General features: G+C 44.0%; 1 protein-coding gene across 5 annotated transcripts; it reads right to left on the reverse strand.

Moving 5' to 3' along the window:
- Positions 1-13,254: 13,254 nt before the first annotated feature.
- KCNMB2 (potassium calcium-activated channel subfamily M regulatory beta subunit 2) lies at positions 13,255-168,571 on the reverse strand. 5 transcript variants are annotated; one of them, XM_052804091.1, is made up of 6 exons: positions 119,068-119,641; positions 64,233-64,382; positions 30,702-30,812; positions 24,413-24,583; positions 21,729-21,924; positions 13,255-15,417 (listed from the first exon to the last, which is right to left on the reverse strand). In XM_052804091.1, exons 2-6 carry the CDS (start codon positions 64,280-64,282, stop codon positions 15,133-15,135), a joined length of 813 nt encoding a protein of 270 aa, XP_052660051.1. In that variant the 5' UTR covers positions 64,283-64,382; positions 119,068-119,641; the 3' UTR covers positions 13,255-15,132. The 5 variants fall into 5 exon arrangements, with proteins under 5 accessions (XP_052660051.1, XP_052660052.1, XP_052660053.1 ...); XM_052804092.1 differs by lacking the exons at positions 64,233-64,382; positions 119,068-119,641 and adding an exon at positions 168,469-168,571; XM_052804093.1 differs by lacking the exon at positions 64,233-64,382.
- Positions 168,572-274,846: the final 106,275 nt, after the last annotated feature.

Genomic DNA, 274,846 nt, shown 5'->3' on the forward strand with positions numbered 1-274,846 from the left:
AAAAATACTTTGCTGAAAAATCAGTTATCTTCTGTGAGTTACACCTCAGACACCTGGAGAAAGGCATGTTACTGGGGAAGCCTTTCAATGGTTGCACATGAACACAGCTGCTCCTGACCTGCCTGAGTGGTGCAAGCCAAGGCGAAGGGTGCAATCCTGCACGAGCAGCAGTGTGTGGCACCTGGAGGAAGGAGAGGCCAGCACCTCTGGGTCTCTTGCTGCCATGCTCTGGCAGCGGCTGCTGCCACCTTGCTCATTCTTTGGATGCGACCGGACCTTTCTCTGGGCCTGAGCTTTTACAGCCCTGGGATTTGACACAGGAAAACTCCCACTGCCAAATCCCTGCTCAGAGCACTTAAGTTTGGACAGTGATTTTTTTGTAACCGTGCAAGAGCCATCTAAGTATCGATATGAAGAGGCTTGGCTTCATCTACTATAAACCACTTAACCTCTTCATGCTCAGTAGTACTGTCCTTGCCAGTGCCCAGGGCTTGGCACAGGACAGAGGTGATGAGCCGGTGTCCTGGTTTCAGCTGGGATAGAGTTAACTGCCTTCCTAGTAGCTGGTACAGTGCTATGTTTTGAGTTCAGAGCGAAGAATGTTGATAACACTGATGTTTTCAGTTGTTGCTCAGTAGTGTTTAGACTAATGTCAAGGATTTTTCAGCTTCTCATGCCCAGCCAGTGAGAAAGCTGGAGGGGCACAAGAAGTTGGCACAGGACACAGCCAGGGCACCTGACCCAAACTGGCCAGCGGTGTATTCCATACCATGGGACGTCCCATCCAGTATAGGAACGGGGAAGTGGGGGGCAGGGATTTTTTCGCCGCTCGGGGACTGGCTGGGTGTCGGTCGGCGGGTGGTGAGCAATTGCACTGCGCATCATTTGTACATTCCAATCCTTTCATTATTGCTGTTGTCATTTTATTAGTGTTATCATTATCATTATTAGTTTCTTCTTTTCTGTTCTATTAAACCGTTCCTATCTCAACCCACGGGTTTTGCTTCTTTTCCTGATTTTCTCTCCCATCCCACTGGGTGGGGGGGAGTGAGTGAGCGGCTGCGTGGTGTTTAGTTGCTGGCTGGGGTTAAACCACGACAGCCGGCAGCGGCTGTGGAAGGCACTGGTGTGGCTCAGCTATGAACCGAGTTGCCTGACCTCAGCTCTGGATCTTCTTGCTCCCAAATTCCCAGTCCAGTCTGGCAGAGCTGGAGCTTATAGCTGCCAGTGTGTGCTTAGATACCCAAGGATAGGAAGGATGCTGTTATCGGTGCTTGTCCCTTACAAGGCATGGGCAAAATCGCACTGACTGCTGTTGGCAGGTACACAATTAACCTTGCTAATCAGCAGCTCTCAGAGGAAGGAACTGTACTGCTCCTGCAGGGAATTCATTTTTTACTTCAGGTTGATTGAGATTCATGTACTTCAATATTTTAGCGTTCTCCTGCTAAGAGTATCAGGTCTGGCTGGAGAGGAGGGATTTTTTTCTCTGCCAGAGCAAGGCAAAATTGCTCCATGGAAGCCAGTATCTCCCTGCAAATCTGGGCTGGGAGCCGCTGGGATGCTTAAAAACACTTAAGGAAATACAGGGAAAGAAGAGAAAGGGTCAAAATCTGCTGGGAAAAGCATCAAGTGAACTAAAGTAGCAGAGAGAAAAACAGGATTCAAAGTGGGATTTTTGTGGAGCCCTGGAGGTTGGCTGCACTGTGCTGTCAGCTGGTCCCATGGGCCCCAGTCTAATGTGGGTCCTGCTAACTCATGTGGTAATTTAAAACTCAAAGATAAACTGAGTTGGAGAGCGTTAGTGTCTGTCCCAAATGCACAGAGCAGGCTTGGTTGGCAGAGCTGGCTAGAAAAGCCTGGACTTCAGTTATTCACCGCCAAAGACAGCGTATGAAGGAGCAGATGCTGCCTGCTGAACCCCTTGGCAGGACCCAGCCCCGGGGTACACCCACCGGCAGCACGAGAGCGGTTGGACTTTGGTAGATGTTGTAGCAGGCTTCAAAAGCAAAGCTTGGCCCAAACCATGGATGTATTAAAGTTGGAACTTCTCAATATTAATTTTTCCAGAAAACACCCTGCAGAAGGAACTTTTTAGCTGCATCGTGATTAGCAGCAAACCACTTCTGCAAGACAGAGCTGCATTTTGCTGACTTGAGTCACCTTCCAGAAATGAAAGTGAGTCCTCAAATTTGTGTAAGAAGGACATTCCACCCATAAGCACAAGCATATGCATTTACAGGCTATATTTATGCAGTGAAATGCACTATAATTTTTAAAGGCTGCCCTTGTGCCACCCCATCTTATAAAAGACCATCTGAACATGCAGATGTGGTGCTCCATCTCTCTGGAGCGCTGGTTCAAGGTACCACTGGTGCCTCGATTACTTTTACCCACCACCCTTAGCACTACAGAAATGCAGTTGAAGAGGAGAGTGGCTCTGTGTCCCAGTGCTTGCACCTCCAGGTTGGCTGTGGCCTGTGAGATGCTCTCTATTTAATAAAATCATCACTCTTGCTAAGTTACTTTTCCCTAGCTGGATTTATCAGTTTAAACAGCTCAATTAAAAGTCAAGCAAAAAATCCTTAAGGGTGCTGTCTTTCATCGCCAATGAGAAGATGAATGCTGTACAAACAGATTTCAGAGATATGACAAATAGCATTGAAAACAGACCCCAAAAATAAAAAAGAAAGGAAAAATTTCCCAAGCAAGTGTCTACCTCCTCTCTATGTGTTACCCTAACCAAGCCTGGCATGACAACGCAGCCCTGTGTACCCTGGGTGTGCCCTTGGTGGATGGGTTAAAATTGCTTCCTTGTGGCTGGTGGATCATAAAGAGGTTTGGTGGTGGTACCCTGTGCGGTTCCCATCCTGCAGGGATTCAGCCCTGGGGAAAAGCATTCAGGGACCCAGCAACCCCATGCTCCAGGCTGCAGAGAGGTTTTTTCACTAGAAAATCAGCCATAAACTTGCCTCTGGGGCTCATGCTTACTTTGGTAACTGCAAGGTGGCTTCAGCTGTGTATGTCAAGGCTCAGCTGTACTGAGCACTGTAAAACCAGAGCAGAAGACAGCTTCATGCCCAAAGAGCTCATGGTCTGCAGTGGGAGATTTCAGATGGATGGACACTGCTGGGCATGGGGAGAAAACAGCTGATACTGGTTAGCATGGGAGAGACAAAAACTTTACTGTAGGGCAATTTTCTGTGTTGCTGACCTGTTCTATGAAGGGGAGCTCCTGGGTGCCCATGAAATTTTGCTGGTTTTAGTCTTTTCAGTCTCCTGCTTCCTTCTTTTTGCAATAGCCCTCTGGAGCACAAAGCTAGCAGCAGGACTTGTACTTCTGAGGCACCCCAAGCCCAATTACAATTACGCATGGAAGGTGAGTCTCAGGTCCAGCTTGAAACCCACAGTCAGGAGGATGCATAGAAAAGTCTTGAACTGCTACACAGTCCCTGTCTTAGTGTGCTGCTGGACTGTCTCATCTTTCACAGAACTGTGTGATATTGAGAAGGTAAATGTAATTCATTATTTTTTTCAGTTCAAAAAGCTTACGGATTTGCAACTTGCATATGCTTATTTGCTTCCCAAAAAACAGGAGGTGCTACGCAGTGCAAACCTGTTATGCATTGAGGTTGCATTAATTCTTTATATTTCCTGTGCTGGAGATATTCTGGAGTCACTGAGCAGGAATTCCGTCAGATTCAAACCAAATGTTAAAAAAAAAAATAAGGTGGAGTCACAGAAAACAAGGACCAGTGAGAAAGAGTCTGTTACACTGTCTCCACTGTCTGTGAAGCAATAGTCACCAGGGGAAAAAAACTTTTGGAACAATCCAGGTAAGTCAATTAGTTTTGCTTCGTTTCTTCCTGATTGTTGCTTTGTCTTATCATGTTTCACCACATTTTGCTAGAATATGGTGATGTGCACCACGGCTGCTGCCGGTTGACAACTGATGGTAAATCCAGGTGGACACTCGTGGCTTACTGTGGGAACTTTCTGGGAAGAGTCCTCTGAGGGGAGTAGGACTTGATCTATCTGTGGGGCTGATGGCTGGTTTTGACCAGTTCCAAGTTTTTCAAGTGCACAAACACCCTGATCTTTGACCTGGCATGTGAGTAAAGCCAGGATGAACTGGAGGAACGTGGTCTCTGGTGGCTGTAAAGTCTCTGTGTCAACAGATTTCTATTTTATTTGGGGAACGGCCAGAGATAGGGCTTTCTGGGAAAGGCCGTTTGCTGGTCTCGTTCTTGTCTCTCTGCTTTGCCTCCAAACAAGTTGTCAGACCTTTCTGGGGAGAGGTGGGGGAGTCAGGACACGCAGGCTCCTGGAGCAGGGCTGGCGGAGGGGACCGGCCCTTCACCGGGGACCCCTTTGGCTGCGGTGGGTGGTTTGGGGACATGCTGCTCGGCTGGCGGCAGCCATCCGGAGTCAGGGGCTAAATTCAACCCTGGTGCCGGTCACTGAAGGGGGCTGATGGGGGCTTCTGTCCCGCAGCACTTTCCTAGGGTTTTAACACTATGGAGTTAAAAACTAAAGGTAAACTGGCCCTGCTTCCCAGGGGTCAGAAAAGTCTCAAAAAGATCCATCTGGAGCTGTCAAAATGTTTCCTTCAGGTTGTTTTTGGCACAGAGCTGACCTGCTTGGGCTGTGCCCTGCTCAGAGCAGAGCCCAGCGGTTGCATTGCACCAGCCCGGCAGTTTCACTGATGCTTGCAGAGTTGAGCAGGAAAAGGATCTGCAGGATTTTGGGGAAAGGAAGGCTCTCCGTCAGCCTCCCTTAACTGAATCCTCACCACCCTCCCAGGCATCACGGCAGTGTCCTCCTCTGAAGGACAGCAGATGTGTCTCCCTCTCCCATCCTTGCTCTTACTGTATGGTACCTTGGCTGCGACCCTACCCTGGGTACCAGAGCCTCGTAGCTAACTTTGCGTGATGCTCTGCTGCAGAAAACCAGCTTAATCTGTGTGTCTGCCGGTGTCCATCTCTGAGCTGGGCTGCTCGGGGGTTGTGTGGCTATCTCTGGATGGAGCAGCTTTGTGCCCTGGAGAAGGAGCCAGACAGTTCTGCTGGCAGAGCAACGTTTGGCAGCGGTGCAATAAGGCATTGAGGGCGTACACTGAACAATGAGGGTTAAAAAAGATGTTGAAGAGCGGCTCATTAACTAAAAGTCATTCATCTAGGGCAGGGCCAGGGGTCCTGTGGAAAATGGTCTGTACACTGTATACTTAGAGCCTGTATCATAATGCAGTTAGAGCCTGTATATGCAAGCAGCGCTGCATGGAGGTTATTCAAGCAGCTCTATTTCTGGCATTTTGTAACTTTTGAGTGCTTGCTTTTGCAACCTGAATAATGTTCTTTTAAGTGCAGAGTTTGGTGGGTTTTTTTTTTTAGGATGTAATTATAATCTTGTTCTACATAATTTAGCAGCATTGGGGCAGGAGATTTTTATCCAAGGCTGGAAGTAATTGTCAGGCTAGCTTGTTAAACAGCTAAGGCGACACAAGGGAAGGACAAAGGTGCCTATTTCCAGTCACATAACGGAAAAGAGAACAATCCCACCCATGGGTGTGCATGCACAGCTTCTGCAGTGGGTGGGAAGGCTTGTGAGCTTGGTGCAATGGTTATACCATTGCCATGCTCTAGGTTTCTCCTGCAAACCACTGCATGTGAGGGATAAAGATCATCACAGGTATCTGCACCTCAGATGCAGAAGAAATGAAGTGGCAATCCGGGACTTCCTCAGTGCCACATGCCTGATGGTATGCCCAGGGTGGACTGCCACCTCCTGTCTTGCTCTTGGCATGAGGTGTGAGAGCTTTGAGGGTTATCTTGGGCATGGGGCAGCAGGGTTTGGGGCTGGGGATGTTGTTCAGCCCAGCAGAAGGGTTAGTGGCCAACGACTGTATGAGAAGGCCCTGGATGCTCCTTCCTCACAGTCCCCTTTGGGGACCCTCGAGTCTTTTGTGTCAATGGGTCCACAGCAAGCTGCTGGTGGTGATGGCCAGCACCAAAGTCAAAGGGCTGGTACTACCAAAACCTCCTTGCCCGAGCATCTGCGTTTGAGTTAGTGCTGACCCAGTTTACATGGCTCCGATGATGGTAAGTGGATGGTATTTTGGCTTTGCTTCCCCTGCTTTCCTGCATGTGTTGACCAGCACGGCCAAGTCCTCACCTGGAGAGAGGCCAGAAGGGGTGGGAGGGGAATCCAAAAGGATAAGAGGGAACAACAAATTTCCTAGATCATTAATTTGCTATTTGCGGCCAGAATGTTATTGGCATGACATGAAGGACTTCCAAGAGACGGCAGCAGAAACCTGGGACTGCAGATGTTTTCTCTTCTTAAGGTGACTGCTTAGCAGCACAGAACTAATGGCAGGACACCAGAAAATCAGGACCAGTGAGTGCCTCCCAAATTCCTGAGCACAGACCGTGCCCACAGAGCCGCAGGGGCTCAGGAACAGGCACCGCTTGCTGTCAGGGCAGGGACACGCAAAGCTGCCCAGGCTCCCCTGTGCCCCTCTGTGACATGGGCTGCAGTCCCTCGCTCCTGGCTCAGGATTAACCTGCTGGTTGGATATATCATATAAAGCCCTCCTGGTTTTGACAGGAGAGGATCTGAATTCCCTCTAATGTGGGTTCTAATTCTGGTACTCCTTAACACGGGGAAAGCCTCCTGGATAGCTCTGCTTGGTGTCCTCCATAGGACACTTTGAGTTAAAAGAGTGAAAAAAGGAGGTTGATGGAGTATTAGCAGAAAATCAGGTTTTTAAATGAGGTTGATCAAATTCTCCACGCAGAGCCAACTCCATCACAGCTTCTGACTCTGCTCCCATTCACTGGACAAGACCTGTACTCAGGGCACTTGCCTGCCAGGTGTTGGGGTGTCCTTTCCCTGATGCCGCCGGGCGCTGCTGTCCCCAGCACCCAGCCCAGCGTTTCTGCTGCCCTCCGCGTGGGTTTTGCAGCATTTGCAGCCCCTCCTCGCCCACTGCCCAGCTGGTGGGACCCAGGTCTGCCGGTTTATCGTGGTGCTTCTGGTGATCACTGTGGGGATGTACCATGAGGGAACCTGAGTAGCCCGAAGCAGCTGAATATCTCAGTGCTCAGTAATGCAGCGTGTCTCAAAGGCAGCTCATCCCATGTGTCTACTCTGTGCCAGGGAGGAGGAGGTCTGTCTTCAACTTCTTGTCTTTGATAAACAGAGGAGAAAAAATTACCAGTGAGTTCAGAGAAGGTGGACCCTTTGGGTCAGTAGAGTCACGCTGGAAATTTTTCCATTGCAACTTTCTGCAACGTTTTTTCTGAGCTTTGCCTGACACAAACCCCTTTGACACAGAGGTTGCTGGTAAGTTAATGATGCTGTCCCAGACCCGGTATGAGTGAATGTGAGCGGTGAGCGCCTGCAGAGAGCACGAGTGCAGACAGCTTTGCTGCTGGAGAAATTACTTGCTTTCCACATCAATTCACTCATTGGGCTGCTCTTGAATCCTGATTTGTTTGAAATCAGTGGAGGTTTGGCTGCTGATTTCAGTGGACCGAGGTCAGATGTCCAGACTGGACATTCTCTTTCCTTGGAAATTTTTCTTTGTTTCGGGGTTTTGATGCTGAATACTCAAAACTTTTAGCATCTGGTTCAGTGGGACTACTAAGCAGCTACTCCTTGGGAAGCAGAGATTTGTGAAGGGCTGTGCGTTGTGCCCATGAAATGGAATCCTGGGCATTATTTCCAAACAGGGCATGCCACCTGCACAAGAGTTTTGTGGCCTCGGACTCGCCTTTGGGCGTACCTCCAGGGACAGGTCTGTTGGCAGGAGAGGCGGTGGTAGCTGGACCAAGGGTTGTGTGTCTGGTGTGTCCCGGCTAGTCAGATCACAACACCCAGTGCTGCCCACCCAGAGTGAGGCCCCCGAATGTCTCATGCCCTGGGAAACCCCCCTGTGGAAGCAGATTATCCTCACTTCTCCGGAGTAAAGCAGAACATTTGCTCATCTTTGCTATTTGTCTTTTTCCCCGTGTGCTTTCCCACTTCTTCCTGGAGGCTGTTTAATAGAAACCTTGGACTAATGGGACTTTCCCGTGGCAGTTTACATGCTATGAAATAGCACATCTGACAGATTTCCTGGCCTGTGTTTCGCTATCTGGTAGGAGATAATGTCTAATACTTGGAGGCTGAGACCCAGCAACTCCTTTCTGCAGGGGGTGAGAGCTAGCGTGTGCTGGGGAGGGAAGAGAGAGGCTGGTGGTGGGAAACGTGCTGCTGCTGGTACTCACTTGCTTTCCTACCTGTCTTTAAGCATACGGTAAAGTGGTGCAGGGGAAGCGATAAGTAATTACACTCGGACTCCCTCCGTGTTGGGTTTTGCAGGCTTCTGCGGTTTTAACAAACTCCTGTTGTATTGTTCAGCTGTCTTGCTGTATTAATGGCTTTGAACTCTTGCTTGTAAGGGGAGTGATCAAGGTGTTGCCGCTTAGTCATCAGACTTTGCTTCCTACTTACTCCGAGATGAATGTAACAGAGCTTATGTGCATGGTGATTAAAACCATAAGTGCCTTCCACATGGAAGGGTTTCAAAGTGCTCTTCCTTTTTGCCCACTTGATTTTGGGTCTGGAGCTGCCTGGCAGCCTCTGGCACAGCGCATCCTTCATGTGTCATCTGGAGTTAAGTGTGCAGGTGGCTGGGTATTAAAAAGTGCTTTTATAATTGAATACAGAATAGTAACTGCAGTTATGCAAAAGAGTAGCCAGGTTGGAGACTTTAAGGAGAGAGATGATGAAACCTCCCACCTTCTTCATATATATTATCAGATGATGTATCAGAAAATCTATCCTAGGAGACTTTCTTGAACATTTTAGCCTGAGTTGCGTGGGAAGCATGTTTTCACTTCCAGAACATTTTAGCTGTTTTTTCCTATCCTGCCTATGGGATGAAAAATGAAAATCTTCAAAATTTTCTGCAACCTGAAAAAACCTGAAAAAAAAAAAAAGTTGGGTCAATATAAAGAGCTCATTGGGATAGTGGGAGATCACTCCATTGAGGTTCAAATTTTGTTTGTGTATTTTTTCCAAACCAAATTAATCTAGCTTTTGAAACAAAATGGTGTATTAGAAATGGTGTCTTTAAAAACGAAGCAAGTTTGGGGTGAACTGAGTGGCAAAACCAGTGTTTCAGCAGTTTTCTAACATATTTCCCTGAAATGTATTAGAAATGGAGGGTGCTCCTGAAAACAATAGCCATAATATTTTTTTTTTGTTTTTTGCAACCTATAGCAGTGGCTGATCCTGCTGTGTTGTCCCAGAGGGGGTGAACGTATCTGCTCCCCTAAATCTGACCTGCCTGAACCCTGGAGACACTTCTACTTCTTACCTGTTTTTCTTGAACTTCCAAAGTAAACAAACCTTTTCTGTGTTTTGGGTGAGAAAGCTGATTCCCCATCTCTGCTCATCTTTTTCATGAGTCATTTGCTGCTCTTCTGCCTGGAAATGGCCACGCTTTAGTATTGCTGGACATATAGAGTTTGCAGAGCATTTTAGAATGAGCATTTCTTACCCTCTATATTACAATAAAATCACTAGGCAATGAAATACGCTAAATTCTCACCCGAATAAATGTGGTTCAGTTAAAAATATATACTCACCTACCACCTCCCCATATGAAGATGGAGAACTATAAAAAGTAGATAGGCTTGTACGGAGGGTTCTGCTAATGTTAACACATTTTTCAGTGTTCGGAGAAATTTGATTCATTTAAAAAAGCCTGGTGTGAATTCACCTGGCAGCATTTCCATCTTTTTTTCTTTTTTTTTTTTTTTTTTCAGATCATTTCTGAAGGATGAAAAATTCCTTTGTGTGACATGAGGTTTGTTTTACATTCAGCAACCTCAGGTCGAGGCCAAAAAAACGGCTTGTCTGGGGACCGGCATGTGGCCAGAGGCAGCGCGGCTTTGCCGGGCAGCGAGCGCGGCATCTACCCCTCCTGGCTCACCGCAATTTCTCAAAACGCAAGAGAGGACGCGGCTTGGGAAAGCCAACTCATAATGGGCCAAGCGCTGTGCTGGCCACGCTTCTGGGGCTGAAATGAATCGCATGGCCTGAGCGTTCCACTTTGTGTAAAAAAATATTAAGGTGGTTTGGTTTAAAGCGCACAGAGTACATGCACACGAACTTTCCCTGGAGCAGCAGCATCTTCTGCGGGGATGTCTGCACCCGGGAGAGGAGCTGCTGTCTGGTGGCTGCTGCCCCACACATCACATTAGGTGATGCTAATGGATAAATGCTGCTCTCCTCCTTCCCGGTGCCTCCTAATTTAGTAGCTGTTATAGTCTTTGAGGGAGGTGCTGTGCTTTACTCCAGTAATGATCAGTGGTGTTCTCTGAGATGACGATCACCTGAGCCTGGCTGGAGCCCGGCCGGGGCTGCTGCTGGTTATGTCTGTGTGACTGATTCTGCACTTTGCTGATGGCTGAGAAAAATGGAAGAAAGGAAACATTTTTCTGGTCTGCCGCAAAAAAATAAAATGTTCAAAATATTCGGTGAACCGAGCAATTGCTGATAGTTTTGTTTCACATCAGAGGAACCATTATATTTATTTTTCAGGCTTTCCTAATAAAAAACCTACCCTCACCCCGGATTTTAAAAGGCAACATCAATTCAAACTGAAAAATGGAAACATCTTGTTTTCAAAACACTGACACAAAATAATTGATGTTTACCCCTGCTTTTCACTCTTTCCTGCACAACAAAAACAATTTGGCAAAGTTTGTATCCAGTTGTGAGATGTTTGGGTACACCATAAACCCTGCACGGTTTCTTTCTGCAAAATTGAGTGCTGGGAAGTGACAAGTGTTCAGTGGAGCAGAAAAGTGAGGGTTTTTTCCCAAATCTTTGATAGATGATGAGCAGTACAGCAGCTAATGGGGAGCTGATGCTACCATGCTCAGCGGTTAAGTCTATGAAAAAACTGTATTGCTGCAAAGATACTGGTTCAATCCACTTGAATGGCTGCAGCTATTTTAATAATGGCATGGCTGTATGAGAAGGGAAATTAGCTGGCCAATTTTTAAGGTGGTATTACCTTGAAATTGTCATTCCCTTTAGAGGTTATACTAGGACAGTTGTATTGCTGTAAGGTCACAGCCTTCATAGTCAAACAAGTGCAGGAATCTGCTTGGGCCAGGTTTCACCAGCCAGTTCTTTCTCAGCAGCTTCTTCCATTGACCTCTTCTGTGGCTGGTGATGAGGATGGAGTTGAGGAGATGAAGCCAGCAGCATTCCCAGCCTTGCCTTGGGACTTTGGGACTTCTTTCCCTTTTTGTCCCTCAGGTTTGAAATCACTGCATCTTCTCAAGATGGGCAGGCTCTCGTGTTTCCTGAGCCCTCTCTCCTTTCTGTATTCACCTCAAACTCATGCTGGAGTTGGGTACACTTGCACTCTGGGTACATTTTGTGAGATTAAGTGACGTCTCCTCAATTAGAAAAGCTAAACCAAAATAAACTCTCCGTTGTCCTAGCTGGTGACATTTAGTAAGTCTGCTGCAAGGTGCCAAGTTTCAGAGTATTACGGCAGGGATGTTCACACTTCAGCTTCAGATTTAGATGTTCCAGAATAGAAATAAGGCCTGACATAAATAATCTAATTAAGAAAATCACAACTATTAAAAGGCCATGTGAATTTGGCACCTGGAATACTTACGCATGTTTTAAATCCCACAGGGGTGCCTCTCATAAGCTCATAATGCCTGTGAATACTGCACCGCCATTTTCATATTGCACCTTTACATGCCGGAGTTTTGCAGCACTTGTCATTCCCTGCTGTCCCAAATGCCCAGCTGGGACATCAAGAGGTGGAATGTTTGTGCTGGGAAGAGTCAGGACCAGTCTCAGAAACAGTGTAGATTTACTTGATCACTGAATTTCACTACCATGTATTTCTCATTCATTCGAGCTGCCTACAGGAGTGTCAGTTACTTTTGCAGGGAATAAACATGATATCAGAATGGATGTAGAGAAAGAAATAGCACAGACTAACGTCCCCACGGAAATACAACCTCTGTTTGGGGCAGCAGGAGTTGTCAAAAATTGTGTTTGCAATGTTAACGCTTCAGTAGGGGGTTAACTGTGCTAGTGATCAGACTGATAATTCCCTTTAAAATTATTGTTTTACCTCACTCCATCCAATTACTCAAGTTGTTTTGCTATCCCACAGATCTCTCCGTTAATGTCAACAAAATGATTATAGACTGCAACAGCGTCAAGATGTTTCACCCACAGGAGCGCTGGTGAAATGTTTATGGCGCAACGTGTTGAAAGCAGCATTTGATGTGTAAATGTCAGGAACAATCAGCTTTCCTGTCACCAGAACCAAAATGCACAAATACAGACACCGAAAATGTCACGTGCACAACCAAAGAGCTACTTTATCACAGGCCATGTAAATCGTCGTGTAAATGGCCAACATCAGTGTCAGTAATGGTGTGAAAAATCCACCACGGCTCTTTGCTGGCGATGCCGTGCACTATTTCTGATTTTTGAATCGCGATCAGCAGCATGGTCCTTCCTTCGGCATCGGTGACTGAACTGATGGTGGGGAGATGGACGAGGGACAACGGAGGATGGCGACGCCAAACACAGATCAAACCTCTCTGCTTGAGGGGAAATCAACTTTATAAAGGATGAAGATACACCCTGGGACCCACCTGGACTATCTAGAAGTGGGTCAGGATGCCTCCTTAGCTGTGTGGCTCCTGGGGCCTCACCTAGATACCTCCCTTTTCAGCAAAACCTGCAGAAATAAGGTTTTGTAACAACGATGAGCATCTGCATCCCGGAGCCCCTCGTGTAATGGGTACCAGGCAGCGAATCCCTGTGTCCCCACATGGTGGTACCACCGAAGCTATGACAGTCCCGTGCCTGTGCAGCAGAGCAGTGGGGTTCTGCGGCAGTGGGGCTGGGGTCCCCCGTCTCCATCCCCCCATCCACGCTGGCACCGGGGGTAAGTCACGTTTTCTGCTGCCGGTCGGGTGGTTGAATAAAAGTTGCTGGCAGTCCACTAAAGACTTTGTGACTCCAGTCCCACTGATGCCGAGGGTGCCCAGATCCACTGACAATGGTTCTGCGAATCCCACAGATTGATTAAACCCACATTTTTGCAAATAAACCTTTATGAATTTTCTGTTGCATCAGCATTCCTCATTTCTTGGTAATAGAAGCTACAAAGAAAAGTCTGATGAAACAAGTCAGATCTGAAGGCAGAAGATATTGAAATCTGAAAGATTTAATTTAATATTTTATTACATATTTTTGGAGCCCTCATAATACCCCCACCCTCCAAGAATTTATTTACCTAAAGAAAATTATACTACTGATTACAAGATTGCAGGTTCATTTTCACTGCTGAGAACTCATTTCTTTTACAGCTCACATTACACTTGCATGACTTGTAAAGTTTTGTAATATCTTGAAATTTTTAATGTTACATTGCGGAAAGGTACTTATATAGAGATGAACTAGTCAGAATACTTGCTTTGCAGTCTCTTTGAGGGGGGGAAAAAAGTTAGTTTCTTGGTTTGGATAGGCCTGTAAATGGTTTCTTTGAGCTATTGGATAGTGAGTTCACAGGGTGCTCACAGGAGCTGCCTTGCGTTTGTCCTTCAGGCTGAGTGCAAAGTGAGAAACTGCGAGAGGTGTCTTTAAAACATAACATAAGAAGGAATGCTTTCTATAGGAGAATAAAAATAAATTATGCAGAAATCGTGACTATAGTGTGCATGAAATTATACTGGCAAGGTTCCCCATGGTAAATATTTGACAGATAAGACAATATCTTAGTCAGAATCTCAGTTTTTCCAATAAATCATTGCACCTGGGCCTTTTAAATCATAATTCACGTCAGCCAGCACTGCATACTGAGTTAAGGTCAGAAGAGATTTCCAGATGTGTTGTGATGATTATCTAACTATTCAGTTAACAGAGCCGTAGTATTGGATGAGATTTTTGTCAATTCCGATGTCACAGCAAGAGAGACCTTTGACTGAAACAACATCATGAATATTGGATAAGATCCTGCAGTGCTGCTCCTCCATGTTAGGTTATTATCCAAGGATGAAGGTTATAGATACATGAGTGATACTGTACACTTTCCAGTTGGTAAAAACAAATAACCCTCCCCCCATAATCAAGTTCCAATACACAACTAGATATAATATAGCTTTTTCTTTATATATATATCTGTATATATATCAAGTAAAAAAATCTAAAATAGTTGGAAGTAAAAAATGAAAAAATAGCTGATTGTGTTATTTTTTCTTTACAGTGATATGGTAGCAAATACAAGACAAATGAGTAATAAACCTTTACATAAGGTGTTCTGGTCCCATCTCCATCAACAGGGCTCAGACTAGAATAGAAAATGGAACAAGGTGATTTTTGTTTTTTTGGCTACAGCTTCTGCAAGTGACAAAGATGATGTTGATAAGACAGAAGGAAATTATAGCACTAAATAAAATAAAACTCCAAAGTGTTTTCCAAAAGACCTTAAACACCATAGGGTAAAATTTACTTCTGAACTGGGGGAGCAAACACAAAGCATCACCAAGTCCTGGAAATACTGTATGCTTATCCTGGCCTCAAAACATGTCCCTTTTGTGCCATCTTACTATAAAAAAACCCTATCAATGCTTTTTTTCCCCCCGCTGCAGCCAGTAATAAAAAAGCAAAGCCACAAATCCATCGAATGGACCGAGCCAGGCATGAGACCTCAGTGATGCACAAGTGGTTGGCTGCCCAATGTCCAGCGGTGAATTTCCCCCAGAATCCTTTACACTGAAAGTGTCAATTGATTAAGCTTGGCAAATGGTCACACTGAGCCCTATATTGGCCATACAAAAGAAAGAAGTACTAGTCTCAGCATAAAACAAGATCATATAGACAGTCAACACAAAACAGTATTTTTTCCAGTTGTCTGCATAATAATAACATCATGTTTGCATATAGAACAGCTTTTGCATTATTGCTCTACTTATAAGAATATAGTAAGGAACTTATAACAGACTTGCACATTACAAACTTAAGGTTCTTTGGTGAAGAATGAGAAAACAGTATTTTCGCTGTAATTAAATCTCAGAGAAGTTTTTGTTTTTATCTGTTGATCCTTTGGATTCTCTCACAGAGGAGGGAAAGGTATTGAGTCAGCTTTACCATCGCGACGATGGCGACCCCGCCGATCATCATGCAGGTGGGCCAGAAGAGGGAGTGGAACAGCACGTTGGAGCTGTACAGTTTGGTTAATATCACGTTCTTCTGAATGCCTTCGGGGTCGTAGAAGCAGGAGAAGCGTTGGTACTTTCTGAAGTTTTCCATCACTACGTTCACCAGCGACATGGATTCCTCATAATTCTTGCCGCACTTGGGTATGTATGAACACTGGGAAGAAATTAGAGGGAGAAAAATGTATCTCCAAACCGGGTACAATGTCTGTTTTCAGGTGGCAAGCAGGAAAATCTCAAGATGATTATGCTTTTCATAATAGGAGTGGAATACTATTAAGCTAATAATAAATTTATCAGAGACAAAACTCAATATTTTGCACATCTACAGAATTTCCCATTGGAGAACCTCCAAGTGCTGTACAAACATTAATGCTTTAATCTGCACAGCGGCCTTTTGAGATAGGTGAATATATTATTATCGCTAATTTACACATGCAAAAATGGAACTGATGAAGTACCTCTTCATCTTAAGTGGCATGCATATGCTCGCAGTTAGATGAGTAATTGACTCTCTGTAAATACAAATCGGTAGTTTAGATCTCACTTGGATCAGATCAAAGTGATCGTAGCGGGCACGGGAGTTCACTCACAGAGGCAGTGGCTGACGAGAGACCTGTATACAAGCTTTCCTGTGTAATTTGTAATTTTACAAGGGGTAATGCCTCGATTAGGGACAAATAGGAGAAAACACAGTTTTCCTGCTGACAACCCAGAAGCCTTTCATTCAACCTCTAGCTGAAGGTCAGCCTGGCTACCAGGACGGCTCTTAGTCTTATTTTTGCTCTTGACCCCAGCGTAAGTCCAACACTTCCTTATCTCTGAAGATGCTGCTTGTATTTCAGTCTCAGTCACAATGAAAAGAAGATTTGGGAGTGGCTCTACCTAACACCTTTTCAACCTAGCATTCCCAAAGAATGTAAAAGACAAGTTAATTAAAAAACTAACTTAAGGAGTCCATGCATTGAAGATATTCCATGGAACATGCAGGACAGTGGCCCTGGGTTGAGCTGACCATTCCCTGCAAAGAGCTAGTGTGGGCTGGTGAGGCGGTGGGCAGACACATAAGGATTGAGGCCACATCTGGATTTTGACCTAGAGCATCTGGATTTTGACCTGAATTTGCTGTTGCTGCTGCTGGTCTGGAAGAGCATTGATGGGAGCAGCCCAGGGCCCCTCACTCCCTCCTGTCTTCTAGACACTTACGCCCCTCCACACCTGAAGGTTTTCTACACCTGCACAGGATTTTGATTAAATTCTCTAGCTAGGCAAGAACTGCTTCAGGAGGGGTGGAAATCTGCTGCTTAACTTCTCACTCAATGTGCACGGGGGGACCCAGAAGGTCAGCACTGCCTCACAGTTATGGGGTGGTCGTGGGTCCCCGTCATGCTCTCTGCCTGCCCAGCTGAACCTGCTTGTCCTGGGTGAGCACCTAAAGTAGCTCCAGATAATTTAATGACAGAAAGTGAGTTTTGCAAAGGAAAAAAGGGGTTTTGATTAAAATAATGTGATCCATGGGTTTTGATTATTATTGTTTTAATGTATATACTTTATAAATGTTCCTCCATTCTTTTTCATGACTATGCTGTGACTTTTTTGTAACATACTGCGACAAATCTCTAGTCCTAATAATGATCAAAGGATTAACCTCGTAACAGGATTTGATTGATTCATTGGCAAGTTTATTAGCACAGAATATGATTTGAAGCGCGGCAGAAAGATTGTCTGGCGCTAGCAGACTGGAGCATTAAGGGTAGAGCATGGCAGCACTGCCATTATGAATATTTCATAGAGCTCTAGAAATTAGAGATGGAAAATATCAGAGCAGTAATATCTCATCCATTTTCCTGTTGGTGCCAGTCTGCTCCCTCCAGGATATTCTCTTGCACTCTTCCCAGCTTTGTCTTAAATGTCCAAAGCCACAAGCTCTCTTCCAGTGCCTATGACTCTTTAATAGATCATAATCTAATAAGTAGAGGAAATTTCTCAGCAAAGTGTACCTCATTTTCATTTACTAAGTTATGTGCTATCACTGTTGTAACAGCAGTATTTCCAGCTCAGATTTTTTTTTTTTTCCTTGCAACTTTGGTGCTATACATTTTTGTTTCTTGAAGTCTCTTGAAGTATCCTGAGGGAGGAGATTAAATGAGGACTTGGCCACTCTTGCCAAAGTCCAGCCCTTCCCCCTTGACAGAAAACAGCAGGCACGTAAAAGCCCTAATGATGACAGATTCCTGGACTCAAAGTCTGTGGAAGTGTCCCAAGAGTGCAGTGGAGGGAGGTCCGACTTCCTGCAAGTCCGAGTATTTTCCAAGCATTTCCAGAGGAGACCTGATGCTGAAGCAGAACTTGAGCTGTTGCCTCCTACACCTGATGGCACAGAGCCACCAGCCGTGTCGGGCTGGTTGGGCTGCCCGTGCCAAGAGGGTCTGATAGCATGAAGCTGTGAAATGCAGTCGTGCAAGGGAGGTTGATTTACTTTGCCTCCCAGCCAGGCTCCTTGTGCTGAAACCGTCTCCCATGCACTCTCCAAGACATGGTTGCCCTTTAGTCCATGTGCTATCTGCCTCATTCCAGTCCTCCTGAGCTCCTGGAGGCATCTTGGCTTCAGCTTTGAGGAGCTCCTCGGCACAAGGACCCTCCGTGTGCATTAAGTTGTGGTTGTGGGGTGCTGCTGGCCTCCTTCCATGCCTCGGCTTCCCCGGAGAGATCCCAGGGATAGCGGAGGGCTGGCTCTGTTGTGCTGGTGTCTGCAATGTTGCACGGGTGAACAAGTAGGTAGACATGGATAATGGGATGTTTTGATGTTTTCTTTTGTTTGATCTTTATTTAGTTTTCTCCAGTGCCTGGCAGGGAATTTTATATCCACAATTGTTATGCTGTACCTGTGAATGTAGACTACTAAATCTATGCTGTTTTATTATAACTCTGCATTGTCAAACACTTGGAAATCTGCAAATCTGAAAGTAAACAATGTCTGGCTCTCTACCTCAAGTGAGGATTCTGTGATACAACGTGAGAAAAGTGGTTCTTGTGTTACTTGCAATCTGATCACAAGAAGAACATACTAGACAGTTACAAAGACAACTGGTTATTACACTTCCAGCTCTACTTTCCTAATTTAAAGGATTGGGTAGGTAGCTTGTATGAACTACCTCTGGACATGTCCAGTCCAATGCCCTGCTCAGTGCAGAACTGCTCAGGAACTTGTCCAGTCAAGTTATGAATATCTCCAAGGACGGAGATCACACAAAATCTCCAGGCAAGCTGGAAGAAGTTTCATTTAAATCAAGGTTGTTACATTGAAAACGCTGTTGCCAGAAAAGCCCCCAGTTCAGGTTGGGCAGTGAACATCTCTTTACATCTCTTTCGGAAAGTGCAACAGGTTTGAACCAAGGGCTGAAGGAGAAGCTTTGTGTCTGCTTTGGCCTGATAGTGATTCCTGCAGACTGAATTCTCCAGTCTCAGCCCAGAAATGGGTCTGCTGGGAGCCGCAGCAGAACATTGCTGCTCCCCCGCTGCAGCAGGCAAACTCCTGCCCAGGTTATAAATACCTGAACCTTCAGCAGGAAACCATGAGATGCCCCATCATTACTGAGTCTCAGGCAGTTATAGCTGGCATAACGGTGATTCTGGTGATTAAATCCTGCTTGTTGTCTCACTTATGGAGCATGGGTATAAATCAGCCGTAGCTCCGATGACATGAAAAGAATCAAAATGATATAGTGTGAGATCAAAATGGGGCCTCTAGAATTGCTTTAACTACTGCAGCCCTTCCTCAGGGTGACAGCCTGGCTCCGTGGTCGAGGCACGAGGGGACGCCGGCCAATTTACCTCTCGCAGAGGTTACAGCTTCCTCTGACAGCTGAGGGAGGAACGTGTAGCCATGAAGCATTTAAGCCGCTATGGTTGTAGTATTGACAAGGGGCTGGGCTTGTCCTAAAGGCTAGAGATAAAGTATGCACAGTGAGAGCAACGAAAAGCCGTGAAAAATCTCGTGTGCTTTCCTGGGAAAGACTCGAGCAGCTCAACTGGTATCGACTTACTTCCCACTGATTCCCACCGGAGACTGGCAGCAGCACGCTGTAGATGTCGATATAAATTGCGCCTACTGCTTACTGCACCTTGTGGGCCGACAGTTAGGTTAGACAGCAAGTCTCCTAGATTAATCATTATTTAAAATCAAAGTGCATTTTCCTCCATCCGCGCTAGCTGGCGGGGAGAGGAGAGAGACGGGCTCCAGATGCTGCTCTGCGTGCGCAGCGGTGCTCAGCGAGGCAGGGAGGTTGGGGGGGGATGCTGACCTTTTGAAGGTCACTGGCGTTGGCCTCGGAGGGTAAGCATCACGTTCTGCAATGACCCCAGTAACGTCAGGGCTCAGTGAGCCAGGGACGGCTTTTTTTCTTTTGTTTATTTGGCAAGGAGAGAGGTAGGAAACACAGACCTGAGCAGGTGGGTGGAGAGAGACAGCTAGCACCCAGCCGGAGCATCACAAACCCAGCCGTGCTCAGGGCTGCTCCCTCGGGGAGAGGGAGCGCCTGGCCAGGGAGCTGAGGTGGGTTGTGCTGATCTGAGCTTGGGCTCTCTGCTGGTCCTCACCAGGCACAAGAAGCAGGTATTTTATAGGCATTGCAAACTTCCACTCAAAACTGTGTTTGGATTCAGGTCACATAGCCAGCAGCATGTCAGGAAAACCTAGGAATCCTCCCGAGAGCAGAGCTTAACCTGTAAAACAACCTTGGGCTGGAGAAGTATTAACTATGCCTACATTAAATTAAGAGGAGGCGGCATCTGGGACAATTTCAAAGTCCATTTCAGCAAGCAAAAATCATCAATAACAGAATGTGGAGATTTATGCTGAATCTCTTGATTTATTTGAATCCAGTGGAGCACAGAGACCAATCTGATCTGTTTTAATCCAATTGCGGCATGACTTTCACTGGGTTTTTCTTCTGCCCCAGCAGAAAGTGGGGTCTGTCCTGCTGCAGACTTCATGAACGGCGAGTGCCTCCTTTCTGCACCAACGCCGAACCGGAGGGGAAGATGTGGGCAATCTTCTCCGTTTCACACTTCAGATCCAGAGGACTTCGTCTCTCAGCCACAGGAGCTAATTATCCAGCAGAATAACCGGCCCGGTGCAACCACGCCGTGCTTTGACTAATTTTAATATCGCTTCATCTTAATATGCAGAAGTAATTTGGTCTACTGAACTGCTGCCATAAATAGAAACACAATAGGTTACGTTGTCAGCTGCCTGAACCGGGCCTCTGCTGTTACGGGCTGCGCTTTGCCAAGCGCCCATAGTTTGGGGTTCAGTGACCTTGGATAACTAAGTAGTTAATGCGAATCTGGCACTTGTAAGTCTAATAACTTAGCTGCGTCCCGGCTCACTACGGCTTGCAGTCTTAGGTACCCAGGCACTGTAGATACGAAGAAAGGCAGGTGGGGAGAGGGACATTTCTTAGTCCAGTCCTGCCTTGCTACGCGGAGGGAGCAAACAGCGACCTGCGCCGAGGCGGTCGCTTGCCTGGGTGTGATGCACAGCACTGCGTCAGCTGCACAGCTGTGGCTGCGGGTCGGCGGGGAGATGCCTTCTGTGCATCCGCTGCGTTCATTAAAGCCTCCAGACAGGAGCTGTTTCCATCCCACCTGGATGGAGTTATGCTGGATTTTGTACTTGCTGAAGCAGAGAGGAATTCTTCTGCAGATTTGTTAAAAATCATTTTTTTGGTTCAATGTGTGGAATGAGGGAAGTTGTGCAAGAAAGATGGGCTGACTCCTTAGCTTATAGGTGCCCAAAAGCCAGGCCTTTTATTTTTACGCTTCTGCTTTTATCTTGACAGTCCCTGCTCAGCAAACTTTCAGCATCTTTGCACCATCCACAGGGGTAAGTGCTGTGCCTTGACCCCTGCGGCACAGCTGACCTCAATGGAGAGGCTCGGGGCGCAGAGTTTGTCACCAGAGGTCGAGATGAGGACATGCCCGCTGTTAGACACGGGGTTCTCGTCTCTCCCCGTCACCTTGCCTGGCCTCACAGTAGTAAGGCCGTTTCTTTTCTCACCACCGCTGATGCTCCGTGCACATCGCTAGGGGTGTTCGCTATCATGCAGAGCCATACCCGGGTGGGAAGTGACTTGTCCACAGCTGCACAAGAATATCAATGTGACAAGTGCTCAGCGCCAGCCTGTGCCTGTAAAGCACTTGCAAAGGAGGAGGGAGGCTCCAGCCGCCGGGGACACCAGCCCGTGTGGGATGAGCTGCGCTCCCTGCATGGGATGGGGGTGGAAAACTGCCCCCTTCAGAGGTGTGAGCTCAGTTTGTGCACTGATTTCTGCTTTCTCTGCTCCGTACTTACCAGTGAAGCAGGAGCTGGAAGCCTTATATTCCTTTAAAGCGAAGAATGGGTATAACAAGGTGAGTAACCCTCCAGAAACCCATTTAGGAAGAAATTTGATTCTGTTCTCCTACCTCAGAATTAATTTTCATTGTTTCCTCGGTGTGGTAGAGCAGAAGCTTCTGGCCAGAAGAGGTAAGATTAACGTACACCTGGAGGCAGGGGTACTGAGAGATTTTCCAGCAGTCTGGACCGCAGCTAAATGAGCAGTTGAAGGTTTCTGTGATGGATGCATTGAGAAGCGAGCACTGAGCCTCTTCTGTCCAGACGCTGAATAGGGAAAAAAGAGACATAAGAGCATGGTGTGAATGGGCAATAAGCACTAAATGCAACTCAGGCTTTCTGTCAGCGATATACTGGGGGCATCTCGTAGGAGATGGCACACGTTGCAGGGCTTTAAGCAAAGGCCAGACTTTCTCACATCACACATCGCAGACCATGTATTGTTCTGTAGTACCCAAAGTTTGTGCTTTGGGCACAAAAATACCTGTTTCACTTATCTCTATGTATAAACGAAAAGGAAACTGGAACTTTTAGTCTGTAGAAGGTATATCTGAAACCAAAGGGAATCAGCAGAGATATCAGAGAAGAAAACTGAGCAGCTTGCCCTGGGGAGAGCACGACGCACGCAGTGCTGCATGACAGGACACCCTGGACCAAGAATTGATGGTTAATCACCAAGTCCGGTTCAATTTAGAGTGAAGGACAACTTTGAATTTCCAGGGTACATATATTCATATTCATGAAGACACAGTAACACACAGGTGGTACCGCATGCAAGTCTACCTGTGGAAAGGCTTTTTCTAGTGGCGGCTTGCTTGGTTTTCCGTAAGTTAAGTCAGCGGTTGTAATCATTCTGGAGGATTTCAGCTTGTCTCCAATTCACCAGAGGCTAAAACTCTAATGATTGAGCCTGGGTGTGCACTGGCAATGTTCACTTGGGTTTCTTGCATATATTTAAAAATCTAGGGCTGTATTTTCCTTAGGGACGAGAGCAGTGGGAAGGGGACACCGAGGACTCTGTGAAAATCCCTCCACGGGCTGGGGGAAGGTTTCACCCCAGAGCTCCCCTTTAGTCCTGCTCAGTCCCTCGGCTCACACCCAGCGCGGCCGTCCTGCCACTCGCCATGAATGGGCTGAGGGTCTGCTTGCCCCTTGCCAAACCTACAAAAGGCTTTACATGGTAAGTGGTATCAAAGATTTCTGACTAATTCTCTTGGTATTTTACTTTGGCAGTAATTCTGCTTGTATATTCCATTTTATATTTATATTAAATTATGCTATGATTTCTGGGGGGAAATCAAGTGAAAGGATTTTTTCCCCCTCTCCCAGGCAGTATTTTGTTGGAGGGTTATTGCTGTCTGTAAAGGAGAACAACCTCTAAGGAGATCTGGCTGTGCGAAGAGAAGTGACAGCGAAGACTCCTGGGTTGTCTTCTTCTCACTTTCACCTTTCTGACTGCTGTTTTATTCATGCATGGGGGTAATAAAGTAACACCTACCTACAACAGACTTGTGAAGATGGAATATTTGATACTTTGTAGGTGCTTTGATATCTTCTGGCAATTTTTCACACAGTTTGTAATGTAAATCCTCTCTTTCCACATGAGCAATTTTGACCTTAGCAGCCTCCGCAATTGACCCTGATATTGCTGAAAGGTCTGGGAGAGCAATTTGGAAAAGCAAATGCTCTTGGATACTTAACAGGTCTTGATCTCTGTTTTCAAAATCTAAACTTTGCCTGGATTTAAAAAGGGACAAATGCCTTTATGACACAAATAAGATGCTGCAAATCAGTACAGTTTATCCTCAGACACCGCTATTTTTTCCATATCGTTGCAGGGTCGAGAAGGAATATTTTCCTGCAGGTGCATCAATATAATTGAGGATGTTCATACCAGTTTGTACATGCCTAAAGAAGCAGCCTGTGGTGGATAAGCCAAAAATGTGCCAGGTATTGGCCGCTGCCTGAGGGTGGTTTTGGGCATGACAGACTAATGTTTTGATCCCCAGTTACACATTTTTCATTCTCCTAGCACCACAGATCAGGGCAGAAAAAACATTGTTGACAGTCTTATTACAGTCTGGGCTGGATTTTATACAGGGCTAGTACTTGAAAACTGATTTCAAATGCTGCTAATGAATCACAGGCCAAACTTTCTGCTCTGTGGCAGAGAAGGAAGTCAGAGAAGGCCTCAGAAAAATTAAGCACAGTGCAGTAATAATGAAAGATGATCTTTCACTTTCAGCAAATTACTATATTTCAGGAGGATTTCACTTGTTAAAATGAAAGTAATAACCTACACGGAAAACTACATGCTGCAAAGCAGCTTGATTTCTTTCCCAAATTAATTCTCCATTCTTCATTTGAAAGTGCGTTGTTTCTTGAGACTGCTAAATGTTTTTGCTGTTTTCTCCTGAGTTTGGACTTTGCAGCAGCAGCCCATGAGGGGCTTACAGGGTTCAGCAGACTGCCAACCAGCTGATATGGATATTATACTGGTGTTAAACTGTGGCAAGTCTAAAGATCAAGATTTTGTCAAACAGGGATCTAATTCTTCCCTCACTTATGCTGGTGTTACTCAACTTGCTTTCACTGTAGTTATGCCTGATTTATACTGGGGTAAGGAAGTGCAGAATCAGACCTATGTTGACCAAAGGAAAAATTATAAAACTTTAATAAAAAGCGTCAAACGAATAAGCCATGCAAAGACAGTGAAGCAGAGAGTATGAGATCAGGGTAACCATCATGAAATTACCTTTGCATGTAAGACCGCAGCAGGGTGATTCCCAGGAGAAAGTACATCATGATAGAGCACACCATCATGGCCAGCCCGAGGAGTATGGCCCGGTCTTCTCCGGCTTTTAGGGCTGTAACTGTTTTCCTTTTGTCCAGTAGATCGTGATCCCTGATTTTTTGGTAAATATTTCTGAGGTTGAAAATAATACATTCTTATGTGAAGTTCATATTTAACCAATGAAGCCTCTACAGGGTGGGTAGTTCCACCTCCATACCTATCTCATGGGAGAGAAAGGCTTAAGGGTCCTCGGGTGTCCTTTTTCATCAGATTCACTCTGACCTGGTGGAAACTTATTCATCTCCAAAATAAATTACAGCCATTTTTGAAAAGGTAAAAACCTCTTACAGCAAATATAAAGATTAGACTCTTGTGCCAGCTCAGTAAATCCTTCTTTGTACAGCTTCATTGGTTCAGTTGAATTATACCGTAGGTGAATTTGACCTGTCAATGCCACCTTAGGCCAATAGAAGATGTTTAGGTATATGAGGTGTCTTTTCTTCAGTTGAATATGGTAACAGGTCTTGTGTTACCATATGTAGAAAACAGCCTGAAGAAAGCCGTCACTAAAATTATCTGAAAGGACCACGTTCTTTTTTTGATTCCCTACAGGCTAGTGGTTTGGGTAATTTTCCGCCCCAAGTGTGACTCAAAGCTCATGAAACACTGTGGGGATTTTGCAATTGATTTCTGTAGGTTTTTTGATTGGGAGCTTATTTACTTTATTTATAAAATAGCTTTCTGGAAGCCCAGTTACTCATTACAGTGAAAACCCTCACAGAAAATTATCCACCAGAGCTATTTGTTCTGGGATTAAAAAAAAAAGAAGCTACAACAAACCATTCCCCCTTCAGCAGAGAGTCCTTTGCATTTTCTAACCATAAGTCCTTCTTTCATCTCCGAGCCTTTGATGATTCAATGGGTCATGAGGACACAATGGTGAAGAAGGAAATATTTGAGTACATTTCAAACACACTCAAACTTTGTGGGTTTAAAATGTACTTACAGACCTGAGGCTGGTCAAAATCTCCTGTGTTTTCTGTTACGGTTCTTTTGAATCATCCAGGCAGCACCCGAAGCATGTGAACCGCACACTTCTGAGCCCTGGCACCACCATAACATGGACATAGTAGTACACGTGGAAGAAGTTCCTCTTCTACTGTCTGCAAAATGGCAGGTGAGCAACATCAACATCACTTTGGGCTCTAGCAAACCCACCACTCATTTAAGCTGAAACCACCAAGTTTCACTCAACCTTGGAAAAAAGCACTGTGTCAGACCAACCATATAACTTACATTCATTAATAGGGACAAAGAAATAGAGTTAAGACAGATGTAAAATCATACATAAACACAGTAGAAACAAGAAAATAGGTTTAATCATAAACTCCCCAAAACTGGAATTAAATTTGTATTCAGATGATGAGTCATAGTCAGGAAAAGCACATATGGTGTGGGGTTTCATAGCAAAAATCTTGCTTAGGTGGTACTGCAGTCAATAGTCTCCCATACCTAAGACCCCTTGAGGTTTCTTCATCCAACTGTAATTTACATCTTTAGATGTCCATGGTTTCTCTTCAAAACCATCCTTTAAGTCTTGTCAATGTTTTCCTAACTGGAAATGAAATGGTAATTCAGCCTGTCAAAATTTTCTCTCATGTTGGGGAGAAAAAATATATTGTCAACTGGCAGACGCAACTGCCTTCAAAGAAGTAATGTAGAGTAATAATCTAATGTTACTTTTCTATTATTATTTATCAAACTGTATTTAACTCTGAGAGCTGCTATTAGGATGTGCATTGCTCCCAAATGGAAGCAGGCAGGAAGGCAGAGATTGTCATGCAGTTCCAGCACATTAACTGATCACACAGCATAACTTATGTCAGCATGTAGACATAAAACAGACGCAGTGCAATCGCTCACTAATGTCATCAGAGCAGCTAGGACATAAGAGGGATACAAATGGACAATTTAAAAACAAATAGCTAATTGAGAATGGTTACAAACACTTCCCATGGGGCCTTGAGCCAAGAAACGTGCAATGAGAGGTAAAAAAAAAGGACGGACTGAAGGGTATGTTGTAGAAATGATCTATCTGGCAGGTGACTGGCAAAGGGGACGGTGTATGGTGACTGCCTGCCAGGCGGATCTCCCACACTTGCCTGCCACAGCAAATAAAGCTGAAAAATGAAACTCTGCCTCAGGGGGCATGCTCAGAGCAGTTGTTCGGTTGCTCTTTTGCAAATATTTATTATTCAAAGCCCTGAACAACAGAAAAGTGGTAGCCTTGTGCACCTTGCTGAGGACTTTTTTCTCCTGAATCCCTGCCAGGAGTCAGTCTGGTAACACAGGCATGGCACGTGCCAGCGTGTGACGCACCGGTCCTGACGCAGCCCAGGAGTCACGCCGAGTAACCGTCCATCCTCCTCCTCCTCCTCCTCCTCACTCGTGCCTGCACAGGGGAGGTGCCCATTTTCTCTGTATGATACTGGGAACATCTGCTATCACCAGACCTCACATTTTTGCCCCTGAGAGCCCTGTTTTGGGGGGACATGATACATTGCACACAATATTTTGCCACTAACAGAACAGCCTCAGCATCTCTTTAGCTGGAGCGGCAGCAGTGGCCTGCACACGTGTGTGTGCTGCTCCGTGGCGGGGATTTTGTGTACGTGTGAACTTTTGGCACAGCCTGGGGACCTCTTTCTGCTTGGTGAGCTGGAAGAGTGCCGTGCTTAGCTGGCTGATTTTGGATCCCAGGGCTGCACAGCCACAATTAGCTGACTGCTGCGGTGTGTATAAGTACAGATCACTGCATACCAGACACTAGTCATCTAGATGATTCTCTCTAATACTTGTGATTACCTGTGATAACTTCCCAAATACGACACCGAGGGGGGCTGTTTGTTTTTAAAGAAGTCCCAGCTGTCAGAACATGGGGTCTTTCTGCCCTGTGCAAAGACATTTAATAGAAAGCAAGCCTCCAAGGACAAAAGGTCTTTGCTCCCTTGATGGTTTCCAAACTGAAGTTCTCCTCTGCTAAATCTCCACGTTTCTTTTGCCAAATTGCTCAGAGGATACGGGCTGGCTGCTCTACCCGGGCTCAGGTGCCAGAGAGGAAATCTCAGCCATGACTGTGCCTGCTGGTGACAGAGCAGAGATTTCCCTCTCCATATCTCTGTGCACAGCAGCAGCACGGGGATCCCTCTGCAATGTGGTCAGCAGCTCCTTACAGATCTCCAGAGGAAGCTTTAGGGAGGACCTGTGTGATGAAATTAGGCAGCCCAGGTTATGTTAGCCTGAACATGAGACGGCCAAGGAGAGTTACAATGCTGGTCTGAGCCTACTGGCCTTAATAAAGAAGTCCTACATCTTCTGTAGAGTTGCCCGTATTTGCTGCAGCCAAGACCTTTATTTGCCATCATGAGGTACGTGACCTTTTAGCACTCACTTATGTGAAGGACGAGGCATACCAACTTGCTCTGTGCTCTGCTGCCACGGGACTGATCTGCAGCTCCGGGGATGTGATTAGTTTATTGGCATGTATTAGGAATGGTCCTGTATGCAAAGAGTTTGCAACTGGGTACTGCCACATAGAGCAGGAGAGGCTAAAGTAATGCTGCTTCTGACCCAGTACAACAGTTCTTATTTCACTCCAAAATGGGTAGATCTAGAAGGTCTGCAAAGGGGATCAGGTTTCCTCACTGGAAATCTAGAATAACCAGGCACCTGCAATTACTTTTTTTTTTTTTTTAATAAACACAAATTAGCTACCCTCAGATTCCTTCCTTTCCAAATGGACCATCATGTGGTGCTGAGGGAGACATTGCCTCCTCCAGCACTGCACAGTCATGGGGCTTGTCAGATGGGGATACCTGCCTGCCTGAATTATTCAGAGTGACTTTGAATTCACATTCCCTTCTCTGATATCACAGCTGTTATGCAGATGTCACTCAAATTACCTCATGTTGAGGTGTTTACTGATATCAGAAATCCTTCAATGCAAGGGTGAAAAACCCTTCCTGTATCTTACCTGCAGAATTCCCAGTGCTCAGGGACTTTTCTGCTCAGAAGCCAATTTCTTTACATTTTTTTTTTTACAGGGTATATTGAGCTGCATCAGTTTTTGTTATTAGAGCTATGGCAACAGGAAATCTCATTGGAGCTCTCTCAGTGATGGTTGTAGGATGCCTATCGATATGAACAGATTTTGTTCACTCAATTCCTTCCCTCTTCCCCACCAAACAAAACCAGTGTTTTGGTTTTCCAAGCTTACAATGGTGTGGAAAGCCTAATTGACACCTGAGAAAGAATGAGGGCTTGGCTAGGTTTTCGAAGCATAAAAAGTGGCAGTTGGGGAACAGTGGATGTCTAAAACAGCAATGAAATACATACATTTTGGGCCTGATCCTGCAAAAAGGGATGCCTGAGAGATACCTTCCACCCGGGAGGAGGTGATTCCTCCACAGCAAGTGACCCATTGCTGCACAGGTTATTATTACAGTGCAATTCCTCAAAAGTCTGTGGATGTAGCATGTGTTAGGTGACAAATTTGCTGTTCCACATGACAATCTTCCTGTCTGAAGTTTAAAGAACAAAAATTCCTAGGAAAGGGTCATTTAGGGCAAGTCATTTCTCTAAAACGCACTGCCTGTTTGACACCGTGATGCTGCTGGTCATCTTACACGTGTTAAAATCACTGCCAGATGCTGGCGGATGAGTTTCTCCCACTAGCAACACTTGCACTGTGTTCACACCTCTCTTCTGTAGTCCTGAGGCTCCAGTCAGCACTCCCCTATTTCCATTTTCTCTTCCTCCCTTTCCCTCCTGCATTTTATTAATCACCCACAGGGTATGAACAATTCCTTCTGTACGGCTCTACAGGACCACCTGGGAAATAAAACCACCCAGCACTTAAAAAGGCACCTGAAATTACCATGGCTGGTGTATAAGTATAGAGATACTGCTTCCTACCTCCCTATTTCTGCAGGCAGGCAGGGGCGAGCTCTGCCCAGGGTTTAAGCCGACCAGACACCGGTGAACCCTGCTTAGCACAGTGCTCAGCCCAAGTTAGTAACTCCCACTGAAAGGCATGGTGTGAGTTGAAGGCAGTGCTAATCAGGAGCACATGGCTTTCAGCCAGCCCAATGTGTGGGCAGATATCTCCTCCAAGCGTCTAACCTTGGACCATCCTGTCCATGACAGTGTTTTAACGCAGAAGAACATTGGCCTGGGGAAAATTCACTTAAAGAGGAGACTTGCAGATGTACATGAGGCAGTTAGTTAGATAACCAGCTCCAACCGAAAGTCCATGGAAACCTACTGCCAAGCTGGCCTTTGTGGCTTCAAAACATCTGTTTGGGATCGGATTATCAAAAGAGCTGAACACCTATGCAGCCTTTGCAGAAAATTTCAGCAAATGGGCCAATTCTCCAAGGAAACTTGGTGTCCTGAGGGCAGCTCTGCTGCCTGAACTCATGAGTGCATTTTCCCAAGCAGATGCCGGCAGTAATGTCTCATTAGAACAACCGAAGGCTGTGTTTTGCTAATTGGCACTGTAGATACATTGACCTCTGTTTTTGTTTCACCGGAGTCTGATTTTTTGTGATTACATTTAATGGTGACTGCAAGAAGAACTGAAGGAGAGGAGGCAAGGAGGGAAGGGGGAAAGGAAAGGGAAGAAAAGAAAGGGAAATGTGTCCGGTTGTGACAAGACAAGCTCTGCAGCAAATATCACTACAAAGGAGAGAGATTTTGGAAGGGTGAGTCTGAGCATTACTGACAATTATTCTTTCATCAGTGATATTTAACTTCTTTCGTTCCCAACTGAGTGCTGCCTTTGTCTGCAGACATAAAACCTCTCCTTCCCTTTCCTTCTCTTCTGTGTAATTCCCTGCTCCCCTGGGAGATCCAGTAACTCATTTATTCCTCTGTCTCCTTCAGCGTATTCCCTCCAGCAACACTACTTAAGTGGGCTGGTGGGCTACCAGCTCACTTTCAAGCCACTTGTCATCCCCCAGCTATTCTGCAGTGTATTGCGCACATGCTCCTCCTCACACACGCATGCATAGAAACATCTCTGACAGCTGGATGCATCACCCAAATGTGTAAAAGTTAGGTAGGGCAATGATCTGGTGGGGAGAGAGGAGGCAGTGTGTGTGTGTTGTCTGGAGAGGGGTACGGGAGTGGTGTGGGCCGATGGCTGGAAGATTCAAACCCGTAAGAGACAGTCAGCACAGATGCCGTTTACCTTTTCTCATCATGTCTGTAAGATGTAGAGCTCCGGCCACTGGTCCAAATAAACATTTTAGAGGGTTGCCCAGTGTTGGCTTTGCTCGCTGCAGTGGGACAATGGAAGGACCTGGGGGAAGAGGGATATTTTTTGTCACTGCCCATCCAACGTGGCAGACCACATTATATCCAGAGTGCTAAATCCCCTGTGGCCGTGCCCAGTGTACTCTGAAGATGGACCGTTCGTTAACTCAAGGTGAGATGTAAAATAATGGGGATGACAGATCAGCGTGTGGGAATGAAGGATAAATCTCATTAGCCCCACTGGTAAAATGTGATCCTGGCTAATCAGGCTTAGCTATGCTCCACACCGCAAAGGACTTGCACCATGGACAAGCAATCATCAGTAGTTTAAGAAAAGGTAATAGCTGCATCCAATGTTCTTATGGCAGCATTTTTGGGGGACAAAGTGGCTATTGTTTAAGCACATGCACGCTCATCAGTTTTTTGGTTGTACTGCAGCTCTCACTAAGGTGATGCTCTCAAGGAAGGTGTCTGAATGAGGCAAAAGTATGATTTGTAAATGCAGCATTTTGTGGAAATGTAACTGATGTGACAAAGACGTCTTTTCCCACAGAGAAATTACTGTCCCAAGGCCATTTGGCCAGACCAGTCAGATTCCTGCCCAGGGGCTTCTTTGTTTCACAGCGGGATATGAGACCTGCTGCCTTCTCTCAGGCCCTCAGGGTCTTCTGAAGAGGGGAAGAGTCTGAGGGGTTTCATCTTAAGGACTGAATTTGAACCCTGTACTTCAATTAGATCTCCTAGAATCAGAAATATGGAGTTGAAAGGATCTCAAAAATTGTTGCTGCTCTCTTACCCTGATTCAAGGCACATTCACTATATCTGTCATTCCTAGCAGATTTTGGTTACCCTAGATCAACTGAACGTGAACAACCATCTTTCCAGGTGGTAACTTCATTGCCAGGCTGGAAGCATAGGCCATATTGGACCTGCTAGTGGGGCTACAGCTCCCCTCATAGCTCCTCCTAATCTGCTCCTGTTTTAGTGAGGCTCAGTTAAAATCTCGATCTCTGAAAATGGGACCCTTCCTGGTGAGGGCTGGATTTTACAATATTTTGTGGCACAGCACTTTGTGCTTTTACTCCATTCAGAGAAAAGCTTAAGAAAAAAAAGAAATGTTCCAGATACCAAATACTTTAATGCCGAAGTTTTTCATACACTAGGGGCCATTCTTTAGCTCACTGAAAAAGAAACTGACTGTTGATGCTGTCAGCAGAGAAGGCACACAAATTCCTCAGTGCTCCTCGTCTGAAAAAGTCTGTAATGTCACTATCTACATAATCATGCAAAGGGCTAATTTCAATATTTGCATAGTGGTGAACCTGGGAAAATACTTAAATCCTGTAGAGCTGGCTGCAGGGGAAGACTGACATGGACGGGAGCCAAAATCCATCCGTATGCAGACAGGCTGATGGGTGCCAAGGGACTGGGTTCTCCATCTGGAGTCAGCCAGGACCCTACCACTGGGTCCATGACACAGACCCAGGGCAAAGTCACACCCCGGTTGGGCAGCTGGCTGGCAAACTGGCCAAACTGGTGACCCCGTCACCTCCTCCCTGCTGGAATCCTGCTGCCATGCTCGGAGATGCTGGCTCGGGACTGGGACTTGCAGGCAGGGACCTTGCTTGAAATAAGAGATGGTAATATTTGATTAAGCTTTTGTGCTGCATTCATGCACAGCAAATTGGACAAGGCAGCGGTCAAAAAGAAGGGAGGCAGAAGGAGGGGAATCTCCCCCAGCCCTTCCCCCGACCCTGTGGTCATCACTGCAGCTCCGAGAGCCAAAAAAGACTCTTTTCTTTCCTTACAACCACTGTAGTTAAGTGTTGGGGAATAAACAATAAGATGAGGTACTTCTTCCCTGAAATAACTATAGTTTACAAGGTGGAATAGCCAGGAACTAATCAATATAGCCACCGACTAGGAGGTGTTTTTATAGTGATACTGGCCAGAAATTTGGGTTACAGGACCTTGGATCTAATCCTCACTCTGGTATTTAAGATTGCATCCACACTACCTCAGACAGCACAACAGCGACCACCAAACCTGCACCTAACGAGCTGGTGTTTCTGCATCGAGCAATGCAGGAGGGCTCAGAGCAACTATACAAGGGCCCGGAGGCCACATTGGATGTTGGGCTGAGACCAGTCCCAGGCTGAGTCTCTTAATGTTGGAAAATGAAATTATATAATTGCCACTGCACCCTTTAGGATGTCACACACGAGCTGCACGACAGGAAAGCCTGGCTGGCTGTGCTGCCACAGCCTGAGTGGTCCCAGAGCCGTCAGGAGATGGTGGTGAATGCTATTAGAGAGTCCGTTCTTAATTAAGCAAAACTTGGGCACACATTAGAAGTGATCAGCAGCTTCTGCTGCCTGTCTGAGTCTACAGGGACAGCTGGGCAGGACTGCCTGGGCAGGGAGGCAGATTTGCAAGCTCCAGAACAAATTGTAGGAGCACCGCTGGGGCAAGAGCTGGGCGAGAGGTGTCTGTCCCACCAAAGGGATGCCAGAGGAGGAAAAGGGGTGTCTCTCTTCCCACCAAAGTCAGAGTGATTTCAGACTCCCTTATAGTGCCAGTGCCCTGCAGCAGTCCATATGTGATAGGATTAATGCTGTCTGCTTCATTAGTTGGGCAATCCAAGCTAACCATCACTATTTAACACACAATTGCACACCTAATTTTGTGTAAAATTGTAACACTGATGACATCACAGCAGCCACTCCAGAGGTCAGATGTAAGCAACTGAAGTCTATGGTTTCTTTCGGCAGGGGTTAGCGGTAAGGTAGGAGCCTTTTGTGGAACAGTAACAACACAAACTCCCCCAAACCCTCCTTTGAAGGCCTTTGGAGGACTTGTAACCTAGAATGGTTACAACCTACACGACCATGTCCTGCCCCACCAGGACAGTTAGCAAACTGCTATGCCTTTCTCCTCCCCTGAGTTAATCCCAAGGCAGGACTGTGAACCCCGTTCCTTCCCCGTCCCCTCTCTCTTTTCTGAGAAAACAAGTAGCGCTACATTTTTTTTGCCCGTTGCCTCTCTGAGTCAGCTGCTGGCAACATATTTTCATCATGCAACAAGTAATCAGCCTGTGAAACTCATTACTGCAGGATGTCAGCCTAGCATTTAGAGTAAAAGTGGATTGTGCTATTGCTTGAACAGATGGAGCACCTGAAGTCATGACAATACCTGCTAAAAACAGTTTAGAAGAGGTGCTTCAAGCTGCTTTTTGACTATCAGGAGTCTGTAGGGGATATTCCTATAGGGCAGGTTACCAGGAAACTGCTGTACTTGATGTGACTTTTGCTAGACTCAGGATGCTGTGTTGGACTCCGGGCTTTCCGCTCGAGTTTGCCTGAACGTTGCTGTCTCCTTCATTATTTACCCGGTGTGGCATCAACACAGTTGTCTCTTGGCACAGTTGCCACAGGCACAGGCAAGGAGGCCAAGCTTCGTTTTTTACAAAACATGCCTCGTTCTTCACATTTGGGTCTGTTCTGAATAAATGCATAATGTTTAAGACAGAAACGCAGAGTAAAAAGTGTGCAATCTCCTATGAATACATGTAAGCCTGTGCCTAGGGCCCTTTACTGCTCTGCACTGGCCAAGAGGCAGCTCTAAAGGTCCGTGATGCTGACACAGTGTGTCTGCCCCACTCCTCCCATCTTCCCCTGTTCTCATCCTCCTCTTGAACATTATCTTCTGGTGAATTTTATGGAACTCAGTAGAAAACCTGACAAGGTTTCAACTTTTTCAGCCATTGCAAGATGAAGACTTGAGATAGTTCTTATAAGATTAGAACTACTCTGCCCCGTCCTAAGGAGTGTCAACACATCCACCCAACAGCAACCACCTGAAAGAGGACTGCAGTGTGAAGAAAACATTTGGGGGGGCAACATTTGCTTCAAATTGCTCCAAAGAAGATGTAATTCTGAGGGTGAATATCAAAATCCCTTAGCTGCTACCTTGGGAACTACATTATGTGCTCTGTTGTCTTCACTTTCACCCTGGGCTGGCTGCTTTCCTTCCTCAGGCTTCGGTTTATGCCATGATTGGTATGAAATGTTCCTTACCTCTACGTCACCACATCTGTGAACAGCCAAAGGGGGATACTGCAGACCATGTTTTCAGATGGAAAGCTGGGGTTTACATGTGTGTTTATCTGTAATTGCCTCTGTCTATGTTTATGTTAATCATAGGGTTTCTGAGACCTTGGAGAACCATTTATAGAACCAAACTAATGAGCTTTGCTCCCCTTACGGCATTTCATTTCCTGGGCAATGTGGCCACCGTAAAAAGAGAAGCACTTGCATTAATTTTGCCTCATAAAAGACACCCTGAGTCATCAAAAGCCAACAAAAGCTAAACATTCACCTAAACATATAATCACTGACCTCTTAAGCTTTGTCTGAATACACCCATGTCCTGCACTGTCCATGCTAAGTGCTCTGGATGCTTCCTCCCAATATTTCCCAGCCAGAGGATTCATTTGAACCCCGAGGCAGTTCCCTGTGAGCCCTGAAGTTTTCCTGCTAGTCCACGTTAACCTCTCCCTGTGCCACAACAAGGCGGTCAGTGCCAGTTCTTGGACAGACAGGGAGGCTGCTGTTGAGTGATGGGAGATATTTGGTCTCTCTCATGGCTGGACAGACCTTTTTGGGGGGTGGTCCCACCCACCATTGCCCATGGGAGAAGGAAGAGGCATCAAAGGCAACCTGCAAGGGGACAGTGGTTCACTCTGAGGTGAATTTACTGAATATGGACAGTTAGACTTTATGCCCCAATAGGTCTTACCCACACCTATGTCTGACCATAGTATGTTTTCCTATGGCTTTGCTGAGCCAGAAAAAAGGGAGAAGTATTGTGTGGTGAAGGATGGGAGAATAAATAAAATGGCCTGTTGAATTTCTGACGTAAAGTGTAGCCTGACTGCTGGGTAGTCTGGCATTCAGGTGCAGTAGTGCGTGGAAGAGTTTCCCAGGCAGAGTGGTGGAGGTAACTACTATATTTAAAGAGGAGGCTGAGAGGAGATCTTATCGCTCTCTACAACTACCTGAAAGGGGGTTGTAGTGAGGTGGGTGCTGGTCTCTTCTGTCAGGTGGCTGGAGATAGGACGAGAGGAAATGGCCTCAAGTTGAGGCAAGGGAGATTTAGGTTAGATATTAGGAAAATTTTTTTACTGAGAGGGTTGTCAAACATTGGAATGGGCTGCCCAGGGAAGTGGTTGAGTCACCATCCCTGGAGGTATTCAAAAAGCGAGTGGACAGGGTACTCCAGGGCATGGTTTAGGGGGCATGGTTAATGGTTGGACTTGATGATCTTGAAGGTCTTTTCCAACCGAAATGATTCTATGATTCTATGATTCTATGATATTAAAATGCTCCTGTCTGATTCAGGAGATGATCCAGGGGACTCTTCTAGTCCTGATATTGAAAGAATGTAAGAGCTGGACCCAGGACTAAAACCAATGCCTGAAATGTCTGACTCCCAAGTATGGTCCATGGCAACATGAAGGGGTGGATGGAAGCTGAGCTACACCAGGGAGACTGTGAGGAGAAACCCAACTGGGTGGTAAAAAGTGAGCTGGTGTCTGCCTGGGCTATCTGAGTGAGACCCACTGTGGCCGTGGCCGTGGTTCAACACGAAAGCCCTAGTACACATGCACCAAGGGAGGTCTCACTCACCAGCACTGAAGATGCAAACCAGAAACCAGGTGAACACCTAGCTGGCAATCCCCCTGTTCTGACACAATTCAGAGAGCAGTGTTTCTTGCGTAGTCAAAATACCTGTTTTCTCTGCAGGTCTCCATCTGAGCACAGTATCTGCTTGCCCTAATCCCACTTGTCTGCGGCCATAACAGAAGAACAGCAAGCGTGGACCAAGAAGAACAGCAATAAGCTAACTCATAAAAGAAATGCATCTGCATTAGTAGAAGACAGTTACCACTTAGGGAACATTTAATGCTCTGGCAGCAGCAACACTAAATTGTGATGCAGCAACAGCAATATCAAATGGTGTATTTCTGCCTCGTGACCGGACTTTGCTGTACCGCAAGCTAATGGGCACGGTGCAGGACAGAGTGACATAAATAACTGTTCTCGTTGGAGCATCTCAGGAGCTCCAGCTGTACTAACTGACTAATCCAACTGACAGATGACCTTGAATTTGGGGTTCCTTATTATGGCAAGGGGAAAATGGACAATGGGCAGCTGGTGTTAATGTACTGATGAGAGTTTAGGAAGACTGATGGCTAATGATGCTTCATTAATGAATTCACCTCTATTTCTGGCCCTTCTCCTAAATCTCCCCAGAGCTCAGAGCTTAGAGCTGAGCTCTCCATCTAGTTTTTGAGTAGAATGAGGGAGACAGCCTGGACCCAGGGCGGTCTTGGTGGGGTCCCATGGCACAGGCATGTCTAGGACACTCCATGTCCAAAGGAGGAGGAGAATGGAGCTGCCAGTGACAACTGAAGCCATCACATGGGGATGCAGCTTAGCTGTATGTGGAACACAGGGGTATTTAGGTTTGTTTTCAAAGGCAAAATTTCTTTTAACTTCAACTCATCCTTACGATTGTTAATTCCCTCTCCCCAGGATATACAGGAGTAAGAGAGAGAGTCAGAAAGGCTGAGGTATCTACACCTCTTTGCTACATGACAACATGCAATATGTTCACACTTCAAAATTAAATATTCCAAAGTAAGTTCTAAATCTTCCAGGTTTGCATCTCATTATATTTTTTTCTCCAGTGCTGGCGTTCTGTGTTTTAAAAAATCTTTCAAGCCCTGCCATTTAATGATGCCTTTCATCCTTTTCATTCCCCTCTCCTAAGAGCTACCTTCCTAGTATGAGTCTAAGTAGCACCACACAGCACAGCTGTAGACTTTGTAGTCTTTGTTCTTCCTGATCTTTTTAAATTTAACTTCCTTCTCCACTTTTTCTTTTCTTTTTTTTTTTTTTCCCCAGTGCCTCTTCCTATACATTACTATGCCCATGACGACTTGTTTCACTCACCTTGGCCACACTGTGTTAGTCTTAATTATTCTGATTTAGTTGATTGAAACAGCAACTTTTTGAAGAAATTCCTGTGTCTCCAGGTCTGCTACAAAGGAGGGAGCTTCTATCTGTCATCACAAGCAAGAGAGTCCCAACTTCTCTTCTTTGGTGACCTTCTGGCCACCTTGGAGCAGTCTGACACTATGGCTTCAGCTTCCTCATCTGTACAAGGGATGTGCTAGTCCTGTCACTGTACCTGGCAGAGGACATTTTCAGGCCATCTCCAGGTAGCAGAGAATCTAGTGAAGAGCCAGCCCTTATTACCATCCTCATGTTTTGGTGCTGGTGAGTTTGTAATCCAAGCACGAGGCAATGCCTCTCTTGGCACGTTGCAGTCGCTGGGGATCAACGTTTTTGAGGAACAGCTGAGGATAATTGTCCCCTTTGCCTGTCAGGACTCTGCAAACATTTTTAGCTTTTTGTGCTGAATTTGAATTTACGTAGCAAGTGACACATTGGACAAGCACTGTATTCATCATCTCAGCTGCTCTCTGGCTTTAGAGAAGGGCACAATCTGCCTGTAAAACGGGCTGCCTTTGGGAGGGGGTGCAGCAGTGGCAAGTGCTGGGTCACCCCCCTGCAACGTGCCCCTAGTCAGTTGAGCCAAGAGGGTTTTATGGGGAGATCTGCTCTGCCAAACACCAGGTAGCATTACGCTGATGAGGAAGGATTCTGGGAGTGAGAATGAAGGCAGTGAAAGTGCTGCACTACCTCACTTGATACTCTCCTTTAAATCTTAGCACAATTCTCTGTAACTGCAGAGGGATATATCACTCTGGGTGCTGCACTGCACCAGAAGAGCTATAAGGCCCTGGACCAGGCTGGCTGTGCTAAGAGCACATGGGTGGCAGTGAAGATGCCCTGTCTCTTGCAATCATGCTGTGATAAACCCAGTGGGAAACAGAGAGAGGGTGAGAGAAAGGAGATGATGTGGAGGTTCACTGCTGCGCTGCTCCTCCACTCCCAGGGCTGGGAGGTGTTTCCAGGTCTAGCTCCACGCTGAATTCAGTCTGTTTGATCGTCATCAAGAGGGAATGACCTTCTCCCCAGCTGAGATTTTGTGGGTACCCACTTGACCAGATCTTAGAGGAGGCTCTTTTGGATACTAAAAAGACTATTTTTAAGAATAACTGGTTGCACAGTGGGAGCTGGACACCTCTGACTGCTGAAGCGAAGTGACTTGTGACTCAACTCATATGTTCCTGCACCACTGTCATCTCAGGGCCCTGGGATTTGCACCCCAAACTGTGAAGCAACAGGGTGTTGGCACCGCTGTTTTACAGGTGATGAACAGAGGCACAGAGGCTGCTGAGACTTGGCCAAAATCTCCCAAGAAGCCTGTGGTGGATGTAGTGGAGAAAATAGCCTAAAAGATGGTGGACAACCACATTCCACCCAGCAAGTAGGGAAGAGAGCCAAGACACATACAGATTCCCATGTCAGAGAGCAAAGGCAGAGCCTTACTTTGGGGAAGCGCCAAGTCCATGGGGACATCCCTTCCAGCTCCAGCTTTGTGCAGCTGTGCCTCAGCTTTACACTGTCCAGAGAAGACCTGATCTGAGAAGTACACGGCTTTTAAATATCCCCGAAGAGAGCGTTTCATTTCAGGAAAGCAGCGCTAAAACCCTGATGGTGTGTTTGTGGGTGGGAGCACAGGGAGAGGAAGGGTGATGCGCTGCTGGGGACAGGGAGGGCACACCAGCAGCCCTTAGGGAAGCCATGAAGGAGAAGCAGATCACACGAGCGATGCGGCTGGGGAGAGAGGTGAGGGCAGAGAAAGATAAACAGACACAAAGCAGCACCCAGAGGAAAAGCACAAACAGGCAGGGCAGATATGGCAGGAGCGGTTTTTCTCCTACCTAATTCCTTGAGCGGGTCAATCATCTTTTATCTCTTTTGAGTCAGTCCCCGTGCCATCGAGAGCACCAGCCGGAACAAAGCAAAGGCAGAAGCGAGCTAAAACTACTGCCCAGCGGGAAGTGAATGCTCTGGCACTATTTATTTTTGAGTCCACATTTGGATTAGCTGTAAAGAGCTGTGTGGATAAGCAAGCAGGCAATTACAGCTGGGACGTGCTGCTCATGAATGGAAACAGCTCCAATCTGCTCAGGACATATTGAAATTCTAATTCAGTTAGATTCCTTTAGTTACAGCGCTCATCACAGACACTAAAAGAGATGGGATTAAAAAATAAATACAACTCTTATGTTGCCTTTGGTCTGCCTTCTCTGCTCCCCTTCCCCCCCTCCTCTCCCCAATTTTAGCTGTTGTTTGACTTTATTTTCTGTGGCAAAATACAGCACTCTGCATTTAGTCTGCTTGTTAATTTTTACGAGGATCTAGCAGACTGCAGCTGGCATGCACTGTTAACGGGTGGGCAGTCAGCATGAATACCAGACCGCTGCTGAGGTTTCACATGTCACATCTTACTAAAGACCATTACCTAGAGATGTCTGTTATTCCTGCAAAAGTGCGGGTGTGCCACTGAGGTGCAGAGCAAGGAGATGATTTGCACAAGCTCCTCACTGGCTTCATCCCTGGTTCAGACCAGTGCTCAAGTCCACCAGCCCACACTGCTCCCCCAGTAAGCAGGTTGGCGTCCTGCTTTGGGTATTGGTGTAAAGCTACTTTGCCATTGCTGGCAACTACTTTTGCACTGGGTTGTGCAGGTAAGTTAGGGAAAGATCTGATCCAAACCAGTGGCCAGGGAAGAGGACCAGGAGTGCTGGATCAGCCCTGCCAGTGTGACCTGGCAGTTCAAGCAACTTATTTAACTACATGCTAGTTGAGTTTTCCTGGCTGTCAACAAGAGATACTGTATTAAACCTGCTGGCATATGCACAGAACAGTTAGTTGAGATCTAAATGTCTGAGATCGCCAGATGGGATGAATAAGAGGAGTGTGAGCTCGGGCCTCCAACTGCCTCGCAGTCATGCTTCCCTCATGACCAGTCTCTTGGATCTGCTGGAGGACCTCTGAATGCAGAGAGATGTCTACAGACAGGTTGTGAATAGTACTGACCACATCAGCTCAGAAATCTGGTTATGACAGACACTGGGTAGAGATTTATCACCTCCCTCAAAACTAAGAAATGGGCTTGATGGGGAAAGACAGATATAATAGCTCCATCCTACCGATACGACCGAGGCATGGAGCTGTGAAATAAGCACCTCCGTGGTAAAAGCAAACACCCAGTTTGGCTCTCATGAGCATCTTTCCTCTTTGTCTTATTACAAAAGTGTAAATTTTGCAGCATAAACACTCTGTGGTGGGTCCTCATCCTTTCAGGACACAGACTTCACCATCTGTAGCCCTCTTAGTTGAGTATGATCAGTTGCCATGTCAAATTCACAAAACAGAATTTTGTGCCCAAGTGCTGTAGAAAAGCACTGGAAATATTTTTTTTCATGCATAAATTTAATGTAATTTTCACAGAATTGAACATTTTAAGTGGCCTTATTTTTTTAAATGCAATTCTGCAGTGGCAGCCGCCTTTTGGCTGCTGAATCTAAGCTGTGTACAATATGGCTACATCTCCATGGACCTCTGAACTCACACACGTGCTCTGTGGAGCTCCCTGTTTGCTTTGTCCACTGGTAAGCATCTCCAAGTCACGAATTAAGGGCAGAGGACTACTGCCTGATTGTAAAACCAATGCAAAATCCTAATTCCTACAGGGAAGGTGCATGCCCTAGAGAGCAGTTTCCAGCATAAGAAGAAGGAAGCGTTTCTAATGGATTCATTTGTAGTTAGGGCACACATCAAATCCAGCCTGATGAGCAAGACCGGGAGAAAGTTAGAAATTAAGTGGGTTACAATAAGGCAGAGATTAGAAAGACCAGGAATACAAGATAAAAGATAATAGTGGTGTGCACACACAAGAGAGCATAGGAATGGCTGCATATTGCAGAAAGGTAGTAATGAAATCTACAGAAGTAGTGGTATGAAGTGGATGGGAAATGTGGCGGAGTCAATGAGTCAAATGACTACTGAGACGAGACTGATGAGCCAGGCTTAGTACAGTGCTGCACCAGTCTATTAGGTCAAAAATCAGTGTAAGAACTAAATCACCTGCTTTGTGGATGAGTTCAGTGCGTGATACACTGGAAGGTACAGATGCAGATTTAGCCTCCTTAGAACACCAATAGCTTGAGAGCTCATGAATCTCTTTATAGATGCGTTCCTGTAATATGCTTTTTAGCATAAAACCAATTTTTCTTGAGACTCAGGAAAAAGATAATGAGAAAGAACAAAAGCAAAGTCTCTATAAGAGAGAACAGTGTACCTATGACCTCTGCGCAGTTTTGAACCAACAAAGGGAACAAAAACTCTCCAGTCTTCTGAGGCCAGCGAGGCACTCTGAACAGTGAAGGGGCCATGTCCATGAAACAAAACCCGAATGTATTTTGGTCTCAAGACTGGTCTAGAAATGAAAACAATGGTAGGAGCAGGCACAGACACTTCCATTCCTCATATGGCAATAATCTATATTAATTACAGCAAGCATCCAGCTTCGAACAATGTCACTGCAGTGCTATTACTGTTGAAAAGTATTGAGTTTCCAAGGAGGTGAATGTCTTTTTCTCTCCCTAATCATGATTACTTGGCTTATACTCAGGCTAAGCTTTCATTTAACCAAGATAAATGGATATTTCCAAAACCAGCGAGTTAACACTATGCATCACATTATTACTCTCTTCTCAGATTTCTTGCCTCGTGTGCTATTTTACTTGGCCGCTAAACACCAATAAAAATAAGAATAGGAAGGAGGAGCCGTGCAGGATCCCATATGGATTAAAGATCAAAAAAATAAATAAATCTGGTTTTGACCCGTTACTTCGTCCTATTATGTGCTAGCATTTTCCTTCAATCAACATAACATAACAATGTTATTTTGTCCTATAATTTCCCTTTCTCAAAACATGAGTGCCCACACCACATTTTTGCAGACACCGCCAGCCTATCTGACTAATATTTTGTTGCTTTCTATTTGGAATCCGTACTTATCATTTAAGCTTATGTGCCAATACTGTAGGTTAACATTCAGAAGAGCAGATGGGGAATCAGAGGCAAAACTTCTGTCAGTGATAACGGGACTTCTACACTTCATTTCCCCCAGGGCACAGTGAATGTTTTCCTTTTCAACAGTGCTGGGCAAAAGTGCCTTAAGGAACCGGTGGCAGCAAAACTGTGTGCTGGCAACAGCCTGAAGTTGTCAGGATGTGGGAATAGATTTTCAGTTGCTGGGCCATTTGTGGGAAGTTATTTTGTAGTAACTCCTGGAAGATACCCATCTCGGTACAGAAGTTCAAGTGCAAAATAGCCAGCAAAAATTGCCTTTCTAGAAAAGTCAGTGGGAGGTCTGGCACTGAACAGTTTCTCCTACACAGGCGGGTTCACCTGACCACATGGCTGCCCAGAGGTCCAGCTTTGGATGACCAGGGCAGGCTGCAGATCCGGGAGAGGTCCCTAAACTCTGCAAATCCTGTTATTTCAGTGGCCATCCCGCTCCCCAGTCTTCTGCCCCGCTGCTGGGGAGAACTGCAAGGCTGTGCATGGGCATCTTAGTGCGCGTGGGTGGCTTCCTACCCACCTCCCACAACTCCTTACACAGTGGTGGTGTCCAGAACATGCCATGTGTCCACGTGTGAGGATGTGCGAGGTCTACGCGTGTTTTACCCTTCATCAGGGAAAAAGATTTTACTTTTCTCCAGCAGCTCTGTGCACCATCCCCTTTCACACATTCAAGGGAAGCTAGCCGGTGTGTTGGGGACCGGCACTTGCAATACAAAGGACTTTGCGAAATGGGAAGCCGTTCGTCTGCCGTAGGCACAAAACTCCTCGCCATCAAGGAGTGACAGTCAGACGAACATCCCACCTCTGTCTTGGGGATGGAGAGCCCCGTGGCACCTCACTGGGATTGATCGTCCCTGTACTCCGCTGGCTTTGCTCTGGGCAGCCGGGCTGCGCTGCCGGTGCCGGCCAGCTGCCACCCAGCAGTTGCTGAATGACAGGAACTATCAGGATCGAGACAAAATTCACTCTCCTAACGCCAAATGTCACACAGGAGATTAAAAGCAGATCCTGGCTGCTAAAACACGCATTGAAGACACGCTAGAGGCCTGCCCAGAGAGCAAGGGCTTGCCTCTGACCTTGACTGCCACACAGATGGGATTTGTTCCAATAATTACTACAGATACAGCCCGCACCATCTTACTTTCTCTGGCCTTTTTCTATAGAGTGTCCAGCATTTGGCCAGCCTCTACCCACCTTCTTCCGAACAACAAAAGGCTTTTACTAAGCATTTGATACTGCCATTAATGAAACAAGGAAATAGATGTCGAAAATCGGAACGTGTGGGTTATGTCTGTATTCTCTACTTTTTAGGGCAGTTTAACTACTGCCTGTTAATTTTCACCCTTTTTGGTGCTTTTATGAAAGCTTTTCCTGTCTAACTTTCCTAACAGTCCCTGAGCCCCAGTAATCATGTGAATTACATTTGAATCAAAATGCAGAAAAGCTGTGTTTTCACATTGACCTTCAAATCTTGAAGGCCATTTCCACCTCCCACAGGATACAGTGGGTGTGTATCTTATTATAAAGGTGCTTTACAGCATAGCTTGTGACTGAGGAGGCTGCTAAGGTAAGTTTAACCAAAAATGTTTTTCATATGTACATATTCTCATGTATCCTATCTTGCTACTAAAAGCTGGTATTTGAAGTCTTAAATTTATTTAGATCAATTTAAGCAAACATACCTGTAGGAAAATTTGTTAAGGTACCAGCTAACACCCTGCAGAGGACTTGAGCTGTCTCTGTTATAACATTCTCACTGTAATAGAGTATAGTAGGTAAATAAAAGCTGGTAGTCTTCCTCCTAATGTGTTCACAGGGCTTTTCTCCCATATTAATTTGATAGTAGTAATTCAGAAAATCTCATCAGAGACTGCTATAATATGGACTGCATTTTTACTTCAGAGGGTGTAAAATTTAACTTTCACCCCCACCTGCTCCTCTTCTTTACACTGGAAATGCTGTCATGAATTCCCCAGCTCAGCTTTTTTTTTTTTTCTTCTTTTAAAGCTGATGTACAAGCTTAATGAAGCCTATCACTTCAATGCTTTTTGATATGTACTTCAGAAGAGAGTGGGTACTTGATTCTCTTATTTATATCAGCAAGGTCAGGAGCCAAATGCAGAAGCAAGCAAAGGGGTAGGGCAATGCCACAGAACCTGTCAGCACCAGAGCAAAGGCATTTCTTCAGTTTGCTGTGGTCCCTTGGGAAATCCTAACAGCTGGACTAATATTGGATGTAATTGAAGAAATACTCCCCTTAAACTAGGAGGAGGTTCAGTATCTAAATATAATCCCTGCTAAAAGAATGCTCAAAAAATGAATTTTGACCTTCATGCCAGCCAAAAAGAGATTTTCAGTAGCTGTAAAGATTTAAAAAATTATGTGGAACATTTTGTCCAATAGTAGCTTTTTGATTTCTTCATACTGTTTGTATTTATTTTTACCTTTTACCACAATGGAAATTCAAGTCCAATATTCAATCAAAGTCAAGCATTTTATCGCCTTTCCACTCAAATGCCTGAGTCAGATGCTTAAAATGTAACACCAGCAGCACTGTGAGTAGTGGATATATAAGTACATGGAAAATCAACCTTTTGCACTATAGCCCAAGGAAGTGCCTTTTCTTTTTTTCTTTAGCCTGGTGGAGTCATTTGCTATCAGAACATGTTGCCATCAAAAGTGATCTGCTATTGGTGCCTTACAGCTATTGGAAAATGTTGCTACTGGAGTATTTCAGTTGCCAGAGCACTCCCCAGTCAGACCAGTTTGCTGGTGCAAAGTTCTGAGCTCGCGGCAGGAGCCCTGCTATCAAACGCATTTGTCAACTGGGAATCGTCAATTCGCTTCCTCTCACTCAGGTGCAGAGAAAAGCAATGTTTATTTAATCTGGAAGGTGGAAAGCTGGAGTAGAACAAGAATGACCACGACTCTCTGCCTTTCCAGCTTCCCTTTATGCCCCTGGGAATTTTGCTTTTCTTCTACCACCACCTCAAAAGCTCTTGCTTCCTTCACCACTGCTGGAGCAACAGTGCTTTTGGCAGTCAGTTCCTTCTGGGGCTTTCTAGTCCCACGCTTGGTCTGACGTAAAAGTGACCATAGGGTGACAGAAGGTGCTCACCCAACCCGTTGCCACCATCAGTCCTACCACAGGATGCCAACACTGGCGTTAAAGTGGTGGGAGAGGAAGGACTGACTGGGAGACAGCACACCCAGCTCTGTTTCTGCAGGTTTCGATGCACAAAACAAATTCCCATGGGGTATGCAAATACTGGGCATTAGCCACTGAGCAAAGACATCCACGTGCGGGTTCTTACACCCTGTACCCTGCAGTAAATACAAACCAGTCAACTAACCTGGAAATTCAAGTTGGCTCCAGGAGTGCCCTGGCCCTCCTTTCTGCTCAACTCTGAAAGAGCATCACCCCAAGTTTTAGCTTGGCAGGACTTGGAAGAGTACCAGCAGTTGCAATAAGTAACTGACAGTATTTCCTAAGCATCTGTATTTTCACTTCTATAGAAAACATGGAGCTGATCTAGGAGTACTTAATTTGGGAGCTGTAACACAATCACAGTGGAAAGCAGTGCTGGAAGACCACCCGTGGATTTCAGCGGATCAGATCCCCTGTAGTTAAACTAAATGTCATCACACTGTACATGGCTGCTGATTTCAGGTTTGCTAATTTGTAAAACAATGTAAAGAAGATGCTGCAGTTGTGAGCGGAGCAGCTGAATTATAGATACTTAGGCAGCACCGTAGGGATATGAATTCTGTTTATTGCACAAACCTGCCTCTATAATTAATAGAAATAGTAATATTTCCTTACTCCATTTTCATTAATTCAGACTGATAGCTTTGGAAGATCAGAATGGATTAGGAAACACAGTTTTGGAAGAACAGAAGAGAACCAGAGGACTTTATTGGCTTTTCAGCATCAGTCCAGACATCCTCCTTCAATGTGCAAGGAGCAAAATTACTAGCAATGCTCTGTGTGTAACAGACCATCTGTCACCATAATTGTAGCTTTATTTTATTTTTCCCTGCTTCTGGGTGAAAAGTTCCAAACTTCCCTAGCTGCCTGTCTGAACTGAACATTATGAAATGTATTTTAAAACCTTGAGAAACAGCCACAGTCAGTCCAAAGCCTGCTTAAACCCCAGCAGCTCTCTAACACCAACGCTGGCACCTCCCAATAAAAACTGGCTTCAGGGTTTACCTAACAAGCTGCAAACGATCCAAACAGCCATGTCTCCTTTAGCAGGAGTTTTATAGGCCTTTCCCCCTCTCTTAGGAGGCGTAAACGTATCAAGGTTTAAAATTGCGCTTCATTTATCTCAGTGGTATAGTATGACATTGTTCCCACAGAAGCACTGGTGATACTTCATCGTGGTAGAGAGGAGGGCACCGCATGGAGCAGAGCTGATGCATGAGCTGGCTTAGCCATGGGCGGCGGCAACCCAAGTATAGTTTGGGCTTTATTTTATTATTTTGGATGCTTCAGGGATTGGAAGCAAGGAGTGTCCAGAAAGGAGCATGAAAACTAGACAGCTATACAAAGGGCTTTTCATCTCTCCTGGTGGAAAGCTTTGCCCCCCAGCCCCGTCCCTCTTGGGGTCAGAGGCACAGGAATAGGTCTGTCAGAGATGACTTATTTTCCCAATGATTCATTGAAAAAAGTATTAATCTTAATAGCTTTCTAACATGAAGTACATACCGACCACTGAACCGTTCTAAGGAGGGCCTTTTATTGATATGACTCCTTAGCCAAATGTAATGCAATTAAATGATTGGATTTCATTACGTGTATTGACATGGTGTCAGTGACAATTTCCATTCTCCCTATTATTTCTATAAATAAAGTCATCTGCCATAATTAGAAAATATGAACGTGCTAAGATCTCCATTAATTCTTCCCCATACTAATCTAAGAGCTGGGCAGATGTTTATTAATACCTTGTTACACTGCGTTCATCAGCTGTTACCAAGAATAGAAAGGCTGAGACCTGATCTCACACTGAAGGTTAAATAAGCGCAGATCTGGCTAAATCATGGAATCATAGAATAAATCTTGGCTTCTGGTTAACTTTTGGACAATATCTTTGCTTTTTATCAAAATGCTTTTTAAACTTTTAACCTCTCTACCCCTCAGTGTGCTTTGGACCACATATGAAACCCAGCAGGGTCTTCCCCTCCCTCCAGCAGTGACTTCAGCAGTCCTTCAACTGCATCTTGATGTCTGTTTTGATTTCAGTGGAGCTGAATTACATCAGCCTGTGACCTGCCCTCTGGTTCTCCCTCCTGGAAGGTATTTAAGGAGCAGCGGTGCTGGGTGAGAGCATCTTCGGTGCCGGGCACCTGCTGATGGGTGCTTGGGATGGATGCGAGGAACAGCAGGTGAGGATGGACCTGCACCAAGCCACGATGGGTGCTGCGACCAGCCTGTGGGACCTCATGATCCCTCCTGGGACCTTGTGGTTGGCAGGTTTCAGAGCTGGTCTGACCTCTGTTCCAAGCCATCTTCCATTGTCACCTTCACTGGGTCTTCTGCCAAGAAGCTCCACAGTTTACTTATGTTTTCTGTGAAAGTGCTTTTTTCCTGTTTCTTTTAAATCTTGTGCTCAATAACCTGAGGTCACTTCCTGATCTTCTTCCTCTTTCCTATTTGTCCGGTGTTTTCTGTCTCTTCCCACTCTCTGTTCTTTCTCACCAACACCTGGATCTGTTCTCTCGGCACTCGCTGCCTGGCTTCGGTGCCCATCGGAGCACCTCTGCCGACTTCAGCAGTGCCGCATTGCCTTGTACCAGCAAAGCAACTGTCCTGTGACCTCTGCGGTCAGAGCAGATGCTTGGCTTTGTCTGGGTCTATGTGGCTGTATCAAGGAGCTCTGAGGTTCAGGCTGGTGCCAAACTCCTGCTCGCTCACGTTCCCGGTGTGCTCAGGCTGCCTACAAGGAGAGGAGGAGCTTGATTTCTGGGATGAGCCGACAGAAGTACAAACAATGCTGATTCACATCAGATGTTCACAGAAACAGTGCACAAGATATATGTCTTTTTTACTGCATTGGGACTGCAATGGAGCCTCTTTCCTTATTTTAGGAAAAGTTTAAATCTTGCTGGCAAAACTTGATGAACTTCTCCTGAAGGACTCAGCATTCCAGGCTAAACCAATTTTTTTCAGCTGATAATTATTGTAATTTTTTGCAAGGTCTTAATATTTCCATGTACACTAAAGTGGATGGGATGAAATTGTACATATCTTGTGACCTTCTCTCCCCAGAATACTGGGCTGTTGCCATTCCTCATTTAAAGCCAAGCAAAGCTGGGGTTTACTTTGTAGGGTAAGATGTAATGCACTGAAGTCGGTGAGGCAGCACTTGGTGAGAACCTGCCGTTATATTTTTGGCTGGGCCACACCTGAAATGAAACTAGAGCATGTTGTGAGTTGACCAGGGCTGGAGCTGGCCTTTCTTTACTGCTGTACCCAGCACTGAGCAGCTGGGGCTCTTGGTCTTCATCAGACCTCGAAGAAGAACTTAAATAATATTTTCAAGACAGGCTGTCCACACTACAGTGTAAGACAGGCATGACCCAAAGCCTACCATACAGTCATCAGCCTAAATCCTGAATTGTGAACTGGCTGATATGTATTTTGAAAGACTGGTGGCGGTGGCTGTCCCATCCCGTCCTATGGCAGATTCAGACGCAACCAAGGCAGAGGAAAAATGGCTCAGCAAACCCAAAAGACAGGGTTCAGGTCAAAACTTCTCTTGACCTCAAAAAAGAACGTGGGTGCAAAATTAGACTGCCCAGCCACAGAAAATATGTATGTGGATACCCGTGCTGCTCCTGTACTCTCCCTGGGTTGATTTCAGTAACAGTGCTCAGACCTTGTTTTGTACAAAGTCATTTTAAATTCACATATTAAAAAAAAACTGAAAAAAATCCAATGTTGCTTCCACCACTTTCTAGCCCTTGCCCATCTCCTTTGAGTTGGATGCTGCTTGCCTTTTCCCCTGTCTGCCACCTCTGAAATTATCCACTTACTTACTTTTTGCACTCTCTTTCCCTTTCTCAGAACTGCCTTTGGAGAAATGCATATAAACAGCTATTCTTTGGGTCAGCATTTCAATTAGTTTTAAATTGTACATTTCTTTTTCCTGGGTCTTTACTTATTTATTATTATTTGTAGTGAATCTTTTTCTGAGCGTTTGCATTGATTCCGATAACTCTGTTGGGTGCTTATCTGTATAAATAGATCAATAGCTTTTGGACTGTGCTTTCTGAAGCAATAGACTGAGAGGCTTGCTTCGAACTTGAAAGCTTTTGTGCTGAATTTATTAATACAGGAAGCTATTACAAATGTATGATCCATAAAATTACTTCAGGCCCACGCTAAAGTAAGTGGTCTTTGTACGTTTTCTTCCTGGCCAGTTGTATTTAAGCAGTTCCAATCTTACACGTCCTTTTTCCATTACAGACACCCTCAGTTCATCGGGGAAAGGACACTATTGACGTCGTAATGACACTCCTTCCAGAGCTGACAGGGTTGGCTTAATGGCTGGTCCCAGCAGACAAGGCCTTGTGGATCATCCTGGGCTCCTCCAAGGGACTAATCTAAAGGGAAGATCTAACAGGAATCAATCTCCCATCTCAAATGAGAGATGCTCCCTTCTCTTAAACTGCAGTAAAACAAACCCTCCTCTAATCTGATCCAAATTAAAATCAGGCACAAACTAAGACTTTCATTTTTATTTCTAGCTTGCTCAAGGAAAGACCTCTTTGCACTGCCTTCCTCCAAGCCAATTTTGGGCTAAGTGAAAAAACATAGTTCCACAAAATCTCTGCGTGAAGCCACCAGGAACGCAGCAAGATAATAGTGTAGCAAGATAAGGGGGATTAAGATTGCTTCTGGGCTTTTTAAGAAATAAGGGGTGAAAAAGTTAATGGAACACTCAACTGGGAGACATTGCTGGGACCTGCAAAAAGTGACAGACCGAGATAGCTGGGTGCACAGCAGTTGTGTTGTATAAAATACCATTGCACGGCCAGCCTTTTCCATGTACATTGAAGCCTGCTGAATTCCACATGGACTATGGCATGGAGCCTTTAGGAGCTATGGGTAATGAAGCTGATCATTTCCAGCTGATGTGTGCAATAAAGAAGTAGCTGAAGTACAATGAACTGGCCATTAGTGAAATGAGAAATACGATGGCTGGCAACACAATGGCATAATCATTGCAAGATGGGCGGCATGTCTCTTGTTGACTATTCATGGATCCCTCAGAGGATGAGACTAGGATTCTTGTGTGGGGTCTGCCTATTGACTACACCTCATTTAAGAAGGTCTGAAGTTTGCCTCCCACCCACTTGTGATTTTTCTCGGTCAGTTTGGTTCTTGTTTAATGGAGGAAAGGGCTCTGGCACAAACACAGCGGTGCCTGCTACGCTCCGCGTTCAAGAGCAGTGCATATTGAGAATTTGCTTGTATTGTTGTGGAAATTAGATGCTACTTTAATTGCTGTGGTGAGTTTGAGTAGAATATTCTGTGGAGACAATAACAGCCACTGACAATCCAAATCCAGTGGAGGCCTGATCCAGCTTGTATTGACGCCGATGAAGTATTTCTATTGTACTTAACGGACATTGGCCTCAGCCTCAAAAGAGTGCACTTCAGATTGAACTTCTCTGCTTTTGCAGAGATCTTATTAGATTTGCAGAGTTGGTATTAGATTTGCTCAGTGGTATGAGAACATTACTATTCTGTTAAATTACTTTTCCAGTTAATAATATATTCTTTTCTACAAGGATTTTTCTTTCTTAAGTCCTTTTTACCTGTTTGCCTTCAGCTGGCTAGGGAATTCATTCTCGCTTTCTGCCTTGAACTACTACATGCCATTATCTTGCAGGGTTAAACAGCTCTCGTCCACTTCTTAGATGAGTGCTCTGTATGCTAAACTTGATTTTTGTTCCTTGGGCAGGGAACCTGCCCTTTTTTACTGGTGGAAGCTAAACAAGAAGAGCCTCGTGAATTACGAGGCAACCTAAATCAAAACAGGTTCTTGACCCCAATCTCTTCCAGGGCAAGGCTCAGCACTAACTTCTGGGGAAGCCCTCCTCATACCTGAGCCTTTTCTATCACAACATAGAGATACACTTTGTGAGCCCATTCTTAATGAAACAGATCTCTGAGATCTGAACTGTATTATATTATTTGTAGAATTTACACCTGTAATACTAGCAGCACGCTAAGTGCTTTGAAGAGATGTTGGAAGACAAAGTCCCTGCCTAAAGAGCTTAATATTCATATTTTATTCAAAATAAAAAATATCCATACTCTGAGGCTGTAAGATACCGGATTAAAAAGGCTTTTCTCCTTAAATTAGCTCACAGAAATATAACCCCCTGAAGGGAGCAAAGGAGACAGCTGTGGAGGGAAGGGAACTAGCACTACCAAGTACAAAGCGACTTTCAGCTGCCTCATCCAGAGATACACTTTCAGCCTCAGCCTGGGGTCCCTGTGGACACTTTTATCCCTGGGAGCCCAGCTGAGATCAGAGAGGGTCAGATCCGCTGTTCCCCCCCCAGCACAGCATTCCATGCGCAGAGGCGAGACCCAGCCCTGTTCCATCTGGGACAGGGGAACCAGGGGCGGTGTGATGGGAATGTAGCCTTTGGATCTGCCTGTTCAAATGGCAGCCCTCGTTATTGGAACAAAATCAGATCACTCTTCCTTTTTGTCAGAAGTCAAGAGTGTATAACGCACAGTTTCTCAGTTCTGATTGCTGTGCATAGATAGCACTATTCCCGATATTTTGTCACAGTGCAATTATTTGCTATTTCTATGCACAGTGCATCAGTGTCAACATTCTTTATAAAAATATATTAAATTATTTAAAAACAAAGGAAAACTAAATAATAGCATATGAAGAAATCTTTTGGAAAAGGTTATATTTCTGCATCAGGTATACTTGAAATTTAGTGGAAGTAGGATGCTTTTGCCATAATGGACAACAGTGGGAGTGAAACGGAGCACAGTACTCAGGAAGGGAACAGTGAATGCGACTGATAGGTTTTTGAGGAGAGGAAGGCAGACCCACCATTACATGTTGACGGTTGAGAAGCAGAGCTGACAAGAGTTTTGAAGCCATAAGTTCCAGTTTGTTGCAGAATTTTAATGTGTTTCCACATGAGGGATATTTGGTTAGATATTGTAAGCACAGTACTGGAAAATTAGGATTAGCAAATGAGTAAATTAAACTGAAAATTGGGCAAAGAGATTTGAAAATAGACGTAAGTGCTTCGGTCATGATGGGCTTTGCTCTCCAAGGAATTTTTATTTTTTGTTTACATAGTCTGTGAATTCTTACTGGATTTGAAATTGTTTCCATTACAGATGCTAAAGATTTTGCAAGGAAATCTGCCGGGGTTATAGAAAAACAGTAACAGAACAACAACAGAAGAAATGTAGGTTGAAAGTGATACAGTTTTGACTTAATGATCTCTTTTTTGCGAAATGCTCATCACAGATAAAATTTCTGGGCTTCGTTCCTGGCCGCAACACAATGACAAAAACACTTAACGCAAACCTCACTGAGCGGCTCCTGTTTCTTAAGAAAACGTCTGTTACACAGCCAAAGTCTTTGCAGGGTTAATTATTTCTGAAACCCAAGCGAGACACAAAGAAAACAGCACAGATAGACGCAAGGGCATAAATAACTCTGCCTATTAGCTGCACGGTGGGGAAATCACCCAAAGGCGGGGGGCTGAGGAGACGGGTCCGTGGTGGACTCTGGGGTACGCCAGCGTGCCCAAGCACCTGCACCGCAGCACCCTGCCAAACGCCTTAAGCTAAATCCACTTCCGAACAATGGTACTTTGATTAATGCAGGAGTCGGGGTGCTGTGCAAACCAGCCTCGTGCTGACGCTGAAATGAACCAGACAGCTCAAATATGAGAAATGGAAAAAGCAATAAGCATTAGTAAAAGAAAACAGCAGGTCGTGCGTAGCCCCGGTGACTTTGTCAGTATATTGTCTTTGTGGAAAAGATCTGACATTTTTTGTATTGGTTCTCAAGGAACACTGCAAGAATATTGGAGATAGGGGAACAGAGATGCAGAGCAGTCCGATAACTTACCATGATAGTACCTACCGAGTCAAAATGACATCCAAGGCTTCCCTCTCCAATTTGTGAGGTTAGATCATGCTGATTTTATCAGCAAGGTCATTTTAGCACCCATGCTTAATCCAAAATCTAGTCTGATATTTGCTTAGGAGATTTGAGTAATCTCTTTAAGAGAATTAACAAGTGCTGAAGTCCTAAGGAACAATCTTCTCCCAGCCCTGTCTGGAGCACAAGGATTTGAGGTCAAAGCTAGGTGAAGGGTTTTTTTAAGAAGGTGTGGAAACAAATGAAATACTCTTTAGAGCCAGTCAGGTTATGGAGAATGGAGGCACAAAGCCTGCAAATGATTTTAGGTTGGTTTTTTGGGTTCAGTTGTCTGGCTACCCTGGAGGCAACCCATGACGTGCTGCATGATGCTCCAGTATTGATAACGTGATATGCAGAGCGGCTTGCTCTGGCAGGTTTCCCCTCTGAGCCACATACACCTGCAGTCAGTGGCCAAACAACACGTGAATGTTTTGCTGCCTTTTCCAACATCACCGTATGCTGCCTGTTGGTCCTTCATGATACAGCCATGGCCCTGGAGCTGTGTGATGGGAGCTAACTGCTAGTTAAGGGAGTGGATGGGAAAATTCAGTGAAACAGTGTCACTGATGCTCAAATACCAAGCTGTTAAATCTTCAGTAAGTCTTAGTTCAGAAATCAGTTGTCTTTTTTTACAAATAATTAGAAAGATAATCAGTGAATATAAAGTCAAATGTTCACTTGAGGCTCTTGGTTTAAATTTTGGGAAGGGCTTTGAGGAATTGGCTTTGAATCCTTGCATCCACAGCTACTCCGTGTGCTCTGGTTGTTGGATGGATCTAAAATAAACCATTTCTACATGTTCTTATCTGCAAATATGTGGTTGACATCGCATAAGATTAGCCCTTCTCTGGCAGATCGGTCCAAGAAAATAAAGAAAATCCCACAAAAGCAGGGTTCCCACAAGAGTCCTATCAAGTCAGGCAGAACAGTCACCTAGCAGCTCATGGTGGTGGTGTACTATTAAGCCTCACACCCTTTTCCTTCGCAAAAGGCTGATGAATTTTTATCTAGATCCAGAAACAAAGAACAACATCCTGGCCCATGGGGGTGGATGCTGCGGATGCTCATCTCAGGCACCCTGCCGTTTCACAGCTGGCAGCAACAGATAAATTTATCAGTCGTCTGAGCCAAGGTTCACCAGATGGAATCGCATCCCACTTAAAGGTAACATTGGGCTATTGCAGCCTGAAGACTAGAGGTAGGTTTGCATATTAACTCATCTCAGCTTCCAAGCTTTAGTTTAAAATAAAATTTGGAACACAACTGGGAATCATGAGGCCAAATACCCCAAACTTAAGAGCACATAATGCAGCAGCTGCAGCTGGAAGGGGTACTACAACTCACCTAGCAAAGTTCTACAGTGAAGTTTGCTATCCAAGCCATAAGAAGGTTGTTATCTCTGCGTGGCCGATAAACTGCAACAGTAATGATTTTACTGTAAAAACAAGCAAACCTCCCACTAGACCAGTGAGAAGCAATATTAAATCTCATTATTCTACATTTGAGACACATTTACATAGAGGTCTATTAATGTTTTGATATCTGGAGAAACAGCAGCTTATATAAGCAAATGGAAGTACCTAACATAGCATATCGGCGATCTGTTTGGCAAGGCCTATAAAATTGAAGGTAAAAGAGGTATGGTGGGTGTTGGCTAAAGTAACACAATATTTGCACAAGACAGTAGGGAATATGGCAATATTAAAAGAAATTGTTGATAAATTCAACACATCCTTGGCAGATCATCTGTAGGGGTGCAGAGGACCCTTGCCTTTAAGTCACCTGCTGCATATGTTGAGATCCACCATTAAATCATATTCCAGCATCCTCCCTGTCTGGTGGCTTCTGTAGAGCAGGAAGGTGAGCAGAGGTGGGAAGAGGACACTGCCCGGCCTTGGGACTCTGAGGGTGCTAAAAGCCCGACTGTAATGCAGGTCCTGACATGTCTCCTTGAAAATGAATGATGAGGACTTGCTGCAAGGCAGCCTGCCTGAAGAAAACAGTCAGATGTATATCAAAGGGTCCATGCAAGTGTGGTCCACAAAACCACCGCTTAAAGTCACTCAAAGATATGGTGAGCCAACCGAGCTGGCCCATCGGGGTGGGTGCTCTGGCACGAGTGGCGGTGCTCCTGCAGATGGGTCTGATGGGACCCCTGTGCTGAATGCAAGCCCTGAAGGGTTAAATACTTCTCTTGGCACTTGCAAACTTCCGTAATAAGAAAGCTTTAAAAGAAAGCAGCCATCTGTTTCAGGAAAGGCATCATGCAACGATCAGCCCACATTGCTTACCAAAGCAGCAAGACAGGGAATCAAACAAGACGGGACCAGGCAACCTAAACCCTGCCTGCTCTCAAGCTCCACAGCAGGAACTCAGCCCTCCTCATGCTTTCACAGTGATTTACATTCACAAAACAAAACCCGCCTGGCATCCTCGTGAGGGTCCTCCAAATGCCCCAACCGGAGGCTGGAGGCAGAGGTCACAGCTCCGAAAATGCCCACGTGCCAGGTGCCTGGCTGGGGCCTCCGGCAGGAGCCAACCGGCAGCTCCCTCTGCTTGGACGACCGCCGGCAGTGCCTCGGACTTTTCTTCTTCTGACACTTACAAAACCATCTGACAGCAAAATGGAGAAATAGGCAGTCCAGCTCTTACTGCACGGGGAAACGAAACGAGCCCCCGGCCGGGGGAACAGGAGAGGAAAGAGGCGTGCGGCATTTCCAGCTTTCTCAGTGCTGTGTGGTAGCAGACATGAGAAATGACCCCCCATTGCTTAAGCCCTTAACCCTTAGATACTTTCTTCTATTAAGGCCAGATGGAGAATCTTAAAGTGTGAAAGTGTAGTGGAAATACATTACAGGAAGGCACGCAGAGTTAAACAAGTCATTGAATGCTCATTTCTTCAGTTCAGTACGTCTTGATGTACCATTCGTTTCAGCAGAAATGCTACCAGCTCCCTGGGATCCATTCCAGGTTTATTCCAGGGCAACACTGAACACGTATTGCCCAAACTAAGGGACCCAAGAGGTTGCCAAAGAAAAACACTGGGGTAAGAAATACCAGCTGCCACTGCACAGCTCAAAGGTGTGACCCCAATCTCAAGAAGAAGAGGAATTGGGCTTGATTCAGACTCCTGGTTGCCATATCTTCCCATGATCACTCAGAAGAGCTCCAGGCCATGCCGGAGACCTACAAGGCTCTGAAAGCTCAACTAAGCTTTTGGATGATTATCCAGATGGAGCCTTAAGTACAAATATATAATATCTGTTAGCATTAATGAAAGCCTCGTAATGGACCTCTGTAATATTCACACTTTATGATAGCCTAAAAACACCTGGTCCTATATCAAACTCATCACTATTTGCAGAAACAAAATCAAGACATAAAAAACCTGAAACAAACATAAAGAAACAAGAGGTGCTTTGATGGCTTCTCACAGCTCTCAGGTGCACAAGGGTGTAGACAGACTACATAATTTACAGGTGGAGAGTATATCTAACTGTCATATGGGTATCACAGTCACATACCAGCACCTTTCTGTATGTAGGAACACCTAAGTGGTTTGGCAAAGTTTAATAAACATGCCTTTCTTCTTTTTCAACCACCGCCCCTGCAAATTGAAGCCTACTGTTGCCACTAGTGCGACACACAACTCACACAAACATCTATTTCTGGTGATAGTTTCAGAAATGACGAGGTGTTTAGTAACTCAGGCTTTGGTTTTATCATGTGAAGGGAGCTAGAAAGCACTGATATTCAGAGTGTTGTGTCATCAAGACATTTTCGACACGATATATCCTAATGTTACACCCTAACATTGCCAGGACCTGTAACAGTGTGTGGAAAAACCAGTGGTTTTATTTTTCCTGTGTCTATTTGAAGGGTTAGATATAGTTGTTCATATACAGTGTGCTACTACTAACAAAAGCATTAATATAGATCTCTGAGTGCTAGTGTTTTTCATTATTAACTACTACTACTAATGTATATTTTCACATGTGAGTGGAAGTATGCGATAAAGGCATTCCTTAGCAAGTTTGTGCAGTTTACTCTCCAGCCATGACTCACCCCTTACTCTGAGAAGCAAAGCCCAAGTGACCCAGGTGTGGTGAGCACACAGGCATCACGGAGGAAGTTTCCTTAGCAACACGAGCCACACGAAAGCATCCAAAACATCTCCTGCTCACTGCCCCTTGAAGTTGTTGCTAAATAAGTGAATGCTAAACTTCTTACTGGAATTTCAGAGGTACAACCAATGTGTCACAAAGCAAAACCTTTTGCTTGCAAGCAAGTTAACTTTTGCTACTGCCCTGACTTCAGGCTTAATAGGAAAAATAACTTTTTTTTTTTTTTTTCCTACTATGTCATCTCCAAATACTGCCTGGGCTCATAAACAAATAAAGGAAGCAGCTCTTAGGTCCTCAGCTGATACTAATTGTCATTAGGGATCTGTTGAAGTTAATGAAACTATGGCACTTCAGAGCAATCAGCCCAGGATGTGCTGGGTGTTTGTGGGTTCCAGGTGCTTGTGATCAAGGCTAGATTAAGAGCAGATAAATAGTTCACTCAGCAGCCGCAGCAGGAGTGGTGGCTGGTTTGTTAGGGGTTGTTTTGTAGAGCTTCTTGCTGAGACATTTTTGAGAAAACAGCTTTTTGGAGGTGTTGGACCAAAGAATTGGGAGCTGTCTGAAATGGGGGAAGATGTTTGCAAGCAAGTGGAAAAGTGCTATTTGTACATCTAAGGTATTGTGTTCAGTAGTCTGAAGTATTTCCTTTTTATTTGTGCATTGTTATTTAAAGTATCTTTACTCTTTGTATTGTAGCATTCAGGGGTAAAGTATGTATATTGTACTGCATAAAGATGCCAGTACAATATACAGTATTTACAATATACGATTTACTGTAATCTACATTAAAGTTCAGTGAGGTTGAATGTATGTGCTTTCCTCCCTGTGTAGGTATGTGCTCATGGAAGAACTGTGCAGAAATGAGTGTATTGATTTATGCCTATCACTGCTTGACAAGAGCAGATGGGGGTCTCAGTTTTAGTTTAGCTGATGGACCGTACTAAACATGGCCTGGTTCTGCTGCTGTTATCTGTGAGTTATCTTTGATGCAGCCAAGTTGCTTTTGAATTATTGTAGAAGGTGAAACAGAGCCAGCTTTACAGGCAATAATATCAGAATGACATTATTTAGGCTAAAATGAGCCAATATTTGGAAAATTCCACTCTTAGTAATAAGACCTTGCCTGAGGGAGGCTGATCGGTGCTGCCTGTACCAGATGGGAGAGTGGGTTAGTAGAATGAGACAGAGCCTGAGTGCGCCTGTGGCCACCAAGAGGCAATGCTGGGGGTGCTGCCAGGAGAAGAGGCATGTGGGCACCAAATAATCTCAAACTGGGAAAATAAGACATGAGAAATAGAGCTTTAGTTGCAATATTGCAAAGGGGACAAGGGCTGGTGCTAACCTGCTTGGTGGTGGGAAGGAATGCAAACCTGGTTATCGAGACATAGGGTGAGCTTGGTACAGCCACAGGCTTCAGTTAAAGGTGGAGGAAGAAAAGCCAAATTTAGAGAAGGTGTGAAATGAGAGGTTTGAGCTTGTGGGGTGCTTGTCCCTGGTAGCCCTTGATGGTGATCCTGTCCCCACCTGGTGACCAGCATGAGGCTGCCTGACCTGCTTTTCCAGGGCTGCTAGCTCCTGCTGGCATCAGAAGCATGAGGCCCTGGCTGTGTTATGCTGACACTTGTCCTATAAAACTGACAGCAATAATGAATGATAGTCCCTGTTTCTGTAATATTTTCTTCCTTGGGACACCTAACAAGATGCCATTGACAATGTTTTTGAGGGCTGGATTTCAGCCAGTTTCTTGAAGAAGCAATAGTTTGGCCATCGTCCTACAACAGGGAGCCCCAGTCTTTAATGCTTATGATCAGGGTTGAGGGACTTGTTTTCCCTTCTCCCTGCTGATTACCTCCCCCAGATAAACAACTTTCCCTTACAGCATATGCTATATATCCAGGACTGTCTAGAGGGTCTTTAAGGATGTTAACTGCTCAACCTGAGCACCTAGCTGGTCTCGGCTTGATGCTTGAACTCTGAAGCCACCTCCTCTAGTATGTGTTCTGATCAGAGTTATTGGATGGGAGCAGCTGTCTGTAGTACCAGACGGTGGGTCTAATGGCATTTTGCTGGAGGAGTTCTGGGCTAGGCTATAGCAATAACTTATTAAATGTAACTGAGGGAGCCCATTTTTTCTAGTTTTGGAGAGACTACAAACAATTGAGAAATAAATGAGTTGCCTTTCTATCCTTGGCCCATTGTACGGGTCAGGACTTTCCTAGTTATTTGTGGGCTGAATCTGTTATTGACCACTGTGTTCCTTGACATGAACTGAAATTTCAGCCTCCAGGTTCATGGCTGTTAACTGTTTTGAAAATAAGTGATGCATTTGTCTCACATGATGAGTTTGTGGAAGCTGCAGATGGTTTGATTGACTTATGTGGCTGGCTACTTGTATTGGGTGCCTACAAAAATGGCCAATCTGGAAGGGCTGCTGGCTTGTGTGACATGATGGTCCCTCCTGCAGATGCTAGCACTTGGCTAGGAGCAGTGCTCCAAAACAGCTGTGGCTTTCTGGTGCCCTGATGAAATTTGCTGTTTCTGGGTTGAGAGTGGGGTTGTAAGGATAAAAAGGGGGTGAATTAAACTCGCCTGATCCTTTATGGTGGGTTCTGGTAGAATTTTTCTGCTCAAACCTTTTGCCTTGCTTTCTCTGACCCATCTGACGTTAGTCACTTGTGGTCTTTTTGATCAACAGCATAAAATGAAATGGTCACGATTTCTACTGTAGGAGTAGAGATGGGAGCTGAAGCTTTCAAGCACCTTATGCGTATGCAAAGGAGACTAATGCACTTGAGGCAGTGACTATGCTAAAGACTACTTTAAATCCTTGAGTGTGGGCCTGAGTGTAGTTTGAACAAACTGTGTGCTTATGCAATTAAGGTGAAGCTGTGCTGCTTCTTGAGTGCTTACAGCCCTTGAGCGGGATACAGACAGGTCAGCTAACTGCTATGTGGTCATCTATTTAATCCCCAAATGGAGGGAAATTGGCACCTCTGCTGCATGGAGGAGGTAGTGGCTTTCTGTCTTGGGCTGTGTAACTGCAGGCTCAGATCCTGAGGAGTGATTGCCATTTTAGCAGCACCTGTGCTCTTGTTTTGCTGGTGGTGTTGCTTATTTTTATGGATCAGGAGGTTGCAATCAATTCCAAAAATACCAGGAGTATGGTTTGAGCCCATAAGATCAGGAGTGGATGTGCACTTGAAGGAAAAAAAAAAACATTTTGAAAGAAGTATCAATTTTATAATCACTGTAAAGGAATGACACAACAAGGGACTGTTTTTTCCCCCCTGAGTGACACAGAAAACGGGAATCAAAATTTCCAGATTCTGTTTTCAGCTTTTCCATCAGCTTGTGTTTGGAGGCAACCAAGCACCTTCCTTCCCTGCTTTTGCTTCCTGTAGACAAGGCAGAGCTGTAACTGGGAGCAGAGGTGTCCTGTGGCTTTAAGGCTGTACAGTGATAGAAAGCTTTGGTGAATGCTCCTATGGAGATATAAAATGATTAACCTGCAGGCATCTGAGAACACTTATGACTTCGCTTTTGGTCTTGTATCTGTTATTTCACTTATGGGGCTGTTAATATCTTGTAATGTACATCAGGCCATATCTTAATGACTAAGAAGGGTCTGTTTTATCTGTAACTAGTGAGAAATGCTATTATTTTAAGTAGTGTAACTTCTGTACCAGTCAGACAAGTGGTATTAAATGGTTTTAATAACTTGGCTGGAGGCTTGTTTCAAGGTGGTGAAGGCACACCATCCCTCAGATCAGCATGTTGCTACAGCTCTGGAGCTGATGTAGGAGCAATGCAGAGGGGCAGGAGCCCTGGAGGCCATGAGATGGAGGGCAGAGGGATGTGGAGGGGGGATAAAACAGTTTGCAGTGTCAGATGTAGCATCTTAGAGGCCAGCTGGGGAGGGAGAATAAGACCTGAGTGGGACAGAGGAAATCTAATAAGGATGACAGAGCTGGGGGATGCTGAAGGATGGACATGTGCAGAATGGGAGGGGAGAGGGCTGGAGACAGGATGGAAAGGTTTTTTTCTTTCCACACTGAGACCTTGTGCTGACAGCAAACCCCATCCAGGAGCAACCTTTGCCTCCTAATGCTGACCTGCTAATTGCTGGGGAGGCAGCCTGCAGTGCTGAGACCTGGCAGGTCTGCTGGCAGCAGCAGGATGCTTTCCATCATGCTCCCCCACCTCTGAAACTTCCAGTGCTTCTCAAAACCACACAGCTTCACTCAGAGCTAATTAACTGTGTATTAGCAGAGACAGACTTTGGTTTTAAGCAGCATAAACCCAACTGTGAGCATGTGGGTAGGACATGGATGGGCTTAAGCTATTTCTGAGATTTTTTTTTATTTGTTATTGTCTCGTACAAGACCTATTTTGTCTCCTCACCAGCCTTTACACGTTGGCAGTAGAGTTAAGAATTAGAAGTAGAGTAAAAAATGGACAGTTTTCCAAGCTTGTCACATCTCTGGTGTGGAGGGCTACTGTTCAATTCAAATAAACCCAGTACAGAAGCTAATTGCTGAGAAACAGTGGGATCTTTCAAAGCTCTAATTAAAGGCAATTTAACATCTCCACTGATATTAGCAGGAGCGTAAAACTGCTGCTGGACACATACCAGTTAGTAAGACCAGCTTACCAACTGAGGGGTCCAGCTGACCCATTTTAGAAATGGGCATGGCTCTGCTGAGCAAATTGGGAGTTAAACTGACTGACATTGTATTGAAATTTGGCCTGTTATGCCTCCTGCACACCCCTGGCAGTGCAGCTAGGAAATGATATTTCTGAGCACTAAGTGGCAGGTATGTGCCTGTGCTGAAGGGTGAGTGTGATGCTAAGTGAAGCCAACTTGATCTGGACCCAGCCCAGCAGAGAATATTGATGTGTGCCTCAAGCACAAGGGTTACAAGCATCTGCGGGGCTGCATCAGGAGTGCAGATTTCAGTTCTGTACTGGAGAAGCTTTACCTAAATGACAGTTAATTAATTTTCTGTCTAACTCCATACTTTCCACCTTGCTTCATTTCTGGTGAAATGCCTATTGAAATTGCATTGCCTCATGCTTTTGTTAACCAAATATTCCACCCAACAGTGTTTACCTGTACATGGATGCATAGAAGCGAGTCCCCAGCCACATGGGAGCTGGAGGGACTTTTGCCACTGAGTTCAGCTGGCACTAAAACTATTCCTGTAAAAGTGCATTTCTAGAGTTGCACTGTAATATGTCTGCTGTAGACCTCTAGTTAAATGCATGTTAAAGTCTAGGGTCAAGACACTTAGCAGTAAATTAGTAGTCCATAGTGTAGCTACTGCTGTGATGCCTCTCTCATTAAGAGAGAGGCAATGCTGCTGTAAGTGGCTTATATGCCCAGAATAATGGTGCTTGTGGCTTGCACCTGCATAGGGGAAGATGCTTGTTGCATTTAAATAAGATTATATGAGCCAAAAGGCATTGCTCAGCCCAAGAGGCACTGCAGAGCTGCAGTGTCCCAGAGGGAGACTCTCATGGGAGTGGGGACTTCTGGCATGTCCCACCATGCATCGTTTTGGGCAGGGGGCGAGCATCACAGACCCCTTCACCGATTGGGTTTTGCTGCCTCTGCCTGTCCTTCACCTGGAAGGGTATCGCAAACATCAATACTTCAGTGTTTGTAGCCTCTGAACAAGCATGCAAAAACCAGGAGACTCCTTTGCTACCACTGTCCCTCTGCTGGCACTACATGCAGCATCTGGTTATTGGTACGCTTACCTACCAAATGGTACTTAAATATAAAGGGGAGGAATGTTGGGTCATTCTGGACACATGCAATATTCCAGTCTGCTGGGCTGCCTCTGGACTTTTGAATAGTAGCCTGGAAGGCAAGGTTCAGTCCTCAGCATCAGGGTCTCCCTAACACCCTGCCACTTTGCATGCCGAGTGGCACAGAGAGGGGGTGACTTCTCTAGCTTGTTTAAAAGAAAGAACAGAAAGGGAAATAAGAGACATTTACCAGCTTTGAAGGTGGGAAGGGTGCTGACGCCTTCTGCTTTCCTTTCCCATTGCCGTGTTCCTTGTCTCTCTTGGGCCCCATGTTGCAAATCCTACGCTCCCATCTGAAGAGCACTGGCTGCGGGCTCCCTCCAGAGCTCGTTGATGCAATCTGGGTCATTCAGAGAAGGTTGTCAGGAAGGATCCTGTGCCTCCCTGCTGTGCTGGTGCTGAGCTTTGCCTTCCAGAGTGTGTGAGGGGCTGGGGTGGTCCCGAGTCCTGCTCCCAAACCTGGCTTGCTCAACCCACTGCAGCCTTGGGACTCCCGGGGTGTCTTCTCCCCTGGAGTGACCAGTCGAGGTAAGGCAATGCTGGGACACCGTGTTGGGGACACAAGGGAAATACTCTGTGGGATCCATCTAAGCACTGGTTTTGGGTGGGGAGAAGTCAATGGCTGAAGCTAGCACAGAGTACCCCTGTGAGGAAAAACCCACCTGCCCTACTGAGGGGCTGCTGGTGAGTAAGGGGATTTCTAGCAAGGCAACAAAGCCCTCCTGGGGAAAGACAGGATTTCTTCAAGTGGGACTGAGTGGATTATGGCTGAGAGCTAATCTGTATGGCTGTTTCATAAGTTTCCCCAGTGCCTGGACTCTGTGCTCAGCAACAGACGCTATATGTGCTGAGAATAACTGATTTCTCAGAAACACCGTGTAAGAATATATGCATGCAGAGGTCCGGAGCAAACTACATCAGTTTCTTTGTATTTTAGCTTTATCTGTAACAACCTCTCCCCATTCCAACACCAGTTTAGTACTGAGGGACCAGATGTGCTGTCGACCACCATGGCTTGGTGGAGGCCACCCTTCACCTGGCAGTTCATATTCCTCATGAATCCCCACCTCTTTCCTTGACCTTATTCTAGGTATTTACACAGACAAATGCTTATGGCAACAAACCGAACTCCAAAGCCAGTGTTTAGACCTTTGTCAACCTCCTACTCGTTTACTGCAGTCAAAATTCACAAGCAGAGGCAGAATGCAGGTATTCCTCCAGCCCAGGCACTGCACCATACAGGGGCTATGCTACGGTTAGTCCCTGTGTTCAGACCAGCTTTGCTGCATAGCAAAAGTCATGAGTGATGAATTTCCAACGCTTTCCAGACTAATAGTGACTGCAAAGCAGTGGAAGTGAAGACTTAAGTTCCTATCTGGACACTTCCTGTTCAGCTGCAGGTTTTCATCCAAGTTACTTAAATGCTCACTACCTCAGTTTCTCCATTCGTAAATCCCTAACCTGCCTGTTTGCTACTCTCAGATTAAAAGCACTGTGTAAGATACAGTTCATGTTCTAGCAGCTACTGCTTGTACACATTTGGAAAAGCAAACTCTGAATGCTTTCTGGGGAATATGGATATTCCAAATCAGCCCAAGGCTGGAGTAATGGCACTGTTGTGGCATAGCACAGTGTTTGTAAGCTGGGGAGCGTGTGGAGGTTTGTGCTCTGCCTGTGGGAAGTTTGTGTGCAGTTACTGCTTCCTCAGCCCTTCTCTGGTTTAAATGCTAATGTATAAATGACTTCAGCTTCACCCCAAAGTGAATAAAGATCATAAATATGAAGTCAAATAAGACTCAATAGCCCATTAAGTACATGAAAGCTGGCAGCCTGTTCTAATTTGCTGCCACTACACCTTTAATTTGCCTGGCACAGCTGGGAGGTGCAGCGAGTGAATGCTGTATGAGCCCCTGCATGTGAAGTTGGAGGGGACAGTGAGTTACCTACTGGCTATAAGCCACAGCTTGGAATGTCCTGACAATTTTTTTTTTCTTCAGTGCCAAAAGCAGCTTGCTGTCAGCAAGTGTTTCTTGCGCCCCTTCACTACCCCATATGCTGTTTTCAGTCTCTCTCACAGCATTCCAGAGTATTTTGCTTTCCAAATGAGGTCCACAGGGTACTCTAATAAGTGTCCCCCCATAACAACATCACAATATGCATCACTAAAACATTACTGTAAGCCTCTAGCTCCAGCCCACAAAAGCTACCAACAGCTAATTCATTCCTCAGATGAGCAAGTGTAATTTATATCTCAAAACAGCACTTGAAACTGTTTGCCTATAAAAAGTCCTTGCTCAAAACCTCGGTTAAAGCCTGGCTTGTGCCAGTCTCTTGTCAGATGTAACTGCTCTAAGAAATCCTTTCCAGGGTGCACTTAGCAGTAAAGCCTGAATTTTCTTTAACACATGCTTTAATCTTCACTCCCCGATAGTTCACAGCAGCCCGTCTAAGCTCTCGGCACCATCCCTGTCCCGAATGCCTCGGCGCATCCTGCAGCTTCCCCCGGTAAGGATCAGGTTTACCTTAGCAGCAGCGGAGCAGCAGTGCCCAAAATGGAGATTTCAAGGGGATCTGACAGGGAGATTTTCCCTCTCATCTACATACTTCTGTAGTTTCCACCTTTGGGAAAACAACCTATCTACAAGCAGGAGGTTTCAGTATATCTCGTCTCTTGATGTCTCCAAGTATTTCTCACTGCTCTTGTAGTTCCCAGGCAGTTTTAATTACTTGTGTTTTTAAATAGAGGCGAAGCACCAGTGTTCAGCAATTATTCAGAAACGAACCACCAGAAGGAAGTGGGTGCAAAGACCCTCTGAATAAAGTCACCCCCAAAAAGTGGAACTTTCTCTCTCTCCAAACTTAATTTCACGGAGGTCCTTGTTATCCCCACCTTTGTAAAGAATCTTCTTCCCATCTGCTCTGCCTGCGCATCCCTGGCTGCCTGGGCCCCTCCGGGGCATGATGGCCATCCCCGCAAGGGTGGGATGCTCAGTGCGGAGTCAGTGCCTTTGCTGTCATTTGGTAAAATTCATCCCTCTCACCTGCTCCTCAGAAGAAAACTGCATGAATCAGGCAGCAAAGCGGGCTCAGGGTTGGGGCAGTCCCAATATTGTGCCGAACTTGTGGCCGGTGCACGGATAGGCAGCACCTCACCTGGCCGTGCAACCTTTACTTTCCAAAATGCCAGGGCTGTGCGGAAGCAGGAGTGCAGCTCTTTCTCCGGTGCTCGCTCATCCCTGTGTATCCTTGCGTGTGCCAGTGTGGAATCAGGGGCTTCCCAGCCTCTCCCTCAGTCACCTCCATCGGGCCACTTTGTCCTTGGGTGGTATTTGCTTTTCCAAGTCAAGAGCGTGCCGGAGAGATGCTCCCGTTCGTCTCGGGCTGCTCACTGATTTCCCACGCAGCGTGCTTGCTATTTGCTCCTTACGACAAAAATAAAAGCTGCTTTTGCTGGCGTGGTCCACAGTTGGTTGTGATAGGATCTTTTTTCCCCTGCTTAAAATGTAAGGTCTCACGAATTAAGAAGCTACAGCCTGTCTAGATCTTATACCAGTCAGTCTCTGATTCATCAGAGAATCTCCTTGGTAACTAGCTGTTCCTCTCTGATGATTTGCTACAAAAAAGCTCTCCCAATTTAAAGATAAAATACAGTGAAAGCAGAAAGAGGAGCTACACCATATAGATACATTATACGGAAACATATGCTTTGTGTGTACGCAGCTATACTGGATATTTTCTAATGTGTGTGGGAAGCAGCTTCTCTGTGAAACAGCGTGGTATCACCCTGTGGATGGGAAATGTGCCCCTGCTGCACCACCTCCGCTTTGCTGCTCTAGGGCCAGTAACCCTGTCTGCAGGGTAAATAATCCCCCAGGAGAAGACGTTGTTGGCATCTAACGAGGGGCTCAGCAGTTCATGCTTTAATGAACCAGATTTTTAGCCTTGTGTGGGACTGATCACCAATTACAAGGGTTCAGAGAGGGTGGCTTTCTGCAGGAGGTGTGCCTGGTGTGTTTGATGCTGCCTTGTAGCCCTCCTGCTCTGGTAATGAGCCCCGGTTGCCTGACCCACCCCCCCACCCCCCCGGCATGCAGCAAAGCACTGCCTGTTCTCTGGTGGCTGCTTGACTTGGAGGGAAGGTTCTTGCTGAAGATCTGTGTGGGTTTGTTTTGTTTGTTTTGGGTTTTTTGGGTGGTTTTTTTTTCTGGGAACCAGTGTTGCTGGAAAAGTTGATCTAAGGTGAGGCTAAGAACACTTTGTGTTTGAAATAGCTGGTAATTGTGTTCAAAAAGTTGGTGTAAGTGAAGAGTTTGACCCATGAATGCCCAATGCTGGGAAGCTCTGCGGTGAGAGCTGTCTGGGTTTACAGAGGGATGAGGCAATGGTACAGGGCTAGAAACAAGTTTTCACATTGCAGTGTTCCGTGCACCTACAGCCAGAAAGCTCCGATTCCCTGTGCGTACAGCGCCAGTGGGATGATGATGCACGATGCTCAGCCCAGCAGGGCAGAGAAGGGGACAGACAGACAACCCTAAGCGGGTGCAGCTGAGCTGCTTTCGATTCCTTTTACCAGATAAATTAGGAATCAAAAATCATTCCTAGCTTTCTCATGCAAAACCCTTCCAGCAGCCTTCAGCTGGCTCTTGGCAGAGGCTAACAGAGGGAGGGTGAAACGTGGGGCAAGTCTGCAGCCAAGACACCGGGCAAGTCGCCTTCCTCTCCACATTTTCTCAGTGGCCTTATGCGCTTTCTGTCCCACGGCACTAATTCCTCTGAATTAATACAACAAACAGCAACAAAATGCCAGACCCATGAGGTGTCTTTTATCCCTGTGAGAGGCTCCTGAGCTCACCCTTAAAGCTCGGCCACCCCCAGGGAAGTGCCCAGCAGCCGGAGGAAGGCTCCCGCAGGCAGGTCTGGCAGTATGGCTATTGCGTACCGTGGGTCTCGGCGATTTGGGATGAAATCTGTGTTCCCATAAGGTGTTGTGGCATCTCTAATGTCTAGGCAGGAGAGAGCCAGGATCGTGCGCTCTGCTTGGGGAGGTCTGATCCAGCCCTACTCAGATTCAGACCTGTGGTTTCAGGGTGTTTAAACCTTAGCAGGCAAAAGCTCGGGTGAAAATGTGCTGCCCCTACCAGCAAAGCCTAAAGTGCTCAAACCTTCACTTACCAAGTAATATGGGTAACAATGAACTAGCTGTGATAAATGAGGTTTAAGATAATCAAGTTCATTTTTGATGTGATGACCCATGTCAGGAACATGACCTCATTCTGGATAAGGGATGGGTTTTTAGATAATCAAAATTGTGATAAGCGAGGCCTGACTTTTCCCCCTCAATCAGGGGGAAAAGGGGAAGAGAGATGCTCATCCTTCCCCCATCCGCCTCCCCCGCTGCCACTGTGGGTGCTGAGGTGTGGGAGGGCAGGCGACCCGCACTGCATCCCCAACTTGCTGCGTGGCCTGGTGCTGTCGTTTCAGGCCTGAGGGAAAATACAAGGGGAAGCCTCTCCTCCGCCTCTTTCCTGCCTTTTAATTTTCTTTCTGAAGCTTGAAAGAGCAAAACCTTTACTACTATCAGATCTCCATGCCTGTGCCTCTTGGTGGAAGGGAAGCGGAGAAGTAGACGAGCCCTTGATGGGAGGGATGGCCGTGGGGCACGTCCCGGCTGGCTTTGTCTCCAGGCTCCCTCGGTGGAGGGAAGGATGGAGGGAGGTCAGGTCCAACAGCACTGGTGCCTGGTGTTGGGGTCTCCAATACCCAGTGCCATTCTGCGACCATGGTGTGGCTGAAGCCACCAGGCTGGGAAAAGCAGGCTCGTTTTCGTTTTTCCCAGGGGTAGTGGGAGATGCATCTCCCCCAAGCAGAGTGTCGGGGCAGGGCCCGGGTGCCATGTCCCACCACACAACTCTCCTGGAGCAGGGATGCTCCCCCGGAGCCTGTCCTGCCCTGTGGAGGTGGTGGGCAGACCTGAAGACAGACTGTTTACCCTTGCTGAAACTCTGGAGCAGCCAGAGGGGCAGATCTCAATTTTTAGGTTATACATTTTAATCACACCGTTGTGATTTGGAGCTTGGCGTGGGGAGAAGTGGACAAGCATCAAAACCTGCTTGTTCCTCACCCCCCACTTGGTGCCTGCAGCCTTCAGTTGGTTCCCCTGCAGGTGCTTGCAGACAGCATTTCCTTGGCTGTATTATTGCCTGCCTTGAGTGGTTTTGGTTACAAATTCGTATTTATTAAAAAAAACAAAAAAGGCACTTATGTACGGTGTTTTGCTGTTCCTATCTCCTTTGGAGTGTGTTTCTATTTTGGGAAACAGAGCAAAGGTGGCTGCAGCTATTTATAGCAGGGGAAGGTGTGTGGATCTGAGCACCCGCAGCCTGGGGTGGGCATGGTGCTGCCTGCCTGAGGGTGGCCAGGGTGTGCCCTGCAATCAGAGGTGATTTTTTTTTTTTTTTTTTTTTTAATTTTCTGTAGCTCTTCCATTTTATTTCAATTGCAGGTCTAATCCAGAATCAGATTTGAACTTAAAGGGATGTCAGTGGCATTAAAAAAAAAAAAAAGGAAATGTGTACAGCCTTGGTGAGTATTTTTTATGAATTGGATCTCTTGAGATGAAAGCTTCATTACTGCAAAACAATGAACCCGCTACGCTCTCAACAGTACTAATAGGTTTCATTTGTATTAGGAGGATACAAACTTCTTATTTTTAGTCTGTTCCTGTAGCACCAGGAGTGTTTTATGTGATAATCCATGTAATTGAGGAACTGAAAGTACAGAAAGTTGCAACACTCTCAGGGGTGATAATGACTGTAGCTGCCGAAAGGTCTCGGGGACAGTTACAGGTGTGGGCAAAAACAGACTCGGATCCCAAGTCCGGATGATCCCGTGTCACACCGGGGTCTGTGGGAGGGCACCAGGCAGCTCCAGCACAGCCCTTGCATCACGGGCCGGACCCTTGCTGGTGCTGGTGGGACGTACCCAGCCCCCGGCAAGAGGCTCGGGGCTGTGGGACGCGCCTGGGGACGGCTCTGCTGGAAGGACACGGGGAGGAACTGCTGCCTTCTCTCCTGAAACCCGAGGGCTTGGGAGGGACAGTGTCCCCTCCTGCGGTCCGGTGGGAAGAGGGACATCCAGGAGCAAGCCCGGCTGCAGAATTTGGCAGCTGCGTTTGTTTGAGCAGGTCTTTACCGAGTGTTTGCAAACCTCGATAGGTTCACAATTTGGCCAGTTCGGCTTTTTTTTTTTTTTTTCTCCAGAAATAGCAAAAGGCACGCTTTTGACACAAAAACCCTCCTGCCAAATTCCCAGCTCCTCCTCCTAAGCACAGGGTTGCTAAAGCTTTTCGATTAAATGCTTCAGAGCCTTTAACACGGACAAAACATGGCGTTTCTTCTCCAGCCCACTGCTCGGAAACTGTGAAGCTGTTTTGTGAAGCTTTCCCCACCTTGAAACTCAGCCTGTGGCAGACACCCACCATGAATATTTTCAGCCTGAATTTGATGGAAAGCATAAGCAGCAAACTCATCGGAGGACCTGCCAGCTATAGGTGGGTCACCTATAGCGCTTTGGCCACCGCTCGCACGAACCCGGCCGCATGCGGCTCCCGCTCCAGCTTTAGGGAGCTGCTCGTTGCCATGTACCAAATTCAACCGCTCCTGTACCTCCAGGCGATTTCACTGCTAATTTTAGTCCCTCTGTGATACAGTGGGGTTTTTCATTTGTTTGCCGGTAATTTACTGTGTGCATTAGTCCGTAGAAGAGGTGGTGGGGAGGAAGGCGGCTTGTTGGCTCTGTGCTGGCCCCGGGGCAAGGAGGCTGAGCGTGGGGCAGCCGGGCTCCCCTGCGAGCTGCTGGACATCAGCCGGGGCGGCGATAGCGAGGAGAAATGTCTGGGACCCAGGAGAGGTTGAATATATTTTAGATGCAGCCTCCGAAGCTGCTAAATTCAGAGCAAGCCTGAAAGAAACGACAGCCTGCAAGGGTGCAGTCAGGTTTGTTTTTAGCCCTCTCTGGTTTAATTTGTTTCACTTAAAGGAGGGAAATTTTCTCTGTTAGAAAAGTTGCCTTGTTCTAGCGGTTTTCTAATAAATCACGGATTTAGGGACCGAAAGCTGTTTAGGGCTCTCCCTTTCGGGGAGAGCTGCCGGAGCATCCCTTCCACGCCGGGACGGGCTCCTGGCTGGCAGCATTTGAGCCAGCACCCTGCAGTGCCCCATGGCACAGGGCTTTCTCCCTCTGCCAGTCTTGCACAGACAACTACAGAGAAGCCAGGTTTGTCCATTAAATGAACTCACTTCAGTATATGCAATCAGTTGCGCCACGAGTTACATTTAAGCCTGCTGCAATCAGAGGGTGCTTTGCTGAGGGGAATGACTGAAGCCAGAGCTGAAGGTAGGCTGCGGTGATGCATTGGCTGCGGTGTTCACGCTCATAACGCAATTGCTTACATTACAAAGCAATTATCAGGGTTTAAAATTCCAATAGCGTTTTGAAGGCGTATATGCCTGGGGGTTTTCCATTTGCAGAGATGTTTCTTTTATTGTACCTACTTGCCTAATAACTTTACCATTTTAAACACATTGAGGTGTTTTAGAAACCTATTTGTGATCTTTGTTGAAAAACAAAGGCAATCCTGCCAGCTCCACACAGAATACTTGCTTCATCGCAAGCTGCTCTGAAGGCCTGATTTAGGTTTTGTGCGGGTTTAATGAGGTAAAACCCCCGCACACTGTTTCCTGCTCCCTTCCTTAATTTTTGGCAGCACATCCTTTAGCTGGGGCAGAGCACTTCAGTGCTCTCTCTGTCACTGAAAAACCATCAGCTTTTCCCTATCCATCCAATCCCTCCAGGAGCAGCAGTCACTCTTCCAGTAAATTTTCACCCCAAATAACACATCATTCTTGCAGCCCGTTCCCAGTGCTCTGCAGACAGGCTGGCTGAGGGGGTGGGGAGGGCAAACTTTTTCCATCAGCTGCTAAAGAGCAAATTTGCTGCTGGTATTTTGAGGTGGAGCCGTGTTGGAGAGTGGGATGCTGGGGCAGGGCTCCAGGCAGCTCCAGTCCAGCCCAGAAGGGCCAAGAACTGAACTGGGACCTACTGGAGGAGATAATTCGGACAACCCTTATCGCTTAGCAAAGGAGAGACTCTGCAGAGAGGGCAATGTCCAAACCTGACAATTTGACACTTCCCAGGAGTGCAACAGTTCCCTTAAACAGTATCAACAGACTAATTATCACAGAAGTGTTTATCACATGCAAAATGCATATGAAACTGCATGAGTAATTTCCATAGTAACCATAATCATAACCTTCCTATGTGCAGATTCAAATGCCAGAATGATGCATACTTGATAGTACCATGTACATAGGTGTCCTTGCATAAAGCATGTACTCTTCTGGCAGCCAGCGTTTTGTTTCTGGGCTTCTGCTGCTTGGCTTATAAGCACTTAGAAAACCTTGATTACTCATGTGTAATACCCTTGCCTTAGACACATGCTTCTGTAACGTCTTTAAGGTTATGTGGAATTCTATTTGCAATCCCTTTTATAAATAATAATACAAAACGCTTGCCGCTACATCTGGCTGTCAGCAAGCAAATGCCAGGAACCAAAATGATTATTATTACTATTATTTGCAGCATTCCAAAATCCATTAATTTGCTTGTTGCGGTCTTAGGTAATGAACCCTTCTGCAGCAAGGTCACAATTCTGTTTTACATCAAATAACTATTTTTTTCTCATGTATGATAAATGAAGCATATTTCTTGCTTAGGGTGTAATGTTTTATTAAAATTATTTTCCTTTGTTCTTTCTTACAGATTGTCTATTATGACTCTAAAGATTGCCCGCATGACATCTCTTTTTAAATTCAATGCATAATTATACAAAACAAATTCATCTGATGCTACAGTAATAAACCTCTCATCATTTTCTTTGAACAGGGGGACATGCTGCTATTATTTACCAGATAACATGGATTTAGCTAAGCTTTGTGGAATTTTGCAGTCGCTGACACACATATCAGATATGGGCAGAGCAATGATGGAAATAATGTGAAGGCACACCGTTCAGTTCAAGCCAAAAAAACTAAAGGAAGTAGTAAAAATAGTAAAGATACGAAAGCAAGAACTACTGAAATAAATATCTGAGATGGGAACTTGCAGGAAAGGTTCACTGCAGCTGCAGATGCGTCCAGCTGAGTGTCAGCCTGGGTTCATCTGCAAGGTGACAGATGTCTTGGAAAGGGGCAAATGCTGAAGAAAAGAGCTGGTGTCCCTGCTCGTGGAGCTGAGCCACACTCATGTGTCCTTGGAGCATCACTGATTTACTGCAGCTGTGGCTTTGGCCCTTGTGTTTAAGGATGATAATGCAATCCTACACCTTTGGGTTTTTTTGGTAATGCAAAAAGCCTTAACCCCCTCCTGGCAGCACAAATACAGTTTTGATTGACTGACCCTATACTGCTTGATCTGCTTCAGCTGGTCTTGTCTCACTTCTGGCTCTTCATTTGAGCCCAATTTTCCCTCGATTGGCTGTAACCACTTCTTGCTGGGCTTCTCTGCTCCTGCCAGCCACGATGCCCAGGTGTCTCTGGTTCCCCCAGCTCCTCCACCAGGGCTGCTCCTAAATACCCACCCATGGTACCCTGAGATGGGATTTCACTGTCTCCTTGCTGTGGCTGGAGGAGTCTCCAGGATGTCCCCAACCGTTGTAGCATCTGCTGCACAAGGACAGAGCAGCAAAGTGGTCCCCACACCCTAAACTTGACTCCGAAGTTGCAGGAGGTAAGTGCTGCTGTTACTGTTTTGTAGATAGAAAACCTACTGGGTGGCAGATATGAAGTGCTTGGCTCAAGGTCGCAGCGTGTATCTTTGAAATCGCTTGATAAACACTTCATTCTCAGCAAAGGATGTGCTTTCGGCTGTGATCTTATCCTATAACAAAAGCTGAGATATGTTCCTCCTCTTTCAGTCTAGTCCAGTGGTATATGTTGCTCACACTTAATAACAAGTGGAAGATCATTAACTTTGGCTTTTGATATATGTTTTTAATTTCTTTATTCATAATGGGTTCATTGCTGCAGCAGCAGGAGTGAAATATGTGATACTACTGGAATTTCTTTGCAACTCAGCATTAATTAATGTCCACTTCTTACACAGCGTTAACAATAACGTGCTTAATCTTTCAGAGGCCATAGTGGGAAATTCTTTGTTCTTTTCTAGCTGGCAAGAAGTGAGATTTACATTTTAGCCTTTTGTTTAAAATTGCCTCTTAAGGGTTTTGAAGCGTTGTAGGAGAGTTGAACGTAGTACCCTTCTTGTCTGACCCTGTGCCATGTAATTGGGATTCCAGTCAATCTACTTGCCTTGTCTCTTCATGTTTGCCAGTCAGTGCAGGGAAGGACACCTCATTTCCACAGAGACCGTGATAAACTTTTTGTTAGAATAACAGGTCTGTCAGCCCTTATTCCTCTTCTTCCAGTCAAGTTTTGGCAAAATGCACTGTGTCACTCACTACTGTTGAGACTCTCTGCCTCCCCTTGTGTGGGATGGGCTCCCGGGTCTGTAAGGTACTTTTCCTCACCTGCCCATTGCAATAACAATGTACTGCAAGTTTTGTTGGTCTCTTGCTCTCTGGAAGATTAGACATGTAATTTAGCAAAACTGGCCATCCAGTGGTAAAAATACGATACTAAAATCAAGTCGCTGTTTGTCTATACTGTGAGACTTGCCTCAATACCATCCCCAGGTTAAACCCATTTCTTCACAGGTCAAAGGGGATGGATTTACTGGTCTGAAACACTGATTTTTCAGCACACCTCACCGCTGCTTTGGGTGTGCAGTGTGCATGTGTGCCGCCTCAGCCCTGCCCGGGGGAAAGGAGGGGCTGGGGGTTGGGAAATCCTGACCTGTGGCTCTTGGTAGAGATTGGGGAACAGCCAGGCTCATGGTTCATGGCTTATAACTGTTGTGCAGCCCTCTGCATTTAATGATCTCTCTAGGTCAGCAGCAGGATTAGGTTGACTTTAGGCCTTTGGCACCACACTGAATGCCTCTGTTGTGAGGATTAAAGGAGTAACTTGCTGTCAGAAGTCAAAGGCCGTTGCACTCTCTCTTCCTGACCCTTTAAAGCATGGTATGGTGTAGTGTGTCCTTTCAATGTAGATGGACAGCTGAGAACTTCATTAATGCACTGAAATGTGCAGATTTAAACAAGAGATGCTGCTTCCTTTTCTGAGAGCCCTGTAAGGCTGTGTGCGAGCGGGTTGATGTTGCACAGCGAACTTGGGAATTTCTGTGTGACCTTGCTACTAAAAGCTTCATCTTGCTGCACCAGGGGATACCACTGAACTTGTGCATGAACTCTTAATTTTTGCTGTTCCAGGCTGCTGAATAAGCAGCTGTGGAAACCAATGGGTTTGAGCATGGAGATTTGCTCCTAGGTGCAATTTCCTACTGTTTTTTTTTTTTTTTTTAAAGGCAGGAAATCTGGTGATCCATGCGGGGCATAGACCTCTGTGTGGGGACCAGATCCCCCTCTCCACGGCCACGTAGGAGTTGGAAGCACACCTTCTCTGGGCTCTGCATGCTGCCTGTATGTCCCCTGCCTGGATGGGGCTGCCTGGGCTCTGAGCATCCTTTCAGGCACAGCAGGCAGAGCCCAGCTGCCAGGGCAGCATGAATTGCCAGGGTGGCTCTGACCCCTCTCTGAGGTGGGGGCAGCTGAAACATCGCTGCCAGCTGGAACATGCCAGCACATATATTGGAGGGGGTTGAACTGGTTTCATGTAATAAGCCCCTTCTGCCCTAAAAAAACCCTAGCTAAACTTTCCCATCACTGGAGAAAGGGCATGATTTAGCAGGAGAGAGCAGGGAGCTTATGAGCTTCACCAGCTTCCTCTCCTGCTGGCACCACACTCTCCTCTTAACTGCTCTGTGGCTCCTTGGACCCAAATTAAAGGACAAGAGAGCACTGCGTTGCTTTGCTGAGACTAAACGATGCCAGTGTTAGGGCAGATTGTAAGAGGTGGGGGACTTGTGGGAGAGTCCAAAGCCATCCCTGGCTGGAGCCTGCTGTATGTTCCTGCTTGAATCCACCATCTCATAATTTTGCATCTCACAAAGTGAGCTCTCTTGGACCTCCCTGGATCAGGCGATGGAGAGAATCAGTGCCTACTAGCCTGTGTGAAGGCAAGGTGGGGTTGCTCGTTTGCTGCACAGTACTTCGTGTCACATCTTAAGCTCTGCATACTTAGGATGACATTCCCAAAACCTCCCGCCATGGCCCAGGTCAGAAACACCCTGTGTCTGAGGACAGCCTGGGGATGGGACATCACACAGCCTCATGGTGTGGAGGGTGTGCTGGAGGGAACCTACTCCTCGCATTGTCCCCATGGCCATCTTTGATGCCTTGCTGCGTGCGTCGTGCATCTGAGCTTGAAGAGCGGCTTTGCTAGCTGGAATAGATGCAGTCAGGCAATCCTTTGCCCTAGCAAGAGCCATCTCTTTGCTGCTTTTCAGCTTTCCAGCCCGGCTTTGCTTCAGGCTGGAGCTCACCCAGTGCTCGTGCAAAGCAGCAATCACAAAGCCAAAGTCTGGGAAAGCTGTGGGTTGGGGGTCTGAAGGCACTTTGAGCTCTCATGCAGCAGGGATGTGCGGGCGGCACTGCGTCTGGCTGCTCTGCCCCGGGAGAGCAGCTGGGGCAAATTGCTCCCTTCATACCTCTGCACTGTCACATCGGAGGGAAAATTAGAAGTGACAGTTATTGCAGTTTCCCATCCTTGCTCACCAGGGCTTGGCAGGGAGACGGAGATTGTTGTTACAGCCAAGCCTGCCATCTCCTGACCCAGCAGCTTTGGTGGGATAACTCAGTGGGAGGGATGTTGGATCCTGCTTCACTAACTTTCCATTAGCAAAGTTTCTTGTTTTTGCTTTTGTGTCTAACTTGGAACATGTGTAGATTTTGGTAAAGAAAAATGAACAATAAAGAACACTAATTACAACACCAAGGGCAATGGCATCAGCCTCCCCATACTGCATCTAACTTGTTGGGACGAAGCGGGGGCTAAATACAAACTCCAGTGGTAGCACAGGCACTTTAGTAGTATACCACATTGCTTCTAAGTGTGCTTTGCAGAAAAAAACCCTTACTTTAAACCTTCCTCTTTGCTACACCCACTGACAAATGTAGCCCTGATTTAATATAATGATGTATTGCCAAAGCTGCCATTTGCATCTGTCTGTGCTGAATTCATATGCAGAAGTTTATAAGAAGAAATGAATTGCTAAAATTCCTCATGAATTTGGTTATCAGAGAGGCCTTTCTAATAAAGATAATATACGTCAGCAGTGCTGGCAGGGTTTTTACTGGGGCAATTTTTCATTGAGCCCAGAGTAGATATTCTTTGATAAATCTTGTCAGTGCTGTCACTCTCAGTCTTAATGGCATGAATAGCCATTTAGCTCGCAAAACAGCAGAGCCATTCAGTGGCTTGTGGGTTTTGGCATCATGCTCAAGTGTTCTCCAGCCTTTCCTGTCTTTTGCCAATCTCTCTGACTAATTCACTAACTTTTTTATAATGCAAGAGAGTCTCCCGCAATGTATCTCTTAACCGCTGCTGTTCAGACTCTTATGGTGGATGCTGCCTACTTTCAGGGCAGGACGTGATCACCGCTGCAGTTTACCTGGCTGCATTATGAGAAGTGTGGATGGAGTTAACACTTTGTTCTTAGAGCACATATATGGTTTGTTTTGTCCCTTTCCCTTTCAAAAGCTTTTGAATCGGACTTCCTCTCTGGCTTTCACAGCCAGTTATAGCTCTGGACCAAATGAAAGCCTAAGACATAAACCACCCTCTGAATTTTTTGTGCAGAGTATGGCAAGTTCATTCATTACGGGGGATGCTGCTGCTTGCTGAGACACTGCCAGCTAGTTGCGTATCTCTTGAGAATCACAGTCTGTCTCATCGAGACGCCCACAGCCTGAGGCTGTAAGTCCACAGCTGTGATGTTTGCTTGCTATCATGATTACAATGACCTTGTTTCCCTGGCTGGGCTTGAAGTTGCCACTGTGTAATGCCAGGTGCATACCCTGCAAATGGGGACAAGCAGGGAATTTGGAAACAGCCTGTGCCTGGTACCTGGGACTAGTGCTTGTGCTCCTCCCTTGCCATGTGCTGTGCAGGACCAGTGGGTCTTAGTCCCACTGTTAGCCACACGGCAGCAAAAGTGGTGGGAGGTTTTTTCTTTATTTCTTCTTTTAAAGTATCTGTTGCTGATCTTGCATGTCAACAAACTCCAGTGTCTGCAGCAGAGACAATATCTTAATGAGTTGGTTAGCATCTGTGGAGATCTCAGAAGAAACGCAAGAAAAATGAGTAAATGCTATGTAGTTCAGTGAGACCTGTGTATCGGCTTTATCTAATACCGACCTTGCGAGAAGTCCTTGGATGGTGTGAACTGACTCTTATTGCTAGCGGAGAAAATAAAGTTGAAGCACTTTATACCAGCTGAGCACCTGGTCATTATATCTAATGTTGTAAAAGTTGCTGTGGAAGCACAGGCTAAAATGGCTATTCATCTTTGATCCCTCAGCAATACGAGAGTCTCTAGTAATCTCTAAGATTAGGGTTATAGAGAGCTCAAATTTTATCCACAGCCTGCTAAACCCTGTTTACAAAATGTTTCAGTTCAGAGAGGAAAGTACTGTCTGTGCAGTATTGCGTGGGTCTCCTCTCCTTCACCGTGCCTCTTTTGGGCTTTTAAGTGTGTGTACGTGGTGCCTTGAAAGTCTGACTTTGCAATACTGTGGGTGCTCTGAGCTGAAGGTCTGGTATTTCCAGGGCGGGCAGTGGAGCTGGGCAGGGGGTACCACATATTTACCGAATTGCCCATCCTTGGGGAGCAGAGATGGAGCCAGACTGAGTTTGAGAGATTGATGTAAAACCAAGTTAGAGGAATATACTGTCCTGCGAGACTGGCGTTAGTGGCTTCACTGTCAGCAGGCTGTGTGGTGAAAGGCACTTTGCATTTCCAGGTGGCTTTAATTATACATCCTATGCAGGGAAGGGTATAACACATAACTGCACAAATAAACAGAACTCTCTAGCTAGCAGGAGGCACAGTTTCAGGCTCTTAGTTTCCAAACCAACATATGCCCTAGCCACTGTTTCCAGGTTCCCTGTGTATAAATACATGCCTTATAAAAAGCAGTTAATGAGAAGGCTTTCAAATGTCAAAGCAGAAAGCCACTAAGGCCAGGAGCCAGCTTGTCTTTGTCTTGGGCCAAGCCTGAGATTGCTCCCCAGGCTTTGGTGGAGTGACAGTGGGTTTGCTCTGTGTGCTTGACCGTCAAGAGAAAACATAGTTCAGACTGCGAAGCAGAAGAGGGTGAATTTTGTGGTTTTCTTGCCAAAGTCCTGTTCTTTGAGAGTCTGCTTTGGTCTCACATATGATAATGAAAAAGGATGGATTTGGTAAAGGTGGGGGTGCTTCAATGATGGGTAGAAAACTGTTTTCTTCCTTCTCAACTTGTAGTATTATTGCCATGTATCTGTTCAGAAGTTTCTTAGGAAATTATTTGCATCCCTCCCACAATACTTGATACCCTCGGTATCTTGGAGACTGCAGGAAATGTTTACCGTGTCTTGTTTGCCTTTCTCCCAACAATGCACACCCACAAAAGACAATTTGGAAACGTTTGTGCCTTTTGATTGACAATATAAATCTTTTCTTTGAGATTTGGCAAAGGGTTCATGGTCCCCAGAATACTTTTCAGTTAACTTTCATTTCAATTGCATGACTAAACAGTGGTTCTGCATCGCTTCGTTACAAAAGATTTGCAGAGCTCCAAATGTGTTTCATTGCTGGAAAAAAAATCCAGCAGTAAATCAATCTTCTATGTATGGTTAAATTGCTTTAAACTAAAAATCTCAATAGCAACAATTCCTTTTATTCCTTCAAATGTAGCCTTAGGCAATAGGAGAAGGTGAGGCTTCAAGCCCCAGAAGAATCTGGGTGTGGATGGTGGAAACAATGAGAGATGCCTTTGTTTAAGAAATAATCCTAGTTACTGTCAGGGCAATAATGTGAAACACTGATGATTCGCTGCTGGAACTTGCAACCACGTGAAATGTATTGCCATGAATTATTTAGCAAATCTAATTGAATGTTAATTTTGCTATTGGAGATAAGTAGCTGTTGGGCTTAGTCTGAAAAATCAATTTATATATGTCATAGTACTGATATCCCTTAGAACTTGCTTGGGATCATCCACAGTGCTGTGGTTTTATGCTCTTGGTAGTAGTTTGGCCTGGGATGTCCAATGCCCCTGAGCTCTCTGAAATGTTACATTCAGGAGGATGTAAATCTCCCTGGATTTCCAGGGTGGGGGACATCTCGAACACTTCTTTGTCCTTTCTGGAGCATTTACAACGTTTTTGGGCAGTATGACAGAAAATCCTGGTTCTTTGAGCAGCACAGAAGGGCTTGGGTTTGCTCCATGCAGCTGGCAGGACTCACAGCGGAGATGCCGTGGATCTGCTGAGCTGCAGTGGAAGGGAGCCAGGATGTAATGGAGCTGGAAAGTAGCTCTGCAATGGAAGCTAGGAAACAGCATAAAGAGGTTGTGTAGGCTAAGAAACCTAGATTTGGTCTATCGAGGTCAACATCATCTACTGGGGATTAGGTAGGATCAAGTAATTAATGAAAAGGATAATTTATACTAGTTTTCTAATCCCTGCAGACAGAGTAGATGACACACTTCTGCTGTCGACCCTTCTATATAAGGGGGTTTTTGTGTGAAGAAGCGTGGGGAGGGGAAGGATGGGCAACAGGCTGCAGAAGTTGTCACTAATGCTTCCCAAGTGCTCTTCTCTGCTGGTCCAGCAACGTCTCTTCCTTGCAGATAGTTGGTATGCCAAACTCAATGCCTGTTCTGGCAGCCTCAATGCAAAGGTATGCCAGCTCTCTCTGAGTCTCCTAAAGCATCGAGTACTGCAACCTGTGCCTGCTCCAGCGTATCACTGCCATGCCATAGGGAGGATGGTGATACTGCTGAGTCAACTCATTGCTGAAATTATTCCTGGAGATGTCATCATGAGTGATACAAGCCTCCGTTGCTATAGTTCAATAATTTGAAAGCAGCAGAAAAAGCAGCATCCTTGGGGATGCCCAAGCTCTGGTCTTAACTACGTGGTTTAGCCTAATTACCTCCATGGTTCAGCCTAATTACCTCCATGGTTCACACAACCAAAGTATTTGCATGGGCACTGGTGTGTGACAGGGCTGGAGCTGCAGGCTGGCAACTCCTGCTGCTCTGTGGAAAGCGCTGAATTCTGAATAAGCTGATATCCCCCCATCCCTGGTTTTTCTTGTTGGTTATAACTAGGAGCATGGGGGAAGGTATCTTTCTCTTAGGATATACATCCAAATGACAATAAAATAGTTGCAGTCAAAGGTAAATTGACCAACCAAGAATTATTTACTGCATAATTATCCACTTGATGAATGAACAAATGGATTTGCTACCTTGTGAAAGCTGCCTCACATCAGGTGGATGTGCAGGTCTTGGCAAACTACAACTCCATTTGACATCTCCAGCAGTAGGGCTGAATGAGCTTGGTGGAATTTTTCTGCTTCAAAGTACTCAAACTTTTCACTAAAATGGCCTAAATCAGAGTGATAGTTTTGGCTGCGGATAGAAGGAGGACTTCTGAAACTGTCACTCTGTTTTAAAGCTCACAAAATACTGTTTCAAAACTTTCAAAATTAAACTCTTGGACTCTGTTTTGAAACAGTTTTCTAGTTTAAAAATGTCCCTTAATTAAAAAAAAAAAACCAAAACCAAACCTAGATTTTAAGATATTTAAAGTAGACTTGAAATGAAATGGGGTTTTTATTATTTAGGCTAAAAATGTCCTTTTCAGATCAACTGCAACTAAATTTTTCCTCTGTGACCTGCTTTGTCCATCAGACTGGAAGCTCCATTATTTGTCCATCTCTACAAGAGATATTAGATACTCAGCAAGCAGAAATGCTGATCCTCTAAAATGGGTGCTGCTTCTGCCAGTGCCCAACCTGGACCTTGAGATGGGAGAGCGCACAGCCGGGCTGGCCATGGGAAGAGTTTGCAGCAGGGAAACCCCTGCTGGGTTTTGGGGTACGGAGGCACGATGTTTCAGCACACAATTGCGTTGCTCTTCCTGACATAGCGGCTTTGATGCTGAAGAAGTAGAGCCTGAGTGCTCTGATGCTTGCAGTTTCAATATGGGTATCAAAGGTGGTTTCCCACAATATTCTCACTTTTATTGCTGAAACATGACACTCCAAATTATTGGACTGTGGCGTCTGGAGCCACTTAGCCACGCGCGAGAGCGTGTTCCCGGGCGTATGTTGCAGGGCTGTGTCCGCTGCTGCTCTCCCGGTCCCCCGGTGCAAGGCTGTCCACCCACCCTCTCCAGCCCTCTGTTGTAGGCAGCCCTAATGCTAAATTAAAGGTGATGTAGCTGTGGAAATGAGTCACTTTCTTGGTGCCCATGTTCTGGCTTTGGCTGGAAGCTGCTAGTGCAGGAATTGGCAGAGAGCAGGAGCTCAGCTGCAGCCCCGGTGCCAGAGCTGCAGGGCTCGGGAGGGAGCGGGGTTGCTGCAACCCACAGCAGTGGGGATGCCGAGGTCAGCTGGGGCTAAAAGCTGTGTAAACTGCTCCAGCCTTCAAGGAGACATGGTCAGATTTGGAGGCAGCCTTGGTCCTGCTAGGAGAGAGGTTTTGTTGTGCTATCCTCCCTGCTCCCGTACCCATTTTGTACAACATGGGACACTGTCGTATACGTATTATCTCTTCTAAAACTTTTCTGGAAGTTTGAATTTTGCTTTGCCTCTGACATCAGAGAAATGGTGCACTCACACCCTTTGACATCAGTGTCTGAAATACAAAAGCAGCATATTTGATTACACTGGATTTGGCCTCTGCTATGCAGCTCGTAATCTCTCTGCTGGGGCAACTCAGAAATAATGTTATCAGATTAACATAACCAAAGTGGGAACAGCTCCTAAAACACTGGTGGAGATAAAGCAGCATAATCAGATGCAACATGCCTGTTTTTTCCAGCACATTCGAAGAGATATGATAGATGGTCACCCCAGCAAAGGCAGATAAGAAATGCCTTGAGGTAGAGGGAAGAAAATAGGAAGCTATTTCCCACTGCCTGTTTGTAATAGTTTGTAGAGCGCTACAAATTAAACTCTGTATTATTTTTAGCCTGTGTTATTGTCAGCCTATAGCATTTGGGAGCGTTTATTTTTCAAAACAGGTTTTATATGCACCCTTTTTTGTCTTTTATGTCATTTTACAGCTGTGTGACACACCACTGAGGCTGCAGCCAGGTGAGGAAGCTGCCAACGGAGCAGTGGTGGGGTATGGAAAACGCAATGGGATCTTTCCCATCAAAGGTGGATTTCCATTTGAAACGTTTCTCCAGCAAGACAAGCCCTTTCCTTCACTGTCCTCTTCACCTCATCCACCTCAGTGTGACCCTGAGTGCTGGGGAGCCTCATGTTCCCAGCAAGACCTTTGCATCATTATGATTGTGGTCCTCTAAAGCCTTGTGCCTATATTTTGCACCATACAACAGAGAAGTCCCACTCCTATAGCACTGACTGCATGTGTGCAGGTATGAGGGATGGTGGTGCAAGGCATTTCCCGAGGAAGGAGGAAGCTTTGCTCCCTGTTTGCCGGTTGTGCTCGACGTGAGCATGATGCACAGCCTGGGCTGGGGGGCTGCTGTTGCGTTCGTAGGCTTGAGCGCAGGCAGCAAACAGCCCAACAAGCATCGTCGTAGGTCAGCAGTGGCGGTTTGACTGACTGCATGGCTGTCTTTCTGCTTGGCAATTTGTCCCGTCCTACCCCCTGCCTCCATTTGGAGAAGATATTAATTTTGTTGTGGGAATAACCCCAAGAGACAATTTCATCCCAGCATTAGGGATTTAAAGCCAGTGAGTTGGTGCAGTGCCTTACAGGCTGTTACTGTACTTTATTGTATAGGACCTTCTTTACAGATGCACAGGGCAGTCAGAGGCATATTTGCTTTGCTCTTGCTATATTTTCTATGGTAAAGGACTGACTTGGAGAGGATGGTGGTAAAGCTAATGTCAAAGTGAGAACAGTGGACCTAGAGAATATAAACCACAAGCAGGTCAAAAGCTTTGGGAGTTGCACACAGGCATCCAAAAGAAGAATAAAATGCAGAGCTTTTGCCAGCTGAAGTGGGAAATGGCACCCGTTAAATTTGCAAAGAGCTGTTGGGAGAAAGGCCAAATTCAGCCGTGGGCTGTCAGCAGCTGGTGCCTGGGCTCCCGTGCTGTAAGCTGGCAGCCATGCCGTTTTCTGTGGCCCTCAGGATGGGCAGTTTCCCTCAGCCCTGCACGGGAGGAGGGTGGTGGTAAGAAGCATCTCTTCTCCAGAAGGCTTTGCAGGCAGGAATCCGGCCCCAGGCAGGCTCCCCCTGTGCAACAGCCCCCTGGGGCTCCACTGCCAACTGTGTGTGAAGCTGAAGGCCCTGATGACACTTAAAAATCACCACCACCTTCCCCAAAACATGTATTTAAAGCTGTTTTATTTCTCATCGTTGTTGTGTTCTCTGGGCCACTCTCCCCTGATAGCATGGGTATCGGAGGTAAACTTTACCTGGAGGTAGCTATAATGGTTATTGAGCCGTACAGAGTGTCTTTGCGCCAGTTATCGGCACAATCAGCATAACACGGCTTAGCTGCCCTGCAGTTCTAACTGATTGAGCAAGACAATGATGTTTTGACTGGCAAAGGGGCCCTCTTGGGATTTGATTTCAAAGGTTATCGGTGAAAGGAGGGGGGATGGATCCCATAAAAGCAAGGGCACTGTTGGGTTCTTTCCACCACCTGTTTGCACGGTATGATACAGCAGAAATGCTAAAATGAGAGAATGTGTGCCTGCTTCACAGCTGGGTGGGGAAGGGGTTTTTTTCTGCACATCTAGAATTCACTGACCCTTCCCTGGCAGCTGTTTTGGCCCTTGCTCCTGCCCGGCCTCTTAATGCTACTGGGCTTTGTCCTCTGGTGAAAACCTTGCAACTTGCAGCAGGAAAGCAGTTAGCTGGGGTAGAAACCCCTGGAAGGGCTGGGGGAGCTGTTCCGTGGCGGAGGACAAGATGGAGAGGCAACAGGGAGCAGGGAAGGCTGTCCTGGGCTTGCCTGGAGGGGTGGGCAAGTGGCCAGAGTCTGGGGGGAGTAGAAAGGAGAAGAATTAGAGAAGGAGCAAGAAACTGTAATAGCCCCACTCCCTGGTTTCATAGATCCATGGCGGATTAGGATTGTCCTGAAGAGCTAATGGGGAGTTGGAGCTCCAGGAAATCAATCCACAGGAGTTTGTGCATTGATCTATTTGGAAGCATTAACCTGAGGAATTTCTCCATCTACACTTGTTTTCATTTGGGTACATGTTCACAGGGATTGATTTTCTTAAGATCTGAGCATTGAATTAGATGTTTTTCTGGATGCACTGTTTCAACCTCAGCTTTTTGTAAGGAGGCATCAGCTGGGATTTCACCTAATTTGACTTTGTTATTGAGATTCACTGACAGTAAGCAGTAGGTTTGTGACTGCGTTTTCCTCAGCAGCCCTTGAAAGGGCAGAGAGCTCTTTTATCTGTAAGGCTTAACTGTGTTTTCACCCAAGTGCTGCTGGAAAGGGGGGGCACACCCAGCTATCACTATGCCCCAGGGTTGTATGGCATGATGTTGGGCTGAATTCCTACCCCAGCAAAACATGGTGACCTCTTGACAGGTAAAGACATTGAGGTGTCATCTTTTCTTAGGAAAAGTCGTGTATAGATACATATTATGTGCATGTAAATATGTATGTGTGTGTATATAGATCTTCCCAAATTGCTTTGTTGTCCTCTGGCCATAGAGGAATGGGAGTGGAGCCTTAAATAAAGGGAAAGCCAGGGAGCCCTAGGCTGTGTAATTCTGGTGAAAAACACTTCTGGGGAGAGAAGGAAGTCACAGGATATACCAGAGGGCTATGGGAGAGGCTCCCCCATTACATCTGCTTGGTGATGGTGCTGCCCATCTTCCAGCTAACCTCATTTGGGTGCAACCACGTCTGCCCCTTGCTGTGGTTCTCTGCAATTGGCAAGCCCCTTTAATGAAAGGAGTGGGTATCTGTGCCCAAATTGCTAAAACAGGCGTTAATACAGTCTTGCTTCCCCTATCTTCGTGCCCCCCAAGGGCTCTCTGCATGCTCCTGCCCACTGCTTGTCCCTTAGCCCTGGTGGTCCCAGGACGGACTGCCCTGAATCACAGGGAGACTGCTCCAAAACCAGCTGGAAATGGAGCCACTGAGTATTTACAGAAGTAAAAGAAGAGTGACTTTGTCCTCTGTAGGCTTAGCACCTCTTTACCTTGAACCACTGAAGAGTTCAACATGTAGGGGTCAAGTTGGAGTGAGATAAAGTACAATTCATTTTGGTGGTATTTTGTACGCGGGGTCTGAGCTCAGGCGCACTGTGTTACAAAAAGCTGATAACAAATAGACGTGAAACACCTTTGAAATGTTAACTTATCCTGAAAAGCCCATTTCTTGAATACTTCTAAGCAACACAAAGCTTCATCCTAGACAATCTGCTCCCTTCTCTCTATTTGAATGAGCAAGAAGCATAGCATATGGCCGGAAAGGATGTGACAAATATTTTCACATTCACACAGCTCAGGAAAGAAGGGATGTTGCAAAACTTCAAGAAATCCCAGTTTCAAAGTACAGAGATGAACAGACAGAAGAGAAAGCCGGGAGCAACAAGGTCTCGGGCAGGAGCGTGCCTCTCCCTCTCAGCTGTACAGCCCCATCTTTTCCCTATGGGCTGTAAGTGGCTGCTTACGCTGTGCCCTTCCAGGGGATGTTTTATTTTTGACCTGCATTGCAAGAGCAGCCAGAAGACCAGGCTTCTGCCATGGCAGGCTCTGTTTAACACGATATGCACTTGCTCTCCCCAGCTGCGTTTTCCCTGTGCTCCTTCTGAAGTTGGGTTTGCTGCTGAACTCCTTGTGTGGGTACACTGTGACCCATTTCAGTTCAAATGAACTAGGTTAGCTAAAGCAGTCTAAAATGTAGGTCTCTTGCTATTTTGCCTTGCTTTGAGAGAAATCCATTGGATGCAGAAGACCAGTCCCTGGGCTGATGCAAGTCAATGTACCTCCTTTGACTTTGATGGAGGCTCTCCTCTTTGTTCCAGCTGCAGATCTCAGCTGGCATCTGGTACAATCTATCCTGTGTGGTGTTTATTTTAATAGCCTGATAAAACTATTATTCTCAAGGGGAGATAGCGGCTGGTAGCTGTGTGTCTAGCAAAAATCTGCACCCATACAGATTCCATAAGTATTTGCTTCAAAGATGTAAACACCACATTACCCAATTAAAGGACTATGCTTAATAATTTATCAGGCAATTAAAGTATTCATTGCCCTTTATCCCAGAGAGCTCCACCAGTGATATATAATCTGAACCTAAGTTAAAATGCTATAATAAATGAACAGTGATGCAATGTATCAAACATAATGAGAACATTAAGGCAATGAAGAGTGGTTTGTCAAGAATGGAGGATATAACACCGTTAGTGGAACTAACTTAATTTCTGGAAATACCACTGCTCTTGAGGAGTGGGGCATGGAGGGGGGATGTCTGGGGAAGAAATCTCAGTAACACTTTCCAGGGAAAACTTACCCGTTACAAAGTTAGAGATGGAAAAGATCTGTCTCCCCAGTTGTTGTTATTAAGCCTCTTGAGAATGTCATGAGAAAGGGAAATGAGCAACTGAAAGAGAGGGATTATAGCAGAAGCGGTGCTTCAGCTTAGCTCTGACTGCTTGTCATAGTACAACATTGCTTCATACTCGTGTAATGAAAAATGCAAAAGCAAAGTGGGGGATAAAAAAAGCAAATGCTTTTGTTACTGATTCTGGCCTGGATGTTTTTAAAAAAATGACCCAAGAGGTTAGGAGTCCAATTCACACTGAGTTGTAATCAGATTTGGACAGTTCGTTTCCCTTTTGAAAATCTCAGTCACTACTCCAAAAATGCCAGAGCCTCAGTGGTACCAAATCTCCTGTCTGTGCTGTTACCTCTGCTCCTGGGAGCTGCTTCTGGTAGTGTTTTGTGGTGCGAACGTGTACCCAAAGATGTGTAGGTCACATAAACATACAGTTGGGATGTGTGGCACTGTGGATGAAGGAGGGATGATGGTTTAATCTTCCAATTTTTAATAGTATCTTGCGGCGGGGGGGATGATTAAAGGCCACTATTACTGCTTTTGAAGAACTGTTCTTGAGCTGCTCAATTCTGGCTATGAAAAAGGATGGGATGGAAGTGAATGGAGATATGAAAATGGTGGTCCCACAGTTCCCCTTTGCAAACTCTGAGGCTCAAACATGTTGGCAAGTGATTTGCTTTAATGGGAAAAACCCAAATGAGATTTGTTCTCTGACCAGAGTTTGAGATGGGCTTCACAAATTCACAGCTACTTTGACTGCAGGCATGAATGTGGCATGCTTTGAAAACAGGTTCCTACAATAGTGCTTTTAGTGGGTGTATCTTTGAGCTTTTTATGGTGACACCTACTATCTGCCAGTTTAGGAAAGAACTGCCCTGTTCAAGGCACTATTCTATGCTTCCTGGTTTATTTGTCAGCCTTTATAGACCTGTATGATACCTATGGAAAGCATGGGTATTAATACTGGAGTCTTAGTACAGCATCTTACACCAAAAGAAGCTAAGTGACCAAAAAGCATGTTGTGGAGTCCACTGCATAGATGAAGGACAAGAAGGACATGGGCTCTATTCCTGCCTCAGTTACTGGCTTGCTCCCTAACCTTGGATGCTTTGTGCTATTATTATTTTTCCTTTGCTTATCTGGTCTCTTGTGAACTCTTTGGAGAATGAACAGCTGCTTGCTGCAGGATTGCGTGGTGCTTAGTGCTGTTACTATATGGCAACTCATAACAATAGCAGGGAGGGCTATTGGATAGTGAGCTTTATATAAACTAATTTGGAGTGGATTATATGGACTAGAACAGTGTAATTGAATGCAGGGCTCATCTTTTCCCTACCACTTGCAGTATACATTAACTCCATTTATTTATACGGCTATGCTTTCTCCTTCATGTGGTATAAAGGAGAGTCAGCCTCCTGTTACAAACTGCCCAAAGACTTTTGAGGCTGAGATCTGCTCTTTACTGCATATCAGAAAGCTTTTGTAGTTGTTGCCAGTGTCTGGAAGAAGCTACTTCCAGACATACACGCAGCTCTGCCATCCTAGCCTGCACGGCAGCATCCATGCTGGCCCACTGCACTGCCTGCCCTCCCTGGAGTAATAGGCTGGGGAGCTGGACACTTCTTAGCAATCCCCTGTCCTAGTTTAAAGGATAACCACATCTATAGGGATAAAATATTTTGGTTTGTCAGGTCACTTCAGAATCAACTTCTTCACTGGACAAAACTTAAGGGCAAAAGAATACATTTAAATAAAAGCATGAGCCACAAAACCAATAGCAAACTATACCTTTAATGTGATACTTAATACAAATAACTTTTTGCTGGTTTAACTCAGCCAGCTTTTAGTTCTTTGTTGTAGGTTAAAGTAGGCATCTCCCTCTTTTAGCTTCAGAAAGGCACACAGAAAAAATTCATATCCCCGTTTCTGCCGTTAGGAACCTGCCTGTCCTTGTCTTTCCCTCTTGCCTTTTGCACTTGGTTCCCTTCTTTTTGCAAATGAGCATTTGGATGCCATTCAGCACGATGGGGGACTACAGCTGTTCTTTCCCTCCTCATCACTCTGGTCATTTGGCTGACATTTCTACTGTGTACCTAAACTTTCCCTTTCCTGGATTCAGTCTGCTTTTCTTTGCACCCTTTTGAAGGCAGAGCAGTAAGACCTTTTGTATTGTTATGAGATTTTTTAAAAAAAAAGAAAATACCCAGGCTTTTTAGGACAGTCATAACTATTTTTCTCTTGACTTAAGATGCTTAAATGAGAAATGGCTTGTGTGATTTACTGATGCTCCACCTCACTGTAGGGTTACAGGGACTGCTGAAGGTCCCTCTGCAGCTAGATACTGCCATTATTTCCTTTCTATAACTGCTATTACTTGGCATAAAACTTAGAAGAAGACCTGAACCAAAGCTAAAGATCCAATATCCTATCCTCAGAAAATGAGGAAAAACTCAGCTTGGAATTTACTGTAAAAATATTTGATTTGTGATTAATTTCTGGGGTGGTGGGGAATTGCTGCCTTGCAGAAACCACAAGAATTTCAGGAATTTCAGTAGCTTACAAGAGAAGTGTTCTTTTTTATGACTGCCTGAATCCTCCTCATGTCATATAATTTATGTTAATTAAATGCTGATGGAATCTGAATAAGCATATTGATGGAAGATGTATTTGAGATACTGTTATTAATTCATCATTCAGTAGCTAGTGCGTGAAATAATACATTCCTAGGCTCTGATTTAGGACATTTCATTTTCAATATTACCAAGATGTCTGTTTCCTACAGAAATAACCCTTTAATCTACTGTTTAAAAAACAAAACACAACACCACAAAAACAAACAGCAAAAAAACTCACCAAAAAACTCACTGGAGGCAGCCTGGTTGAACAACTCTGAAGTAGTAATTATTTGCGCACTTTCAGAGCTGTAGCATGTACTGATCACAATTCTCCGAGCAAATGGACATAAACCATTAATTTAAAAGTAGTTATAACATTCAAGTATGAAGAAAAAGAACCTCCAAACTCAACAGCATGTGCTTTATGGTACCCCAAGCTTACATTTTGGCAAGCGTAAGGACGCGGCAACTACGCTTTGTACCTAAATCCTCACCTCGCTGGCGAGCTGTGGTCAGGGCTCAGCATCTTCCATCCAGCCTGGTGTGAGCTGAAGCTGGCCACAAACTTGACCTTCTGACAAGGTGATGTTGGGACACTGGTGGTGTCCACTTGATGCGGATGGCCTGGTACTGTTCCAGCAGGCAGCTGGTGGCCTCAGGGGTCAGGGATGGTCCCTGCCCCTGCTGAGGCTCTCCTTCTGCCAAGGCTTCCACTAGCACCAGTGCTTTGGGGGGGGGTGTTAGCCTTGGCTGACCCTGACCTGCCACCAAAGGGACTTCAGCAGCTGAAAGCATGGAAAAGGGGCAACCTTGCCTCAGCTGTTGGCTCATCACCTCTCTTTCACAATGGTGTAATTATAAGCAGTTAGGTCAGGTGAGTCTACAGAGCATCCCAGACAGTGCATCGCTGCTGTGCCTGCCTGCTGCCAGTGCAGGTGTCTGACAAAGCAGAGCAAAGTAAAGATGGTCTGGATACCTCAGACCCTCAACTAGAGCTGAGTTAGGAAGCAAACTCTACAAAACAGGAGAATGGGACATTTTGGAGTACAAAGGGCTAAGGAACAGTGGTAATGGTAGTCTAATACAAACCTGAAAGTTTGCCTTCGCTTAAGGGGGAGCACTTCTGTTGACTTCTATGTGTTTTGGGTGAAGTCCCAGGTGACTACGGTGCTCATTAGTGGTCCTGAATAATTGGAGGGAGGTAATAAAAGCATGGGAGCTAGTTTCCCACCATGTCATGATGTTTACTGGTGCCGGAGTTGGTTTCACAGGTAATTTGTAATTGTTCAGTGAGTATTTTACAGGCTCATTTGGGGAATCAACAGTGCCCAGAAACTCAACTGCTTCCCTTATGCTGAGCTTTACTGGAAGAAGGGAGGCAGCCTGATCTCTGAAAGTTGCTGTTCTTTGCTAAAAGTTGGCTCTGTGACCTACGCCACATGTTATGCTTAGTGTCACCACTGAGAGGAAGGACTGAAGCATTCGGAGGTTTCCTCAGCTGAGGGACCAGGGAGGTCTAACCCCAAATCTGGGAAGAGGCTGATGGGAGGCTGTGACATACGATTCCCACTGACTCTATATTGTCTCTAAAAGGGCTTTGCTGCTTTTGTGGGACCACATGAAACTGCGTCCTGATTTGACTGAAAAGGTTTTAAGGTGTTCACCCAAGGCTTACAGCTTTCTCCCCTCTATAAAAGCATCATTGCTTCAGCAGGTGGGGAAGTGTTGATGTTGACAAGCGTTACGTTAAGTGAAACGTTAATGCATGAGGGTGTTCATGCTTTCCCCATCACTGCATTGAGCCCTGGGGATGAGTTCAGAAATGATGGAGAAACCTAATGATGAGCTTCTCTGAGACAATTACGAATGTAATAGGGAATGGAATGAGGTAAGCAATGAAAATCAAGGCAAAATTTCCCAGCTGACTGAAGCTGAACTAACTGTGGGCACGCTGAAGGAAGCTGTCCCATCCTTTACTCCTAGGTGTGCACGTTTTGCCACTTTCTTCACCCAATACTATCACACGGGTGGCAAGCTGAGTTGTATTTAGAGCTATGGAGTTAGTTTTCAGGTGGATCACTGAGCTTAATTGAGTGTGAGATTTCTGCTCTTGCTTAAGATGGAGTAAAGTTGCAGCATTGCCAAACTGTGCTGTAGAATTGAAAGTATAATGTGGTAACTGGTAACGCTGTAGGTTGGATATATGGGCATATGTGACAACTATGCTCTTTCTCTGAAGTGGGGAAATGTTGGCTTTGTGGTGCTCGTAAGTAACTGGAAGTATTTAATATTAGGTTTTAGCCTCCAGGGGCCTTTATATTGCACCATCAAGAGAGAAGTTAAGATCTGGTACGAGGTTTCTTTGAGCATCTGCATGGAAAGGACAGAGGTGTTCCAGATTGCAAACAGCCCCTTTCCCCTTCTGCTCCCCGAGACTTAACAACCCCAGAGTCGTTCTGCGTTTTGCTCGTAACCATTCAGACTGGTGAATTCTTTTATTTAAATGTAATTCCTGTGGCTTCTCAAACGGTAGCTGGAAACCTTTCCTTGTGACTCCACCAGCTCGCTTAGAAAAAAGCACTTTTAGCCTATTGTGTTTTGCTAAGGAGATTGTGTTATTCAAGCAGGTATGAAAGGGGTTTGAAAAGAGTTTGTGTGTTTGTATACAGCAGGGAGAGGAGGCCGCTTACTTTAATTTACAGTTAAGGCTGTGCTTGGGGAAGGCTCTGACTATCCCAAAGAACAAAGGTGTCCACTTATGTAACCTGCGTCTTGACTGCATTCTGTTAATGATGGCATCTGGCCAGATAATCCCAGCTATTAGCAGTCATAATACGTGGACAGCCTTATGTAAGAGGCGCAAAGCTGGAAATACTGAGGAATTGTTCTTTGCCCTTCAAACCGTTTGGATGTCCGGAGGATCGACTGGAAAAGGCCCTCACAGGAGACATGGCTAGGGGCTACCTGCATCTCACGCTGGTTGCACTTATGGATTGGGGCATCTCTGTAGCCTGCAAACCTGTGTTTTCCCTCCCTAGCTATCAGTCTTCGGTGGTAAGATGTTTTCATGACAGTAAGGCTTGAGAATATTGCTTGCTAGGGCTGATATTTGCCTTTGGTTTTAGCTTCTTCACATCCCAGGGTTGGGGCATGGTGCAAGATCAGAAGCTGTGTGGTCTGTAGAGCAAAGCACAAGAACTTTTTAGCTTCTGCATCATATTCACATCCTTTTTGTTTTTGCGCTGCTGTGGTTTTATGTACATCCACTCGCCTAGGGACTTGTCATCTTCTTTGTAATCTATTGTTTTAATTATTTTCTGTGAAGGTGCCCAAAGACCTTGGGGTATTGAGACATAAATACATTATTTATTCATTAATTATTCATTATTGCTAACTACTTGCTACAACATAGTCGTCTGCAGTAATGTGTCTGGGTGAACCCTCTCTCATGGATAAGGAGGTAGCTGCTTTATTTGCCAACTATTCCTTGGTCAGGGGTAAGATTGCTAAAAGAATTGTGGGGAAAAATAGCTAAATTTGGCCAACAACTCTTTTTCTGATGTGAATCTCAAAAAGTTGACCTAAAAATCATCAGATGGAACATAGGCTCCCTAATCAATGTCTGAGGGTCATAACCTATTGCTGACATCTCCCAGAATTGCCAGGAAAGGGATTTACCAGGAGGGTAAAAGGGTTTTAATTGTCCTGGTTATCACTTCCCACTTAAGAAATCTGTCTCCTCCTTCCTCTGTAGTTTCACCTAGGTCTGAAACTACTCCAGTTACCTCTGCAATTTGGTGCACAGGTCGTCGTCTTCTCTGTGTTTTGAAATGCAGAAATAAACACAGAAATGTTAAAAATAGAAATAACCCTGAGCTGAAATAATTTCCCCTTCCTGGCTGACTGCTTCACACACCAGACTTCAGTCATATTTCATCTGAGATTGTTGAGGCTGGAGCTGTCCAATGCTAATCTCAGTGACGGTTTTCTCAGAGAGATACTTGGTCCCAGTTCTTCATGGGCTTTTACTCATTTCTTGTCCCTCTGTGATGTGCTTTCCGTGATTTACCTGCACTGATTGCTACAAAAGAGGGGCTTGCAGCAAACCTCCAGATACCATTCTGCCTGATTTCCACAGCAGGAGATGCATGTTCTTGGCCAAAATGCAGTGACTTCAGCCTGCCTGCCTTCCTACCGCTGCAGTTCATTGCACCCCTTGGTGTACCAGGGAGTAATTGTGTGGTTTAAAACTCAGGTAGAGGTCTGAGCTCTTATCCTGGGGGGGGCTGTGGTTCTCTGCAAGCCCCACTGCTGCACATGTGGCTGTGGGTCCAGTGGGATATCACCCGGTGCAGCTGGAGGACAGGCTGCTTTGGAGCTGGTTAAATACAGTTCTGATGAGCAACAGCTTCAAACAGGGTCCTTTGAAACCTCAGGGAAGTTTTAACAGGCTATAGGAGATCTGTTTTGGTGTTTGGTTTAAAATAACTAATAATTGCTGAACTTGTGATTTTTAGCTTGAGGGGAAACCTCTTAATTCTCTAATTGATTGGTAATGGGTCAGAAAGGTTGAAATACCTCAGGTGGATTGATGAGACCAGACTTTCTGGGGATGGGAAGAGGGACTGGAGGGGTCAGAGGTGGAGGAGAGCTGTGTGTAATACCTAGTGACAGCATTTTGTCCTCCCAAAAGAGCATCTTTTCAGGGACTATTGCAGCAACCTGGATTTGTGTGTGCACTTCTGGAAATAAAGCTCCCCCACACAGGAAAATCGATGCAGGCTGCTGGGCACTGTTGTGACTAGCAGGTCCAGTGAGACTGTTGGGAGAATTTTTTTTAGTGTCTTCAGATCATTTCTGGGAGCTCTGAAACTGAGAGGAAAACCTCTGGCTTCATAGTGTCATCAAAAATCCCCCTGGGACACTGCGGTCACTATGACTGCTCACAAAATTTTTGCATCTGCTTGATTAGTGTGTTGGATTACTACAATAATCAAGGAAATTAAGTCTTTAGCGATATGGACAGATATTCTGACAGTTCTGGAGAGGGTAGGGAGGAAGTTTGGGTAAAAAATCCTGGCACTGGAAGGGTAAATTGAGCACCCGGCATTGCCATCAGCTGTTTAATGGAAGACAGCTCAATCACTGGCAGGATCAATCCCTATAGATTGAGCCCATGGCTATTATCAACTTTTCCTATGTCCTTGCTGCTTGTAAATTTAACTCCACCTCTCAATAATTTTAAATGAAAGGCACAACAGTGCTGCAGAGAAAGGAAGCAAAATGCTTCCCTACCACATTGCTTTCTGAGTACACCTCTCCTCTGTATGAAAGTTAGCTTCTGCCTGTTGTCTGTGCAGGTTTGTAGCATGAATTTCCACCTCTCTTTGCTCTCTGCTGTGGTTGAGCACGGTCACAGTGTGATACAGCTGGGATGTACCTGTCTCTGCCCCTCCATAGTTACAAAATCCACTTTGTAAACACTTTAAAGAAAATGTTCTTGAGAAAGCACAGCCATTACACATAGTTGTGAGTCTCTCTAGCAGAACTGTGTGTATTAAATGGTTAGTGTCTTAGCCATTTTCCAGGGTAATTCTCCCTCTCTTGCTCTCTCCAGTACTCCCAGTCTTCCTAGCCTTTTGGAGTTGTGTGGAGGCAGGACTTGAGTGTTTTCAGTCTCTTGCTGATCTACCTGGAAAGGTCTAGAAAGCGAGGTGGGGAAGTGCTGGAAAAGTGACTATCAGTGCTCCTGCTTGCACTTGCCAGCAGCTTTAGAGCTCTACTGCTCAGCTGCCACTTCTATTTGAGAGGACCGTGAAAAGGGACATCAGTGACCACCCCAACGCCATTGGGGCTGAGCGCTCCTGGCTCAGCTGCTGGAAGGAGATGGCCTGGAGCTGGGGTGAGGAACGACAGAAAAAGCCTGTCTAATGCAAGCTCCAAATTTGGCTGTAGGCGCACAGCAAGTATTTTTGGCTTTCACGCTCTCCCCGACGCTTAGGTGTTAATTTTATAGCACCCCGATCTGTTTGCCTACAACTGTCTGTCTCGCAAAGCCCTGCTGTCCGCTTCGCGTCAAACCCAGGCATGAAGCCAATGACTGGAGGCATTGGATATGGCAGCAACAGGAGCATCCTATGCCAAAACCACCTCCTAGGCCTGGGTTAATGGAATACTGCTCAAATGCTTGCTCAGTTTAACAAACAAAAAAAAAAAAGAAAGAAATGTCAACATGTCCTGGCAACTGAAGGCCTTAGTGTGTAATTGTGTAGAGACTAAAATCATGTAGAAAGTGATAAACTCTGAGAGTGTCTCAGCATTTATGGGAACGAATACACCATACATTATCATTGGACATTATCGTATAAATTATCACCTTCTCTGTACCTCCCAATTGTACGATAATCTTTCATAGTGCTGCTCTTCACTGTGCAAGAAGCAGTGAGGAACGTGGTGCTTCACACTGCTTTTCATACAATAAAAGCGCAACATTATTCTGACAGCCATTCTGTTTGGTGCCTGGGTGCCTGGAGCACATCCAAAGCCGTCTACCCTGCACCTGTGAGACAAGCAGAGCTAATCTGACACTGCATCTGCCTACTCTGTCCGATGCTCCTCATAAATAAAGAAACAGTTCAGACCGACATCTGTAGAAACTGGATTTTACAAGCCTTGCTGCCACATATATTCCAATCTTTGCTTAAAGGAGAGAGAGAGAAACAGAAGTCTGAAAGGATCCTACCTTTGACGCATGGTTGCCATAGTAAAACCAAACTTCTTCCATGCAAAGGGTGTGAGAAGGTAAAAGTTTGTACTTAAAGCCAAGTAGGTTTATTATAGGAAAAAAAAAAAAAAAGAGGGAAGAGTCACAGGGAAGGAAAACACTCCCTCAGAAATTTCATCATGGATCATGTGAGACAAAGGAGCCGTTAAAAAAGGCTTTAACACATTTCAATTATGTTGCTTTCAACAGGTCTTGCCGAAGTCTAAAACCACAAGCTTTCAGGCAGAATGTGATAATGATGGAGCTCAAAAATGCAAATAGTGGAAACTGGATCTGATGCAGGGAGTTTGCTTGAGGCTTTGTTTGAGGTTGTTTTGAAAAGCAGCATTTCTCTCCAAATCCTACCTGTCTTAGTCTGTCAAGAAGATATATACGTGTATATAGGATGTGCTCAACAGCAGAAGTAGCAACAGAAAGATATATCACTGATGAATAAAGAACTTTGTAGATGGATACCTGCAGGTTTAACACATAAACAAACCCTCTTTGCCGTAGTGCATTGCTGCCTGTTGCAATCGTCTAGCGAGCAAAAATATGGTACGGAAAGCCAACAGCTTTTTGCCAGCAGGTTGTCTTCAAATGCATAATTGGTACCAAGTTGTGACACTACAAAAGCTAGCAAAAATTGTAACTGATGATGGGAAAGTAGCATTTGCCGGAGAGAAAAAATTTCTCCCTGGTTTTATAGACCCTGTTAAGTAAATTGAGCCGACCGTGTAGGGTAGAGGAGTGCTGCAGCAGCTTACAGCTCTCACGCTCTCTAAGTGCATACAGCTGCTCTCCATGTTCCCTTCCTGTCCACTTCTCATGGCTATTTTGATCCCAGGCATATTTTGCAAGCACCTGAGAAGGTCTGCAAAGTGGCATCATCCCATCTCCAGCCAAGAGGGCTGTTTGCCTTCTCTGCTTGATATGGGAGCACTGGGGTGTGGGAAGTAAGCTGCAAGGACGCTGCGTGGAGAGGTTTGGGGATCCTGCCATTACAAAAGCAAAACAGGAACCATCCTCGTGTTCTTTTCAATATATGAAGGCAGTTTTTATTCAGTCTTTCTATTTGTCACAGTATGCGTATGAAGCCATCCTCCCTTGACCTGTGATAACTGCTCTGTGAGATCATGTGCCACTTGCAGTGATTACAAGGTCACTTTATTGAGCATGGGGCAGATCCTGGGGCATTTGCTCAGATTTTTCTCAGCCATTATTTCAAGCCAAAGACGACCTTTAGACAAACCATCTGTAATTACAGCTGAGCTGATGTTTACACCATTCCCCCAGCAACCATCTCATTTCCAGGTCCCCTGCTTTTGCCTTGCAGAGTGCACCTGGCTCGAGACCTTATTTTGCCTTGAACGAGCTTGGACAAGGCCAAGGTGAGATGTTGTGATTTGACCTAACTCTAGCTGAAGTCAATGCAACTTTTCTTTCTCTCATCCTATTCATTTAACATGTATCAGGATAGGGTTTTCCAGACAGCGATGATGTTTGCAGTAGTGCTATGGTGCCGTAAATAAACATCTAAGCCCACTGTGCCTATAGAAAATAAATGTGCCCTAGTGAGCTCGCCACGCAGGGTAAAGGTAGCTGCACTACATTGAAAAGACACTGAACGTCAGGGCCTGGAGGTAAGAATAATAAGCAAGAAGCTCTGCTCTGCATGTACATAGGAAATTTCTTCTCAAAAGTAACAGATTTTTTAGATTATGGAAATTATTTATGAAAAGTATCTGGGGATTTTTAACTGGTACGAACGAAAGGAGCTCGTCCTCCCCTCCCTGCAATTTTTCAGTCTCTAACTTCTCACCTCCTGGTTGCACAACTCAAAACTGGGCTTTTATCTGAGGAAATTAATTTAGTAAAAAATATTTTTATAAAAGCGATCTGATCCCTGGACTGGGGGGAAAACATTACAGCTGCAGTATTTAATATAATTTAAAAGCTGATTACACTGCATGTGGAATAAGTACTTTTCATAAGGCTTTCTACTACGTATGGTATGCACCCTAGTTCGTATTAACAGCTCCTAAGGAGCCATCGTAGTTTATCAAGAAAGTAATATGCATTTTAAAAGCACTCAAATAGAGATTTACATGATAAACCTTAATGACTCCGGAATGCATTATTAGTTATGGTACACTCCCAGAAGCAGTCACTCACTTCTGGCAAATTAGATAATTCAAGAAGCCATGAAAAACTTCAGCTCAGAATTAAGCTGTTGTTCAGCCACTCTCTAGGATTTATTTCATGCATTAAGGGGCACTTGCCACCTCAGCCTTTGTATGGCAAGTGGCTATTTTGTGCATAAGAACATCGCCATGATCTCTTCTAAAGAAAACAACCTGTTAAGCTTTAAAGCTCATTATTTATCTTATAATGGCCTTATATCTCTGGTAATATTTCCCTGCAATTGTCCTGTCAGCCAGATGCTAAGTAAGATATCAGTATAAACCGGTTTCACAATATCTGTGAAATATGGCTGGAAGATAACAACGTTACTGAGGTGATGTTTTTAAATCATGACAAAAGCCAGCCAGTAAATTGATAGCTTCCATAAAGCCAATGGAAAAATTAATACCGTGGAGAAGTGGGGCTAGAAACTGCATTTCCCCCATCAAGATGAGATCAAAGCAACTGTGAAAATGAAAATTCAATAATTCTTAATTGTGCTGAAGATTAAGACCCCCGTGATAGAAAGACTCGCATGGAACAAGAAAAAAATACATCCCAGGGAATAACTACGTGCTCCAAGAAAAGGATTAACTGACCTTTCTCTGCCCTAGCCCAGATAATTTTACTTTAAATGTACTTCTTAGTGAGACTAGTCATGTCCTTAAAAATGAGTGATTTACGCTTTTTTTCCCACTGAATTCTGAACTGACATTTTCATGCTGTCAAGTCTCCATTTTCTGGTTATTCTGCATTTGCAATTATTCTTATGTGGACAGCCTCAGTACTAGGGACTTGCTTTGTGCTGTGGCTGGTGCTGCTAGCTGATCAGCCTCATGGTGCTGTCTGGGCATGAAAGGTTGCCTGCCCAAAAAAGGGAGGAAAGATTTAACTGCCCAGACCCATCGTCTGCATCAGTATGCAGCCAGTGTGCTGCCATAGCACTGCCTAGAAGAATTTTTTTTTTTTTGGGGGGGGGGGGGTCCTTAGACTTGCTTCCCCTGTGGGCTGCTTGTACTCTGTGGTTTTACACCTTCTCTCCAACTTTGGAGGAAAGCGCTCTGGAGCATGGGTTTGGGGGGCTGCAAATATTTGCATATTCCACTGCTATCTAGAGAGAATTAATGAGAGCAGAAGAACAGGTTATATGTGCGCTGTACTTTTTAGACACTTGAATACCAGAGGGTCTTTGCTGGAGCAAACTCGGATAGCTAACAGCTGGCGAGGCAAATTGTTCTGAAAGATAACAAGCCTTTAACTTATTTTGAGTGGCACTATAAATGTCTACCCACCTTTGCGGGGCATGTGCTGCAAAAGATCAGCTGTTCACTGTGGTCAGGGGAAGGATGTAATGAGGGGAAAATGGGATCCAAGGGGAGAAGGATAATTTTACCTAAGTGATCTGCTCTTTACCCATATCTCTGCATGACAAAACAGTGCAGAAGTGTGCATGCAAAGGTAAATTATAGCTGAGCGGGGCAAAGCGGGAGCCGGCAGAAGGCTGGGCTGGCTGTGTCAGAGTGATGACCGGCGAGCGCCCGGCAGTAGGTGTATGGCTTGCATTACCCACAAGTCGTTATCTTCTGGACTGTGGAGCGATATAGTAATTGCAAAATCACACAGAGCGGGTTAGCGCAGAAGCAATTAGCGTAGTGCACTGATTGCTCCTCACCTGGGCTCAATCACAAACAGGCCAGCCAGAGTGTGAGCAGCGGTGGCCAGCCCAGCGCTGCGGGCACCGGTTCTGCGGCGGGGGAAAGCTCAGCCAGCCCTCGCTGGCAGCAGGAGCGTCCTGCCTGGATGTCCAACAGCGAAGGAGAAGCTGGAAAAGGCTGCCTGGGGCTTTTCAGGGGATTTGCTTGGATGGTTTGTTGTTTTTAAAGGGCTGCATAGCAGGGGCTGAAGGAGCAGGGTCAGGTTGCTGCCTGCGAGGAAGGGGATTGTGCCGTCTTTGTTCTTTTAAACAAAAACAGCAACTTTCAGGAGTTCTGTGTATCTTGTAGGGCAGTGATAACTGAGTTACTGCCTTTGGAGCCCTTCTGTCCAGGCTGCTTTCAGGCCACGCATGAGTTCATTGCAATGGGAGCTTTGCTGCAGGGAAAGAAGCAGCCCTGGCTTATCCCCAGCTGACCCAAACTCAATACCTGTTTATAAAAAGGCTAAATGTCCATGAACATAAGTGCAAATCTGAAAAATTGGGCTGCCTCCAAAGGAGCTGCAGCTGCCATTTGGGTAAATGACACACAGCTTTGTTCCGTTCTGGGAAGTGGAAAAGAGGAGGTTTGGGAAGTGCCGCGCTCTCTGAGGTCTGTGCAACCTGGCTGGGAGCAGTGCTTGTCTGCCCTTGGACAGGGCGGCCCTGAAACACCACAGTCCTGCCTTGGTCCTTCCCTCATAACCCATTTTATCAGAACCAGATGGGGTCAAAGGTCACTTTTAATTTACATCTGGTCCCTTCAAGGTATGAGGTACCTAAGGGAAAGCACGTTCATCGTCTTGGCCATACCCTTCTCCTTTCTTGTCCCAGCATCGTGGCAGCCTGGGCTTGGGGTGGAGGAAGCCTTCTCCTAGCAAGGCCATGGTAGGCAGCACAGAGGGCAAAGGATGATCTGGAATATTCGGAGGTAGCTGGAGAGGGAGTGGTGGAGACAGGTAAGGGGTGAGTGCAAACGGGGTGGAGGACTTGCACCCTGGGGTATTTTTCCTCAGCACATGAGAGAAGAAGGGGACACGAGTCTCCCACTGACATTTCTCTGTTGAGTAGCTGCTCAGGAAAGTGAAAAACAGAGTGTCTGGACTCATCTTCCCCTCCCTTCCCTGAGTGTCTCACTAATAGCTGCCTGGGATGGATTTCCAGCTGTGTTAATTACCTCTAATTGGCTGCAGCTTTCTGGCCAGCCTCATCTCTCCCCAGGAGGTGATGGCCCTGGTGGGAACAGGGGTGACCTGATCCTACCGAGGAGCTGCTCCTGCTGCTTGTGGTCAGACCCACCCTGCACAAGTCCTCGCCAGTGCTCAGCATGGAGCGCTTTGGGCATCTCAGTAACTTGGGATACTCAAGGGAAAATAAATGTTTTAGCTCCCGCTACTTTGATAATAACTTTAGAAATATGCATACAAAAATAACAGTTTTTCCACGTAGGTTTCTTGTCACAGACTTCCTTCAGCTGCCTGATTCTGCCGATCTCAACTGGAGCATTATATGAGTTTCTGGGAGCTGTAATAGGAAAATGAACCTTGAAAAGAAAGTTTAAAGTGTTCCTACAAAGACACAATGAAGTTTTCCTTCCCTCCTACCCCAAAGCTAGACTTTGCTTTGTGTGCTTGAAAAAAAGGGTGGTTAAGAGTTTTAGGTGCATTTTGTATCTGCTTGCGCAAAATCTAGGGCTTAGCTGCGAGATAAAAGTAAATCTGGATTTATTGTTTCTTTTCCTCGTTTAAGTGATCACAGAAAGAGCAGCCGTAGCCCTAACGCTGAGACTTGCTCCTTTTACGTTTGCTTTTTGCTCATATTAGCATAAGTCAGACTTTGAAATGAATTTTCTGCAAATTTGTTTGTATGAAGTTTGGCACAAAGCAAATTCAAAACTTGGCACGGCAACAGTGAAGTGGAAACCATTCAGAAATCCAGAGAAACAAGTCTGGCAGCATTTCAGAGTTATTTACCTTGATCTAAAATCTCACTTGTGAATACTGGGACTAGTCTAAAATATGCTGTGCTCCTCTCCTTTCTCCTCCTCCGTTAACTTGGTAGGACTCATTAACTGACAAGCCTGTGGGTCTCATATTATCCTTTAATGCCCGTCACAAAAAATTCTGCTAATTAAATAGGTAACTGAATGGTTCGGTGTGGGAGTGCAATTCCCGAGATGGAGTGGACACGTCTACGGGTAATGTGAATGCTTTGAGTAATAATATTTAGCACTAATAAATTAGATTTTGGAACGGTCATAAAAATTCATGCTTCAAGGCTTAAAGTTAATCTCTGTCAGGATAAGACCTTCATTGGCATAGATTATCCTGCATTTACCAATTAAGGAGTTTCTTGTATGTTCCTCAGAAGACTTGCTTGCTGGCTCTGAAGACAGGATTGTGTCTAGGCTGAGCATTTGTCTTACTGAAGTGGCAGCTCTCACACCAAGTGCACTGACCCGCGGGGATAAGGCAAAAATGGGTGCAATTCCATGAATGTAGGAGACGTTAATTGGGGTTTAGTCATTGTGCTGGGATTTGGGAGACTGCCTGCTAACTTTGTTTTAGGCTTCCTATGTGTTTTTGGACAATATGGGTAATTTTTCTGTGCCTTTGCTCATCTGCTTTCAAATAAGAAAATACCATCTCTTTTCCATAAGAGGAACCATCCCTTTTCAGTCAAAACACTAACCCTTTACTGAGTAGGGATCAGTTCTTGCCTTGGGCTGGTACAGTTAAAGTACCTGACACTGTACAATCATGGAACATTGACTGAATTTGAGGATTTTCAGTTTTAGCTGTGATGATGTTGCCACTCTTGATGATAAGGATGGCAGCTGTAGTTTTGCATTTTCTGAAGTTTATTGGTTTCAGCATTTGTTTTTATGTTTCATTTTCTTGTGTTAAAAACTACTTTTCACACGTAATAGCCTGTTTGTTCAATTTTTTCAATTGTGAGGATGGATAGTAAAGACAATCAGGAGTTAGAAGAAAGTGAAGTAATTTGACAATATCACTAGAATCTGAATGAAGAAATCAGGGTTAATTTATGATAAAATGCTTCTTTTGCAATACATGTTCTGTCCTATTCACATGGATTTAGCAAAAAAATGTACCACAGAACAAGACACATCTGAAATCTCAGGAGCTGGGGAGATGCTGTCAGATATAATTTGTAACTGTTTTTTCATGTCTGGAAATAAAATAAGTTATAGATGAGAAAGATGAGTTAGAAAGGAAAAGGAACTCTATTTGGATAAGCGATGTTTCCTAGTCATGTGCATGTGAAAGCCGGAAATATAACATATAAAATAACACATAAGAAGGAATGGAAAAAAAATACTATCCTGGGAAATGCGTGCCTGAGAATCTGAAAGGCAGATACTGCTTCAGAGAGGGAAGATTTGTTTCTGTAGTTACTATGAAACCTCATGAATGAAAATGTCATTCTTTTGGATTTATGATATAAAGTGCATTTTAATGGTAGGCAACAAGCTCTTTGAAAGAAAAGCTGCTGGTCCAGTTCCTGTGATGCAGAAAAAAAAATAGCCAGAAAGAAAGAGCTCGAAAACACTATGGTTTCTAATTACCCCTCCACCTTCCACTTCCCTGGCCAGACTACTGCTGCTCTGCTTCTCTCCGCCCCAGGATATTAGTTATCACCCAACCAGCCTCAGATAGCTGCAAAATAATCATTCAGTACCCGCGATACAGCAATTCATTTGTAGCTGCTACTGTCCCAATCTTTCATCGCTCTCTGCTGCTCACACCGAACAGTTTAGAAATATGAATAAAGCTCTCCAGGAAAGCAAAGCAGCCAGAGAAAACGTTCGTGTGTGTGTGTGTGTGTGTATGTGTTTAGTCGCTGGGTTCTGTGCAGCCTTCCCTGTTCAAGGCACAACGCCGGCTCAGTGCTCGGCACGCTCTTGGGCTACACCTGGTGCTGGGTCAATGCACTTGACTTTGCAGGATGGCCAACAGGCTGCAAGAGCAAAGGTGGCCGAAGGTTACTGCTCTCATAACAGTATGTCATCTGGAGCTGGCAGGATTTTGCTCGCTGCACATCGCCGGTTCGGCACAGTAGGTATCTCCACATTTAAGGAACGCGGAGTGGCCAGCAGGATAATGCCAATGGTATCTCAAATGTGGCCGGCTAATTGCTGCCCTGCCCCTCTAAGACATTGCAAAAACACATATAGGTGCAAAACTTACACAGCAATCATGCATATGCTTGGGGTTTGACTTCTTCTGTGAAATATATACTCAGACCTGTCAGACTGCAGTTCATTTGCAGTCCTACTCAGAGGGGCAAGAAACCGAGCAAGAAGTGCCTGGGTGAGGCTGCGGGAGGGCTCTGGCTGCAGTGGGGTCTTCAGTCCTGCTCAAATCCACAGCCTGGGGACTCACCATGCAGTGAGAAGCCCACGGGCTCCAGCCCTGTTGAGCTCATTTTCCCAGCAGGTTCCCCTCCATGCAGGACCCTCCTCGGTACCTCTCCGATGTACCTCTCCAAAGCCCACTGGCACGTTCACAGGGGTGGGAGAAATGGGGTGCTGCCTCTCCTCCCACGGCTCGGGCAATCCCCACGGGGTTGTGCAACGCCTTTTGCAAATGTTGCGTTCATGTGCAATGTCTAAATGTGTTTAATTCATCCTTATGGCTATATGTGTGTCTTCCACCTGGCACAACCAGAAGCTTTAATTGGCTACCATGTCACATGCTTCAATAATAAATATCCCAATTAGATAAAATTATGCTTATTAGTTCAGTAACTACTTTGCGTTACGTATCATGCATGAAGGCACACAAATGTTGCCGTACGGTCTCACGAACCGAATACACAGATAAGCATTCAGATCTCATGCTGGGGACTTGCTCCTGTGCCTCTGCTTGAAGCAGCTAACAATGTGAGTGTTTCGTCACAAAATATAGAGACTTTCGATATTGGGTGACACTGTTACAAAACAGGTTTATGTGACCATTTGCAACCTTGAAATACCTTAACATAAAATCACTCGCCCACAACACGCCTGTTTTCTAACCTGTAGGAAAGGTGTGATGACCGCTAGTCGGTTTATAGGGGCAGGTTAAAAATGAAAGGCCGATGCCTGTGTTCTCAATTCTCCATTTCCCAGGGAAGTCTGAAGGACTCTTGATGCCAAGCTGCTTTGAAAATCTAGCCCTTAATTTTGGGAACTCTTTCAAGATAAAGTGTTGCTATTGTTGGTGTTTCCAGCTTTCAGCAGATCCCAAATTTGCGATATTGTATTTCTGTCTCCTATCAGCCAAAGTAAGGCAGTGCATAGCCACCTTGTAATGAACAGAAGAAAGGCAAGTGACTTTGTCATACCTATGATGAATATTTGTATCTGATTTTGTATCAACTCTGAGACAAGGACCAGGCTGGGTTTTGTCCAAAACAGTTTGTTCATCTTTAGCTGACAAACGGGACTAAAAAAAGGTCTTTATACTCAGTCTCTGGCTATCGTTGGCATCATGCTCTATAATCCCTTCTGTTGGGTTATCGAACTCCATCATAAAAATAGTCAGGCTTTTTTCCCCTCCATCACTGAGGGATACTTTTCATATTCTAATCCCTTCAAGGTAAGGCAATTTGACACGTAATATAGTTTTCAAGGCAGAATACGTTATGAAGGCAAAATTAAGTAGTAACATTTATTCTCTGATTGCCTTTACAAACTCCTAACACATCTTGGCATACTTAGCTTTTTTTTATATTTCTGACGTGCATAAGAGATGAAAGTTATCAGTGTAAAGAAACACAAAAATCATTAAGGATGCTGTCACAGGTGATTATGATATTTATTCATGCACATCTGGGGGCTTCTAAGGCTTATGGCACGGTTCAGTAGAAATTACAGGGTTGGGTGTTTTTTTTTTAGTATTAACAGTTATTAAATGTGTCAAAGCTAGTGAAGTCAGAGGAGCTTTACGAAGACAAATGTATGAGCAGTGTGACAGCTGGTGAAACTCATTGATGAATTCTAGTAAGATTGATTGGAAAGAATCACCCCAACTTCTTGTGTGTTGGTGGATTTTAAATTAATTATATTTTAACTGCTTTGGAGACAGAACTGAGAATAAATTTGGGGAGCCCAATGTAAGTAGCCGTTCAATAAATGAGAAAGAAATAGAAAAGTAATCAACATTTTAGCTGTGTACAGAATGAAAAAGAAATCAAACACTGAAAATATTATTACAATGCCATTAACATAAATCAATTGCATGCTCTCTCCTCAGAATCTTTTTTCATTTCTGGTCATCCTATCTCATAAAGTCTTTAATGGATATAAAAAGAGTGCAGAGATTGACAATGAAAAATATTAGAGACGTGTAGAGATTTTTGTAAGAGGGGAGGCAACGAACTGGGACTGCTTAGAAAAAAGCTTTAGCTCCAATAAGAGACTTAAACACCTCAGCAGGACCAAGGCGGGTCATAGGTGCAAAATGTGGTCCCTTGACCTCCTCACTTACCTCCTCCCTAGCCCTCAGGGTCCCTAAACTCCATAAGCACGTTGGGTTTTTAATTCAAGGTCCCAGAGGCTCACGGTTGTGCATCTGAGTGGCAGCTGTTGCTGCTGCTGTGGGTCATGGAAAAGCCCTGCGGCACTGAGGTACACGGCGAGCGGGAACAGCTCGCCCCTACTTTTGGGACAGGCACGACTGACCGCAGCCCGGCCGGGGGCTCTTCCCGAGGCCTACGGTTATAGAAACAGTCAAAACGGGCCAAAACACTATTTAAAAAGATGCAGTTCTCTGAAAGACCAATCGAAGGTCTCGCCCTCGAGAGATGGTTCTGTGCCACATATCCCTTGGTGGAGGTGGGATTTCAAGGCTTTCCTCTTGGCGCCTTCTCCGGGTACGTTGGTTTGGGGAGCGTCCAGCGCAACACACCGGCTGACTTGGAGGATTTTAACTCCCTGCCACCTCCAAAGCCAGCTGCTAAAATGAAGCTCCTGAGACTTCTTTATCATGCTAAAATATTTGCCGCAAGATATACACCAATTGCTTAATACAATTTAAAAAAAAAAACCCAACTAGAAATTTCTGTAGGTAAAGAGAGCATGTATCAGTGTTATTGAGCAAGCCAAATATTTTAAAGGATATGTTATCTCATGCTTTAAGGTATAAATCAAACATGCAGCCGCAGTGGGCTCAGGCGATGGTTCCCTTCTCGGCAGTTTCCTCTGTGGTTTTGTGCCATCCCCGGGAGGAGATGCGCAGGCTGGTGTGATCCCCAGACATGATGCAACTTGGAGATCCTACGGGCAGACTTCTCGAGGCGTTTCAGCAAAGGGGAAGGAGACCTGTCTTCCCTGCCATTGCATTCGGGGTGGGCTCAGCCCCCAACTCACACAGGTGCTCCTGACACCTCATCCTTTCTACCTTTCCCTTGTCAAATGGAAGAGAGAAAAGAAACGGCATTTCTGAGATGTAAATAAGGTTTAACGAGGGGGCCTTGGAGTTGTTAAGGAACTCACGCGCTTATGCTTAAGTCATTTTGGTGGTTGATTTAGAGCCAAATCCTGCTGGCCTTACTGAAGCAATTAGCCTGATTATTGCTGGAGGGATACTCGCACAATTAAGGTGAGCAGTGTTTGTTCTTTATTCTAGAAACCAGTTGCCTGTGCAAAAGTAGCTGACACAGTAGTGGTGCTGAGGCACTACGGCGATGGGCACTTAGAGAAATCTTCAGAGCCAGATGAAAACCTGGTGTCTTTCAAAGAAGAAGGATGGATAGATGGACCATCCACCTGACACTGCTCTGAGTGGAAAGCTAAAACCTGACGGTGAGAGACATGTCCTCACGTGTTTGCTCTGTGGGACTGCAACTGTTGTTGCTTCCCCAGCTTCTCCCAAGGAGGGAACCGGCTAATTAGATCTACAATTGCCATTTATCAAAAAGAGCATCTGAAGTCTTCCCGTGATTTTTTTTTTTTTCTCCCTTCTCTCCCTGCTATTTCTAAGGCACCCATCAATGTGGTACATAAGTACCATCTGGATACCTGGCTAGTGACCAGCAGGCTGTGATAAGTGAGGCTTTTAAATAGAGACAAGAGGATGGAGCGTAGAAAGAGTAGACAAAATGTTTTAATGGAGGCTGAAGAGGGTGTAAGTGAACTTAGAAACAGAGGGGCCTGAGAAATTATCTTGTCCAAGATTTTCTGCTCAAAGAAGAGGTAGAGTACGTGAAATCTTCCAGGAACCTCCCTAGGTATATTTAAATTGCCTGAGAAGTGTGCTTGCAGACTAGCAGGGCTGCTGCGTTGACTCCACAGGTGAACACTCACCCCAGAGCAGGAACACCTCTGCGGAGGAAACGTCCTCCTGCTTTGCCAGGAGAACCTCTACACGTTGCTCTGGATGCCAGCGCTTATTTGCATTTACAGCACAGATGTGCTGGAGTTTTATTAAGGAAGGGCACAGCATTGAGATCGAGGGTCCTGATTTTCTTCTCCCTCACCCTGAATTCAAGGAGATTGAGAATTTTTATTTGGCTCATAAGAAACCAAAGAAACTTTACATGATGGGAATTTGCCTTTTTGATCGACCTTAAGAGTTTATGAATAGTCTAGTCCAAGGTTTTAGTGTGAAGATACTTGTGTCTTCTTGCTGATGATAAATTCACTCATGTCAATAGACTTTACCGGTTGTGTTAGTGCTGTCCCCCATGTGGGTGCCTGTGTGTGAGGAAAATAATGTCTCAGTCTGGCAGAATATCATTGCTAAGAAAACTTCTGTTGTCAATTACTGGGAATTTTCCTTGAACTCTGATGATTCTGGTGTAGAGTTAGGGCTTCTGGTGTTATGACAGAATTTTGCAAGTTCTGTGATGGCTTTTGACAGTCCAGGTCCCAGCAGGGAAAGATGCCTCACTTGAAATCAATCAACTTCTTCATCACACAGGGAAAAAAGAAAAAAGAAAGCCGCCTAGAAACTCAAACCTAGTTTAAAAGGGGATCCTCTCTGACTGAGCTGAATTACTGCAGATATCTCTATATTACAAGCATATTCATGTAGGAAACCATCTAAAGGCAGGCGCACCTAACAAAGACATCCTGTTCACGCTTAATGCACCAGATAAATTGTTTTAAAATGCAGTTATTTTGTGAGTTCTTAGCGAATAAGCGCATCCACATATGCATCTCTGAAGAGATTTTTAATTAACCGCTTTCAATCATTTTCTTTGTAAAATTAGAACAATGATGGAATAGACTGGCTGTAGAGTTTGGCCAAGGAGAGATTATACTAATCCACTTGAAATATGACTAAAACAGAAAACAAGAAGAGATAAAAGCAATTTTTTTTCAAAGCCTGTTTACCTGCGACAAAATCCTTCTAAATCAGCTGCACACAAATTACGGGATCATCTTAATTAAACTCTACCAAAAAGATTTTGCTGTGGACTTCTTGGGATATTTCACAACCAGACAGTATGCCCTGTGATGCTTTTTGCAAGATGGGGGAACGCTTGTTTCATGCAATTAATAATTAGGAGAGCAGCAGAGCTTTCAAAGAGCAGAGCGGCAGCAAGATCAACATATCGTATGGAAGTAAACGAAGAGGGGGAATTTGTCAGAAGTTTATGCTATACCCTGATGCATCATTAACATAAGTTTTCAAAAGTCAGGGGACTTTTCATTTGCAGATCCTCCAGTTAATAAAATGCTATGGTTACAAATGAACTTTCTTTGTTCCCTGCTTGGATTATTGCTCCCTAGGCCTTGAAGTATATATGCTTTGTTGAAGGAATTGAAAGATGTCCTAGTTGCTTTCTTTCTGAAACTCTTATTTCCTAGATCAGTAAACTTTGCCAAATCACAACTGTCCTCCTCACACCGGGTCTGCAAGGACTATTTTTCACAGCTGAATCAATTCTTTCCCTATCACCACAACAGCAGCTCTGGAATTCAACATATAAGCTTAAAAACTGCTCATCAATAGCTAGATGGGCCCCGACAATCGAAGACCAAGGAGGGCAGACAAGCTGTTGTCCTTTTTTGCCCTTCAGTTCTTTTATAACTTTTGGGCTCTGCAACATCTTTTTGTGGTCAAGGTATGATTATCTGAAGCCTGTTTCTGCAGAAGTCCCACTGGGTCATTAGGACAGAGGAATTTAGGGTGGTTTGGCTAGAAAAGGTGCTGTGCCAGGACTGTGACTGCTCCTTGCTCCCCATACCTCACCCCTGGCTATGCCCTTCTCCTGCTTTTCCTGCACCAGCTCTGGTGCTTGTTGGCTCCCAACTGGGCTCCCTCAGCCAGCCAAAACCAAAGCACAGTTTGCCTGCAGGTTTTGTGAGCCGAACTGGCTCCCCAGAGGGCCAGGTGAGCCTGGGAAGGTGCAGGGGAGGGTGGCTGGGTGGGAAGGGGAAGGCAGCGGGACTGGGCAATGCCAGCCCTGGGGGCAGCTACAAGCTGCCAGGGCAGCCTGGCTGCTGGGTCCCCTGGGCTGCCCCCCCCCCAAAAACCCATACACTTTTAACCGAGGTCAGAACGTCAGCGTGTTTGGCAGTAGTGCTGAGGAGCACACCTGCTCCTGTGGATGGAGAGGGACACAAGTCTCCAGAAGGATTTTATATTCCTTTGTTTCCTCTGACTTTGATTTAACCATGGGCTGTGATGCTTTAAGTACCAGATATTAATTAGAAGTGGTAGGGAGTGTGTCCCAAAGGGACCATACTCCTGGTCTTCTCACCATTCCTAGTTTGACTTATTTCAAGTTATTGCTCTGAAACATTATTTATTCACTCGGGAGCCTGACGTTTATAAGGCCTATCTAAATTTGCAAATAACTAATGGTTGTCAGTAAGGAGTACCACTCTGCTGAGGTGGAAAATAGCTTGCCCGCTAGTAAAATACAGCCAAGTATACTGAATGTTTTCTGCAACAATTCTTTAAGGCAGGCAATGTTATCTTGTCCCGTCTTTGGTACCGCGCCTCAGCAGGCACGCAAGGACAGTGCCGTCCAGAGGGCTCCTGCCAGGATGGTGACCTTGGACAGATGAACCACCTTGGGCTTAAGCAGAAACTTCAGTCCCTCTCTGATCCACTGAAAGGGAAGTGGGGAAATAGGACAAATGCTCTTTTGTCTCCTCTGGTCTTCAAAACCCTTCTGACGGTGGTTCATTTAGGACAATGCAGTGGCACGCAGAGCAGGAGGAACACTGAATTCAGACAAAATTGCTGGGTACCTGGGGATGGCTGGGGCACAGGTCCTGACTGCTCATGTCCGCTGTCTGTGTATCTAGCTATAACCCCTTTTCAGTGTTTTGGAGACACTTAACATCTACAGCTAGTGTGACTTTCTGAAGGACACCTTCCCCGCTGCTTTTGGATCTACCAGTTCCCTGTGATGGGGAGTTGTGGTGCAGATCAGTGCCAAGGGATTCATGTCCTGGTTTTGGCTGGGATAGAGTTAATTTTCTTCCTAGTAGCTGGCATAGTGCTGTATTTGGGATTTAGTATGAGAAGAATGTTGGTAACACGCTGATGTTTTCAGTTGTTGCTAAGTAGTGTTTCTACTAAGTCAAGGATTTTTCAGCTTCTGATGCCCAGCCAGCAAGAAGGCTGGAGGGGCACAAGAAGTTGGGAGGGGACACAGCCAGGGCAGCTGACCCAAACTGGCCAAAGGGGGATTCCATACCGTGTGACGTCATGTCCAGTATATAAACTGGGGGAAGTTGGCCGGGAGAGTCTGATCGCTGCCTGGGGACTGGCTGAGCATCGGTCAGCAGGTGGTGAGCTTTGCATTGTGCATCACTTGTCTGCCTTGGGTTATATTTCATTCTTTTTTTTGTTATCTTTCTTTTTACTCATTATTATCATTATTATTTTTTTTTATTTTTTAATTTAAATTATTAAACTGTTCTTATCTCAACCCACGAGTTTTGCTTGTTTTCAATTTTCCTCCTCATCCAAGGGGGATGGCTGGGGAGGAGTGAGTGAGTGGCTGTGTGGTGTTTAGTTGCTGGCTGGGGTTAAACCACGACAGTTCAGCAGGCGACATAGGCTGGTGCAAGCTTTGATGAGGTTTTGTCCAGTTATGTGATGCAAAGGGTTACCTAAAGAGCTTGTGCATTTTCTAGAGTAGTTTTGAAAGACTGCTGAGGACCTCGAGGCTGACAGGTCACTCGTCCTGTAGAGTTATAGAAGGAGATGATAAATAAATAGTGGGGATGCCCAGGTGCATTTGAGACTGTGTTGCTGCCTCCAACCTTTCAAGGATCTTAGAAGAAGATGCTACAGCTCCAAGACGTTGCTGTGTGTCCCTGCAGGGCTTATCAGTGGGAGCTCTCTGCTCTCAACCAAGCATCAGAGGGACCAAAGCAAGGACCAGAGGGGCAACCATCAATGTGGGCAGAGAGCACTGGGATTTGACTTTTTTTGTGTTTTCCCTTAAAAATTAACTACTTCTTTAAAAGTGGTCCATACAAATTTATCCCACTTGGCACAAGCAGAGATGGGGGTTAATTGTGGGTAATAGGACAGCTTTACATTAAGAAAGAAAAAGTATTTGAAGACCTAATAGGAGTTTTAGTGGTATCCAGGGGGAGTTCCAGGGGGAGTTTCAAGTTGCGATTTCATTCCAGACTACATTAAGTCAATTTTTGTCCTAGCAAAGATCCTCTGTGTTTGCTTTGATTTTAGTTCCTCTAATTCTTCTTGTTCTCTTACTCTCCCCAAGCAGTATTAATCTGGCTCTACACGTGCCCTGACAGAATACGAACACACACGTATTGCCCATAGTGACTCTCACTGTGTGGCTCACACATAGTGCTTGCCGAGTGTGGTTTAGGCACGTTTCTACTTTTAGAATAAATAAGGATATCTAGGATCATTGGACTTTAAAATCACTGAAAAGGTAAAAAAGTCCATCTAATGGGGGCATAACACTGCTGGCTGGCTCTGTGCAGTCGCAGCAACCTTGTTGATTCAGCACTTGCCTGACTTTAATAAAGTGGGAAGTAGTTGGACAATACAGCTCACTTGGTAGGAGACCTAAGGTTTCCTCCTTTTTGACATAAGTGCAGTGCAAAAATAATTCAAGAGGCAAATATATTCCTGCTTGATAACCTTTTCCTTCTCATTTGTTTCTGAGTCAAAAGAACTTGGTGTTTTGACAGCTGATTTTTTTTTATGTCTCTGAGATAAAACACTTGACAGAAATTCTTCTCTCAACTGATTTTCACTGCTTTTAAAGCATGCACCAGATGTTACTTAGATAGTTTTCTTCTTGTCTGTTATTTTCACAACTCTTCCGTGCCATGTCATCAGACCCCGGCATGACAAAAGCCAAACCACGTCACCCCCTTGCTTGACTGCACCCGTGGCGAGCACCCAGGCAGCGCCTGCACGGGGAAGGACTGGGAGCGACAGCTCCAGGGCTTGCCATGGACTGGCTCTGGTACGACCATAAACCTTGAGGTTAATGATCCAAATTCACTAGATTCATTGTTAAAAATCGTACAGGTGTATTTATGTGTTCACGCTGTGTCAATCCCTACCTCCTACGTACACGCTCTGCGTGTGGCTGGTCGCCCTCTCTGCCAGAGGTCACCCTACTTTTTCCCCTCTTTCAATGCTTTCTCTCCTGCACTCATTGCATCACTGCTGATGCTCTCTTGCTGTCCTCCCTGTTGGCTGTCTTCATGTCATGCAATGTGCGAGACAGGCACAACAGGAGAGGCTACAATGTGGAAAATTTAGAAATTTCCATGATGGTGTTTTTTCCTTTTATTTTGGCTGCACACACAGTTTCCACAGGCATTGTGGGCTTATACAGGAGAGTTAGGGAGAACAGGGGGATGTGGCAAGCACTGTGAGAGAATGGCCCATGCAGTGCACGATGGATGATGCTGACTACTCATTTTAACAGAGCTGCAAGAATTCAAACACTTTTCATGAATATTCATATGAAACTGAAGGCTGTTTAACCCGGCTCTCACATCTGTCTGGTGGGAGCACTTCAGTGCTTATGTGTTGCTCATACGACCACTTGCAAGACATGAATTTTAAACCTGAGTGCTCAGATAGTGATGGAAATCCAATATGAAACAGTATTCTTGGTTGTGAAATTTGCAATTCACTTTCTGTGAGTTAGCTATACAAATCATCTAATCAAGGAACACCACATGACTGAACTAAGCAACACAGTATGAATTTGCAAACATTTGCCATTCCCAAAAGATCTGTAAGCTGAGAGTTACTCGCTGAAGAAATTCCCAAATAATATCAAATAAATAAATAAATTAGCAAATTGCATGAGCTCCACGGACAATTCATAAGCAGAAGGGCAAGTGAGATTCGTGGCAAAAAGTACTCATTGAGCTTCTGAAGAAAACAGGGCAATTGTTTCTCGGCACAGTAAATCAATCTGATGCAGTTTGCTTCATTATCTGCTGTGCGTTGATGGAGCAAAGGGAATGCTGAGAGATTTGGAGTCACTTCTGACAGGATCTCAGATGAATGGATATTTGCTGCTGGCAGAAGTTTTTGTAAGTGGCAAATTTGTCTGGAATAGTTTTGAAAGCAGATTTAGTTTTGGATCATGGGATTTGCAATATGTCTTATTTTACAGTTGAAAATGCCTGAAATATGAACCTGCTCCTGATACAAAATTTTGCTTTGCATTTTGCCTTATCTGGAGCTTTATGTTCAGGCCCATTCCCTGAGCACCGCCGTCTGTATTTCCATTGCATCATTAGTACGCTATCCTCACCCTCATTTGCAAGGCAGGGCTATTACCCTGCCCATTTTGCAAAGAGGCTGGGGGACTTGCCCAGGTCCCCCAAGAAGTCTGTGGCTGGGTGCAGGTTGAACGCAGCCTCCCACGTCCTTGTGCTTTTACCCCTTCAGCCCCTTCCCTCCGAAAGGCGCTGATGTAAAATGAAGTAAAATTGTCTAAGCCTCTGGACAAAAGTGAGACGGAGAAGGAAAAATAGGTACTTGATTTCCACATGCATTGCTCAGTTCTGACACAGATTTAATATCTCTGCATAACATCTCTTTGATCCATACTGCAAACCGCTAGAAACAATTTCTTTGGAAGAAAGTTTTCCCTGTTATCCTTATGTACTAAGTAGTGTATATAACACAGGTCAAAATGATTTTTTCCCCAATTTGCAATGTGAAGTAGTGCAGTTGACAGAAAAGTTGTTGGTTGGATCAAACGGAGAATATTTATGTTATGCTTCTTAAAAGGAATTCTTACCATTCCTGGTCCAATATTGCTTCTCTTTGGCACAATCTGTATTTATTTTGGCTGAATGCATTTAGCACTTTTGTTGTTAAATTGTCATTAGTGTTTTGTTATTAAATGAATTATTTCATGACCTATTTACAACGCGTATATAATACACTGAATATATAATACACTGAAATTCTCCTTGAAGGGAACCTTAGTTAGGATGAGTAAATTCAAATTACTTGGTAAGTCCCTGCTATAAAGGAATTCTTTTTCTAATGAAGATTTAATGAAAACAATCAGTCTAACAGAAATCTCTAAGTTGTGAGCTTTTGACAACAGTGTTGTAAAGTATGCTTAATGACACCCACATTAAAGTAGATTAAAAATGGCACCATAACCTTAATTTTAAAATTTAGCATGGCAAGTGATACCATACCTCTTACTGCAAGATATGACTCTCAGCTTCTTAAGTGCATTTTTAATAGCTCCTGTGAGAAGCATTTCCGCAAGCAGAACATTTTATTGTTACTAAATACCACTCACTCTGAAGTCTCTCTGTTGTTTGGAAATGAAACTTTAATGCACAAGTCGAAACAATTCATCAACGCAGGGAACATCACACTCGGATCAAACACACCAAACGATAAGGATTCTGCATATGCACGGACAGAAGATTTTCATTCCTTAAGTTCCCACTACTTATCTCGGTGAGGGTCATATGCAATGACAATAATGCAAACTTGCAGCCCAGCACTGAGCCAGGACCCCACGCAAACCTCACTGCCCTTTTTTTGCCATGCGGACCTGACTCTTTGATGTTTGGACATTTTCTTGTCTAGTAATGCTGAACAGGGGCATCATAAAAAAGTACATGGGGCTTCTAACTTTGCATATCACCTCTTGGGCTTCCAGCTGGGAAGAAACAAGCTTTTTCAAGGGGAAGCTTTCCTGTTATTCTACTGAGTGTTCATTCCCCCCTCAGCCCTTGCTCCCAACCCTTTCAGCATCCAACTAAATGTCATCTACATCCTTCCCCACAGCGTTGTTTCTCAGAGGGAGGGAGGGAGAGTGGCAGGGGTCTGGCAGTGGCAGAGGAGGAAATCGAACCTTTTTTCTGTCTGAAACTACAATTCTCGTCCAGCAAAACAATGCCAACAGTGCAGAGGAAGCTTTGATTATGCAAAATGGATGGACACATCACGCCTTTTTTTGCAATAGGTTATAACCTAAGGAGTTCCTCACCCGGAAAATCCCTCCCGCCCCCCCACCCTGGCTCTGTTTTCTCCTTTTCAAATGACATCGGTGGCACTCCAGACACATTTTACACATTAATAGCATGTCTCCCTCATCTTACAGGCTCCCTAGCTTTCCTCTTCCCCTTTTATTTTAGGGCAGCTTCCCCTCTCCTCCCATCTCAGAAACAGCCCAGCAGGCTCGGTAAAAAAAGGAGTAAAGTGTTTTCTGCATGACCTCTATGTATTTTACTCCGTGGGAAGAGCAACGTGGAATGCACCCTCAGCAGGCGGCGAGATTTGAACCAGTTTGTCCTCGAGGCATTTCTGCCATAAAACGCAGGACTATCAACAGTATTTCCACCCTTGGCTCTCCCCCCCCCACACCCCCCAGGTCCCATCACCCCCTCCCCACGGCCGCCTCGCCGCTGCTGCCCACTGCACCTGGCTGGGCTGGCTGGGAAAGCCGGGGAGCAAAGCACAAACAATGGGCACCGAACAGCAACAGCTCCCTTTGTTTCCCATGCAAATCCTACCTCCGAGAGTTGTCACATCTTCCTCCGAGGCGAAGCCTAATTATTAACAAACAGAGATCCAGCGGAATCCTCCAAACTGCCACCGGTTGTTAAGCGCTGTCATCGTTCCCTCCTGGTGCTTAAACCTTTTTGGACCATTAATGTCACAACCCCCGCTAACTCATAGCTTAGTACTCCCTGCTCAAAATGTCTGAAATAGTTTGGAAGGACAATAGGAATGACAGGCACACTAGACAGCCATGCTTGAAATTAGTTATCTCAAGCTGACTTAAGGCTGTTTCGTAGTGCTTTTAAGGCATGCACTCGGTAGGGTTTATTAACCTAGGCTAGACATGCCATTCCTGCTTTTATTCAGTGCTGTAATAGGATGGCTGCTAGAAATGCAGCGATAGGTCTAACCCCATTCATCCCTCCGTAGCTTTTAAACCTCCCCGGGAGAGGAAATTGCTTCAGTCATCCTTAAACTTACTGAGGCTACTGTTCTGCAGAGCAGGGTTTCACACATTGTTTTGAAACTAAGGAGAAAATCACTCCCGGGAATGGAAGGTGCCGTAGCTCTCACGACTGTTGTGAACGGCAAGATGAACGCGACAGCATCCGCCCCCACCGCAAGCTGAGGCTGTCGCAGGAGTTGGTGGAAGTAGCGATTGGAAGCTGAAAGTTCATAAAACTCTATAAGGCAGATGTGGCACAAGGCAAATGAAGGGGATGCATGGACCGTACCGTGGTTTTTATTTACAGAGTCACGGATGTACGCTACGCTACGCTTCCCAAAAGGCAAAATACAGTTTGCAGCTAGCGGGGTCTTGCGATCTAAATTTGCAAGTTGACAGCACCTGGGGTAATGATGAGCAGAAGAAACGTGAGCGATGCACAGCATTCGCAGTGCCTGTGATGTGGGCAAGAGGAGTGGTGAGAGGATGCTATTGGAGACTCCTGTTTTCAGTAAAACCGTGCGCATCTCCAGATCCCAGGTCAGAGATACTAGTGCTCTGCTGAGATCTTGGAACCTTTTTCTTCTTGGTTGTCAGTTAATAACCAGCCCAGGTCAAGATGGATCAAAGCTTGTTAACCTCTGCTGTCGGTTCAGTGTTGCTGATCTCAGTGTGGTCCCTAGTGGACAAATGTAGAAGCCACCAGCACAGACGTGTCACTGCCAGCAGCAATGGCACACGGGCTGAAGGACTGGAGAGGCAACCTGGTGCCAAGGCAGGCTGGGAGAGAGCAAGTGGGGAGTTAGCATTTTTGCTGCTTGTTCAGCACCTGCCTGACTTTTTGGTACAACCAAGTTCACAGCCCTTGGCTTAAAATGAAGATGCCACACATGGAGAGGTCTCAGAAATGAATGGCGTTTAGAGAGATTGAGGAGGAAAGCAGATCACGGTGGAAACCCAGCTGTGGCTGCCTCACACCGTGGGAATGAAGGGGTTAAGAGAGCACTAATGGCAAATATGCATTAGGTTTTTAAATGATTGGGACCTGAGGGCACTAAGGGCTGGTTAAGGTGTGAGCCTTCTCCTCTGAGAAGTTCTGGTTTGGATTTGTGTTGGTCCTTTGCACTGGTGACTGTTACAGACTATTTGAAAGTTGCCCTTGCAGGACAGGAGGCTGCTGGTCCGTGCTGAACTAGCTGGTAAATCCTGCCTTGTTCCTAGGGGGAAAGTGGCCAACTTAAAACCCTCTTTTTTTTCCACATCGCTTCCTGCCACCAACACGCCAGGTGCCCACACTCCAAGGGCTGTACCTAACAGCACGTCAGTGTGTGTGCTCAGCGTGGGCTACAGGTCTCCCCTCCTTCTGAATTGGCCTTCGTGAAAACTATTGAGTGAAAGCAAGCTTGTTGCTAGTGCAAGCAAGCCGTGGATGCTGATGGGGACATCTGGGGCTACCACAAGCATGATATTTGCCCCTGAATCAACATTGCTCCTAATGGGGCTGCCTTTGCACTCTGTGCTTCCCTATGCCTGTACTTGCTGTTGCTCTTGGATATCCTCCCTTCCCCTTTTCACCCCTCCGCACCTTACACAGTCACCGTGTTGGAGGGGAGGTCTCAGGGTTTTGTTTCTCAGTTTACAGTGGGGGATTATTAGCGCCTTAAGCTTCTCCCAAAATTGGTGGGAGCAAAGGGGACTTTGAATTTTGTAGGCATGAATCTCGGGGAGGACCATTACATGCCGACTGCTAGCACAGCTGCCAGAACACCACCTGCTTTGTGAATAATTTAAAGAATTTTTTCACTGCCACTTATCTAGCATTTTTCATAAGCACTACATTCACCTTAAGGCAGGGAAAAAAAAAAAGGGGGGGGGGAGAAGAAAAGTTCTCCTTGTCCTGAGCAAGATACTTCTGTCTCACAAAGGGGTTCACTGTGCAGTTGGTTTTTAAGTGGGATGACACAGCAGTTCAAGAGATATTAGAGAGATTCCTGTTGGAGATACACAGGTCTAGGGGTGCTGACTTTGTTGACGATCTTTTGAGAGATTTCAATACTGAACTGGACACAACAGCATCACAATGAGAGGTTAAAGCAGGTGATCATTGCCACCCATGTCTACAGTTCACCAATTCTGTATGCTGAATACAAGGTGGCTCATAAAAAATGGATGACTATCCCAGCTCCCCCCTCCCTTATGCAGTGAATAAAGTACCAACGGACCTCCCTGCCACAGTGATCCCAAAGGTTTCAATCCTTTGCAGTAGGTTAAAGTCACTTAGACTTAGTGGTCAACAGGTGATAACCATCTGTGAGAGCTGTGTAACTGAATGGACAAGGAGGTGTATTTGCATTGGGTGGTAATTGAAAGGGGGGTAAACTGTTCAAAGTGTAAGGTGTAGGCCAATGGAGGATGATCAGAAAGGTCTAGGGGCTGATTAGTTCAAAATGGTTCAGTCTTAGAGAGATATTCTGAGATACTCCCCCTTTCCTCAGGCTTTTTCTAATCGCTGAGCAGCAACAGCAGCTGCCATCAGTGATGGGACTCATGCACATTCCCTACCCTTGCCATGGCTTTACTGCTGTTGCATCTTTCTGATACACCAATCTGCTCCTTGCTGGAAACAAGATATAGAGAGTGATGGAGCACTGATCTGATCAGGTATGGCAATTTTCTGTCTTCCTGGACTGTATGAATGTTGCAGAGTAGGATCGCCCTGAGGAAGAGAGGGCTTAAATGTGCTTTCACTTTGCTCTCCATTGGCAAAATCCTACTGACTTCCACAGGAGCTGAGATTGCTGCTCAGCTCTGCAGCAGCAGACCCTCTTTGAGAAAACCCACTGCTTGCAAAGGAGTTGCAAAAATTTAAAACGTTTCTGTTTCTGACCAGTATTTGCTTAGGAAACGGCCAAGGAGGATGAAGGAGAGGAAGAATTCAGAAGATTTGTAGTTTGCATGCTGACTGTAAGTCAAACTATATAATGAATGGAGCAACCAATGCATAATTTCATTATGAGTCATCCTAATTATAACGAGAATTTGATAGCTACATAACTAGAAAGTGTAACTATCTGTTACAAATACACATTTCTAATTGCACAGGGAAGTACACAATATAATTAAAGCTGCAGGTTACACATACAATAACCTTTTCTTCCCCTGTGGTGACAAATTCTCTAGGAACAGTATGAATTTGTTTTGAAGTCGTATACCTATCAGACAGCATTCCTTCTACCCACTTGCTGAGACTTTTTCAAACAGCAGCAGGGAGTCTCACTAATCCATAGATACTTGGTGTGAATTGCGTATTAAAAGAATTGCAGAAATGATCTGTCGATGGTTCTTCCATGTTGGGTCCCTCTGTAGAGTGTCAGTGGTCAATGCAGCGTTAGCCTGGCAGAGCTACAGATGTGACATGCACAGCAGGTAATGGGTTGTATTAACTACGTATAATTACAGTGTAAGTGAAAATTAGTCTTAACAAGGAGGAGAATCCCTCAAAAGTGGCCAAATTCTGTCATACGCATCTAGATACTCTTGGGCCTTGTGGAGCCTGAACTCGAAACTGAGTTTTGCAGATGGCAGCTATTCCCTAGAAAGGGTGAGTCCAGCATGGGGGAAGATAAATTCCTAATAGCGATCTTGGTTACATGCATTAATCCCACCTCTGTCTTTTAAATGCAAGAATTATCAAGGAAGCCAGTTGACGTCAGCCCCTACATTTACAGCTCTGGCTCATTTCCCTTCTTTTTCCTGCAGTAAAACAGGCAGCACCTGTGTCTTCTGCAACTTCAGAGTGCAATAGCTGACATGCCGCCACAGGGAAACACTCAGCCAGGCTGTCCTGGCTGACTAGTCATAAACTATTATCTTTAGCATAAAGTCAGAAATCACTTGTTTACTGATGGCAAAATGCAACCCTGTGTTTGGCCATAGTCTTGCAGTCTCTCTCGTGCTGAGAATCATAGGACACCCATGTGTCCTGGAAATCTGTTCATTTAACTGAGTTATATTACACCAACTAGATAATCACTTCCACATGCTGCTTGATTGTCCCCCTTTATACGCCGACTCTGTCTTTTTCTTGCATAGCTCTTTTTGAGCCACTTGCCTAGGAGAAAATAACTACATCTGGAGTGTTGTTAAATGACCCAGAAGTTGCTGCTTTGCAGGCTGACAGTATTTGATGCAAATAGATGGCTTCTTGCTGTGAAAATCTCCTTGGCTGACAATCCGTTGGGTACTTTTGACGATAGTTGTCTGAGGAGTTAAAACACAGGCTCCTCTTTGCATATTCACACTATCATTCTTACAGAACTGCCGGTATTAAATTCTTTCTGCACAGTTTCAGCAGAGGCCTTCCTACTCCCCATTTGTTCAACAGCTGCTGGTGTGCATTGCTCCTTCTCTTCGCCTTCAGCTTTTGCCATCTGCCATCATTAAGTTGCCCAGGTGTCGGAAATCTTCTTGCTCTTCTCTTGTAAACATTATTCTGCCTTCTTCTTCACTAGCTCAACCTTCATTTATATAGAGGCTGATAGATCAGGCTAGCTGTTCTCAAAACATCTGCTACATTTCATACTTTATGGGGGCGGATGGGGAACAGAGTACGTATACTTGCTGGCAAAAATAAAGACTGGTTAACTCTTCCTTTCCTTTCCATCTCCAAGAGCTTACTGTTTTCCTGCACTTCTAGATGTGCCAGTTAATTAATGCTTGCCAGTTGGGATGTTACCTAGAGCAAATATATCATAAAGCACAGCTAATTTTCAGAAACATCAAAGCTTCCACATACTGCAACAGTGTCTAGTCCTCAGCGGTATTGAGGAGCAGCAGAGATGGGACATACCCAAGGCAGTTATCAGCAAAGACATCAGAATAAACCTTTTTCCCTCTTTAGACTGCTTCTGCTGGTGCAAACGGGCCACTCCACTGACTTCAGTATGCTTTCTGCTCAGATACAGGTCAGGCATCCTTTTAGGACTACCTGGAGGGGAAATCCAGACTCAAAGAGCATCTTTCATAATGATGGGTAGTGTAAACTATTGAATTCTTTTGGCAGAGATGATGAAATTAAATGATTTCTGGTGTGCCCAATCCTCCTCAGTAAATCACTGAAGATTGACTGTAAGTCTGAACAGCAACAAAACAGAATCCAACAAAACAGGCTGCTTACACAATGCTGCTTTCTGGGCCCAGCGAATGTTTACTGCTTAAAGGCTAGTAAAATATGTATCTGAGGATGCACACCCAGTTGCTGGGGCCGGTCTCCAGCATGAGTGTTGAGTAATTCCAACAGGATTTCACGCTTCAGTGATTTTACTCTCCTCGGTTTGGGTCTCAGTACCAGTGCTTTCAAAGCCTGATTTTGTGTGCGACTATTGGGCAGAGATGGTTTCCTGCTCTGAACAGTTCTGCTGAGCAGCAATTGCTGCCTGCTGCTTTCCCATTTGTTAAGCAATGGATTACTGTTCAAACATTTGCAGCCCATGTTGGTCTAAGCTCTGTGTGCAGTTCTCCAAATTTACTCCTCTCCTGGAATGCCGTGATCAGAGGTTGTTTCTTGCTTGTTCAATAATTTCCTGAAGAGCTGCTCCAATCAACACTGCTGTGATTTCCTTGCTTTGTGATGGATAATGCATTGTGCTATTCACCTTTCACAGAAAAACCAAATTGGCCACTTTGATTCTCTCCGATTTTACATAGAGTGCTTAGCTGTTTCTCCACCAACTCTTGATGGCTTTTTCTATCCACACTTTCCTATTCCTATGTTAATATTACTTCTCCAGCAACTTTAGCAAGATATTGCTAGATAAATCTTTCCTTGCCTTTTTTCCACCCCCCTGCAAGTCATTTGCTATGCAGAGCTCTCCTTTCTTCAGGACTCAAGTATCTCCTTTAATCTGTTCTTCCTTTTATTCTTTACTCAGCTGCTGCTTTGCTTTGGTGGAATAGTCTCTTCTCTGATGAAGCTCATGCTTCTATTTCCGTTCTCTCTCTTTTTGAAAGGTCTTTTGCATCAGCGAAATGCCTGTTTGGGTTTCTTTGATGATTTGGTGCTGTATGCTAAGCTCTGCACTCCAGGTGTGAAAGATCAAGTTGTGGCTGGAGCATGCAAAGGGGGAGGGAAGGGGACTTTGCCGTGCCTCGGTGGGGGGAGTTTTCAAGGAAGCAATAACAGAAGCAGACACGTAACTAGCCTGGGAGTCAGGATCTGTACTGCGGAGACGCCATTACGTAGCACTGTGCCTCAGTTTTCCCATTTGTAAGCTAAGAATAATCCTCTGCCTTTACAAAGTGCTTTGTGAGCTTTGCCTGTGAACCGAAACAAGATGACTGAAATTTGGTCTTGTTAAGCTTATATTGTCGCTGTCTTGCCCATAACCTTTAAATTCAGAATAGCAAGAGACTAAAACTGCCTAAGCAGCCTCCGTATTGTGCAGCGTGTTTTACGCTGTATGTTGCTGGTCACATATGTCTGCTCCTGAAGGCACAACCTCCCTCGTAGTGTCCCCAAAGCCATCTCGCAGCCATTTTACTTTTCTTCTTTGGACTAAAGGGTACCCAGAAGGAAAGGCTGTTTTTCGAATGTGTCCAAGACGTCAGAGCCATCAAGGTCTCAGCAGAGCTGTCACAACTTCACTGACTCCATAGGCCTCTCAGTTTTCTTAAACTGAGGACGAGCAACCCATCTTGCGATATTTGCTCTGGCACGAGCGTTAGCAGCTGCCTTATAGCTGCGGAGGTGCGCAGTGCGTTAGTGGGACTGTGCACGGAGCCGGGGGTTTTGCACCATCCGGGATGATTCGGGGTTGTGCCGGGCCTGGGAATGGGGTGGCAGGAAAGAATCTTTCTTCCATTTTCCCCCATCCGTGTCTTGATGTCCCCTGGCTCTTGCGTCCGTGATCACCACGGACGCTTATGTGGGATGCTGTGGGTGGTGCAGCCCCGCTCGGAGGGTGAAGAAGGATTTTGGGGGCAGCTTCACAGCAGCCGGGGAGCAGGAGGGACATTGCCTGGGATGAGTTCGAAGCCCAGCCTGTTTGGAGAAAACATGTGCTGGCAGGGACAGGAGAAACCTCTCAGAAGATGCTGCTTTTTAATTTTATTGACCTATAGTCTGTAGCAGGTGCTCAAAAGTGCTTAACCTGCACCAGGGCATGCTGCTGCAGGCTGCGTGGCTACCGCCAAAGCTGCTGGCAGAGGATTTACGGTTGTGAATATCAAAAATTCACCAAGGTTCAAAATATTTTCTCAGTTTTCCTCTGTAAATCTGGAGTGACCAGAAGGATTTGACTGTATTTACTGAAGTAGGGTGGTTTGGGATTTATACCACTGAGGGCAATGTTTGGTCTTAAACATACATCTCCAAAGATATATAGGTTTTGTACAAAGTTATTTCCCCCCCATGAAAAACTTACAGCCCCTGTACAAAGCTGCCACCTCTTCCCCATCATCACAACAGCTGAAGACACAGGACGTGCTTATGGATAAATGGCTTGGGGAAAAAAAAAAACAGAACGGTATTTGGAAACTAAGCAGATGATCTGCAAGAGGGAAAAGGCAGAATGATAAGGCTTTGCCTTTAACATGGGCTACAGGGATACTCCTTTGGCATAAACACATATTTTTTCATTGATAAAAGAAATCTCTTTTTTCCATCCTCTCTGATACCTTTTTGAATTCTGCATATGCAAAAATATTAATGTACCATCAAAGGCTGAAGTGAAGAGGACTCCAGAGGAATTTAGCCAGCGAGTTATCTCTATTTTTAATTACCTAATGCTATTTGTTTACATGTGTTTGAAATGATTTTATACCCATTATGCCTATTCAAATAATGTGTCATTATTTCTCCACTTCAGGTAATTTTAAAAAAACAAAAAAAGAAAAGGAACAATTTGTCCATAAACACACCTGTAATCTGACCTTTTCTCTGCTCTGAGAAGTTTTAAGTAGATTCTCTAAATTTTTGTGTCTGTACTTGCTCTATTTTGGGACTCTTAGAAATAACCTTGACTCTAAATTGTGGACTCCAAGAGAGGCACAGAAAATGCACTGCAAGCTGTGGAGTTCATCCCTACCAGGATGCCTTAGCAAAAAGCACTGCGCGAGGATTTGTCCAACAGTACACAAATCCTACCCTTCTATTGCAGGGGCTCCCAGCTGGACTTTAGACCACAGAAACCAGCTGCGTTTTAATGGTGAGTGGATAAAACAAACCTGAAAAAACAGTCCCAGAAAGTAGATACTTATGCAACTAACGCCGCAGCTCCAGTGTGACCAGCTGGATGTTGCAGGATCAGGCTCTGGGGACGCGTTTTGGCCTCAGCTGCCTGTGCTTAAAGATAAAAGCACCCTGACGTGCCTCACATACACACGCACACAGGCACACACACCACATCTCTAATCTTTGGCTCGCTCCACTAATCCATTCTCCTCCCACCCACAGCCACTGCAAGAAGGATGTAGTTTCTTTACTTAGTTTTCATGCTTATATTTCAAATACCTCTTGGTGCAGTAAACTAGTAAAAAAACCCAGTCCCTGGAAATGCAGTACCCTTTGGGGGAAGCATGATGGATCTGGTAGTGCAGGAACAAATATCCCTAGGGTCCCGTTTATCTCACGCAGCATGTCTATTTACCCCCCTCGCCCTGAGTTGCTATTATTTTTGCACAGAAGACTAAACCAACTCTCTCCCTTCTTCGCCTCTGCTGCCCGCCGGGGCTCCTGCTTCGCCCTCCTCGCTGGTGCATTCAGCTGGCTCATTAACCCCTGCCAGGCTGGCGGGCTTAAGCCACGCTCAGCCTCCAGCAGCAAGCTCTAACGTAATCCCTCAGCAAAGGCAAGGTGGCTCCTTGGAGCGCCTGCCGGGCTCTCCAGACATATTGTGCAGTCTGCAGAGCGGAGGTAAATAACTGCGATAAAATAACGGGCCCTCGGCCGTCGCACTAATGCTAAAAGGAGCGAGTCCGCCAAACGAGCAAAGTATCTCTGTCCCTCTCGGTCCAATGCCAAACCTCTGCTCTGATCAGGTTTAATTGCTGGCCGGTACAGAAGGGTCAGGAAGCCCACGTGAGCAGGGAGGTCTCTTAAGCTGTGAAGAACTCGTATTGAAGCACGGTTTGCTCTCTCCCTGCAGAGGTGCGTGGGGCATTGTACGCTGTAGGTGTTGCAGAGGAGCACTTTGGGGATGGCCCTGGAGAGCGAAGCACCCTGCGATGGGGCTTTGCTTTCCCAGGCTTCCTGCCTGAGCCCGGCATCGCCTTTCCCGGCGAAGAGCGGGCTGAAACCTCCCCCAGACTGCGGGGTGCGAGCGCCTCGACGCTCTGCGTCAGTGATGGGTGGCTGCCTTGCATACAGCCTGCAGCGTTTAAAATATCTGTGTGAAAAGCAGTTCCAAAAAAGAGTCGTTCACCTGTCGGTAAGAGGCAGAGTTGGGCTCTCACGGGCAGCGGCGTGGGTGCGTGCCGGCGCAGGGGTGGGCGGCCGGCAGTGCCCGCGCTGGCATCGCCGCTCCTCTTTTCTCTATAAGAAAACTCGGGGGGAAGCCAAGGCAGGGGCTGCGTTCATATATGAGGTCAGTAACGAGATGCTTCCGCGTATTTGTCAAGGCAGGATTTCAGGAGAGAGGTAATCCAAATTATACCTTTTAAAGGGGTAAAGAAATGGAGACCCAGTTCAGCTCTCAGGTCCACCTGTGTAAATACAGAGCAACTCCCCAGCAGTCGACAGAGTTACTCCTACCTGTGCTGGTGGAAATGGGCAAAATTTGGCCTTGCTGAACGTGGGATAACATGAAGGATTGTTGATCCGGAGCCGATTAGGAACCCAGTGTTACTAGACTGGTAGCAAGTGATCTCTCCCACACACCGTGATGAGGAATACAGGTCTGAGTCCAAAAGCTGAAGGTCTGCCGTTTCTTTCCTCTCTTTTGCAAAGAAATCAATCATGTGCGTTAATTATTTTGGATGGCTTTGTCCTTTCAGGGTTCCCTTTCATGGACCGCTCCATTGTGTCAAGAGCTGTACAACCACTGAACAAAAAGACACTGTCTGCCCAAAGTTATTCATGTGTTTTATTTCAGTAGCCTCTTGGTATTTTAGCTACTACAACATTCCTTGAAATATTTGAGATACTGTGAAGAAATTTCATGCCATTAATTTTTAATATAGCCTTTTTTAATGAAATAGAGGATCAAGGTTCTGCGTTTATGTATTTGGTATGACATATACGAGATATATTCTCTACCTTATAATTACTACTGTCTGCCATAGTTCCTGACTCTAGATGTACAAATGCATTTTACTCTTAAAATCTTAAATCCTGAAGTGGGATTTTGCTCCAGAGACCTTTTGTCCATTTAATAATAACACTCAATAATGTTTGAGTATGATGGAAGAACCACATAAATGTAAGTATGAACCCAGTTACTGTCAAGCAATATAGTTTTACAAAGGAAGCCTTAAACTTTCCTGAAGCCCTTCTGATTTCAGTGGGTTGACAGGAATATGAATGAGAAGGAATTTTCCCCCTTTGCTGGCATCTGATGTCTGAATTGGACTAATTATGACAAGAGCTTTTTTCCCTGCATAATCAGATTTGTTAGAATTTCCTTACTAGGTTCATAAAACTGTTTTGTGAAACAGAAAATTAAGTGGGGTTTTCTTTGCCACTAAGTTAAAATTTGTCTGAACTTTCAGCTGGACTCTGGTATCCTATTAGAGTCTGTCTTTGATAATAATCATGTTTCAGTTTCATTACTTTCTCTTTTAATTCCAATCACTGACCATTCATTTTATTTTTTATATTAGGAGTAGGAGATTAATTGTCCATGCAAGGCTGTTTGAGATGGTCCTAGAACAGCTTGAGTGAAATGCCCTCATTTTTCTTAATTTTCATTAACCCATCAACTTTATTGTTTGTATGTAGTATAAACAGTTAGTAAAATGCCATATTGCAGTTTTTGTACAGTATGTGTCTTGGAGGTCTGTCTCAGTAGCTTTTGAAACAGTCTTAGTGCTCCTACACCTCGGCATGGCTACTAAAAATGAGGAGGGAGGATGAGATTGCAGAGCCCTGGCCAAGAGCTGTGCTGAACGAAGGCGTAGTAGAGGAGCAGGGTCAAGAGTGTATCATCGCAATGGACAGTCAGCCACGAGAAAGCAAAAACGAAGCATAAAGATGTGATGTGACCTGCACAAGGCACAAGGAAACCCCTCCAGCCCATGGCCTTCCACCCTCCTCTGTCCCCATCTTCCTCCCTCACACAAACTGCACCTCTCATGGGCTAATGACCTCTTCAGGGCTTACTCACAGACTAGATCTATGAAACCTAGCACTGGTTATTGTATTATCTGGCAGGATACAATCACATCTGGCCATCCTAAGGGACAGTAACATCACCAAAATAAGGCGGGGCACCAAAGGTTTGAGGGGAAAAAGTCAAAAAGCTGAGCTGGCTGAGCATAGAAAAAGGAATTCCTTAGTGGGTAGGATGAAGGGAGGAGGGACAACAAGGGAGAGAAAAGATGTTAATATGAATAACTTGCTAACATAAAATTAACACACAGGAGGCTATCAGGTCCCCAAATCCAGGTCCTTTTCCATGAGTGACCAAAGGATATAGAGACGCTTAAGAATTAGATCCCCACCAGAAGGATGTTCACAGCCTAATAGCCTGTTAGCTGCACCACCCAGAAGCCTTTGGATCAAACCCAAGCAAAACACATTGTCCTGGTTTTGGCTGGGATAGAGTTAATTTTCTTTCTAGTAGCTGGTATAGTGCTGTGTTTTGGATTTAGTATGAGAAGAATGTCGATAACACACTGATGTTTTCAGTTGTTGCTAAGTAATGTTTAGTCTAAAGTCAAGGATTTTTCACTTTCTCCTGCCCAGCCAGCAAGAAGACTGGAGGGGCACAAGAAGTTGGGAGGGGACACAGCCAGGGCAGCTGACCCAAACTGGCCAAAAGGGGATTCCATACCATGTGACGTCACGTCTAGTATATAAACTGGGGGGAGTGGGGGTGGGGGGATCGCTGCTCAGGAACTAACTGGGCATCGGTTGGCAGGTGGTGAGCAATTGCATTGTGCATCACTTGTTTTGTATATTCTAATTCTTTTATTATTATTATTATTATTGTAATTTTATTATTGTTACTATTATCATTATTAGTTTCTTCCTTTCTGTTCTATTAAACTGTTCTTATGTCAACCCATGAGTTTTATTTTTTTTCTGATTCTCTCCCCCATCCCACTGGGTGGGGACAAAGTGAGCGAGTAGCTGCGTGGTGCTTAGTTGCTGGCTGGGGTTAAACCATGACACGCATGTAATATTCTCAATTTTATTTTAATTTCTAATCATGTGCTTCTATGCGCTTTGCAATTCTCCGGCCTCTTTTAGGGAACAGATTCCCTAATTGCCATGGGAAAAGAATATAGTATTTTGTTTCTACTGGTCATGTGGAAATACAGGTCTTACATTGCTTTTCTAGAACTTGGTCTGTTTGATTCCTAAACCCCTGATTCTGTACTTTGACACTGTAAAAGCCCAATTTGAAACTGCTTTTGCAGTAAAGAATGTGAAAAACTCCAAACATAAAAGAAGTAGAAAAGCAGGTAATAGAGGTTAGGTGTTATTCTGCTGTGGCTTTGCTGGAGCCAAAATGTGGGGAATCTGTCTCCAGGTGGGGCACTGCTCCTGTCACCCCTTTGTACAGTACTTGCTTAGTATATTTTAAGAGAAAAATATCATCAATGTGACTAAAGGCTGGTTTGTCTGACCTCAACGTTATACAAAGCTTTATGAAGAAAAAGGACTTCTTTTTGAAGGGAAGAATGCAATACAGCTTTACCAAAGGTATATTGTGTCAGATGAATTTGATGATTTTATTTGATAAGATAATTGATTTTCTTGACAAAAGCAGTGCAGTTGATCTAATCTCTCTGGACTTCTACAAGGTATTTGACATAGTGAAAATATTAGTCAAACTGGAGAAAATGGGGATTAGCGAAATTGTGCAGGAAATGTCTGGAGAGCTAGGGAGAGTATATAATGTATTTCGGAAAGTTTGGGGTGCAGTGGCTGCCCCTGGAGTCCCTTTAGGGTTGGTGGGGGAGGTTGATTGCATTTATAATTCTAATGTTCCTGGCACAAAAGGAGATGCTTTAACATTTGTGGCTGAGATGAAATTAGGGTGGATTAGCACAATAGTGGAGGTCCAGAACACTGTATTAAAAAAGGGGGATAGTCTTGCAGGCTGCAGCAGGAGAGATGGAAGTGTGAAGAGGGATGTAATCGTACAAAGGGCAAGGCTGGGCACTGAGAGAATCATGCCATGCATTATTTCTGTGAAATGGGGCTTATCTTCTAGAAACAATAGAGGAGAATTAAGTGAAGTTAGCTGTTCTGGGGTGCCCCGAGGGACCCTGGAGAAGGAATTTGTGGACCTATGATGCACCAGGCATCCAGTGTGAACATCACTGATCCAGGGCCTGATGAGATCCTACCTGGAGCACTAGGTAGTCAGTCCTGGCACACAAGCTCAGAAAAGGTCTGTTAAAATGGGAACAGCTGCAGAGAAATGCAGCAAATGCAGACTATTTGGCTTTGAGAGATGTGATTGCTGTCTATAAATGCAGGGGGGAGGAGAGTTAACACTGGAGAGTGAGAAGAGCTATTTCAACTCAAGAACAGCGTTGGCACAAGAACAAATAGGTATAAATGGGTCATGGATAAACTTAGGCTGGAAATTCTGAGAAGGTTTCCAGCCATCAGAAGAATGAGGCACTAAATTAGTCCTCTTGACAAAGAGCTGGAGGTAAAAACAAACTAGTTTTAAGATACAGCTTCACTGGTGGATGAAAGGGATCTTATGAAATGGTGGCCTGCGATTGCAGAGGATTGGGCTCAGTGACGCAGAACCCCCTCCCAGCCCTCTGTTTTATTGCTCCGGTCGGGAGATCTTTCGTTTCGCAGTGATTCTGTGAAATCCTACCCCCTGCAAGGCAGTGGCTGAAGAGGGCTCGGAGAAGAGACTTTGCACCAGTCAGGAGCATAGAAAATATCTACTGAAGGCCAGCTCTGTGAGTCCATGTGTGAATATCCCTGGTGTGCACGTTTGTGGGTGTCAGCATCTTTATGGCCTCTGGATGAAAGAAGCAGCTTGCTCTGAGCTGGGCACTCCAGCCAGGCAACATTGAGCTTGGCAGGCACAGCAGAGCGGCTGCTGTCTTGTTCCTGCCCCGCAGAAAAAAAGAGTCAGGCTTTCTTGCAACTGAAAGATTCATGACCTGTGACTGAAACTTTTATCTAAATCCTGAAAATAGAACTGGTCTGATCCTCATCTCCCAGGAAACAGCAGCAGGAGGAGGAGCAGGCAGGCATCAGCTCAGCGTCGGCAGCTCTTTTCCCCTTTTCCCTCCACGGTCTCTCTTGCTAAGTGACCTCCAGCTGCTGCTGCTTCTGCCACCTTCGCCTGGGGAGCGGCGCTGAACCAAGCAGTGTCCCTTCAGAGGGCTGTGGCATCCACGAGCGAAGCGCCCGCTGCTGCAGACGGGGCTGCCGCTCTGCTGCAGTATTGCTCACAGGCCAGCGCTCCCAGGATTTGCGGTCGCAGTCTCCCGCGGAGAGTTAGTAGCTCATTTTACCCCCAGTCTAATTGCACTGAAACCTGCACGGCTGGGTTTAGCCCAGTTCTGGCCTCCTACTAATTGCACCGCCGAGACGCAGGGATGCAAGTGATAGGTCAGGGCTGTGCTGAGGCGCTACCTGTCTTGAGGTTGGCTTGGCATTTCGACCAGGCTTGCTCACGTCTGCTGGAAAATGCCATAGCTCTGTGCCACAGTGATGCTTCTCAGCAGGCAGTGGGATTAGAGCAGAATGATACAACTCTTACAGAGCACAGTGAAATGTTCTCCTTCTGCTGGCATAAAGTAGATGTCTCCTTAGCTCATGTAAGAAAAGCTAGCTGAGGAACAGCACTGCTGAGATGTCATGTTACCAATGAAAGTACCTCTTGACACATTTTCTTAGGAGTGACTGAAGCAGCGAGGATGCCATTCAAGGAGTTGTTCTTATCTGAGCAAGCATCTCCTCAACTCATCCTGCCTTCTGGGCGTGAAGGTACTTGCAAAGCACATAAATTTACTATGATAATCAAGTCAGGAAGCAAAGGGGACTCTCTGTTCCTCTAAGTGTCTGTACATTTTCTTTTAAAAAGTTCAGGCCATGAAGAGCGTGCTGCACCGTATCCAGGTGGTATTGTCTGAAATGAAAATACAAGTGTGTAAGTGAGTGCCCAAATTCTATATGCATTTTTGAAGTACCTGGTACTTCAGGAGAGAAGAATGAACATTTGCTTTTGGGAAGTTTCTTAGTGTTAGGGTTAAAGATGGGAAAATAAGCCTAGATCTGTAATCATTGCAGAGGAGACAGCTTCCCAGAGGTAAAGAGCTTGGACCAAACCTCCCTTCCTTTTGGTGCTGTGTGATACCTACTAGAGCTTCTCCAGCAGAGATATCTTCACTGTAGTCCTTTGTAACTGGCACTGATATCTTTACAGCTTCTCTTTTTTTCAGAGGAATTGAAAAGACCATGTCAAACAAAAAGCACAAATCTTGTCTTTGACAAAAAATAGCAGATAGAAGAATTAAAAAGACATAGAGGACAGAAAATGAGTATCTAAAAGAAAAAAAAAAAAGACACGGGCCCATTTTTCAGTTTGACTGAGTTTTGGCTCACATTTTCTTGTGCTCTCTATATGAATGCCAGTAGCTCTTGGAGTTAGAGGTGCGCTGTTGGGTCTGCTACCACCATGCCAAGTGCAGACACCTTGAGGCAGATCCTGCACCCCCAGGGTTATGGAAGGAAGAGACTTGCCCTCCTGAAACTATGTAAGATTTTCTTCCAATGATGAACTTCTCTAGAGAAAGGAAATGCTCTTCAAAAATTGCTCATTAAGGAACTGATTTTGGATCTTGTGAATACCATTTGGAATTACTCTGGAGATGAAGGATTCATTGCCATCACTGAGCAATACATGTGAACGTAGACGCTGATACTTTTTCCCAGCTTATTCCCAAGGAGAATGCAGCTAAAAAGAGGGACTGTGGTTGCTGAATGTGCTGTTGACTTCTTGGGCAAGACTTCATTTCCTTGTGTTTTGGTTTGCTCATTTGTAAAGCAAATATTTTTTCTATTGATGAAGGTATTTGTAAACCCAGGCAGTGTCCATGGAGCGCTCTGAGATCCCCGACTCTACAGAATCACCCGACTCCATTGGAGTGGATAGAGTGCTGCTACTCAAACCCAAGGTCATGCTGACCTTGATTGCTGGACATGACTGAGCAGCCTTTTTTTGTTGCTGCTAAAATAGATGCACTGAAAACAGTTCACTCACTTTTGCCATTTCGGCAGATTCCCTTTTACTCTGAGAGCTTGCTTCAAGTCAAATGGTAAAATTGTAAAAGGTTTCTGTCCATCCAGTAGATGCCTCAGAACGAGGGGAAGCCAGCAAAGATGACACCATAGCAGACATAAGCTGCCCGAACTCAGCTATTACAGAAGACTTTTCCCCATCACCTCATCAGAGTACTAAATAGCTGAGAAGTAATTACGCCTAATGTTTCCTGATCTCTTCCCTCTTTGCACACGGTAGGCTATTTTGTTTCTGAAACACTCGCCTCATGTTCGTGGCATTTGGCCTGCAGCAGTGAGGTTGAGTCCAGCCCCAGAATGTCTAAAACATTTTCTTCTAATAGATGGCTCACCATAAGCTGGAAATGCGTCACACACCAGCCAGTTATTTCCACATCATAAACTCTTAATGCTCCTTTAGACTGATGGGGTTTTGTATTTGCTAAGACCTGGAAATACGCCAAATATTCTTCCATGCATGACGCTTCTTTTATTTTAGCCACTGTTGAGTTAATCGTTGGGTATTTCTGGTGCTTGAAAGCCCCTCCATTTGCTCCCGAGTATTAGCTTAGAGCACCAAGCCACTCCACAGCTAGGAATACCCCATAGAGCGAGGACAGGAAACATTTGTGCTGAGATGTGACCTCCCACCCTGGCCATGGGGTTTGCATTGCAGGCATTCCCAGGACTTTAGGGAATTCCTGGGGCTTGGAGCCGAGCTGTCCTCACATCCAGCTTCCCACTCGATGTACTCCTAAACATTTTCTTTAAGCTCTGCATGCCACCGATCCTATTCCCCCACTTCTCTTGAACTGTTCTTCCTCCACCCACCTTCCCCACTAAAATCCCAGTAAAGCAGCCTGGGTGAGAAGTTCAGATTATCAGTGTTTGCTGGAAGGAGAGGTGTTTGGGAGGGCAGCGAGAAGGTGCTGCCTATAAGTACAGATTTTCAGTGGTGGCTTGACTTCTGCACTCAGATCTCTGGTGATCCTGTTGGGATGCAATTGACTGTCAGTCCCAAGAACCAAAAAGCAATTCCACTTCATTAATCACTTTGCTAGCTGGTTTCTAATGGTCTTATCACCATGCTTTGCCGTTTGCAAACTGTCCCATGTTTGAAGTGCTCTGCCTGCTCACTTCTCCCTTTAATTTGTTCCTTTTATGGCAAGACTCTGGTAACTGCAGAATTTCCTCTTTTCCCCACTGATTCCAAGTCTGATGTGCTTTCCAGATTCTCCAGCTGCTCAACACTAGTTAAGATTGTGCCAACTTGTCAGTGATAAACTCTTCTTTCTTTCTCTATTTTTTTTTCCTAGAGGCTTGTGTGTACAAAGCTTCAAGCATAAAAATCTGCTTCAGTCCTGAAGCTTGGCAGACAGCATCTCAGGCCAGGAGCAAATATCTTTGCCAGGTTAAAAACAATGATAATACATTTGGCCATTTTTCAGTACTGAGAGTGTAAAAATAATAGTTTGTGTGACAGAGGAGTGTATGAGCTTATATAACTAAAATGAGTTTGATTTAGTACAAGGGTTTTGCAAGGGATTCATCCTCAATACAGCCTTATTGCAGTGCTTTAAATCCCTCCTCTTTCCTCTTTTAAGGTTAATGCAGTTGTGTTCATACAAAGATGAAAAAGTACTCTGAACTTTATACTTTGTTCTCCAAATCATCCAGGAACCTAGGAGATAATTATATCCACAAACCTACTTGCATATGCACATGCATGCAAATACACACAGGCGCATGCATGCATGCATGAGTTGTTTTCTCTTTGCCCTTTCTAAAAGCTCTGACCTTGTAACCAACTCTTCTCCTGGAGCTACAGGAACTGCTCCTTCCAGAGCTCTGCAGAGCTGTTCTCCACGAACAAAAGCTTTACCTCCTCAATGCATGGCACAAAGTATCTGTAAGCCACCCTTCACGAATCCTGGCTTCCCAAGCTGACAGCAGACCTCACCACATGCAGTGAATCCTTCAAATGTCAGCTCCCCTAGGGACTACATTTCAAAGGACAGCAATAATAGTAATGCTTTTCACTTCTGCCACGCTTCTCATCACAGGATAGCAAAGCATTTGATCAGCACTAGGTCCTGACTACAGGCTTGGAATAACTTTGCAAAAGAGGGGCGTGCTGGGATCCTCTACCCTAGAAGCAACAAAATTCTCCTCTGGAGTGCAAGCCTCAACAGAGCCACCTGCTACCACCATGGCCTGCTTGCACTGAGCCAGCTGTAGGACTAGGGGTCTGGACATGACCAGCCACGCAGGCAAGATGTCATGCAAGGAAGGAAGGAAGAAAAAAAAAGGGGCAAGGCAGTTAGAGCATTGAGATCCTGCTTCTACTGAATCCAGACTGTGTGAATTAACCTGATTCAGCCCAAAGCATTTTCAAATCACAGCAAACTGCTATAAATCATAGTAAACATAAACACCCGCAAGATCACCTCTGCATTATCAGTGTACCTCCTGATATATAATCTTACAGCCATCCCTACTTACACAACTGCATAGAGGTGGACAAAATCTTGTACTTCAAGATACATGAAACCTCTAAATATTTCATGACACCTAGAAAATGGTTTAGACAATGCAGTAAGTTTACTATGAGTCATAATGCACAACAATTAATATCCTGCCCAAATCCCTATAAGCACAAAACAAAAGCCTTCCTGTTATAAACACAGAATCACACTATATTGCTTAATTCCACCCCAAAACACTTCGGATCCCCAGTCCCACTGGAGAGCTTTATAGTTACCAAAAATCCAATAGATGAAACCAAAAAAGCATGGCAGAACCCAGACTGTCCAAATTAAAGCCTCTGAGGTTCTCTGCAAATTCATCACAGAACATAAAAACCATTAATTTATCTCCTGAGTTCACATCCTCCCGACAACTTAGTATCCAAATGCATTATCAGTGGCCATTCCTTTGCAGCTGATAACAGCCAAAAGAAAATCGGGTGGGAAAGGGCTTGTGGTTACCAGCATAGACCTGGCCATCACAGGAGCTGCACTTTGCCACAGGCTTGCTGTATCCTCTTGGTCAAGCCGCTTAACCTTTTTATGCCCCATTTCCCTCTCAGTCCTGGATAACAACTGCTGATTTACTTCTCAAGGCTTTTGTGAAGCTCCATTTGTCAATGCCTATGATGTATTATTTATTGTCAAAGACATAAACAATCGCATCCTGAAGATGCTGAGCACATCACCTGCATTTTGATTTCTGCCAAAACCTCTCTTCCACTTAGGACAAACCCTTTCTCTCTCCTTCACTAGCGTAACAGTCTTTTATTCAATGATGATTAAATTTAACAAGGCAATATGCATGTTTGGGGCCATGAAGTCAGCTCCCAATTACTGACTTTCTGTAACAGGGGACACTCAAGGGAAAGCCACTGGATTTGTGATGCAGTGGTGGCAAAAAGCTTTGCTAGTTTTGAGGACTCTTTGCAAGATGCTTGCAATTGGTGGTCCTGTCAGCATCTTCAGCAAGGTGTTACTCATGTCTGAAGGACAGCTTTTAGGGTGAGAATATGCCCTGCATAGATGCTTAAAGAGCAGCAGGATAAACATATGTGAAGAAAAAGCTGAACAGAGCCCAGATATAGCACATCTATCTCTGTTAATGCTACACAGGGTAAATGTATCTGAGAAAAGGCACATAAAAAGAAGTACATTTTCTATAAATCTTGGTGAAAATGCTGGCTTGTTTTTAATATTTTTTCTTCTGGAGACTCTGGTCTATCAGGCTCCCTTGTTCCTGTTATAAAACCTGATGACAAACTAGGCAGTGGCTAGATTTAACATCCTGACTGACCTTATCTAACTGACCTTGCACCAAAACAGCACAGTGTGCTGCCAAATTTTCCAATTCTCTTCAGTATCTGAAGTCTCAGGAGGTCCATTTCCTAAATAATTTTGCATCTGCTGACCTTATCGCATTGCCCAGAAACAAAACTGCCTGGCAGTTGGCGGGGGCATTTAAGCACGCTCGCAAAAGGGGGAGCTCTGGGTGCAAAGCTCTTCTCTGAAAATGCAGAAGTGCTGGGCTTGCCTTGGTGATGGGGCGTGTTGTAAATTACTGAGAGCGAGGTCTCTGTCCTTAAAATAAATTTGGTCTCCAAATTCAACCATGAATGAGTATTTGACTAAAATCCTGCCACACTCTGGAAAGCTGAAGATGGTTTGAATGATACGAAGTGTTGCAATTCTAAAGATGCATGGTTTCAGTGTAGGGAGAAGTCTTCTCAACACTTAAAAATAAACAAGAGAAAATTAGAAATGTATCTTGTGATTCTCCAGAAGAGTTTTACATTTTGTCGCTTGTTATGCAAACCAAAAATGGGTTTAACACAAAATGGCACTGACTTTTCAATCATTAATGGCACAATCAACTAAAACACATAATCTGTTTCAGTGAACACAGTGTTTATAAACACGTGCAATTAAAGTGGAATAAGATTCAATTATAATGGGTTATGTGTGCATAATAATGCAGATCATGCAATTCTTATTAGTTGGGCTGTACCCTGAGCTCGATTCAGGAGGAAATTATATTGAAATGCGCTATAATGAAGAGGAAATTTTAATGAGAAGACAAGGTTGAAAAAATATTACTCAAAGCAAGAGGAATTAAAGTGTCCGGAGGCAGAATACAAATGACAGTAATACAAAGTCATTTGACTATATCTCTGGCTTTAGGCAAAGATTAGAAATTTACACTTGACAGCTGCCAGGAACTAGGTAGGCAGAATTTGCCCCACTGGTTGCCACCGTTCGGAGAGTGGGTCTGCGCTCTCTCATCAGTTAAGCTCTCTACAAGCTTTGCTCGTTTTAGGAGTTTCACGTGGTGCAAGTGACAGAAGAATTTAGCTCTCAGTGCTACGAGAGTGTCTAGCTTCTCCCGGACTGCTACTTTTTGGGTGGGGGCAAACAGTACTCCCAAAGGTCCTTAATTTAATTTATTTCCAATTTTTTCCTCTGATACTATAGGCTTATATCCAAGGTAGATATTACGCACCTATCCGATCTTTCCCTTTGTTTAATCACTCACAGAAGTTGATTTACTTCACATGAATTGCTTTAATTAACCATCACTAGGAGTGGGGGAGGACCAAACTACATTTTCTAATGCACAGAAAACTATTCATAAACAGAGCCTAGGTGATACTGAACACATAAGAGCTGACCTCAGCTAAAACATGCAGTCCTTGTCTAATTCTGGAAACAGATAGCTCACAAACTACTTTACAAAAACCAGTTATAATGGGTGCATGTGTATAACAATGCAAACTGTGCAACACTGATTAGTACAAGGCCTTGACTTGACTTAATCAATATTTGAGAGGTGAAAGCAATACAGCGTATGAAGTAAAACAAAATAAATGAGAAAACCGAGATGCTGTGTTGCATTAGCTACACAGTCCTTAGGAGGCTGAAATCCTGAAGAATAACTTGTATTGGCTTGGACAAGGCATTAAGGATATCTGCCCTGAGCTTGTTGCTGTTGGCACAGAGCAGCTACGCTTAAGAACATAAAAGTGCACTTCTGTAGAGTAGTAACAAGTGACTGTGAGAGATTAAATTGTGAATTTTACATGGAGGAGGAAACCTCTGTGTGTGTCTGGTCCCACAGTACCACCAACCATAAAAACTCTCAGGTAATCAAGGAAAAAAATGTCCAGAGACCAGATTCCAAGTTCTTCATTCTGAACAAATGGTCGCTAGAGGAAATATGAAATTATATGAAGGAAATGATACTGTCACCACAGCTCACAGTGAACAATAGTCTCATACCTATTCATACAATCATTGTTGTCACGTAACCCCCCAGCTAGGGATCTGTGCCATTCCCACAGAAAGCAGTAAGAAGCATGGTGATCTTCTGGCTCTCTGGGGGGGACTGGGCGATCGTCCCCCATTGCACATCTTCTGGCTTTTTTTTTCACTCTAACTTCAAGTGTTGCAACCTATGAGGCTTCCCTTGTCAGGCATTTTTTTCTTGATATTTAGTCTATGTTTCCCAACTCCTCATACTTTCTTTCACACCCTACTGTGCTACTTAATTCTTCCCTCTGGTGTTTATACCTTTCAACGCTAGATTGTAATGTCTCTCTGTAGCCATTTTTCTTGGAGTGACAGTATATTACAAATTCAGTTCTTCCAGTACTGATTTAGCTCCTTTAATCTTTCTTTATAAATGAATCTCTCCATCCCCTTGATAATTTTTGTTGCTCTTCTCTGAACTCACTACAATTTTTCAATATCTCCTTGCTAATGAGTTTCCCAGAACTGAACACAGTGTTCCAGGTGCAGAAACAGCAAAGCAGCATAGAGGTGGCCTGAACCTCTGCTGCCCCAAACTGCACCGCCCTTTTGCTGCCGTATCTCATTTCTAACTTGGGTCTAACTTGCGCCCACAAGTTTTGAGGGGGAAGATGGATTTTCACCTGCTGTTCTGTTTCAGATATTTAGCAGGCAGATTCTAAAATGCTAAATTTGAAATTTTTTTTAGCAAGTAATTTTGGGTGTGCACATCTGTCCTGGAGACTGCAGTCTGAACTCTAAGCACCATCACCCATGTGGAAGTCAAACCCCTGCCTTACGTCGCTAACTTAGAAAATATCCAAATTGTACAACTGGCTGTGTAATTCAAGACCTCCCATTTAGGAAGGATGCTGGGGTAGAAGTGGATTTTCATAAGTCTTCAGGCTAGCAAGATTCACATTTGCAGAAGCAGACATGCAAAATTATGAATGAAAACCTCCTTTCCTCCTACCAATGAAAACTGATTGATCTGGTTTGTTCCAGTGAACAGGAAAACTGGTCAAATTCTCCTGTTCTGTAACTAACCCTGAATTCATTTTATAGCATCCTCACCCAACGGCTTCCCTCTCTGGATCTGTTTGCATCTTTTGTGGAGGATTTTAGTTCCTCCTAATTTCATCTCGTCTGCATATATTATTAAAATGTTGCTTCTGCCTCCATTTCTAGATGAATAGTAAGGATATTAAATAAAACTTATTTAAGAGTAAGCTTTGTGGTTCTTCTATGGTCTCCTCATCTTCAACTCCATGCTTTGCCACTCACTGTTAACCTCTCTTTATAGCCTTCCAGCCTGTTTTCAATCAAGAAGACAGTGTTCATCTCCAAGCTGATTTAAATTAATTTTTCTAGAAAGATTTCATGAGGCAGAGTATCAAATGCACTACTCAGATGCAAATATATTACAGCTCCAGCATTCCCTTCATCCGTTAATTTTCTGTTTCTATCAAAAAAGCAATCAAGTTTGTCTGGTGAGATTTATTCTCGCTAGACCGACGCTGCCTGAGGCTTCGTGCTGCCAGGACCAGCTCTCAGGCGTGCCAAACACCCATGACCAGAATTGCCTCCAAGGTAGCTGAGTGTATCAACAGCTCTAAAAATGGGTGTTTGGGGGGCACTCTTATGTTAATCCTACACTGTGGGCTCAGCTAATTGGCAGTTCTGTCTTTATTGTATCAATGCAAGCCCAGGCAGGACTGTGATTTCTGCCCCAAAATGGTTGGGATCCCGCACAATGACCCGGGCCACAATTTCCCCGGAGGGCTGCAGCCACGGGATGTGGTCCCTCCACCTGCTAAAAGCAACTGCTCTTGTGTTGTGGCAAGGTCACCAAAATACCTCGGAAAGCTATGCACTGGCACGTCTTGCTCAGCACCATCTGCAAAGCATCCTGTTCCCTGCCAGGCATCACTCCCGGGGCTCTCTCTACGGTGGCACGGTGCCTGGCCAGGATGGGGACCTCCTGCCTGGACTCTCATCACAGGTTTAGCAACAAGCTGCTGGGCAGCAGTGGCCATTGCCACGAGGGACTGCAGCCACTCAGGGACCGTTGCAGAGACCTTTCGATGGGCCAGGTTGTGCCGCTTGCCTTCGTATTCCTCACCTTCGCTGCATTCCAAAGCAATGCCAATTTCTTTATTTTAGAAAGGGTAAAACGTAGATTTTCAGAAAACTGTTTGGGGATCATTTATTTCTCCTTTTAAGTGCCTGTATAGGCTTTTCTTTAGTCAATTCTTAGTCTTCTCCTCACAAATTACGAAAAATAATCACATGCGGTATGGCATTTTCACCACTTCCACCAATAACCTAGGCTCATCTGTATCAGCTGATTTATGTATAGGCTCATTTTCCCTCAAGTATTTTCTCACATGTTACTAAGAAAAGATATTTTATTGGCCGTTCCTCATTTCCTCATTTCTGAATTGTTCACATTTCTTTTATCTGTCTCATTAAAGATAGATTCTAGTCATCATTAGTTTCATACCCACCCTAGTTTACTAATTAATGGACATACTTTCTCTCTAGGATTTTTGCTTGTCTTCCCCCGACACTCACATAATAAGTGTCTTTCGTATTCCCTTTAAATCCTTTGGCAGCATTAATTCACTCTGATTTTTTTTTTTTTTTTTGCTATGCTTATCCATTCCCTACTGAGCTTTAACTGAATCTGTATTCTTGTTTGATTTCCTTCCCACCGTTTTCTATTTCAGTACAGGTTTTTTAACCTCACATCTTTGAGCAGTCCCTTGTGAAGTGACTGTAACTGTAGCAGATAACAAACTTTTCATGCACGCTTATTAGTCATGCAGATTTGTGCATACCTGACTGCCATAGAGGTTGGAGGGGTCAAAGGGAAATGGCCCCTTGCGAATTATGGGTGCAGGGTCTGGGTCAGGACAGGGACCACTGCCATTGGGTCCTCCCAAGCTGAGTGTCCTCCCAAGCTGAGTGTCCTCCCATAAGCCAGGCAAGACGAAGGTGCCTCCCACCCCAAAACACCAGCCATTAACCCCCCAAAGCAAGCGGCAGCCCCAGCAAGTTCAACAGGGTCCTTCAAAGGATCCCTGGCATACACCCAATGCATGTGCTCAGAAAAAGTGATAAGCATCTTTCAGTAATTAGTTCCTTAAATAATTAGTTAATATTTGTATAGTACTTTGAAGATGTTAAGTGCTCTGTAAGTGCACACATTATTTTTGGCATTTAGGGGTCCTTTCAGTCTCTGCTGGCAGCGCCTAGTTCTCAGCATTAATGAGTTATGTGACATTGCTTAGGGGTAGATGCCTTTAGCAGAAAGGATTAGTTGCGATCTCTCCCCACACTCTTCTTTAAAAAAAACCCCGAATTTGCTGTTTGTCGGAAAAGGGAATATCTAGCTTCACTGCCCCCTTAGGGCAGCAGAAAGCCTCATCTTGGGCCCCCGGTCCAGCTTAAAAGCTTTTGTCTTGGAGGCGGGGAGCCTTGCTAAACTAGTCTGACCCATTCCAAGGCTGCTCCTAACAAGTTCCAGCTGCAAATCCTTCCCTCACTCAATTGTGGCTTGGTGGGGTAAGGGAAAAAGGCAAATTTTCCTCTTCCAGGTCAGGTAAATCATTACATTTTTGTTGTCAGCTCTGAAGTGATATTTCTGAAAATGAAAGACTTTTTTTTATGAGTGACAGATTTCAGCAGGGACACTGGTAAAGTTATTCTTGATGCTAGGCTATCAACGTATTAAGTAGCCTCTTGACATCATTTATCTAAAGCAAATGGAAGTGGTGTCTGTGTTGGTACTGTTTATATTGTTCTTACAAACTTACTTAAAGCTCCTAGCTAATTCATTATTCGGGGAGTCTAATGCAAGGCAGCAGGTACTACGGTTCCCCTGCAGAGTCTATTTTCAATATTAATTATCTTGCTGTGCGTTAAGTAGTTTTTGTTTTTGCGTTAAAAGGTTTATGAAGATTAGATGATTAAAATGATAAAAACTAATTTTCTCAAGCATAGCCACTCTACAGCAGTCAACTGGAAAGAGGAAATTATGTGCACTTAGTTGTCTTGGAAAAATGGCACTATAACTAAATTATCATATGAGGGGGAAGGGAATAGTGGGAAAGGTTGTTTTATCACAAATGTTGTTGCCGTCCTGCTGGCCACACACTTGTGCTTGTGTTGATGAGTCTGCTGCTCATTTTCATTCCCAATAAAGCAGATTTTTGTCTGAGAAATTAATTTCAATATATGACAGGAATGGCTATCACTTGCAAACATACCACATGTGCTGCAAAGCTAAGCTCGATGTGACAGCAGAGTATATTTTAATTGCTCTTTGAGGAGGAGGGGGGCTAATGAAACATCTCTGGGGCCGGGTCTGGTTTCATGGCATTAAGCTGGGCTGCAGTACAAGTGCTTCTTACAGGGCAGCTGTTACTGGAGGATGATCTTACGGTGAAAGGAATCTCTTTTACAAACACTGTTACTGTGCCTCGGGTCCCTAGCTGCAAAATGATGAGGAAACTCTGAAGGAGAAGGATAAGTCACAGCCTTACCTTCTGTGAGACATTGTTATTAGTCTGCTAATGCTGACAGATATCTGGTTTCACTCCTTTGCTCTTTATCCCCCGTGACATCCAGAGGGACTCTGCAGAGCTGTTATGGCTTATTAAAATATATTGCTAAATTTGGGGCTGTTGGACCTCAGCAGATTTGTTGGTTTTAATTTTGGCCTAATAATGAACCCTGAAGTGAGGATCGCTTGGTTAAGAAAGTTCTATCTATCCCTTTCTCTTTGAAACCCGTGGAATTGAAGCGCGGTCTGAGCAGCGCAGTAGAGGTGGGTGCAGCTATGGGAGCCTGCCCTGCGAGGCTGCCGCCCCGAAGAGCCCACGCTGCAGTTTTCTGCCCTCTCGCCACGGTCGCATCTAACGTGGTTCCCGCTCTCACCTCTGCTGCTTCCATGGCAGGACGCGTAGGTTGGGTGAGAGAGGGCAAAGTGACCCCGGGCAAACCAGCAGCGATGCCGTCCCCATAGAGAGCGCTTCAGATCGTGTCCTCTGACCCTGGCAGAGTATCTTTCCCCCGCGCCCCTGTTATAAACATGGTGACTTTTAGCAGCATAAAATGTTTTGCTATAACAAAGTTTCCTGCCTGTCAGGTAGAGGAATCTGCACAGAATTTGCTAATGCTAAATCCATGGGAATTCAAGTCACTGTTATCATTAGCAGTAGTCACCCCCGTGGCACATGTGAGGATGAAACCAAAAGAGCAAAAGGTGCTTTGTGAGATACAGTGTAAGCCAAGAAGCTGAGGACAAGCAGGAGAATTGCTCTGGTTATTTTGCATGTTGGATATATCCATTTTCTGCGGTCCTGTGGTGGTTTCTGTGTTTTGAGACACTTTCCTTCAATGACTAGCACTCTAAATATCATTTTTTCTACGAGGCTGTTGTCATTAGTGTTATGAACTGTTATATGTTGATATCATGCTGCCTTTTCAATGTCCTAGAATTTATTATGGGTATTAGAGACGCCCATGTTTATCCGTTTTACACCTTCATTATCTGATCTAGCCCCATCATTACTACCAGATACATACAATGGTATTATCACTGTTGTCTTGTTTCATTATAATTCCCATTTGTTTAGTGCTTTATTTCTAAGAAATAATTTATTAGAAAACATGCTGAAGCAAAATCAGCCCCTATATTACATATGTTTGAATCTCAGGCAGTTGACAGAAAACGTCTGTGACTCAGAGGTGGCACGGTGTCTGTTTTAGGCCAGTGTTAGTAGACTGGGCCAATGAGCACACTTAATGCTGGATCCTGAACAGCCTCTGAGAGCCTAAAATACCTGTAGTGGATACATCAGTCTCCTACACGTCCACAGTGAAGGTTCCTCCCAGTGCTAAATATAATCTCTGTCCTCAGAAAATGAGGAGTTTGTCTTATTAATATATGTCCCACCTACAGTAATACTGACTGATGTGTATTTGATCTTTTTCCCCTAGTTCTCCTGAACTGAGCCTGTATGTTGTGTGAGGCTACGTTGTCAGTTGTAGAGAGGGGAAAGGAGAGAAAGGAGGGGGGGAAGCAGGATGCAGCTGCCTCTGACTAAGATGGACCCGTCATGGTGGCAACTGTTAAGATTTTTATGTTGAGAAGGATTTTAAGGATCAATTAAATAGAAAGTAAAGCTGAGATGAGAATGCAGAGAGGAAAGGGGCCAGAAAGACAGCTGTGACACGTCTGACGTGAGGGGGCTCTTGATTAAGGAAATGGCCTGTCCACATTCGGCAGAGAAAGTGCACTCAGAGCCTAGGACAACTCGCTGAATATCCTGCCTGAGAGAAAGCATTGAAAAAGCTGACCTGAATCCATTTTTAGCGGTAACTGTTCTTCTAACTGGAAGTGTTTTCTGGCTACAATGAAGTGGCACTCAGCTATGAGCAGGTTCTGCTTTGCTGGACTCTCACCATGTCAGTTCTCAGCCATCAGTGTAAGGCGGTGTGATGCCACCGACCCTTGGAGAAAGACAGCCTTGGCTTGCTCAGCAGCCCTTACCTCTGACAGCATGAGGTAGCTCATGGCAGTCTTTGGCCACATGTAACACAGAGTTACAGGAGGTCTTGCAAGAGCACCTGCTGCATTAAAAGCAGATAATTATCTCTGTGTTTTAGGGAAGCTTACAGTGAGTCTGAGTTACTAATCCCAAACATACCACTTCATCTATGTTAAAGGCTGGAAGGGAAAACTCATTTCTCAGCTTGCAAGGTGTCATTAATAAATCAGCCCATGGAGAAAATACCAGAAACAGTGTTTTGGAACAAATGATTAAAAAAGTATATTTCATCCAGCAAGTAATTATTACACCCGCTGATATTTGTTAAGATATAATTCAGTGAAGAATAAAACGTGTGTTTCTGCTATAAGTTCTGGCTTGATTCCCACAGATACCAATCCTCAATCTTCAGCCAAAATTTGCTGAGGCATCGTCTGACACAGAAAACGGACTCTGAGCTCTAACATAAAACCTAATTACAGGAGGTACTGCAAGGCAGGGCAAGAGATGATGCTTGTAGTGCTGAAGAAGGCAGGGTTTGGTACCCATTCTTTTCCAGCAAAAAAATACCAGATATCATTAACACTGCCTTAGATGCAGAACATGCACACAGACACATGCACACTCCAGTATTGAAAAGCATAAGCAGCTTTCTCTCCTCTTCACTCAAAACCCAAATGCCTGCAGCAAAATCAACAAATACCATAAAACTTAGAAATAACGTTCCAGTTCCCAATGCAAGGAAACTGTGGTGTGTGTATGTACACACAGGGGGAAGTGTGAGGATCTGGCTAGTAGGCAAGAAGTCAAAATTGATTCTACACAATATAATCTTTTGAAAGCCCGTCCATCTATTCATCAGGACCTGCCTTGTGTCTGGGCAGTGATGGCAGCTGGGTCAGTCACTGCAGCAATTCCCATCTAGGGACAGCAGGATATTATGGGTGGCTTATGTTTCTGCAGGCATTATGACCTCCGGCATCAGGACTGGATTCCCCAGATGCCTTTCCCTGCTTAGCCCTCAGGAAGCTGCACTTTGCTGACAGTTTTGCCTGGAGGCTGTGTATTCACACAAATGGGAAGTTTGCCATAGGCTATATGAAACAGCATAGGAATGAAGGGGGCTGGCAAAGGCAGGTTAACAGCATGGCTCTGAAACGGGCTGGAGGCAAGCAAAATGAACTTTCGTGTGGGACCTGCTCAAAATTGAAGGCTCGGGCTGCCATGGCAGTAGCGTGCGGGTAGCAAGAACAGTCAGCGGCTGTGTTCAGCAAAGTACCAGCTCCCAAATAGTGTCCAAGCATGGACCACAGGCTGCGTCACGAGTGAACACAGGTACCCGCTCTCAGTGTTTAGCTTTCATCACAACGGCATAAGTGACATGAAGCAAACGTTAACACACGTGTTAGAGAGAAATGAGAAACGGGATCTCAGTTCTCCAACAGGTGCAGGGAATCTGCCTACCGCTTTGTCTGGAAGGTGGTATAGGCTGTAAAGTACCTCTGCTCCCTGCTGTTTCTCAAGCACTATTTCTCATCTGGGACACGGTTTGACATTGCAGAGAAGTGGGTAGGACCCATTCCTTTGCAGGTTTGTCTCCCTGCTGTGCCGTTGTCTGTATCTGCCCAGGACCTCGTATCCACAGTTAGATATTCCTGCTGGATTGCCTGGACACTGCTGCAGCTGGGAAGTGTCTGTGTGGTTCCTGTCAGGGACTATTTTCTATACAATGAAGTGGTGACAACTAAATGTACCAAGGTTAACAAGGCTTCTCCTTCCCTGAGGTATATGCCTCCTGTATCTCCTAGGATCACCTGTGTCAGACTATGCTGCAGAAGAGCATCTTCCAATCGCTCCCATCACTGCACCCTACCATCACACTCTGCCACCCAACTAATTCTCACTGCATGTCTGAGACCTTCTCATTCTATGAGCAGCATCACATAATCCTCACACATCAGCATGCAACAGCCACCAGAGATCACGTATAGGCATTAAATGCTTTTGTTGAGAGGAGGGTTCCCAGATGGAAAAATTAAAGAGCCATTCTCCAAGGTTTGTGCCTAATCATGCACCATCCCTTCATTAAGCTGGGATTAATAATTCAAAGGAAATACAGTCTCCTGTAGGCACTTTCAGAGAGGCCCCATGAACCAGATGAAGCAAGGTAAACTTATACAGTCTTCTTGCTTCTTTCTTTCTGCAGTATGTATAGTAATAAACCCCTTATATAAGTATACACGTACTATCAGGGATGCAACACGAACTTTGTTAGTTCTCATTACCCAAGGGCAGGCAGATCTGTTATTTACTGTTTCAGTGCTCGCAGCATATTTGTGGGATGGTGTTAAGGGTTCATCTGGCCACAAAGAATTCATGCTATATCATGCACAGCAAAGGATACACACAAGACCACACTCTTAATACAGTATCTCTCTACAGGTGGTGAGACAAAATTACCTTCCTTGATTGTCCCAGCTGGCATGGGATCAGCTGGGTAATGAACACCTTAAATTTCCATTCCTGGGGGCATCAGGAAAGGAGGAACAACACTTTACCTTAATGCAACGTGAAAATCATAGTATGGCAGTGAAGAGGAAAACTGTGAGGTTGCCCTCGGGAAATAAGGGAATATTTGTCACTCATTTAGGAAACAGCCGGATGAGACTCACAGATTTGCTAAATGTCTGAGTGAACTTCCTAGAGGAGAAGCAATCGATATGCTTTCTGGTACATGTTCTAATTTTCCATCATTGCTTAGCGCATTATGGTAAGCTTATGGTGGTCATGACATGCTTTGTGATAGTGATCAATATCTAATTAGGCAAAATGTTAATTTGTTAATGCCTGAAGCTTTAAGCCTCACCTTCAAGCATCAGCCCCATGTGCATTACTCTTCTCTGTGGAATCACTGGTATTCTTGTTCTTGACCTAACAGGGTTAACTCCTATCATGACAATGCCATTAGATATCTCAGTTTAACCTCTTTTTTCCTTTGCGTGAAAAGCTAAACTACAGCTGTTGCTTAGTCAAAATGTGATGCAGAACGTTCTGCTCAGGCTTATTCCCTCTGCTGCAATCACTGCAGGAAATACGGACGGATAGCCTTGCCCTGTGTGCTGGTTTACACAAGAATGAACAAGACGTTTTAAAAAAAAAAAAAACCAGCACTTTCTGGTGATCCAGGACTGCTGCAGTTTCCTCCTGCAACATGAGGAAGTTCCTGCCATCGCTTTCCCTTTCCCTTTCCTCCTGCCGGGAAATCCATTGCTGGTTGTAGAGCAGCACCTAGAGGCCCTGGGCTGGAGATGGCAGCAGGGTGGCAAGCTGTCGGGGACAGCCCCTGCCCCGAGGAGCCTGCACCTGGGGGCACAGGGGGCTAAAGAAGGGTGCTGACGGGGTCCCAGTGAGCCCCCACAAAGCTCTGGGGCTCAGGGAGACACTGCCATTTTCCTAGCGTCACAGGGGATTTGGGGATGAAAGCGGAATGGACCCAACCTTCCTGCATCTCAGGAGCGTTCCTCCCTTCCACATTCAGACCCACCAGCTCTGTGAGACCTATCGGAGCCGCTTTCAGGGGGCGGGGGGATCCTTCTGATCACTCACCTGCACACCAGGGAAGGGGAAAAGTCAGCCAGTTCGTACTTGGATATATGCCTCCTTCCCTTGTTAAACCAGAGGTGCCCCGTTGGCGATACCTGCACCCCCAGCCTGCCTGTACCCCTCTCCCTGCCCACTTCCCCCGGAGCCTCTTCTCCGTCCCCTGCTCCTCTGCCTGCTCTGTTCTCTGGCGTGTCTCTGCCACCGCTCCAAGGCAGCCCCAGGATCTCCAGGGACAAGTTACCCTAGAAAAAACCTGTAAACAGCTCTGCCCCGTGGAATGGAGGCTCTCTGGATGGAAGAGATCACCACCTTATCACTGAATAATCCCTCTCACTATAGGGGAGAGCTTTTTCCAAGTAAAGAGGGTTTTTTTGGTGTGTCTATAGATCTTGATATAATACAGTTAAAACTTCTGTGGGGGTTGGACATGTCATCTGACCCTGACTTGGCCAAGGAAGGGAGAATCTGCCATTGACGCTGACATGGTTAGCTGTTAGAAAAAGCTCCCCTCGCTGCTCACTGGAGCTCAACTGGCTGCTTCTTCCAGCTGTTTTTCCAGGCACCTTGTTCTGAAAGATTAAACAGTTCTTTATGACCGATATTTTCCTCTCATGAAACTACTTTTGTGTTCAAATTAAGTCACTTCTCTGTCTGACTATAGCAGTTATATAAGCTAAGAAACAAATTTGTCCTCTACAGCCTTTTGTCATTGCTATGGATCTGAACTGGCTTTGGTATTTAAGCATTCATGAGAAAACATGGATGCTAGAAATAGTGCAGCAATTTAGTATAATGCTATATATGGAGGTAACAACACTTCCTCCAATTAGTCTTAATTTCCTTATTAATATAGCTGTGAAGCTCAGCCTGCCTTTGGTGTCTGCCTTGGAGAGACACTCGTTTTCACTCTGAGTTTAATAGGGGAAGCTCTGAGTGAAGGGGTGGAATTAGGGGAGGATAAGGAGATCTGAGGAGAGTCAGGTCAGTCCAACCCTTCACAAGGGGCTGGGGCACATGACTGAGATTTAAGATTGTAGTTAGCTTCTGGCCAGGGAAAGAGGTCTCAAACATTTGAACAAGGGGATGAGATGGCTGTTTGCCACCTGCTCTCCAAATAGAGCTGTGCTGCTTCTCTATTGGGGGAAATGAGATAGGGATGAGTGGAAGAGACAAACTCGATCCCTTGACCGGGAAAGCTGGTGAGTACATGGGAGACCTCGCCTCGCCTCTGCCTGTCACTGCTGGGGCCAGTGGTGGGTTCATCCTCTCACCCTGTGGGCTGAGCCATTCCCGAGTTGCACGGCTCCTGCAGTGAGGGCTGTGGCAAAAGCTGAGCTGGTGGAAGGGCTCTGCACAGGACAGATGGGCAATATGTCTGTAAACAGATACAAGTTAGAGCAGACCAGCTTTTTGTGTGCAGACATGCTTTTCCAACCCTTTCTATTGATGTTATTTTAAGCTGGGCCTAATCCTAGCATAGACAGAACAACACTAAGGACAGAAACATCCCTTAAGACAGGCCCTCAGTTCTATGCCACATCTTTTTGGCTTTCCTTTTCACCCAAGGTTTTCCCTCTGTGGCTGATGGCAAGTGTCATTAATGCTGTCTAATTAATGGTGTCTAGGAGGTGCGGCTTATTTTCATATTCCGTTTGCACAGGACCTTTGACAAATGTATGAGTACATATTAGAAGACAAACCTGGAATAAAACGGGCAAACAGGCAATAGAGACATAACCAGAGAGAACGAGAATGGAAGTCATTTTCACAAGTGAGACAAGTCCCTCACTGCTGCCCTGCCAGAGAGACACCTTGCTTTTTATGCTTTCCTTATAACCAGTTGCTTGCTTTCACCCTGTTTTATTTTCCTTCATCTCCCATTACCTTCAAGTTACACAAGCTGTGGTTAGGCTTTGTACAAAAGCTTTTATGCAACACAGGTGTTGCAGAAACTTAGTATTTTCACCGTGCCCTGCCACAATCAAGCTAGCAAGCTAATTCATCACAGCTCTCCCTGTGCCTGACAAGCTGGAAGGTAGTGCCTTTAGATGTCAGTGCTCGTAATGGTGATTGTATTTTCACTCGCTGGTTCATAATGTGCTGGTCACCAACCCCAAATAAGCAGGGAACATTTCTCACTCCCGCAGCCGTTGCTGAATCATTAGCCAATCTCCCTGTGTACTTTTGGCAGCTTCTCGCTTCCTCCACAAAGGGCTTTTGGCCACAGAGGGTCCTAGGGCAGGCTGAAGGTGGTGGGGTCACAGCACTGAGGTGTGATTACTGAAGAAGAAGGTGCAATCCCCCTCACCCTCATGTGATGAGCAGCAACATCATGCAGATCTACAAACTCCTTGCTCCTTCATCAAAACCTGATATTCCAGCAGGAAGTGGCGTGTGGAGCCCAGCAGGATAGCAGGACTAGCATAGTAATTAAAGCACGTCAGCAAGCAAATTTATCGTTAATACACATGAATAAGACTCTGTGCAGGTGGAATGCTTTGGAAAGAACAGGAATGTAGAGGTAGGCCTGAGACTGTCGCTTGCTCTCCTACTTGCGCAGCACCATTGGGAGCCCTCTTTCTTGCTCTTGAGAGCAGCATAATGCAGGGAAGGATTTATCTCTGTTCCCAACTTTCAAAAGGATAAAATTGGTAGAATGAGGCTTTGATTCCTGCTCCACTGTCTAAAAAGCTGAGGTCTGTGACTAGTTGTCTCTTTCTGGGAGAAGAGAGATGGCTCAATCCCATTTTCTGTCCAACTAGCTCCCCCAAAGCACATTCTGCATTAACCAAAGTTTTCCTTACCACTGTACCTACAGTGCCAGCACCTAGCTGGTATCCTCAAGTGAGCATCTTTGCTACTGCAACCATCCTTAACCTATCAGGAAAAAACCCCTCCTTCTGTAATCTAAGTCTAAACTATTGATCTAGAGGGAGGACGAAGAGGGCTGCAGGGAGATATTCTCAGCAGATGAAGTTGCATAACTGCAAAAAAAAGCATGTTCTGTGCAGGCCTAGGCACTGGTCTATAGAGAGGCCAGGTCTGGAAGTAACTTTACTGATGCTAATAAATCAATATGAGTGTGTATGTGATCAAGACCTATGCAAATTGATAAGGGCAACTAGCCAGCTGGTGCGTGTCAGTGTAACTCCGCAGAATTTGATTTGCACCAGTTGGTCAGCTACTGACCATAAGGCCAGAAGCGTACGTGTGCCACAGGGTGTGAGTTGCTGCAAAGTAGGGGCCCTACAGAACTCCGCTCACCAGATGCTTCGTGGAGTCCATTAATTGCTTAAAGAGCAGATGAGCTGTTTGAGCGTTTCCTCAGGAAACACGGAAAGAAGCAGAGCAGAGCATTTGGAGGGGAGTTTCATGGGCACATCAGGGCAGCCGTGGAGGAGCAGCTGGTGGGCAGCAGGTGGGCTGGGCAACGGGACGCAGCGGAACGGACTCTGCCTGCACACACCACTTGACATTAATTATACCTCTTGGACTTCTGCATGCTCCTTGAAAACTTCTGTGGGAGATCTGGCATGGCACTATTTTAACTCTTTGAACTGTGGTAGAGATGCTTGTCTGGAAACTACGCTAACGGGAAAATCTACAAAGCATGTCAGTTTGTTTTCCAGACTGTAGGAGATCTTGTTTGATTTTTTTTTGGTATGTATTAGGTCTCCCTATTTTCAGTGAAACAGGCGCAAGTAATAGCTGTCTTGCTCAATGTCATGAATGACTATTGAAGTCAGTGAAGTCAGCACTGGCTGTGAGAGCCATTTCCCTCATTGCATTAATTCTGATGTGCAAGATTTCATTAAATACAAGAAAACAGATGTTGACTGAGTGTTGCAAAGCCTCTCCTAACTGCAGTTATTCCTTCTTGTCCTTTATTTATAAACTGAATCCACACTAGAACTGTACGTGTAGCAATTGACTTAAAAAATGACAGTAACCGATATCTTTGCAAACTCACAAATAAGAATGATTTAGCCTCCAGAGAGGGAAAGATTGTATTTGGTATTCTAAAGGTGGAGGTCTGAAGCCCAAACCTTGCCTAGGGTCTCTCCTGCTACCTGTGTAAGAGCCAGGAACAAAGTCAGATCTCCTGTACTCCAGCCCAACCCTGTAACTATAGGGCTATTCTCCAGTCTCGTACTCCTGTAAGCCATTACTCTATAAACATGATAAATAGACTGGTAGAAGTGTTTAACATTTAATATTTCTAGAGTATAATCATTCCAGCCTCTCTTGGCAGCAGAAACATTACTCTTATGTCAAAGATGGGGAAACTGGGACACAGTGCTTTGTCCAAGCTTGTGGGACTGTTAGGATCAGAGTCCTACAGCTCTGGACCCTGGCCCCAGGTCAGTCCTATGAATTATGTTGCCTGTCAGTGCTAGCTACTGCCACTGAATTAAATAATAGCTTAGTGGAAGAGGAAAATTAAGCAGTACTGACAAGGGAGACAAGATATGCTTGTCAATGAGATTTGAAAATTGAGACAGAGAGTTGATTAGGTTCGTATCACCGTGCGATCTAGAGATGCTAAACAACCAGCTCTCCGCAGCCACGCTGGTGGGAATATCGACCAGATGGAATTGCTCCTCCTGAAAGGCAGTAACACATTAGTACTGCAGTGCTGCTTGGAGGGTGTTATTTTGTCATGGGAGGAAGGAAATAAACCTTTCTTTCGCTGACCCTCAAAGTCTTAGGAAAACCTCTGTGCAAGAACATGGTACTTAAATTTTCCTTGACTATTTTGCAAAGAAGATAGTGTTAGAGAAGCACATGGAGACACAGTGGAAGAGAGAAAGTTTATAGGTAACAACCCTACTGTTATTACAATGAACACATCTATACTGTGAGGCCACATCTATGTTGTGATGGGGTGAACTGCAGGAAAGATAGTGTTTGAGCGTGCTGAGTCCCAGAGCATGACTGCTCCTGTCCCTGGCACACGCTGCACCTTGGCTGTGGTTCAGATGTGCTGGATGGAGGAGAGACTCTTCAGGTCCTGTGGCTGAAGGACGCTGGGGCAGATCAACTGCACTCAAGATTTCCCCTTCCAGACAACTCTAGGGAATGTCAGATGACAACGGAGTAGAGTGATCTTGACAGTAGGCTGAGAACTGCAATGAGCTGATAAGTGGTAGAGGCACGGTGAGAGAGAGACAAGGGTGTGCATACACCCACACACCAAACTTGCAAGACGCAAGACAGAGAAGGAGGATTATGGATGATGAAACTTTTTGGAATACTGGTTTTCCAAGAATGTTTATCTTTGCTACGATGCTCCCTCTCCAATTACATTACTAATGCTTTGTTATGTGAAATCTAGTTTCAGCTGACTCACGTACTGTATCAAAGAAGGCACATCATGAATTGGTGTGTCAGCCTGGTGAACTGAAGAGGAAAAAAAATAATATCCCTATTTCTGAAAACTGTCTTTAAAAAAAAAACCCTAAACCCTACACAAACAAAAATACCAAACAAGCTGCCTTCATAAGTCATTGCTTACAACTGTATTACCAAAAGGGAAGGGTATGGTGCTGAGACATGGTGGTGAGGGTCTGGATGAGGTGGAGATGCTAATTTTATTCCCTGTCCTACTGAAGTCCTAAGGACAATGAAAGGCAGCAGTGACAGCTGCCTCTCTGTACCCACACACGTGTCTGCCTACCAGTTCTGCCTGACTTAATGGGGCAACTGGAGTCCAGCAGGATCATCTCATGGTGAATCCTCTGCATTTCACATTAGGAAGTATTGTCTGCAGCTCTGTTCCCCTCTACAGACCCCACTGTTGCTCAGTAATGGCCCAGGTGGAGATGAGCGAGCTGAATAGAGCTGCATTGCTAGTGGAAGTTTGCCTCCTCCCTTCCAAACTGCAAAAGCACGTTTTGTTGGAATGGAGGAGATTATGGGCTATTTACAAACATCCCAGCTTCCAAGGTTTTGGAAAACCTTTCAACAAGTTTCTTTGGTTGCCGAAAGCTCTTTCTCAAAGCACCCAGCCTTTCTGGCAACCTGCTCTGCCTTTAGTGCTGTTGTAATCCTGTTTCTCCCATGATTATTAATCTGCAGAGAGCAGAAGGGCTCCTTGCTCTGCCTGTCTGCTGCTGGAGGTGCTCCTGCTGACCAGGGTAGAAGTGTGGGCTCTGGCAGCCCTGGCAATGGCTCTGCTCGGCAGACCTTGGGTGGCCAAGGGGGACATAGCACGTGGAGTTGGAGGCAGTCAGGCTACCAAAAGCTTTCTGGAAAATGAGCAGTATTTCTGGATGACTGGGCCCAGTGGTGAATTTATAGGGCTGCTCTTCTGCCTCAAAAAGGAACAGCAGAGAAGCGGGGCTGAGGGGGAAAGGATCAGCATTGATCAAGCTGACAGTTCTGCTAATGTCACTGTGGACACAGCCACTCTCCTTTTCTTTGCCAGCAGCAACTTAAATAATAAGATGCAGATGGAGAAGGAGGGAGTGTCAGCACTGGGCTACTCACAGTGCTGTTGGCAGTATTTAGATGAGAAACTGGTGGTGTGATGGATGGCCATGATGCAGAGATACATAGTGATCAGTGCTCTGGAAACGCAGGCAGATTAAGTAGGACTGTGCCTGACTAGTCTGAAGGTGACTCTACCAAGAGCCAGTTGTTAGATGCTAATCGCTTTTTGTCCCTCACAAATAATATTTGTACTGAACTCAGCTGTGGGTACAACAGTTCTTGCAAATAAGTTGGCAGATGCTGCTTTCCCACTTTGGCCTAGATCTGCATGCTGTGCTGCTCGCTGGGCTCTAGGCTTCAAAGGCAGAGAAGAGCTGGTTTGGTCCTGACCAGAGCGCGACAAGCCAAGTTGCACTTCAAGCCTTGGCAGAGCTGAGTGGTCCAGTTGTCCTGTCTCCATGCCCCTGGTCCTGCACCCAGTGCCCCCACTGACAAGCCATTGTACAGGCTAGCTGAATGGCACTCTTGTCACACCATGGTTTGAAGATAAACTCAATTCTCAAACTCTATATAGAGTCTTTTTTCCAAATTTTACCTTCCTTCTGGCAGTGAAGGATGATCTATACAGCTCTGACTAAGCACCTCTAGCTTCATGACCTAGTGTAAGGCAGCATGTGACTGGCTGGTCTGGGATGTACTTGCAAGCTGTTGTAAGATGGGATAGTCTTTGTCATCTTCACAGACACCAGTGAGGGCTTGAATGAATAGGGATAATACCCAGGTAAGGAATGTGAACTATGGCGACTGTGCCCTGTACCTGTATCAGGCCTGATGATTGAAACTAAATCTTTTACATCCACTGTTTTAACCCTAAACCCCTCCTTTAGAGAAGGAGGAGGGGGATGTAGAAATAGTGTCTGGCCTGGCTACTGTACTGTGTACATTATCATCAGCGTGTGGATCTGTACACTAAGAGTTCATAAGTGTTTTTACCTGCAGTTAGGGACAGCGTCCACCAAATCCTGTATTTCACACAGTGGCTCTTAAGTGTTACATTAGACTGCTGGACTTGGATTTAGGTCTCATTCCATCCATTTTCATGGACAGGTTCAGAGTAAGTGAAGTGTGTTTCTGGTTTTATAAGCTTGATTTGTATTGTATACAGTTAGCTGTGACAGGCAGCTCTGAGAAGAAGCATTTGTATAAATACCCGGACATCATTAATTGGATCCCTATCTTCCCGGTCATTATGAAGAGGTGATCTTCTGACATCTTTCAAAACACCACATCAAGCTATTTCCAAGGAGGTTTCTGCTTGGAAATGAGGATAAAGCTTTAGTTTTAATTTTGTAGGTGTTAAATTGAATGTTAATAACATCTCCAACACTAAGCTTTGTATATAGAACATTATGGATATCTATCTAGTGTTTCCAATTAGCCAGGGGCACTGTCTTTGCTGTCTGTTTCATCCAAGGACACAAGTAATTCGTTAGGACAGCAAATTGCCTTCCACTCTTGCAAATTAGCATTAGAACATCACTATAGAAATAATCCATGCTATCTGGATTATGGCAATGAAATCGCTATAAACGAAAGCTGTTTTCTGAACTAATATTTAAGGAAGATGAGCGAGAGATATATACATGAGGGGCATTACTAAATAGATTTCAGTATTTATTTTTCTGAAAGAGGTTCTTTGTCTCCTGAAAGGGTAATGTACATCTATCGTGCAAGGAGTTTCCTTAGAGGGTTTAAATGAAGAGTGAAGCTTTAAGAACAAAGTGAAAATGGAAAAAGAAATATACTGCCATGGGAAGCTCAAAAATGAGGCACTTGGGGTTTCAGAGAGTTATCATTAATCCCCTCCTGCCCCGAGGGCATTCCTGTGTGACCATCAAAATGACACACATGCAGCTGCCTGGCAGTTTGCCGCATCTCTAGGTTTGATGGACTTTGCTCTGGGGATGGCTAAACCTCCAGCTGTTCAGAATGGCAGTTTGTTTTCCTCAACAAACGTGCTCAGATGTTTATTTGACCTATCTGAATCCACAAAAGTAGATTATAAATTGTTTCAAATGTTCTTTCAACACCTTTTCCTTACCAGAACCTCAAAACACAAGTGGCCGTCAAAACCTGAAAGCCTGTCCTGCCTGAGCGCTGCTTTACCATTAGATTAGGATCAATAGCTGTACCGGGGGCCTGCTAGGATGGCTGTTGTACTCGTGGCTTAATAAAACATGTAATAAGGTGCACCTTATTAATACAGGGGGAGAAAACCTGGGCATGTGTCTATCTGTCTTGGTGATAAGACTGCAAAGCTCACATACGCCCACAGCACAAAGCAGTCACTAGCTGGTTCCCTGGGGCATGACAACTCATGCAGTTACGTGGTGCAGGCATATACTTTGAATGGGTAAAAGGAGGCAAAGGGTGAGTCAGAGATATACTCCAAGAGGCAAAGCAAACTCTTCAAAGTGAGCAGGAGCTCAGTGATAGAGCTGAGGGTGTGTTGGAGGAGCATCAGCCACAGGCTGGGGCTGGCGGCAAGGGCTCCTGGGAAGGTGGCATGTTTGTGTGGATGGCTGAGCTGTCAGTGCCTGAAATGGTTTGGTTCTGATCACCTCATCAGCTTGGGCAACCCCTAAATCAAGAGATTTAGAGCATTGAAAAACAGCTGAATAATAACTGACAAAATATAAGCATTGATTTTGAAAATGCTGCACAGGTATGATAGAAGAGCAGGTACGTGATGGATGACAGAGAACTGTATGAACCACCTGTTTGGCTTTGTTTGGTGTTGAGCAAAAGACGAGAGAGCGAGAAAAGGATCTTCTAATAGTACCATGAATCTTAACGGTGTAAGACACACTCAGACCACATAACATAATTCAGAGCCTCCCTTCCCACCCTATGCAGCAGCACACTGATACAGGGATGGTTGCTGAGATAATATCTGATGCCTGCAGACAAAATGTTTATTTGCTTTTATAAAAAAAGTGAGCTGGAAGCATGGCGCATGAGTGCAAACTGGGAAAGAGGACAGGTATTTCCAAAGCTACTGCCAATCCCCTTACATGGACGTGATTTGACTCCTGCACATACTCGAGAGGGACCCGTGACTCAACACGTGAATCTGAACAGAATTGCATTCACAGGTTTCTATTCATTATGACTCCTAAGCTCAAAAAATAAGAGCCTTTCAAAAACATTATTTTAAAAAGAGACCAGGAAGTGATTTTAAAACAACAACAACAAACCAACCCCTCTGAAATAATGGGAGCAGCTGGACATATTTCTTAGCAGTGAAAAACTAAAATGCAGGTATTTTCTGACTCAGATAAATCTTAAGTTTCTCATGTGAACAATTGAGACTGTAAATTTGGAGAAAGGCTGCTGCTGGAAGATGAAAGTTCGCTTGCCAGATGAGGACTTGGCTCTTCTTGCTCAAATACACACATGTTTTCAAGATTATTTGCTTTGTGATAGACAGCTCTAAATCCAGGACTTTCAATCTCTTAACAAAACTCCTGAATATATTAAATGCATGTGCAACAGACAGGATTCAGGGAAACTGAAACCTGTTGTATATCTGCCAAAAAGAACAGCACATCTGCAAAAAGGAATACCAAATTGGGATGCCTAATGCACTCAGGGCAGGAACACAGTAATTTCAGAGTATCTGGAGTAGATGCAGCATGACCTGCACTTGCAGAACTAGGCCTGGAGCCATGGCAAATCTGTCCCCAAAATGTTTGGCTATTCAGTTAGCGCACTGGAAAGTATTAAACATTTTGGATCTTCAGTTGTTTAGCTGACCAACATATGTGGGTTTGAGGCTAGGTATTGTAGCTACATGAAGTTCAGTCTGGTAAGTTGGGTAAAAACTGAAGCTGTGGTATGATGGGAAGAACTTCTGCCTCCAAAAATACAGATGAAGTCCATTCCCTCACTTAAAAGTTAATATTGTGATAGCAATACCAATACAGTGGAGGAATACATGTCACGAAAACGGTATCACGGGCTAATGTAGGCAACTGGATATTTTCTAAAAAGCTGTAAAATGGTTAGTGTTTGCATGCACAACCTTTCTTTTGCTGGGAAAGATTTCAGCTTTTCATATGTCTGAAAACACGAAGACCGGCTGTGCATGTAGCCTGTTAGCTCTCCTCCAGAGCTGGATGACTGCTCATAAAATGAAAGCAAACACTCCAAACTGGCCTCATCTAAGCCATCCTGCATTGCTTCTGTTATTTGTCAACTAATACAGGGCCAGCTGTCTAGTTAGTGAAACAGAAGCATTAAATTAGAGAAATCATAGAAAATGGAGACTGGGAGGGCCCTTAAAGGTCACTTGGTCCATCTGCTGCCCCATGGCAGGTTCAGCTTTACCTGCACCACTTCTCTCTCATTTGTCTACCCTGTTTTCCAAAATCATCAGTGATGGAGATTCCAGAATTACCCACCATTAGGTAAAAAGTAAAAGATGGGCTTCCCGAAAAATACAACTGTTCAGCTAGTAGCTTCTCTCTATGACGTTAATCTGACGTACAACACATCCATTGTGTGGTTTACTAATGCTTCAAGGAAACACGCTGCTCCTTTGGGGATGTGCAAATCTCAGCACTGGAAAATGGGAAATACATGCTAACTTTTGCCTGCAAGGTTGTTATTGGTAATGTGCATAGATGAATTTTGACTAGATGGGATTTTTGGTCTAATGTACTTGTATGGTTGCCTTCAAGACCTTAATTGTAACGAATGTGATTAGCCTACAATTCTCCAACAGAGTCTGCACTGTGATAGGGATGGGAGCGTCTTCTTCCAACCTACACAGGCCAGACAGCACACATCCTAGCAGAAGATGTTGCTGTCCCACTGGCTGCTTGCTTTAATTAACATATGGGGGCTGTTTAGTCTGTACAGTGATGAAGCATGGCCATAACCCATTATATATCCCATCTGCACTCTTTTAAACTGTCCTCAGCCTCTCCCAACATACATAATTCCACAGTTTACAGGCAAGTTACTCTATTGCTTTCATGTTTCTTTCACCGTTTCACTATTTCCAAGGCACATACTGAGAAGATCTCGTGTAGTGTCCCATTAGTGATCTCACTGAGACTACTCAGCTCTTTCTTTGCCTACCCAAGGCATAAGGTAAAGTGGACTGAACTCTGTAGTGCATCCCCCTCTTGTTTTCCTTCTACTTTTCATCCTTGAGCACATTTTTTATGGAGGGGGACAAAGTTCCTCCCAAAAGCAGTCCCCACCCCCAGGCTCAGTGCTGCAGTCATTAGGAGAAGGTTGCCACATGTTCCTTGGTGAGCCTCTTCCACACTTCAGGTCCAGTTATTTCTCCCCAGCACCTATTGGGAATGGCACCAAATTGCTTCCTTCAACCTAGCATCCTACCGGTGCTATCAAGCTGGCACCCTCATAGTGTTCAAACCAGTCAGTGCTAGAGTAACAGAACATGTAAGCATACCATCAGCACGTTATGGATTTTTTTTTTTTTTAATACCAAATGTCCACATCTTAATCCCAGCCAAATGAGCTGAACTCCTAAACACTCTTGCAGGGACTGCAAGTGGGTGGAAAGGTAGAATGTTTGTAAATGGATGAGATAAAACAGTGGGAAGAGGTTTTCACAGAAGAGGCAATTCAGAGCTAATCCCAGGCTCTGCTGCATGGCAGTGTCTCTGAATGCCCTCTTATTTAACGATGAAGAGCAATTGACTCTTGGATGTTACCATTTATGCAGTTTCTGAATTGTACTATTTATAATATGTTTTAAACATTTTTCCAAATCTGCGTACTTCACAGGAAGATGGGGGACAAACTGGCAATGGAAAGGAGCAATTGTAAACTAGTTAATAGGCCTGACTGTCATTTTTATTCAGCCTGTATGTGTAAAGCTGTTTTAAAGTAGATATAAGGAAAATGAGAATCTACCCTCTTGAACTTACGGTGTCTTTTACAGTCTGAGGAGCTAGCACTAAGCCTATACTCTCTTCTTCAGTTCGTGGAATATAAATCAGAGAATATTTAAATTTTTAAAAATTATTGTGAATCTGCTCTGCTTAACACTGGGAAAATCCATGATTCCAGTGATAGAGAGTAACAGCATAAAACTTGTTTATCCATACCAGGTACTGCAGGTTTCACCATCAATTCCTGACTTACCAGCAGCTCTCTACATCAGTTGGACTTTCTTCATAGCCTCATATTCCAGTATTTTCCTAGCCTGAAGCTTCCTAATTTGCAACATATAGCCTGATGTTGATCATACAAAACAAACTCTTCTCTGGCAGATCAAAACTCCCTGTGCCCAGCAGAGTAGACATATATGTTACTTGCTTCCTAACCCAAGACTCCTAGAGTTTCACTTTTTGGCCTCACTTAAGAAGCATTAAAATTAGAGAAGGATGCAAGTCAAAAGATTTGAGGCTCTGAGGGGTTGCACTGAAGTCTGGGTGTTTGCTGTTTGGTTGTTTTTTTTCCTGGCGGGGGGGTGTTGGCTTTTTTTTCTGGGTTGGGGGGGTTTTTTGGCTTTTTTTGAATCTTATCCAAAGTACTTGAATGTGGTAGAATTAGAGACAATGTTGAATTGCTGGCCTACCACTTGTTATCTTTTTCTCCCTATAACTTCTCCTGTTTGGTGATTGCTCTTGTTTGAGTAGTTTGGTTGAGTGCAGCTTTTGTCTGGGTATTTAAATCCCTCTCAGAATAAGGCCCCAAAGAGAGAGTTGAGGAAGAAGAAATTAAGAAGAGAAATTCCTGGGGGCAGTGAAATTGAGCTGAAATCCTACTCTCACACTCAGAACTTTCATAGATGTTTTTAATGCCTGCACATGTATCCGAAAGAACAAAATCTCTATCAGAGGGTTACCTTTGCCAGTATTTCTCAAAAAATCACCAGAAGCTTCAGATATGCAAGAAAGACTGGACATTTTCCCACTTTTTTAAACATCACAGTATAATCAGGAATAAATAGATTACTGTTGGTTTCAACATAGCGTCATACTGTCGAGAAATAAGGTGGCAGAAAAACCTTTTAGGTAAAAGCAGAAATTTCATTAAGAAACAACAACTGAAACACTTTCTTTGTTAAGCATAATTAGCAGTTCAAAGACACTTGCATTTCAAAATCTCTCCTTTGATTCTTGTCAGATGCAGAGGCAGTGATACATGACATGACATTCATCAACTAACTCTCAACATAAAAAGATGTGATGATTTTTCTCTAATTGAGGGGATGGGAAAGCAAACTTCTTTTTTTTTTAAATGAGCTTGAGAAATGATTTAAATGGCTGTCAAATATCCAGCAGCGGTTAGTAGAAAACTGGATGGAAGACTTTCAAATTCAGTTTTTGCCCATTCCCAATGTTTTTCTTTTGAAAGTATTTTACTTTCTGACATTTCAGATGTTGCTTATAGGAATAGTTTTTCCTTGTTTTTAAGATACGTCCTGTTTAAATTTGCCTGCTGCCTTCATTATGCCATTCTGACAGCTTTCTTTGGGACCAGTCAGCTCTTCTGCAGGGTATTCCATTTGAGAGGTTTCACAGTAGTTTTATTTTATTTTTGATCTTCCTGTGACTATTGAGTATTATGCTGGCCTTTTTTTTTCTAGTTGGCTGCTCTAGTGTTTCTTTCTCTTTATTCTCCACTGACTCCCAGCACATTTTTATTTTACAGGTGGATATTGTTTTGTGTACTCTTCTTTGCATATTATTTTTCTTAGCTTCTGGATTCTACAATTAGCATGATTCTGTCTTTTTGTTTTAGAAATACAGCTAGGATAACTCAGGAGCAGAGGGACTTGTGAGTATGAACTGCTCATAGCAGAAATCCAAGGTCTGTGCTCTAGCTGAGAGTTCAGGAGAGAAGGGGTGACTGGTCCTACTTCCCCTTGAGTACCTTGATGTGGCTTTGAGGACTGCAGCAGTTTATTTCCATGTGTCCAAAACCCGCCCCTTCAGATTTTACACAGACTGTGAGCAGCATTTCAAGCTGTGCAAAAAGAGAAACTGAAAAGCCAGTAGAAGTACTCACTGGTATAAATGAGTTTAAAGTCAAGGTGTGAAAATAACTATACAGGTTAATAATGATCCTACATCCCTGTTTCTTTGTATTAGTGGTTCAAAGTTCTAAACATAACCCAGGCCTGTCTTCTGGGTTTGTTCCTGACACAGGACTTTCTCTCTCTTCCCTTGTTACCAGTCTGATAGCTTGGAAGTCTAACTGCCTCTGTTTTTGTCTCAGTGCAGTGTATGAAAAGCAAACATCTGCAGCAAGAAGCATACTGGAGGCCTTGGTGGAAGAGGAAGGTTGTACTTTGGAAAAGCAAATGTTCAAAGAGCCATAGCTACTGCTTTGTGCAGAGTGACTCAGCTCTCTGGGCATGGGTTTGCCAACATAAATGCAGTTTAGCTCAGTGTTTCCACGAAACCAATGAACTGACAGTCATACTTTAAGGTCTGGTACTGCCATGTAAAAACTTCCATCAACTTTAGTGAACTTTTTTGCTATGGAAAGGGATGAATAAAGCCAGCACATTTGATTTATTATCTGTGCTATGCTGCTATGTAAAAGCAAGACTCTTGCAAGCACTGTATGAACACCCAGCCAGGGAAGGTCCCTGCCCCAAGGAGCTTTGGGTCTACATGGGAGAGGAGGTCAGGCAGGAGGAGAATGGGAGAAGCCAGAGGTAATGTGACCAACAGAGAGATAATTCATATATCCCCACTTCAAGGTTGTTGCTCTCTAACACCCTTGTAGAGCTAATGTCCTCTCGTAAGTTACATGTCCTTCATGCAACAAAATGCAACTCTGCTTTCTGGTACTTCACAGCATGAGGGAGCATAGTGTCTGGTCTATGTGAACAGAAGAAGAAACTAATCTAAAAAGCTTGTCAATTCTACAAAATATTTTGGGAAAATGTCCATTCTGTTTCATATATGAACTAACTTTGTGGTCTCTGACCGGCAATTGTTTGCTATCAATATTTTCCTAGAAAACTTTTAAACAGACATAAGATTGAATGATCAGTAAACAGTAAATAACAGTGATTTCTTTTTTGGCAGTTGGATCTGGAAACCTGGCTCTAAAAACCATGATAATGCAGTTGGAGACCAAAACTATACCATAGGTGTGCATGCAAAACTAATGTAACTTAAGTTTTGATATTAGAAGTATTCACTGAACAGTACAGAAAAAACCCTCCATCTCAGTAAATTTCAAGATTCTTAAATGATAATTTAGAAAACAGAAAGAAGGAGTGTCAAGAATATTTTGTCTTTTATTGCCTGCTCTTGATTCATATGTGGAGTCTTGTTTGGACATGAACCCCTTTCTTCTCTAAACTGAAATATTCGCCGCCTTTGTACAACACAATAAACAAGACTATTTTCATCCACCTAACTGCCAGATATGACACCCTATGAGTCAAAGATCTGCATGTCATCAAATCTTGTACTGGGTGGTTTTCCTTTAAAGACACCATTTCCAATTTATCTCAAAGTCCAGCTTAGCTCTGAGTATCTCTTTCATGCTGGTACCACCAAATTGTATCAACATTACAGGATTATGAAGTGGGATCACTTACCCTGTCAACTCTGGCTTCACATTGCTACTTCCAGCAGAGCAGGTGCTATATTTTGTTAGTTACAGAGATTCATTGTGCATCCAGAAACTGCCCTCTGCACCCTGCTTTTATAATAGGATTCAATACAGCTGAGCAAATACAACCTCTGTAATATATATGAAATACAGGAAGATAACAGGAGCAGGATAAACTCTCTGATTAGGTATAGTGTGCACAGTGAATCAGAAATACAGAGACGCTTTGCAAGATGAGGAAAGAGGAGGAGGGAAAATGTGTTTAAGGTCTGCCATGAAGGCCTAGGAAACCCTGCTTAAAGGATTTCTGTCCTAACAAACTCTGTAATCCCTACCAAAGGCCTGAACGCAGTTACAACTTCAGTATATTTCCATGCCGGACTTTAGCTAAATTCTTAACATTGCAGTCAAATAGGGGAAAAAAACCAAAACAAATCCAATGTACTAGTTGTTAATAACTTCCGAATAACAAACTGACAGCAATTCCCCAGCTCAAACAGCTTAATCAATTTGTTTCTACTTACCTCCATTTGTCTCTTGGATATTTAAAGCAAAGGCTCATTTTGTCCTCCAGATGCGGTGCTGCTGCTCAGTATTATCTTGCCGGATCATAAAAAGCTCCTGACCAAAAGGAAGAGGAAAACAATACATAAAACAAACACAGAAGCCCAAGAGGAAAGCTACACCCTAAAGACCAGCACTAATAGCAACTGCGAGACAGGGAAAGAGAGAACACTCCCAGTTACTAACTTTTTCCATTGATACATCTGTTACAAAACAATTTTGCTGCAAACTTCTCTTCCTTCTTGCAAGCAATGCTTTGCTGTGTGTGTAGACCTCAGATAAACCACATGATGAGTGTGGGGTTTGTTTTTTTTTTTTTTTTTTACCAAGTAAGCAAATTAGTGAAATATAAACTAGAAGCTCAGCTGACTGCTTTAAAAGTATAGTGCTAGGCAGTAATTATCACAAGGTGCATTTGTCCATACTTCAGATTTTTTTAAATTCAAAAGTCTTCAATGGAAGCAGAGAGTCTTATTTGAAATAACCACCTATGGGACTTTCTGGCCAGAAAGCCGTAGTGCAGCAGAGGTGAATGTTTAGATGATTAATAACTTAATTTTTTAAGAGCTTGATGGGCAGACAGGGAAAATATGCCAAACTGTCCTTGCCTCAGAGGGATTTTTAGTGCCAAAAAAGAACTGCATTGAGAAGGAGAGCTCATGATTTCACCTCTAAACACTCTAAGGCTAGAGGGATGTGCAGAGGGGCAAAGTGGGATTTACTGCAACAGCAGAAGCTGCTGGGCCCAGCTGTGTTTTCACACCCTCGCCTCCATGGATTTAAGCTTCTCCAAGCTCCAGGGCTGTTCCTTGGTGTAGGTCATAGGGTAGCTATGTGTGCGAACCCACAAAGGCTGTATGGAAACTTTTGTCACTGACATTTAATATGTGGCTTGGAACAAATAACAAATGATTTGGTTTGAATTAAAAAGTTTTGACAGTTACATTTTGCCAAATGTTAGTCAGAAAGGAAAACTGATGGATGTGTCATGTTTGAAAATTCCCAGGGTGTAGTAAACTCATTTGTTTTCAAAAAGTTAGGATCAGATTCTCCCCTTGCCTCAGAATAAATCTGGAACTACTTCAGGGAGGCTGAAAGAAATTAAGGTCATTCTGTTCACCAGGGTAAATGAAATCTGCCTTGAGCCCACAACCAGAAAACGCTGTATCCAGCAGCAGAGGTGTGAAAGAACAGCTGCGGGCAGTAAGGCTGACAGTGGTCCTATTAAAGATAATATTTCACACACCCCCCCTTAACCCTGCGTGACATCTTGCTATTGCAGTTTTCCATTGCCACATGCTGAGGTGATATGCTGATGGGCTTTTAAAAAGTTATGTAAGGAGACACACAGATCACGTATAAAGGTGATAAGTCAGCTCATAGGAGAAAGGAGTCTTCTGGTTCCCACCTGGGATATTCAAAGAGACCTGAAGGCATTTGGTTCCCAAATCTCCTTGAACCCAGTGGAGCAGGCATGTCTGTATCCTTGGTGCTCCTTGAAAATTGCAGTCAGCATCTCCTCCAAGTTTTGTTTTCTGAAGGAGTTTTCCCACGTGTGCTCCTCTCAGCTAGTAGCAAACCAGAAAGCCTTTCCATCCAGACTGCCAAACAACAGTCATTCAGTAAGTGATGGCCTTTGGGATGCGAGCCCAGGAGAGGCAGAAGTGTCCCCAGCACATATCCAGCCCTGACTTACCCCTTTCCTTTAAGCTGAGAACTGCTCACTGGGCAGATGTAACCCCAGAGTCAGAAGGCAAAGTTAGATGCGTGTCTCCCCTCCAATGTCGCAGGGCCCCATGCAAATCACAGGGCAGAATCTGGCCAAGGTTTTAAGACTGAGGTCTTAAAACGCTGTACAAAGGGTGAGAACTGGTTTCAGAGGGACAGAACAATTGAGTTCCACCACTGAAGTCCTTGTGTATTGTCGTGGTTTAACCCCAGCCAGCAACTAAGCATCATGCAGCCGCTCACTCACTTCCTCCCCACCCAGTGGGATGGGGGAGAGAATCGGAAAAAAAAAGTAAAACTCACGGGTTGAGATAAGAACAGTTTAATAGGACAGCAAGGAAGAAAATAATAATGATAGTAGTAACAATAATAAAAGGATTGGAATATACAAGTGATGCACAATGCAATTGCTCACCACCCTCTGACTGACACCCAGTTAGTCCTCGAGCGGCAATCCCCCCACCCCGACTCCCCCCAGTTTATATACTGGACATGACGTCACACAGTATGGAATACCCCTTTGGCCAGTCTGGGTCAGCTGCCCTGGCTGTGTCCCCTCCCAGCTTCTTGTGCCCCTCCAGTCTTCTTGCTGGCTGGGTATGAGAAGCTGAAAAATCCTTGACTTAGTCTAAACACTACTTAGCAACAACTGAAAACATCAGTGTGTTATCAACATTCTTCTCATACCAAATTCAAAACATAGCACTGTACCAGCTACTAGGAAGACAATTAACTCTATCCCAGCTGAAACCAGGACATGTATAAAACTAGACCTTTAAAAGATCATAGGAGTGACCCCTTTTTTTAGAATCTTTTTGCATTATTCCATTATGAGTGCTCCTTTTGGTCTGGCACAACGTGGAGTTACATGGCAGCATGCTTCCCCCCCCACCTTTATAATTTTCTCTCAGAAAAAGCATCTGGCAATGCTGCCTTTGTAGCTGATTAAAAGCTTGACACACCAACTCTGAATAATTGAGCCAGGTTAATGGTAGAACATCATTTACATGCCTCCCAATTACTTTTAATGAGCCTGGTTGGTACAGGTGTTTGGAGTAATTGCCAGCTATGGATTTGTTTGGTTTTGTACTTTCTCACTGTTCACAGAGCTGGTCACCTTATGAAGGAATATCAGTGGTGTAATTCTACCACAATTACATTTAAGCTACGGGTTTGCAAAGGGCTTTTATGTAGCTTGAAGCAGAATCTTTTCCTCCTCATTATTAATGCAGCATTGCCAGCAGCATAGGTAAGGTTTACAGGCAATCGAGAGGCCAGTTACTACCAAAACTAGTGAAATTGTCCTGTTCTCCCCCCTCTGTATCAATCTGTATATTAGTTTTATTAATACTTGAGAATAATACATATTTAGCTGTGGTAATTAATTACAATTAATTATATAATTACATCTTATTCTATACATACCCTCTTTTGCATTGCTGCTTGCCTGCACAGATGGTAATCTGGTTCAGGGAGTTCAATGGGCAGTAAGGTAACTCTACAGACAGAAGTGAACTGTTTTCTCCCCATTGAACTCCCTGAACCAGGTCTCTAAGAAGGTAGATAGCAACAGTGCTGGCACAAAGGAAGCGGTAGGAATGGGTGGCTCAGAACATTATGTATGGGAGCCAGATTATCTCATTTGATTGTATGATTGTCTAACTGTGCTAGATTGGTTTAACCTGGAAGGTTTAGGGATTAACAGGTGCTGAAATTTGACAGCAATAGAAGTTAAACTATTCTTGAGTATTGGTACCTAGTCTATGAGAGGCAAAGAAGATGTCTTTCACTGAAAACAGCCTGAACTCTGCTACTCCACATCATCTCAAACAAATCATAGGAAGAAAGAGAGAGGCCCTGCAGGTAGCTGATTGTCAAGGTAATGGATCTGCCCTCCTGGAAATGCCCTGACAGTGTGGGGTGCAAGACTTGACTGTTAAGAGAGCGGTGCAGTGACTGCAGGTGGATGGGCACATTGCTATCAAGCCAAAAGAGAACAGGTTACTCCATTGATGCATGAAGATACCATCATTGCAATTTAACACCAAGGTGAACTAGACAGTCGTGTAGTTGTAGGGCACCCAACCACTGCTCCAGCTGGCTATTCCATGCTGTGCCTAAACAGCAGGAGCCGTGGTGGAAAGCTGTTCACAGCTGGTAGGGTGCTCAGAAGTATAAGGGCAGTGGAAGGCCCTGCTCTGCAGTCTGCATGTGCTGCTAGTGCACTGACAATATGAGGGTATTTTCATGGCTGTTGGCTTTACCGCAGGGCAATTCAGTGGAGTTAAGGACAGCTATAAGCCAGCAGTGCTCCAGTCAGGCTTTAATTCTTCAAGGCAAGGTCATTATTGATTTGCTGCGCTTGTCTCACTGAGAGACAAACTGATCAACTTATTCACTGAGTGTGGCCCTTTGCACACCAGGGAGCTGTTACAGTGGGAAACAGATTTCTCTGTGAAGCTTTAAATAAGATTTGTTTTCTCTCTTTTTTTTTGTTCATTTGGAAGAAGCTCTGTGCTGACATGTCAATGTGTTTTTCTTCCATCTGCATGTATTTATCCTTGAATTAGAGCACCTCAGAACCTGAAGAAGGGGAAAATTGTTTTAGTCCATCTAATCTATCCAGGAGGTCAAACACAAGATGGGCCACTATTATATATTTTCCAGAGTTAATGTTCCAGTTGGTGTGTCACTTCCAATATTTTGCATAGAATAATTTTTTAGCTCAATAGATCTGTTTCTCTTTGAGGGAGGTTTGTGATGGCCTTTGTCTTGCTACTCTCCTGGTAACTATAATTCCATTGTGCCACCCTCATTCATCTGTGCAGTATGGACGTTTTCTCTTTCAAAATCAGCTTTTATTAAATGGTGACCAAGCCCAGTCAAATTCTTTGTTCTACTGTTGTTCATGCTTCCTACTGACAGACCCTCTAATTGCATCTTTTTCTTTGCCTTTTAATTGAAACACAGCTTTGCAGCTGAAAATGCTGTAGGCTTGGCTGTTTAATATGACTCTGTGATCCCTGTCCTTGCCTCTGTGGAGCATCAGTGGCTTGCAGTTTGATGGCTATCTTGGTTCCCGTGCCCTGCTTCTGCCAGGCTGAAAGCATTAATTTAAGTACTTTCCTCTTTGAATGAGCATTGGAAGGCATTTCCACAATGGTGGGGTTTCATGGCTAAATCTCATTATCACTGCTCCTGGAGGTGTGGGGAGATGTGCAGACATGGAGGCAGGACTTCCAGTTCTTAGCACAAGGCAATTCACCCTTAACGGACAGATTTTCAAAGGAGCCCAACAGAGTGGTGTTGAGGATTTGCACAACTTTAACCTTAAGTAATTTGCTGCGAGTCATCAGTGAATGAGTCTGTGACTGTCAGCTCCAACCTGCTAACTTGAAGAGAGAGTAGATGCCACACACAGCGTTACACACTTCAGTACTGGGGTCCAACATTATAGACTTCAGTGTTACAAACTCAGGTTTCTCCAGAGTTAAGGCTACAGGTTATGTGACAGCTGAAGAGGCACTTTCCAAGTCTAATTTCTGGATTTATGCCCTCAAACTTTGCCTGTTAGTCTTTCAGCTCTGAAAGCACTCTATGGGCTTGGGCCACAGACAGAGTAGTATACGTTAATAGATGCTGTTTTCAGTAGCATAAATACATGTGAAGTGAGGTGATGTCCATTGCAATGAAGTACTAAAGAACTCCATAGAACAGTGGAGCTCACTGATTGTACTCAGCTTCGTTTGGGAACAGAGATCAATGTAAATTAAATTTGTTCTTACAATAGCAGCAGGATCCCTGGGAAAGCATAGAGGAACTGGGAAAGTGCATTTTAGAAAAGATGTTACAAAGTGATTTCCAGAAGATTAAAGAATGACGTAAAATACTGGTAACCACGAAAAGCCTGGAGGCTACCCTCTAATATTTTGAAGCAGGAAAATTAACTCTTGGGAAGAAAGAGAGGAAAATAAAACCAGAGGAATCAATTCACACTTAGAGGGGGCTGGATTGTAAATTCGTTGCAATCAACAGTGATTTTTCCATAATGGGTCAAGCCCATATAGCTGTGTTGTAACTGTTGCACAGGAATCTCAACAGCAGAAAATGGGGGAGGGCATCTGTGCAGTTCCTTTTAAAGAGGTAGAATATACTGTCCTTTGCTTTGCAGACAGGATTAGGAGTGATGGATCTCACCTGTCCCTTGGGACTGCCAGGTAGCTACAGGGCTCAGGTCAGCAGGCAATAGTAAAGTTAATTAAGTGCAATAATGTGATGGGGGTGAAAAGCGAGTCAATGAAGGCAGGGGTTGAAATTTTTCCTCCTATTCAGTAAAATATTAAAGCCTCTTTACATTGTTTTCCTCTCTGGTCTTTTTTTTTTTTTCTTCCTTCTTCTTTTATCTCTTTTTTTTTTAACCTTTTTTTGAAGAGAGACCCAGAACACCTTCCACTCCATATTTTCTTCAAGAAAATCCCATGCACGCTATAGTTTTGTGATGTTTGACTATACTGTTGATCTTCCCAAAATAATCTGTTTGAAAAATTCATCTCCCAGGTGCCGTCTTGTCCAAGGCGGCCATTTCGCAGCCTTCTGGGGCAGCTGTTTACAGCAGCAGCACAGTGAGTCATGGGAATGAGATGCAATCTCGGATGAGCAAGCGAGGATTCCTCAGGTGGAGACACGAGAATGTGTTCCTCCACCCAAGAGTCGGGGGTTTGTTTATAACTGCCCAAAGCCACCATCGCACGGGATGATTTTGGCTGCCTTGGCATCGTGCGCTCGCTTCCCGTGTACCTGGTGGAGCTTCCCCCCAGTTCGGGACCTCCGAAGTGTGCTGAAAGGGAGTCACGGCCCAGAGGGGCTCAACACGGATGCCCCACCTCACGCCTTGTGGACAAACACTGCTTCCCCCAAATGGCTCTGTAAGCCCAGAAAAACATTTTCTCAGCCAGCGTTGCGTCCTTTGAGACGTTCGGAGCTTCCCAGGTGCTAGAAACCCTCCCTTCGGGCTGGCTCCAGTCACGACTCCGTTACGGCACCCCAACTCACGCAGGGAAAGGCCGATTTCGGTGGGGCCCCGGCCCCGGCCCCCGGCGCGCTGGGACGGCGGCAGCGAGGCCCCGCGGCGGGGAGAGGGCGGCGGTTCCCGCCCGCCAGCGGAGCGGCCGCCGCGAGATGGCGCCGTCCCCATTGCAATGAGCGGCCGGGGCGAGGTGAGCGTTGCGAAGAAGAATTTCTTTGTTTTAGCGTCACTTCTCGTCACCGTGGCCCTGTCCGACCACCCCGGGCCGCGGCTGACCCTGGTTCCCCGCGCTCGGCCCCGCGGGATGGCGGCCGGGCCCGTCACCCCGAGCTCCCCGATGGGCTGAACGCGGCCACTGGCGCCAGGCCGGCCCTGCTCCGCGGTGGGACAGGCCCGGCCGCCCAGCGATGGCCCCTCACGGGCACCTGGCTCCTTCGACAGTGCGAAGCGAGCACGAACTGGCTTTGGTTCCTTGTCCGTAATGGTTTAGCAAGGTACAAACCCAATCCTGCGGGTTCCACCGGTTCCCTCCTGACGTTACTCGCGACGATTCACGCAAAAGCAGCTGTAGTGGTGCCGAAGCTTTTTGTGGACTTTCTAGATTATACTAAATACACTTTGAAAACAAAAGAATACATTAATAGTGTGGCCAGCAATCTGGAAAAGATTATACTTAAACAGGCTTTGAAAAAATAATGGGGGAGAAAAAAAGATTTTCTACTTTATTATCTTTTAGCTAACAGATTGGCCCTATGAAGGGAAAGCAAACATAAACTTGAAAACAACCGAATGGTGGGCATAACTGCACTTTTGAAGAAACATGGGTACTTTTGTGGGGTTGACAGAAAATCCCAAGTTAGATGTGTAGGGACATACAGATCACCAATATAAATGCAGCATCAAATTCACTTTCTTGCTTCCAACAAAAGATCGTACTTGTGCCAGGTGCTTTCAGAGGATTATATGCATTTCTTGATAGAAGTTGGGTTTTTCAGCACTTACAGATTTCTTGAAGGTTGTTGTTCTTCCTGGATTTCATTCACAGTTAAAAGTATCTGGATACTCTTATTGATAGGAACAGCTGAATCTTTTTGAGAGTCCTGCTTATTTGGCCTCATAGTCATTCATGGCAAATGCGTCACAAATTAATTATGTGTTCTGGGAAACAAGATTTCCTATCATCCCTTCTACTGGTTGTTGCCATTGAATTTCATTGGTGCACCTCTTGTTGATACAGTGTGAGACACAGTAAACCTTTACAGTCTCTTTTCCATTTATTTTTCATAAACATCTGTTAATGTCAGTTCTAATTCCCTTCCTCCTTCCACTAAATTTTATTTGATCTATATCCTCATGAATGTCTTTTGCATGTTAATAACTGTTCTTGCCCTACCTTGAAGCTTCTCCATTCCTGCTTTATGATTTGTCAAAAGGGGAGTCTAGTTGAGACAGCGGTATTAAAAACATGGAGGTGGAAAGTGGGGATGGCTGATGTAATGCTGAGTACAGGTAGGATTGCTGCACAGGATAGGGGAGGTTGCATTGCCTCTGCCATAACAGTGGCAAGTCGGTATCTCAGTGCAATTGGTGTCGAGCCCTACCGACAGTAGCTCCAAAGGCATGTTGAAAATTTGGGAGTGAATAGCCATTAAAACATTGAACACCTTGGGAAAACCTCACCTGCAGGGATAACTTTCAGGGCAGCTTTATGAATTTAAGGAAGATTTGATTAGATTCTTAAGCACCTTACAGAAATAATACAAGTTTGATGATAAAGCAATCTTCAGTCTGCTAAAATAAATGTAAACAGATAGCTGAGGGCAGTCAAATGTAGATTTACAATAAATTGCAAAATCCTAACAGGATGATTTGCTGTCAGAACATCTCTCTGGAGGCTTTGGTGGCCATCCATCCTTGGGAGTTTAAATGTGATCTACCTAAAAATCCTGTAATTTAACATGGTTCTACATTTCCTGAGTGTCTTTGGTAACAAAAGGAACCAGAACCAGAACTCTAAAACTACAGTTTATTTCTATAAGACCAGCGAAGGCAGCCAAGCAAACACTTCTAGGTAATAGGTGTAAAAAAGGAACAATCTGTATTATGGAAATAATATTTAGAACAGCTGAGACTAAAGAAGTGACCCTGGCCCAGAGACTATTCTAAGACATTGGATGATTCTTCATGCAGCTAAATTCCCTGGGAGGTTGTGAGCAATGTTTAGTGGGCATAAGATGCAATCCCATTTCCTTTAGATAAAAAACACACTTAAGCTCACACGCTGTCTGATTACAGGTGTGCATACTGGAAATGAAAGGGGAAGGCATATTTCCAAACCAAGTCAGTACTTTGCTAAAATTCCCTATGGTGATACAAACTCACCCTGGGATTTTACACCCAAATGTGGATAACTGAACTAGGATCCTTACTGATTTCCTTCCAACCCTATCTATCTATTCGTCGTACCTAACTTGGCCTGAGGCAAAATGTCTCAACCTTTCTTCATGGGCAATGCCTGGAACTGTGGAGGATGTACTGCTTCTTAGCACAGCCTCCCCAGGTCTGCTAACTCCTTGGGCCATCCTGGGAATTTCTGCTGTGCTTTCATCTGTTCATGGTGTTTTCATTCTATTTGGTAACATGGGAAGGAAACACAGGCAGTGTAAGAGGAGGAGGGAAGCAATATTGGATGATGTCTCTTACCCCAAATTACAGCAACGCCAGACCAGAGTGTGAGCTCTGGTAACGACCTCGTGTGGGTGGTGCTGCTGAGGTGAAGAGCAAACCCAGTATCCTGATGGCTGTATAAGCCAGCACTGGCTTGCTGTGCCCTACCCAGGTAACTTTTGCACCTGTCTTGCAAACTTTTGATCAGTCTTGCTGTGCAAAGGTCTTTCCTTGCTATTTCCACCCTAGAAGGGCTGCATTTTACTAGGGGGGAAACTGAATCCTGTAAACCAAGCTGTGTGTGATATGAATGAGTGAACTATGGGAAAACATGAGACACAACACTAGCCACAATATGAGAAAAAACAAACAAACAAACTTGATATTTACCTGCCCAGTCAAACAGGACAGAGTTTAAGATTCTCTTCTTGCTACTAGCATAGAAAAACCTGACCAGACCTGACCTAAATCCCTTTGAAATGACTGTACGTTATTGCCCAATTCCTTCAGGTTTCTCAGCATAGATGCGACTGGGTAGGTGGCTGCTGCCAGTGTAACAGTTTGGAAAGGAAATAAAAGACCCATTAATCCCTTGAAAAATCCACGTGTGTTTCGCCTTGGGGCTCTACACTCAACGTGACCTCAGTTTGCGTCCTTTATTCACACAGAAATGTTCTTGTCTTTAGCCCTGTTGCCAGGAGTTCATTTCTCTGCTGGGCTCTGCTGTTAGCCTCCTGGTAGCCCTTGCCAAGGGCACTTTCACTGAATGTGCCTTCTGTTGGCACCCTGTCTTGGGAACTGAAGATCTGCAGCATACCAAGGGCTAGTCACAGCTTCTGCAATGGTTTTTTTTTGGTAGCTTCTTCCTGTTTTTTTTCCTTAGTGTTATTTGTCTCCTAACTTCTTATTATCTCAAAGCTGATTGTTTCTAATTCCCCCTTGAATCTGACACTCCCTTTGTGTTTTTCTACCATGCAGTATTGCTATTCTGAATGTTTAAAGATTTGGGGTTCTGCTTTCGATTTCACTTTGCTGTCCCATTGCATCTTCCATCTCTGGCATTTAGTTTTGAGGTATAGTTTCCTGTGAACCTGCTGCCTCTAAGCCTTATTCTCACTGATTCTGCTTGTTTGCTCCAAGGACGTGTTTTCCATGTAAAGCCTCCATCTGTGGACTAGAATATCTGTGCAATGCATGTATGTAAGAGGTAGGGCCTGGAGGGCAGCCACGGGGCTAATATGAATAGGGCCCATAAATACAGTTTGTGCTCCAAGCTTCTGCAGCCTTGGTCACTGGGGAATGGCAGTTTCAATGGCTTATGTTGGATAACTTCCAGAATTGTCCTTTTGTGAGACTGAAAATGGCACTGAGAGGTTTCCGCATAGCTCATGCAAATGCCATAAACATTTGAATACAACTAACACATTGAGAAGACATAGCTACCGTACAGTATGTCTGAGACATGGGCACTTATCCAAAATAGTAATTCTCTCAGTGCACTTATTTCTTTGGGGTGATGATGATGAGGGATTTCCTTTAACATCTGTAGAGGACACCTGGGCCTGCAATGTTCTTTTTAGAAAGGTTATTTCAACAATAGATAGATATTTTCTTGTCATTATACACAGTACAGTATCTGTTTCCAGAGTCATTGCTTTAGTAAAGAGCCTTTTTATTGAAGTATTATTCATTGATAATGGTCATATTCTTGCCATGTATTGCCAAATAAATATAACAATAAATGAGCAAATATTACCTCATGTGCTCATGTCTGAGAACCTACAGTCACTGAAGGTTATCAGTGCAGACAAACTGTAAAATAGCTAGGCGAGGTTAATCCTGCAAAGTGCTTCACTTGCTGCAAGGTGTCTGTGTCTACAGGGGTCCCAGCAGATGTATTTGTCAGTGGTGGGCTGCTAGCCTCTTTCACAGACACAGAGCTCTGACAAGGTAGGAAGCAGGCCCAAAGATGGACAACACAGATCATATGTGCCACATAAAAGTAGCCACCTCTTTGAATTTCAGAGGTATGGTCACTAATGGCCACTCCCCCTACAGCTATCTGAAGCCTCTCCCGTGCCTTTGTCTTGTTCCAGGTGTGTGTATGACCCATTCCTGTAGCATCTAGGGATTCTGTTACATTGATGTCACGTTGTTAATGTTTCCATGGGAAATGCACCAGAAAAAAACTTGGTTCACCTATCTTTGTTTATATATTTATCTATAATATGTAGATCTGGTGGTTTTGTACTTGAATAAAATCACACAAACCACTACTTAGGATCAGGGTTTCTCTCAAGAGGCTGTTTCATATTGTGGCCAGTGTAGCCCAGGCTCAGCTGTGTGCTGCTGCTTGTCAAGCATCAAAAACCCTTGGGATTGCTGGCTGTATGAGTTCAGGGTCTCCCAGCCGTGGTTCATACCTTTGCTGCGTTATGAGTTACAAAACACAGGCTCCAGGCCACTGGGTCTTTCCCTCTCCCTTAGGTGCTGTAAATATATTTTGCTCCAAGTCACGGTGCTGTCTGCAGAAGCTGCAGGCGCGTTCTGTAAGTTGCCGCCCTTGCAGTTAGGAGATGTGTAAAATACGATGTTTGTTTGTGTGTCAGAGCAGCCCTGAACATTGTTATAGGTGGTTATAATTTCCAATCTGTTGAACTCACATTGTACTATAAAACACTTTGCTAAAAAGGTAGCATTTCTTTGGTTTGTCTTCCATGAATGGGCCCTTTAGGATGAAATGCTGCATGAACCCTTGCGTGGAGATGCTGTAAATTGCAGACAAAGTATATTCCCCCAAATACCCTACGATACCTCAGACAGATGCATACCTCAGTAGATTGATGTGGTCTTTCTGCTCTTACTGCCACAAGAAGACCTGTTGCGCAGAGGTCGCAGTTACTGCTAGGCAAGAGAGTCCCTGGGATATGGAGGTGAACCCTGGGAGAAATTCATTTGCTTTAACGTCCTTCATCAGTAACCACGTGAGCAAACTTTGTATTCGCAAAATATGGCTCCTAGCTTCAAAGCTTTTCTGACAATTTTCTGCCTCACTTGTTTGGTGATAAACTGGGCAAAGGCTCACTTGGCATGCTGGAGAACATTTTCTCCATTGGAGGCAGGAGGAGCTTGCGTATTAATTATTAAGGCAAGAGAAAGATACATACCCCACTCAGCTACCCCAGCCTGGTGGGTAAATAATAGTGCAATGCAAAAATGCTGAGGTACAGAGGATTTTGTGCCTAAAAGAGAGAACAGAGGGCTTCTGTTGCTCACTGGTGTCCATACGTACTGTGAGTGTGAAGCCTCCCTTAGCCTCTCAGTGAGCCTTTCATCTGCCATTGCAATCAGAAGACCTTCATGTTAGATGGATACACTTCTACCTATGTGCACCTATTTAGTCTGCCATCTTAGCTCCATGGTTGCAGGGAGCCCTCCTGCTATTAACACAATGTGCAAATAAAGATTTGCAATTAGATTCAAATTTTATGCTTTGAAACAGGTCTGACTGTATTCCCTAAGTCAAGATTCTCCCGTACCTACTCCTGCCTTGGATTTGAGCTGTATTTAAGCAGGGTCATCAAGCTCTTGAAGGTGGGTGAGTTCTGCTTCCCTTGCCAAGGTTGGTTGCTGGCATTATTGATACTGAGGTTGAAGTAGGTTCTAGAGTGCTGTGCTGAGTCCAGTCCTGGGGCTGCCCGGATCAGTTGTGAAAGACAGATCCTGCCCAAACAGGGCAGGATCACACATGGGCATTGATCAGATTATGGATCTTGTAGACCTGAAATTACTGATGGATACAAAAGCTTATACTTCTTGAACAGTAGTTTCTCTCCTCTTTCATAAGCATCTCCCAAGTGAAGAGACACTTACTATTAATTCCGAAGAAGGAAAGCTGGAAAGATCAAAGTCTTTCAAATGGCAACACTTTTTTTTTCCCCACCAAGAAACCAGTAAGAAAAACAAAGGTAGATTTTGGAAAATGTTATTAGGCTTCCACCTTAGGAAAAAAATGTAATTATTTTGGCAATTACTTATTTCCAAAGGATTAGAAGGTAAGAAAAGGTAGTCTGTTCCATTTTGTAGTTTAAAGCAATTAGAAAGGCCCAATTTTGCAAAATTCTGAACTCTGGTAAAGGACTTTGGTATCGAGGGTCCCTCTGGAATTTACACATTCTTCCTAGTTTCCTTTGCAAAATTGCAGGTTTTGTATTCATAACTTACCTCTTCTTCTACTGCTCTCCTAAAAGCTGCTATGCTGGTGATTTTGAGGTGTTCCCATTGACTTTCTAGATGTTGGCTCAGACCCTCATGAGTAATCAGTGAACTACATTGACTTGAAGTCTTCTTCCTTGCCCAGATTTCTGCTGACTGAAGAGGAGGAGGGAAAAAGAGGAGCCTTACAACAGCTCCCTATCACTGCTGTGTAATCCCAGTTCAAGTCTTTGGTGGCTCTAGGAAAGTGGCAGGAGCTCTGCTTGGCACTATTAACCTTCACTGTCAGGGTGAGCCTGCAGGAAGAAGAGGCTCTCCAGCTTATTGCTTTGACCCCGTAACATGCCAGGTTAGTACTAGTTTAATTCCAGTAAATTCAATACAGTTACACCAGGGATCAATTTGTTCTGAAGTTTTTTTGGTGCGTTCATACATAGAAGTGTCAGGTATTATTAGCAAAAGAAGTTTATCTTGTGAGATAGTATTAAGAAGCTGATAGAAGTATGATTTTGTTTCATACTGGCAGAGAATATAGGAAATGCTGTTTGACTCCCTTCACAGCATGGATTAGCAAAATTAGACTTGTCTCCTTTGCACTAACAAGCCCCAGAACAGAATGTGAGCCATTAAATGAAGCAAACTCCTTTCAGACGCACACAAAAAAAGCTGTGGGAAAATAAATCACCTAGGCTTCCAGGAGAATAGATTATTACGGAGTTCATATCTGTAGGGCATCTACTCTGCACGATTTTTTGTGCACAATGACATGACTTTATGGTTTTATTTACATTTTCTGAAGAGTTCACATGTCTTGTTGCTATGGGGAATGCTGCAGTTGTCTGGGATACCCTTTTATATTTACACCACACACATACACACACACAATTCTGCCTGTATACTGACTTGATGCTGCTTGACAAATCAGTAACTAACTATGATGGGCCTGTTAATTTAACAGTTTGAGTCAGGTTTTAATCTAGTAAGAGTGTTGCTGGATCCTTTATTTTTCCTTTCTTTGAATTTTTCATGAGTATTGCCTTTGGAACCCAGACAAATCTGGAAGCTGGTAAATCCTGTTCTCTCAGGCTGTACATAACACTGCTTGCCCTAGGCAAGATTTGCAGAGAAGCTCACTTCTATATAGGCACCCAAATAAGTGACCAGAATCTAACTCGACCTTCAAGGACAGTCAGCACCTGTGTGCCAGTTGTCCCCTAGTCAGGTGGTTGAACATTTCTGGTAACATAGCCCTGGATAGGCATAGTGAACACTTGAAATTTTCCCTGAAATCTTTTGAAAATCTGCCTTCAAGGCTAAACCCTGAGCTGATGTAGTGGAACAGAGAGACTTCATTCATTTTCATCTGGTGGGCCTTGAATCTGGCCCAAACTAGTTTCACTTCCAAATAAAACTCAACTTCGAGTAGAAGTTAGGTGAGGACAATAAGCATAAGTTAAAATAAATAGATATTCTGAAGTCTGCCATTTTAAAACATGCCTCTGTGGAAGTTCAGTTCACAGACTCTCTGTTCACACAGTGAGGAGTAAACAATAATGTTTCAAAGTATTCCTGGAAATTTCCTCCCACGGCTGTCACCTTAAGCACATACCATCCTCTGCTTGGTTTTACAGAGGATCATGCTAGGAAAGTCTTGGATTCAGAGCTCGCACCTCAGGCAGCAAGGCGTCAGGGTGTAATGAGAAAATTGCCATTTTTTCCTCAATAGATTCTTTGGAGCCAGAAAGAAGTGTCCCTTCCATGACATTTTCCCCCCTTCACTGTCTCCTTTCTGCCCCCCCCCCCCCCCCCGCCCCTTTAAACTTGTCAAGATACCTGGCTTCCAAATGTCAGAAAGGAGCCTGACACTACAAAGTTTTAGAACTTCATCAAATCCTCAGAGAACTGGTTGAATGCTACAAAAACATTGCTCACATCCAAATGACATTATTTCAGTTCTGAATGACTGTGCATTTTGACCACATTCATGTTCTTCATTATTAACTAATCTCAGATGTTCACACTAGACTACTTTTGCTCACATGCATGTTTAACAAATGACTGTCTTTCAGAGGAATTGAATAATTAGACATTTGTTCCCAGAAAGAGTATTAACTGCATGTCATGTATTATCCGTTATTTCATTAATTATTTATCACTTGTAATCCTTATTTAGGAAGTTCTAGTTATCCAGTCATCCAAGAATGGTATCATGCAACTTGTGCCATAATTTTGTAATCATATAAAGTCATGAAAAGCTGTCACTACTTCTGGAAGATGGTGCTGCTGCCTGCCCGTTCTTGTCCCTCATCCTACACGGTCCCTTCTTTCACCACAACTCACTTGCTCTTTCAGAGAAGGAGGCCAAGAAACTCATCTAGGTTCAAACTAACACTACAACAGAAAATCTGGGCCAGACAAATGCTTGTGTTGATGCACAAAGGAGCTGGCAGCACATGGAGTGTGCTTGAGTTTTGGGGAAGAGAGCTTGACTTTGTCTTCTGGTGGCCTGTGTAAACTGGCTTAAACTTATTGAGAAACAACATTGTAAAATTACTATTACCCGTTCCTGAGGAGGAACTGGTGTGTAGCCAAAGCAACAAGTTTGTGAATGCCGTAGATGGCAAACATGTTTTAACTTCTAGATGTGGAAGCTTTCTCTTGCAAGGGCAAAGGGATCTCCTAGCTGTCCTTGGCAGGCCTGTGGCACCAGTAGTCCCTACCATAGCACTGTATGCTAAATTTTCAGGTGTGATTAAGGGTGTGGCCTCATATACAGACACTGGCCAGTGGTTCTCTGTCCCCACTGGAAAAGTTGGCCTAATTTTATCAACAGAAAAAAGATTGAAATTAATGAAATGATGACTTTGTATCATGTTAATCTTTCTGTCCAGTCCAAGTTGGGACATTTCTGCCCACAAAATGGCTTTCTCCTGCCCCGCCCCTATGTCCCCAGTGCTGTCACCCCCTGCATTTCCTCGTACATTCATAACCCAGTCTAATCACAGAGGCTGGCAGCCAAGTGTATGTCCCTGCAGAGAGAGGAACACCACTGTTTTTTAAAATGCAAGTTATTCAATAAAGAGCGGCATGGCAGAGCATAGATACAAACCCAGCACACTTTGAGGCTCTTACAAACTGTAACAAAGCACAGTGTCCAATGCATCACCCTTTCTACCTATGTTTATAAAGGCTTCCTGGCAGTTTCCCCCAGCTTGGCCCACAGGACTTCAGTCATTGCCCTCTGCTACTCACTGAAGAGCCAAGCACTTACTAAATGAGAAAGAGAGTAGATAATGAATAGCAACAACAAAGTTAATTATTTTCATTTCTGGGTCAGGAATAGGCTGAAACACAATCAGAGATGTAAAAAAAAAAATTAGAAACAGCATGGTGGTTAGAGGGAAAACAAAGAAAGCCCAGCATAGTGCCAATTACTAAACAGCCTAAAGAGGAAGAACTTTGGTGGCAACGACTGCTGATCAGCCAAGGTACTCTTGAAACAGATAACTGCATCCTTGCATTTCACACGACACTAGGCCCTTGACCTGTGTATTTGCCCCATGCAGAGTGTTTCCTTCAGCTCCTAATGAAATAGGGCTCCAGTCTGGCTTGTTTTGCAGGCACAGCTCTGCTGCTGGAAGAGTGGGGCTCCTGTTCTTGGCATGCCTTGTCCTCTCACTCTCCCTTTTGCTTTTCTTATTGTTTTATGGATTGTTGACTTTTGGTTACATATCTACTTGTTCGCCTCCCAATCCTGCCCTGGAGAATGCACACAATGAGTCTGGACTTCTATTTCTCTTAACTCTGGGATTAAGAAACAAAGCAGCACATCTCAACAATGCACATTGTTTTTTGACCTTGAGCAGTTTGTTTGTGACTGATTTTGCTGTCTCCACCTCCAGTGTCTCCAGTAACCTCAAGTCTCTTGAGCCCCTCCCTCTCATCTCCTCTCCACAGTCTCTTCCTGCTTTGTGTTCCCAGAACTGCTTATCATGCAGGTAAGGGGAAGCATCAGTTTACTAGAGAGGGAATTACACATTTAAACATCACGAGTCTGACACATATTGATTTTTATTTTAGGAGGTAACATGTAAAACACATAAAGAAAATGCAGGCTTTGGTGGCTTTCTTCTAGGTCAGGTTGCAGCCACTCTATCACTGATATCTGATCATAGCAATGTTCACAGACTGTGCAACCCACCTCCCCACAGTGACCCAACTGCAGAATTTCTCTGAAGATTTAATTCCTGCTGGGTGATTTGCATCACAGCCTTGTGTGTGTGCACGTTTTTAACTCCAAAGTGGTGGTACAGTGACATACCTCCAGCCCTCTATACTGCTTTGCATCTGAATCAGAGCCTTTCCCTCTCTGGTTTCTTCTGCTTTGGATGGCTTTACAGACAAGATACCATGTCACTGCTTAAGTCCTCTTTGAATCTGTGTGCTGAGAGTGACTCTGTGTTCCAGGCACACCTACCATATTCAGCTAGTTGTCCTGTACCATGGCTGTTCATCAGCCTGAATCTGTGCTAAGGCTTGGGGATGGCAAATCTCAGCACCCAGGCATGGAGACACCTTAAGACTGCTGGGAGGCTCACACAGTGCTGTAGAGTGAGACCAAAAGTGGGTTCAAAGAAGAGCTGTATGTACTGCTTCAGGCATGTGGCCCCCTTAAGAAAAGAAGATGCAGTTTAAGGCCCATCAGCTGGATGTGCCTCACAGCTGCAGGGCTGAAGACCCATTGGCTTCCCCTGCAAAGTCTTTAGGATTAACCCAAAGCACCTGCAGCCCTACTGCAGTGGGTTAGAGTTTTGCATTGTCTTTCAGCTCAGTTTTTCTCTGTAGCACAAGGGCAGCGTTATCTTTAGCTGCCCAATGAGATCTGCAAGGGGATGATGATTTACAGCTCTGAACAGGGTCTTTGTGGGCATGTGGTAGGTGCTAAGGAGAATGTGTTAGGGGGATTGTCCTTGTAAGATCAAATTCCTTTTGCTGACCTCTTCTTCTGCCTCTGAGGACAGCCAAGCTGCCAGCGGTGCTGCAGAGGGGGTAAGTATCTGTGCATTTGCCTCCTTTGTGAGTGACTGCAGTCTGTGTTCGGTGGGTGCTGTGTTTGTCTAGTCCCCTAGTGCAGAATGGTCTCAGCTTGAGCTAGGTGAGCCCCTTCCTGACTTCTGCTTGCTGGTTGTCATGTACTTCCATCCATGCAGTTGGTGTATAAGCTACTCTGGAAAAAATAGCTCCGTTCTGCAGAAACCTGTTGTACCCTTTATTGCTCTAACTCTGCACCCTGTGTTTTGATACCAACTTGGTTGTGGCCCCTGCTATTTCACTTGCTGTTTGTGCTCAGCTCCTGACTGCTTGAAAACCTTAATGCTGACCTGTATTTATTGACAATTGAGCTTTTCATGGTTTTGTGAAAAAGTACATGCTGCTTTTGATCAAGAAGGGCATTAACGCAGAAAATCAGCACAAGTTGTCTACCTTTTGAAATCTTACGTGTGAGGCTTTCTTTTCATTTAATGTCTTTTTCGAAGTTGCTATTTTAAAAAATCAGAAAAGCTTTTTGTACTGCAACATACATCTAGGAAGGGTTTTTTAAGTATCAGTGTAATTCTTAGAGGACCTTTTTTTAACAGAAATACTTCTACCAATGCTGTTCTTAAATTTACTGTGAGCTGTGCTGAAGTAATACAGAAGATCAAAGAAAGTAACTTTACTGCCTTCCAGACAGCAGAAGTTCACAGGTCTTGCCTGTGACCATACCTTTTGTTACAGATTGGCCTGACTTCACATGAGGGAAAGAGTGAACAGAAATAGCTGACTTATACTGAAAAAGAAAGAAAAAACATTGTTGTTGGGTATGAGGAGCTACCACATGTTGTTAAAGGCCCATCACCCCCAAATATCTCTAGCTGATTGCAAGACAGCTTCAAAGGCCCAGAGAACTTTGTACTTAGGGTGTAAAACGAAATTTTTAGGCACTTGGCTGACAGTGGAACTTAGCTAGCTAATTCTGTGGGTAGTTCTTGAAACTGGCAGGGGTTATCCATATTGCTCTTGTAGGCTGTCTGGGGCCTGAACGGCAGCAATGCATCTCTTAATGGATTCTCTTACCCTTAGTAACCTGTTCTTAGGTATTTTTATTTCTTGACTGTTCCTAAGAGGCAGTCCAGTCAACATGGTGTAAAGCAGTTGTTTTCTGCTCTCATTCTCTGTATTTTAGTAATTTACTGGTAAGAGGCCATAGGGTTTCCTGGAGAAATCTAGGTGATGACAAGTAAAGCCTACTTTCAAGCTGAGTCTTTTTGGAACGTGCTTTTGAAACCTTGAAAAGTTTTCCTGAAAAAAATCAGACTCAGACTAAGGAAGTATTTGAATCAATATTTTAGTTAGGTGTTCAGACAAAGGAAAAGAAAAAACAAAGGAAATTGATAGCATTAAAGAAAGCTATGAACATATTGTATATTGCTACGTGAATGCTTTCAGGAGAGGATATATAGCTCAGAATGTGTTCAGATCTTAAAATACTATTATTTTGAAAAGTGGAAATGAGAGAAAATATCTAATGCTGTGTGAAGTGTTGCCAATCTGTATGAGCCTTAATTTCTGTAGTCCTCAGGGTATGAATCAAAATGCAAGATGCTGCATGGGGTTGTTTTGAGACTCTTAGGACAATGCACGAAGGCTATGGCGTGGCCAGATCCTTATTCCAAGTTATCAGCTGACCCAGATCTGCTTCAGCCTTGAGGGTCCGTGCTGTGCCAGTGCCCTGCTCCCAAGACCTTTCCTGAGAGCAGGCAGCTCCTGGTAGTCCTCACCTTACTTTCTGCTTCACTCTTAGTTTTCCAGCTGATTTATCAGGTGTGCAGCACTTCTTACTCTAGAGGTCAGTATAATATTAAGAATGGAAATGGTGCATATCCAATTCTTTTTCCCTGATGAGATGTTCCAGGGTGAACTCTAAATTATACTCCTTCCCATGTAAGATGGAAGAGAAATTTCATACTGGGGAAATGTACTTGTAAAAGCACAACAGCCAATATGGGAAGCTCAGAGGGCGTTAAAGAAAACAATCATTGAGCCTCTTTGTTGAATGGAAGTTATGAATGCACTAGTAGTAATTTTCTCAAGCCATAGACAATAACATAATGTGAGTGGGTGATGGAAGAAATTACATAGGGTGAAATTTAGAGAGCTGACGGCAGCCTATGCATCACTTAAGACCTATTTCTGAGGACTTAATTGCAGCTTAAATAGCACACAGGCCTTGTGCTCATCTTCTGCGTAGAAACAAATTCCATCTAGAATGAACACCATGAGCAGAACATGGAAAATGTAATCTGATCAGCTGTAAAACTCCTGCTTTGGGGAAGGGGTGTTCTGTACTGAGAACAGATGTGGGCAATGTAGATTTATGTTGTAGCACGCACACTATAAAGGTCTAATGTTGTGTTTCACCATAGGATGTGCTGATGTTAGTCCAAAGAGATGCCATGAGAATATCAATCTTTAAACAAATGGGAAAACTGAGTAATGAGCACACCCCAGGCATTGTGGTAATCTACTCCATTTGTGTGTGAGCTGTGTGGCTGATAATGCTAAAAGCAATCCCACTTACAAGTGCTTTGGAGGCATTTATTTTACTTTTGGGCTTGCTTTGTACAAATATTCAGACTTAGTGGTATGAATGCTTACAAAAGTAAATTTTCAGCTTTGTTGTGTGACTATATAAGAGAAATCAGAACTGGATGGTCTCATGTGTCTTTGCTACAAAATGGTTGCACGCTGGTTTAGTAAAAGAAGAGAAGAAGCTCTGTACAGCCTCTCCGAGAGAGCTCAAGCTAGCAAGCCACTTTGCATAGCGAATATTGAACACTTAGTTTTTCAGTCTCAGAATGTTTTTTAAAAAGTATGGTGGGCAGAATAAAACCTGAACCCATTGAACTCTTTCCTATCTTTACATGCTTGGATTTCTTGTAATACTTAACTTTTTCTTTGCATTTCCTGGACTTAGGTTTCTTAGTTCTGAGATAATCAATATTCCTTTGTAAAGTATTTTGACATATGTTCCTGATAAGCATTTTCAGCTTGAAGTCCTAACAAATGTTATTTTTGTCAGAAAAGGTAAATTGAAGTAGTCTCCTGATAGCCACTTTGAAAGCAGAAATAGAGGTGAAATATTAGGACTACACTAATAGCACTTTTCAAAACACAAAGCTTGATAGATTTAACTGTTTTCTTTTTAATTGAGAAGCAACCTGCAAATCATTGCTGTTCTCTGGAAAGAGATCTGTTATTCAGATGTCTGCTAAATGGTTTGCATGAATTCTATTCTGGTTCTGGGTTTGTTCACAAACCATTCACAAATTGTCTACTTTTATTATTCACAGTGTGTGATTGGGCATGTGGTATATTTTCTGCTCTCTGGTTTAATGACTGAAACATTTTGACAGGGAATAGCAAATGGTGAATGACAACTAGTAAACAACATGCAACTTGGGGCATTTGCAAACACTTTCAAGAATATTAACAATCAGAAGAACATTGCTGAAGCCTGGGTAGTCTGACCTCTATGAATGATAACAATTCACATCTGAGCCCTTTAGTTACAGATGTATTTGAGTCAGTTTGTCATTTGTCCACCTCTTAAGTTTGCAGGCAAAATCTTTGTCTATGAATGATGCGTCTTTCAGTCAAGTCAAGCCTTGAATTACTTGTAAATAAAATCTAATTCTGAAACTTGGCCAAAGGGGAGTAAGTTCTCTGATTTCTGTACAGGAATGATGAACTAAAATAACATAGTGCTGTCCTCTAGGACTGTTGACACAGAGGCAGGTGCCACGTTCTTGTTCAGTGAGGTTATAAATGTGGTGCTGAAGTGAGTTTGCCTGTACATTAGCATTAGAAACACGGCATCTCTGAGATACCTTTAAATGACCATAACTTAGTCTTGTATCTGGTACTTTTGTTCGAATATAAGAATTAGTCTAGTTTTATTTGATAAACCTCAATGTCTGTTTCCATGCAAAACCCATTGAGCTGCTTCACTTCTTCAGTTGGCAATTGAAAAATAATCCTATTCCAGTCCAGAAAGTTTTGAAATGGTGGATGGTGAAATTCTCACACAGAATATGTGCAAATTTTTTTTTGCCGCAGCCTGGGGTTCTTGAGCTGTATGAATGATTAAGATTTCGTAACACTGCAGGCAAAATTCTTTCCCTTGATCCATCCTGTAGATATCTTTTGCATTTTCTGCACACATGGTACTTTCATTTCCATCAATGGGAATTCCACATGCTGAATAAGGAAGAAATATTTGCATTTGGGATAAGTGCCTTATTTGGGCACTTACTAATACTTATTCACTTGGGCAAAGCTCCTACTGACTTTGATCTTGTTGGCGAGCTGCCCACTGGATTTGAATCCCTGGTTTGAAGAGTTTGTAAGTGGCATTTTAATGGTAAGGGTCAGCAATAATTGCCATACAATTTTTCTTTCATTCCCCACCACAAAGTTATCATCTGAAGTAAGGCATTGCAGTTCTTTTTGGAAGATTAATAGTTCTCCGCTAGTAACAGATTTTTCCATTAGCCAGAAAGCAGTACACCCACTGATGAGTTTATCATTTGAACTTTGAATCCAGTCGGGAAGTTGAGACGTAAACTCTTCCATGATGGTGATTTGTGGTATATTTCCAGTTTTCAGGGTCAGGTTATTAACCAGCGTAACAGTGATATAAGCACATGCCGTAGAGAACATGAATCAGAGGAAGCATCTGACAAAGACCTCACTGTGCAGGCAGCTTTGCTAGGAGGCTGTGAAAGTCTGACGTGTGTCGTGAAGCTCCAGGTGTCAGGTCTGAAAATACCACAAGTATTAACAACCTGTGTATGTGTATATAAAACTTTTCTTGGCAGCATTTTTGGTACTTGGAAGATTTTATGCTATGGACTGTTTAAGGAAGGATTTTCATTTTGCTGTAAGATATGCAGTTCCTAGGGTTTTTCTTTGCTTTTCCCTCTCAGTTTGAGGGAGAAAAACAGTGACAAGAAACCAACCCAACTACCTGTATTGGATAGCTTGTAACTTTTTACATAGGAGAAGTGTTTCTCACTTCGTATTTGATAACGCTCTAGGTTCCTGTTAAAATTAAGGTATTGAAAGAGCATAATTGTCTGCAAATTTCTAATGCTTGTCCTGTCATGCTGGAAGTACTGAAATGTAAAACATTCTGGGAGAAAACCTATGGTGTAAAAGAGAATATTTATCTGAGCTGTGCTAACACTGGAAATCGTAACCCATACAAAATTCTGGTATTCTGACAAGTTTCTGTCTTGAACTGGAATAAATATTGAAAATATTTATGAATAGGGAGTTCTGAAGAGCAATATAGTGTAGAAATACTTAGCCTTTTGTTTAGAACCAGTATAATGTTATATGCCTTGGGAACATGTTATGGAAATTGTAGTTCAGGTATCTCTTGCCTCTATTCAACTGCAGGGGTTGGATAGTTTTGCAGCGTGATGTATCCCATGCTACACTGTTTTATGGCTTCCACAAAATACTAAACATGGAGAAGAAACCAGAAGGTGCTTCCTGTGGCAAATTCCAGTCTGGCAAAATCTGCTTTTGTTGTTTTTTTTCCCATTGCAAATTGCTTTGAGGAAAAAACTCCCAATTGGATCTAATAATATGGAATTCAACCTCTTATTTAATAGTTGTACTCAGAGTTATGGTATATGGCAAGTTCTCTTTCTATCTGCGCTGTAATGATCTGTTCAGATCTCCTGTGTTAGGGGAAAAAAAAGTCTGTCCTTTAACTGCATTCCAAATAATGCTACATCCCACTTCTGTAGTGACTCCTACTCAAGTTGATGTAGACTGCAGATTTGAAGGTGATTCATATGCACTGAAGTCACACAAGTTTTGTGGACTAGCCGAAGAGCATGTGAGACTTAGTAGTACTTGGGTTGGGCTTTAGAGAAGAAACATTTCCGTTCCGGTTGCTTAAGCCATGCCTGGGGGTCAGGAGGTGAAGCCTGTAATTGCAATTTTCCAATGACCTGCCTCTCTCCACTTCTGCATGGTGGCTCCTCCGCTTTCCACCTGGGAAGAGAAGGTAGTCCCCCTTGAGGATCTATTCTCATATATTTAAATATTCAAGCACTCTATTTATTCTCTAAATAAAATATGCACAATGAAATTTCTGCATATTGCATGCAGTTAATTCTGTGCATTGTAAATGTGGAAGACTGAAGCACTGGGAGAAGAAGCCCATTCTCACAAGCGTCCTTGCTCCTCTGAAGGGTTTGCTTTAGCCGCTAGGTGATGCAGCAGCTTCTCTTTGTGTCATGGGAAGTCGTGGAGGGAGAAGCTTGGAGAGTCTGGCATATAAATTAAGAATGAGTAATTGGAGAAGATCCCCACTCCTCTAGAAGCAATACACAGGTTAGATAATAGGCCTTGGAAAACTAACGAGATGATAGGGTTTCCAACTTTGTGTTTTCTAATTGCTTCAAATGAAACCCCATTAGAAACAGCTAGTCTGATTCTCAACTGATATAAATTGTCATATATTTTTAGGTTTAAATAGCACTTGGCTGGTCTACTCCAGATGTAAACTCTGGCCTAGATTATGTGATAGCTATCAGCTTGGAATGGAAAGTTTAGCACTACTTTTACAGGCAAATTTATTTTAATGTATTATCAGGAAAATCCAGCATATTTCCAGGTATTGTGTATCTGAAAAAATAATCACCAATACAAGACTGCTAAGAAGACAGAGTTAAAGTAATGCATGTATCCACATCATCACTGCTCAGGGCAGCTAGATGAAACTTGAACTCAAGCCACGTGCTGGTAACAGGTAATCTAGGGCTGGATGCTCCGAGCCAAGGGCGTCTTCAGCTTCCTGAATCCAAAGAAAGAGAAAGGTATCATATTTTTCAGTGGCTGCTGAGACCCACACGGAACTGGAAATAGCTTTTTTGTAAGAGTAAAATGAATCGGATTTAAAAAGATTTATCCTGTGAGATATTGTGATTCTTATTGGAAAGAAAATTAACAAATGATTTGTTGTTCATTCTAGGCTAGATTCTAATCTACCTTAAATTCAGAAGAAATCACAAATTTGGCCCTCAATATTTCCTCTTAACTGGAGTTCAGATGACTGTTGAACAGTCTGTTGCTATAACCCTTTCCAACAGTGTTGTTTTTATAGATCTTCTACCTGTGTTGAAAGAATTGTCTTATTCCTGGCTCCAAGGCCCAAGGGAATTGGGTCATGGTATCTGAAGTCTGCAGTGATGCAAAATTATGGGGGTGGGGAAGTTTACTTGTCCTTTGTTTCTACTTTTCCATGGTGCATTTATTTTCTAAAGTAGGAGGAAAAAAACCAAACAGAGCAGGATTAAAATGGGAGGGAGAAATATTTTCCAATAACAATGAGCTAACCACTGATCTATAGAAGATAAGATTTTTATAGGCAATAGGTCTATTTCTGACCTAATTTAAACTAATTTCAGAGCAGTCGATGCCAATATACATTGCTTTAAAAGGAAGACTTCAAAAGAGCTCACTCAGGGAATGAAACAACACTGAAGTTCTTAGATATTTGAAGCTGTGGGACTCATTTTGGGGGAATAAATTATCTGAAAAAATTGAATTCCAGATTACTTTCCAAATTAATGAGAACTTTCCTGCATGTTTGTAGTTTTACGGAATTGCATAATCAAGCGATATAGAGATGCGTGAGTAAGTAAGGGTTATAAACCTGAAGCCCTGTAGTATAGACATCAATACAAATATACTCAGCAATAAAGGATTGTTATGTTAGTATTTATATATTGATCAGTTAAAAATTATTAAAAAGGCCCTATTCAAAGACACGTGGCTTATAATGGGACATTAGTTGATTAAAATTCTCACATCACAGATTACGAATATCCTTTCTGTGATAATAAAACGTTAACAAAGCCAGGAAAAATCTAAAAATACAATGGACTTGTTGCTTACATTTCTCTCAGTGCAGACAGTGTAAATCACTGTTCATGTTATTTCTATTTACATATTACTATTTCCTATCATCTGTTTTGCGTTAGCGTTGCCACAGTTCAGTGTTTGAATCGCAGCCATGGCTGGAGACTGTTTTGCCACAATTGTTTCCATTGCCGTTAAAGCATATGAGGTATTACTAAAATTGATCTTGGTTTTTTAAATGAGTTGTTCTATCAAAATTTCAGTTTGGGGATGCATTTTATTTGGCAGCGCCCTGATGGAAAAAATGAAAGCAGTGTACTGGGAATCAAGACTGGGCAGAAAAATACAAAACAGGGGACTGGTTGAAGGCTATGTAAATTAAAAGCCCTTAGTGAAGTTGGGCTCTATTTCAGTGCCTGAGAGGTCATGTTCTCATGCTTTTGTGTCCAATCTTAATGACGAAAATTCACGTTCTTCAAATATGAAGGCCAAGGATTTCATATGAAACTCCTCTTGCAAGCATGTTAAGTCATTAAACCTGTAAAACCTGTTGTAAAATTGAGAGGGTGGCCAAGAGGTGGGACAGCATACTTGCATACATTGGTAAGAACCCGTTCCAGGAAAGAAAGTAATCTAAAATTTACATCACCTGGCCATCTGTGCCAGTGAGGACTGCATTATATTCCAGGTTAAGTGAATCTAGAGGGGACTATACCCTTTTCTGGACATACTTAGACTTAATTTTTCACCTGCAGCTTATGTTAATCTACTGATAACCATGTTTCTGAAAACAGCTGAATTGAATGTGGATACACTTAAAAATTCAGAAATATTTGGTCTCATTTGCACCTCCCCCTCTTTTATATTTCACACTTATGAATATTGATGATTTTAGAGGAGTTCCATCAGATAGTTGCTGCTATAGCTAAGATGTTTCTTCATGTGCTATAAAAGCTTGTATTTATGTCCATTCGATTAAGACTTCAGCTGATAGGAACTGGCTATCACTGTGCTGAAAGCAAAGGAGTTCTGCTGGTATGTGCCAGGGTTTGTGGGGCTGGAGATACCAAACTGGTCTTCTACATGTGCATATCATCATTTTTGTGTGAAAGCAGGGAACGAGGAGAGGAAGGAGCAACAAACACAGTGCAAAGCATCATTCCCTAGTTCATATTTTTATTTCCTTCTACCATTCTCAGTAGATTATCTTCTCTGTCATGGATGAGAGAGACAAGTACTGTTCACACCAAAATCTGGCAATAAATCTCCTGCTTGCTTATATGTCTGCTTCTAGCTCTTTTTCTGGATACATTTTCAGAGTAGTTGCCAATGCCACTTATCAGTGAGTAGGTCTGAGGAGTGAGAATTTGAATGAGATGCCTGCTTAGAGGCAAACATGGAACACTTTAAATCACAAGCCTTGTACTATTCTTTATTTTAGGACCCAAACTGAAACCTGCGTCTTTCAGTATTTACTGTCTTTCCATTAGGGGAGAGGCTGTCTGCAGTTGCTTACAGCTTTTAATCTTTTTAATCATACCAGATTTTAATCATTTGGGCTGAAATTAGAAGATACACTCAAGATCTCAAACAGCAAAGATCTTAGTGCCATTCACTCAGGTGCCATCACCCGTAAGGGAAGGACTGGATTTGCTCTGTTGGTAGCTGATAACATCTAGCTGACAGATTTGCACGAATAATTCATGTGACAGCATGCAAAGACACCACAGCTTGACCTGTCTTCCCCTTGAGAAGAGGGGCTTCTTGCTTTGGGAACACCAAATCTCTCATTCATGCACATCATTCATGGCGGGGTACCTTCTGGAGGTACTTTCTCAGTCTGCCCGGCATCCAAACTGAGAATATGCCAGGACGTCCTGTGTACACCTAAGCCCCGTGGAGGCTGGTCCCCTGTGCTGGCACGCAGCCTCGCCTCTCTGCTGCTGAGGCAGCTTCACGGATGTGTGGGAGGTTTCAGCAAGACTCGGGCTGCTGAGGTCAAAGGCTGTTAAGATGCTGAGCCTTCTGCCACTAGGCACTAAAAGGCTCAGTTTTCAAGGCCCTGTCACAATTTCATATATGTGGAAAATAATTATCCTAAAAATGTGGAGGAACAAAGGGATTTTTTTTCCCTTTTAATCCCCTTGCATCTCAGTTTTGCATCTGTAAAACGGGAACAATATACTGCTGCTCATAAAAGTGAAGATGTGTGTTCCTCATGAATCATGCAAATGCTGTGTGATGTCCCATATTCTAGTAAAGCGTACAAGGAAACAAGCAATGCTATTGTCAGAGCTCAGCCTTGACAGAGGTGGGAGGGAAAAGGCTGAGAGATTTTTCTGGTTGAGGATATCTAAGGAAAGCACTGACTAGTTGCTCTTTCTGCAAATGATTTCCACCCTTTCACTGAAGAAGCAGGGGATCTTGAAGAAAGATGGTGTATCAGAGAAGGACAAAATTTATATTCCTATGCATAGCAGGATGGAATGAAAGTATCGATATTTTTGGTGTTCCTGAACTTTCTGAGTACTAATTAAAATGAGGTCTGCAGGCATCGTTCCTGCAGACTTCAAGCCCCAGGATTGGCCTGGATGAAGTGGTATGGTGAAGTAGGTATTACTGGGTTTGGGGGATCCACTTGCTAATAGAGGTGACCATTGTAAATTCTCAATTTTTAACAGCCTGCTTGTGGCTATGTCCCCACTTGCGTCCGAGTCTGTATTCACAGACTGTGTATGCGACCAGGGCTGCGGTCCCGGCTGGTGACCATGCTGGCCGCAGAAGATGAACCACCCTTTCCTGTTGGGATTCATGGGCATTAGGGAGGAGAGTTGCACAGCTGAGGTGGGAGCATCAGGGGAGCAGGGCGGGGGGCATGTGGGATAGCACTTCGGTAATGTGACTGTTTCAGCCTCCCAGTGAGCCCTATGATGGGTTTGTAGGGTAGGAAGGGCTCCTCTCATTTAGGAGACTCAGTCCTGTGCTCTCCCAGGCTCCCGCATCACATAATCCGTTTTATAAATGCAGCGATTTTGGATGTTCAGTAGGTGAGTTCCCAGATATATTTCAGCCTGTCTGATGCTGAAAAATTTCACTCTCAAGTGTTCTGCTCACACAATGGAAAGCTGTGACAGTGTAGGTATCCTTGAGTCTGCTCAAGTGAGGACATTCCCATTGTGCTGATATGAAGGCCACGGATGAGAAGAGGTGGTATGACTCAGTCTTATTAGAAGGTATTAAACCACTTCATCTTTTTATCCCTACAAGCATAACCTGAGGAAGGCTGTGGGTGGCTATAAGTTCACTGTCTCATTTTTCTTTGTATTTCTGCTGCTCAATAAACATTAATGCTCTGTAGGAGAATTAGAGATTTTATTTAGCTGGAGCTGTAAAAGTGCTTGCTCCCCTCAAATTTCATCTCCTTTTTTCCTTTATTCCACTGATGACTGGCATCATCTGTTCATCTCCTAGAGGGTTTTGAACTCTATTATTATGATTGTCTCTTGCTGCCCTTGTTTTCTGTGCACAATTTCTATATTCCCATTGTCTTAGATTAAATTAGCCTGAATCCAATCCCTAGCCTTGGCAAATTTAAGCCTCAATATGGGGAAGAACTTTCCTAATTTTTAACATGGGAATTGCCTTGCTGGCTTGGGAACTTACTGAGCTTTTGAAAAGCAGCAATCTTGTTTCTTGTAGGACCTCAGTAGATTTCTTGCACTTTCTGCTCTTCTCCTCATGTTCTCATCTACCCAAGACACACAGTTCATGGTTTAGCACCTTGGTTTCACAGTTCATAAAAATTGGCCTAGCCTTGCAGTTTTCACTTGAGCAAATCTCTTTTTACACTTACCTAAATTAGGATCAGGTCCTAAAACATTGAGGTATTATAACTGTATAACAGAGCAACTGCCTTTTTCAATGTAGATGACTCCTTTCCCCACAAAACTCCAAAATTAATTTTGTGTGAAATTAAACTTTGGCCCAAAATGCAGGGAGGGAAGAGTTCTGCTTATGGACATCTTCTGTTGGGAAATCTTCTTATGCCAAATGCAAAAAAACCCCTTTGAAACAAAACAGAAAGATGAGACTTGTTGTTTCAAACTACCAGATTAAAATATGCACAGATTTTTTTTTGAGAAGCTTGTTTTCCCCCCTTTTATTAAACCTCTGAGGCAATTCAGTGAATTTGATCTGCATTTGCAAATTATTTCAGTTGAGAAATAAGTCCTTTTTGTGAATAAAATATTTGCCTGAAAAATATTTGCTTGGCTCTAGCAATGTAGCATATGGGCCTGTGTAATTCCTCTCCATGGGGTGTGTTTAACCCCAGGTGACAAGCATGCTGTCAGTGCTTAATAATACTCAGTGGAGAACGCGTCAGGAATAATGTTGTCATTCTTGAGATCTCAGCTTATTTTATACTTACCTGTAATGGACCCTTACTCAAGGAAGATGGGTTGTCTTGTGGGCAAGTTTGCAGATGCAGATTTCTCTTGTAGCTGAAAGTTCCTTTTCACGCTTTCCAGCTGCCAGCCCACAAAACCCACCTGCAAAGGAGCACTGTACAGCAGAAATGCTCTTCAAACCTCAGTCTACCATAAACTGAGCAGCAAGCATGCTCTTTGTTGCTGAACCAGGCTTTTTTTAAAATTCCTTGTTGCCTCCCTGTTGCTTATTACCCTCCCATAGAGAGGGGAGAGGAAAAATGGTATAACATTTGGCAGTAAAATGGAAGAATGATGACCACAGGATTCTGCATCCCTTAAGAACACTTCTGCTGTGCTGTGTTGGAAGCTATTTAAGCTATAGGTCCAGCCCTACTTCAGAGTATGCTAATATATTAATTTTAATGACTGAAGAAACGAAGGATACTTGGATAGCTGAAGTTCTAATACAATATGTAAGACTGAATGAAAAATAAATTAATTTTAAATGGTTTGCAGACATACAAAAGGTTCATTTGCTGCATATAACATGCTCAGTAAAATATCCTTTAATGTGCTGAACTCTTCATGCTTTTCATGAAGCTGCATCTAATTGTACTACTTCAAGTTGACTAATTCTGCCACTGCCTGCCTTTGAGAAAAACAGCATTTCAAGACCTGACTAACACTCTTAGTCATTAATTCTTAATTAATTCAGAATGAAAATTAAACTTCTGTACTGTGTATATCAACCTGAATACCATAGAGAATACATACAGTCAGGTCACTTATTTTGAAATGAATATTAGTTAATACTATGTGATTTTAAAGAAACCACAAACCCAAACAACCAAAACAAACACAAAGACCAACCACAACCCCTTAAAATATTAGCAACAGCCAAACCATTTACTAATATAAATATTGGGTTTATTGTCATATACATGTTAACATATTATAATAAGGCTTTGTTTATATTTATACTGCATGATGAAGCTCAGCTTCCAGGAACACTTTACATTTTGAACAATAAGTATGATCTTACGATCATACCACTGTGAATGATCCGCTACTGTTTTTATTTATGTTAAGAATATTTAACATTCTTTATTGTTTTCAGCTTGCCTTTATTGAAGGCGATGACGTTGTCTGCCTATCATTCTCCAAGTAGCTATTTCCCTCAACAGTTCCTAAGGACCCGAATTAAAGCTTTCTGGGATGAAGCTCACCTTTTCTTCATGATGCAAGAAATCTTGCTTCTAGAGATAACCCTTCAGATGTGGTCCCACAGTCTTTTGTTCCTGTTGTGGTTGTGAAAGAGGTCATAATAACCCGGATTAGCAGAAACATCTATTTAGAGTGGGTCTGCTTGATATTTTACTTTCTTGTGCTGACACGACTGGATCCAGATGAGGACTTCAGTGCTTAGGGACATGGTGGATGAAAGTATCAAAGGGTTTTCCTTTATGTAAGGACAACAGATTCAATGACTCATGTTTCTGATCGTGACCGCTTGGCCCCCTTGCCCAGTGAAAGTATTTGGCCAGATTTAGGCTGGTGCACCATTTTGGCAGCACTCAGGCATCTATGATCACTAAGAGACACTTAAACACTGTACAAGTACACTGGTACCTTTCTCCAGTGAATTTGACTTGAAATTGTATCTATTTTCATTCAGAAGGCTGGCTATAAAGAGCAGAAATATAAGGTGAACACAAATATATATATATATACACACACACCTGAATATGAATATACATATGTACCTGCATATATACCTGTGCCAGAACCATTGATGGGACATCTTGATGTCTACTTCTGAGGAAAATTCAACTTTCAGTCCTGTAGGCCTTTGATCTTTGCATCAGAAGTGATAAATAATGAATTCTGGAAGAGGCTCTGTGAGCATTTTACATACAACAGAATATGAAAAGAAATACTGTCTTTGATGGAAGCCATGATTTCATTAAAAATTGTTTGTTAACATAAGAAGGAGGTAAATTAGTTTAATCCATTTGCAATGTAATACAGTGAGAAATTATGTGAAAACTAAATGAAAATGGCTGTGACAAACTGTCCAGATTGATGGTGGGAATAGTGCCGGAAGAGATGGAGCATGGGATGTTCAGCAAGGGGCTAGAGCCTCTCTAGAAGATGAGAATAAAGAAATCACGTAGGGAGTAGGCTAATAAGAATTTCCAAGACCCTGCAAAGACATGATTGAAATTATTCCTTTTGAAGATCTGGAATTGAACCCAAAGCCTATTTGGACATTTTAGCATGTAGCAGGTTGTGTTCTTTTTAAAATCCATCCTTTAGCAGCCTCTGAGCATCAGACTGAGCAGCTGTTTCTATCTTTTTGTCCTTTCTCTTTTTGCCAGGACCTGGCATTATTTATCTTTTGGGCAGCAGTCACTGGAAATAGGTTTCCTGATCCTTTGTGATAACTGGAAGAGAGTGGTGTCCTGAAATTTAAACCTTCTAACGAAGGGCTTAAGAGGGGAATCTAGCCTGTTCAAAGGCCTTTCCACCTATTTATTAGACACAGTGCTACACAGAAATCAGCAGCTGTCAGACTGCCAGCCAGAAGACAATACAATTCTTTCTGAGCTCCTGACCATTTTTTGTTCGTCTCTGGAATTGGTTGGTCTGCCTCTCGCATTCAGTCTCTTAGAATAAAGACGGCTGAATTTAAAACTATAATATCAATGCAGCTCTAGCTTCTGTGCTGGTAATCAGGACACAATGTACTGCTGAGGATGCATGCTGTATTATGCAACTCATTCAGCCTGTAATTATCCCCGATTCCCCTCCTGTTGTAGCAGAACAGCTACAGACACTGATGTGACAGTTCCAGGCTGTGTGGCTCCTGCTGCTGAGATTACGAACTATACTGGTGGTGGTGAGCTGGCCTTCAGGGATACAAAGGCTTTTAAAATTCAAGTTAGCTTATTTTTAGGGTTCTTGTGAACATGTCAAATATCCAATGTTTACAGCTCAGAAGCAAGATTTATACTGTTAGGATCTTATAATATTCCCTGGTGCTAAGTGCTGAAATGTTTTAAACCTTCCCCTTCCTCTTGGTGCTTCAGTAGAAGTTGATCTAGGCGGTTGTGTTGCTTGAAACATTAAATGGTTCCAATAACTTTTAAATTTGGGGTTGTTCAGACGTCAACCGAGTGATGGAGTAAAGGAAAAGAAAGCGTTATATTGACTGAAACTGTCTACTAGCAGTAGGGAAAAGCAAGTGCAGTAGTAGGTAAGGCCAGAACGACTTGTTTGACTTACAGGAGCACATCCCATCCACCGACAGCTCAGAGTTGTGCTTCTACTTCAGCCTGGTATGTGGCACTATCCTTTGGAAAGCGTGAGGGCTAAACCCAGCCATCCTGCCCTGCCCAGGAGGGAAGGAAATGGGTGGGCAAACAGGCATTTGGCAGGGGCTTGCTCCAGCAGCAGTAGTACCCACCACCAGTACTGCTTCTGCAGCTGGTGGCACAGCCAGCTGGGGACAAAAGAGCAGAGATGCCATGCTGTGACTACCTTTGTCCTCCTGCCTGTACCCTGGTACAGTTATCCTGTCCTTTGCTGTCCTACTGGATTTCATGCTATAAACGTGCCAAGTTCATCAGTCTGTTCCTTTGGAAAAAAAACCACTTCCTTTCAACCCCATCCAAAGGTGCTGACGTCAGTGGAAGCCTTACTTTCCTTGAGGGGCTTTGGATCAGGTCATCAGTGTGGGATGTGGTATGTAGGGCTTCCTGAAACTTGTTAAATAGGCAAAATTGGTGCAGCCTTTCGGGGGGGGTGGGGGGGGAAGTACTAACAGAGATAAACACACCCTTGTGTAATTTAGGCAGCATGAAATTCACAATTTTTTTCAGGATTCTGATATATTCAACGTTATTGATTTCCATTTTTTCCTGCTGGATCTCCAAATCGTAAAATGGGAGCCATTTTGTTAATTCAGTCAGTGGCTCATCCTGGATTTCTCACTGTACAATGTTTCTGCTCCTCAGAGAGCATGGTTCACCAGGCAGGAGGACCCTCTCCTAGGCGCCAGGAAGACATCGGTTTATGCCTGAAGGCGTTTGCCCACTGGCACCAGGTGACATTTTTCTTTCTTCAGCACATACCTCCCTTCGGCAGAGCAACGGGGAGCTGAAACGGTGCGTAAGACATCCACAAGCAGTGGCTTTCTGATATTTCCAGTTGCAGCTTTTGGGGATGGATTTATAGCCTTGAAGGTGTGGGCATGTTCAAGTCTAGGCTTTTTTGCGTCGACTAAACAAAATAGAAGACAACCCTGACATTTGAACCAAGACGTCTCCTCACAGGTCATGAGACCCCATGACCTTGGGTTAGATTCTGCTTTCATTTACATTTGTTTAAATTTTATGTAATGACACTGCAACTACCAGCTAATTCTCTGCTGGATGTAATTGAAATTAGTACATGAGCCAGGATGTTCTCAATGAGCCTTTTACCTTTTTTTATACTTACTGAAGCAATTTCGTACTGTGAGCATCAAGAACATTGGCCACAACTGTGGTGTTTATAAGTAAATGAAACATGGAATAATTCTTACCTTAATTTGTGTTTTTGAAAAATAAGTGAAGCACAGTGCTGTTAGACAATTAAGCTTAGTGAGAGGCTCAAAACATAGTTTTAAAAATTTTGTACTTTTATTCTCCTTTTTATAACTAAAATATGTCAAGGCTATAAGGGAGAAAAGCAATATATCAGGAATTTTCAGTGTAGTGAAGCTTCATTGAAACAGAAGTGGTGTTACAATTGTTCTTAAGGACGACATAGCTGCTTAAGTGGAGAAATAATTATTTTCAGGTAACAAAATATTAAGCAAATGATTGTACCATTAAATCATGATAAACACCAATAAAATGCTGCTTTAAAATTGTTAAATGACAGGAAGAAACAGAAGGCAATACAACCTACTGAAAGAGGTATACGTCTCTTTTTTAGAAGTAACTAAGTGCTGGGATCAGGCTTTGGGCAGAATTGCTGGTCGTGAAAGATGAGGAGAAATTTTTTACCTGCTTTTGTATCTCGGATACAACCCATGCCTTTGGCACTACTGGGCTTAACTCTGCACAAATGCAATCTTATCCAGAATTTCAGGAATTCAGTGAAACAGAGTTTCATTGATTTCCCATAATTTCTTGACCTGAATTTCATTCAAATATAGCTGCTGAATTGTAACCAGTGGTACTTGACTGCTAATAGGAAAAGTGAGTTTCTCCCTTCACCACCCTGGACTTGAGACTCAGTAAGATTACTATCAAAGTGTACTGTCATTAGGATTTCTAAAATAAATGAGACAGGGTAAGGCAACCTATACTTGAAAGTATTGTTTTGAGCATTTACAAGAGGAAAAAGGTAACAGAAGTCTGAATGCCTGAATTATTGCTGCACTGCCTTTAAAAAAAAAACAAACAACAAAACCAAAAACATAGAGAAACCAAACCTGCCAAGAGTGTGTACCTATGAACCCAGCAAGGACTCCCTTCCACACATGCCTCTTGTGGGTTTAATTATGGTATTTGCCTTTTAAATCTCTACATGTTGCAGCATGATGATGACTGGAATAATAATAGTTGAAAAAGCTGATATTACTTAGCAATGATGCAGTTTATGCCTTACTAGTGTGTTCTAATGTTATGCCTAATAAAAGATGACAAGACTCGCTTTAAGTCTTAAACCATCAGCAACACTATAATCTACTCAGGTGAGCTGTATTTTCCTTCTTGCACTGATAAATAGCATAAAAATTGGATCATTCAGAGAAACTTTGAAGCAATGTTCTGGGAACAGTTACTGTGTACACCAGTTTCCTTTTGTCCTCCGTACCTGGCCCAGCTTCAAAAAGTGTCTCTTTGCTGAGGAATTTCAGGTTACTACAATTGGGGATGATTTCTCTTTGAAGAGAGAGGTCACCTTTTCCCCTCTGTGCTGAGACAGAGGTGCACATCAGGGACTAGGACACCAGCCGTGGCTCCATGGACATGTTTGACCTCTGTGTAGGCCCATGGCCAATGGTGAGGTGTAAGATATATATTCGTTTTCATCCCCATGCCTTACTATTTAGTTGGTCAACCCTTCAGGGCAAGGACTGCCCCCTCCCACATGCGTGTAGTAATACAAAATGAAAATGTAGCAGCAGCCAGAACTTCATCAATGATGCTCACTTATTTATGGTTGAGGGTGAGAAGGTACTGAATGGAGAGGAAAAATGTTTGCTACCCTGACAAGCTGAATGCCTTTATGCAGAGATGGCTCTACAGCAGAGCCAATAATGCTGAATGTTGTTGTCTGAAAGTAGGTAGGGGAGAATGGGGTGGGGGAAGAGGGACAGCGTGCCAAGGAAGGGATAGGCATGGTGCCTTTGCTTTTCCTCCAGCATAAATGATGGATTCAGATGCCCGGGACTTTTCCTCACTGGTGCAGCAGAGGTGTGAAACTTGGTGTCATGCACAGAGGTATAGATCCGCAGCTTGCAAATCTGATGCAGGACATAGCGCCTTCCTTTCTTTCCTCCAAAAGCTTTTGCACTGGTTGGAAAACAAATGACTGTGGGGAAACTGCAGAGCCTTTTACGTCTGTGCTTAGCCATCAATGGCATAATTTGTTAAATTAAAACTACGGGCAGTAACTTCACATGTCACCAATGTGATCTAGTCACTGTAGAGCTCCAGCTCCTGTTATTGGCTCCCAGAACTAAAGATGTAATTTTAGAGAAGTATATGAAAAGTCAATTAATGTTCCCAAACCTTAATCTTGAAATATCTGTTTATTTGATCTTCCAGTTCAGTCAGAATTGGCGTGAGTTCAACTTCCTGCTAAATGAATGCTGCCTATTGATTTCACGCAGACTTACACCAGTTCAGATATATCTAAAAGGCATTTCTTCAGCTTTCTGAGGCTTATAAATTGAAGTACTGTAAGGCTGCCAGGTGTGGGTTACCTGGACAAGATATCACAAATGAAAGTCCTTTGTGTGGATGTTTCTTAACAAATAATTTTCATGTGGTAAGGTCAGATCCCGAGTTAGGGGTCTAATAGCTGTGGAGTCTGGGCCATCAGTTGATATCTTTGTCTCAATTTTCATTTCTGTGTTTCTGTTAGAGCAGAACTGGTCAAAATATTTTGGCTAATAACTAAATGTTGAAAAGTTTCAAAACAACTTCAGTCTCCTGGGAGGCAAATCAGTTTTTCCCATTTAAAAAATAAAAATGAGGATTTTCTTCTTCAGTTTTCCTTATGGAAAAGGTGTTGATTTTCTGGCATGCTCCTTTGAGCATAGGATCTTTGCATTGCATCATCACACTTTCCAGGAAGTGGCTGCATTTCAATGGCAAAAAGATATACACATTTAAGATGCTCTGTGTTGTACCTGTCCTTGTATACAGTGAGTGGAGCTGACTGGTTAAAGTAAAACAAGTGGTGTTAAGGCCAATATGTAGTAACTGAGAACATGATACAACAGTCCTGGAACACATAATCTCTTAATCTCTCTCTTTTTTTTCTTTTTTTTTTAACTGTTAAATTCAATGAGGTTTCTAACTGTGTTGTTTCAGCAGCAGTTACATACTTAGCTTATTTAATCTCCTTGTACTTTTAGTATGATTCTCCCTTCTTGAACACAACTATAAAAATCTACTTATTCTCTCTCTCCATTTTAATATGTGGCTTTAACTTTTAATCTTTTCTCTAATGACTCACTTTTAAATTGGAACAAGATATTATTGTGTGTATTTATTTCATTCCTTTGGTGAATTTTGAAGCCTCAGTAAGAATTACATTTTGTACTTCCAAAAATTGTAGACTATTTTCCTCTTATTTTTCATCTGTCATACTATGGCTTGGTCAGTCATTCTTTACAACCATTGCTACAACCCTTCATCAATTTGTCCTGAATACAAGGTGGCTTACTGAATTATCCTTCTTCCAGTTCAAGTTTTCTCATCCATGTAATCAAGACAACCTGACCAGCAGATGGGAAATAGTTACCTTCATGACTTCAACACAGGTTTTTCCCTTTGTCCCTTCAGTACCAGCAAGGCTATATCTAAAGGAGTGTGAAATCCTCCAAAAATTGCCTTGTCTCTTACTGATAGGAGCTTTGTTTCATGTTTGTCATTTGCAGGTGTTTGTGTTTTCCCATGGCAGCACAGACCTGCTGGTCATTAAACACGTACAGACGACATCCTGAAACCGTCTAGCCCTTAAATTGTCTGTAAACTCCATATCCAGGCAATTTTCAGTACTACTTTCCAGAGTGTTCAAGTAGGTCTGCTTGACTTTTTTCTTTTTTTTTTTTTTTTTTTTTTTTTTTAAGCTTCTGAGCTCTTTTAATCACTTACTCTGTTTGGGTATTTTTTATATCTTATAATAAAATACATGCTCACCCTTAGAATTACATATCTCAAAGAAAGACTTAAAATTAAATTTAATAAGGCACTTATTAAACAGTATGTTTGCCAAACACTACAGGATTATTAAGCAAAGCTTAATGATGTTTGTTGGCCAAGTAATTTGTACATTATGCTGTAGGAGTTCAGTAAAGTTTTCGTCAATGTTATATGGTAACCAACCACTGTTTTAGTTGGATTGGAACTGCTGGGTTTTCTGCAGCTTACAGGCCAGCAAGGGCTGTGAGACTGGAAACGTGGCATTCACAGTTTAGTGCTTTAATGAAGCATTAGAAATGTTCAGGGATGTCACTGAACACCTATCTGCAATGTAGGAGTAGGCTGGTCAGGTTGGAGAGGTGTAAGTTGGCTCTGGAGTAGGACTTCACAGTGCAAAAGGTCCTGTGAAAATGGTACCTTTTTACTTTTGTTGAATAGCTCCACTGTGCAGAAAGAGAGTCTGGTCTTTATGCTCTCGGAAGAGCTATGTAATACCAAGGATCTGCTGGGGGCTACATGTCAGCTCTCTTTTGAAAGAAACATGATTTTAGGAAATGAGGAAAAGATTAGCTCACCTAATTAAACACCAGATGAGTAACGGTAGATCTGCTTTGCTCTGTTATGAGCAGTAGGGTCTTATAAGCTTTGAAAGTTACACTCTGAACATTCATATAGAATATGTCTAAATTTGAAGTGTGGCCTGGAAGAATGAACAGGAGGGTGTGATTGGTATGGGCTTGGTATGGTATTGTGTTGGGCACAAAGTGGTATTTTCCAAAGCACTAAAGTGACTCAGGAATCTTAGTCTCACTCTAAAGGATGATTTAAGCAAGTGAACTCTTAAGTATGTTGACTTTTAAATGAAACCTGACTTTGAAGTGCTTGAAGGCCAGATCTCCAAAGGAATTCAGATGTTTATTATAATTTTCAATAATATATAACTAGCCAGGATGTTTACTTCTGTTGATTTCAAATTTTTTCCTTCTAAATTATTTTTGATGTTCTCCTTAGATTTTATGCTACCTACTAAACAATTTAACTATTTTGGCTAAATTTCTTCCCAGTGTAAGGGCATTTACTTAATGCACTTGTTCCTAGGAAAGACTTTGCATTTTGCTCTCCATTTGCAGAAGAGAAAAAGAAAACCACCCTTAGATTGTCTCTTTGGAGTTCCTTCCTTTTTTAATCTGTGCATTTTAAGAATCACAGAAAGTATAAGATATTTAAGTCCTCATTATTCTGTGTTTGTCAGCTTTGAACTGTCTTTTTCATTAGCTTCTAAATGATCTAAGTCTTTCTATAACTGACTAGAGTGTTCCTCATTTATGGTTCCCCAGGCTTTAACACTATCAATTTATAAGCACTTCTTAATTTGCCTCCTGTCCTAATGCTTTTTGTATTCTGGGCCAGCTTTCTCACTTTGTCCTGCCACTTGTAGTATTGCAGGTATTTACTCTTGACCTTGAATTATTGTTTTATTTAAAACAAACCAACCCCCTAATTTTTGATGAAAAGAACCTGTGCAGTTTTCATTATATCATTGTACAATGAAGTATGTAACTGTTTCAGACATGAATCTTTCCACCATTCTCTGCCTCCAAACTTCTCCAAGTTCCTGGGGCTTCTGCTGGCCTTGCCAGCAATACAACTGCGAGTGCAGGAATGCTGTTGAAGATCACTTGTTTACTGAAATCTAGCCTAACGTCTCTTTTCCCAAGCTGCCAAGCAGCTGCCATTGCTCCTGGACTAGGCTCATCTCCTGTTGTAAATGATGCTGTTATCAGATCAGTCAGTGTGGCCAGGGAGAAAGCAGTAGCGATATTCAAGTAGAACTCGCTTGCTTTGTGTTACCTGGCCAACCTCTCCCTGCCTTTCTGCATCCTTTCTTGCGTCTTCACAAGAGTTAATACTTTCCTCTGGGAAAGAAAGCTCTCCTTAGGTTGACAAACCTGTACTAAACCAAGAGGAACAATATTTTCTTCCATCCCTGGCTGGACTCTGTTGCTGAAAGATAAGCTCTTGCCAATACTAGAAAGATAAAGGCAAGATTCAGGAAGTACCTCAGTGAAGGATCAGTGGTTTTTATCCACCGTAGAAATGGGCTATCAATGAACACCACAGATCACAGGCTGTTGAGCTTGATACAGGGGTATCTGGGTTAAAGAGAGGAAAGGATGTTGTGAAGTAAGACCACGTCTCTCCTGCGCCTGATGGGAAGAAAAGCTTTTCTGGAGGGTGGATATGAGCCCATTAGGCTAAAGTTAGCCTTTGACTGCAAGGTGACACAATGGTCTCTTCTAATTCAAACTCTTAAATCTCAGTAGACTGTGAAGATAGTGGTGAATGTGTACTTTGCCACCAATCTAAGCAGCATCTGAGGTTTTGCATTGCTATGGTGTTACTGTTAATTGTATGCATTAGGGATAAGAGATGTTACAGGAGCTAAATAAACAGACAAGTCCTTGCTTTGCAGAGCTCATGATGTAAATCAAGGGCTGAAAGTAACAAGGGATCATGACAGGAGACGGTGGGAACTGATTGCAGCAGAGTGTGTTTCCATAGTTTTCCTTATTTTAGTTAGCATAACTTTTTCTGACAGCTAACCATGAGTCTCCCAACACTGAGGAAAATTGCATGATAATTAGGAGTAATCTACAGTAAATACTATTTTGTACCAGTTTAAGGTTTTTACTTCTTGCAAAAATACACCAGCAATGAAAAAAATCAACTTTTTTCCAAAACAAAGTAAAAAAAAAATAAATACGGTGAATTTTTTTTGTTTCTTTTCCCCCCCCGGGGAGCTCCCAGACCAATTTACCTGTAGGAAAGATATGTAGTGTGCAAAACTGTGAGTAGTGGCGCTGTCCACTAATTCTTAAGTGAGCACAGTTTGTTGACAACCTTCTGATTAAACTTTCCTCCTTCCTCCCTTTCAGCCCAATTTAAATCAAAATATCGACAGAAACAATTTCTGTAGGGAAAATCGAAAAGTTCATGGGGTAGTTGAAGTTGCATAGCCTTTCCCATTAATGTGCCTGGGTGTTCGTTCAATTTATGTATTATTTATCTTGCCCCTGAGGTGTAACATGAATAACGTTTTTAAAGCGTTCCTACAAGAATTCTTGTGTAATTTGAAGAAGTAATATTCCAAATAGGACCAAGTTTCACACAGCAATTTACCATGACAAATTCACAATTACAGTTGTACACAAATAAAATACTGTCAAAATAGGCATGTATTCCACTTGTGGGAAAGCAGCTCAGAGATTCCACAGAGCTCTGTAGATGGACTCATGAGAGCTGTGTTTCCAGCTCTGGCAAAGAGCTTTTCTTTGACCTTGGGCCAATCACCTCACCTCTCTGCCTTCATTTTTACTCCCACCTTTCTCTGCTTTGATGTTTTGGCTGAACACATTGGTGCTGGGACTACCTGCTTGTGCTTACACCCACGGTGTGATCCTATTCCCTTCAGCCTTTGTTGTGACCTCTTGGCACGGTGCTAATGGAAACAGTGAAAAGTCATGCCTTCCCTTTCAGTGGGGCTGCAGGACTGCTAGTAAGCTGCAACCCTGGGAGATACAAGCCAGCATCACTAAGGTGTGAAGTGCTGCACCCCCATTGCTGTTATCACCTCCAGACCAGGGTATGTAAAACAGAAGTGCAGTGGCACCGTGGGGATTAAACCTCACACCTTTCAAAAAGGAGTCTGTCCTGCCTGGGAGCACAGATCAGCTCCTGAGAGACAGAGCAAGCAGTGATTTACCTCCTTGGGTTTGTGTGGCAAGGTTTTGGTAGCGGGAGGGTCTAGAGGGGTGGCTTCTGTGAGAAGCTGCTAGAAGCTTCCCCTATGTCTGATAGAGCCTATGCCAGCTGGCTCCAAGTTGGACCTGCCGCTGGCCAAGGCTGAGCCCATCAGTGGTGGTGGTAGCGCCTCTGGGATAACAGATTTCAGAAGGGGAAGAAGTTGCTGTGCAAAAGAAATTGCAGCTGGACAGAGGAGTGAGAATATGTGAGAGAAACAACCCTGCAGACCCCCAGGTCAGTGAAGAAGGAGGCGGAGGAGGTGTTCCAGGCACTGGAGCAGAGATTCCCCTGCAGCCCGTGGGGAAGACCATGGTGAGGCAGGCTGTCCCCCTGCAGCCCAGGGAGGACCCCACACTGGAGCAGGTGGATGCCCAAAGGAGGCTGTGACCACCCTGTGGGAAGCCTGTGCTGGAGCAGGCTCCTGGCAGGACCTGTGGACCCATGGAGAGAGAAGCTCACACTGGAGCGGTTTGCTGGCAGGACTTGTGACCCCGTGGAGGACCTGCGCTGGAGCAGTCTGTTCCTGAAGGACTGCACCCCATGGAAGAGACCCATGCTGGAGCAGTTTGAGGAGAACTGTAGCCTGTGGGAAGGATTCATGTTGGAGAAGTTCATGGAGGACTGTCTCCCGTGGGAGGGACCCCACGCTGGAGCAGGGGAAGAGTGTGATGAGTCCTGCCCCTGAGAAGGAAGGAGTGGCAGAGACAACGTGTGATGAGCTGACCATAACCCTCATTCCCTGTCCCCCTGCGCTGCTGGGGAGGAGGAGGTAGAGAAAATCAGGAGTAAACTTGAGTGTGGGAAGAAGGGATGGGTGGGGGGAAGGTTTGGTTCTATTTCTCATTATCCTACTCTGATTTGATTGATAATAGATGAAACTAATTTCCCCAAGTCAAGTCCATTTTGCCTGTGATGGTAACTGTAAAAGGCAGTAGAATAGATAGAGCTATAACTGTTAAAAGCAAAACCACTGGTAGCTCAGTGTTTGCTAGCTGAAGCAGATGTTTGTTTAGCCTGCGGCTGCCCTGTGTAGCCCAAGCTGCAAGCTCCCTGCTGGAGAATGGCTATTAAGGGACGTGCCCTCATGTGCTTCTTGAAGCCAGCTGATGAGAGCAAGGCTGCATTGGATGAAGTGCAAGCCAGGAATGCCAAGGAGCAAGAGAAATAAAGATTTCTGCTGATTTTGGTGGTCCTGCTTCCCTAACCAGCGACCCATGCAGGAGCAGGTTTCCTCTTTGCTGGCCCATCCTCTGGGAGGGCAGAAAATGTTCCTTGTGAACCAGTGCCAGAAGAAGGTATTGCACACCACTGCCATCTTGGTAGAGAAGGGAAAATACTTGTTCTGGCAAACAAGCCAAGGATGTTGAAGAGAAAGGACAAGGACGTGTAGCAAGCTAAGTATCTGTATCTCTCCTTCCTGGTAACTGCAGGTAGGACACAATCCCTGGGCCGAATAGCGCTCCCAATAATGCACAAGTATCTCCTCCAGAAGCAACAAGGTTACTCCAGATTTATGTCAGTGTTCTCAGGAGATTACTATGCTTTTCAATCATCTTTAAGAACAATCACTGCAATGCCACTGAGCTCATAAAAAGGATAACATGTAAATATTATTGAAGCCTAACACAGCACAGACATCAGTGTTATTAAAGGAGTTTTTTATCAGTAGCCTCTCCAAAGATTTATATCCGTTTATCAATGCCTTTGCTAAATTAAATACATAAAATCTTTACATGAGACGTAACAAAAAGTCATGAACAGTATCAGTATTCAGACAGTATTAGTGACATTCAACATGACAAACTACGTAGGAAGCTGGTTGTCAAAGCCCTGTGATAGTGAAAATGGCTCCGCTCACAGTATGAAGATATTACTTATCTCTCAAAGTCTGAAAGGCTGCTAAAAAAAATCCTTTATATATTTTGTAGTTATATTAGAGGCATCAGCATACCATTAAAGTGGTCGATTTTTTGTTTCTATTGCTCTGCTGAGGATATGTGGGAGCATTCCAGCCTCTCTTCTCCACTCCACTCCCCCAAGAAACAAAAAAACCCCAAACCTGAGCAACTGCAACTGTTTTGTTTTTTTTAACACAGTGCTAAACACAATGCAGTGTTCAGCGTTTTCTAAGAGAACTCTGAAGACACTAGTAATAAATTCGGAATCTATCTGCAAATTACTACAGATGGCTTATTTCCGCACATGGAAGCATGCTCTGTCCAGGAGTTCAGACCTGAATCTGCACATCTTATGTCCTAAATTAGCTGTAAAAAGGGAAATTCTGAGCATTGTGAGATGATGTATAATAGAAGCAACAGACTCATAAAGGTTTATCTTTTGTTTACTTTAGTACACTTGGAGATTAGAAAGCTCCCAAAAGCACAAGAACCAATATAGTAGATTAGGGAAGGGATCTAGGTGTTTAAATTCTGTTGGTTTTAATGAGAGATTGATCCCTTAGCATCTTTGTACATCAGGACTAAGGTGCTACAAGATGTGCACCATGCTGGACAAATGCAGCAGATGCATAGAGCAGGTATGTGCCTGATCCGAGGTGTCCATGTGATACCTGGAGAAGTGAGGTGGCATAGCCAGCAGCATTCAGCGTATCTGTGGTAGGACCTGCACTGGGTCTGGGCTTGACAAATAACTTGACACCTGAGGTGAGTTACAGTTAAGCCTGAGCATAGTATGCTGAGGGGCCTGGTTTTCATATGAACATGAATGTTATCTCCATGACAGAGTTAGTGCAGGAGAAGCTATATATACAGCTGTTACTCTGATTTGTGATTGAGGAGCGTTACTCAAATTTGCAGTGCGAAAGATGTTTGGAACCAGATTTCTCCTGCAGTCCCTTTGGGTTGTTAGCAGCATCGTGGCTATTTTTTCATATTTATCCAGTGTTGTTGCTCAAGGTCTGTGGAACATGCCCATTGAATCAGAAAGATAGAGACAGAAGAGAATAACAGGGGAAACAGCACTGTGTGCTCTGCCAACCTGCAGCTGTGACCTTCCTGTTTACTATATTTTTTTTTTAACATTTGTTAAAGGAATGAAGCAGCAAATCACCAACAATAACAGAAAAATCAATACCCGCCTCTGCTTCTTTTGTGAGATCTGGAACACGGCCTCAATCTGTCAGACTGAATTACAGAGACTGTGGGTGTCAGCAAGGGCTCAAACAAATAGACCTGCCACGCTGCTCATTGATAAAAGGCTTAGGTCTGTACCAGTGTCACCATTACTGCTGCCTCCAAAAGGCATGGAGGGAACACTAACCTTTCAGATGAAAGGCGAGTTATGGAGCAATGAATGTGTTCACTTGCACTTTGCATGTAAGATTGCAGTAATCTCCGGAATAAAAAGGGTAAATAAACAGTTTGACAAATACAAGGCTCTGGGGCATTACCTTGCTAATGGATGTTAAATCAAATGGATGTATTTGAATGGAAGGTGATATATCAACACAGGAATGTCATCCTAAAATAGGCCATTGATCCACTAGCTGAGAATCCAGTCTTTGACAAAGGTCAATGCATCAGAGAGAGAAACCACCTCTTCCAAACTCATCATTTTCCCAGGCAACAGTAAAAGGCTGTATCAGTATAAAGAGGAAAGCTTCCTCCTGTGACTCCAGATGGTAATTAGTTTATACCCTGGAGCACAAAGATTAACATCCCTTATCACTTTTAATTTTGCCAGTGGATCTTAAGCTACTGCAATGAGCTTTTGAATCTTTGAGTAATATACCATGTGATTTTCATCTTACAAAAAGGAGCTGGTGGGGAAGTCCAGCATGGTCTTTGTATTGTCCCACTGCCATTTCTGCAAAAAGACCAGGCAGGATAGCTGCTTCATGGAGGAAGAGGACTGTGACCAGCAGTGCTGTCAGGAGTAGCTCCAGGGAAATCAAGAGTTAGCATTGGGGATTTATAGGCACAGAAACAAGCTTACAAGAGAAGCTGAACATAACTTTACTATTACATTTACTATGAGAGAGGATTTAGACCATCTTTGAGTTTCTTATTTAAAGATGCTTGACACCATGAAATGTAGAACAGTGCAGTTTCCTAAGTAATAAAGGCTGCACTGATGAGTTTGTATGGCAAACTGCAACCCACAGAGCAGCGTGGAGCTTGGGCTGCCCTGCTTCTAGAATCGCCTGGCTTTTGTGTCCTGGCAGGCAGGGCCTCAGCACCTGGCTTCCCTGCCCCTCTTGTCCCAGGCTGGGGCCGGTGGTGCCAGCTCAGTGCCCCCTGTGCCTGTTGTTCCTGATGTGCCCCAGTTCAGCAAGGCATTGCTGACTTACCCCAAATATCATTCCTGCTGTGGGATAGACAGAACTGTCCATCCTACTCCAGAAGTCTGCCCAGGCTTCTGAAGGTCTTCAGCTTGTTGACTCTGCATCTCACCCTTCCTTCCTTGGCCTCTCCCTTTTCTTCGTTAGCTTTCTTGCCCCCATCTGCTTTTCAAGCATCTTATTCTAAGCCTCCTTCTCTTAAGAGCATTGTTAAGGCCAGTCCAGCCAGACAACAACCAACAGCTCCCGTAAGAGCCTTATGCAGACCAGTATCTCCTGTTTCATCTTTTCTTTTAACTAAGATGTTCCCTTATTACTTTATTTCAAAACGTGCTTTGAGAATATGAATAGCGCTAGATCCCACATGAAAAAAGGACACAAAAAATATGATCTTGTTCTTCCCCAGCCCTGGGTAGGCAGCAGTTAATTTCACAGGCTGGTTCTAAACTATGTTCAAAGAGGAAAAGTCTTTCCTTTAATCCATATCAGCCTTTGCAGCCTTTCTAATTTCATGAAATGTCTCCTTATTATTGTCCTGCGCTATGGGTAGAATAGGAAAATCCAAGGGGCTTTCATTGCATTGTTCATTATTTCATATGCCTTTGTCATTCTACATCTATCTATGCAGCGATGAAATATTGTTAATAAGGGACTAGAGGCCTTTTGTTGAGGAGAGGAGCTGATCGCAATAGACATGTAACTAATAATATATGCGGTTAAGATTGTAATTTGGACCAAGGCTACCACCTCAGAAAGCAGTGAGGAGCATACTGTTTCTCCAGATGAAAAGAGCTAACACCATAAAGGAAGTGAAATAAAGATGAGCATCCAGGAAGGAGGAAAAAAAAAATCCCCCTTTTTGAGATTGTATTCACTTCTATACTAAATGCCCCCTTTTTTTGCCTGCCTTGTTTCAGTTCTCGGTATAGTGGCAGTGCCGTGCGAAGGCTTAGTCTTGCAGTATCCTCATTTTTTTCTCTTGTGTTAGCATTTGCTCTTGCAAAGTGCAAAAGCCTTCATGATTTCACATATTCAACAGATCTAGACAAGTCTCTGAACTTCTGTGTGACTGAACCAAACCTGAATTTGCAACCTTCATTACTGACCTGATTCAGCTTCCCATGAAGTCAGCTGGAGTCTTTCCATTTAAGTCAGCGTGACCACTTAGAGGCTAATAGGCTTGTATAGGTTTGTACTAACTTGCTTTTTGGGTAGCATCGTTAGAAATGTTTCTACGCAGGCCCAAAAGAGGAAATGACAAGCAGTAGATATTTAAAGTAATAGGTGACAAAAGATCATGCAGTCTGAGAGTGCTTGGAGTTTCATAGAAGACTGTGGTTAAAAGTCAAGCACCATATTGAAAGAAATTTGAATGTATAGTTTCTACCCCAAGATCTCCAAATCCTGGCCCATCTGGAGCTGAAGTGGAAGTCAGATCACACTGCTCCCTGAAACCCAGCCTGGTACACCTTTATTCAGGTGTTAACTTTATTTTCTGTGGAGATATAGGCATCTATAGCAAATGAGGATCTGGCTGTTATTGTTAGAAATAAACATGACTAGAAGCTAAAATTCCTGTTTGAAACCAGCATGTAGAAAAAAAGTCAGAAAACAGACAGCTGTGAATTGTTGGGGAAACTCCTCTGCATAACCAGAGACCAGGCGGTGTTCAGTACCCGTGTGCCACAGCCTAATCTGCAAAGAAATTAAAGTAAATAGGATTTTGGAAAGTAGGGCTCCCAGATTGGTGGGCAGTCAGTCTGGCAGGTGGGTTGCTGGCATCTAGCAGAGAAGATGCTTGCTGTGTTTCTGCTATACACTTTCCTGATTTGCCTTGTTACAATAATCATCTTCCTGCAAAGAGTTTTTGTTTCAGTGAACCAGTATTCTCTGTTGGTGCAATGGTCTCCCCAGCTCTGTTTCTGAGATCACTGCAGTGCTGCTTTCAGGTGGTGAAGTTTCCTGCTAAGGTTATGTGAGATGCAACTGGAGGTCTATTTCAGGCACAGTTAAGGAGGCAAAAGTTGTTTTGCTTGATCATTCCCTGCTACTCATTTGCCAAAGTCTTATCAGCTATTATAACGTCAGTAGAAAGCTAGGCATGTACTCAGCCTGTCATCTCAGAGATTCACTAACGATCAGCTTTGGAAAAGGATTATGCTGAATTTTCTTTTCATCTGTATTTATGAATTTTTTGGCTTGGTTTTGCACTGTGCCAATCTTGTGCTTGCCCCGGGGGAGTATGAACCGCAGCATTCTTCTTGCCAGCTATTTCCTGAGTACCTCTGGTAACAGTTTCCAAGGGGCCGTGCGACTTATTTGTTCATCTAAATGGAAAAGTATTGCAGCAGCAGTGTTCACAGCAAACTGGAGGGAATTGAAGGAGAGTGAAGTTGCTACAAATTGAAGAGCTAGGAAAATATGACTTACCCTTGCCTGGAAAATAAGCCACAACACATAGCAGACCCTTTTAAATGAAGCATACAAATATGCAAGTGCCAGTGTGGCTGCACGTCTTACGGAATTGTTTTGTGAGCACAGTTTCCATTGGCAAAGACATCCGCGTTACATGAGCCACAATCAATCAGTTTTAGAATAGCGTAGTTTTGCAGAGTGATGGCAAGGCATAGTTATCCACTAGGTATGTGTCTATAGCTGTTTCCTACACAACATTGATGTAGGATCTCAGTAGCTCAAGAATAGCAAACGAAATACATATTCACCATGTACAGTACTCTGAACAATTCACAACCCAAACTATTTGTCCTGCACATCAGGTAAGGTGGTAAACAGATAATCAGAAGTATCCTATGCAGGAAAGCCAGCCAGGTAACAGGATGCATCAAGGATGTGTGAGATATACCAGGATTATCTTGCATAGCAAAAGGGAACTGGAAAGAGTTGCTGCTCTCATTCACCCACACAGGCTTTTGAAGTCAAGAAACTTCTTAGTGCTGTGGTCTGTGGCTCCAAGAATAAATCTGTGGCACAGAGCTTGGGAGAGTTGTGGTTTTACTCGTGCCTCTGCTTGATTTTAAAGAGGTCACTTAATCTCTTTCCTTTTCCACCTTTTGTAGTTTAAGTAGGAAACCTCCACAGACTGGACATTGTCCCGCTGATCATCAGTGCCATTAAGTGGCTCCTCAGGACACTGGTACGGTACCATTTAGGCAAACCCCTCCACCTCAGGCTTGACTGACAAGCAAAGTTTGACCCCTGAGTGCCAGAGCTGGGTGCTGGGCCCTGGGCAGGAGTCACACAGCCTGGCTGCAGATACCCAGTGGAGGTGCCAAGTGGCCAGTGGAGAAGATGCACCAGGTGTCTTCAGAAAAAGCCGAGAGGGAAGTGGGACAATGTGAATATGTCACACTGAGTGACGCTGGTTGAGTACTGTTCTTTTTGTAGCTGTTTGCTGTGTGGAGTTGTAAAAAAGCACGAGGTGCTTGCATTGGGCAAGTTTAGGACAGCAGTGTATTTTCACTAGCATAGAAGTGGATTACCTGCAATATCAACCTGGTGTGAAACTTTGTAGTTCATGGAGCTATAGAACCCTACATCCCCTGTAGTCCCCAGAAAAATAAACACATGAGCACATAAGTAATGACTTTTTGCTGGCAATTGATCGGTGTGTGACTTTTCACGTGTTTCTGTCCTACCTTCAGCTGCTGTGCCTTTGGTGGCACCATGCCAGCAATTAGGTTCCTGCAGAATAATCACATCCAACAATGTCTTGGGTTTTTTTTCCTGTCCTTCTAGTTGTTATTTTAAAAGCATCAAATGGGTTTGCTCTTGGTGCAGCTTAACAAGATCCCAGTCACCCAGCAACACACCATTTGGCAGGTGAAGCCCTAGACACAGCAGAAGTGCAGGGAGAAATCCTCCAAGCAGTCACAGAATTTTTGCTCTTCTCAGGGTCAGCAGAGACTGGAGAAAGCTGGTGACTGATGGGCAAGGGATCTGCTGCTTGGCATGTGGGAACGGGGTCCAGGCAGTGCTCTCCAGTGCTGGCTGTGCCCTGCCACTTGCTGCAACATTTTTCTGATAGCAGATAGCTGGAGTGAATATAAGCCAAACAGGGAGCAAATGTGTGCACCCAAAACTCAGGAAGGTATTTTAGCAGTTAGTTTGTTCTCTCTGGGCAAAGATTTGCTCAGAGGCTCGGTACAGCTGAAAGTGGTTTGAGGTGGTGTAGGGAGACAACCACTTCCTCACGCTGACTCAGGCCTCCTCACCCAGCATGTGAAAACCATGTTAGTTCTCCTTTAATATTCTTTGGAAGAGGCTTCTTTTCATTTTGGTGGGTTTTTTTTCTTTTTCCTGAGGCTCTGCAGGCACAAGCATGTTTCACAGCTGGTTTAGCAAGGATTTGTCTAATGTAGAGGACACTGAGGGTTCCCACAAACCATAGTGACACTGATCGCACGGGCAAAACAAAGCACTTAGGAGGGTCTCTCCTGAAATGACTGCCTGGCATAGTGATGCCGAAACCAAGAGAGAGCTACAGCACTGAGTAGCCTCAGAGCAGCTCCTACAGTGACAGCTCAGATATGGGAGATGGTGGATACTCTGCTCTGCAGCTGAATATGCTTTCTTCTGCCTCTTGTACCAAGCTTTCCACCTTTAATTTTTCTTCAAAGCCATTCCACATTCTTGTAATTTTAGCACTGGCTATTCTCTTCTTCCTCATTTCCCGCTTCTCCTGGTGCCCAGGACACATTGCTTCTTAACATTTGGCAATGGCACAGCATGTCAGACACCAGCCTGTTGGTTTTCTGCTTCACGTGGTCTTGTGAGATTAACTGCACCCTGCATTGACCAGGCTAATTTGTTGTGGTGGGAAGGGACATCTGAAGCTCACCTTGGGAAATGCAGCCTGTAGTGCACCTAGCAAAATGAGCATCTAGTGTGCTATCAGAGCTTGGAAGAATTGGTCTTAGCTGTTAGGCTATGAAATTTAAATGGTGAAAAGATCGCTGATATATGTGATCAACAAATGCAAACAAAGCACCAAGTATATAAGTTGCTTTGAGAGGAGCCAGTGGCAGGGCTGTATGTGATGCCTCTGAGCACAGGCCTGGCTCGAGCAGCCCAGGCTCTGGCCCTGCTTTGGTAAATTCCCAAATGCTCCAAATACAAATAGCTGTTGGGTAGGTACAAGATGTACACAGTAATACTGTTTAAATTTTTCTTTTCTGTTTTGCAAGAAGGATGTGGTTTCTTGTGCCAGTTCTGGTAGTGCTCAGTTGAAGCCTTGGGGAGATCAGGAGGAGCTAAGGACTTCCCACCCAGTTAAGCTCTCACTTGTGGTGCTTACTTCATTTTTGTCTTTAAATTTAGAGAATTGAAGTGTAGTATATGTCTCATCTGGTTTTCTTGTTGAACTAAGACTTCCAGATGGTTCTGTTTATTCTCCTGAGTGATGATATCCCAGCTGTGATGGCAGGACAGCCTCACAGGTCTTCCTATTGCCACGTGAGAGGACGTCTGGTGGTTCAAAGCAGATGAGGATCATGTGATATGAAAAGGCCTTTGTAGCCCAGAGTCACACTACAATAGCTCTGTGCTCAACAACAGGTTGTGGTTCGAAGAAATATTGCTTCTGTCAGCCTTGCATAATGGAAACAGTAATCAGCATCCATTAGGTCAGAATGTATTGTCAATCCACAGTGAAGCAGAAAGGACTACATCTCGGAAAACCTTTTCATTAAGCAAAGAAAATTGATACCAGTGCTTGGCTCAGCCTAACACTTTGTTCATGGAGCCGAGTGTGGATAATGGCTGGGTTTGTTTTCTTTTCATTCATTTCTCTATGCACAGTTATTTTGATTAGGAAACATCCACCTTTCATTCTAGATGAACAATTCTAAAAACTTTCTCCCAACATTTATTATCTTGCATAGACAATCAATGCTTGTGTAAAGAACAACGTTAGAACATAGTTCAGGAAAAAGTATTTTGGCTTACGTGATTGAAGTCATGCAATCTCATTTTAGTTGAAAAATATTTTTTATCTGCATAGTAACTACAATCTCTTTTTTTCTTTGTGGATTTTGTCAAAATAGGTATAGGCCATGTTCATGAGTAATACTGTGCCTATAAGTAGCTCATTATATGTGTGCATTAATGATATAGTACTGGCTGCAGGGGGGCCTGCCTGGTGAGCTGCCTAGCCAGTTGTCGTGGTTTAACCCCAGCTGGCAACTAAGCCCCACACAGCCACTCGCTCACTCCCCCCTGGTGGGATGGGAGAGAGAATCAGAAGAGTAAAAGTGAGAAAACTCGTGGGTTGAGATAAAGACAGTTTAATAGGTAAAGCAAAAGCTGTGCACACAAGCAAAGCAAAACAAGAAATTCATTCGCTATTTCCCATCCACAGGCAGGTGTTCAGCTATCTCCAGGAAAGCAGGGCTCCATCACGTGTAATGGTTACTTGGGAAGAAAAAATGCCATCACTCCGAACGTGTCCCCCGCTTCCTTCCTCTTCCCCCAAGCTTTATATGCTGAGCATGACATCATATGGTCTGGAATCTCCCTTGGGTCAGTTGGGGTCAGCTGTCCCAGCTGTGTCCCCGCCCAACTCCTTGTGCCCCCCCAGCCTCTTCGCTGGTGGGGTGGGGTGAGAAGCAGAAAAAGCCTTGACTCTGTAAGCACTGCTCAGCAGTAACGAAAACATCCCTGTATTATCAACACTGTTTTCAGCAGAAAGCCGTTACATAGCCCTGTACTAGCTACTATGAAGAAAATTAACTCTACCCCAGCCAAAACCAGCACACCAGTGTATGAAAGGACTAAGAGTTGAAGGGAGTAGGATGGTGATTTAACAGAAGGGATAATAAAATATATTTGTAGTGGCATTCTGTGAGGAAAACAGAAAGTAATTAATGCTAAGTCTGATTCGTTAACCAGGAATCATTACTGTATATCAGCCTTGCAAACATGACTATCCCATTACCATGACGGACCGATGATGACGAAAAAGAGTTGATGGATGGTTGGGCTCTTGCATACAATTGTCAAATCTAATACATGCAGAATGAGCGGTGAATCACTCCTACTCCTGTCGCTAGAGGATTTTCTCTCTCAATATTTTTTCTATTACCATTAAGCTTCTCTTAGTAGAGAGGAGGATCTTTCCCAAACCTTCTTTCTAGCCCTTCTAATTCCATGTGCTTTTCCTCCTTGCCTCAAACCTCTGTTGTTTATAGGGATGTAATTAGGAGTAGCTCTTTCTCTCATGCTTATACCATCAATAAACCTTCTCGGTTAAAAATTAACTCATTTCAGGAGACAGAGAAGAGAAAACATTTTACTTTTATTCTGTTGCAGGTGGCTTTGGGAAGCCTTGATATTGTGGGTAATGAAACAGAAAACAAGAGGTCAAGGGCTGGGAATCGCAACACTGCACGTTTGGTGCCATATCACTTCTTTCTCCTCCCTTGTATTATTCATGAATGATTGTGGAGAAGGGAGTTTGTTTTTAGGCTCTCCCCTGGAATCTGTGCACTCTTCTCACACATGGGCTGCCAAAGAGCTACAGACGGGTGGCAGAACTGGCCAGTTGTGTCTTGGGGCTACCTCCTTTCCTGTGATCAGTGCATCTTGACTCCTTGATGGCATTTACTCAGCTGCAGTGTGGACTTCACAACAGGTCCACCTCTTCTTCCACTTCTGCTGAACTGTCTTGCTCTCCAGGGTTGGAGTGGGGATGAACTGTTCTGTGGTCCGATGTCGTCGGTATGCTTTGATTTGGTGTATAGATAACCACAGTCCTGCACTGCTGTGAAAGTTGCTGTCCCCTGGATCAGGCTTGATCCAATGCGTATGAATGTGAGGAACGAGTATGAACATAATGAATATGCATAGGAAGGATTTATACTGATATCAAGTATAACATGATATACCATCACCCCAAAGTAACTTCTTTGTAGCTGGAGAAAGTCATCCCAAACTTCTCAGTGAATAAACCCTCTGGGATCCTGATTTTTGGCTTCTTTTTATTGCACTGCATTTCCCCATTGTTTGCTACTCTTACTGCTTGTCTGTCTCTAGATATAAATAGCTCTTTTCACCACAGTAACTGAACATCATGAATAAAATGAGATTGTAAATTCTTATAGGGGGCATCTAGCCCACATCCAAGTGCTATATAAATAATGATCCATCTAGAAGGAAGGTGCTAGAGAAATATGAAGCTGTTATCGTCGTTACTTCCATAGTACGTACACCCGATATTGGGTGTAACTGCCACAAAACTGTTTAACAAGTCCCTTATCGCAGAGCTCTAGAACAATTCCTCCCCAGACTAGCTTTCTTCTCTCCTCGTGCATTTATCTCCCAGTCTTTTGGACCACAATCATACATTATGTTGTCAGCTTTATGGTTCTTTTCTACTATCGCTCATAAGAAGTGTTATGCTTAGTCATAAAATTGCAGCTAAGAAAAAAATTAGTGCATCTAGCTTTATTAGGAAACCTCCATGTCATCATCTATCTCTTCAGTGTTTCCTTTGGTTCCTCTTTTGTGACCTATCACAAATCTAGGTTGCTGAGGAAAGATTTTTTTGGCAGAGAAGATTTTCATCCTTATCTGATGTATTCATTTCAGGGAAGAAGTCCGTTCTCCATGTTATTTCCCTCTTTTTCCATATAAAGCATGAACCTGACTGTGATGCAGCAGTTTTGAGTAGGGAACTTTACAATGGATTTGGCCCTGGGCTGAGATGCAGAAAACAAAGGCCAATATTAGTGATTGCAAGAATTCTTGTGTGAAGGTAAGGGCTGCAGTAACCTGAAGGACAGGTGTGGAAGCACATAACAGAGCTGTGGTAGACAGAGAGCATCACAAAAGAGAAGCTGGAAGAAATAGAAGACACTTGTCCCAAGAAATCTAATCCAAAATGAGGACAGTGGGTGTTGCTTTGGCTTTAATTTGATTTGGGGCTTTTCTTTAAAACTTGCAGGTTTTAATGACGTTAAGGCCCTACTCGTGTTCCCAGAACAATTTCTCCATGAATTTTCTAAATTTTTTCTTACTAAAATTATTTTTTAAGTAGATCAAAACTTCTTTGGTTTAACTTTGATTAAAATACTAGATAGGAGAAAAACGTCAAAAAAACCCTTCAATGAGATCATTAGTCTGTTTCAATATTTTAATCGTGATTTTTTTTTGATCCAAAAATGATAATCTCAAAAGCTTATTTCAATTATTATTTAAGAAAAAACTAAAGCAGAATGTTAAGCAATATTGAAGTTTCATTCCTCTGCTAATTGAAGTTATGTTTTCTATTTTGGAATTAAAATGAACTCCCAAATTTATGGAGTTTTCAGCAAATGAGAGAATTCTACCACCTCTTCAGAGATTCTCCCATAGGAAATGTACTCTTAGACTGGACAACCTTGCTGATGAAGTTGGTATAAAACCAGTATCCAGTTATGGTCAAAGACAGGTAAGGTGTTAAATAGTCTACACTGCACCCCCAAAAAAGGTGCGACCCTGAAGGAGGGTCCAGAGTATCTCCAGTAAGGTCTGGCCTAAAACATGAAACCTTGCTTTGCTTCTGTGGGCTTTTCCCATCCCCACTGTCTTGCTCTTTCACCTCATCTTGAAGCTCTATGTGCTGAAGGAGGTGACATGGTCCATCCAACTCTTCTTACCCAGGGGAGTGTTGGAAAGGGAGGGACTGGCTATAGTGTGAAAATTTAATTTTCCTTCTTAGGTCCAAGAAAAGCAGCTTTCATGGCTGATGTCCCAGCTCTGAAATTGTGCTGAAGACAAAGCAGCTTTTTCTAAGACTGACTCAAAATAAAGAGGGGGAATGGGGGGAAAAAAACAGATGTAAAAATGTAGAAAATGTGGTATTTGCTGACTACCTCATGCTTGGAGAAGGCCACTTTCCTTTTGTGTTTTGTCTATTATATCATCAAAACCTGGCATGTTTTCCAGCGCCTGCGGGGATTACTAACACAACAAGTCTGTACCTGGAGGCCTGAACCTTGCCTTAACTATTAAATGTTGTGCAATGATTAGGCCATGTCTCTAGGCCCATTTACTCCATCAGATTAACACATCAGGCAAGAACACATACTTAGAGAGAAGTATATCCTGACAGATATAATCAAACACCGTTTAAATCAAGGGAGACGACTGTGACATTAATCTACCCTGGTATAACAGCCCATTTAAATGAGTAGGAGGAGGGAGGTGGTACAAGTGAGGATAGATGGTGTGTTTAAGTAGAGAAATGAAATCTGTAGAATGACTTCAGTGGAGATAGTTTTGATTGAAGTCAAGTAGTAAAATGAACAAGCGAGAGAGATAAATTTCTTTAAGCTGGAGACACTTCAGGTTAAAGAATGTGTGCATACCAGGGATCTGTAACCTGCTCAGACCCACAGAGATCTGTGGTCTTGATACAGATAAATTAACAAACTGGAACAAACCAGCTCATATTCCTTGTGGAAGCCTAAAAATTGTTTTGTACCTTTTACAAATCATTCAGAGTGAACTTGAGTTAGTAGATTAAGGCCAACTAGATTATAAATAAGAGGATTTTTTTAAGGCTAGAGACCAATTTATGTTGCCAGCTGTGAAGTAAGAGAAAAAGGGTAAGGCGGGTTCATAGACAAGAGTGAATTACTGAGGGTCTATGCAGAAGGTGAGACTGAGAGTGCTGTCACTAATTAACTGGAGAAGCAATGCAAATAAATGCAATCAGGAGATGCAGACATGCAATGGCATTGGTACCTTGCTTTGTGCAGTCTGTTGTATTTGAAAAAGGCAGTGGATCCTAGATAGTGAAGGGGAATTTCTGGGGTATCAGGCAAAGTCACGGCTTGGTGTACATGCTGTGAAGGTACTGCTTGAGGCTGCAGGGAGCACAAGGTCTGTTTAGAAAAGGCTGTAAATTAATACAGAGCACTCTCACTTGCAGGTGTATCTGTGGGTATGTTGCCTTAGCCTGGATTTCTGCAAAGTGTTTATCATTTCACTCTTATTCTTGGTGTGCAAATAGTTACTTAATTCATATAAAAAGTGGCTTTGGCTCACTTGGATGACTTAACAACCTGTAAGCAGAGAGAACAGATTAGCTGTATTTTTGCCCTTTCCCCAGAGCTAAGGCCCACCAATGTTCCTGAAATGATGCCACTTTTTTTTTTTTTTTTTTTTTTACATCTGACATACAGCTATGAGTTACTAACTATATTTTCTCAGGAGGCTTGATGTGGTGTGTGCCCTCCTCTTGCCAGGACTTGGCAGCTCAGAACCCAGGTAAATCACGCTTTTAAGAGACAAATGCCACATGGAGCATAAGTAGCTCTTCAAAGTTGCATAGAAAGCTGGGAGAGCTCTGTTCTAACTAAATGCCACTACAAGTTACACAAAAAGAGATTAGGATTGGAAGGTACTTGCTGTACTGTTCTGGAATGGCTAATTAGCTGATGCAAATCCAGTCCAAAGTACTGTTAAGGAAATCAGGCCTAGGAGGTAGGTATGAGTATTGTGTAAGTCTCACCAGGAAGAAAGCTCAGACTAGACTGAGCTTGCTAGACAGAAATACTAAATTTTTTAATTGTACGGAGACATAAATAATCCTGAGACTGCAGCCTTTCTATTAAAACCTTTTCTTTTCAAACTCAAAAATATATCTGGAAGATATAACTACAAACCACTATTACACTTCCAAAATAATTTCTTGGATCAGACAGAAATTAGCCAAGGAAAAGCTTTTTTAGTAAAGCACCTTACAAATACAGAAAATTTTTTGTCCAACACTTTTTTTTGTTTAAAGTTTGTTTTAGCTACCATCTTCCTTTAACCTCAAAGAAGTTGGTACATGGAGTTTATAGAGCTGAGGGCAGAGTGTTCATGAGCAGCAGATGAACCACATGTCCTGTCACATACCTCCAACCCTGTTCAACAGGATTCCTTAAAGCTGGACTCGGATGGGCCTGTCCTTTCTACATGACTCTTCTGTTTCTGTTTTCTCTGTTCTAGAGCAGGGGCACTGTGTTAGGAGAAAAACATATCTCAGTAGGTCTACTCGCTTTATTAGGCGTTTCTTTCTCTAACATTTTCACTTAGATACATGCTACACTTTTTTCTAACACAATGACTGTTTTGTCATGCCAAATAAGTTTTCCTGTTCTTCATCTTCCATTTGGGAATGCGGGCTAAACATCAGAACAAAGGATATGATAAAAGACAGGCATAGCACTTTTGTTAGGAGGACAGGGAGCTTTTGAAGTACACTCCTGAAGTCAGCAAACAAAAACTAGGCAGCAGAGAGCTGCCTGCTATAATGTGCTGCCGAGATGAGACTAAACCCAAATGAAATATTATGCTTTTTAGTCACTGGTCCCGCTCCTGAGTGATGAAAGGGATCTGATGACTTTCTCCTGAGTCAGAGCTTTCATTGCCCCTGAGAAAGGGATGCATTGGTTATATAAACGACAATTAATTGAAGTACCTCAGAGCCTGGGAAACTCCAGAGCAGAGAAACACAAACCTTTGTAGGTGGCACACAGAAGCTATCAATCAGGAAAAGTATAACTTTTTTTTTCTTTTAAGCTGCAATTGTTTCTGCTAATATATTTATTTCTGAAATCCTACATCCAGCCCCCAGAGGCTCAAAGATGATGTGCAATATCATTACAAAACCAAACTCTCACATTTGAAATGCACAGAACATAATGAGGAAACCCTCATCTAACCAGAGCAACCACTCTTGCTATTTTGCCTGAAACTGTCTCTATATCCCAGATGAGAGCTCTTCCCCACGCTCATCTTCTAAAGATGTAAGACCTACTTTAGAGAATGACATTTCCGAGTATGGAGGGCAGAGCTATGAGAAGCCCTTGGGATATTGGAGTGGCTTCAGATTCCTCTCTCTACCAAGTTTGTTCAACCGTGCTCTATCTACAGTCTATACGATTAATTAATGTGTGATAGATTAGTAACTCCCAAATAGGAAATCATGTTTTTGCTACAGGCTGTAGTAGAAGTGCACAGGGTTTTTATTCTGACATTGCTTGTGCTGATAAATCCTGAGAGCAACTCTGCTGAGTCTATCAGGCTGGCAAAGTCAATGCAAGGAAGATCTGATAGGGCACAGCAGCTAGCAAAGCCACCCATCACCCTCATATCTGAGTCAGCCACTGCAAATATACAGACACACGCATATACTATACTTGGTCTCAATCCTTTTGTTTAACGGGATGAGAAATAATAAGCATCCAGGGAAAAAAAAGCATAGCCAAAGAGGAGGGAAGCAGTCTGTCTAGTTCTGTTCTGTAACCATTGCTGCTTTAGCTTAGTTTTTCTTCATCCTTGCAGAACTCTCTCTTTTGAGCACATCTTTTGTCTTTTTGGTGGCATTGGTGCCAGCCTCTGCTGTACAAAGGTGTCTCAGGCTGATGCATCTCCGCACCTCCATGCCATGCAGCATCGGGGCTCCCAGCTAGCTGTGGGGCAGGAGCAGCCCTCGCTCTTACCCCACGTTACTGCAGTACTAACTACAGTTGCAGCAGTGGGAAACACAGCCTCTGCTTCTCTACAGAAGTGTATGTGCTAATAAGGACTTTCACACAAACCAGGCAGCCCTTCCTTGCTTTTAAAAGCAGAAAAGCTGTTACTTTGCAAAAGCAGTTTACAAATTAGTAGAAAAATATGAACTAGTGATGGTTACCTCTTAAAGCTGTTCTGTCTAGGTTGTTAAATAGGACAAGTTATACTGAGGACAGGCGAAGCTCGGGTGCTTTATGAAAGCAGAATTACCATACCAAAAGAAGGAGCTGTGCTTGTTGCATATAAATATTAGTGTTTTGTTTAAAATCTTGGGAAAATGCAACCCTAATTGCAAATCCACCCACTATTAGTATCCCATAAACATAAAAGAATTTTGGATGAGCAGTCCTTTGAGACACATCTTTAAGTGCTATACTTAACCCAATTGCTCCTAACAAAGTAGATTTATTTGTACCAAATCTGAAGGCTGGAATCAAGCACAGTGTGATTTTTTTCTAGTGAGGGTTTCGATAAAAAGGTCAAACTACATCAATACTGTGGTTGTGGTCTGCAGCACAGTCAGCCTGTCATTTTGTCTTCCTCAGTAAAATCTCAATACGTTTGGATTTCTGCACACCCAATCTTGAAATTGTATCTCTACCAGAGGGTGGAAGCCCATTGATTTCAGTGGGGTACCAACAGTGCATGTGTGGTTTTGTTATATTTGTCTTTGTGTCAGCATATGACCCTCAGAATTTATAGGAGTACTTTATCAGCAAAAGCCCCACGCATTCGTATGTCATTTTTTCCCCTCTGTCTAGATCTCACCTTGTTAATCAGTGCATTGCAATGATCTTAGCTGGCTGCGTAACATTGCTGAAATCAGTGACATGAGTTGATATTTTGCTAATGGACCACCCAGCTATGCTTGGGTCTCGTCTTCCATATATACGCTGCAGTTTGTGCTTACGGTATCTGACATGATTGCATTTCACTTTGCTTGGATCTTCTCTTCCATTTACTTTTGTCACTTTTTCCTCTTTATGGTTTTCTTAATTCAGCTGCACAGAGTCTCTCTCCATCCACCTTCTTAACATGAAAGGGCTCTTAGCTGAATAGCACATATTTAAGCTTCACTTTTCATAAATGTTCCTCAGGATTCTTTGGCAACCTGTGCAGTCCAAAAACAATTATGCCAACAAACCTGCTTTGAGAATAGCTGTAGAAATTTGCATTCTGTCCCAGTTTCTGACAGAGACTTCCCTTCTAAGGATGGAAAATTGCTCAGTTCTTATCTGTCTCTATTCTCCAGCTCTAAGGTGGGAATAATAACATTTCCTTTCCCCAGTGCTTTCTCTGTATATTTAGATTAGAAGCACAAAAGGGACAATGGCTGCTTGATTATGTTCTAGGGTAGCTGCTAACACGCAGAATTGCTTATCTTGGTTATTATTAATATACATAAAATAATGCTGTTAAATACAAAGGAAAAGTAGTTTAAAATCTGAACCAATATTGATTTTCCGTATTTTCCAAAGTCTAATTAGTAACAAATGAGGGGAGTTCTTCCTTCATGGTGTTTATATCATTGTGCTACTTTGCTGTGTCATGTCAATCCTGATGCTAAGTCACTGTGTATGTCATGCATGTCCTCAAAGAGTTTTTCCTAGGCTGCTCCTGATACGATGCAGTGCTGTGTAGCCCTCAAGCCTGCAAATGAACAAGACCTTTCTGGTTTGTCAGCACCTCTTTTAAATCTTTTTTTTGTGGCTATTTAGAAAGAGGGTTTCACTGTAAGTTACAGTTATAGTTGCAGACTAGGCTACTAGGTAGTCTTATCGTTCCTCGAGAGTATTTCCATACTGCTCCTGTTTCTGTTTTGCTTTGATATTTATGCATTCTGAATAGTGAGAACAGCTGGTTGGGAGGCTATATTTCCTCCTGGCAGGGGAAAAAAAAAGAAAAAAGAAAAAAGAGTGAATGCTTGGTTTAAAAAAAATCTTCACCAGCATGTTCTCTGAAAAATTTTTTGATTTTTACATTCCAAAAAGGTATTGGTCATCTGAAACTGGATGCTTTCCAACTTCAACATGCTTTTTCTGTGGAAATGTCCACTTTGGTAAAAAAGTAATTTTCCTTCAGAAAGGGAATATGACCATTTCTGTAACAGTGAGCACATTGCGCATCTATGACTGTTTTTGTCATGTATCCCTAGTGCTGTTAATACAGACGGGGCTCTGGGTCGCTTGGAATCGCTCTGCTGCCAAATACCGTACACTGAGTGCAGGGAAGTATGAACATCTATTTCTCGGGTAGTTTTCAATACTTTTTCATCTCAAGAAATAGGTGAGGTGTTGGTAATTCTAAAAGTGGCCAGCAAGCCTCTTAGCCCCAGATTCATACTTTTAGTTTCTGTATTATTAGGAGGAGAGTGTTTTGTGTCTGAAGCAGTTCAGATGAGTACTAAATTCTCCTCTGGTTTTGAAAGTGTGACTAGTGGCCACTTAATCTCCTTTATTCCTGTTAACCGTCTCCAGTATATCTAATTTGCTGGGTTTCTAAGATACTTGCTTTGTTTTTAACAAGCTTTGAGGTATAGGTTAACCGATGTCTTTATAGAGTATCTGACTACAATCTGCTGAGCTAAAATTTGTGGCTTAGCTGTCTCTTTTCTCTTCATATCCTAAGCAATTCACTATTTTTATGATTTTACCCCTACCCTGACCCTGGGCGGAAAAAAAAAAAAGTCTATAGATCACCTTGCAGTCCTTGTGCCTGGCAAGGTACTTTTCTTGCTAATTACCAGAGCTGTTAATTCTATTGTCAGGTTTGACAGTTGAGAGACAGTCGCTATAAATGTCCAGTTCCTACCAGTGGATTGAAGAGTTAAGAGCAGGATTGTAAAAGGATGAAAAGCAATTTCAAAAGCATTTCTGCTTTTCTCACTGTAAGATTGCAAGATTTCAGCAATATTCTGTTTCCAAAGGAGGGATCAGCTCCTATTTACCCAGTACCCCTGCAGGGATAGTGACCTGCGTGGTGAGGGCTCGCTGCAGTTTTGACAGGTTATTTACTGAGATATTACTTCAGAAACACTGCACAGTAACTTACAACGGATGTATGGTAACAACCCAGCAGCTACTTGCAAACAAGAGTAACTGCCTGGTTATCTTGTAGCAATACTACTGCTTTATCTCATAGTTAACACGACAATTTTAGCCAGCACTGCAAGTGGTGAATTTAATCCAGGGCTACCTTCATGCTAGACATTAAATTCTAGGTTTGACTGAAATACCTTTGCCCCTGCAGACTGCTTAGCAGAAGTGTGAACGTCCAGCTTGGTATCCAGATACACTGTGGTATTTTGTGCTAGGAATCAGGAGTGTGGACAAGGTCTCCTTCTATTGCTATGGTCTCTGTTGTCATACTCTAAGCCCCTTACCTTTTCATGGTTTCCAAATCTGGTATCAATATCTTACTTTACATCTCATGCACATGAAGAGGTAATGAATGGCAAAGTAGGATTAAGGAATAAGTAGAACTGCTCATCTGTGTGTCATAAGCATCGATCTGTTAAAGGAAATGCTGTCTTAGATCAATGCACTGGGCTTTTGGAAGAGGTAAAGAAGTTTGTAACCATGGTTTGCCTAGGGACAGTACTGAAACTCTTGTCACTGGAGGGTTTTAGGAATACTCAGTAGCATCTCTGCTCTTCTTTTATAAGAAAATAGAAAAGCGTTAACATACAAACATGTATGTTCCCTATGAGTGATCTGCATTGGGAAGCTGTGAATTTTTGACCTGCCAAGATCTGACACAGCTGTGGATGTGCTTTTCAAAGTCCAAGAATATCTACTGGTTTCCAAGTTCCCAGTTCTGCAAGAAGTTGGTTACTCCCTTCTGTTCTAAACATGTTATAACTTACTATTGTGGCTGCTGCAATTCAGCTCCCAGGTCAACACAGGTATGCATCAAAGTCTTTCTGATTTTGTTTAGCTTACTTTTTTTTTTTAACAAATTACTTCTTTCATTGCCCCTCAAGCACATCAATCTTTGAAGTTAAAAGTCTCCTAAAGCACAGTTAGTGAGCTTGCTTCAAGCATAGTGCACATCATCAAAAAGCCTCTGAAAAGCTTAATTTAGCCTTCCTAAAGAATCTGGACATCTTCAAATACTTTAAAGTATATTAAGAATTTATTTGTTTTTTTGCACACAGAAAAAGTGGACATGATACGTGTTTTACAGAAGCCCATGGCTTTTAATATTTATCTGGGAGGTTTAAAACATTTGACTAGAGTCTGGTTCCACTCCTCTGGGTCAAGGTGTTCTCTCCACAAGTTATTTTCTACTGATAACTTGTTATTCTCCATGTACACTTGCCTTAGCTTTCAGCAGGCAGCACACTGTTAATGGAGCAGAGGCATGCAAACAAGAAAACCTTGAAAACCTTGTCAGTAGGGCTGGAGCCTGAATCTTCAGCTTCAGCTTTCTGCAAGCAACTGGAGCTTCCTGTCCACATGGGACAAGTATTTATGGGGAAAATATTCCACTCTTGTTTGATTATTTTTGTTTGTATAAGGCTGGATGGGATTATTATGGAAAAACATAAGCTCTGAACTTTAAAATGGGAATTTAGCATGAAAATGTTTATTTTTCCTTATGAAAATGCTTTAAGAAAGATTTTTTCTTTTTTTTTTTTCAGTTTCCTTTTGCATCCTCAGCTAACCCCTTCCCTGAGGGGTCTATATGACCGTTGCTAACCGTGACAGCTCTCTGCTTCTGTTTCTTCCTCACTTTCAGTATCTTGGCTAACTCTAGGAGTTAATTCTCTGGGGAGGGGAATGTCTCTTGCTTTTCTAAACAGTCTCCTCTGAGGCCTGAAGGAGCTATTATAACTGAAAATAGTACTATTGTGTGGATGTCCTCAAACCTGCTAGGGTTCTTTGCGTTTTTCCAGGAAAAGACATTGAAAAGCTTGATATTTTTTCCCCGGTGATATTCCACTTTGAAGATGTATTTATCTGAATATTGACTGAAAAGCAGAGCACAAGATCTCAAAATCAAGCTACTCTGAAAAGCAAAGCTCCTGTGAACCACTTGGAGCTAAAACGGTGGTGTTTTTCTTAACCTTGCCACAGAGGATGAGGAGAGCCGGGAAGCCTGTTACACTCCTCCTGCTGCCTCTGGGTAAAGCCCTGTTTTATCTTAGCTGTCAGCTTATCTTTGTGAAACAAAGATGCTGCAGATTTTTTTCTTTTTTTTTTTAAATTAAGATTGTTCATATATTTAAGTCTTCTATCTCCCTACTGATAACTGGGATAACAAATCCTGCTGATATTGTCTCTCCCAAATATACTTTAATACGTTTGACCCACTTGTCGTATTCTTAGCATCACAGCCTGTGTGTTTTAACAAGACTGCTTTGGAAATGAGCTAATGACACATATGAGGGATTTGCGTAGATACAGTGGACTTACACAACCGCGTGGCATGAGAGCTTTAGGAACATGGAGAGTAGCTCTGTAGCCTATTGCTTGAAATGTACACTAGAGCAAGGCTGGACCTATTTAAAAATCACCAGAGGTCTTGCTAGTTACCTTCCCTTTCATGTAATAGAAAAAAAGGTTGAATGAGTCATGTGAAGCCAGCCATGAGATTAATATAGACAAAGATGTCATATCCTCATGCATGCAGCTGTGAATGGCATATCTACTTTGCCATCTGCAGATTAAATGGACATAGTGTCTCAGTGGCTGCTGCAGGGCTTGGTATAACTCAGTTATCATCAAGCAGACTTCCTGTTGCCTAATACCCAAACACAATAGTTGTTTCGCGTCAGACTTTGGTTTCTGGAGTAGTTTCAAAACCCGCCAGCCACAGTATGTAGTTTTATAACACCACCACCGTTAACTAATTGCACTCACTCGCAGAATTATGAAACCCGAGAGGATAATTTGGTGCATCATGAGTATATCTTTGTGAATTTTTCATAGGCAATTTATATTTTAGCTGATACTTAAAATGAGAATATTTTCCTGCAGATCTGTTTGCTCTAATTTCTTTCCTCCTGGTAATTTGGGGCTTTCTTTTCTAACAATTAGAAAAACAACATTCTGTTTAATTACAATATTTACAGAAATTGTAACAGCTTTTTTCCATATTGCAAGTTGTAACAAGTTTTATGTCAATTAACCTCTGTATTTGCAAAGACACATCTGTATTGACCTTTAAGTATCATTCATTCCATTTGCAAATTGGACAGTTGAATGTGAGTGCTTGATTTATAAAAAGCATTTAAGGACATATTATGTTAAGCACGCAATTAATCTTGATAGGAAAATACTGTAACTCCCGCAAATCATTCTGGTATTCTGGTCATGGCTGATATCACTGAGCAAGTTTATCTCTATCTAGAATCTTCATCAAAACTTATTTGTGAATTCATTCCAAAAGGCTAAAGCTAGGAGAAAATCTGTGCTCTTCATACTGAAATCTTTGATGCAGTCACGTAATTCCCATTTACTTCAGTGAGTCACCCATGTGCACAGAGATGAGAATTCTCCCTTGTTAGAGCTTTAAAGATTTCCATGGGAGTTTGCTTCCTTGAATATTTTATTTTCAGCTTTGTTATGGTAAGATGATTTTTCTGACATTTCACTGATCACAAAGCAGCTGGCCCCATAAAAAATAAAGCACACACACAAAGAAACAAATGACTGGGTGTCTGGGGGAAAATGTGAGTTCTGTGTCTGAGCTGCAACAGATTGTCATCATTAAAACAAAGCATCAGCAAATGCTGGAATGATGGGCATTAAAGAGTGGAAGCATTTTCTCAGGTTGAAAGACAAAAGAAAGGTGGTACTTTAATTAAGCTATTGTTCATTTTGGGTGTATCGCCTAGCTCTGATCATTTTAAAAATTCTAAAATAATGGTGTTAAATACAAAGAAGATAACAAGTAGAAACACCGTAAGGTGCACTTGATTAACTGTACCAATCACACCATCCCTTATTGCAGGTCTAAATGTACCACTGCACAGGTCTGCCAAGAGATGCTTGTCCATATCGGGGCCTCCTTGACAGAGAAGAGTTGAAATCCAAATTTAAAACTGTGATAGAACCAACCCCAGACATAGCCATTTTCTCCTATGATCTCTCTTCCACCTCTGTCGTATATTTATAGCGGAAGATGGTCCTTATTCTGCATCCCCACAGCACCCCTTTACCAGTTCCTGCCAGGGTCTTTGCTTCTAAGAGACCAGGCAGGTGAGTGATGGAGGGGTCTGTAGTTAGGTGCTGGAAGGAGACATGGGAAGGACCTGGCCACCTTGTACCAGGTCCATCGCTGGAGGAAGACAGAGAGCTCTACTGACTCCCAAGGACTTTTCCTGTCTCCCAAGACTTTTGCCTGACATAGGCAAAAGAAATGGCCCACGAAGGGCAAAAACCCCAGCCAATAGTATTAGGTGGGGAACTAGCTCATTCCCTCCCCCCTTTCCTGAGTTTTTTATTAAATGCTTTCTCTTCTGAGTTTTCCATTTGTTTTCTATTTCTATTTAATTTCTTGATTTATTTGTTTCTGCTTATCTATATTGCATGAGTCGTCGTGCTGTTAAAGACCCTTATTAAGGAAAATGAATAATCTCCTTGAAGTTACTTATATGTGTCTCTGTTCCCTCTACTTATGGTTGTTTTCTCCCTGGTTATTGGAAATTAAAGGCCAGAAAATGGGTTTGGCGTGGAATTTTCATAGGAATTTTTTTGAGGTTTACCCTTAAAAGCTTTTTAATCAAAAGCTGGGACTAAAACCCAAATTACTTCTACATTTTCAAAAGGAATAGGTCAGCACTCTGGGTTTACATCAAATGTTACGTTTTCGGAAACAAATAATTGTAACCTCAAGTTGAATAAAAATGTTCTTAGGCAGACAGCATCCTGGCCACTGGCCCAGGCAGCTGCATTGTTTCTCCCGAGGCTGGGTTTCTGGGCAGTCAGAAGTGATGCAGAATCTGGAAACCAAGCCTTCAGAGCAGAACAATGATGGAAATGAATGCGCTGTCGTGCGTGGATGATTTCCTTGGTCCTTTTTTAGCAGCTTTCCTGTACTTGCTTTCATTCTACTCCTCTCCTTCCCATTCCCTTTTCTTTCCATATTCTTCCCTTGCCTCTCACCACTCACTTCCCTGTCCCCTTCTCGCCTTGTTGCCTTCACTGTTCTCGTGTGTTTGTCCTTGCAGTGATGCACTAACATGACCTAATACTGGCAAAACTTTGCAGGGCACATTTCCTGCAGAAAGTCAAGATGGGTTTCAAGGCAGGCTCAAAGTGTTATTTCTTCTGCACAACCGAAAGAACTGTGTCTGTACCTCAAAGCACGGTTCCTTGTTCATCATGTCATTGCTTAGCTGGTGCCTCACGAAGCCAATGTGAATTTTAATTTGTAGTGGTTCATTGAGAGGGATCTTTCAGGTCTTGGAGTGGTCTCTTGGCCTTTCAGAGCTTCCCCCTTTCTCTATAGCCAGATATCAGAGAGGTTTGTTTTTTTTTTTTCTTTAAGTTCTTGTTGACTGCTCTCTGTTTGCCTTATCAGCCAAGGAGGAGAAATGTGAAGATGTATGTGTCTGATGAAATATTTAGTCTTCTAACACTAGCAGCTCACAAGATACATAAACCATAATTTATCTCTGTTTACAGCATTTCTGCTGGAAGTATCCTGCTAATCTACCTAATATATGTAAGAAAATGCAGACATGCTAAGATTTTTTTTATTATGACTATCAATCTTCAGTACAATATTATGAAGCAACAAGGAATGGACTTTTTCCAGGAACTAGATGTCCTATTTATTAAAGACAATGCCTCACGTTATCTGTCAGAGCCCTATACACAGCACTGGGTGACCTTTTTTGAAGAAACACGGTTGGGTGACGTAATTTTCCTGCAGGCTTTAAGTGTAAGATTTTGTCACTTTTCCAGATGAGGTTGCATTAGATCCTATACACATGCATCATTGAATGAGACATCTTGTGGCTGATGCCCTCATAGGAGCTATAGGGCCAAGCATAGCTGGACAGAGTTGCCTGGGGCCAGTGGAGGAGCAATATTCACAAAATAGTCCTTACCTCAGGCCTGATGCTCAAGGGAGCATGTCTCAGAGATGAGCCTGGGGACTAAACGTCCAAATTTCCAGGGTGGGTAAAAATCAGGGTGACTTAGGTCTTTTGGCTTCGTGACAGCTGACCTCCACATCTCACCTGCAGCCAGGTCCTCAAGGCAAAAAATGACCTTTCCCATTGCCTTTCTCTCTCTGCCCCCAATGGCCAGCAAACCTAGAATACTTATTTTGTAACATTTAGCTTTCCATTTGCTTCCACTCCAGCCCTGAACAAAGGATTTATAACCCCAAAGCTGATCAGTGTTTTTTCCCACTTGCAACCCTTGGTTTTAAAAAACAAAGCATCTTCTCCTTGGAACATTACCTTTTTCTCTGGAGGTTTCTTCCCACCTCTTATTTCTAGGTGGATGTGGTTTAGCCCTGTCTCTTCCTGTAATGCTTTTGCGTATGTTGTTACAGGGGCATCAGCAACATGTATTTTCACGTGCAGGCACTGCTAGTGGACGTGGGTCTTTGCAGGATAAAACTTTTAGAAAATGAGATCTAGCTTTTCCCCCTTTCCTCTTATATGGGAACTGGTTAACTGTTGCTCTGGTGACTTCTTGAGGCCAGAACGCTGGCAAGGCAGACCAATGGAGCAGGAGGAGTTTAACCCCCAAAGCTGTCAGGGAGGCAGGCTCAGAAGTGGGGTCTGCACCCCACAATTCTAATTGACAATTCTTCCAGCCTTCACAGCCATGATACAAGTTAGGTGTGCATCTAAAAATGGAAATGTAAATGGACCCCACGATAAAGGAGATGGGCAATAACAACATGCTTGACTGGCTGAAGTCTGCTACATGTTTTTAAGTTAACTGGATGCCATGCACTTGGCTTCAGTATACAAGATCAAAAAATAAATCCTATTAATACTTTTATTTAAACTAGTCATTCAAATTTGAGTGGCTGAGAAGCCATAAGCACCCAGGTTTGCCCAGGATTACCCCAGCATAAATTCTGTGCACGTATCAGAGGTATGAGATTATCAAGTGAGTTCATTTAAATTAATGTTATTAAAACAAATGGAAAATTGATTTTTGGTAATAGAGGGCTTGATTTACCCTAGCTTAACTCCATTGACTTTGGTGGATTTGCTCCTACTGTTCTTTGGTATAAATCAGGGGAGTACCAAGTCCAGGGAGTGTAAACACTAAGACCAAGTGAAATATTTACTGTCTCATGTCTTATCACATTCAAAGTAGTAGAAAATGCATTTCTTCTGATTTATTCTACTGTAATGCAGACAGTGGCCAGGAAAAGCAGAAGTAATGATTAGCTGTTTATTGCAGTGTTTGGCTTTAATAACTAATATCATGCTAACACAAACATAATTACAGATTCAAATTGAGCTTATATTTAAGATATTTATAAAGCAACAAGCAGAACTCGAGTATTGACCATTCACAGACAGAACTGGTTTCCAACCTCTGGGATCAGCAGCGTGCTAAGGTCTTGAAGTCGTTCATGTGCCTGACTGGAGTCCATCCTCCCCCTTTTTTAAAGCACCTTCTTACTGCTCCATGAGTGAAAAATTAATGGACCTTTCGTTTGCTTTTGTGACGAGAAGGAAGCATTTCCATTAATGACACTAAGAATAGAATTTACTGTAACTTGGCCTCAGATGGTATTTGTGGTTCCCACACATCCTGTAACAATATGCTTTCTAAACTTAAACGGATATTGCCACACTGACTGTTATAGAAAAGCAGAAGGAAGATGATGAAGCAGGTCCTCCAAGCTAATTTTTTTTCTGAGGCAAAATTATTCGTCTCATGTTCAACACCTCAGCAAGGAAAAAAAAAAAAGCCCCGACATGAAAGTGAGACAGATTGTGAGTGCAGTTTACCAGTGTGTCTGCAATGGGGTGATTTCCTGCAATTAATTACTGATGTGAGGGGTAAAGTAGAAAAACAGATTTCTACAGCTGGTTTTTCACTCTTGTATGGTAGTATTATCTGACAAGCGCACAAATACCATATTCAGCTCCACCTTTCCCATTTCTTGGCAAAACCTCTCCTCCACCTTTTCAGCAATTCCCCCAGCAGCTCCATCCTCTAGCAACCTTCTACTGATCACTTTGCCCCCCCCCCCCCAGTCAGTGTTCCTCTGGGGTAGCTCCGTCACTGATTGATGAATTGGTAGTGTTCAGCTCCAGCTGGCAATCAGCTGCCTCTACTCCTTGACCTCTTGCCCGAGGCTGCCTGTAGACCTGTCAATCACGGAATATTTTTTGTGAAGTCAACTCTTTAAGCAATTAAGGATCTATATGTAGGCAGCCAGCACATCTTGCATGGTGCTTGGGCCAGCTAAAACTTCTCTTACCCATTACCAGCCTCTGAGTAAGCCAGTCCTGCATGGAATAGATAAATACCAACCATCCATCATCCCCCGTATGGCTTAGGAGTGTAATTTCATGAACTGCCTGTGTGGGAGAGAAGTGTGAGAAGATGCTGCGTCAGTGTGTGGGCTGCACAAGGGACAAAGAGGTGACTTAAAATTTATACTGGAAATAGAGAGTGAGTAATAATATGCCCACCACGGACCTTTCTTCAGAAGAAATATGCAAATGAAAAAGTATTTGAATGATGGATTTAACTACCAACTGAAAATGAAGCCGGGAAGATGAGGTGTGAGCCAGCCCTCTGGCAAGATATGGTAGCAAACAGGCATACACCACAAAGTGAAAAAACACTGTGTGTGTAGTGGGGGGTGAAGTTGTGTGACTTTGAGCTTGGAAAGAGAAAGTTTCTGTGTACCTGCTAGTTTTTTGCTTTCTTTCTTCTGTGGTGCTTTCCCATAATTAATGGAACCACCAGGAGACTCAAGTGACATGATGCTCCAGACCTGAAATCTGAGTCCTGGGGGATTTCTGAGATTAATCTAGACCAGAATACTGTATCCACAGGGCTGTGGGAAAGGGATTGGAGTTTGTGCCTTGGACCTTAGAGACAGACAGATATGAACCAGACCACCAGATCAGACCCTTCAGGTTTTGGAGGGATTGTAAATAGGGCTCATATCCAAACATTACTACATTATATTTGCTCTAGCAAAAAAAGCCTTAACATTCAAGTATGTAACAGAAAATAAACTGCTAGGAAAAGAGAGAGACTATTTGAGCTGATGGAATGATCTATCCTGATGTGATATTTGTCAGCTGTGGTTTTCTGAATTCACCTATGCAATTCTTCAGCATTCATCAGTCCAGCTGAAACAGGTTTTCAGCAATGAAGAGAAGACTTTGTTCGAAGAAAGTCTTTCTTCAAGCACATGATCTGGAGAGAGCATTCCTTTATTTTTCCTGTTGCCATTTGGGGTGAATAGGATATAATCTTTTCTCTTCTGTCCATTCTTATGCATCTTCCTGCTCAAGATCCTTACAACTGCAAAGTCAGTTCGGTGAAAAACCTCTCTCCCATCCCCTTCCTTAATTTCCTAAGAAAATAGGTACTTTGAAAGGCATGAAATATAATGCCAAGTGCTGCCTTCCTAAAGAATGTCTAAAATTCCTGCGAGACAATGCATTGTTTCAAAACAAAGCTATTTCAAGCAATTCTATCCTCGTATGTATAAAGCTATTCATCTGAGAGACTTTTTTTTCAGCACAAATATTCTTGCTCTGGGGTTTTATCTTTTGGAAAGAAAAAAGAAAGTGTTTTGGAAGATCAGTTTCATATTGTTACAATTTAAAATAAAACAAACAAAAACAGATTCCACAGAAGTTCAAACTAACTGCCATTCTTGCTGTCCATGTCTAGTCAAAGCCAGCACGATCCCTCTGGAACATCTTTTACAAATGTTATTTATTTGACAGTCAGCCTCTGGTGGGTTTTTTGTCAAATGTTACGAAGAATCTTGTGCCATGCTTAACTTTTAAAGGAAGAGTGTAGTGGGTTTGTTTTTACACACTTTAGGGTCTTACGTGGATCTTGGTGTGGTGGGAACTGCCCCCAAAACTGCTGAATGTCTTGATGTCCCCACCTCCGTGCCAGCTTTCCCAGGCTATTGGCACTGTGTTTGTTGCTGTTTGATGTGGATAACAGGAGAGAGAACAAAAGTACTGGCCTGTTGCAAGCCATTTTCTACCAGCGAGGATGCAGCCTATAGATTTTTATGAACTTCGATTCACAAAATCACAGAGCTGGAAGGTTATGGGCTCTGTAGAAGCATTGTTGTTTCCAAAGGAAATACTTTATAGAAGGCAGGTAGGTTTTGGCCAAGTAGAGAACCTCAGCTGCTATTTTATGTACTCTCCCCATGCACAAATTCATTGTCAGCTTGAACCAGGAAAACATGGCTAATGCTGCCACAGTAAAAGAAAGAATGAGCTCAAAAGAATGGATAGAGCAATGATGCCTTCATTTCTTTCACTTATTTTGCAGAAAACAGGGCCTCAGACCATTAGTTCTACCTCCTTTCTCAGCACCAAGCCTGCTCACTGAAATTAGAGATACAAAACTATTTCACTAGCCCCTGCATTTTGACAATGACTCCAAGTCATTGGTTTTGTTATTGTGGTAGGAGATAGATATTCACAGAGCAAAGGCAGGACGCTATTGCACTCAAGTGTGCAACATGCTCTCTGGGAAGTAAATTGTAGCTGTCCTACTAGATAAAGATTTAAAGATGTCCCTTTTCATTTCAGTGCTGATGGTAACGTGGAGGAAGCTGGTTTTAGCAGCCGTTGGTAATTAGCCAGTTTGCAGTGTTACCAGAAATATGTGCTTTTTTGCAACAACAAAAAAACCCCCAGAAACATCCTTTCTTTAGAAATATCTGTTAAACAAAACCAAAAACTGGAAAAAGAAAATTAGCAGCTGCTATTGCACTAAACTTTAACGTACAGACACTGCTTTCTGAGAGCTATCATTAGAGCCAAATTAAAATATAGCCGAGATTTTTCTAAATAAAACTGTCAATGAAGATAAAAAGTTTTTATGTTGACAGTAAAGCAAATGATTTTTTCCACTCTGTTGAGGTTTTGTAATGGTGCACTATATCTGGTTGACTTATGGCACACTAATGACAGATTAACAGCTGCAGGAGAGATGATTGCTCTGAGAATCGCTCTCGAGTGAGCGAAGCTGAAGGCCTGTGGGCAGGGGCTGGATTTGGAGGCAAAAATGGGTGGAGGATTTACACAAGGCTGCACATCAGTAACACACAGAACAAATTAAGAAAAGCACTTATGGATATGAGAAGAACTGGTTCCTAGGGTGGGGGAAGCCCCGCGCTGAAGGTTACGTCTTGGCACTGCAGGAGCTGAGGTGCAGCAGCAAAGTAACTGAGCTCGGGTATTTTCTGTAGGTTAGGGAAGGTGTGCACCAGGAGCAGTGATAAATGCTGGAGATATTAAGTAGGTTGAGTGAGAATTATGATCCGCTGCAGTCTTTTAATGCATTGCTAGCATGTTCAGCCAGCACAAATGTCCCCACAACCAGCCTGAAATAGCTATTTCCTTGGGTGTTTCCTTGAAATATTCATATGGGGAGAAAAGGTCATGCTAGAGGAATTTTTCTCTTCTCACCACCCAAAACTGGAGACCTTGTTCCCGCTTTTGGGTGGAAAAGGCTCAGAACTCAGCTATCCCCATGGTCTGGCAGGAGGAGGAGTCGTCCTGCCATGATGGGTAAATGCTGACCTGTCCTGCTGCACTCGGCGTTGCTACATTTCCTGCTGGGGAGATGTGAAATGAAGAGAAAGCTCTGGAGAGTTGCCTTCTTGGTGGAAACACCCATTGGATTAAAAAGTCACTCTAAAGAGCTCGCTAATCTACTATTACTTTATCTATCTGAAACAGTGCTTGGTAGTTTGGGATTTGTGTTATTTGTTGCAAATGAGGCAACAGAATGGTTTGAATATCATGGTTTGAAGTGGAGCAAGCATCCCTCTGCTTGGTACCTTCATTGTAAGATGATGGTAGCTGTGGTTGCACATTTTATCTGATGCTCTTTGTTGCAATCAAATAGACAAAGAGGGGCTGGAGTGGTGCAGCACCAGCAGAAGCCATTCATTGCCTCTCTACCCTCTGTCCTCTGTGCACAGCAAGTGGAGAGAAAGGGACTGTGAATCCTTGAGCCATAATTAATTCTCAAGTCTCCAAATGTGCTGGAGCTGCTCCCTTCATTGTACAGTACCCGGTTATAACCTTGTGCAAGGACAGGGACTATTGGCAGCTGTACCAGCTCCCTCATCCCTTAGTTCCTGAGTCCTGAATTTCACAACTTTTAGAAAAACCCATGTATTTAGCTCTTCAAAACTACCATAACTTGAAGATCCTTGGATGCCTCCAAAACCACTGTCTGTGATAACCTGAATTCACTTGGAGATATCTTCAACATTTAATTAGACTAGTTATTTTGGCAGGGAGGAGGAAGGAAAAAAAGCAGAATGCTTAGAAAAGAACAGCTTTTCCTTGGATTGTGACATCTGAATAATTTAAAGAGGTTTTGAGAACTATGCTTTATTTTAATTAGTTTCTGAATCAGTTTCTGCTTTGCCTATTCTTTCTCCCCCCTCTTTGTACTGTTTATTTTTGATGACATCTGCAATTCTGAAAAAAAAGAAAAAGGAAGCAAATTAACTTGGTTCAAGCCACATCAGCACATCCCTTGGAAGATCACAGCAGTCAGCTGTAAAAAATGGGCTTATGCTGAAAGAAAATGAGGAGCTCAGAGGGCTGAAAATGTACTTACCTATTTATTAACTACATCTATCTCTATTATTTTTGTATGACACCAAAAAGTGTTCTTGGCACTTCACAGATGTGCACAAAGGACGTGAGGTGGACTGCTGTGGCACTATTTTATTAAGGCCACTCTGCATTTACATCTGCCAAACCCAGACTGAAGTTCATCCTTTGACAAACTCTCAGTCTAAATAGGCACAGTCCAGGAGAGCAACAGGGGAAGAATTGAGCCATGTGGCTGTGATTAACGCTGTGATTAAGGAACATCACATTAGTTCCAGAAAACTCTTTTTGCTTCTTGCAGACCCCTGCCTTGTGATGCTCTGCATTTTGCCAACAGTCCTTCTTCTTCTGTCTTATTCCCACCAAGCAGTGGGTGAAGGGTAACCTCTGCAGAGAGAGTCTGCCCACTTAACCCAGCTGTGGGCCTAAGGAGAGTGAAGGGAGTCAGAGTGAAGGAGATGATGCTTAAGCAGAGACATGAGAAGGAAGAGATCCAGTAACCCAAAGCTGAAGGAAACAGACCTGATCAAGTGATTGCTCTTGACCACAGTATCACTTAGCTACAGCTATGTGTCTTTTCAAGTAGGATGAGTTGTCCCCGTTGGACGAAGGCAATGCTATTTGCAAACTTAAGTTGCCCATACAAAGAGCTACTCTCTGTGGGTGCAAGGTGAGGAGCTATGACTCCCTTCTAAACCCGGGAACTACAGAAGTTGGTAGAAAGATATATGTATCTTTGGCCTATCGCCGTCAGTCCACATTCAACATGGATAATCCTGTGTGCTTTCTGGAAAGTTAGGATGTCTATGGAGTAAAAGAACATGAAATACAGTTGTAATTTTAAGATAAGCTTGGAGGAAAAATGAAAAATTGTCTTAACCGATATGTTTTGCAAATTAATATAAGCCTCAGCTAATATTTCAGTAGGAAAGAAAAGCGTCAAGTAACCTGTCACAAAAAAAGACAGAATGACTGAAATGTTTCATTTCAATATTTGTCAAACAATAAGTTTTCAATTTTTTTATTTGAAGTGAACATTTTGGGTTTTGAAATGTATACCCTCCCTCCTCCTTTTTTTCAGAAAACTCAAAGTGAATCATACATTTTTTTCACCCCCAAACAATTTTTATTTTCGACCTTTTCTAAAGGCCAGGCAGGCCAGAAAAGAAAAAAGTTGTTCGTGCAACTGTGTGAAAGATGTGGTTTCTGAACAGACTGTGTTGTCATGAGGTCCTGAACACGGACTCACTAGTTCTGATCTGAGTTCAGTAAACGGTACGTGTAAGGTGGGTGATGGAGGTAATTCTGTTATCATGTCATTCTGTCCTGCCAATCTTCTCCTAAGCATTATCAACTAATGTGTGACAGTTATAAAGTGGATTATAGGCCAGTCTGTCTGATATAGCTAAGCTGAATCCATCAAACATGTATCACTCAGAATCTCAAACTGGACTTGAACCTCAGTCTGTGAAGTTGCAGATAAGTAATTTGTCACATTTTGCAAACACCTTTCCTCTGCTTGCTGTGTCCCTTGTGGTCCCGTATTGCAATTCAGAATGCTCATTTTAGCTGTGTTTTCAGGATGTAGTATGAAAATTACTAGGCATTATAAAAAGGTCAGCTCTGTTAGACTCACAGAGTAAGTAGGAGGGATGGAGTTGCTCTTGAGATATTCATCATCTGTCATTATGTCTTATTAATCATCCCAAACAAATCTTGGACGGCAGTTCATTAGAGAGTGCATGTCCTACAACTGTCTGTGATAGGTGCCATTTTTACTGCATCTTCTTTTTCTGACTTTTTCATCGTGTTACTAATTGAGGTTCTTATTGTAGCATTTTGATTATTGCGAGTATAAAATACATGCAAGCATGTCACCTCTATTAGAAAAAGCTGAACAGAGAAAAGCTGTGTTGAAGAGTGAGAGTTAGCCCTGGTGAGCAGCAGGACTGTCTGAATGGCAAAGTACCTACGTGCACAGTTCGCTGCTGAAACTGAACTCAACGGTTTGACAAGATTCAAGAGATCCAAAGCATTGTCAATATGAGAGAAATACACTATGTCAAAAATGTTTGACATGCTTGGTGTAAAGGAGGCATTAGACAGCATAATAATGGAAGTATTTAACTCCCTAGTACAGCCCAGTCCACTGTTCACAGCAGAGATGCAGCTTTTTTAAGAGCTTTCTCTGAAAGAACTGCTGATGCCAAAATGGGCTTCTTCGCAGACAGACTGGATGGGGTGAGTGCTTCCAGAGGAGTTTGCAGTCGTGTTCCTTGTTTCTGGGCTTCACAAGCAAGTCCCAGATAACAATGTGGAGGAGGAAGGAGTATATGCAACTGAAATATTAAACCTATTCCTGTAGAGCTGAGGAGCCAACGCGTACTTCAAAACATCCCTTCAGAAGGAACAGGCAGATCCTGTCACTTCAGAAGGGTCAAAGATTTAAATGGACTAGGTGGAAGTGCACTGGAAAACAGCCAGCTTTCAGGAGTTATCCTCTTACTAATTTGGAGATTAGCAAAAAATTCTTCATGCCTTCTTAATATTTGTCTTCACACCTCAGATGTGAAAGTTTAAGTTTCTTTTTGTTCTATGTCTTTTGATGGGGTAAAGAAAGTGGAATAGAGGTGCAAGCTTTACTGGGAATGCATGTTTCTTTTACTGCCCCTTTAAATAGGAATACTGGTCCAGGTTCTCCACTGGTAGACATTTGCTGCTGAATTTAATGAAGCTGCTATCACTAGGTGACCCAGGGAAAGTGAGATCTGGAGCCATGTGTTACATTTTTTCTGTTGCTGGAATTGCAGGTTTTGCAGAGAACACATTAACCTGGTTTCTGATGGGTTTTTTACCTGACCTCTCAGAATCATGAGAATAAAGCAATAATCTTTTCAGAAGCAGATGCTGATTGCTTTTTTGAACCCATAGGACCAGACTCTCCACTTGTGATATGTGTGAGATAACTGGAGTTATGCAATTCTGCTCAACTCCAAAGGCTGTCCTAACTGTTTGCGTGGCTGTCTTCTCTAGCAGAGTAAAGCTTGTGATGAAATATCAGGAAAGACAAGGAGACAGACAGGTTGCCCTCTGACCAGTATTTCAGCTCGGCTTGCATAATGCAATGGTCACCTTACGCAAACTGCTCTGACAACACCTGCACTGCCAACACCTGCACTGCTTCCTGATCCCTCTTTGCTAAGTTGCTTTCCAGTACTTCTCACACACATGAGGGGCTTCCATGAGTTGAAGCCAAGTGGTGCAAAGAGAACGATTCTGCTGTCACCAAGCCTCTGGCTTCTTTCTCCCACATGGCTATGTATGGTCACAAGCAAGGAAGAAACGTGTCCCAGCTCGTGGTGGCACTTCTTACAGGGGTTGTAAGCATTATTATGGAAAGCACTTCATTCCATAACAGGTACCGACAGAGAAAAAGCTTTTGTGGGAGCTTTGCTCCTTGGTATGTTGGATCCTGGTGGTGTAGGCTTTGCAGATCCAGGCCATGGACCAACACCACTTCACACATTGGCACCAGAAGGATTGGCCTGTGGGAGCAAAAGCTGGGAGCTCCGCTGAGTCTGCCCACTTCACCTGGTGGTTTCCTTAGAGGCAGAGGGATTTGCTGCATTATGACTAGGAGATGCCAAAGAACAGGAGCATCTTTGGTTTTGTCTAGGTTCTTCCTTTATATTAAGTGCAAGAAACAGGAGAAATATATTTGGATGGTACAAATGGAGGTGGCTGCATGGTAGGCAGGAGGGCTATGCTGATCCATGGCAAGTGGTATCACAGTCTTTAGCTTGGTGATGTGGGCTAGCACACGTCCTTACCTTCTGTGTTCGTAGAGATCCTAGCACAGTAGAGTATGCTTTCAGAAACCACCACAGTACAAGTAAGAAATGGATAATAATGTATTTTGTTTCCTCCTTCTGCAGAGTTTGGTCTATTTTTATAGAGTTATAGGTAAGATGAGCCATGTAGATAGCTTTGCATCTCCCTTTATGTTTGTCATACTGCTGGTAGATCGATACATAGCAAAAAGTTCATAACTTGGCTTTTTTTTCCCCATATCCAGTATTTGTTTACAGAGATTGAATCTGTCATTCCGGATTAACAGGCAACCACCAAATGATTTTATGATTACCATGGGAGCTCAGTTGTTGTGGGAGTAAAAGGTGGGTGTGCACTATGGTATTTGTTTATGGATAACCCTTTAAATAAATGAGTAGTTATAAGAGCAGATTTCTTTCACGGGATTTTCAAGAACAGCATGTCTGGAGTCTCAGGAATTTGTTGTGTGGAGTCTGGAAGGCAGATCTTTGTGTATGATGCCCTACAATGACATGGGTGGCAGAACCAGGAGACCAAACCTGGCATCCTTGGCTGTTAATGAGCAGGACCTGCCCTTGGGAGCTAGAAGACCTCCTTCTCAGCAGCGAAGGGTGGAGGGAGCAGTCTGACAGCTGGGCTGTATCAATCCTTTTATTGCTTGGCCACCTCTAGAGGGTGACAAATGGCCACATTGAAAGTTGTTACCATAACTGTCATGAGACACTCTGTCATAAGACTGTCATAAAGCTATATGGCAACTTTGTCATAAGACTGTCTCTTATCAGTGCTCTTCTGGCACTCTGGTAACAGGGAAGCTGTGGAGCAGTATGAAGAAGGTGAGCAGCAAATAATCATTTACTGTTTCCCATAGTGCAGGAACTGGAGAACACCAAATGAAATCGATGCTTTCCATGCAGTTGAAACATGGCACTCCTTGTACAGGGCTTTTTTTGATGCTAATTCGTCACATATAACCTCTAGAAAGTCCTTGCATTGCTGGTGTTTGGAAGGGAGGACAATCTATCGAGGCAAACAAGCTTTCCCTGTACTTTTGTTCTCTTCTGGGCCCCAGTAAGGCACTGGGTTTGAGCTAGAATAACCTTTGGTCTGACTTGGTATAATAATTCTTGTGTTGGGATGCATTGTAATGGAACAAAACATAATGCTTTGCAAGAATGAAATGGTTTCGTTCAGTATGATTGACACAGACTTGGAAATCACATGAGGGCTTTGCAGCAGCATAGCCATATGCAATGCAGTTCTCCGAGTCAGAAAAAGGATGTGACATCTACCACCAGGTATGGAAATGCAGCACAAAACCAACTCCCCTGCTTAGATCATCAGTAGACCTTTTAAATACGGAAAGGACAAAATGTAACTGCTTTTTGTCCCCCGAACAATGACAAAAACTTTAAGCAAAATACTCTCTTTTATATGTGGAATTAATAGTTCTAGCAAAAGCTTTAAATTTCTGGAAATCAGAAGAGGGTTTCTATCCAGCAGGCAGATGAACTCTAGTAACACTAATGGGACAAAATGATCAGTGGTGCAGGGGGAATGATGTGATGTGGAGACTTGTGAGTGCAGGGGAAGGGACTTGGATTCATGCCTCAGCCATGAACAACCTGAGAATCCACTCCCAGCATAAAGATATTCAAAAGCATATTTTCAAGGTTAGTATGTTAGATAACCAGAATTGAAGGAGAAACTCTTCATATAGGAAAGTGAAGGTAGGATTTGGAATCTGATGTCAGGAATTGTTAAGGAAAATGCCACCCAGACACAGCTGCTTTGTCAGCAACATCTACACATCTATTTTTCTTTTGTGAGGGACTGCAGAGATGCTTATGATACAATTATGTATTATGGTGCTATTGTTGCATACAGAATGTGAGAAGGGAGAATGTTTGGAAGGAGGCACAGAAATAAGAAAATAAAATTAAAACCATCAGGACAGCCAAGCTGAATAATACCAGCTGAGGACCTGACTCATTTTGTGATGTCTGTGGTACACCAGATGCATGCACATGTATTGTGCTTACTGCCCTGTGGGAGTAGCTAAAAGAAAGAAAAAAGACATTTCTAGAACAATACTGGCATAAGGCACATGTTATAATACTAACCCCCCTGATGTGTTATGGTTTTAGAGTAATTGTGTGGGTGTTTGGTGTTTGAAGGAGAAAGGAGAGATACTGCAATGAATCACCTCTTCTTCCTCTCCTGGCTTTTGCACCATGGGCAAGGCTGGCGGTACTTCAAAGCTTTTTCTCACTGTACCACAAACATGTGCATTGACCTTTTAATGTCTTTTAAGGTCACATAGGACCATTTTGCTTCACTTGGCATAATCCAGTCCAGCAAACGGTGCCTGAGAGAGGGGTGTCCTGACTGTCCAGGGTGCACCAGCCATCACTCAGCTCCCTAGCTTCCCAGCTCTCCCTCTACCCACTTGCTCTCCCCTCCAGCACAAGCAGCTCATTGATTCTGATGTTCTTTTCCTTTTGGTCTTTTGGGGTTTCTGTCCTCTGTAAAGGATAAGAGAGCAGCCCACTTTAGTCCCAACTATGCAAGAGATAAGCCTGCACTGTCTGAATTTCTCTCTCGGGTACATAGGGTTTTCCCCCCAGTGGTGTCTCCTTGGAGGTGTGCTCTGGAGCTGAAATTTTGGCCACAAGGAAAGTCAAGGGAAGGTTTCCATTAAGTCTAATGGGGATAAAGCCTTAGCTGATGAGGCAAACACATAAGTGATGTATTCCATTTCTACTCTACATGATTAATATGGGGAACCAAATGTCTGTATCAAATTCAGTGTCTGTTGTAGTTATGCCAAGATTCAGGGCTCAGACAGCTGGCAACCAGTAAGGAATTTCTTTGGAAATACAAACCATTTGCAAATGGCCCTAATTCTTTTACTACCTTTTTCCTTTTCTTAGCTATTTTTACCTCTCCTTTTAATCATTCCTATTATGTTTGCAAGGGCTTTTTCACAATCATTTTGAGACACGTTGGTTTGTACCGCAGAGGAGATAAAGCCCTGTTTGGCTGAGGTGGCCAGCCCCACCGAGGAGCTGCTGGGGATCCCGCTGCACCTCGCTGCCCGGCTCTTCAAAGGGAAGCTCTGATGCAACATTTCTGTGGCCAGAGCGCAAAATGAGTCCCATGGGAACAGCTTCATTTCCTTTGATGTTTGGTGGATTTGGCAGTTCAGCATCACTTGATTCACCAGCCTGGCAGAGAGCCGGGATGCCTGCAAAGCAGGTCAAGGCTGTCATAATTTCACTGTGGAACAAACCCATTTTTGGACGCTGTTTCATAACAGCAGCTGAGAGTTTCCTCTGCCCTGTGGAGAGGCTGGCCCCAGCGGTGCGTGGCAGTGAGGGGGTGAAACCCTGGCTCAGCACTTTCTGGTCCCCAGCCCTGTCTCTGCTCCCGGCCGTGCTCAAGTACGCACGCACCACAGCACTGCAGCCAAGTCAGCGTCCTTGCTGCGGCTGCAGAAGCGGAAAAAACACCCACGCAAGAAATAAACTGAAATTCTCTGCTGCAAGAGGATGGCTGTGTGGTGCAGGGAAATTTGCAGCTTATCCACTGGTGAGGCTGTTTCTGAGTCAGGTCCTGCACAGGAGCACCGGCTTGGATGGCTGGGGAGTTGCTTGGTCCAGGGTGCACCCAGCACCTTGGAGGAGAGTTTTCCAGAGGTTTGCAGGTGTTCTCTGCTCTCTTGCAGGGTAGGGGAGGGGGCTGTGGGAGCTTGACTCAGCCCCCTGTCATGCCCACTGCAGCAGCCAGAGGAGCTGCCATGAGCCCAAACCTGGCTGCCAGCTCTGCAGAGCTGGAGCCTTCTGGAGCCTTCCCCAGGGCTGCTGGAATAACTGATTTTTTGCTGTGCAGTAGTATCCAGCTACCGTGCCCATAGTATGTGTGTATGTGTATATATACATATATATATATGTATGTATATACATACATATACACACATATATATGCATGCATACAGATATATATGTCTTCTTTTGGGAGCCTGAATAGTAGTTCTGTATGGAAAATCTCTGAGCCTATGTTAGACTTTTATTTCTTTAAAAACCCCTGATATTTCCTAAATCTGCATTGACTGTGTGTTCCTAGCTCTCTGAACAATACTAGTGATGAAGAAAGAGATCAAATGCAAAGACAGAGGTTCTACTGAGCTTAGGTGGAAAGCAGTTATGCTTGCTTTATACTTCAGAACTGGTCATTGCCATAGGGGTTATTTTGGGCTAGAGTAACCTAAATAGGCCATGTTGATTGTCAGGAATGGGGATTCTAGGGTTCAAATGAATGTTGCATTAAGAGAAGTGTTCAGTGCTCAGTAGGGATAAATATGATGGTGCCTGTGTTCGTGGGAGGTTGGTCAGCTGCTCACAAGTGGCTGCTGCCTGCAGAAGGACAGCATGTTGGTGCTGGTTCGGCATGCATTGCAGGGACAGTGTTGGTCCCCCAGTTTAGCTCACGTGTCCTCGTGCGATGGGCTGCCCGCGTATAATTCTCTAACGATAGCTCTTCTTTCCTGCTTCCCTCCTCATCCTACGTGGTTAATTGGCCTGAGTTAGAAGGCTCAGGATATAAGGATATACGAGCAAAATGCAAGCATGCCATACATTGGAACTAATAATAAAAAGGGTTAATTATCTTTAATACTGGGAGCTGTCGAAGCTGAATGAAATGAGATAGCAGCTTAGAGTGCGTTTGCCTGCACATGTGGGAGGAAGGTGTGGAGGCTGTTTATTTACAATTATTCCCTTTCTGGAGAGCTGGTGCAAACTACTGCTCCCTCACCCTGTTCAAAAATCAATGAGAATCCTCCTTGGCTTTGATTTTGTTGCTGTTTCATTTAACCTTTAAACTTTACCTGTTGGGTAAGCCAGGAATCAGCAAACCAAAACAGTTTGGATGTGTCTGAATGAAAGCCAAAACCCTGAGCCTCAGCTTTGATATATATTGCATTGGAGCACTGGCTGGCTTTGGTGCTCGGAGGTTTGCAGCACAGGATTAGCACTCGGTGTGCCTGCTGAGAAGCCAGGTTGCTGCAGGATCCCAAGGCAGCCCCCACTGATGATTTGCATGAGCATTTTTTGCTAAGTCATCTCTGGGTTTCTTATGTTCTCCTCAGAATGGAGAAATAAGCTGTGATCTTGCTGGGTTTTTTCCCTTACACCTGAAAGTGCTAGAGGTCCTGAAAGAGAAGCAAAGGCCATTCAGTCACCTTCCATGCACCCTGCAGGACCTCCATCACAAAGACTGTTTTCACCTTGGTGACCCTCCCCACTGTGTTGCAAATGAAATAACCCCCAAAATCAACTTTGCTGTTGCAGCCTATTGCCCTCCCCTTCCCCAGGTGGTTTGTCTGGGGATCCACTGTGGTCTGTCTGTGTCTTACCTCAGAAGTATCATTGGAATCCTTTCACAGGTTCCACTCTGACCAATAGGTTACAGAAACACCTAAACAAAGGAGAAATCCTATATATATAACTAGGTGCAGGCCCTGCAACTCTGCACAGCAGCTTTAACTGCCTAGAGCTAACTGTGAGCAGGCTTTAAGACCTTGGCGATAGGCTTGGCACAGTAATGCTGGATTTAAAGATTTTCTGGGTGGAGAAAGTTAAGCAAGCTGTAAGACTCTGTGACTTCAGCCTTTGTTCTGAGACAGATAATTCCCTTTAAACAAAGTTTTGGTGCTGGATTGCTATTTCTGAGACCTGAGATTGCTCCGAATTCCTCTGAGCATCTGTGTTCCTGGAGTGTATGGTGGAATAAAATTAGTTTCCCTCTGCTGGGGCTCCCTGGATGACATATGCCAGAAGGGACACAGTGGCAGGATAGGGTCGTTGTACGTTGGAGTAAGCGAGTGTCAGGCAGACTGTGAGTTTTTGCTAAGAAAAATATGGTAAAAATATTTGTAGATATTTAACCATTAAGCTGTGCTACGCTCTTGCTGTGCAATGCAATAAACACCTTGTCTCAAGAGAACAGGCTCAGGGTGAGGATGAGCAGAGAGGAGCGAGGCAGCTGCTAGAAGGAGGTGGAAGGGAAATGTAATTCAGCTTGGAGGCACAGGAAAGAGCTATGGCCATGATAGTAAAGGAAACAGAGTTCCTTGGGTACATTTGGTGCCCACGGCTGCAAGTGGAAAGGTGTTCTGTTACGTTTGTGCCCTCTTTCCTAATAATTTATCCAATTACCACCTCTTCTTAAACTGTCAGCTTTACAGTATGCATTTTCAGGAGTAAGCACTGTACTCGCAGTTTCTGTGCTATGAAACTCTGTAAACTTGATTTCAACTTAAAAAATGTTATTCTACAAGAAAAGAAAAAAAAAAAGGTGTCAGCATCATCTATATCTGTGGAATTACGTATTTAAAACTAAGACCAACCCATGTTATCTCACTCAGGATGAAGCCACATCAAGAGTGTTACTGGTTTTAAGAACTTGTTGAGATTATGTAGCAGAGTTATGGACACCGTCATTTCTTTGCAGAGAACACATTAAAAATGGGTATTTTGGCTTGCACCACAATGCAGCGTAACGACAGTGTTATGCTGTGTGCCAGCAATTCAACGGGATGCTCCTTTCTTTGGATCACGTATCTGTTATCGCTCCAGACAATGAGTATCTGATACAAAATAAAAGTGATGGATGCCGAGTGAACCAGTAAGTGGGGAGAAGATACTGTGGTTCATTGACTAACCAAATTACTTTGGGGGTATTTAAATGCATCTCTAGCTTTTTATTCTGCATGGGCTATTATAGATGAATTCTGTGATGATTCAGCCTTGGAAAAATTAACCTGTTCTGTTCCGTGTGGGATGCTGGTGATCACAGGAGTATGATGACGTGGTGGGGGACTATAATGCAGTTTGCAGGATGAAAAGGTGCTGGGTCTGGACACTGATGAAAATTATTTTAACATTTATAATTTAATCTTAGTAGAGCAGTGTAGCTGTTCATACTTACAAACTGAGCTAAAACTGAATGTTGATTGGAAATATGGGCTGGACTGTGTAGCTTTAGGCAGCAAACAGTGTGCACTACTTTAATGCATTTGCTTGACTTTATCCACCATTCCACTGCTGGGTTTGCCATTCCACCATGACAGAAACTGAAGTGGATTGATGACTTTGCCGCAGAAAAAGCAAAGCAGCTGTTAACTGAAGCAGGGAAAATCCCTCAACAAGTTATCTGTAAATAAGTAAATAAACCCCTGGATTGGCTTTGCTGGTGTTTGCACTCGTCTTGTATTTTGTTCTGAGGAGATTGTAACAGATCGGTTTGTTTGCAAAGACTTTTGCATAAGCAGGGAATTAGGTCGGTGGCAAAGAATGTGCGTAGAAAGACATTTTGAACTTTTACGTATAAATACACACACTGGAAATTTTTTCAGTAAGAGGGCCAAAATAAAATGCCACTATCTATATATACCTTGTCCAAATTAATGAACAAGGTCTGCACTTCCAGTATCAAATGCCAAATTCCTTCTGACCAGCTCCAACTGTCATGAAAAATATTCAGGCTGATGGTAAGTCAGTTTGAAAAATCTGATGCTGCTTTTGGACAGTTCATACCTAGAAGAGATCTTATTCTGTCCGATTGATCAGCTTAACTTTTAATACAAGCTTATAGAAAATAGAAGCCATCCAATTATCAGGCAAACTCTGTTATCCACTGTTACAAAAGAATTCCTGAACAAAAATTTATTTTAAAATAATTTTTTATATTAGTATACAAGGTGCACAGACCAGGGCAACACAGGGGCACTCTGGTTTTTTTTTCTGATAGGCGTGTGCAGTTGGATTTTGCTGCAGACAGGTTGTTGTTGTGCAGAGACTCTGACCAGGTGTGCTCTCTGTTGCCTGAAATGAATTTATGGTCGACCATGAACTCTTTACGATGTTTGGCTAAAACCCATCAACTAGTTAACCTGGAAGTTGCTGTGTCTTCCTCTGCAGCTGTTGGATTAAGACGATGGCAAAATAAAGTTGAACTTAAAGACATCTGGGAGGCTGAGGCACTGAAAACCATAAACATGGAGAATTATTTTTGCAGATAAGCATGTATAAGCTGACAAGTAAAAGCCTTTAAATTGAATATGTGCTGTCAGTGAGGTGCAGTCAAATAATTATCGAAATCCAGGGAATGGGAGAATATATCGGAAAACAGGAATATTGGTTAGTGGGAGGCCAACAGGGGGCAATCAGAGCCTTCCCTGCCCGCGGCTGTAACCCACCTCCAGCCATTGCCGTTAGCCCAAATTGTTGTCTGTTGGGCTGTAAAGTGTTACACATTCCATTTAATTAACACCTTAAATTTGATCTTGATGGTGTGGGAGCTCCTGGAGAAAATGAAATAAATTCACAACTTGTATTAACAAAGGCAGTGTTTTCAAGGGGGTGGAAACCAACAGAATTGGCCTGGAAATGTTAAAATGCTTTATTGGCGCAAGGGGTAGAGCCAGGTGAGGACTGCGGGCTCGCTGCGCAGAGCAGTTGGCTGGTATTTCTGCCCTGGGTTTGGTGAGAGCCAGCATGGGTGGGTGATGGTGTCACAGCATACCTGCAGACCTGCCTGTGTCTGGAACCCTTCTCCAGGTGCTGGGTTGATGTAGCACCACCCCGAGCTTCCTTCTGCTGAGGGGGACAGCTCTCTCCAAACCAAAAAGCACAAGGAATGACACCGTATCATTGAGCATTGATGATTAATCAACAGACTAATTATCATTCCCAGAGCAGGCTCTCAGTAGCGTTTCTGTCAGGAAGAGTGAAGGCTGAGAAATGAGATTTAGTATGCAGTGAATACGAGCTGTTTCCCACACTGCCTGCCACCAGATGACATTGGAGAAGGTTTTAATGTTCCAGGAGTAGGAGGACTTCTGTGTGTAATTGTGGTTTGGTGGCCAATGTGAGACAAAAGCCTTTCAAAAAATGATGAACTTGAATTTAAAAAAAGAATGGAATAGATTTTCTGTGGACCATCATGCGTATCCACCACTGGAGGCCCTTAAAAACATGTGGGGACATTTGACAAGAAGTACGTACGTAGGGTTGGGTCTGCTTTGGGAATAAGGATGGACTAAGTAATTCCTTGAATTTCTTTCCAGCCCTATTTCTGATTATTACTGTTATTCTTGCCAAAGATACCCAGGAAAAGCAAAACTCCGGATTATTTTTACATAAACATGTTATTCCCGCTTCTTTTATAGGGAAATAATAATTTCTTAAGTAGTTAAAAATGCAGAATATATTCCATGTGGACATATCCTGGCTTTAGGAGCAGGGAATCACATGGGCTGCGTTGCTACCTCACTGGGTGTTGCTTGGTGGGCAGCGTTTTGTGCTGCCCCACCATACTGAGGAACCACCTTTCACGTGGGACTTGAAATTCCTCCCTCCTTCCAGCAGCTGTGATATGAACAAGCAACATCCTTCTCAGGTCTCGACTTGGATTCCTGCTCGTGTTTCATAACAGACAGTATCTCTTTGTCATTCGACAAGATGCCTGCCCTGCTTGCATTTCTCACATTATTGAATTTGATAGGCCCCACCAGGGTGCTTGGTATGTACTATAACCCACAGCATCAGCTCTGGCTGCTTTTTTGGGGGTGGGTTTTTTTTTTTGAGGGAAATATTTTCTCTGTTCTCTCACTGCATGTCAGTTTAAAACCAGGGCTGCAGCCACCCTGGAAGGAGTGAGCAGAGGGTGCTTAGTGCTACAGCAAGAGCAACCTGCAGGTGAAGCCTGCGGTGGTGGTGGGGAAGATATTCCTTTATCTGCACCGTGGAAATGGTTGCTCAAAATACACGAGTCCTGGCTGGCCACTGTAGTGATTCACCTTCCTGAGTGCAGCAGAGAGGTTAGCTCCCGGGGGGTACATGCTGCTAACATGCAGCCGGTGCATCCTTGGGTCTGGACGGGGACTCCGCTTTGTGTTTAACATATCAGCCGAGTCACTCTCGCCGCTCGCATCACATGCAGCCCTCAGCAGAAAATCCTTGGCGTAACCATGGGAACACAGTTTTGCTTAAGCAGCGCTTGCGAGGATGCAGTTCATAACGAGCCAGGGGTGATCGGGGTGGGTGTGTAGGGGAGAGAGCGAGAGCATTCATCTTTGCTTTCCTCTACCCCTGCGCTAATCAAATGCAAGAAAACTGTGTAAATGAAGGACTGTAATTTCCCTTCACCTCCACAGCTTTTCCTAGGCGGTCTGTTGCTGGATATCACTCCTGCATTAAACACAACACCACAGGGCTCATTTTCAAAATCAGACTTTTTTTGATGGGTGGATCAGTGAGATGCTCCATGCCCTGGGAGCCTGCGGCAGCTCCAGCAACACCCGTGGATCCGGGGTCACGGGGCCTCCAGCTTCCCTGGAGTCCAGAGGTAGAGCATTATGAGCAAGGTGCTCAATGCAGAGGTCAGGTAGCACCTAGTGGCCACCTCCATGGCTCTTAAAGTAATTTTAGGGGGTTTGCTGCTGGCAGAATGTGGTCCCTAAATGACAATTTTGGTGCCTGCCTTCTTGTATCCTGTATTTTACACTATGGTGGCCACACAGTTGGCGTCAGAAGTACAGGCACCCAGTGGCAGTAAATTTATTGCCACAAATTGGTAAATCTCTCTCCACATCTCCAGAGTGACATAGGTGATACCAATGTTGGCTTCCCCAACAGATGTCGGTGGGAGCTGGCTGCAACAGGTCGCAGCTGTAGCCACCGTCTGCTCTGTTGCTCTCAGAGAGGATCAAAGGCTCTTTATCTCAGTTGCTGTTCATATTTTCTCCCAGGTTTTCCCATGATAAGAAGTCACCATAAGATGGAGCTCAGCTACACGTGGACTTGTGTGAAGTTTTCACTACCCCTCCACACAACACCCCAAGCAACTGTAGGATCCAAGCTGCTTTAAGCATTTTGTCCCTAATTAATGGACATATTTAAGGACACGCTCAATTACAAGTGAACAAACACGCTTCAGTGCCGCCCCGAGGAGAGGCTTCCCTAAACCAGCTCTTACTGCCCCAGCTTTAGTGGGAGCTGCAGGAGAAATGTTTTTTTCAGAAATGTTAATGCAAGAAACGTTCCTCCCCCTCACACATTTTGCACCCTTTCTTTTGGGTGAATATTTTTTGTCAAATTTTCGGTCATTCACATGTATGACTAAAGGCTGAACCAAAGCCGGTCAGGTTGGTAGATCCATTCCCACAGACTTACACAAGCTTTGGGTAATCACCTGGTGCACCAGGGTGTTGGAACTGTGCTGAGAGATCTCAGAGCACTCAGAGGTGAGCATTTTGGGTATCAAATGGCAGAGCGTATTGGATCAATGGCTTGCTTTCATCCCCTCCAGAACAACTGCTATTTTTCCCTATTTTCTCTATTTCATTTTTTTAATCTGTTCTGTATTATTGTTTTCTACAAATAGTGAAAAAAAATCCATCTACAGCAAAGAGTATGCACCAGCTATTGCCTGCCCCCTCAGGAGAAACCATTTGGGAAGGCTGTAATATATATATATATATATATATATATAAAAAAATTGCTACAGCTATTAAGCAGTGAACCGAGACAAAACTGAGCTTGTTTAGCTGCTCTACACGGCAGTGTGATAATTGCAAAATTATACTTCTTGGACTGAGAAAATGGTAGAGATTTAGGAAGCAGGATCGATTATATTTCACACGTTGGATTACTCTGTTATGATATTCTGTCAGGTTGCCATGGGCAGGGAGAGGTAGCTCGCTTTCACATGGGGGTGCACAAGTCGGACTCGAATCTGTAGAAAATCTCTGTGAGACGTACATAGCCACCTCCAAACTTCACATATCTGCTGTTCTGCTGTGAAGTGGAGTTAAAAGATTGATCCGTTAAACCGGTCTGCTAATTCCTTCACTAAGACTGAGTCTGGGCAGGATTCCCAGTCACTAAACTTCATCACCTAATCTGTGGTTTGCGAGTCGTTCAGGCAGAATGGAAATTCTCCCCAGCTTTTCACTCACACGGCCCTGCCCTCCATAAATAACGTTTATAGAGAAAGCCTAATCATGCTTACTTTAGGGAACATTGTTTTGCTTTCACAGCTACACCCAGTATGGGACTGGGACCAAAACCTCAGAGCCACAGACTTTCCATCCTTCAGGATGGTTGAACGTGCATCCATCTATCGGAGCGCAGGCTTCCCACCCATTCTCCAACCTTGTCTCAACATATGGGCGGTCTGAAGCTGGGCAGCCCAGGGAAGCGTGGGTGTTTGAGCACACAGCTCTTTGCCTTTTCGTGGATACATGCTGTGAGATGCAGAGTGCTGCCCGCTATTCTTCTCTGCAGTGCTGGGGCTGGGTACAAGAAGAGCATCTGGAAGGCAATGAAGGATTGAGAAGGACCTGGGGCAGAACTCAGTTGGGACTTCAGGGTTTGGGGCACTGACCTTAGGGAAGCTGGTGGCGTTCAGGTGCCTTGTGCTTCAGCTCTGTACGGAAAAAATGGGAAGGTAATAACAATGATGATGATAATACTTCTTTTTTCATCCAAGGATCTCAAGGATAGTATATTGAGGCCAGCCTGCTGTTTTTACTCTACTTTTGTTTTTTGACTCCTAATGACAGCAGCAGAAAGTGCAGTTTAGCTTGGTTTTCCTCCTCCAACATCAGCGGCAGTCTCTGTTTGCACAAACCCTTCACTAGGAATGAAAATATTAGCAAATTGAGCTGAGCGTGAGAGGAGGCTTCCAAGAGATGGTTTTGTTGTTTAACCACCTCTTTGCTACTAACAATAGCTTCCCTGCAGGATAACAAGCTGGACACCTTCAGTGTCTATGTTTGCACCTCTGGGGGCAAGTCACGCTCCAAGACTTTTCTGAGAAGGGGGAGAGGAGAAGGAAAGAAGAGTGCAGAGTTTCACGTGCCCTGGTGAGCTGTAACTCTCTCCTCTCTTCCTTCTTTCCCACCCACTGGACAGACGAGGGAAGAGAGCAGTGAATGGTTTGGGTTGCTTTCAAAGTGGCTGTCACTCTCCAGGATGGTGTTTTCCCCTGTTTGTAAAAAGGCCTGAGACTGTGTGACATCTCTGCTGCAGAGAGCATCCTGTGCCCTGCTGCTCACATCATTGTGGCACATGCTGGACTTTGCAAATAAAAAAATCATGGCATGTATCTTCAGGAGGTGTAACTATCTTTGTTGCCCTGAAGGCAGTGGGAGGAAGTGCTAGCTGCAGAGCTGGCCCTTGTTCTAGCTGCAGAAGAGCACGTGCTGTGCGAATTACGTGATCTGAATCTTAATCAAATCTTGTTTGCATCACTTGACAATTCTGGCTCAGCCTCTGGGCTGGATTTTCCTCTTGTTTCCAGAGCTCAAATCAGGAGGTGTGCTGTTTTCTGGTGGGCTGGGACAACAAGAAGGTTCTCTTCATCTGACACAAGCCAGAGAAAGCAGAGTGTGGCTTGGAGCGAGGGCTCTCGCCTGCAGACCTGGGTTTGGGACCCGCTCCCACCGCAGCGATGCAGGCAGGGTGCTTTATCAGGCTGTGTCTGCTCCAGCCACAGCATCAGGTTGGGGGGCAGAGTTGAGCCCCCTGTTTTGATACTTGCAGGTTGGTTGTCGTGTTGGCTGTTTTATCAGCAAATCAGGTTCTGTCTGCATGGAAATCTCATTTTTCTTTTAAAAGCTGGTGATGCCAGCGTCCCTTCAGGAAGGAACTTTTATTTTCCCTCCTTGCAAAACAGGCATGTAAAGATGGCCAGGCTGCATGTCTGAGGCTGTGCTTGGGAGCAGGGCGGGCTTGAGCTGGAATTTTCCCTGGGTGTCCTGTTAGTCACCCAAAGCACCATGTTTGTAAGCTGGGGCTGTTGTAGCCCATGCAGTACTGGCAAGAGGGAGGCAGGTGGTGGCCTGGTATCTGCAGTGAAGGAACATCCCAAATGGCACTGTGAGAGGTGGAGGGAGGCTGGGACAGGGTTCATGCCAGCTCTTTTCTAAGCCTGTTTCTATTGTACTGTACAGAGCAATGGGGCACAAAACTACATTTTTGAAGATGATGATGCATGTTCTGTCTAATGTCATGAAGACACTGGCTGATTTTTTCTCCTTCTGTCTTTTAACAGAGTAGGAGTTTACCTTATAAAAACAAAACAAGCCTGTTAGTGGGCCGGTGGTTGTGTTGTTTCAAGGTGGATGCAGAAGATTCAGAGAGTTGGATCACATCCTTTTTTTCTGGCATGCTGAGTGATTTTGGCCAAGTCTCTTGCCCTTGTGCGTCATCTTATTTTTGCTTATAAAACAAAGACAAAAGTGCTGTGTTCAGCTGAAAGGACCCTTTTTTATTCAAAGAGTTTTGTAATACACAGAGTAAAGGGCTGTGGAAGGGCAGATAAGAGACAAGTGGTGAAGTTAGATAGCAAAGCAAAGATGCAAGTCTTTGTAACCATATGCAAGAATTATTTGGAGTCACCAGATGGCAGGATTCTAGACCAAATTTGTTTTTGTTCTGCAAATCAAAACATAGCATCTTTTACAAATGTCTGTCAAGTGAGACGCGGATCTTCTTAAATGCCAGGAGTGTTAGAGTATCACTACAAAGGATCCAGGTGCAGAGAGTCTGGGAGACATGATGAATAATCAGTAAAAACTTGCTGCTAAGCACAGTGGTTGTGGGGAGTGCAGCTGGCTTTAGAAACAACTGGCACAGGGCAGCGGCAAGCTGTGTGTTTCCAGGATTTCCACCAAGTTGGGGTGTTTTTCTGGAAGACATGCAGCAGCCTAGGCAGGATCTGGTGCTTGGAAGCACTGCAGCTGGGAGATGAGGCCATCAGGGCAGCTAATTGCCATTGTCTCTGCCCCCTTTCCTATCTGCAAACATGGAGTGTGTCAGCTGTAGACCTCGAGTCATTTTACTGGGTGGCAATCAAATGATATGCATTTTCCAATTAATAGTGCAGGTAACATTATTTCATTTTTCATTGCCTGCATGATGTAGCAGTGCTCAGGTCATTGTGGCCTTTCTAAAGAGGCAGGAAGAAATGGATAGGATTTCTGTGGGATGTCTTTGCTAGCAGCTTTCCTTCTCTTTAATAGAAGACATCAAAAGGGATCGTAGAGAACTTACAGTAGAGACTAAATGTGTAGCACCAGGATAAATAAGGCACACAGTCTTTTGGCTTTAGAGGACATCCCTTCATTTTTGCTCAGTACAGTCCAGTCTCTCCTTTTTCAGTTTTCATGACAGATCTGACAAAGACAATCTTCTCTTTTAATGCTGAGTTGTGAGTACTGCCAGACGCTCAGTTCTGTAAGAGCATGCAGTTTTGATCAAACCAAACCAATTATCCTACCAGAGTGATAGTTTACCATGCGGAGTGTGTCCATCTTACAAGACACTGCTATGTCTTTTTTTTTTTTAATGTACATATGTATTTTTTAGACCTACACCGTTATTTGATTAGATTACTACTCTGCTAGAGAGCAAATGACACACTGCCATGGAGGTAGGCTGCCTTCAGCTAAATAAAGACTTAATTGTGGCACAAGTAATTCAACACACATAATAGAAGACAAGTACATTCAGTCTGGAGGATCGATGATGTTGACAGCTTTTGAAAATTGTGAAATGTAACTGTTATTAGAGCAAGGTGGTGGGTGAGAAACAACATGGCCCAAAGTAGATCTTGTCAGCAAGGCTAATATATATATCTCGAATGACTTGAGAGTTGCTGAGGAGGCAATATAGCTGGTTTGTATGTCCTGATCGGGTGTGAGATCCTTGGGAGCTCGTTACAGCATAACTTTTGGAAATGTAAAACTGCAGGGCCAGGGTGTAAAAATTAGAGTGAAATCAGAAGAAAGCTCAGTAATATTACAGTGTTAGTTCTGTGGGCCTCTAAGCAATGCCTCTGAGCATTATTTGTTTTCTCTTTAATTACTGGAGAAGTGGTCGAGCCACTGAAAGTTTATTCCCATATACCCCAGGGCAGAGGCTGTGCAGGGAGGGCTTTCAGAGGTGACCAGTCTCAGCAGACCCTGTGAACAGACCCCCATCATCTCATGCAGCAGGCCTGAGAAGAAGAACTTTCAGCCCAGGAAAGGAAGGAGAAGAACATTGCAGTAAAATAATCTAGGCTGCTTTGCAAGTCATTTAAAAGCTTGAAAGGAGTTGCTTATTTTTTAAAGCCCATTGGAAAGTGTTCATCAATGGATTTTTTTTTTTTAAAGGTCGCATATTTCCTGAAAGGAAATTACTCCTCATTCTGAGAGTCTCAAATTCACTGTCACTCTATCACTCTCCTAATGTGTGGCACTCTTAAACACACTTGGCTTTAACTTTTCAGCTCTTCCGAGCGGCATTGCCCTCTTTTCACACAGCGCTTTTGTGGCTTTTTTCCAGCCCTCTCCAATTCTTACACCGTTGTCAGCCTCCTTCACAACGAGCCGCCTCTCTGACTCTTCTCCCAGGGCTCTTGTATGAACTCTCTCGTGCTTTTATGCCAAGCATCTGCTGATGATTCCTTCAAGACATTTTTTAAAATGCCTTTTGTGCTTCTTGCAAGCTCTTTGCTCTAAGCCCCTCTCCACTGTCACCCTCTGCCTTCCCTGCTGGAACCCAAAGCACACTCCCTCTTGAGTGTTTCCCATTCAAGCTGCAAAAGATATGTTAAAGCGACATGTTATATTTGAACTGACAAGGGTTTGCATAGGACTGACTTTTTTTTTAAATGCCCATCTCAAAATATTATTTTGCCTTGTTACATGGTCTTTTGCTTTGCTGTGGCTTTTCTTAATTAGTTTTTGACTTGCTGCTGTAAAAGTTCGGAAATAAGGATTCACTGATCTCTGAATTGATTTGTACACATGCTATGGAAAGCATGGTGGAAATTACACTGGAAATTGAACATTATATGGTGTGATAAATAGTAATTTGGAGGTATATTAACCTGCTTCCTTTAGGTAAAGAAATGTCTTATACAATAACTGTCCTCATTCAGGAGCTGACATTTCCTCCTGATGAGGCATTTATCTTATGGCTTGATTATCTTTCCGTGAAAACACTTCAACTCTGACCTTTCCAGATGCTATAGTGGGCTATGCTTTCACACTGACTGGCAGTTTGCAGTGGCATGAGGGCAACTGGGAACATGAGGTGTTCTGCCTACCCTAAATCATTGAGATGGTGACAACTTGTTGAAAAGCTTCTTGATGAAACCTAATTCCCTTCCTTTCACTAAAAGATAACTTATCTAGCAAAGTAAAATGGGTTGATGTAACAGAAGATCACATGGAAGTGTGGAGCAGGTTGTGTGCTGTAGAGTGGGGTTGCGCTGCTCCCCAGTACTGCCAATGTAATGCCTCCTGGGGATCTGACAGCTCAGGGAGATGACAACCTGTTTTCTGCCTGAGCTTCAGCGTTATGAGAGAGATTTGGGTACATAGCAAAACAGTGCTGAAACAAAGCCAGGTGCTGTTATTGTTGTCTGCTGATTTGGGAAGTCAGACCTCCTCTGGTCTTCCCTTGGCTTACCCTGACCTGTGATGAGTGCCGAAACTGGCTTATTTCTCTAGGAAATGTGGAAGGCCATGGGAATAAGCTGCACCATTTTAAGACTGTGATTATTTACTGCTATATGAAGCCAGAAAGGGGGTAAAGCAGGACTAGGGACAGACTCATGGTGCCTCAGCCCCTTCCAAGGGCAGGCTATGCACGCACAGCTTTTTCTCTCACCCTGCCCACTCGAGGGTGAGTTCTATCTGTAGCACAACTCCCACTGAAGTCTCTGTGAAATCTGCTAAAGTCAGTATACCAGCATCATGCCCTAATTTCTTTTGTAGTCACTGCCTGACTGGGCATAACATAAAGGCTGCCCTTGAAGTATCTACTTAGAAGAAAACATATGAAATGTATCCGTGCTCTTGGGAGTACCTTAGATCTAACCAGTGAATCCTACAAAAACTGCAAAAAAACCCCCATCCACAGAAGATGAATCTCAGTTTTGGTGCCATCTGACAGAGTCAAAAGCCAGGGGTTCATGCCCTGCTTTGCCAGCATGGCTGCGGAGAGTTTAGGGCAGCATCCCTGGGGGCAAAGGCTGTCTGTACGGATGGATTGTGTGTGTGTCTGTCTGCAGCCCACTAACAGGCATCATGAAGCCTCTGTCCCTCACATTTGCATCTGACCCTCCCAGAGAGATGTCAGGGACCTTGCTAGCTTTTGTGGTTGGCTTGTATTTTCCTTCACCGTATGTTACAATCCATTTTCTTAGGTTCTCATCCCCCCTGAAGAGCCCAGGACTTGGTACACCATTCTCTCCCCGCCAGCCTCCTGCTTGAGTGAGACGCTGGCTTCTGCAAGAGGGAAATCAGACGATCAGGAGAGACACACGGCCCTACAAAGCTTTCTCTGTAAGGAGAGAGGTAGGGCAGTGGTAAACTGTTGGGCCTCATTAAAAGGAGCCCAGACAAAGCCACAGGAATGACTGAGACAGCTGAATTCCCTCAGATTATTCTCCCCTTGAGTTTTTGCTGTGAAATTATTTTCCCTGCGGGCTGCTGTGCCGTGGTCCTCTCAGCAGTGACTGCGCAGCTCCTGCAGTGTGCTGGTCTGCGCCTCAGTCCTTCTGTAACTGCTTTCAGGAGAGAAAGTGCTCAGTAATGCCTTGTTTTTGGAAAAGTTTTAGGAATATATGTGTATACTTTTTTACATTAATAATGGCTAATTCTGGAAGATGAGCCTTGTGCTAGAAGTGTCGCACTGCTCATTTCTTCCAGTTGTCTGTCCCACCACCTCCACCTCAAACAGAAAATTTGGTGTCTCAGAGACAAACCTCCCACTCAGGGAGAGCTCCATTGTGCCGAAGCAGCAGTGATGTGGGAAACACCTTGTACCTGGGAGCTTTAAATGTCTGCATGGGTGTCCTAGGGTCAGGCTATTGAACACTTCAGAGACAAGAGCTGAGATCTTGAATATGACTCCGAATTTTGTGAAAGGCTGATGAAGTGACAGAAGGTCAGATGTGATGTGTTTGCAGTAGCCTGTGCTGCTGAAGACACCCACTGCAGTTTTTTGTGCTTGTTTCTGTGCATACAAGGGAGCTCATTACCCAAACCAGAGCACCAAGCCCTTTTCAGTAAAAGCAAACTAGCAGTGCTGCTGATGCCCTCATGACCTGGCAGCTCATTACGGCATAGGTATGGCAGAGCTGAATGCATCCATCATGCTGAGATTGGATCCCACATCCTCACTATATTCCATTGTGTCACCCAGAGTTGTTTAGGTTCAGACCTGTTATTTTCACCGAACAAGCAGCAGCCTTTAATGAGAAGACATCTCTTTCCTCCTCCAGCTCCCTGCTGCTTGGTCACTTCCAAGTTATAGTCCAAGGAGAAATGCGGAGTTTTAATCCAATGAAAGGGCTTTCTAAACTAGGCAAAACCAGCTGCCACATCTAGTTTCACAGAAGATGCCTTGGAGGTCCCACGTTCAAACACTGGTTACTGTGGTGTGGTCATTTTGGGTGGAGGAGACTATTGCGGGTACACTAGTGCTGGGGGTAATGGGGTCCCCGTCGCACCCCTATTGCTTAAGCAAGGCATGGAAAACCACAGCAGAGAAATTCCAATGTGACGATTGCCAAAGGCGTGTCAAAGCCGGGTACTGAGTGAACAACCTAATTATAGCTGGCTGAACAGACTAGTAAGCAGAGGATTGTTGTTTAAAAAGGGGCTGTGTTGGTGGTACCGAGTGAAAATGTGTATGCAGGGCAATCTGTGCTTGGGACTCATTTGCGTGCAAATGCAGTGGTTCAGGCATGGAGAGGACTCCCCACCAGTGACAGTGTTTTGCAAACACAACCAGAATTAATATACTGGGTAAATAAACCCCAGACATGCTCAGATTGAAAAGGACTGCAAGAGATGAGAATCCTCCAGAGTTGAAAATGGAGGCAAAAGTCTGAGCTTGGTTTTACTTCTGCTAGCATGAATCAAGAAAAAATCCATGGAAGCTGGTGGAGTGATGCTTATGCGACAGAGATGTAAATAAAGAGGAGTCAGACCCCGCAGTCTGACAGAGGAAAGTGTGACATTATCAACAGCTGTCCTTTATGTGCTTTCTATTGCTTATCTACCAACATTCATTGCAAAAAATAAAGCTTCTGTGCATCTCACATGTTGAATTGAGATGCAAAGATTGGGAATGTAATTAATAGCCATTGGTGGTGCACTGGAAGAGGTGTCCATGTATGGGAACAGTGAGCTTTATAAATTTCCCCTAAGGAAGAGGTAGGGCAGGAGAAAATATGTCCTCTTTGCTCAGGTCCCTTGAGGCTCTCCGGGAAGGCTCTCAGGTCCTGCTGTAACAAGGAGAAGGAAGGAGCAGCTGTGTTGCGTACAGCACTGAGGTGGGTGAGCCCAGGAGTAGGGCTGTGGCACAACGGTTACCAGCAATGGAGCAGCTCCACCGAGCTCCAAGGACAAAAACCTGGTCTGTCCAGCAGCGGGTTGCGCACACGGAGGCTGCTCCCACCTCCCGCGCTGCGAGCTGTCTGCCGACGGCTGGAGCCGTGCACGCGGCCGAGCGATGAGTCGTGCCCTGACTCATTCTGCGCTGTGGCCATGGAAGGTTGAGCAACACTTGGTGAGCTGAGGGATGCAACAACTTGTCAGAAGAGCTCGTGAGAAATGCTCTGCCAACATGTTGGAAAACTCTGTTTACAAAATGTAACAGTTTTTGAGAAAAAGAAATCGGTTTTGCCAATTATTTTTTTTTTTATGTTTGTAACAAAGCATCTCCTTACTCCCTGCACCTTCAGCACTCAGTAGTCAGTGTGAAAGCTGATGATGAGGCCTGAGTGTCCGAGTTCCTTGACAGGCACAAGAGGCTCCTTGGTCCTCAGTCTGCCAGGCAGGCTGCCCGGATCCCCCTTTTCTCCACAGACCATCCCTGAACTGCTCCAGGGCTCTCTGGACTAAGCTGAGTTCCCAGGCTGCTCAGGCAGGCAGCTGCCAGGAGCCCCTCCTTGTATGTTGTGTTTCATAATCAGCCAAAGATCCCTCAGCATCCACGTTTGGGTGTTGCTGAGAAATTAAACATTGCAGAAATCCAGCTGTGCGAAAAAGCAGCAGGCTGTGGGTGTTCTGCCCCAAACCAGCACATGGGGCTTACCACCCTACATGTTTTGTGAAGCTGAAACGGCCCTTTCCCCACCAGCCCAATATGTGGCATACATCACTGTCGGCAAGACTGACTGTTTTTGTCAGCATTTTGCTTTCTGTCCTGCGGCACCACTGAGGTGAGTGGGAATCGTAATCACTTTCTCCCCCTTCCTTCCAATTAGTGGTCCCTCTTTTGTGCATCCTAAAATTGGCCCCTTGTGACATATGCACGTCTACACGGCATTAACATTTCCAAATTGGCGCAGAGCAATGCTGTAGCTCAGCAACGCAACCACCTGATGTGCTTGTTTTAGCTAAAATGAGGGTACATGTGTGTGTGCTGAGGGGTTCAGAGGGGAATGGCAGAGATGACTAATTGCTTGGGGATTTTAACCCGATTAAGACCAGTTAATGGACTTATGAGGTGGGTCGTTTGTAAATATCACCAGAAGTTGGAACTGTTTAATTGAAAAGAATTTTGAAGTTCCCGAGGTCTGACTCAACATGAGCTCCTGTGGTGCCGCCGAGCCCAGCCCAGTGCCCATAGCTACGAGCTGTCTAGGGGGGAAACTGGATTTCATATAATCATCCCTTTCCTGTACCTGATGACTGAGCACATTTTGTTAGGGCTCTCCTCATCTTTTGGAGCAGACGTGAAGCTGAGGTCCTGACCGCGTGTGGTCATTAGAGATCCCATGGCGTTTCTAGCAGCGGTGCTCTGGCCAGATTCCAAATTGGGTAATTACATTACATTTCCCCAAATTCCCCCTGTAGTTTCCACTGGATACAATTTTCTGTTTCACATCCTGCCTGAATCCATACTCTAGCCCTGTAACTAATTAATTTAAGAGCTTTGAAAGTATAAAATGCTATGTAAGTGCTGCAAGTACTATTATTACTAGTGTCCCAGTGTGATGCTGAACAGCTGTCATGGACCAGCCCCAGAGCTGGCTGTGTCAGAGACGGGGGATCCTTTGGAAGAGCTTTGAGGCTCATTGCAAGGACACTCTATAAACCTGCAACAAAATAATATCCCTGGAAAAAGGAACAAGCAAGTAGATTGCATTTATTGGACTTTAAAAAGTTTAATACCAGTATAATCTTCTTCTCTTAATCTCCTTGAATGAAACAGTTTAACTAATATATTCTTGTGATGTTGATTTACTCTCATTTATATTAGTTACCCACACAGAGATTAGCATCTCTTACGCTAAGAACTGTATAAACTGTAGTAAGGGTTGGAGTTTATAATCCAAATAAATCAGATGGGCAAGGAGATGAAAATAGAAGAACTAGTCATCCCAAACTAGAAGCTACGGTTGCATGGACCAACATTTTTAATTCCCCTCTCTAATCCAGGCTTCAGAGTAGCCAACTTGCAAAATACTCGCAGGCAGCTTTTCATGGTTGGGACTTCTCAAAGAACAGGAGTGGCATGTTGATTGAGTTAAATCTCCCCAGAGAGCTGCTTCTGGAGAGGCAGTGGACAGAGGCCGGTGCACAGAACCTTTTGAGTCCTTTGGCAGTACTGTTGGGAAGACCAACAGTTCTCCATCCAGCTGCACGCGGCTGCCCAAGCACCAGTCTCAGCCGGGGCAGCAGTGGCTGCACCATATAGACACGCCACTTCCTTGGCACTAGCTCGGGAGCTTGACGTGCTGCAAACATCCCCGAAATGGCCTGAATTTTCAGAGGTGCTGAAGTCTTATAAGTCAGCGTTTAAACTACGGTATCTGTTGAGATGACCAAATACAGCTTTGTTGGTCTCTGTTCAGGCACCCATGCCTGGAGCTGTTTTTTCCAGTGGCAGTAAATGCCTCTGCTCTGTAAGGGGGCTATGTCCTACACTGCTAGGGTGAGAAGGTCACAGCAGAGGGGCACTCAGTTTCCTCTGTCTTTCTCCAAACATACGTGGAGAGTAGGGCAGCAGAGGCTGCCCGGGTGATGGGGAGGGAAGGCAGAGCAGGGCTGGTCCTGCCGAACATGAAGCTGCCGGAGTTTTGTTTTCATGAGGCTGCCTGCACACCCACTTCAGGACCCCAATTTTTTTTTTTCTTTTAACTCTGGCCAGAGGAGGTGGACTGCAGTTTAATTTTCCCTTGAAGCAAAACCCCACACCCGAAGGCATTCATGCTTCCTCTCACATTTTTCCTCACTTTTCTTGTTCTATTTTCTCCATGCCTAATGATGCTTCGCTGTTGTGAAGCACAGGTTAAGATTTTGAAGCCTGGTGTGAGTGAAGCACAAGGGCCATGCTAGCAGATAACAGAAATGGTGTGCTACAAATCTCTACATTGTTGTGGAACAGCCGTGACCATTGTCCGCAGGCTGTGGTACAAATGGGTGTGATGGCACACATGCCAGCGATGACATGTCACTGAGACATTCAGGTCACTGCTGCTTTCTATGAATCTTGTACTGAAATATTCACTCTCTTCACCTCTGTGTGATAACAAATTGCCATGGGGAGTTGATTAGCTTCAGACAAGCGCTGCTCCAGCGAGTCTAAACACAGGGACTTAAATCTGAGTCTAGTTCCCGGTATATAGCCCAGACCACCTTGAGTCAACGCTGTGTTTAGGTGTGTAGGAGGATCCTGAGGCACCATTTGCACGGCTGTCTGCAGGCACCGTCCTGCCCAGCGAGGAGCACGTGGGGGTATCGTGCACCCAGCCGCTGCTGGCGCGGTCTGCAAACCGTCTCGAGGGCAGCTGCTGTAGAGCTCTGTCTGCATGCAGAGCAGCCAGGCAAGCCAGGGCTGCGATAGTTTAAAACACCAGTTGCCTGGTGTTTGTTAACAGCCCTTACAGCTAGGTCGAGGGAGAGGGAGTGTACAGCTGTATGTGGTACAGTAGGCTGTTGTTTGTGGTCTGGCATTAGCCACAGAGTCATCTTTGGCATCAGTTTAGGCTAAATGCTGGACTATAAAGTAGGACGGGGGACTGGCACATCACTTTTCTGCATGATGAGGAAGAGGCAGCTGTAAGAGCAAGCGGGAAAAGCTCCGCAGCTGGAGCTGTGAACTTATCTCTCAGAGCTGGTAAAGGCCAACCTGCAAGGCTGAGAGTCTTCATGCTCTTCTAACAAACTGACACTATACATGCTAGGAGAAAACCTGCAAACCTCTCTTCAGTCTAGTTACCTGTTCCTGCATTTATTTATCTTGCTCATTCAGTGACTGAGTGAATTGTTCCATAGTCTCTGTAGTTATTATATTTCATGTTTTAATATAAAGGAACATGCTTACTTCAAGGGAAGCTATTATTTTAAAGGGATGAAACTCAAGCCTGAGGAAATTGCAGGGATGCAGTGTACCATCTGTTTAGCTGCTTTGGTTATGGTAGGCTTTATGAAACCCATTTTGCTCAGGAGGATGAACTGGATGTGAATGGTTGACAATGACATTTAGAAGAGACAATCTGGCAAAAAAGAAAGCATGAGTGTCTCCTGTGGACTGTTAAATACTGAATAAAATATGAATAGTGCTGTGTTATTACTAAAATAAGCTATTTTTAATGATTCTAGTTATAACCCGCTAGCCCTCTGACATGACAGTTAGCAACAGCACTCAAAAACCATGAATAATAAAGACAGAAGTTTAAAAGTTGGCCTATATATTAACGTATATTCTGACAGGGGTCTCAGGTGTCTCTAATGAAGAAAGATGTTTGCACAAAGAGCTAACAAGAAAACCATGGATTTCTCCCTCCCACCTGAAAGTTATTGATTTAATTTAGTGTAATGATGCAGAGAAAAAACAAACAAGTTTGATTAAAATTTTCTGTGCTGTTTTTGAACAGAAGCAGGGAGCTGTAGTCATACTAGATGAGGAAAAGGAAATAATTTTCAGTTTAATAGCCACTGAAGAAAATGCTCAACAAGATTTAGTAGAGTTACATTTTTTTGATTTAGCAGTCCAGGATAATTTGTACCCAAGAACTTTAGAAGTCTGGCTGAAATTAGTGTCTCTGGTAAACAGATGTTAATTTTTAATAAATCTTGGATTACCAATAAGGAGTAATAGACTCCAACAAATATGGGAACACAATGTTCTAGTTGAGATAGAGAGCTGAAAGGGGAGGAGGTCTTTTTGGCCCAAATCCATCTTCTAGCTGAGTAGGTTTGTATCTTAGCAGGTTGCTCCAACAGTTGTCCACGTTGGAAGGTCTTGCATCTCCTTATCAGGATTTGCCAAAGGCAGAGGGTTAGATTGGGCATTTTCAAGGTAGCTGCCACTATTTCTACCATCTAGGTAAGACCCAGGGTGGCATCAAGGACCCAGGGCTGGCTGGCTTCTCCCCTGCACGGTGTGGAATGGAGACCTAGGCAACATCCCCAGCTTGGAGTGAGTCACAGGAGATACCTAGTACAGGACCGTGCCTTAAATATTGTCTTGCTGTGCAGGCATCTGCATTGGGGCTGCAAG

This window comes from Harpia harpyja, chromosome 12 (assembly GCF_026419915.1).
Source record: "Harpia harpyja isolate bHarHar1 chromosome 12, bHarHar1 primary haplotype, whole genome shotgun sequence".
Classification (NCBI taxonomy): domain Eukaryota; kingdom Metazoa; phylum Chordata; class Aves; order Accipitriformes; family Accipitridae; genus Harpia; species Harpia harpyja.

Excerpts from the sequence above, each read along its gene's own strand:
- KCNMB2 (XM_052804091.1), bottom strand. The coding sequence starts at position 64,282 with ATGGGAAAGGAAAGCAGAAGGCGTCAGCACCCTTCCCACCTTCAAAGC. Across the intron at positions 24,584-30,701 it reads TACAGACATGATGAGAAAAG|AAATATTTACCAAAAAATCA; the intron begins GTAAACGGCATC and ends TTTCAACCTCAG. Across the intron at positions 15,418-21,728 it reads CAATGAAAATTAATTCTGAG|TGTTCATACATACCCAAGTG; the intron begins GTAGGAGAACAG and ends ATTTCTTCCCAG.